The sequence below is a fragment of the Candoia aspera genome, chromosome 1 (genome assembly GCF_035149785.1).
Source record: "Candoia aspera isolate rCanAsp1 chromosome 1, rCanAsp1.hap2, whole genome shotgun sequence".
Classification (NCBI taxonomy): Eukaryota; Metazoa; Chordata; class Lepidosauria; order Squamata; family Boidae; genus Candoia; species Candoia aspera.
This window is the reverse complement of record NC_086153.1, coordinates 70,507,583-70,795,940: the sequence shown is the minus strand read 5'-3', so window position 1 is coordinate 70,795,940 and position 288,358 is coordinate 70,507,583. Positions and strand designations below refer to the sequence as shown.

Below are 288,358 nucleotides of genomic sequence, written 5' to 3'. Positions count from 1 at the left end.
GCCACCATATATGAAAATCTGCCCCGCATAAAGCCTTAATACACACATTTTGCTTGACGGAGCTGACAGTGAGTCACTTTCAACTAATGTGACTTTTCCTAGTCAGATTTAATGAATGAATTCCACCATAGTCTTTGCATTCACTCCTGCGTCTCTTGGTAAAAGGGTACAACAATGGCATTCTTCCAATCATCAGGCACCGATGCAATGTTCACATGTACATTAAACAGGTTGCACAGCCACTCCATTTTCACATCCATAATATAACTTTTTTCAGGTACTATCTATGCCTTCAACCTTATCATTTTTCAACATTCCCGTGGCAATTATAACTTTTCATATTTTTTTCTTGGACACCAACTTTTATAGTATTCATTTCAATTCTGCTCTTCAATATATCACTCTATTTCCTGTACACATCCCTAAAATAACCCTTCCAGCATTCCCTCCCTTTAGTTTCATCTCAAAACATTTCTTCCCTTTTATTCTTAATTCCATGTGCTCTGCTGGAGGTGGGTGAATATTATTTTAATTTCTGTAAACATATAAATCTTCAAATATGTCCTTGCCCATAGGTAGAAAATACATCTGCATATTATTTCTCATCATGGATGATATTCAGTGAGAGTTGCCTGTTTCTTTCATACCTAAGGTTAAAACCTATCTTTTCTTTAAACTTACATTTTGGCCTGTTTCTTATACTCCTGTGAAATAAATTGGTCCTACTCATTTCTTATTATTCTGTTTCTCCCTTCTTTGCCATCAGATAAGGTCATATGCTGGATCCCTATGTACATGAGTTTAGCACTCTTTCAAAAGAGTACTAGGCCTGTTTTTTAAACAGAGGTTTAGTGCTCCTTTGAAAGACCAGTAGAGCTGTACTTAAAAAAACGGAATTTTCATTCTCCTGAGAGAATCTACAGAAGGTTGATCAAAACAGGAAAGAGAGCTGGATTCTGCCAGCAGTGTGTTGCTGATTTTATCACCCATAAGTGCATTACTGGTTTTTTGCTACCTCTGCTGGCAAGGGGTTTGACGTGGTTGTATTTTGTATTGCTTCATTACAGGGGATGATAGTGCCTATTTCTGTGTCATTTCGCTTCCTCCATGGGCAATTGCCATTCTCTATTATGACAATCATTCCATTTCACCACTAGTTGGGGACTATACTTGGTTGTTCTTGATTGCTGCTTCCCCACATTATATCATACTCGTCCTCTATGCCTCTATCCTGACTACAGGTCACAGACAAAGAGGAAAGTGTGGACTGAAGCTGGAGGAAGTATCCCCAATGCTTCATCAAACCTCTTCTCCAGTACCTGTGACCTGTCAGGCTGTTTCTGAACACAGGACCAGCATTAAACCCATTTTCCAAAATAGTCTCGTTGACAGGTGATAAGCATGATGAAGGGACTTCTCCAGGATCCCTGATCCATCTAAACCGCTTCCCTGCCTGTGTGTCCTGTCAGCCAGGCTACCTTTGAACATAGACTAAATGCTCTTTTAGAAGAATGCTGGGCCCATGTTCAGAAGTAGCCCAAATGACAGGCGCAGAGAAGGAGCATTGTGTGAAGTGGAAGGAACATACCCAGCACTCTTCTCAATGCCTCCTCCATCCCTGTGAGTTGTCAGTCAGGCTATTTCTGAATGTGGATCTAGTTCTGTTTTGAAAATGTGATAAACCCATGTCCCCAGTTAGCCCAGCTAAGAGGTTGCACATATGGAGGTAGGGTTGTGGGATAAAGCTGAGGGAGCTCCCACTAGGCCATGCTCAGAAATAGCCCATGCCTATAACTCATCACTCAGGTAACTTGACAGTTGACTAAATTCTCTGTCCCAGGCACTTGCCTAGGCCTACACCACCCCGTTCCATCACACATTAAGGAGAGCAATTGGTGGATGTTTTTCTAGCCTATAGGTGATGCTTGAAGGGAGGGTAAACAGAACCGGGGGAACCCCCCAATTATTTTCTGTAACTTATATCACTTTAAAACTGTAAGGACAGCAGCACCCGCCAGACTCATTGCTGAAGCAGAATTGGACTTGACAGTCACAGCAGTGCAATTATATACCAGCATTCTTTTCTGCTGTCTCAAGGGCTAGAAGATAACATATTAACGTGACTGTCTGGTTGTATCCTAAAGGCATTGCTTAGACTATATCTCCAGCCACTGCAGCAACATGCAATCACCGTTACAACTGCTGGGAAAAGTATAATGCAAAAATACTGGCATGCTCTCCTTTTACCATCACAGCTTTATGACAAGAGGCTTTTAAATGCACAATGAAAGGTGGCTTTCCACCTGAAACCTTCTGCTCATAACTATTGCTCAGATTTATTTTGCCATCAGACAAGTACACACCACATAAATGAAACAGCGTTGGTAAGGGAGGGTTGTACTAGCCATTTATTTTATTTTTGTTCTGAATGGACTGGGGGATGCAGGTGAGGGACAGCTGAGAACAAGGCACCTATGATGTTCTTTGCGCTCCTGGTTGGTCAGCTGGAGGACGCACTGCCTGGCTGGCCAATGCTGCCTGGTTCTCAGTCTCGGGTTGCTTGCCCTGAGATTGGGGGTGAAAACGGTGCTGTGTGGAAATACGTCCTGTCTCCGCAATTGCCATATTGCACCCCCGATTATGACATGCCATTGTTTTTATGTCACATGCTCCCCTTCCCCACCCCAACAGTGATGATTAGCAGCCAGCTGCCTGTTTTTCGTCATCTTTAGCACTGTGCCTCTTCTCGGCGGAAGAGAGGACCCGAGGAGGCGAGTTAGCGTACCCGGGAGTCTGTCTGGAAGATCCGGAGGCGGCGGCCTGAGACGCGCCGGGCAGCACTAGCGGGCGCCCCTATAATAAAGGCTGCCGAGGAAATCCACTAGGCGGGCGCGAGCGCATTCAGTGAGGTCAGCAGCGGGCCGGCCAATGAGTGGTGCGTTTGGGAAGTGCCTGCTCTTGGCGTGCAGCTGAAGGGGGCGGGGAGGCCGGGGTGGATGCGGTTCCAACGACGGCTCGGACATTCCGGCACTAGGCAGGGAGCGCTGCCGCTGCGTGGAGACGTGGCTGGGGGAGAGGGAGAAGAGGAAGACTGGGGTTCCCCAGCTCGCCTTCGCTCTGACCTGAAGGAGAGAGGGAGGGAAGCGAGCGAAGCGGAGCCTTAGCCTCTCCGGGCGCACAGGTGCGAACGGCGCTCGGCTGCCGGAGGCGATTGGGGTCTGCTTGGAAAGCGAAGGACCCCCTGACCCGGGCGCCTGCTCGCCTGAGGGGAGGGGGGATATCGTCACTCCCTTGCCTCTGCCCTCTTTGGCAGCGCCTCGTCACCTACTCACCTCGAGGGCGCGCGCCCTGGCTCAGCCAGCCAGCCAGCCAGGTAGGAGTTTCCTCTCAGCTCGGAGTCTTAACCTCGCGTTTCGGGGGACCCTTGGCGCGCGTGCCGCGCCTGCCTATCTCGCGCTCCCTTTCGGCTGCCAAAGTTTCTGGCAAGAGTCACGTCAGGGCGACCGTGCCAGAGCGGCGGGCGACGGCGAGCAAAGTCGACCCTGGAGCGGGAGTCCGCGCTCCGAAGCCCGGGAGCTCTGGAAGCCGGGGAAGGGCAGCTGGAATGCCCGTTCGGAGCGGGTTGTAAGTCCAGCGCAAAGCAGCTCGCTTGTGCGTGCCGGCGCGTTTTGCCGGATTAGCTCGAAAATACTTCGGTTTCCTTAGGGTAAACTCTTCCGCGAGTCAGTGTGTGTGCGTGGCGACGAGGCGTCCAGGTTTATCTGCGTGCTCCTTCTGTTTAGCCAGGTGTTAATGTAACAGCTGAAACGGCTATTCCTCCTTCTAGGGCAATCGCATGGATTTGCTTTAGAGCCTAATTTTAACCTCTGGGTTGGGTTTCCGGAAGAATGTTTTGGTTCCGATAGGAATAAAATTATTAGTTTAATTCCTTAATTCCCCCCCCCCCCCCCGTGGACAATATATAATAGTTTGTATCCCCCCACCCCACCGCCAAATAGTCTAAAGTACCTACCACTTTTCAGTTTCGAACAATTGCAAATGCTGATGATAAACTACCCCACAGCACGTTGGAAAGAACCTTTCTACGTTTATAAAATACTGTACAGGTATTATGCTTACGTGTTTATGTTTATCACTGTTGTCCTCCCAGCCAATCAATAGTGGCTAATGATTCATTTAAATTGGTTGTTAAGGGGAGACTCATCTTTTTTTCAAGTTGACCTGGTATGCTTTAATGCAGTTAGACGATCAGATGATTTGTCTGGTACATCTTTGTAAAGTTGCCTCACCTGAGATGTACCCTCCTTGGAAATTGGTATGCAGTCTCTGTAATGACTATCAAAACCGGAGGGAGGGCGAAGGGAGGTGAGAATGGTTCTTCATTCACTGAGTCAGAGACAGGATGGATTCATTGGTGGACATCAGATGAACACTGTGCTTTTTTCAAATCTGGATTACCTACAGCATTCACTTAAAGGGCAAGATGGTATATCTCTGAAGAGGCTGAACTCCACTTAGAGAAGCCCCCAGTTCAAATCATTCCTTGGTCAAGAATACAGATGTCACTGGGCAAACCAGGATCTTTTGTCTCTGCCTACATGATACTGCCTTTCAGGGTCCTACCAGAGTTGTCAATCAACGTTCCAGTGGTGCTGTAAAGGCTAACAAATTTATTAGGGCATAAGCTTTTGTAGACTGCAGCCCACTTTATAAAGGCTTTAATTTACTTCCTTCTCTCTCTTTCGGTCTCCCTCCCTCCTTCCCTCTCTCCAATAGACTAACATAGCTATCCCCTCTGGAAACTGTAAGAATTGTGGGTTCTGACATCTTTATGAAAATGTATATAGTATAAATATCCTTATTACTAACATACATCGTTTTAATATATTCCTTTTATATGTTTAAAGTGATCTTCTTGTAATCCTTAGTCAATTTTTGTTACTCTTGGGCTGAAATAATATGGGCAACAATATAGGTTGCTAGCAGACTTTGCTTTCTGTTTATCACTTGCACTTTCCTAAACTCATACTGTCTACACATTTTCACTGACATTTGTCAATGTTATTTAATTCAGAACCCCTTTTTTGATAACAGACTCCACCCCCCTGTGACACAGTGGCTCTCTTTGCATGATACTGACCCACAAGCTAGTCAATCACATTTTAGCCTAGTATGATGTGTGAACCTAACCTGCAGTGAATTTTTTGTGCAGCTTGTTGGGTGAACCCAGAAATTTTTCAATAAACCATTGTTAAGGTAACCATGGATATGTTATGCAACACACTGCTAATTTTTTCCATGTAATTTAAACTGTAAGATTTGTAGAATCAGAATTTCTAGGTTATGTAACTTATATTTTTCTTCTGGAAATATTTTTTTAAGAGTAAGATACTAGCAGAATGATTATACTCACCATATTACGTTCTGTGTATATACTTCTATAGTACAAAATCCCAAATATGTACAGAAATATACATCTTGCTGTGTCAGATTTATTCATCCAAATACTTTTTAGGAACAAGAATTACTTTGATCTCATTTTAAATTTTCCCATAAAAAGACATCTAAACTCTCCAAAGATAATGAAGTCCTAAGAACAACACTTAGTAAAAATTGTGTCTGTACATGTGTCTTATTTTTTAAATAAACATGTTGCTACAGCTTATGAATGCTTTTAGTTATTTTTAGTTTTTTTTAATTAAAAACTTGCTTTGAAACTTAAAGTGGAATTTCTCTGTGTTCATCAGTATGAAATGTTAAAGTGACTGAATAATGTACTGCAGTCTGATTTTGTTTGCATCTGGATATTTAATCAGACATAGTGTTTGGTTTGCTTAAAATGGTTTGGAACAGAGCTGGAACACAAGATATTATCTCTCTCCTTATGGCCAGCTCTGTGACATTGGGGGGAAAAAAAGCCTCTTTCATGCTAGCTGTTCATGGTAGTAATTTGTAATGTCAAACTGATGGTTTTGATTGTTCATATATCCTGTAGTGTAGCTTTTCTGCCTCTTCAATATTTTATCCCATTTTATCCCATTAAAAGCTCAAAGGATAAAATGAATAACAAATAAGGGAATGAGGTTATTGCTTCAGAGATTCAGATCTTAGGCTTTTTTTATGCCTTTTTGTATAAGAAGACTTCTTATTTTCCCTTTAACTTGGATTGAGCAATATAAAAGGATTATTTTTATCCACTAGCTTGTAATAATAAACCAATAGAAATAATTCAAAATAGTCATTCTTTTGGAATTAGTTTGTATTTCAATCAGTGGCACACACCCTTGAATGTTAGGAGGTTCTGAACTTTGCTTAGCTGGCTATTCTTTGAAACCTCAGCTTCATATTTTTCTTGAAATCACATGAAATACAATTTATGACAGCTTGATTCTATTTGGTTAGGATTTTTATTTTGTTCACTTTTCTGATGTGAGTAGTAATCTTTCGTTATAGCTCCTATATCTATAATTATAATGGTTATAGAATTTAGCATTGGTTGGCTAATTCTTTTAGTGTGAAGAATAACATTTGCTGCTAATCCTGGTAATGAAGAAAGCAATAACTATAAATAGCTATTACATGGAAATTTGCATTTTTAGATGTATCATGTTGTTGTTTGAAACTAAATTGCCTGTTCTATAAGGCCTTGTCTGTCTGCGTTCAACCAGCTTATATCATAGCATTTGCCTATCTATCCTTTTCCCCCAATGTAATATTTATACTAGCACATTAGCTTGTGTTAATCCCCATACACACTCCTTGTGTTATAGGCCAGTTGTTTTTATAAAACCTATGAAAAGATTTCTGAAGCAATACATTTGAGAATGGATTAGTAACTTTAATCAAATTAAGAGGTATTTGCGGATTCATACTGTAGAGTTGGAAGGAGCAGTTGACTTCAACTTTTGCTCCAAATTAAAGGATTCCTGACAGATAGTTAACCATCTCTGCTTGAGTACCTGATGAAGAGAAGCTCACCCTTTCCCTCAATAATTGGTTCTACTGCTGAACCACTAATAATTTTTAAAATTCTTTTTCTTAAGTTTTTCTTAAGATTCAACTGGAATCTACCCTCCATCTTTTAAACTCTCTATTCCATATTCTGTAGTCTGAAACACATCAGATCTTTGCCACCCACTTTACTTTCTTCTTAAGTACCTCTTCAGATACTTAAAGAATTCTGTCATATTCCATCTCAGTTGCTTTTTCTGAAGTCTAAAATTACCAAATTCCCTCAGTTTCTCTTAACCTGAGGTTCCAATTTCCAACTTTTTTGCTATCCTCTGAACCTAACTCAGTTTCTTGGAATCCTGCTGAAAATGTGGTGCTCCAGACTCTTTATTTAAGGTGATGTCTGATATATGCAGGATATATGCAGGATAAAGTGGAACTATTAATTATCTGTGATTTGGAAACTATACTTCTGCTGATGCATCTAAAATTACATTTGCCTTTTTACCACCACACTACTGGGCTGATTTCTAGTCAGTTTATGACAAGGGCTACCAGATCTGAGCTGCAAAAATCTAGATTACTGCTAGAGATCAGCAAAGAAGGAGTTTTCTTTATCTCTTTGCAGCTGGAAATATCTGTCTGCATTTTTGAAATCCAGTTCTGTTTGTCCTAAATCTATATACATAGACATACATACACAAATGGATACTCCGTGTATCCTCCATTCTGTATGCTTTTGATCTACTGTTTTCTAAATGAAGAGCTTTTCCTATTTTCTAAGAGCTATTTTCTCTTAAAATTTATTCTGTTATTTTCAGCCTACTTCTCTGACCTATCAAGGTTATTTTTTGAATATTCTTTCTGCCTTCCAGGATGCTACGTTATCCTACCCAATTTTGTATCTTCCACAAATTTAATGTGTATTCCCATTACCTTTTCACACAAGTCATTAATAAAGATGTTGATTATAGGCCTCAGGACCAAATAGTCGGGTGCTCTACTTGATACCTCACCAGTGTGATAAGAAGTCATTGATGAGCACCCCTTCAGCATAGTGTTCAGGTCAGCTGTAGATCCAGTCACTCTATCCCACCCATATTTAACATGCTTTCCTAATTGTAATATGTATTTTTGAAATAAACTCTATTATGCCTACAATGTTCTCACAGTCTACTTCATTTACGTGATCAAAACATGGAATATGATTGGTCTGGCCAGACTTGGTTTTGGAAAATCCAGACTGAGTTCTTCATGATATTTATAGATAATTTTCCTTAAGATTTGCCCTAGAATCTTCACAGGTATATGCGTCAGGCTAATTTGTTGTTCCCTTGGTGTTCTTCCTCCTCCACCACCCTTTTTTGAAGACAGGGACAGCCCTCCTCCAGTTATTTCAGCCATCCTTGTTTCTTAAAGAGAATAGGTTTGAGCAAAACACTCCATCTCAGCAGAATAACAAAGTAGCCCCCTACTTCGAAGAAACAGATGTTCTGCTTTGCATATAGAAGCTACTTCCTTTGAGGTGATGCCACTGGTCAATGTCGGTAAGCCTTGATACTTAGCATGGCAGAAATGTGTATGTGTATGAAGTGAAGCATAGAAGCAAAACATGCCAACTATGCATGCCTCTAGAATATACACAACAAAGATTATGAATTCCAAATCAATGCCCTTTCTGATTTTTCATTGAGTGATTTCACTGGTCCTAGTTTAGTTGTTCTCTTGTTTACTCTTGCAATGGACAAGTCCTTACATTTTTTTTTTTTAGCTTTCTGATTCTAGTCCCTAGAGGATTCAGCATGAAGACCTTCTGATCAACATGCTTTGGGCAGATATATTATTCTCAGTCTTTTTGAGGTTCAGCCCTCATCTCATGCCAGCAGTCCATCATCCAGATAATGCAGTACATGATCTCAGGAACCAAATCTCTTCTACTTGACACCATTACTTTCATCTTCAGAATATCTTCAAAATTCCTTGTTTCTGGTTGTCATGCTTATCCACTGGGCTTGGTCCTTTTTTGTAATCTTTTTCCTTGTGGAGAGTTGTTTCTTCTATCAGTCCCTGTTGTAGCACCTCCTTTGTTTGGGTTAACTAATCTTTATCTTCTCTTATCAGCTGAAGCATGGCCAAATGAATGAAAAAGGAAAAGACATAAATCCACATGTAACCAGAGGAAGGAAAGGTAGCATGTTTAAGCCCAGCTCTTATTTTGGGCTCTGGCCTAATGGCCAAGTTAGTTGCTTGACAGTTGACTTCTGAAACTCTTCAGATATGCTGGGCTACAACTTCACAAATTACAACTACCATGGGAAATTACCATTCTAGAGTGTTTTACATTGGGAAAATATGCTTTACAGAATGCAAAAATGAGAGTGGACCAACCAAGCAGTGTTATGATGAAGTCAAGTGGGAAAAAGTGGCTGTATTTTGTGATGCCATAATTAGGTATTGATATTTGATTTTCTTTATCTGGGTTTTTATTTTCTGGTTATAGCTCCTTGTGCCTTCAGTCATAGCATCAAAACTGACATGCAGTGTTTTGTTACTTATCTCAGTGAAAGCAGAATTAATCCGCTCTCTTGAAACATAAATTGAAACAAATTCAGTGTAGTGTTTATATGCATGACATGAAACATACAGTACATATGGACTCTTATGTGTGATTTTAAAAGGGGATAAACCACTACCATATAATATAAATGCTTTTTAAGGACTGTACAAGGCTTTGAAGAGATGCTTTGATTTGACAAAGTTTTGATTGAATCATGCAATTGAAGCAGATTCATGAATTGATGTGGAGACAACCCTTCCATACAAAGAATTGAATCATAGAGTTGGAAGTGACTGTAGATGTCATCTAGTTCAACCCTCTGCTCAACATGGGATCTGTTAGAGCACCTCTAACATGATCACCCAGCCTCTAGTGGAGGAGAACCCATCTCTTCATGTGGCAGCCAGGAGGCTTCAAGGCCCTTGCTGGCTTTTGAAGATATTTGCAGATTGAGTGGCTTTTTGCGCTGCTTCTGGGGTTATTGCAGACAATACCCATAGCTGCAACTTACTTCTATATATGAAGAAAGCTGAGTGAGAGTTGAACAGAGTGATGGGTTCTCTGATATGAGTAGCTGCTAATGAATATTATCACCTCATTAAACACTCTGCTTATTGGAGCTCTTTTGTGGCGGCAAGGCAAATGCTGCTTTCAGCTTTATTTGTTTTCTTGGCTTTCAGTTTTTTAAGGTGGCAGCCACATGCCATAATTTCAGTCTTTCTGTACTAATGAGAGTTTCATGCTGGTCCTGCCAACCTAAATTGGAGTAAAACACAGCTCTCTGAATATGGGCTCACAACTAACCAGTCTAGTCCACTCTCTTGTGCCAAACCTTATGCTTAATTTCTGTATGATTAAGGCAGGTTTAAATCTCTTGGCAAAGAATGAATGCCAGTACAAGCTTGCAGATAGTGGCTCAAATCTTTATTGTTTGTAAGAATGGTAGAGTAGGTGGTGGTGGTGGTGGTAGAAAGACAATGAATGCCACTTTGTCTTGTGAAAGTGAGCCTCTTGCTCTCCATTGTATCTCCCCTGCTTTTGCAGCTTCTCTTCACTTGCCCATTGCCATCACATGAACATGCCGTGCTACTTGTTTTTTTCTGCCACATCCTCAAGATGTTGCCTTCATCTCATCCCCAGTGCAGACCTGAGCAGTTTTAAAATCATCTGTTCATGTTCTTTCAGTTTCAAACTGATGCTGTCTGTCTTCTCCCAACATAAGTTTTGCCCTAAATGTGATCTGACATACTGATCGTTTGGCTGCTGATGTGGTCAGGGATGGGATCTGCCCAGTTCCTTTGGGCCACTTTTAGTTGCAGCAGGCTCACCTCTCACTCTTAGGTCATTGGGCACTGTCCTCATTGGCCATTTTGGTTTGGGTTGGCTTCAACAGAGACATCTGTCTGTCTGTCTGTCTTTATTTATCCATCCATCCATCCATCCAATTTGTCCCTGCCCATCTCCTCCCATCGGGGGACTCTGCCTACATAATGCCAAGAGCTTTCCAGAGCACTTGCCAGGTTTTACACAGGTACTTTATAGGTTTAGTGCATCAGACTTAGTTTTTAGACCCAAGCTTAGTGCTCTTTTGAAAGAAAACCTGTCCTGTGCTGCACAGAAAATTGATTTAAACCAGGAAGGAAAGAAAGAAAAGGGTGCTAGAAATAGCCCCACTAATAACGTATAGAGGAGGGCTTGCAAGAAGCACTGGAAGACTCTCCTCTCACTTCATCCTGTATTCCCCTTAGCACCTGCCACCTGTTAGTTGGGCAACCAACACCATCATTCTAAGAAGCGGCTTACAACCACTCCCCTCACCCCCTCAAGTTAAGTGAGGGATTAGTGGTTGTTTTTCCTGCCAGCCAGTGATGCTTAGTGGGAAGGGTAATGAAGTGGGGGAATCCACCAATCCCTTTTTTAACTTGGCTGCAAAAATAGGTAAGATCAGCACCCTTTGCTTGCCTGGTGTTGTAGCAGAGTGTTGGCAAGGTCCAGCATGAAGGACAATTTGTGCTGGCATGTTTTTCTGTCAGCTGAGGACCTGATGGATAGCATTTTAACTCACCTATCTGAAAAGCCCATGCAGCATTTCCCCCAGTGTACCTCCAAGTCCTAAGGTTTGTTAATGAGGCTTGCCCAGTCTGGCCCCCTATTGAATCCAGTGATCATGGGATTTTTCCCTGGAGAGTTGCCAATCTTTTTTGGCACCTCACAAAACCTAGTGATGGGGGCAGCAGAGTTACAATTCCCCACAAGGACAGGTCAATGGGCACGCTTTGGTATTATGTCAAACCTGGCACAGTAGCAAAGTGAGTAGAAAAATAAGCTTATATTTATATAGTTTTTAAAACTGTTAACGGTGACCCTTTTTGCCTTGATTCAACACAGGTTAGGTTTCCAGGAAAATGTGGAAGCTGCTATGCTGTCCTTTCTTCATGCATGCTATTTTTGCCTGCCATGCTGTTCTACCTGTAAGAATTACAGGGAGAATATCTCAAAATGTAATTGTGGTGAACCTCTTTATAATATCCAAGTCAGATGTGGCAAAGTTAATGTCTTCTAAAGGTTCTAATATTCTTGCTATTTTCATCCCATTCCGCCAAAAATGATGCAGTCACAAGCATTTTAATGCTTCCCATTATAGCCTACCGACTCTTAAAAAATATTAATCTCAAAGCAGCTTGAATCAGTATATTCTTGGATCACAAACTTAAATTGAATCATACCCTTTTCAGATCTCCAGTCTGAATCAAATAAGGCCTGATTTGCAGAAGCCTAACATGTTTATTGTCTGCCTCAGGACTTTTGTTTTTACTGGAGAACATATCATTTCAAAATACGTAAGGGTGTATGTGTGTGTGTGTGTGTGTGTGTGTGTGTGAGAGAGAGAGAGAGAGAGAGAGAACAACTAAAGGAGCAGTTATACATACTGTTCCCTCCCAACCAATCATCCCACCAGCAATACAGACAACAGTGAGATGCAGATCAAGAGAAAGTTTGATCATGTAAGCTGTTTTCTTTTTGTATAACCACCAGATAAATCCATTAAACAAAGTAGCATCATGTTCCTTTATATTAATAAAGCTTAGCTTCACTGAATTATTTTAGTATTCAACTAATTAATTGTTGGATTGTGTCCTAAATAGGTGAATTCTGCTCAGAAAGAACTACTCATGAATCAGAGTTGAAAGGGATCTCAGAAGTCAACTAGTCCAACTCCTGCTTAGTGCAGGATCTGTTAAAGCATTTTGGAGAGATGGCTGTCCAGCCATTGTTTGAAAGCCTCCAGCAAAGAGGAACATGTCACTTTTTAAGGCTCCATATTCTAGTGCTTGACAGCTCTTAGTGTCAAGAAATGCCTCCTAATATCTAACCTGAATCTACTTCCTGGTTCTAGTCAGGCCCTCCAGAACAATGAAAAACAGGTCCACCATTAAATCTTCCCGCAGACTTTTCTCCTGCAGGATGAACCTATCCATTTTTTAAAAACTCTTCCACACAATACTTGGTTTCCAGTTCCTTCATCATCATGGTATCCCCCTTCTGTATGTCAAATTTGTCAATATCCTTTTTAGTCTGCAGTGCTCAAAACTGAACATAGTATTCCAAATGGGGTCTTCCAAAGCAGAATAGAGTCCAATAATTATTTCCTGTTATCTGAACTCTGGGCTCCTATATACCCCAATGAGAACTTTCCTTTTTAGCAGCTGCATCCTGCTGTTTTGTCATGTTCAAATTTGTGATTTACTAGAATAACCCAGATGCTTTTCACATGTAGTTCTAGTACTTCCATCTGAGTGAATTCAAATCTTTTCTTCTCCTTTTATTCTTACCAGACAAAAAAGTGACCAAACTGGTATTATAATTAGGGATAAGTGAACTGGTTGGAAATAATTGGCTAGTCAAGTATTCCATTCAGGCAATGAGGGGAAAGAAATTATGTGATTGCCACCAGGCCTTGTCTTTTTTCACCTGACATATCTTGCTTCTTTACAAAGGAATTCTTACTAAAAATGACGTGGAAGTGGTATTGTGGCCTTTTGGATATAATTACAAATGTTTTTGTGGCTTATTGGGGACTAATACTCTCAGCCTTCATTTCTTTTGGTGGTTAAAAGCCTTTAGCTCCATACCCTTTAACAAGGGCATATGACTCCAGGAGGATTCCAGCTTGCTTACTCCTGCGAATGTTTCAAAAATCAATTTCTAGGAGTCCATGGGAAGGAGATCAGTACCAAGAAACTTTGGCAATTGTAGTTCATAACAGCTTGAAAGCACCAGGTTGTCTGTTCTAGATCTAGCAAGCCACTTTTCCTTTTTTCTCTCTCAGATGGTGCCTTCTAGAGGCAGAAAGTTGCACTGATTATGTTGATTCAGGACATGGACTTTCTGCTGAAGGAGGTGCTGACTTTGGGTTATCAAGCCTTTCCTTTTGCAGGATAAAAACTGGTATCCTAGTTTTGTTATATGTATAGAAATCAGGCTTTTGGGTGGACAAAGTTGCTAAGGAGATTCAGTTTCAGCTGGTACTTTTTACCTTTTGTTTCTAGCGTGATAGGTCTCTTAATATGAACTGCTGAATGAATTGCTTAATGCCTATATTATATTGATATTACTGCTATTAGAAAGTGTTAACTGATCTATTGATATTTTTATGTTCATTTATATTGTTGATAAGTTTTAAATGACTTGTAATTATTGAACAGTCAACACTGTACCAACATTTTTATTTATTAAAACTATTTCATTGAAATTTTCTGTTCTATGAAATGTCTTGTGTGTAAGAAGATATATGTATAAAGTGTAGTGTATTAAAAAAAAAACAACTAGGACTATTCAGTAACAGAATAGGATGGCAACTTTTGTTTTTTCAGTGCTGGCAGAATAATTTCCCATGGGAATGCATGAAACTGAACATCAAGTATCTCAGTCCCAGCAAGAAGTGATACTCTCAACTTCTTTAAAACCTTCTATTGTCTGCTCAGTGATGATTGCCTATCAACCCCCTTTTCCTTTGGGGTATTTGACAGCAGAGGACTTGAGGAATACAAGAATTCAGATGAAGGTTACTCCTGCCTGGATTTTGCATGCTATAGTTTAACCAAGGCTGATTTAGAGGCATACAGAAACCTACTTTTGTCAGGTCAGACCATCCATATAGTTTTAATCCTTGTTCTGTTTGAGCCCCTGTGAAAACATTCAGCCTGTTTTATAAATTCACTATTTTTGTTTCTTACGGCTTGAATCTCGTTTCCTTAATTCCTTTTTTCTATCAATTATCCCTCACATGCACAGGATGAAGTTCAGTAAACCCTTGGTTTAGTGATCTTTGGATACAATGGACTTCATCCCCATTCAGTGGATCATTTGGGCTCCATCCCTATTCAGTGGACCAATGTCTGTTAAATCAAGAGTTTGCCTGTTAAATCAAGGATTTTTCACATTATTTCAAGGGTTTCTCCATTACATTGAGATATTACAGCAATTACATTTTACATCAATTACATAATTACAAAAATGGCATAAATTGATACAAATGATATAAATTTGGATTTAATTGATATTTGGATTTAATGAACATTCCTTTCCCTCAAATGGTATTCTGTTGTGTTTCCATTTCACCTAATTTGTCTGCTAGGAAACCAAGAGAAAAATCTGTAACTTGTAAACACAAACCTATCTGGTTAGATTGTGGAAAAGGTATTGATTGGACTTAGTGTGCACTCTCACAAAATAGCTGCTTTGGGACCTTGCCTATTCACAAAGTGGTTGCCACAGAAATCCTGGCAATCACAAAACAAAAGAAGGCAAGCTACTAAAATTGCTTTCCGTTATGTCTCAAGCACCCCTAGATGCTCTTTACCAAACATATATTTGACTTTTTTCTGGGCAGATTGACACTTTTCCATATGAAGCATTAGGTGCCGGTCACCTATTTTTGTTTTCTAAGTATGCTGATGTGGCCCAGGCATCATATTAGAAACCAAACTGGGTTTTTGGATTAATGGTAAATGGTTATGTGGTTTCCTACTTCTCAGTATTATCTTCTTTTGTTATCTCAAATTTATTTTTGTTATTTTTAGATTTCAGTTTATTTGGATTTTGTGTTGGATTTTGTGAGAGTCTGAATGGCATTTTACCAACTTATATTGTGATTTTATTTGTCTAGAGTGGGCAATGTTCTGTAACATGGATTAATAACAATCAAATAGGATATTGTTTTTGCCATTGGTAGCTGTGCATATTGCTCCACTGGGTGATATGTAGCATATTGGGAGTAGGTTGTCATGATGACACTTTTGTGAATCTGGATTCCTTCTGTTATGTATAGTAAAGGATACGTTTTGCTGTTGGGTGCTGGAGTGGAACTCTTGGTGCTCTCACATCAAGCATAATCTAAATATGTCTAGGCAAATGTAAGGTGGGGTGGGTTTTTTTTCCTTCATATACTCTGTGTGTGTGTGTGTGTGTGTGTGTTTGCTTTCAACAAACAGAAATAGTTGCCACCTACTTCAGAGACATTCGTACCGAGAACTAGAGGGTGACTCTAAAGTGTGTGGAACTAAGGCAAGATCTTCCCACAGCAGAGGCAATACAGGGTTACCATTATTGTGAATGTGGGCAGACTTCTGTGTCAGGATTCTTCCTGAAAGGCTCAGTGTATCATTCATTCAACATGTTGAAATGACTTCTGAATACTTTTCCATAGTTTTTCCTGAATGAATGAAGTGTTTCCCCCCTCACTTCACCCTCCTCTCCTCCCCCATTCTCCTTGGACCTATATAATTATCTCAAAGCCATTTCCACGTATTAGAACTCTATTGTATTGCTTTTGGATGATATTCAGATTTCAAAGTCTCGTTAGCCTTTTTTTGTTTCAACATAAACTAAAAATTCCTGTTTGGGTACAACTGTCATATTGTTTGTGCAAGTCCATTAATGGCAGTAGCCAATCGTAACTATTACCATCTGCCCTACCCAGTTTTAAAAGCTGTAGCCAAATATTTGTTTGAAAATAAGTGCCTAAGAAACTTCTGAAGACTTACAACAAACATGAATATCCAGAGAGAGAGAGAGAGCACGCAATTCTGAGTACAATGTTTACATTACAGAAGAAAATTGCATTATAGTAAGAAGTTAATAATTTGGAGGTGGTCTTCTTCCCCTGGATGTAGACATGTTCTGGCAGTCTTTCAAGTCATAGTGGATAGCCATGGTGAAAAAGGATACAGTGTGCAGTCAGAGTAAAAAACACAACTGCCACTTTACAGATTATCTTGAGAAAGGGATGTAGATAAAACTGCTGATATTTTAATGCTTCTAGGGTATGTTTGCATTTGAATATCCTTTCCAGAGTTCTGGTTTTCCCACCTCAAAACATACAGTGAGGAATAGGTGGAGCAAAGGGTTACAAAAATAACTTTGAGGAGAGCATGACTTTGGGTAAGGGGAGATGCAAACTTGTTATCTTATTTTTATTCTGCCCTTTCTATTTAAAATACTTAAGATAGCTTACAAAAATCATGGAATATGAACACATAAATTAACAAATTAACAATTAATTCAGAGGGAGATTTCAAATGAAAGTAGTGAACAGAATTTTGAACAGTTTGAATGCATTTCAAATTAAATAATTCATTATCTGCACTTGAAAATACTTTCTTAATATTTTGTACATCATCACAATTCATGAAGCCTAATAAGCCTTATGACAATATTTTATCAAGGAAGAACAGAATTTTTTTTTTTGAAAACCTACTATTTGATTACCAGTTGTGCAATAGTTAAGGAATGCATGATCTAAATACTAGAAATCTTATATTAGGTACTTACATAATCTGAAAAAGAAATATTGGAAGCTATATTCAGTCCTTGGTCTTTTTGTACTGTGTAGAGTATGACCAAATCCTGATCCAGCCCATTATTTCCTTAAACAAAATTCTTGCTTGGCATGTATTTATTATACTTTACATTATACTGCACAGTTCTCTGGCTGTCTTCAAATGAAGGCCCCCACAGAATTCAGCGAGAATACTTCCTATGGAAGTATTCATAAGACTACAACCACAGTCTTTCTTAATCTCCATTTTCTATCAACACCTAACAATTGTCTTTTCTCATGACAGCTCCAAAATGAGAGAAACCATTTTGATTTGGCAGTTAGTTCATTTTATATGTGCAAATAAATACTATTTTGAAAAGGAAATACAGATAACTTGGGTGCAAAGTAACACAGGTTCATATCTAGTATTATCCAGATACAAGCTAGATATTAGTCAACATTACTGAACCTGTCTTGATGGACCATATATATTATGATTTTAAATTTTAAAAAATCCCTAGATGACTACAAGCAGTATAGCTTACATATACTACCCCTAGATAGCATATGCGGAGCTCCTAAAATTCATTTTTAAATTCAACTTCAAAAAGTAAAAAATGAACAAGATCTCACAAGATTGCCATCTGATGAAATGTTGGTGTTCCTGCCTGAAATTTTTTAAGGTGTGGGGTAAGAGCCCCAACTTTTCATGAGTTTTCAAGTGAGAAAAATGAAACCTTGCAATAATAGATAATCTCTTGAGCTTTTGTCTATTTAAAAACACTTTTATTTTTATTTTGGCATTTACATTAAGGACTGCCTGACTTATTCTAAGACACACCATCATTGGTTCACAGACCACAAGTTGGAGTCCACTAATCTCTGCCTTGTATATTTTCTATAATATTTAATTTCTCATTTGAATTGATAGGGATCATCTTACATTCATACAGTTTCATGCCCTGCATGTTTCCCATTTTTATCACTGTAAAAAGCGTATCAGAACTTCAGTGTTGTATGGAAGGGTAACTGAACAAAGGGACATAGCGTCATGACCCAGGATTCAGACTCTGACTGAGTGAGGCATGTGTGGATCTCTCTTCTGTTGCCAGATTCCCCTACGCAGCACTTATAAGTATTCACATTGAAGGGGTTTAGGGAAAATTGTTTTATTATTCCCAGTGGAAATGCTGTGCGAGAATTGTGCCCACAATTCAGGTGGTAGAGCCAATAGTTCTCTAAATCTTTCTCAGATGATTTTTTTTAGGGGCAGAGGTATGAAAAAGAAACATAACTAAAATGGGGAGGACAGAATTGAAATTATTTCTATTTATACAAACATAGGGTAGTTTGATTTCCTAGATTGCTTTTGTCTGTTTTTATTAAGCATCTCAAAAATATTCATAGCTAGGCTAGATATGTTTGCATGTGTGTTTTCAAACTCAGTGGAATGCTTTATTAAAATAAATAATAGTTCTATGCCTTTTATTCAATTATCACTGGAATTAAATATTTGCTAGTTTTTGTCCTGTAAAGGGTATAGGTAAATTGTTGAACAAGTAAATCAATAATCCTGCTAGAAATGCAGAAAAGCAATAACTCACATCAAGGTCAGAAGTCAGGCCAACTTTCATATACATGGTTCAAGCAGGAGATGAGATATCAAACAAAAACAAAGCCTCAGATCTGTCTAAGAGCCTGAGTATCTGTAAACAAGGGTACGCCAAGAACACATTAAGGTCAAAAGCTGGTAGTAAAACACCTTTTAGTCTAGAATGGAAGGCTTTTAAGCCAAAACTCTAAGAACCCAAATCATTCCTTTTGTTCAGATGGTGAGAAAAGGTCTTGTAATCCTCCTTCTTATATTCAGGAACTCTTATGTAAGCAGGACTCAGTCCTGTGGCTGAGTCTGTTGGGCAGCCAGATATCCCAACATTCCCAGGATCAGCCTCATCCTATTTTGTTTTCTTTTTCCTTTGTAGATTTCACTTTTCCATTTGGATTGGGTACTATATATAATACTCATTACATGAATATCAAATATTTATCACTCTTATAATATTAGAATTATAAATTTATTAAACATTGGTAGATAATAAAGTTACCATAACATTCGTTTTTAAACAATGCTAAAATAAGTATCTGCTAAATGGCTTCTTTGAGAGCCAGTTTGGTGTAGTGGTGAAGGCACCAGGCTAGAATTTGGGAGACCATGAGTTCTAGTCCTGCCTTAGGCAGGAAGCCAGCTGAGTGACCTTGGACCAGTCACTTTCCCTCAGCCCTAAGAAGCAGGCACTGGCAAACCACTTCTGAAAAACCTTGCCAAGAAAACTTCAGGGACTAGTCATAGCAGGCACCAGAAATCAACACTGCCTCAAACGCATTAAAAAAAAAAAGGTTTCTTTAGAAGATGCCCAGACTTGAGTTTAAACAAACAGGCTCAAAAGCTCTTGTAGAAACATCCTGAATGTGGTAGCTTACTTTTTAATATGATACTGGAGAGGCCAAATACTAATGCAGACAGTAGTATCTGTTCAGCTGAACTGATATACAGTATTTTAATAATAGGAGAGGTATCAAATTTAAATCAAGCTTGAAATTAACTACATTTCATTTACTTATACAGTATCTTCTCACACCCTTAACTTTCTGTGAACATTTAAGCAAATAAGTCTGATTACATTTTGATGACTAAAGAAAATGCAGGTTAGAACTTTGCTCAAAATGTCAGGCTGCTCAGTCTATTTTGTACAGTGATAAATAGCAAAACTACTCATTCCAGTTCAACATATTTGTCCTTGAAATTACTTTGTTCTGATCAATGATGTTCTGTTTTTCTGTAGTTATAAAGGAAGCTTGAGTAAATAAAACCTGGGAGATCTACAGATGCATAAGGTAGCAGGTGTCTGCCTTGCCAGGCTTGATTTCTTTTGCTATTTTTTTTTCAAACTATATACAATTAAGGGAAACTTTTTTTAGAATGCATGTATGTATTTTGGCCTATGTTTGACTTGCAATATCTGCTTGAGAACTTTGCAGAACCTCTGGAATCTTTTTTTTAATGAGAAAAAAACAAAAATAAGATAGTATATTAGAAAAATATTTGGCAAATATTAGATCTAGGGATATGGAAAACATACCACAATATTTCATTTTTCTGCTATTTGGCACACATTTCCAATTCAAGTGCTCATGTGACTTTTTAAAAATCAGACACCAATCATACTGTAGAATGTACTTTCAATTAGTTTAATTGTGCTGAAGCTTACACAGTTTAAGCTTCTCTCCCCATTACTTTAGAAGTGAGAAATTGCTGGTATTTGTAGTATTTCTAACTGAAGAGAAGAAGAAAACTGTTTGCTTTTGTTTTTCTTTCATTTGAAACATGAGGAATTATGTTTCCTAGTTCTATACTAATCTAAGTTGTGACTCAGCATCAGTTTAAAGTCATAAATCTTTCTAGCAAAGCTTCTGGTTCTTAAAAATGACAGCTTTAAAATGAAAGTCCCTACCTCTTTTGTTACATGTTTTAAACATCATTATATTTTGGTAAGTGCAATCATGTACATGTCTACTCAGAAATTCCATTGAATGCAGTGGGGTTTAATCAAAAATAAAAGGGCACAAAATTAAAGACCAAATATGGTTTGAAAATCTATCTATGAAAAAGGATGGAGAAAGCAGACCCATGTACTATTTACCTCCCCATGCGCGGAAGAGAAATTGAGAAAATGTTGAACAACTTTTTCTCAAAAGTCCATACTTAATGCATACATATTCAGGAAGGGAGGGCAGGGTCACACAAACTCAAATATAAGATGAATTAATGGTAACTTTGGAATTTGAGCATGAGAGGCTTAAGGCAAGAAGGATGCTTGCTTACCAACAGTGACTGACCATGCTTCCTTGCAAGATATCTATAGATCCCTTGTCCTTTGCATATGAGCATTTGTAGATCCTGGAAATGACAGGAAACATTTCCTCAAACAAAACAAAAGCAATTGCTATTGGTTTGTACCCACCCCCCTTTTCCTTTGGAAGCTAGTTGGGTAAACTCATGAATGTCTGGGCATTTTGATGATTAATATTGGAATACATGGATTATAAAAGAAGCCTTTGGAATCCAGCTAGATAGTTCAAAGCTGGTATCTGAAAGATGTACAGCGGGATGGAATGAGAGAAGTAGAATTAATTGAATACAACAGTGAAATAATGTCATAGAGGCCAGAAATAATATAATGAAGCTTGTGGAGAAGGACAGGTGGGGAAAACATTCCTCTACAAGACTGTCACAAAAATACCTTTATTCAAATGCATTGTTGCGTATTCAGTTGTTGACTAATGTAGAGAATGGATTGGCTTCTTAGGGAAACCCTGACTTTTTGGAGTAATGAGAGATACCAGGAAAGGATATGCTTATTGGAATTCCTATTAGATAACAATGAAATCAGCAGGATGACCAATAAATTTTATGCAAATGTTGCATTCTAGTGGTATAGTATAATGGCAGTTGGAAACTCTTTGTTAATAAAATTAAAATCCTGTACCAAGACAGAACTTTATATTGAAATAGCTTAAAGGATCTAATATTTTTTACAACATTTAAAAACAAACACTTCAGAAAAGACTGAAGAAGTAAGGAATATTAGGTATGTTCACCACCTTGAGTTATTTATAAAAATAATAACGGTGGGATAAAAAAAATCTAAAAAAAATATGGTCAGCAAATTATAGCTAACTAAGATAGGAAGCAGTTTCTGCCTTGTATAGTTGCAAGAGTCACTTGCAAGATGGTTGGTGCGGAAATATGAGAAATAAATAAATAAATAGCAAAGTGTATAGGCAATCGCACCATTAGCAGACTATGGTATGTAGAAAGAAGCAGAAGTGAACTGAGTTATATATCACATTCTACCTACATTCCCCTAGATAATCTGGTGTCTTCAAGTGAAATGGAGCAACTGCTGTGTGGTTGATACTGAAATAAGTTTCAACTGCCAAGTTTGTTGGGTGCCGTGCACAGAATAGAGGAGCAGCAATATTGACATTCACTTCCAACACCAAAATAGACATAATTAAATGAATCTACCTCTTAATGCCAACTGACTTACTATCACTAATTGGCAAGTTGATGCTTTTACTATATCTATGACTGCAAGGCAACATATCAATAGACAAATCAATATTGCAGATAGATTCCAAGGGAGGACTGTTAAAAGGCAGACCACAAAAACAGACAATAGCACACCACTGGTTGTTGCCTATATTTCACATCTTCAGCCACTCAAACACAGAATTAATAAGCTGTGACCCATACTGGACAAGGACATTGCACTTTCACAGGCACTGGGTGGCCAACTAGTATTTGTATATAGTCAACCACCCCTCTAAAGCCGCTTCTCACAAATTACAAGGAAGAACAGAACAGAAATCAGACCCTGCAGCAAATTCAGATGTTTGTTTTTCCCTGTATTTACACCAATAATATCATCAACTTCACACACAAGATTAAAGCACCTCACATGCTTCTCTAATGTGATATATTCCATGATATATGCCATTATCTGCCAACAATGCCCCTCCAGATTCTATCTAGGACTTTGTGCAAAAGAATTAATGGACAGAAATTTGACATCAGGCTTCTAAACAAGGACGAAATGGTATCAGAGCCATTTCAACCTCCCAAGACTCTCCATTACCGATATCAAAGTAGCCATTTTGGGGGACAGAAAAAAAAACTTTGAGCAAAAGAGTGCTGAACTCACATCAAAAAATGTCAGGCTATTCCAGAAGGTCTCCACAAACACAATTGATTTGGGTTTATAATTGATAATTGATAAATACTTGTAATCAGTCTCACATCTCCACCTGCCCCCCCCCACCATTGTATTTTAAATCCCACATTAGTTTAGCCACTCCATGCATCTGATGAAGTAAGCTCCAGCTCACAAAAGCTTACGCATGCATTTTAATACAATTTATTAGTCTGAAAAGGTGCTACCAGGCTCCTTCTGATTTTTGTTTTTCTATAAGTAAAGTTTAATTTCAGCTCTATTTTCAGTGCTTTTACCAAACAGGATGGGATTAAAGCATGAACAATTCTGTCTTTAAAAAATTATTTCTGAATCAACTGGTTTGAATGAAAGACGTTTGTTAAGAACATCCTCACAGCATAATAGGATTAATTATGTGATGACAATGACATACACATCTACTTCAAAGCTTTCATTCAGAATCTGTTTGGAATTTCTTACTTTTTTCAACGATCTTAAATAGATGTACCATAGAAATGATATAAAACACCTTTGGAACCTGAGATTCTTTAGGCTCAACTCCCATCATCCTCAGGCATAAAAAAAAATTCTTAAAGGATATTGTTTTATTGTTGAAGTTGACAGTTCTCTATGCTGCTGAATAGGAAAGGCACAATCATCCCTTCAAATGGTAGCCTCAGAATGTTTGGGACCCAGGCAAATGTCACTGGGGCACACAAATGCAATGACTGAGGATTTCTGTACTAAAAATAGACTGTATCAAATATTATATATTGGTGTAGTTGGCTACCTGGCTAAGGGGGAGGAGTCCAGCAAAATGTTCACTCTAGATTTCCCTGTTTATTTATAAAATTATCTAGGCAATTGCCTGATTTGCCCATTCTTAAAGCTATCACCATCCCTTTTTTACTTCCCGTAAGTAGATTAGAAGCAGATTGTTCAGATAAACACCTTGAGAGGCAGCATGGGACTTTGCCTTTATACATGATAACAGCAGCAAGGCTTTTATATTCACGGAGATTCACAAATCCCCACAATGGAAGAATGGATGGTTAAATTAGTGGAATTGGCACAAATGGCCAAGTTAACAGCATTGATAAGAGAAAATACTGTATCTGGATTTGTTTCTACTTGGAAACCACTTTTGGACTATTTGCTTCTTTCTGAAAAAAATGAAATTTTGATTTTGGATTTTGACGATTAAATGGTTTGATTTCATAGAAATAATGTGACTTAAGGTTCAATTAATGGTAAGAGATTATATTTGTATAATATGCTTTTATATCTGTGTTGGAGAAAGTCAGAAGTCACTTTGTTTCTATATTTTCTATCTGTTTCTGCACCTTTATAGTTTCTCTCTCTCTCTCTTTTAGTTCTGTATTCTTTCTTTTCTGTATTCGATATTTTGTATTTTAACTATACTTTGAAAACTAACAAAGTTTTTAAAAAAGAAGCAGATTGTTACGCTAACTCTGGATATGGAAAAAGAAGTAGATGTCCCATCCAGTCAAATTTTGTAAGAGAGGAGTTGTTTGAGTTGGCTTGGTTGTAGATGCTCTGCAACACAATCTGCTGAGAAGCAGATTATTGACAGTAATGTCTGTTTTTAAAAAAAACTATTTCCTAAGCAGTACAGATATTAGTACAGCCTTTTAGAGAAGACTGAAAGTGAATACAAAAGTTGCAAGAGGTATTCAGCTGCATTGCTACAGAGAACCAACGGCCCAATAGATGAGATGGACATTTGTTGTCAGAAAATTATATTACCTGCATCAATTATTGCAGAATGGAAAAAGGGACACATGGCATGGTTTTATGACTTCATTGGTAAAACAATGATCCACAGAACCATGTAATACCTAAACTGGACCAGGTTTTAGAACAGTCTGATTTTGAAATCCACAACTTACTTCCTTTTGGAAGTAAGGGTAATGTGTCCTGGATGCCCAATGGGGTTTAGATAGACTAGAATGCAGCTGGTATCCATAGACAATGGGAAATCAGAAATAGGAAGGTGATACAGAGCAGGAACTATCCATGAGAGCGTATTGTGTCTGAGCACATACATGATGGGAACAAATTGAATAAGAAAATATTTCATAGAGTCATATAGTTAATTAATTCTAGGTCAAAGCCTATTAATGAGATTTTTCTTACAGTTGCTGGAGATTACTGTGTCCAGTCCCCTTTGATACCAGATCAGTTGCACAGTAACAAAGGTTGTGTGCAAATGCCTACAATTTGGTGAGCAAATATATATTTTTTCCTGACTCTGCATCCCAGGGGAACTACTGTTTTGAATGGAATTCAGAATAGGTAATACTCTCAGGAATACTAAGAAGAGAATCAAGAGGAAATAAATTGGTAAGAGAAAAGTAGCTAATCTAATTGAACTGTATGAAGGTAAACAAACTGAAGATGCTTCATTTAAGGGTTAAAGTTGGTTAAGTAGGTGCTGATGACTTTTGTTTTCAGTACAACACCAGATGTACTGGAAACAAAAAAGGTACATATCCTGTGATTTTGCCTTATCTTATTTATAGAAGGAACAATGTTGACATAGTTCTATATTATAAATAGTCAGTAGTGAGTTTTATTAGAAAATTGCTGTAAAAGGCACTACCTTTGTGACACACGAAACTGACAGAATTCAATATTTGTTGGGCAAATGATAAATATGTACAGTATATGTATATATGTGCTTTAGATATAAAGATGAGCTTATCAGAGGATGTTGGCAACTACTAAATATAAGCTTTACTGCTAGGTTGGTACAAAATCTTGTACATAAAGTTTTATGTACTTGAATTTTATATCAGTCTTTAAAAATGTATTGTCTAATTAAATTTTGAAAGCTCTTCTGGGTAATGTGATCTCAATACTGTATTTCAAATTCCCTTTAGCAAAAATTTATTTAATACTTTTCACCTGGCTTCTGCTGCCACTATCCAAAGTCTTAAATAATCACTTGCCAATCTCTGCCACCACCACCACCGCCGTCTTAGTGGCAATATTTGTTTCCTCAAACCCAAGATAACATATTGGTTTACATTTTCTTCATTAGTGATACATCTAAAGAACCATTTCATGATCATCTTAATGCAAGACACTTGGCTTCAGATGTTCTCATAATCCAATGTGTGCTCAAGACAAATTTGTTCAAAACTACTCAGATATTCCAAAAGATTCACTGATTTTTCCCCCATAACAAGTAACTGAGTGTATAAAATCAAGTAATTGCTTCATTTGGATCATTTGTAATCAAATTTCCACAAGCTAAATGAAGCTTGATTCCGTCCTGTTCAGACTATGCACCAGACCAATTCTTAATAAAAACTATTTATTAAATAACTATTTACAATCAAATCGTCATTGAAATACAAAGACTATATGAACCAGGGTTAACTGGCATGGCAAGGCAGCGAAGAGGATCTTCCACTGAAGACATGAGTGGATTCAACCAGAATACAAGAGCTGGAGACAACAGTTCTCAAACTGGAACAACACTGGAACAGCACGGATGCTAGGTAACTCACTTGACCTGGAAGCAGGACTACGAGCAGCAGACAGGGATGCACTGAAGACTTGAAGCAGGACTCAAACTCGGAGCAAGGTTAGGCTCGACTCTGGACTAGGTTGAATTCTATGACACGAAGGCTGGAAGACAAGACTTGGAACTTGAGCTAGGCTGGACTCGGCTGGAGGCCCCGGACTAGGCTGGATTCTCTGAACAGGAGGCTTGAAGCAAGGTTTGGAACTCGGAACTAGGCTGGGTTTGGCTGGAAGACCCGGGCTAGGCTGGATTCTCTGGACTGGAGACTTGGAGCAAAGCTTGGGACTTGGAACTCAGCTGGACTAGGCTGGAAGCCCCGGACTGGACTGGGTTCTCTGAACTGGAGATCTGGAGCAAGGCTTGGAACTTGGAACTAGGCTGGACTTGGCTGGAAAGAACTCATGGTCCACAAATGCAGATCCCAAACAGGATAGGTGTGAAACATCTGAACACACTGGAGTCTGCGAGTTGTCACGTAGAACTGTGGACAAATGGCAGTGCTGGGAAGCTGAAGCCGACTCACACTGCTGAGAGTATCGTGGAGATTCACGACTAGAAGCAAGGCGAAGGCTGCTGGGCATGGCTGACTCTGTTTCCTCATTGGCAGCAGATGCAGGATTCGATTCATCTTTGGAGTGGAGCTCGAGCACTGGTTCCTCTTCGGCCACAGATGCTGACTCTGATACCGGTAAGGACTCTCCAGCAGCTCACTGTCCACGCAGCTGCCTTTTATTCTGATTTTTGGCACACTTGAAGTCTCCTGAAGCCAATCGGGCTGACTTTTCCTTTGCACGCTTTTCAGCCCGTCTCTGGCGTGTGCTGATTGGCATATTCAAATCCTTCTCTGGATCTCGCCCAATCAGCGTTGTGGATTCTTCCCGCTCTGCTGAGTCATGCTAGAGTTTTGTTTCTCCGATTCCAGCCCGATAAGTTTCCAATTCTTCCTCTGACTCAGAAAGTGAAACTAATTCTGAGTCAGAGGCAAGCTTGGTTCTGACAGATTCATCACTTCCAATTTTACTTTATATACTGTGGAAACAGGTTGTATGAAATATTTTGTTGAAAATTACTGATTAATACTATTATTAATAAAACTAATGTTCTAAGTGCAGTATTAAGATTTGTTTGTCTTTTTCTTGTTGTTAGTGTTGATGTTCTGGTTTGGCATTTTTATCATCCATAACATGATCTCGTGATTGTAATGTTTGTTACAAAAAGACAATAAAGATTTCTTTTTTAAAAAAGTAAGGATTGGAAGAAAGTTGCAATTCTGACAACATCTTAAAACTAATTTCACCAAAGAAAACTTATTTCTGAAGAAACAAGATTTTTACTATAAAGATGTTCAGGATCATTAAAGTCTACTTGTATTGAAGGAACTACAGTATAGTAAGGATATATCGCAAATTTGCTTCAGTAGTAGAGCTCTCTTAAGATTTTAATTTGAACCCAAGTTACTGTTATTGTTTTAGGTCAGGAACGGGGAACCTGTGGTCCTGCAAATGTTGCTAAAATACAGCAAAATCTCTCTTTATTGGCTTGTGTGCATTGGGGCTTGTAATTGAGCAACAAGCTATAACCACCAGTTTCTGAATTCTCTTGTAACCGATTACAGAAAAGCAATGCCTTAGCAGCAGTAATGTAAAATCAAATCAAACTGTATGTTTGATTCGCTCATATGCCAACGTCATGAAACATAATGATGATGATGCTACCTGTTCAATCCTGTCCAGTCCTCAGCGATTCTGTGGACCAGCTCTCTCCACATTTTTCCGATCTTGTACAGCTTCTTTTGTTATTTATTTATTTATTTTTCAAATTTTGCTACTGCCCATCTCCCCCAAGAGAGGGACTCTTTTAGTTGTTTTATGCTGGTGTTGGCTTTGATGGTGTCTAGCCATGGTGTTTTTGGGTGGCCTCATTTCCTTTTACTGCTGACCATTCTGAGCATAACTGCCTTTTCCAGTGAGTTTGAACATGTGACACGGCCAAAATAAGTAAGGCGGAATTTTGTGATTTTGCCTACGAGCGATAGCTCTGGTTTTATACCCTCCAGGTCTTACTTGTTTGTCACCCAAAGAATAGTTTATGTTCAGGGAACATAAACTAAATACCAACTGATACTGGAAATTATATTCTGAAAAGGTATTAGATCTGTGCAGTGCTTCAGAATGCACAGCGGCACAAGCCTAGCACCTATTTGCAACTTTGGAAAGTAACCCCACTTAAATCCTTGCTGAAAAGCTGATGCTGAGATGATTTCTATATATGTCAACTCATACTTAAGTTCTTTATTCCTGTGGTTCATAAATACAATAGCAAATGCTTTTGTTTCCAGAATGCCTCTTGAATAAGCATGTTGCCAGCTTCAAACATATTTTAGGATTTATTAGCAAGGCTTTTAACTCCCATAGCCTGTTTCTGACTGCAGTGTGCTGGTGAAAAGGTAATCCTTTATAGTAGCAGAGTGTAACCATTTCTTTTACCAATCCCAAAATATTTTGCTAAGTGCTTTGATAGATTTGGATTGTCACTGTTTTATTGTAAGTGTGTGATTGATAAGGTTCCTATTTTTTTTTTCCTTATAAAAGGTGCAGTCTTATTTACCCTTGCCACAGAGTAAATCCCATTGAACCCAGTGGGGATTGCTTATCAGTGGTCATGTGTAGGACTGTGCTATAAAAATGCTACCAGATTTCCAACTTCACTTACTCTTGGAAACATGTATGTGCTTGACTGCTGTTATTATGAAAAATACTGGTTCTTAAACTGAGAGTTGGAATTATAGTACTAAATTGAAGTTCTCCTTTGAGTAATTGTCACAGTGATAAATGGGGGAAACCCTCTTTGATTTATGATAAAATAATTACTTTGTCTGCTGTGCCCATTTTTTATGACTTCCTAACAAACTTGAATATTAAAAAATGACTATAAATGGGAATTTATAACATTGGGAGTTCAGAAAATGTATATACTCCAATCTACCTAATTTTCCACCCATTATTATTTTTATTCTTTCCTGGGTAATTAAGTTTAAAAGATCACCCCACCCCCCCACACCCAAGGGCTTATGCAGACTGATAGTAGGAGTGGCAGAAACTTTGGTCATTAGAGCAAAGTCATGGCACATCATCTTACTGAAGATGGACATAACAAGTCTAATTACAAAATTTCCCCCAATAATCATCCCTTGTCTTTTGAAGTAGATTTATCCAAAGGATAGGGTTAACAAAAGGAATTAAAGAATTATGTTATCACCTACTCCAGTGAGTTCTATTAGAATCAAGAAACATCTTATTCACAGGACTGATGTAGCGTTAGGAATGAGGAATCAGAGGAGGAGGAAGGAGAAAGTTTGTTAGAACCGTTAACTCAAACCGTAGGAAAAGACGGGGAAAGCGTAGAAAACAGGAAGAGTGGAGAGTGAGAAGAAGAAGAGGGGCGTGACTGTCATTCGCCACCTCCAATCAGTGTGAGAAAACGAAGGTCTGAAAGGAAGGCCAAGCAATGGACTGCCCAATTGGCTCCCAGTCACCGAAGGTGCATAAAGGGAGGTTATAAAAGGCGCCGAAAGACAGAGCTGGTTGCCGAGGACAAACGCTCCGAATCACATCCTTCAACTTCCAGCCTCCCAGATTACCTCAGCCTGAGCCGTCTTCCTAATTCATCTGAAGAACCTTTCCAGACTTGCCCTGACACCACTCTTGGAGAACCCTCACCTCCTCCACCGGGTCCAGAAACCTACCTTGTTGACGAGTCTTCTTCTGTTCCGGTTCCTGTCACTCTGCTGCCTTTTGCCTCCTCCTCCGTTCCTGCCTCCACTTGTGTTTCTGTCGTTCCACCGCCTCTTGCCTCAGCCTGCAAACTTGTCACTCCGTTGCCTCTTGACTCCGCCTGTGATCCTACCTCCGTGTTGATTCTGGTGAGCCCTTGCCTTTCTGCTCTGTCAAGCCCTGCATTCCTTCCAGACCGCACTGTCTCGCCTTCACCTGACTCCTAGTCTGACAGCTGTACTCTTCTTGTCTAGACTGCTAATAGCCGCTGAATTGTTCTGCCTTGAACTCTTCAGCCCAGAGCCACTCTGAACTTAGTTTACAGCCACGTGCAGATTTATTCACCATCAATTGTAGAGCGTTAACAAGTCCACTTTATTCTGACTCACTGCATCCAGTACGCCGTGTGTTCAGTATTGCTGTAATTAAAGGTTTTAATTGTTTAACTGGTGTCAATTGTGTCAAGCTCAGCCAAACAGGACATGTAGATAGAAAGTAGTCTCTAGGTTAGAGATCCTAGCTTGCATAGAATAGCATGAATGTGTTTGAGGTGCAATTGAGCTTTGGCTGTACTTGTGGCAATCAAATAAGCCAAAACTTACTAGCACCCTCCTTAACATTAGCATGTGGCTTGGATACAACTAACACTGGTGATCTAGTCTACTGTCTCTCTATCTTACTGAAAACCATTATGGAAAATATTGATTGACCAAAGCCATGATTAGCAACAGAGGTCAAAATCTTTGGGCCCATCTGGTAATTTCTTTTTTCTGGTCTACATAATTTACTTACATTAAAAAGGAACAGTATGATGCATATGTGCGAAGGTTGAATGAAAAGTAATGCCTCCAGTGTTATAAGTCACCAACAGATGGCAGTACTGACAGACCAAAAGCTCAGCCTGCACTGAGTACTCATCAGTCCACTTTAAGCAACACTCCATGACTTGATTTTTTACCAATTAAAATTCCCACTGCTGAATACAAATTTTTTTATGGTGATGATTGTGCTGATGTGAGTACATGCATCACTGGTATCAGGCCTAGCCCAAGAACAACGAGGAATCAGTCCAACCAAACTTCAGTTCTTTATTTGACCACATCGTATAGACAGAATCTTACCAGACTAATTCTACTGTACTTTAACCTAAGGAAAATAACTTGGAAGGCTCTAGGGCGAGGCTACTCTGAATCTCTTAGCCTTCCCACGTTTTCTCCGGGCTGTGTTGTCTCTTGTCCTGCCCCACTCCTTGGAATCTCGCTGAGATGGGCGGCTATAGAAATCAATCAATCAATCAATCAATCAATCAAATAAATACATACATACATACATACATACATACATACATAAATGCTCCCTCCTTCCTGAGAACCAGCTGCATTACTGTAGTCCATCACAACTGGGCCAAAAATGTGAAGACGGTGAATGGTGGAGAAAGTTCAATGAACCGATTAAGGGCAATTGGCAGATTACTCAAAGGGAAAGTGCTATCAAGCTTGCCATTTCACAGGAACATGTGGTCACATTATTGATGTTCTTCAATATTGGAAAGTTTGTGCAAAATGGGTTCCTAACATACAGTCCAGACTTGGCACCATGCAACTTCCATCTTTTCCCAAAATTGAAGGAATACCTTCATGGGCATCTGTTTGACTCAATTGAAAAGGTAGAAGGGACTGTTAGGGCCTGGTTGAAGAGGCAAAATGTGGAGTTCTTTCATGATGGCTTTAAGAAGCTTGGCCACTGTTAGCAGAAGTATGTCATGAATGGTGGTGATTATGTGAAGAAGCAAATATAAGTAATAAAAGAGCTAACTTCAAATAGTCCTGTTTCATGAATTAAAATATCTCTATTTAAACTAGAATTAGGAAGGTGGAGGCATTATTCTTCATTCAAACCTCATATATATTGAAACGTAGTATATAAATATTCTAAATAAACAAAATGTTATACGTCTGGAATTCTAAGTATAAAAGTTTAGTTATCCTTGAATTCAATTGTCTTTATGGGGAATATGGGTGTAAAATATTGCTCTAGGTCCCATCTATTAGAGACTGCCATCTGGTGTGGCCTAGGAAAATAGCCTTTTCTGTTGTGGTATTCACCTGTTGGAATATAATTCCCCCAGAGATTGCCCCACATGCCTTCACAAGGCCTTAAAGACATGGTTCTGTCTCTGGACCTGGGGATCAGGAGGTGTGGCTGATCCTGTATGTACATTGGTTATGCTGATTTGTTACTGATGAGTTCGTTTTTACTCTGGCTGCTGTATATACAGTACAGTATGTGCGCTGCCATTGTCTGTTCTTTTAATTCTTTATGCTCTTTTTAAAATATTGCTAGCCAATCAGTCATGAATTTGAGATTGGCAGCCATATAAATTGAAATAATAAATATATAAATAATGCTTACTTTGAATTGTCTAACTGCCATCAGTTTAGGCCTGATGGGAGTGTTATTTTGTTGAGCAAGATTGAGTAAAACAAACTGTATGGAGCACTTTTTCCCTTCAGAGAGTTGGTTACCTTGTCTTCAGGTTACCTTGTCTTAAATATGATAAAAATATTATAGAATGAAATGTAAATATAGCATCTGGAACATGCAAGACAAATAGTGAATTTAAAACAAACAATTCCTCCTTAATTTGTTTAATTAATGTAATGTAGTACAATTCAGTATATTAAAAAAGAACTTTCAGTTACTTCTGGAAAAGTTGATCAAGGTAAACTTTAATTAAGGTAGGTAAGTCATTACATTAATAAATCATTACACTAATAAAGTTAAGTAAGTCATTACATTAATCAACAACATATTACCTTTATTACTTGATACACCTGGTTCAAGAATAGAATTGGGTATGGTTTTTTTTTTTCAGTTTAAAATAAAACAGAAAGGAATTCAGGTTGTTGAGTGGTAACATTTGTCCATAATGGTAGTCTAAGAAGTAACTGTAGATTACATGCATGGCTAATTATTGATATTTAAGCTCTTGGGTTTAAATAGAATTTATTCCACAAATACTTTTACAAAACTGAGATAGCCCTCAGTGAACCTATGGGGTTTAATGGAAATAGCTAGACAGTTACAGCCATTGACGTGTACTGGGCCATTGACACTAGGCATGAGAAGATAGGTCTGAAGTGACACGCAGAATAAGACAAGCCTCTTGGGCACCACAAAGGGCCTTCTAGCACAGAGTGTTAAAAGTAAAAAAAAAAAAGGGGGGGTTCCATTAAATCATAGAAAGGTCAGAAGGAAGTTTAAATTCCAAAGGGTATAGTATGTGAGCAGCAGACTTAATTGTCAGAAGGCAATCCATTGTTTGAAATAGGTTCAGTTCTAGCAAGCTAGGAAGATTATTTCCTTAGCTGCGCCATGACTGGTATCTGGGAAGCTCCGCCCACAGGGGAGCCTGACATTTTGAATGGGTGAAGGAAGCATTTGTCTGCTTGCCTCAGTTTATGGGAATGCATTGGTTCTGACCTGTCCCTGACTTCATTGAGAATAGCTTCACACCTATTTGCTGAGAATTCAAACAATACTCACAAAGTGGACTGGGTTGGATAACTTTCCAGATACCAATGTGTTCATGAAAAACACATGCATACCAGTGCCAGGCAATGACTTATCACAATCTACAGCCTTGCGTCATTTCCCTGTAATTTGCTTATTTGATATTCACTATGTAAAGAAGTCCGGGTAATTTTCTTGACAGCTGTGTAGAAGTAGTTTGTTATTTATTTGGATTTTTTTAAATATAACTTTCCCACCTAGATTACAGCCCTAGCATTTCCTGGAGATTTCCCTTACAAGTACTAATCAGCTCCAAGCCTACCTACCTCTTTGGTGATCAGCTGAGGTCAACTACATACAGCCATTTATTGTATTCCTGCAAAACTGAGATTGCAAGCGACTTTGCAAGCATGATTTTTGGAAATGTAGAAAACCTTTAACCTGTGCCTTGGATATTAAAACTGAAAATATTTTTGTGAAGACACTGGCATGGACCCAAAGAAAAATAGAGAAAAGATCTCTTTACACAAAAGGATTTTCCATCCTCCTGCCAACTAAAGCCCCTCAAAAGTGCCTATTGCAAAGCCACTCCTCACAGTCTAGAGATTTTTTAGAGTGATGCATAGCACATAACACTGTGGTTTATGTGAATAATCGTAAATAGGAGATACATTTGTTGTATAAAGAAAGTGCTTTCAGCTCACATAAGGAACTCTTTGGATTCATGTTGTAATCCGTGGTATTTTTTAATTGTACAACTTGAACGTACGATGGCCCAAAGACAAAAATGAAATACAGTTTTAAAATAGAGAAATGGTTGGATATGCATTTGGTGCATGGGCGGGAATGTTAGCATACAATCTATAGCACATAACATATAAAATGAGGTAATCCATGCTATTTTGCAGCCCACACTTAACCTACTGTACATTTTAAGACTGTGATCAAGGCAGACAGGATTCCTTTAATAGCAAGGTGGCTTCATCTTCCTCCTTTGTTTAATATCCAGCTGAGGTTTGCTCACTATTATTGTCAGTTCCCATAAAGATATTTTATACTAGGAAGATCAATTGTACTACTTTATTAATTTTTAATAAAATACAAGTATTTTTAATCAATTGAGGAAATGGCTTTATTTCCCACCCACCCCTTAACTGGCTATTTTATTCCTTCAGTTATGAAGCACTCAACCTATTCAATCATTTCATGTTTTACAACTTCTTCTGAATTCCTACAGTACTGGAGGAAAAAACAAACCAATCTTTTTATCAGTCTGATGAAAGAACAAATACCTTGAGTATGCAATATTTTGCAGTTTAAACTTACTGAAATCATAGCAACATCATGACTTTTTCTGCCCAGATGCAAAACACCTTGACTTGGGAATAAGAATCCTTTTGTGGAAAGGATCAAATGTATTTAAATAAGCATAGTAAAGAAAAGTATCAGTAGATGCAGATTTGCTTGCCATCACAGATGCTGAGGAAGACTTTATCCTGTAGCAATCAGCAAGTTCCACCACATGCTGGGCTATCTATCTATCTATCTATCTATCTATCTATCTATCTATCTATCTATCTATCTATCTATCTATCTATCAAATTTCTATCACCGCCCATCTCCCCCTGAACAGGGAGACTCTGGGTGGAAGAAGCAATATGTAGCTTCTTCCATCAGTTGGTCTCTGGGAATTCACTTTAGAGGGATGGTGGTGCTGATTTGTGAAACCCAGAATACTGTCCTCAAATTCCATTCCTAATTAGAAAACAACATTTCTATGGATCAACAAAGCTGCTTTTCTTAGTAGGAACTTACTCAGTCTTATTTTAAGTCTCCTCATTGCTTCTCTCCTCCTATTCCAAAGTTGATAAAGGTGACTGCAAAATGTGAAGCTGATGGTCAGCAGCCACAGCCAAGTCCAGCATATTTTAGAAGCAAAGGAAACACCCAGCCTTAAGGCATATACTACAGGGATCTAATTATTATAAATTTTGCTTTTATAAGCTTAATGCTGTAAAGTGCTGTATGTAGAGCTGTCCTTGCAGGCAATCCTGAACCCTAAAAATACAATTTTCATTTCTATATATATGTATACAGTTGAAAATCCTTGCTTTAGTGGGCTTGAGTTGTGCTTTGTTCTACGATTCTACTGCATATACAAGTACCTAAAATGGCCAGTTAACTTGCTATCCCATTTGCTAAAATTGCAGGATGTAGCAGCTCCTCTGATGCAGGAAGAAGAGGAAGGAGCATTACTTGTGATCCAGAACATATACTGTACTCACTTTCCCCAAATAATTAATTTTGCAGGCTACAGGCAGAGAATTGATTTAACTGAACTAAATGGGCACCATTCTTTGTAGTTAGTCCAAAGTATGCATACTATGGGGTAAGCTTCCTTTAATAGAGTGGGATGTGTTTCTGAACACATGGACAGTATTGCTTTGTAAAATAGCATTTTTAGGGAAAAGTGTCACGTAAAATAGATCAGAAATGTAATGTGGGAAGTAATATTGAATCATTTTTAGTAGAAGCAAAACACTTCAAGTGGTGCCTGCCAGTTCATATTGGATTTTAACAGAAGGGTTCTGTTTGTCATAACAATTGGTTACCATAGTAGTACAATCTGAAAGGTAACAATGATGAATTGGTGCGATATATTACATTAAATAAACTTGTCCGGTTAGCACTGCATGTAAAGCTGTGTTTACGTTACTGTAAGCTGTTTTCTGCTGTATTACAATTCTGCTGTCCAAATAAATTAAGAGAGGTTGTGACAGTCCATTTACCTTCCATAGAAAAAATGAAGGGATTTATTTATTTTATTGTATTGTATTTTTGCTTATTGGTGGGAGATATTTTAATTTTTAAAAAAAATTGCTGTGTGGGCATCATCAATACTATAATCAGAAAAAGCAATCAGATGAAAGATTGCATTGTCTGCTTATTGCCATATTGAAAAGAAGAACAAATAACGAATACTATATTTAGATTCCAAAGACATAGCAAGTAGTGTTGAATCACGGGGGAGGGAGGGAGGGAAGAGAGAATTTATTAATAGGAGCTACGTTTTTTGTTTTTCTTTTTTAAAAATCTTCTGCCACTTTATGGTTTTCCATGTTGGGATTTGTGCATGTAGCCTTACTTGAATGAATCTGGGATTATACAAATTCAGAGCCTTCCATGTGATATTCTTATTTTACATTGTAACATTATCTTAAAATGCATCCAAATTCTTAATTTACAAAATAATAGTCCTTTAGCTTGTCTTAATAAGGGAGATGTTCCAGCTGCTTTCAGTGCAAGCCAGTATCTCTCTTCAAAACTATGCCTCATTAAACTCCCAGATAAGTATATATAAAGCTATAGCCTTTGCCATTTGGGCTGCAATTATGGTATGCTTAGTTTCCTTTAAGGGTCCTCTGTTGAATTCCAGAAAAATCTAACAATGAATACATACATACATACATACATACATACATACGCATATGATTTCCTGAGTTCTCCTAGACCCTATGTTAAAATATAACATTACTTTTAAAAAGTTTCAGTTACCAGATGAGAAGGCCGATTTTCATAACAAGTTGAATATATTTTTATTTTGGAAGATTCACATTTTCACACTTAAATACTTTCAGCATTCCTGGGAGATATCATCTAGATGTAGGGACTTGATATTTTTATTGATTTATAGAATGTAATCTCCTGTTTCTTCAGTTTCAGGTGCCTCAGCAATTCGGCTGTGGATCTATGACTAACACTTGAAGAAAAGTATATGTAGCTTGTCCCCAGATGTTTTCTATCCTTTCCTGTATTCCAATCACTTTATTATATAATAGATCAGCTAATTCCTATTTATGGGCAGGATTAACTCCAGGTTTTAAGTAATCGTGATAAAAGGCCCTCTATTTGCATCAACATTCTCATCAGCCTTACCAGAACATGCCTGCTATAACAGAAGGATTCCATGGACTTTTGAGAGTTACCAAAGTGCTTTTCCAGAGCAGTGCTCAGACCCAGCTCTTCAGCATAAGGGGCTCTCTTATAAAACAGTAAATCCAGTATTGCTTTCCTTCAATAAGTTACATGATTAACTGTTCCAAAGCCAGCTATAGTCTTTCTGGCATCCTAAATATGCACATATCATTTTATAAGCATGGTTTTACTCTTATATCTTCCTTATTAGATTCACTAAGATATGTGGTCCCCCCCTAGTTTGTTTCTTTTAAAATATCTGACCCAGCTACAAGGCTTTCAAGAAAGTCTATATTGCTATTACATTATATGATATTACAAAATAAGTTAATAACAGACTTATAAGAAATAGATGATTTCAATGTAGTTAATACAAGTAACATTACTATATTCATTTGTCAGTATGGTTTTAAGTTTTAACTGCATTTTATTGTAAACCACCCAGAGTCCCCCATGAGGGGGAGATGGGCGGTGAATGAATTTATAAATAAATAAATAAATAAATAAAATTTAAATGTAAACACTTACCTCTTCCTATGCAATCCATGGTCATCCAAAAATGTTAAACTTGCAATACGATACCCACCATATTTACTTGGAATTTCCATTCATTTCAGAGGGGTTTGTTTAAAAGTTCAGGTAGGTCTCAATTAGTGCAGATAATGAATCCCATGAAATGGTCGCATTATTTGAATTTGTAGTATTCAAAGTGATATTTCTATGGAGAACATGGTAATTGGTTCCAGCTTGATGGAAATAGGCAATTAAAATTTTACGGTAAAGATAAAAATTAAAATTTTGTTAAGAATAATTTAAATTTGTTCTTAACAAAAGTCACAGAGCAGTTACAGAAAGCAAAATAAAAACAAAAAATTCTAAATATAATTCCTAAAGGTAAGCTTACACTGATGAAAACATCTTTATTGTCTTTCAAAATATTTTAGCAGCGTAGACTAAACTGTTTTCTCTTTCTTTATATCTTCATACATATGCTGGTCGACACAGAGTACTTTATCTACATCTTGGTGAATTTGCATGCTTTAATCGAGGTGAGGGTCAACACCAATAAATTTTTGCCTCTGAACTTACAGCTTGAAAGATTTCTTCAAATTCCTTGAGAGTGAACTCCTTCACTTGCATGTTACTGTTTTCTTCTGGCAGAATCTTCTTTTTCTCCATTTTGCACACATAGAGATTAGCAGTGTCTAAAACCCCAGCCTCAACTGTGCATGTTTTTAGCCTCACATTAACTGAATGATGATCTGCATTAACTGTGATCTGGTATCAGTTCACATTATTCAAACTCACTAGAGAATATGTCGTATTGAACAAGTAGTTTTTATTCCAAAATGAATATACTTAATATTGCACTGTGTTGGAAGGAGTTGTAGCCTTGAAAACAATTTAATATCCTATTTGAATTCACATTCTTTTGACACGCACATGATGGATGTCATGGTCCATCAAATCAATCCTGACTCTATGGCTCCCACAAAAATTTGTACACATCAACTTCCTGTGAAAGGCTATAGCACCTCATTGGGAAACCCTGTCCTTGGTTATTGAAGGAACTAGGAAAAGTGATTGCAGAACCAGGCTCAATAGGTCCCAGGAGACTGGAGAAGAGTAAATCTTGTCCCTATCTTTGAAAAGGTGAAGAAGGAAGACCTGAGAAATTATAGGCCTGTCTGCTTGACATAACCACAAGTCTTCAAACAGATGATGATGATAATGATGATGATTTTTTGTGCCTTCGAGTCAGTGTTGACTCCTGATGACTGCCTGAACAAGTCCCTGCAGTTTTCTTGGTCACGTATTTGGAAGTGGCTTGCCATCATCACCTTCCTAGGGCCGAGGGAGAGTGACTGGCCCAGGGTCACCCAGCTGGCTCCTTGCCTAAGATGGAACTAGAACTTAGTCTCCCAGCTTCCAATTCAGCACCTTTAACCATTATACCAAACTGCCTCCCTTTGAATATGGGTAGATCATAATATCTCAGGCATCAAAAAAACTGGAGTATTATCCACAAAAATTGGACTATATTAAAATATAAAAAATGCCTTGATTTTTAAGATGCTATAAGAACGTTATAATTTTTTTCCTGTTGATTATATTTGTTTTCCATATTTCAGCGAAAGGGTGGGATGCAAGCATTCCCTCAGCAGATTAATATTCAATGAATTAAGTTTTAACTTTTAAAATAACAAAAACAGAAATGCATTTGTGGAGGATGAACACTAGATTTGATTAGATTACTGACAGAACTCATATTCACTTCCCTCCCCTTGAATTAACACCCCAGCTGCTATATGCAGAGCAGAGTCTCAAGGCACAACACAGACATAGGTATCAAATGTTCAGGAAATGGCAATGATAGAATGGTTAGATTCCATCTTTACATAGCACTACTTACTCAAATCAGTGTCTGCCCAATTGCACCCATATTTTATTTAAAAAGGAAAAGCAATAATAAGCCAGAAATGATGAACCTGATAGAATACTACGGTTGGGAGTATCTGCAGGCAGGGGCAAGAGGGGGCAAGTGAAGTTATCCTGACACCATAATGTAAATATCGTGTTGATTTCATTGGTCCTTCTATAAGACACCCAGGAATGTGGCTAGTACCCCAATGTACTCAACTTTTCCTTTCTTGATCTTTCCCAAAACATTAATATAGGCTTTCCAAACCACACCTTCCAGATAAACTGGGACTATATATAAAATTAATTAGTAATATAATTAACAAATGCAGTTCAAGTCCAGTTTGGTGCATTCTTATGATTTCTGCTTAAAAAGTTTATCCCCTTACACTCAACATTTTGAACTCCCAGGTAAACGGTAAACAACTGCAATCACTGGTGGAACGCAGCTCTGTTTGTTCTGCTACCCACTTTTCTAGTTATTTATCTAGGAGTAAATACAATAAGATTTAGGAGTAAGGTATAGGATTACATTAAGGTTGTAAACATGTATGCTTTGTCAGCAAGTATGCATCACTGTACTTAACAAAATTAATACACAAGGGCACTTCCACGTGGAGTCTTTGCACTGCTCCAGAATCATCTGTGTACTGAGTGATCTCATGCAGTAGTCGCCCTGTGAGCAAACAAGACTCTTTCTAGTGCAGCTGCAGTGTACTGAAATCCGCCCTCCCCCAGTTAGTAATTTCCTTAAAATGCTGTGGCTCTGTTGAGCTTGTGGGGATCCATTTCTCCATTTGCAGTCACGCTGGCAGGTCTTTCAACAGGAAAGATGACTTGACACCTTGATAGTCTTCCTTCATAGATAAAGCTCTTTTTTTTTATATGGCCAGACAAATGGACACATCATGAAAGTAACATCATAGAGAGGTTCAAGCACCATATTTCTGTTTTGCATGGGGAGGGGATTATTGCTACATTAGGATCTCATACAGTGATCATCTTCAAAATGCTTTAATGCAGTAGCTCCAGGTAGTGTACTGAACACTCGCTCCTCCAATTTTTTCTGACATCAAGAACAATAAAAAATTAAACATATAAAACCAACAGTAAAAAATGGATGAACCTACATTCCAGAAGCATCTAGCATCAGCCCCAAAATGTCCCTCCAGAAAAGTTCAATTTTAAGAAGCTTCCACAAGGCAACTAGAGTTGGGGCCAAACATACTTCTCAAGAAAAGCCATTCCAGATGGCCAAACAATGGAAAAACCACACCTCTTTGAGTACCCCAGTGACATCCACAAAATGGGGGACAATCAGTTGCTTCTCCAGCATGACTGAAGTAGTTGAACTGATTCCAGTGATGCAGTCCTGACAGTAACCTGGCGCCTACCCATAAAAGGCTTTATAAATTAAAATATTCCCTTTAAATTGCATTTGGAAGCTGATAGGAAGCCAATGCAGGCACACATTGTAATATCTGCCTACCAGCAAGCACCTATGAGCACCTGGGCCACTGCATTTTGGATCAACTAAAGCTTCTGGATAATCTTTAGAGGCAGCCCCATCTAGAGCATGTTACAGTAGTCAATTCAAGTGGTCATGAGGGCGTGAGCCACTGTAGTCAGATTCTCCCACCCTAAGTAAGGCCACAACTGGTGTGCCAACTGCAGCTGGGCAAAGCCCCCCCTGATCCAGCAGGAGCTGCGAGCCCAGGAGGACACCCAAGTCACACTGTCCTTGAGGGACAGTGCAACCCCGTCCAGAGACAACACAGGGGCCAAGAAGGAACCCTGGTTTACAAACAGTAGACCTGTCTAACCAGAGTTACCCTAAGCGTCCAGGCACTGTTTGCACGCCAAATGAATCATACGTTCCTCCAGAAATGTGGATTTCTGAAATTCTAACCTTAGAAAGTAGTGGGAAGACATTCTGCCATGTGTGGGATTGCCTTCTGACTGTTCCAAAGTCAGTTTGGGGAGATATTGAGATGAAGGAGGAGCAATTTTTCAAATGTTCAGTGCTTTCAGGGCAAAGGAGAAGTTTATAAACTGTCTATACTGTAAAGACAGTTGTAATATTATGCAGCCTAAAATTCTCTCTTGTATTGTGAATTTTCCAAAAGATATCATTGCACTGAAGTGCTTTTTGTTCTTTGCTTGCTTTGTCATGAATGTACAAGCCACACAGTCCATATAAACTAAAGCTGTAGTAGGAGTATAGCTAATACAACTGTGATGTTTTTCTAAATGCAGAAATTGAGAAGGCTGACATTTAATATACTAAAGTACAGTTCAGAACATGAACTAGCTGTCTATAGATATTTTCCAAAATAATTGTGTTACATCAGTCTTAATGTGGAATTATCCATCCTTTCATGGATTAGTTTGACACACTTCATAATAGGTTTATGAATTATGAAACCACAATCTTGTCCCTTTAAAAAAACATTTATTATCCAAATAACACAGGAGCACAGATATGCAACATTGATTTTGTTTTTCAAAGTCTCACTAAGAAAAATCAATGAGGCAATGTGGTATAAGTTCATTCTCAATATATGTTACCTCCTACTCATAGGAGGTTTTCAGTCTCCTTATTTAATTGTATTCTTTCTCACATCTTTCTTGAAACTCCCATTTGCTGTTCCAACGGTGGGCAAGGGGACTGCCACATAGAAAATATGGTTACTATTGGGAGTGTAGCAGAATTACAAACTGGTGTGGAATTCACCACAGATGTTGCTGCTGAGTACTTGGTCCCTGAGATTAAATACTCAGCCATCCTCTTATAAACAGATGTTTAAAAATGTCTTTCAGAAGAATCTATTCTTGAGTTCTAAACATTTTAGCAGCTCTGGATCCTACAAACGTCAATAGTGTTTGAGAGTTCTGAAGTAGTCCTAGCATATTAAAACATTACAAAACCAGAACAAATGTTGCAATCCCTAGCAATTAAAAATGCATTAAATTCTTGGTGTGATGAACTGGTGGTTCAGTTCAGTCTTGGTCCCATCCTTCCCTAATGATGGGTTAATGAAAATAATTACATTTGAAAACTCTAAAAAAAGTTAATAGAGAATAATACCATTAAAGTTAATGGAACTTCCTTTTGAGAAGACACACATGGGATTATGCTGCAGTGTTAAAAGAAAACAACAACTCCTAATAAGTAAATGGACACATCTACAGTATGTATTTTTCATGGGAACAATATGGTGCTATTTTGTTATTGTTTACTTTACTCTTTCAACTTCCCAGTTCAGTTTACATCCCCAGAATTCTCTGGTAGTTACTGTTAGGACAAAAACCTGGCTCACCTAAAGCAACCAAATAACTTTGAAGATACAACATAATTTAATGCCTGCATACAAGCAATAATACAATACATACTGGACCCCAGCAAAGCTTTGATACTTTGCTGAGTGACCATGAGTAAAAGCAGAGCTAGAGCATATATACCTTTGGCCTACTACATTGCAAAGGCAAGACAAAGAAAAAGGTAGACACAGCGGAAATTAATGTGTGATGTTGGAATATTTTGGATAAACCCATCCATGTGACATTATTATTATTTATCCCTTCCTACTAGGTCAGCATGCTAGCCATACTATCTTTGAGATATGGTTAGTGATTGGTAGGGCGAGGATTTCTATGACATGTCATTTTTTTCTGGAACCTTTATTTGAGTTTATAAGTAAGTTAACACATGTTTTAGAGTAATCTGGTGAGAATTAGATGCTTTTTATTTTGCCTGAAAAGTCATATTTTGACTTTTTAAAGGTGTTATGTCATATTTCTGCATAATTTTGTAACAAATGTCATATTTTGGTCATATTTTGGTCATTGGCAACCCTCCTGATAAGCCAGCAAGTTCGAGCCAGCAAAGAAAGTGAGAATGTCCTGGGTTTTTTTTTATTTTTCTTATTTGCTCCCCAACTCAGGGAGGTGTGTGTGTGTGAGAGAGAGAGAGGTGGGAACAAAGGCTTCTCCCCTGACCAGGCCTTTAAAAAAGGTGAGAATTTGCCTGTTTTTTCTTTTTCTTATTTGCTCCCCAACTCAGGGTGGTGGGTGTGGGTGTGGGTGTGTAAGAGAGGGAGAGCAACCTTTTTAAAAATGACTTCATCAGGAAGAAGCTTCTCCCCTAACCAGGCCTAAAAAAAAGAGTGAGAATTTGCTTTTTTCCTTTTCTTTTTCTCATTTGCTCCCCAACTCAGGTGTGTGTGTGTTCGAGGTGGTGGAGTCACATGAGAGCTGCAGTCTGATTTCAAGTAAAAGTAGATGTTCAGTAAGTGTGAAATTATGGTGTCTTGTTCAAGAATTTGGGGAGCAGATTTTCAGTAGCAATGGTGATATTTTGTTTTGTAAATTGTGTGAAGTTAAGGTATCAGCCCAAAAGCATTTTAGTATTCAACAACATTGTGACACTGCAAAACACAAGAGTTGTTTAGCAAGATTTATCTTCACTGAGAACAGGCAAAGTCTCCTTTTTGAGAAAGGTTCTTTTTCAACTGCAGGTTCATCAAATACCCAGTCAGAATTTTGTAAGGATCTCTGTACAATGATGGTTACTTCAAATATTCCCTTAAGGAAATTTGGTAGTGGTAGCCTCAGGCATTTTTTGGAGAAGTACACCAGTCACCCGATTCCAAATGAATCAACTGTAAGGCAAAGTTACATCTCTGCCTGCTATGAAGATGTGTTAGAAAGATAAGATCTGCTGTTGGCAACAGTAAGATATGGGTTTCAATAAATGAAACAAGTGATGTAAACAGAAGATATGTAGCCCATGTTATTATTGGCATTCTGAAAGGTGACAAGCCTGGTGAAGTCTGTCTTCTAACATGTGAAACTCTACAAAAAATAAACAATTCCACTATTGCTATGCTCTTTGATGATTCTATGAAACTACTCTGGCCAGATGGTGTAAAAAGGGGAAATACCTTCTCTTTGTAACAGATGCCACTCCATCCATGACTAAAGCAGCCAAGGGACTTAAACTTCTTTATCCAGAAATGACCCATACCACATGCCTTGCACATGGTTTACACAGAGTGGCCGAAGAGATTCGAAGCAACTATCCTGACGTAGATAAGATAATTTCGAATGGGGAAAAAAATGTTCATTGAAGCTCCACTTTGAGTACCAAAGTTCAAAGAAATTGCTCCTACTTTGGCTCTCCCTCCCCAATCAGTCGTGAAACGTTGGGGGACTTGGCTGGATGCGGCTATGTATTATTTCACAAATTATGCTTCCTTGCAGTGGATAGTTAAAGAACTTGACTGTTGTGAATCTTCCTCCATCAAGATTGTGCAAGATTCCTTTTCTGAAACCTTGGCTGGAAACTTAGCATATATAGGATCTCACTTCAGTGGATTATCAAGAGCAATCACCCACCTTGAAACTGTAGGGATGGAACTTAATGATGCACTGAACATTGTAAAACAAACTGAGAGTGATTTAAAGCAAGCAAAGGGGAAAGTGGCTGAAAAAATTAGTGATAAACTGCAAAGAGTGCTGCAATCTAATCTGGGTTATTCAACACTTTGGAAAATAAGTAACATTCTAAATGGACTCAAAGCAAAATTTGAAGACTTTGAGCAAGAATTTTCTCCAGATGAATTTGCTTTTTTCAAATTCATTCATATAACCTCTTGTGATGTCAAATGGAGTTTCTCCAGATACAAGAACATACTGGTGGACAACAGAAGGAGTTTTGAGTTTGATAACCTCAAGATGCATGTGGTCATCCAGTGCAATTCTGCTGTTAATGAAAACTAATCCAGGAATAACCATTTTACTCTCAAAATGTTCATCTGATTCCTTCAATACTAGCAATTCTGCACTGGAAGTAAAGAAGAATAAACCTTTTTATTTGTGTGTGTATGTGTGTGTGGTAAGCAGAGATTTTTAAAAATTGGGTGCTAATTTCAGGAAAAAAATGTAAAGTAATATTTTTGCTTTAAAAGTCAGATTTTTGCTTTAATTGGTCATATTTAAACAGTTTTAAGGTCATAGATGCTTGCATATTTCTAACATTTTTAGGTCATAGAAATCCTCGCCCTAGTGATTAGAAACAATTTGGTTTACTGGGCCACAGGTTCCTGACTAAGCCTTCTGCCTGTTGCCACTCAGGGTCAGTTCAGCTTGCTGTAAATGTTTCCTTACAAGGGTACTTTAAGCAGGTCATGTGTGTGTGAGTGGGGGGCATCTCATAGGTTTGGTAGTGAATCCAGCTGATGTGCACAGGGGGGGGTACCTTTTACCACCACATTGCCCATTCAAGTACTAAGCAAGAGTGACTACTGCTTAGTTTCCAAACTCAAACAAGGTCAGCCAGGTGTTACTACCCGTTGATACCCATTTATTCCATATCAGTTTAGCCTTATGGTAGCTCAGAGAAAAATATCTTTAGCTATTTAAACTATTGTGAGGAATAGTTGATACTTGGATTAATATTTATGGCTCACTTACCAAAAAGAAGGTTGTTTTGTACCTCACAGAATCTGGTGAAGTTACAATGGAATTCACAACTGTCTTACCAACAAGATCTTGCTTGTGCCTTACATGGGTTTAGATAGATTTAGTTATCCTGTGTTCTTTGCAAATTAATTAAGCCAAATATGAGTATAAAATTTGACATGATAGAATGTTATCTAAACAGCACATGATGGTTGCAAAATCAAATCAATGTAAACTTTCCCAAATGAAACCTCATCTAAAGAGCAAGATCCAGAATTGATCAGTTTATTAAAAACAATGCAGGCTTCACAGAGCTGCTGGTTCTTGTTGATCAAGCCAAAATAATATAGCTTTGATAGAAACCAAGAAACTCTGCTTCGAGGAGATTGGTAAAACCAAGTTTTGCATTCAGAATTGATTTCTGGATATATATTAGGTTTTTATCCTTTTTTATAACCATAAACAAATCATTCATTACTATTTGACTGCAGTAGGTTTGGCCATATAAAAAAACCCCAGGAAAACTAAATGAACACGGTAACTGAATCTATGCCTTGTGGCAGGTTTTTGGCCTTGTTCCTACCACTTTGTTGAAAAAGGTACATAGGGGCAGGGGAGGGGAGAGAGGCTTCTTCTTTTTTATTCTTGCCAACCCACCCATATCTATTTAATACTGAGGATGGAGTTGTATTGCTTCATTCATCTGACAGTGGAAGAAATTAAAAAAGAGCTTCTCCAAACATGTTTGGTGGTGGTCAAGAGAAACTAAGGGAAAACTGCTTTGGGTTTAGGGGGTATTAGAAATGCTTGGAAGATGGAATGGGTGCTTGTATGGCAGATGTCATCAACCAAAAAGGTCATTATACTCTTATGTACACCATCAAAAAAAAAAGAGGAAAAAAAGTGACTTCCGCCTAACGAACTTATAGAAGTGTCTAATTACTTAATAACTTACTCTTTTGCTATTTTATCTCTATCTCTATCTCTATCTATCTATCTATCTATCTATCTATCTATCTATCTATCTATCCATATATATCTGCATTATTTCTGTTGAATAACATTCTTATTTTATAAAACCCAGGATCATTGTTTCATCTTTTTCTGTCTGTAATAAATAGTCTACAAATGGTTGCCATACTTCTTTGAAATTAATAATATTTGTATCTCTTATCAAGTCTGTTAGTTTATCCATTTGAGCAAGATCCACTAGTTTAAGCGTCCAATCTTCTATCGATGGGATTTGCGATTCTTTCCAATATTGGGTGTATAATATTCTGGCAGCTGTAATCATATACAAAAATAACTTTCCATATTTTTTCTCCAATTCTTCCTCCATAATGCCTTATAAATACAGTTCTGGTTTTTTTAGTATACTAATCTTCAATATTTTCTGAATTCATATATGAATCTGGTTCCAAAACACTTTCGCTTTTCCACATGTCCACCATAGATGGTAAAACATTCCAATTCCTCATGAGCATTTCCAACGTACATTAGAAACATTTTTATAACTTGTAGACAATTTTTCGGGTGTTAAATACCAATGGTACATCATTTTGTAGAAATTTTCTTTTAAGTTATAACTTAGCATAAATTTTAATCCTTTAGACCATATTTTCTCCCATTGACTCATCATAATATTGTACCCAAAATTCCTGGCCCATTTTATCATGCAATCCTTAACTAGTTCATCTTCCTGGTCTATTTATAATAAAAACTTATACATCTTCGTTATAATATGTTGGTTATTCATACATAGTTGTTTCTCCAACACTGACACTTCATTTGCAAATCTAAATTATTTTTTATCTAATTTAAAGCGTTCAAACAATTGTCTATAAGAAAATCACTGACATAAATGACCCTCTAGTTCCAGCCTTTCTCTCGATTTCAATAATGGATCTCAGTCCTCAAAGATTAATATATCTTTATAGCGTAACCATTTTTCCTCTCCCCCACTCTCCCGCCTTGTAAATGTCTCCTGAGGAGAAAGCTTCATGGAGACATTTGGTAATAATCTTTTTTTTTTTATGGTGTACATAAGTGTAAGTAAGGGACGCGGTGGCGCTGCGGGTTAAACCGCTGAGCTGCTGAGCTTGCCAATCGGAAGGTCGGCGGTTTGTATCCGTGTGACGGGGTGAGCTCCCGTTGCTAGTCCCAGCTCCTGCCAACCTAGCAGTTCGAAAACATGCAAATGTGAGTAGATTAATAGGTACCACTTTGGCAGGCAGGTAACGGCGTTCCGTGTAGTCATGCTGGCCACATGACCACGGAAGTGTCTATGGACAAATGCCGGCTCTTCGGCCTTGAAACGGAGATGAGCACCGCTCCCTAGAGTCGGACACGACTGGACTTAATGTCAAGGGAAACCTTTACCTTTACCTTACATAAGTGTAAACTGTGTTGTGTTGTAGTATGTTTCTTTTTCTATATTTTTCTGTTGTTTTTTATCTCTTTGTTCTTTTCTCTTTCTCCTTTTTTTTTTTGTTATGTCAAAACCTGTTTGTAATCTGTTTGTTCGACTTTTTGGTGGTTGTATTTTACTTTTTGAAGTTAATAATGTTGTTTTTTTAAAAAAAAAAACACGAAAAGGTCATTATACTTGCTTAGCTTCAGTGAGTTTGTTGCATTATACAAGTGACCTGGGAGTCTGTATTTTTATTTCATTGGAACTGGGAGTTGTGGCTATTTTTAATTTTGGTTCAACTAATCAGAATCAGCTTGATTTTGGATTGTTAAAACAAGCCATAGTTTAAACCATAGATTTTTTTTTTTGTTCAAATTAAACACATGATATGAGTAAAGTAGAATAGTTTGCAAATGCTTCTTTAAAATGATCTTAGACAACTGTTGCTTTATGTCACTTTTAAGTTAGCAATTCCTCAATGTTTGGGAAAATAGGGATCAGATTTGGTTCACTGTCTAGCCTGCCAGTGAATGCATGCCATGGATATATTTCTTTTCATTCTTTCAATCAGACTTTCTATAAATATTTAAATGCTGGTCATATGATGCAGCTATACACTCTATCGTCTGGAGTTTTGTGGCTCATTGCTTTTTAAGAACCTCATTATACAAACTAACTTTGTTTCACTTGATTGAGCCATGAGATCCAAAAAGGTCTCTATGGAATTTTGAAGTACTAGAAAAAAAATCTTAATAAATCTTATGGCAGAACACATACATAATGGATTATTGAAAAAGTCTATACTAGCAGGAACCTGTCCAATTCTGTGCTTTGTCTCCTTGTATACCAGTGCTAGGTAGAAACTATACTCCCCCCACACAACCCCACGCCCCATTTTATGGATCAGAAACTTCGATCTTTTTTATCAGGAAGGGTGAAAGGAATAAGAAACCAGAACTCTCCCTCTGTACTTCAGAACACCGCTAATGCAGAGCTATCTTAATCAGAATTTTAGAAGTGAGGAAAGCAATTTGCAAGATCCCACCTAAAACCGTCATCCACAAATCCTCTCTTTGTAGTTAGACTGTTTGAAACAAAAACAACAGATTAGCACCACAATCCTGGAAGACACAGAAAGCAAGTTAACCTTGGGGTTGAAGTGATAATCTCGTCTATCCTACCAGTCTGTGGAAAAAGACTAGAAAGGAAAATCCTACAAATGAATGCTTGGTTATGCAAAGGTATCCCTGGGATTTGGTTTCTAGAGGCATGGTCTGAATTATTAGCTGATGGGATTCTAGTAATAGGTCATAAAATAGATTTATGTTACATCTCACATAGCATTGGTAAAAATGTACAGTATTGTCCAAACAATACTGAGCTTGAAACCTATCGGGGTTGGAGATGAAAAAACTTGTGGCAGATGGGTCATATCTAGACTTGCAGACTAAGGATTTTATTTCTGATATGACAAGAGGAGCTGTAACTGCAGATTGAAAACCTAATATCTGATGAAATAAATAAGACCTAGATTTAAAATTTAAGAGTTAATTCTGAGATGCACTCAGGAAGCATTTTTGAAGAACGTAACAACTCAACTTTGACGCAGTTACATTTAAAGACTGAATAATGGGTATATCTGGTTTCTTGATAAGCTAAGCAGCAAAGCCAACTCTTTATTGTTATAAGTTCCTATTTGAACTAGGCCCATTAGGAAGTCAGAAGCCCTGGTGCTGATACTGATTAACAAAAATGTGTAGCTTGGTGTCAAAATTGATAAGGACTGTAATAGTAATTCCTATCTCATTCGTTTTGGAAAAGCAGGCAACAAAGTAAATATGCAGATATTTCCAGTTTATAGAGGGGTTAGAAGGAATTTTTCACCTCAAGAGTTTTTTTCTAAAAAATCTACTTTTCTTTGCCAGGTTTCATATCTGCATGAACTTGTATCCTGTTGCTATCTTTCTTTTATCTCTTGATGGTATGTTATTCCTAGTTAGGTATTACTGAATGTTTTTCCCCTAAGACCTTGTTATTACCAATTGCCCTAGAAATGCTATTGATTTGAGACATGTTTAATAATTTTATATATGGGCAAAAGAATACAGTAAATATGATTTTTACATAATGTACAATACAATTTTTACATTATGGATAAGACTTCAAGAGCAATTCAAGCATTAAGGAAGAACTGTATATGTTACAAAGGAGATCTGGGCATGCCCAGTTACTTGTGCAACCCATAACTGCACATCAGATGGTTGGATGCAACTAGATTAATTGGTGAGGGACCTAAATATATTACACCCTGAAATAAGAACTTCAAATAAAGACTTCTATGGTTTAGAAAAAATGGGAGTATTTTTTAAATGGGCCCTATTAAACCAATCAATAAAAAAAATCAGGAAGTCTATAAAGTTGTAAAGTTCATGGCCTTCATTGCCCATACTCTTCTGTTCAAAGGATTGAAAATAAACAAGGTGAGCCTGAACAGTACCAAAAGCAGATAATATATAAGAGATATAATAAAGACTTCTTTGGATGATTCCCATAATTAAAATACAACGATTGAAGGATGCAAATTGTTCAAAAGGAACAGGAGTGATAGAAAGCTAGGAGGAGCCGCAGTTGTATGAAGTTGGTGATACCTTAGAGAGCATAGAAATTAAAGTAAGTAGAAGAATATGCTCTGGGAATTAATAATTCTACTTTATTCTGCATTTGTCGTATCTTCATCTCAAGTATTGTATCTAGTTGGATCTTTCTGATCCAATGAAGGATCAGACAGCCTAGAACAGAATCAGAGAATGGTAATGAAGATGAGCAGGGGACTAGAAGCTAACTGGAAGTGGAAATACTTAGCTTTGAGAAAAACAATACTGAGAGAATGAATAGCACTTTGCAATTAGGATGTCATAAAGCAGAATATCAAGACCTGCTTACTATCATTCCAGGATGCAGGGCATGGAATAATGGATTTAAGTTACAGGAAAGATAGTACAATGCTAGTGTGACATGATCTGTCTGGATAGTAATGGCTTGTTCTCACAATTCTCTTGTGTCTTCTCTTCAAGCCTTCTCCCAACTAACAGCAATTGTGTTGTACATTTTCAACTTTTCTTTTTAAAGAATAGTCCACATATCTGATGTACTGCTCTGAGGTCTATAAAAGTTTGTGTGATTAACAGGGTAGCCGCAAGACTCTTTGTTGTAACTAAGTACTGCGTACTTTGACTTACTTGCTTTATAGAATTGGATTCAGAAGTAATGGAAACCTGTGGTTTGAATAGTTAGACCAAGCTTTGGTCTTGTAATCTGATCTTGATGTAGCCATAAATTATACTTCATCCTGGAGTCACCAATATTTTTGGATGAGTAGGTATGTCTAGAATAAGAATTATGGCTATGGCTGATCTCTAACAATAGTTGCTATGGCAGGCACAACCTTTTTCATTCTCAAAATGATTGCCTTTTGGTAGCCACTCCTATTACAGGTAGTCCTCATTTAACAACCATTTGTTTACTGACAGTTCAGACTTACAACGGTGTCAGGATGAGGCCTGCCTCTGACTCAGATTCAGTTTCACTTTCCAAGTCAGAGGAGGAATTAGACACTTATCATGCTGGAGTTGGAGAAACGAAACTCCAGCATGACTTAGCAGTGCGGGAAGAATCCACAATGCTGATTGGGCGAGATCTGGAGGGGGGTTTGAATACACCAGTCAGCGCGTTCCAGAGACACGCTGAAAAATGCATGAAGGAGAAGGCAGCCCAATTGGCTGCAGGAGACTCTAAGCGCACCAAGGAACGGGATAAAAGGCAGCAGCGCAGACAGCATGCTGCCAGAGACAACTGATCCTCTAGACCTGCAGATCTGGAAGAAGACTCCCTACCGACTTCAGAAGTGGTATCTGTGTTCGAAGAAGAAACAGTACCCAGCGTGAATTCTGAGGAAGGGGTTTTCGTGCCAGCGTTGCCCAAGCCTGGCAGCCAGCACCTTGCCTTCAGCTTTGAAAGCTCACATTTGCCTCAGCAGAGCAATCGAGCCGAGGTTTTCTCACACTGCTGCCCGCCAGCAGTGTACTGCAACTGCACTTTGCAAACCCCTGCAAATTTTGGGGGTTGTTGCTCACCTTGCTCAGGATCTGAATTCATGGTACACACGGTGCCTCCAGCCAAGTCCAGCCAAGTTCTGAGTTTCCAGCCTTGTTTCAAGTCTCCTGCCCAGTGAATCCAGCCTAGTCCGGGGCTTCCAGCCGAGTCAAGCAATATTCCGAGTTCCAAGCCTTGTTCCCAGTCTCCTGACCAGAGAATCCAGTCTAGTCTGGGGCTTCCAGCCAAGTCAAGCCGAATCCCGAGTTCTAAGCCTTGTTCCAGGTCTCCTCTCCAGCAAATCCAGTCCAGTCTGGGGCTTCCAGCTGAGTCCAGCCCAGTGCCAAGTTCCAAGCCTTGCTCCAGTTCATCTTCTGCAGAGATCCAGTCTAGTCCGGTGATTCCAGTTGAGTCCAGCCTTGTTCTGAGTTCGGATTTCATGTCTGAGATTCAGTGTAATTCTGTTTGCTGATCGTAGCTTGCTTCCAGATCCATTGAGCTAGACATCCTGTGTTGTGCTGTTCCAGATTGATTCCAGTTTGAGATCTGCTGTCTCCAGTACTCATGTCCCAATTGGTTCCAGTTTTCTTTCCAGTTAATACTTAGAGTCACCTTGCTAGGTTGTCTAGTCTTGATTACTTTAGTCTCCTTACTTTAAGGACATATTGTAAATAGTTCTTAATAAAGAGTTTTATTGAGAACTGGTTTGGTGCATGGTCTGAACAGGACAGACGGTGCTGGAAAAAACCACTTACAGCTGGTCCTCACATGACCATCGCAGCGTCCCTGCAGTCATGTGATCACGATTTGGGTGCTTGACAACTGGTTCACATTTATGACAGTTGCAGCATCCTGTGGCCACATGATCACCATTTTCAACCTTCCCAGCTGGCTTCTGGCAAGCAAAATCAATGGGGAAACACATAATTTGCTTAACGACCACATGGCTTGCTTAATGCCTGTGGTGATTTACTTAACGGCCACCATAAAAAAGGTCGTGAATTGGATCGGATTCATTTAATGACCACTTCAATTAGCAACCAAAATTCCGGTCCCAATTGTGGTCATTAAGTGAGGACTACCTGTATGCAATTTAGTAAAGTTAAAAGATAAACAACTCACCCAAATCATTCTTTTGAAGTAATCTTTTCTGCTTGAACAGCTGTTTTGCAAAAAGTAAAGTGCACGCTAAAAGAAAAAAATGGACAAACACCTGCTCACACCTCCCTCCCTCCATTTCTATATACAGAGAGCAAACGCAAGAACAAAGGAACCCGCTAACCATATATGTAATGGTCCATTCACACAATATACTTTTTACCTGGTCTGGCCATTTTTATTTTAGAAGGATTGCCTCTTACTCATGTGGGCTATGGAAGCATTGTTGGAAATAAATATAGCAACAGAGTCTGGTGCTCTGCTCTAAAGAATATCTGGCCTTTCTGCAAAATCAGAAAAAGCAAAGATTCTAGTGGATGCCAAGGAAAAATATTTGCAAACACCCCATCAGGGATGCTAGGTTTTGTCTTACATGGCTGTGTTCACATGGCAAGGATTCACATGGTATTCACATTTCTGCCTAATATGTTGTCGCTTCATCAAAGGATTGTTACCTTGTTGTGGTGCTGGAGCTTGAGCACCTCAGTGACGCCATGAGCTAAACCATGAAGGGCCACCCAAGACGGGAAGGTCATGACAGAGAGGTCAGACTAAATGCGATCCCTGGGGAAGGTAATGGCAACCCACCCCAGTATTCTTGCCATGAAAACTAAATGGATCAGTACAACCAGAGATATGTCGGTATGCCATCAGAAGATGAGACTCCCAGGTCGGAAGATGGTCAAAATGCTACTGGGGAGGAACAGAGGATGAGTTCAACTAGCTCCAGATGTGATGACGCAGCTAGCTCAAAGCCGAAAGGACGGCTAGCGGCTGACGGTGCTGGTGGGGAACGGCGAATCCGATGTTCTAAGGATCAACACACCATTGGAACCTGGAATGTAAGATCTATGAGCCAGGGCAAATTGGATGTGGTTATTGGTGAGATGTCAAGATTAAAGATAGACATTTTGGGCATCAGTGAACTGAAATGGACTGGAATGAGCCACTTCACATCAAATGACCACCAGATCTACTACTGTGGACAAGAGGGTCACAGAAGAAATGGAGTAGCCTTCACGATTAATAGTAAAGTGGCTAAAGCAGTGCTTGGATACAATCCAAAAAAACGATAGAATGATCTCAATTCGAATTCAGGGCAAGCCATCTAACATCACAGTGATCCAAATAGACGCCCCAACTACAGATGCTGAAAAAGCTGAAGTAGATCAGTTCTATGAGGATCTGCAGCACCTACTGGACAATATGCCTAAAAGAGACGTTATTTTCATCACAGGAGACTGGAATGCTAAGGTGGGCAGTCAGATGACACCTGGAATTACAGGTAAGCATGGCCTGGGAGAACAAAACAAAGCAGGACATAGGCTGATAGAATTTTGCCAAGACAACTCACTCTGCATAACAAACACACTCTTCCAACAACCTAAGAGACGGCTTTATACATGGACTTCACCAGATGGACAACACTGAAATCAGATTGACTACATCCTTTGCAGCCAAAGGTGGCGGACATCTATACAGTGGATAAAAACAAGACCTGGAGCTGACTGTAGTTCCGATGACGAACTTCTTCTTGCACAATTTAGGATCAGACTAAAGAGATTAGGGAAGACCCACAGATCAGCTAGATATGAACCCACTAATATTCCTAAGGAATATGCAGTGGAGGTGAAGAATACATTTAAGGGACTGGACTTAGTAGATAGGGTCCCAGAAGAACTATGGACAGAAGTTCGCAACATTGTTCAGGAGGCGGCAACAAAATACATCCCAAAGAAAGAGAAAACCAAGAAGGCAAACTGGCTGTCTGCTGAGACACTAGAAGTAGCCCAAGAAAGAAGGAAAGCAAAAGGCAACAGCGATAGGGGGAGATATGCCCAATTAAATGCAAAATTCCAGAGGTTAGCCAGAAGAGATAAGGAATTATTTTTAAACAAGCAATGCACGGAAGTGGAAGAAGACAATAGAATAGGAAGGACAAGAGACCTCTTCCAGAAAATTAGAAACATCGGAGGTAAATTCCAGGCAAAAATGGGTATGATCAAAAACAAAGATGGCAAGGTCCAGCAGAAGAAGAAGAGATCAAGAAAAGGTGGCAAGAATATACGGAAGACCTGTATAGGAAGGATAACAATATCGGGGATAGCTTTGACAGTGTGGTCACTGAGCTAGAGCCAGACATCCTGAAGAGTGAGGTTGAATGGGCCTTAAGAAGCATTGCTAATAACAAGGCAGCAGGAGACGACGGCATCCCAGCTGAACTGTTCAAAATCTTGCAAGATGATGCTGTCAAGGTAATGCATGCTATATGCCAGCAAATTTGGAAAACACAAGAATGGCCATCAGATTGGAAAAAATCAACTTATATCCCCATACCAAAAAAGGGAAACACTAAAGAATGTTCAGACTACTGAACAGTAGCACTTATTTCACATGCCAGTAAGGTAATGCTCAAGATCCTGCAAGGTAGACTTCAGCAATTCATGGACCGAGAATTGCCAGATGTACAAGCTGGGTTTAGAAAAGGCAGAGGGACTAGGGACCAAATTGCCAATATCCGCTGGATAATGGAAAAAGCCAGGGAGTTTCAGAAAAAAACATCTATTTCTATTTTATTGACTATTCTAAAGCCTTTGACTGTGTGGACCATAACAAATTGTGGCAAGTTCTTAATGGTATGGGGATACCAAGTCATCTTGTCTGCCTCCTGAGGAATCTGTATAACAACCAAGTAGCAACAGTAAGAACAGACCACGAAACAACGGACTGGTTTAAGATTGGGAAAGGAGTACGGCAAGGTTGTATACTTTCACCCTACCTATTCAACTTGTATGCAGAACACATCATGCGATGTGCTGGGCTTGAGGAATTTAAGGCTGGAGTTAAAATTGCTGGAAGGAACATTAACAATCTCAGATATGCAGATGATACCACTTGGATGGCTGAAAGCAAAGAGGAACTGAGGAGCCTTGTGATGAAAGTGAAAGAAGAAAGTGCAAAAGCTGGCTTGCAGCTAAACCTGAAAAAAACCAAGATTATGGCAACCAGCTTGATTGATAACTGGCAAATAGAGGGAGAAAATGTAGAAGCAGTGAAAGACTTGGTATTTCTAGGTGCAAAGATTATTGCAGATGCTGACTGCAGTCAGGAAATCAGAAGACGCTTAATCCTTGGGAGAAGAGCAATGACAAATCTCAATAAAAGAGTCAAGAGCAGAGACATCACACTGACAACAAAGGTCCGCATAGTTAAAGCAATGGTGTTCCCCATAGTAACATATGGCTGTGAGAGCTGGACCATAAGGAAGGCTGAGAGAAGGAAGATTGATGCTTTTGAACTGTGGTGTTGGAGGAAAATTCTGAGAGTGCCTTGGACTGCAAGAAGATCCAACCAGTCCATCCTCCAGGAAATAAAGCCAGACTGCTCACTTGAGGGAATGATATTAAAGGCAAAACTGAAATACTTTGGCCACATAATGAGAAGACAGGACACTCTGGCGAAGATGCTGGTGCTAGGGAGAGTGGAAGGCAAAAGGAAGTGGGGCTGACCCCTTGGATGGATAGATGATATTCTAGAGGTGACGGACCCATTCCTGGGGGAGCTGGGGGTGTTGACGACTGACAGGAAGCACTGGCATGGGCTGGCCCATGAAGTCACAAAGAGTCGGAAGCAACTGAACAAATAAACAACAATGTTGTAGCTAACTTATGGGTCAGTGTACCTAAGAAACAGAATATTGGGTTGAATACATCACTATTATTAGGGACGCGGTGGCGCTGCGGGTTAAACCGCTGAGCTGTCGAGCGGAAGGTCGGCGGTTCGAAACCGCGCGGCGGGGTGAGCTCCCGTTGCTCATCCCAGCTTCTGCACACCAAGCAGTTCGAAAACATGCAAATGTGAGTAGATTAATTGGTACCGCTTCGGCGGGAAGGTAACGGCGTTCCGTGAGTCATGCTGGCCACATGACCCGGAAGTGTCCTATGGACAACGCCGGCTCCAAGGCTTTGAAACGGAGATGAGCACCGCCCCCTAGAGTCGGACACGACTGGACTTTACGTCAAGGGAAACCTTTACCTTTACCTTACATCACTATTAACCATGATTATGTGATCATGTGAACATAGCCATGGACTTATTTTTGCCTCTCTAGTACAGCTATGAGAAAGTACAGAGACATAGGCTTCTGATTAGAACTAACCATAGTTATTTTGTTCAAGTTATTTAGTCTGAAATGATTAGTCCAAACAAGCCATGGTTATACTGTGCTTTCCTATTATTGCTTTTTATTTTTCATCACAGGAAATAGAAATAGAGGCTTGTAACCTCTTCACTGTAATTGCTTCAAAGGCATTTCATTCACAAAAGATCAATTATAGTTTGATGTTACAGACAAATTATTATTATTGCTTAGATTTATAGCTTTTCCTCCAGGTGCTCAGTGGTATGAGTAATACCCATTCCTCTAATTTTATGCCCCAAACAATAATTCTTGAAATAGCTTGAACTGATCATCCAGTGAGCTGCTATGGTTAAACCAGTGTCTTTCCAATCCTAGTTTGTAGCTGGTTTGCAAATCATGGTTTGTATTAAATGCAATTTGTAGTTGTGTTTGATTTCATAAAATGATAACATCTGGTATCATTGCTTTTGCTCATGAGGCTGCTGTGGATCGGAATGAATTTATGAAATTTTCACTGAGGATGTGGGGAAAAGAAAGCAGATAGAAGTTGAAACTCCAGTGTGACTTCTTAACTATATGTAGCTATTACAAATCAAATCAAATAAGTATTTCATATTACATCTGAATCCTGATTGATAGATCCTACTACCTTAGCTATCTTAACTTTTTTCCAAGACCTTTTTCTTTTTTCCTTTTACTCTAATTAAGGTTAATTAATTTACTATTTTTTATTAATTTACTCTAATTAAGTAATTTTCCTTTTACTCCAATTAAGGGATGGAGTGGATTGAGATCAATCAAGTGCAATGAGGCTGTGCACCTTCAGGCTGGCTCACCAGGAATTTAACAGATTGTTTGCACCATACTACAAAAATGGATTTTGGTTATTGAATGCAATGGTTCCATTTATCACAATTAAAAGTTCATACTTGGCTACTCTGAATTTGCACTTTTTTTGCTTGTGGTATATTTTTGCCTTTTACTTTTTAAAAACTGCTTCTTTCTTTTCATGCCATTCACTGGGCACAGTCAAATGTACTTTATGCTCACGCTTCTGTCTATATTGCCTTTTCCACAGTAACAGAGCAAATAATTTTTACAAATAGTTAACAAAACTGTAAACCCACAGATACTGTTTGGCAATGTGTACCAAGGTAGACATAACCACCTTTGTCAAACTTCTTTTTTATTTATTTATATTTATATTTATATCCCACCTTCATTGTTTTTATAAATAACTCAAGGCAGCAAACATACCTAATACTCCTTCCTCCTCCTATTTTTCCCACAACAACTCTGTGAAGTGAGTTGAGCTGAGAGTGACTGGCCCAAGGTCTTATGTTTATGGACTATGGTAAAAAATACATGTTACATCTTAAGTTAAACTTTTAAATGTTCTGGAGGAACAAAGCATTTTTAAAGGGGAAAGTGTTTAAATAGTAAATCTGATGAAAAACAAACCCTAAAAGAATTTTAGGGGCATAATGCTAATGTTTAAAAGTTGTTAATGCTCAACACTTAAACATTTAAACACTTAAAACACTTTCTAGGAAGAATCATCTATTTTAGCCTTAATTTTGTGCCATATGTTCCTGTAACAGAGATAGAGGGAGGACTCTTGTTTCACCATGCAAATGAGCATAGTCACAAGACACAGCTGTTTTTTATGTTTTTTTTATGGTATTTCATACAGGTGTTATGTTTAAACTCCCACATGCTCTGAAGCCCCTTTTGGAAATCAAACCTCTGAAACATTGCTCATCCTTACTAAGTACATCCAACTCTGCTTAATTTCTGGGCTCAAAAGAAAGTCAGCCAAGTGGTGCTACATGAAGAGACACTCCTGAAAATGGTGGCTTTGAAAAAATGAACATCTCTTTTGAAGAAAGCAATATTGAAAATTGCAATACAGAATCTAGGGAATTAAATTTAATTTGGACAAAAACAGTAGAACAAACTTTTATTATTTCCTAAGCTGTAATAATGCTTCTGCCATTATCTGAATCTAAACCAGAACAAAAATGGGGGTGGGGGTGGAATGCAGACTACTAGACCACTATAAGGTAATATCTTACGTGCTGGTGCACTCACTGGTTCCACTAAATGATGATTGAAAATAAACATGTAGAAAAAGCAACAAAAGATAGATTTGCTATCAACTTGTATGTAAATGTAAATGAATCTGGAATACTGGAATACATTTGAAACTTGGAACAGGAAAACTGAAAAATAACATAGTTATGGAAAAGGAAAGTTGTACAACTCATGATCTTGATGGAATTATAGATGATATTTTAAGGATTTGCAATACACTTGCTTCAGGAAGGGAAGAAAGATATCAATGCTATACCCTACAAAGATAGATAGACAGACAGACAGACAGACAGACAGACAGACATATACATGTGTCCATACTCAAACAGACCCAGTGCACAATCTGGGGATCCTTCTAAACTCACGATTCCTGCTTGAAAAGCAGATGGCAGTCATGGCTAGGAGGGCCTTTGCACAGCTTAATGTTGTGTACCAGTTGTGCCTGTTCCTGGACTGGGAGGCTCTGCTCACAGTCACTCATGCCCTGGTCACCTCCTGGATAGACTATTGCAATGTGCTGTACATGGGGTTGCCCTTGAAGAGTATTTGGAAGCTTTGGCTAGTGCAAAATGTGGTGGCACAGGCAGTTATTTTTGCCCCTAAAACGGCACACGTGATATCTGTGCTCTGCAAGCTGCATTGGCTACCAGTTTGCTTCCAGGCGCAATTCAAGGTGCTGGCTTTGACCTTTAAAGGTCAAGGAAGGGCTGGGTTATTTGATGGACTCCCTCTCCCCAATTACATCTGCCTGTCCTATTCGGTCTGGCAGAAGGGTGGTCCTGTCCACTAAGGAGTTTCATCTGGTGGGACTCAGGAGGCGGCCCTTTTCTGCCATGGCACCTGCCCTGTGGAACATCATTCCCCCAAGGTGAAACTGGCCCCACCCCTGATATCCTTCAGGAAGTCCCTTAAAACAGGGTTATGCTGACAGGCTTGGGGGTCTCAAGACAGTGGTGAAGTAGTGGGATGGCTCTGTGTCCACAACAATAACTCTCTCTGCTACTCCTTTATTAGTAACTTTGATTGTGTTTTAATTAGTGAATGTTTAATTCTTAGTTTTTATTATTGCCTTTTTATTGTACGCCACGCAGAGTCACAAATCTGTCTGATGGGCAGCTATATAAATATGATGTATAAATAAATAAATAAATCCCGTTCAGAACCAAAGAACTTTCTGGATTCAGGTGACCTCCAGTCCACAGCCAGTCTTGCTAGGATTGAGTTTGAGCTTGTTTCTCTCCATTCAGACCCACACTCTCCAGACACTGAAACAGAATCTCAGCTGCATTGCTTGGCCAGCCAGAGGTTGAGATATATAACTTGACATCATCAGCTTACTGATGACACCTAACTCTGTGCATGGTTTCACCCAAGAGTCTCATACCGATGTTAAACAGGAACAGGGAGATAATCAAGCTGTGAGGCACCCCACAAAGTAAGGGCTGATGGCTAGACCTCTCCCTAACACCAACACCAACTGGAACTGACCCTGGAGGAAGGAGATGCATCCCAATTTGAATCCCCAGAGCCAGTACAGAAGGATATCATGATCAACGGTATTGAAGGCTGCCAAGAGATCAAGGAAGGTCAGAATAGATGTACCACTACTATCCTAGTCCTGTCATAGGTCATTCACAAGCACAATCTATGCTTTCTCAGTGTTGTGCAGAGGCCTGAAACCTGGATTCTGGAGCCCTTTGATGCTGCAAAAGAGTAGGTTAGAGATGGGATGGAAATTATTGGGTCAAGCAATGGCTTTTTGAGGATCAGGGGAGTACTGCCACCTTAAATGCTGCAGAACACCCCCTCTCAAGGATGTGTACCCAATCACATACTGTATCATCCACCCACCCATCCATCCACTTAGTTTTGCTTGGGTTGAGCTGAAGGCTCAAGATTAATGTATCACTGGTGAAAAGCAGAGGTTCCCAGCTTTTAATGGCATCTTTGGAATGTTAGGAGAATGTTATGGAGGGAGGGAGGGAGATTGGGAAGCTAAAGAGGGGAGGAGAAAGTTATAGAGGAGAAAGAAAATGAGCTAGAAAGGAGAGGAGAAAAAATGAAAGTGGAAGGCTTTTTTTCTCTGGTGTAAAATGTTGGAGTAATATAAATTGGGTGCATACAATCATCTTTCCACTTGTCAAGACCAACTGATGTTTTTTCCTCTCTTTTGTAACTTGACTAAATCTCTTAAAAGGCACAGCTCATCAGTTTCACTTTAGTTATTCATTGCTCTTTGGGATGGGGAGAAGAGTAGCTAATTTTTAGAGATATAGCTATATTTGTTAGTTTTTTTTAAATGTGGTAGTAATTATTATGTCCAAATTTCTCGAAAACCTTATTTATTTATGTATTAAATAAATACATAAATATATAAGGTTTTTGAGAATTTAAAACATTTATATGGATAACTAATCTGTATTCGGCAAACAGGAAGATATCCATCAAGTAGATTAGACTGGCACACAGGAATGCGATTTGTCTCACTCTAGTACATGGTTCTATGGAAAACTACAATTATGACTGAGCTTTGTATATTCTCTTCCTCTTTCCTCTTTGTGAAATTTTAATGATTGTCATTACTGATAGTAAATTATGTCATCTTTGAACATTTCCCAACTGAAAATAGAGACAAACGTGCCACGCACTTGTTCTTGTACTAAAGACAGATGCCTAATTTTAGTCTTCCTGCCCTTTCATGTCACCCATACTCCCTCTGAAGGCTCTGCTGAATCTGCTCCATTTATTTAATTCTAGACTTAAGACTGAGATGTAAAAGTAAGTGATGCATAAGTCATCCAGTGTTGAAAGTAGATAGTGTATTGAAAAAAGACTTAGAAACCAGGGATTTTATAAATATGATTCCTCAAAGTCCTGTGTGCCTGGTCCTGAACTTTCAAGTTCCTAATAATATTTCAACCCTAAACTTCAAAGAATTTACTTGCACAAAGCTTTGGCACCTATCTCTCTGAAAATTGGAAGTCTTATTAACTTAATAGGGGGAAAATATGGCTGCAAATTCCATAGTTTTGCTAAAACCAGTTTTAAAATATATACTGTAAATAAGTCATTTTGTTAAAAGTTCAAAAAGCAAATATAATTTAAACAAAATTGTTGGCAGCTTTCATTCATCCAGAAATGAGTATTGCTGTAAATTTAATCCAATGTAGTTTGAAATCTTCAGAAATGGAAACAGTTGGCACTAGCATTAACTATGGAAACACAATTCTGGCCACTGCAGAAACATCTCATTTTTAAAAAGTGGAATGTAATTAGAATCCTTTTAATACTGTGAAAGTTGGATTTCATAGTACTCATATGCCTTGTTTTTACACTATTTGGTATAGAAGAGAAGCAATTTATAATTCAGTTTGATCTAGTGGTTAAGGCACCAGGCTAGGAACCAGGAGACGGAGAGTTCTAGTCCCACCTAGGGCATGAAAGCCGGCTGGGTGACCTTGGGCCAGTCACCCTGTCTCAGCCCAACTCACCTCACAGGGTGGTTGTTTTGGGGAAAATAGGAGGAGGAAGGAGTATTAGGTATGTTTGCTGCCTTGAGTTATTTATAAAAATAATAACAGCAGGATAGAAAATAAATAAATAAATAAATTTCTATTCGATGGGTGTCCTTTTCTTTTCATGGTTGTGAATTACATATTTTAAAGTATATAGCTGGTTTACTTGCAAGGGTTTTTCCTCCTATAATTAGCTACAGCTGGCTTATATTTGCTGGTAGGAATAGAAAAGACTGTTGAAAACAAGGAACGAGCAAATATTTGCAAGCAACCTTATTGTAGAGTATGGATACCTTTGAAGAACAGCCTGTAGATTAACCCTTGTTGGCAGGTGCAGAGAAGGATCCTGATATAGCAGATGGCAGCAGCTCTTTTTTTTTTAAAAAAAAAGGATGGAGCTGCTGATTATTTAGATAGGAGACCACCAGGAATTCAGAACACTATAAGTTTGAGCTGGGAAGTGAAAAACAAATTTCTTGAAGAGAGTAAGAACGATCCACTTCTGCACTGTTGCAAGAAAATAACATAGACATGACTCTGTAATAATCAGAAATTGAGCTCAGATTGAAGGAGGTTTTACCTTTTCAACAGGGCATCTATCTCTTTTCTTTCGTTCTCTATCTTTCCCTTGCATCTCTTCCATCCAGTTTCCCCCTTCCTCTTTTGTCCTTCCCTTGTATCCATCTTTTTATCTCAACTTTATCCTGCCCACCCCCCTGTTTTGCTGTTTCTGTTAGAAGGAGAGAGCCACGTGTGTTTGTCCATGCATGTGAGAAAGAATGATTGGTATATGCAAATAAAATCAATTCATTGTGTAAACTGGGTACCTTTTTTCCAGGCAGTTCATTTTAATTAGCAGTTATTAGTGCTGTACAAAGCACTAACAATGGGAAGAAAGCAAAGTGGCTGTGCACATGTGCAAGTGGAGATAACCACAAGCAGCTTGTGAAGCAGCTGTTTGAACAATTCAAAGAAAGATGCTTCATTCACACTCCCACACATTGCAGATCACTTTTTAACTGTTTTGCATAAACCTAATAGTAATTATTTCAGTTAATGTGTATTTTTTGGCCCTGCCCCACCCTTATTTGGGGCTGTGTATATGGCAGATATGCACATAGACACATACAAATGTGTTATTTCACTCATGGGATGGGTAATTCTCCAGGACTGGCTTCAGTTGGAGTTGATATTGCTAGGCTGGAAAGCATTGTCTTGCGCAAGATTTTTTTTTTCTGTGTTGATATTTTGATTCTTCCTGGAATGGACTGCAGAGGAGATTATCTTCAATTCAGATTCATCTTCCTTTTGGGTAAAACCCGTATTCATTGCTACAACCAGTTATATTGCTACACAATTGCTATATCCAGGATTCAAATATACTGATGATCCAGGATTCAGATACAGAGACAATGCATTTACCTGGATTACTAACCAGTCTGAATGCTTTGGGGGTAAAAAGGTGGGATATAAATTGATTAAATAAGAGCAATAATAAACCATACATTCCCCCATTTCATAGATGAAAACCGACTTACTATTTTTAAATCCCTAATTCCATAGCAGCTTGATTTCAAAACTCGGAGAGAAAATTACACATTGCAGAAGGGTCTGCTCTGTTTCCTTACTGTGAAATAGTTCGTCATGAACCAATTCACAATACAAAATAATTTTTTGTATAATAAATTTTGAATAGTTAAAAATGAGCCATTAAATATGTGAAATAATACACTGCACTGTGCTTTACCTACAGTTCTATAAATGCTTGCAAATTAAGAACTGTTACGTTCAGTCGGGCTTCCTCCTTAATAAAAATGTCTTGAGATTTCAGTGTAGGAAGGTTTCTAGCATATAGTGCACTAAAAAGGAAATGCATCTGCTCTTCCACTCAGAGATTCTATGGCTTGAAAAGTGAAGAGGTCTGGATCTTGACGATTAATAGCAATATAAGAAAGTGTGGTAACTGGATTTTAACTAGACATTCCTAACACCAAAAACAATAGAAACCCAGAACTGCTATTTATCATTGAACATTTGTTTTGTTTTTAAAAAAACAGAACAGCTGTAGCATATGCTAAACATGCAACGCTTTAGAACTTGATACTGAAAAATAGTTTGAAGCATTGAAGGATATCAACCATTTTTAGGCACTTGTTTCAGAAAAGGCGTCTGGAGCAGTCATATTGCTCTGGGAGAGTGGAAAATCTGTGTATAATATAGCCTCTGTATTTGTTTTCTCTTACCTGAGATTCCTCAAGAGATGCCATAAACTAATGAAGGTGTAAAAATATGCACACACAGACAGATAACAAATTAACAAATGAAAGCATAGAGAGGTTTGTTTTAGATCAATAAAACCTAGCGTTCATTGATGTAAAATCAGTAACTTGTGTGATACAAAATCCCTCCTATTTTTATCCATCTTTTCCTTCTGAAGAAAATTGGTCTTACTCAGTTCAGGTGGAGAAATTTATTTATGAAGAATTCTACCAAAAGAAAAATCTCTTTAGAACAGCATTGACGTTGTTGAGATAGGAATGAAGTGTAGCCCTCAGTTGTATGTATGATTGTAGGCTGTTACATCTATTTGGAGTCAAACATTGTTTGGGGCAACATGTTGTTTTACCAGGGTAGTTCTCTTGGAAAGCATTTTGATGAAAATTCTAATAGTACATTTAACTATCAACTAAAAATACTTATTCAAGTGGTTTATTTTAGATTTGTTTTTCTATTTTATATAAAATCCCATTCAAGCGTGAAGCTTCGGAGATGTTATTTTCTTACGTTTAATTGCACTGAAGTTAGTATTGAAAAACAAGTAATACCAAGATGAGTAATATCATTATTACTGCCTGAATATGTTTTCTCTAAGTTGGAGAACATTAGTGGAAGAATGCTAGAAGATGTGAACACAAATTGAGAACATAAGCCTTTTTCTCAGCACTTTGAATTTTATTGGGATACATTGATTTTGATCTGTTAGAACGTACTGAATAGTGAACATTAAAGCTAAAAGAAAAAAAGAATAGTGCCTGAAACCAAATTGAATTTTTGTCATAATGTTCTCCAAATATTCTGTGAAATTATTTTTGACAAGTTAATTTAAAGAATGAGAAAACCATCATTATGCCATTAGGGGAGGGAGAAAACTGTAGGCTAAAAAGAACAAGAAAAGAATAAGAAAATGTAGCTGATTTGGACAAATTCAAGTATCCAGGGCCAGATGAAGTACATCCTAGGACAGCATTACCTAAACCTTTTCAACCCAATGCTTCTTTACAAAATCTTTTTCAGCCCCATTCCTCCTCAGACTACCTACTTGCCAGTGCTTCCTATTATGCATGTAAAATATGAATAATACTTGACATAAAAGGATTTTTCAATGATTGTACTGATTATTTTTATCATGCCTTTTTATTGCACTCAGTTTACACATTATTAGCATGCTTCATTAACATACACAGATGTAGTAAAATAAATAAAATGAGATTTATTATAAGATGATACTTGAGCTTGGTGGTTTTTACTTAACTTCATAATATCTGGAGAAAACTTGGATAGTAACAAGTCAACACAATTAATATCCAAATGATTTTGATGCTTCACTAGTATGCAATTCACTGTACTAACCCTAACTCATTGAGATAAGAAGATGAAAAAGCAATATAAAGAAGCTTTGCATTTTCCCACAGAGTAGAAAATGTCACATGATGTTTCAGCCACGTGGTTTGATGTCCTCTGCTGTAGATGATTTGCCTTGATTCGTCGTCATTCTGAAGTTTAATGATTTCTTCTTGTAAAGCAAGTTCTTGGTATTCCACTTTGCAAATGAATGAATTTGACCCAGACAAGAATTTCCAAATCAATTAAATCTTTAAAGCAAATCTCAGTCACTTTTTAGTGCCTGCAAATGGAAGCAATATTCTAAGTCACAATCGGCGTAGGATGTTGTTATGCACTTCATGCTGAAAACTGTGCAAAAACTCTTCTACCAATGTTATGTTTAAATAACCCCAACTTCACAATTAAATTAGATTAAATTGATTAAATTGTAATTATCACCTTCAAGTTACATATTTAGTATATTTATTATTCTCTATGCAAACACTGAATTTTATCACATAATTCAGGGTCAGAAGACAGCAGAAATCAAGCCCAAATGCTCCCATAAAAATTTATAATCATATCAACACCCTCTGAAAGGCTGTAGCGCCTCATTGGGAAACCCTGTCCTTGGGTACTGAAGGAACTTGGAGAAGTGATAGCAGAACCAGGCTCAGTAGTGTTTGAGAACTCCTGGGAGGACCCAGGAGACTGGAGAAGAGTGAACCTTGTCCCTATCTTCAAAAAGGTGAAAAAGGAACACCTGAGAAATTATCGGCCTGTCAGATTGACATAACCACAAATCCTCAAACAGATGATGATGGTGATGATGATTTTTTGTGCCTTCAAGTCAGTGTCAGAACAAGTCCTTGCAGTTTCCTTGGTAAGATTTCAGAAGTGGCTTGTCCTTGCCTCCTTCCTAGGGCTGAGAGAGAGTGACTGGCCCAAGGTCACCCAGCTGGCTTTCTGCCTAAGGTGGGACTAGAACTCCCAGCTTCTCTTTGTTTCTAGTCTGATGCCTTAACCACTACACTAACCTGGCTCTAAGACAGATTATTAAATGGCAAATTTTTGAACACTTGAAACGGAATGCAACAGTTGACATGAGTTGATATGGACTTGTCAAAACAAGTCATGCTAGATTAACTCTAAAAGATTGGGGTACTGCTGTAGACATAGTGTACCTTGACCTCATCAAAGCTTTCAACAGTCCCTTAATATATTCTCCTTACTAAAATAGAAAAATATGGGCTAAATGCTACAACTGTTAGATGAATTCATAATTGGCTGGACAATCATATTTAGAAAGCATTCATAGCTGGCTTCACACCAGGTTGGAGAGTAGCATTAAGTGGTCAACAATTTTATTAATTACCTGGTTGAAGAAGTTGAAGGGGTGATTATCAAATCTGCAGATGAATACAGCACTATGGTGAAAATAAAAAATAAAAAATAAGTCATAAACAGTGGGTCAAAATGAACAGGATCAAGTTTAATGGGGGGAAAATCTCCTGAATCTGGGTAAGAAAACTGAAAGGCATATATATAGGTTGGAGAGGCCTAGCTCAGGAGTAGTACAAGTGAAAAGGATGTTGGTGTCTTCTCAGCCAGAAGTTAAACATAAGCAAGTAGCGTGATGCAGCAGATAAAAAGGCAAATGCTATACTGGAGAGAACATGAACAGAAAGCAGAATATAACAGTGAGCAGCATCATTACTATTCCAACAACTTTCAGTTTTGGTATTTATATCCCAGTTTTCATTTACTTTACTGACAGTGTTTGCATTTACGTATATATGAATAATTGCCTTCTCAGACTTCTCCCCCCAATATGCATACAGTTCCTCTTTATACGTAGTCCTGGATGATAAGAAGGAATTATTTCCCATTCAGTTTCTTCTAAACATGGTATCCTATGGGCATCAGAGACCTGTGATTCAAATGAATTTGTTAATCAAGTTCATCAGTAATCTTGATTGCAGCTGTGAAAGTAAAAAAAAAAAAAAAAGAAATAGGCCAACTATTACATTTATTGCATTGCTATGGAGATAACATTTATATTGGTTATACAACTGAAATTTGTATGCTTCTTTTTTATAGGTCTACCAATAAAAGAAATAATGATTCAAAGAAAATGACTTCTTCCTTGACCCTGATGATTCCATTGTTTGTTTCTTCATCATCAGTTTTAAATACTTGGAGGGCTTCTTGAAAAAGTGATGCTGTACTGGCTTTGCAGTGAAATTCTACAATCTAGATAACATTCATTCCCTATCCACCAGGTCTTTTTACTTATGATGGTAAGTTGCTTTATTAAACTGTTAGAAGTAGAGTTCTCAGTTTCAGTGCACAGAGTCTGGGAAGACTGCCAACTAAATCAAGAGGTGCTGTATGTTCTGGTAGAGCATAAGAAACCCATACTATTTTTTGACTGAACGAAGTTATCCCATAAACAAACTATCTCAAATCATTCTAAAATACAAATAAAATAAGATTTATTGAGACAAATAACACTTCTGCCTTTATTTGCCTTTAACCACTACACCAAACTGGTTCTCAAAATAATGTTATTGAAATATTTTAAATGCTATGTTTCTATGTATGCCAATTTAAAATATAAAAATTTCAAATCTTATTTGTAAACAATAGTGAACCTCTACATATTTGCCACTCATTTGTCCTTCTGTAACTAACACCTGATCACCATATGTAAACCTGAAGGCAAAACATAATGCTGAAGATGGTGGCAGCTGTGTTGCTATTTGTTATATATGACAATTATATGTGTTGTTAATGACCTTAGGAAGAATTGGCACATATACAATATGTAGTGAAAGAGTTGTCATGTTGAATGAGGTTATGAAACTTCATCTGCCCAAACTGATTCTCTGGCAACTTGTCTGCTGAATGAAGATTTGTTATGAGCCTGAAATATAGGTTTAATGATTGTAGGTTGAATTCTAGAATATTGTGAGATAACCAGGCTGTTTCTTTGTGTGTCCATGTCTTCATTACTCCTTTGCTTACACTATAATCAGCCTTACTGATGTAGGATGTAATCTTTAGAATGGACCATTTGAGATGGTAGCGCTTTACTGGAAAGTAGCATCCACATTAATTATGTGTGCATTAAACAAGTCTTTCTCTAGGGCCCAAACTGATTGTGTGACTTTTGAGATACCAGTTCATGAAAGATGAATCATTGTTGCTTTCTATTGCATCTTCTTACTTTAAGTGTTGACTAGCCTAGCGTATCCATAATCCTCATTGTTCAATCTTTTTTGCCTGTGTATCAGTCACTGAAAAGTTGTGGCTTGCTAGCTGTTTTTCTAAGACACCAATTTCCTTGCAACACAATTTTGAGCACTATTATTTTGAGGTAAACTCTATTGAGAAATAGAGTTATAAATGCTGTACTACTAGACAAATTCATTTCATTTTGTAAAAGGAAATACTCCAAGTCAGTTGTGCAATGCTCAGAAGCTGAGACAGAAATGTGGAGATCACTGACATAGAATTTAAAAGATCTTGCTGATGAAAATTATATTTTGTCAATTATTTTTAATACTAAATATATTTCAAAATATTATAATGAAGTTTTATATGTCAAGAATATTTTTGGCTGGCTATTATTCTGTGCCAGCTTAGATGTTTTTTAAGGCTCCTTTTCAACTATCTGTTTCCTAATGGTCTAGTTTTCATAACTCTTTTCAAGATAAGCATCCATCTAGTCAAGTAGCCACATTCTGCTTTGGCAGCCTTACACTTAATTAATCTTGGTTATATTGTGAATTCCATGCCATATATAGTATACTTTTTTTTACTGTTTGGAAGCTTCTGTCATTTAACTGTCCAGCACTGAGGTCATAGCTTTGATGGATTTTAACCCCCTTTTCATTTGTAAATATAATGCATGCGATAATTTTCATGAGTATTTCTGATTATGTTGTTCTTTGAAAGTATAACCTTTAGAATCATTTTTTCCTTTTTGTTTTATTTTTGAAAAAAAAACCTGACATTATCCTGTAACTTGATTTTTTTAAAAAGCTAATTAGATCAGCAAGTAGGGATAAGTCTTATATGTAGTGGGAAAAAATGCCATGGGCCCTGAAGGAAAGGATCTATTGCTTATCACCAGTAACATAAGGAACCCCAGCGTTTCTTTGAAAGCAGTCATTATGTGGGATTGCAGTGGACGTGCTAATGGTATTGTAGAAAAATAAGCATAATATTTTTCCACGGAGAGGGTAAAATGTAGTTTCCTGAGGTTGGAGAAAGGAACAGGTTGATCTTCCCCTTCCCAACAAACAGTTGCATGCTCAGTGGGAGAGAAGTGCTTGGTTCCTTAGCAACAACTGGGTATATCCGCTCAGCTACTGAAGCTTACTGGCTATGCTTGGACCAGCTGCTATCTCCCAGCCTACAGTAGCTCACAGGACTCTTTTGCAGATAAACTGCTGGTGGGAGAATCTATTATGCCAGCTTGAAATCCATGGGACAAGTGGGTTGGGGATAAAAATGTATTGAAATAATAAATTAGTTACTAAGGCATTTCCTATGGAATAAACGACTACCTTGAATCATATTATTACACTTACCTGTAATTGTTTATATATGCCATTTGTTTTTGTTTTTAATTTTCATCCTCGTTCAGGATATCACTGCTAATACTTTTCTTTAGGCAGCCTAAAAGAAGTAAGTTGCTGAGTTTCACAGCCAGTACTCTCTTTGATGTCCCCAGAATACTGGAAATAACTTAGAAACAGGCCAGCTGGCAACTTCTCTTAAGTAGTTTCCCTCTTTCCTGTATGCCATGACATGAATCTCTAATTTCTTTTCTTAGACTGTTTTTTTCCTAAGCTGGCAGCATATGAACCACTTAGTTTTTATTTTGGCATTGTGGGTTCTTTTTATTGTATATTTATTTAAAACGCATATACATTCTAGCAATTATTTCAAGTGGTTTACAAAAATGAGAACTAATAGGATTATATAAAGAGATACAAACACAAAAATATACCCATGGCTCATTTGCTAAATTACCCTTTAAATGGGATAGAAATTTGTATAGTTAATCTTGCAGGTTGAAGGTGAAATAGTTTAAAAACTAACATGTGAGAGCAATAGACAGATAGATTAGCACTCCTGATAAAATTTTTAATATCATTAATTTACAGACACTCTAATGCTTTTCTGACTGGGAATGAACTAGATGCTGTAGATCAGGGCTGTTCATTAATCAGCCAGTTGACCAATTTAGTGAAGTAAGGCACTCTAGTGCCTACAGGAAAAGTTCATTCTGTACCATCTTTCCTTGCTGGGAAACAGAGCAAGGGACAAAGTCCAGGAAGCACATTTAATTCCTCTGTTGGAAAGAAAGACAATGAATAGCACGGAAACTTGCTTTGCCAGAATCTATTTTATGCTGCTTTTAATTGCATTATCAGATTTGCAGATATACCTTTTATAAAATCACTTTTCTCTTGATGTGCATATTATAGTATTTTGAAACAATTTATTTGGATTCCAATAGGGAAATACAGTATTTGCCCTTGACTTGTATGGCAAATGTAGAAAACATTAATACACAATGCAGTGAAGTAATTTCAAATGGTTCCTTCTCTAATCCAGTTAGAAACCACTGTGTATGTTTTGATAGCTTCTATTTGCTACCTTATACGTAAGCTAATATGCAATTTAAAAAAAAAAGGTTTAGTTCATAAAAATAGCCCAAGTGGTCAGAAATGTAACCATGATTCTGTGAGACTGAACGTAGACAAAATATTGAAGAGCAGATCAAGAAATGTAGAATTGAATAAATTAAGTTCACTGAAGTGCAACTTGCAACTTAGTTTACCTTTTATAGACATAATTCATCAAGTAATCTAAATACGTTCTAAATTGCTACTTTTCTTCTTGATTATAATGTCTTTCAGAAAGATTGATTATGCTATTATTGTATTCTTTCTTTTTATAGTCTTCCCTTCCTGGATAGTGTTTTTGGTGTCAAAGGCATGACTTGTTCATTCTTCGTATTTTAAGAACATGTCATAGATTATATAATATCTCTTAGGCTCAGAAGCAATGGAGTTATAGGTAGACTACTCCTCTCCATTACTTCAAGATCCCTAAACTAGTACGCCTTTAAAAATGTAACAGTTCCTTTTCCTTAACAGTAGTTAAAGCTGCTTAATATTGTGCATAGAGAAACCAGGGGCAGGCCTTTACATGCCATCAGATGAATAATGAAGCTTATTGCAGAAACACATGACATATCAAAAGCTGAACATACAGTATGCCTATAGTAAGAAGCTTGAGCCCAGGACTGTTTTAATAGTTTTATACTTCCTGTTGGGAGAAACTGCAATTGAACTTCTGGGTAACCATCCTGCAATATAAGGTATGAAAGGGCTTCCAGGATAAGATGTGTGCATAATATTGTTATGCAAAATCCATGTCCAAAGTGACAAGGGAATTTACAGAGGAAGGAACAATCAATTGCATAAAGCCATTCAATGGCCATTTTTATTACCTCCTATGAAGTATTCCTTTTTATTCCTTTAATGAAGTACAGTAAATGACTTGCCAATGGGGAGATTTTTTTTGTAATATAAAATTTTTAATATTGATTTCGAAGCCTAACATAAAATATATGTAAAAAGTTCCTTTTCTGAATTAGCCTTTGTAGAAATTTTCAATTTTCACTTCTTAAAATCAGTTCCATAGAAATTCATCTAATTCAGCCATAAAGATCATTTGACATAAGGGCTGAGAATCTGATTCTGTTTATTATATTAACCAGCCAAACACTCTACTCTCTAGATTTCTTCACTGCTTTACTATATAGTACCAGTCAAATATTTTTGAGGAATTGGGTGCATTAAGGTTCATAAAAGCACTTAATCACATTGCATCTTAATTCAACATGTTCAAACACTGCTGTGGCTGAATTCATAAAGAAATTGCCATAAACTGTCAGCAATAACAATTTAACACAAAAAAGAATCATACAGTAGAAGTTAGTTGACAGTCTAATAATCGAATAGCCTTTAGATGCTTTTTTGCAGAATTTACAGTTTATATTGTAGGAGAGGCAGATCTGCGGTATTTTAATCAGTATGATCAGCATTGGCAGATGTACGTTTTTACATAGTTTATTCTATTTGTACTAATAGAACTGTACAAACAGAATTTTGTTCTAAACACTTTCCCTATGTCCTCTTGCTATTATTCTCCCCATGTATGATTCTTTCAACTTTCTTTCTGTACTATTTTTCTAAAGATTTCTTCACCCTAAATAGGAATAATTCTGTGTAGTCTGCGTTATAATGTAATATTTGAATGTGTGTTCATTAAACTGTTCATTTAATCTAATCAATGGCATTTTTAAAAAAATCCATATCACCATGGCAGCCATTTTGTGAACTATCATGCCATCCTCCCACAGCAACTGCAGCATCCACAACAGCTCTAAAAATTCTCAATGTGGCCACCAGCCGCCAAAGCTGAGGATATTTGTTGTAGGGTAAATCCTAAAATAGGCTTATCAAAGACCTTTCCTCCCCTAAAAAGGAAAAAGTTTTGAAAGCTGAAAAAAAGAAAATCTTAGCCCTACTCCTTCAGCAAAGGATCGTTACCTTGTCGTGGTGCTGGAGCTTGAGCACCTCAATGATGCCATGAGCTAAACCGTGAAGGGCCACCCAAGACGGGAAGGTCATGACAGAGAGGTCAGACTAAATGCGATCCCTGGGGAAGGTAATGGCAACCCACCTCAGTATTCTTGCCGTGAAAACTAAATGGATCAGTACAACCAGAGATATGTCGGTATACCATCGGAAGATGAGACCCCCAGGTCGGAAGATGGTCAAAATGCTACTGGGGAGGAACAGAGGATGAGCTCAACTAGCCCCAGACGTGATGACGCAGCTAGCTCAAAGCCGAAAGGACGGCTAGCGGCCGACGGTGCTGGTGGTGAACGGCGAATCCGATGTTCTAAGGATCAACACACCATTGGAACCTGGAATGTAAGATCTATGAGCCAGGGCAAATTGGATGTGGTTATTGGTGAGATGTCAAGATTAAAGATAGACATTCTGGGAGTCAGTGAACTGAAATGGACTGGAATGGGCCACTTCACATCAAATGACCACCAGATCTACTACTGTGGACAAGAGGACCACAGAAGAAATGGAGTAGCCTTCATAATTAATAGTAAAGTGGCTAAAGCAGTGCTTGGATACAACCCAAAAAACGACAGAATGATCTCAATTCGAATTCAGGGCAAGCCATCTAACATCACAGTGATCCAAATATACGCCCCAACCACAAATGCTGAAGAAGCTGAAGTAGAGCAGTTCTATGAGGATCTGCAGCACCTACTGGACAACACGCCTAAAAGAGATGTTATTTTCATCACAGGAGACTGGAATGCTAAGGTGGGAAGTCAAATGACACCTCGAATTACAGGTAAGTATGGCCTGGGAGAACAAAACAAAGCAGGACATAGGCTGATAGAATTTTGCCAAGACAATTCACTCTGCATAACAAACACTCTCTTCCAACAACCTAAGAGACGGCTTTATACATGGACTTCACCAGATGGACAACACCGAAATCAGATTGATTACATCCTTTGCAGCCAAAGGTGGCGGACATCTGTACAGTCAGTAAAAACAAGACCTGGAGCTGACTGTAGTTCAGATCACGAACTTCTTCTTGCACAATTTAGGATCAGACTAAAGAGATTAGGGAAGACCCACAGATCAGCTAGATATGAGCTCACTAATATTCCTAAGGAATATGCAGTGGAGGTGAAGAATAGATTTAAGGGACTGGACTTAGTAGATAGGGTCCCGGAAGAACTCTGGACAGAAGTTGGCAGCATTGTTCAGGAGGCGGCAACAAAATACATCCCAAAGAAAGAGAAAACCAAGAAGGCAAACTGGCTGTCTGCTGAGACACTAGAAGTAGCCCAAGAAAGAAGGAAAGCAAAAGGCAACAGTGATAGGGGGAGATATGCCCAATTAAATGCAAAATTCCAGAGGTTAGCCAGAAGAGATAAGGAATTATTTTTAAACAAGCAATGCGCGGAAGTGAAAGAAGACAATAGAATAGGAAGGACAAGAGACCTCTTCCAGAAAATTAGAAACATGGGAGGTAAATTCCAGGCCAAAATGGGTATGATCAAAAACAAAGATGGCAAGGACCTAACAGAAGCAGAAGAGATCAAGAAAAGGTGGCAAGAATATACAGAAGACCTGTATAGGAAAGATAACAATATCGGGGATAGCTTTGACAGTGTGGTCGGTGAGCTAGAGCCAGACATCCTGAAGAGTGAGGTTGAGTGGGCCTTAAGAAGCATTGCTAATAACAAGGCAACAGGAGACGACGGCATCCCAGCTGAACTGTTCAAAATCTTGCAAGATGATGCTGTCAAGGTAATGCATGCTATATGCCAGCAAATTTGGAAAACACAAGAATGGCCATCAGACTGGAAAAAATCAACTTATATCCCCATACCAAAAAAGGGAAACACTAAAGAATGTTCAAACTATCGAACAGTGGCACTCATTTCACATGCCAGTAAGGTAATGCTCAAGATCCTGCAAGGTAGACTTCAGCAGTTCATGGAGCAAGAATTGCCAGATGTACAAGCTGGCTTTAGAAAAGGCAGAGGAACTAGAGACCAAATTGCCAATATCCGCTGGATAATGGAAAAAGCCAGGGAGTTTCAGAAAAACATCTATTTCTGTTTTATTGACTATTCTAAAGCCTTTGACTGTGTGGACCATAACAAATTGTGGCAAGTTCTTAGTGGTATGGGGATACCAAGTCATCTTGTCTGCCTCCTGAAGAATCTGTATAACGACCAAGTAGCAACAGTAAGAACAGACCACGGAACAACAGACTGGTTTAAGATTGGGAAAGGAGTACAGCAGGGCTGTATACTCTCACCCTACCTATTCAACTTGTATGCAGAACACATCATGCGACAAGCTGGCCTTGAGGAATCCAAGGCTGGAGTTAAAATCGCTGGAAGAAACATTAACAATCTCAGATATGCAGATGATACCACTTTGATGGCTGAAAGTGAAAAGGAACTGAGGAGCCTTATGATGAAGGTGAAAGAAGAAAGTGCAAAAGCTGGTTTGCAGCTAAACCTCAAAAAAACCAAGATTATGGCAACCAGCTTGATTGATAACTGGCAAATAGAGGGAGAAAATGTAGAAGCAGTGAAGGCTTTGTATTCCTAGGTGCAAAGATTACTGCAGATGCTGACTGCAGTCAGGAAATCAGAAGACGCTTAATCCTTGGAAGAAGAGCAATGACAAATCTTGATAAAATAGTTAAGAGCAGAGACATCACACTGACAACAAAGGCCTGCATAGTTAAAGCAATGGTGTTCCCTGTAGTAACATATGGCTGCGAGAGCTGGACCATAAGGAAAGCTGAGCGAAGGAAGATCGATGCTTTTGAACTGTGGTGTTGGAGGAAAATTCTGAGAGTGCCTTGGACTGCAAGAAGATCAAACCAGTCCATCCTCCAGGAAATAAAGCCAGACTGCTCACTTGAGGGAATGATATTAAAGGCAAAACTGAAATACTTTGGCCACATCATGAGAAGACAGGACACCCTGGAGAAGATGCTGATGCTAGGGAGAGTGGAAGGCAAAAGGAAGAGGGGCCGACCAAGGGCAAGATGGATGGATGATATTCTAGAGGTGATGGACTCGTCCCTGGGGGAGCTGGGGGTGTTGACGACCGACAGGAAGCTCTGGCGTGGGCTGGTCCATGAAGTCACGAAGAGTCGGAAGCGACTAAACGAATAAACAACAAAAAGCCCTACTCACATATATGTTGTTGCTCTACCTATGTAATGTTGTCTGTTCCCTGCAATTCTCATATCCTCCCCCCACTTGGCCACCAATGTTGCTTACCTTTGCTAGAATGTAAGTCAATTGTGTGGTCACAAGGTAAAAGACTAGATTAATATATGGAAAGTGTCCGAGACTTTTTATTTCCTGCGATATATTCTCAGGCTACCTAGCTATCTATCTGCTATGTATTTCACTAATCACTGCTTTGTCAATCATAAACATTAAAATGCTATCCTGTAGGAGAAAATACTGTACTTTAAAAGTTTCTTTCGAGGTCAGGAGTATATTGAAAAGGATGATTTGGGGATAAATAGTTCTTAGCGCTCAGTTTATGTAGGGAGAATGACATTCATTTGGGGCGCACATAAAGTATCCAGCTTTAAAAGAAAAGGTAAAATTTTGGGAAAGTGTGATTGAGAATGGATGACATGCTGATGACACTCCGTTGAACATTTGAGGGATGCTGTCAAAGTGCTTTCCCAGTGCCTGGAGGCTGTGCAGGTCTAGATGGGGAAGAACCAGCTTTGGCTTAACCCTGTCAAGAGTAAGTAGCTATGGGTTTTAGGGCCCCTCATATCTGGTGATTTTCCATAGTTAATTCTAAATGAGGTAACACTCCCAAAGCAGATTTGGTGCACATTTTGGGAGTCCTCCTGGGCTTGTGACTCTTGCTTGAGGAGCAGGTGGCAGCCACGGCCAGATGGGCCTTTGCACTTGTGCATCAGTTGTGCCCATTCCTAGATCACAGCCATGGATTAAACACCTCCCAATTGGACCACTGCAATGCACTCTACTTGGGTTGTCCTTGAAAAGCATTTAGAAGCTTCAGTTGGTCCAGAATGCAACAGCACATGCAGTATGCCCACATAACACTACTACTATATGAGCTGCAGTGGCTTTCAGTAGGATTCCAGGTGCCATTTAACATGCTGGTTGTCATCTTTAAAGTCCTGCATGGCATGAGGCCAGGTTATTTGAGGGACCGCCTCTCCCCAATGATTCTGCCCTTCCCACTAGATCTGGCAGAGTAGGCTTGCTCCTGGTCCCCTCAGTGAGGCAGTGCCATTTGGTGGGCCCTAAGTAGCCTGCCTTCTCTGTCATGGTGCCTGGCCCATAGAAAGCCCCTCCCCAGAGATATGGATAGCTCTGACATTATCAGCTTTTGAAGATCTGGTTCTTCCCCCAGGCATTGGAACCATGTTGTTAGTTTCTGGAGTTTGGGGTGTGGATGTATGGTATGAATGGCTGTTTTTATGTTTTATTCCTTTGTGGGGGGCGATTTTCAGTGAAGAGGCCTTGACCTGGGTTTTTCTGTGTGTGTTTTAGGATTGTTGTTTTTCACTTTTGTTTACCACCCAGAGTTCTTTGGACAGATGGGCAGCCTTATAAATTTAAGCAACATACATACATACATATTCGTTTCAGCAGGTGAGCATATTACACCACTCAATTCCATTCCCAGTATTTTCCAATACAGAAGTAAAATTGCAACATTTTACATTGGCTATAATAATCCCAGTAGTAGCAGGAAAGCCATTAAATCTGCAAAGCACTTCAAAAAACCCATGCTTTGAAGCTACCTGACTGGATTACCTGCCTTGAAGTAAGTCTCCCCTTTGATTTGTGGATCTGCTTTGATGAGTGGTTCAGTTGAAGCCCCATCAAATCAAAACATTCTTTTGAAGCTTTGCAGGGTCCTGCTTAGAAGTGCATGCTTGTTTCTGGAGTTAAAGATTTTGTTTCTGGTTGTGTATTTAACATTTTTTTAAGGGCCAGATACCATCAGCCAGGGCAGCAGGAATACTAAAACCAGACATTGGGAAATTGATATACAGAGTCTCTTAGTGTGAATCTGGGATCATCCAGACAGTATCTTTTAACCTGTGTTGAATTATTCAAGGGTTCAAATCCTGGGAAGGTGTACAGATTTTAACACAGTGTTCAATATTGGTCATGGACTAGATAAGGAAAACAAATGTATGCTTAGTCCAGGTGAAGTAGAGGTGTTCCTGGTTTATCAGAAGTCAGAGCAAGGAGTCATTAGCTGTTGAGTGCCATTTTTAAGGAAGTATACAGATCTAACAAATACATTATTTTACTACCTTTATTCAGCTACATAATGTCATCTTTTTAAAAAAAACTTGTACTGTTTTCCTTTGATGGAATCTTCCTTTTCTCCATTTTTCACACACGAAGATTAGCAGCATCTAAAATCCCAACTGCAACTGCGATGTGCTAGCATCAATTGTGAACACACTAGCCTCACATTAACTGAATTTTGGGTCACCTTAAACACAACCTGGTATCAAATTACAATGTGCACTAAATCAAAGACAGATTATTCGAACTTGCAATAATCGCTACCTACCTATATTTTAAAAAGGATAAAAGTTGATTAAAAACCATGTAGGATTTTGCAAATGATGTAATATGGGTAAGGCATTAGGAGTCTCTGGAGGGCTGGTGGGGGTCTATCCCTTCAGCCCTTGTGCAAGATGCTTCTCTCATTATAAAGTTTTAAAGTAGACATTTCTGGGATATTTCAAATATGGACTAAAGAACTGGAATTTTCAGTAATGCCCCATCAATAGATTCATGTCCTTAAAAATATTTAAATGGTATTGAAAGATCTGAGATTAAAGTTGAAAATCATAAAAAAATTATTTAGGGTGTACTGGACTCCCAAAGAATGTATCTGAAAGGATGCATATCAGATTTCCTATGATGGAGGTGAAAAAAAAATTGAGGGTTCACTGACCCATATAATTTGATCATGGCATCTTTTTGGGATAGTGTATTAATGTATATTAATACATTAATACACTATCCCAAATCTTTAAATGTTGAAGATGTTAATGTTATGTTGGACTATATACCAAACTTTTGGAATCTGTTTATCAGGAATTATGGTTGTATTGAGCATGAGTGGGGGTTGGCTAAAAGAGTCATCTTGAGAAATTGGAAATGTGATATTGTTTCAGATGTTAAGAAATGATTGTCCAAAATTTGTGATCTATCTCTTGGAAAAGGCAATATTTTCTACTATCAACAGATGCAGAAATATGTGTTGTTATGGCAGGGATTTTGTGATGTTTTATATTAACATTTTGTATTAATTATATTGTTTTAGTGTATTTATTAGTAAACTAATGTCTATTGATATGTATAAAATATAAGATAGATTTTTTTTCTCTGTTTTCTTTCTTAGTTTGTATTCTTGGTTTGTTTGGGGTTGTTTCTTTTGTTTTTTATTAATTTTTTTTCTTTAAGTTTAAAGATTCTTTTGTTAATTGTGTATGTTAAGGATGCTAAATAAAAAATAAAAAAAAATGTTTAGAGAATAAGGAATGAAGTGGTAGGGAGAAAGTAGCAAATGTTTTATGGTTATTGGGATTGAGCATAATCATGTAAAGGAAAGGTGAATGAGATAGCTGTACATCATTCCAACTTGTGTCCAATGTTTCAGCTCCAGTGATACCAATGACCCTATTTCTGCCCCTTCTAGCCAGAAGTTGTTGGTGAACATCAGCTCACCCAACAGAAAAGTGTTAAAATTCTACTTTTATGTCATTTCAAAAAGTTGATTTGTTCTGATTACACGTTGCGTTGAGAGCAAAAGAGGCTATCATTCTAACTTTATCTAACTTCTCGTCCAAACTAATAATGGTGGTCTTGCTGAAACTGAAGATCCCAAGACTGTTGGTCTTCAAAGAACTTGATCATCAGGTTGGTTGTGTTAGGAGCACCTTAAGTCACTATGACAAATACGGGTCTATTTGAAATTTTATTTCTACCATGTAGGTGGGAGCATTAATGGCTCCATGGACAGATCTGATTCAGGTTGATTCGTAACAATATTTTCCCTAACACTTTTTTGACGATAGACTGACAGATCCAGCTCACAGTTTTTCCCTTCTCTGTACAGATAAGCAGCTCTTCTGCCAAATCTTGCGGTTGCAGTTTATGTTTTTGATATCTCTAACCTGATTGCGGGCTTGGGAAGGAGCTTACTCCCTGTCGGTCTTTGGCTAACGGCTGAGTGGGATTTCTTAACTTGTCGGTTTCCTTTGCTACGTAATGGATTATGCTGATATTTCACCAGTTCTCAATATAGTCAGAATAAATGTTCATTATCATGCTTTTAGGAATATAGTAATTGGGTAAATATTAAAGTGAAGTTAGTGAAGGTGGTAGGTATTTCTCAGATCATATTGTTACCTGTAATGCCTTTTCATGACTCTTGTAAATGAACAGTTAGACATAAACTGAGGAATAAAGAAAAAGGATTTACTACTCTGGTTTTAGCATTCGTAAACGTAATTATCAGTGGCAACATATTAAACCACTTTGATAGTTACAGCTTCGTTTTTGCCTTCATTAGAGATAATTGGTTAGAAATAAAACAAAGTAGCACAAGTCTGTTCACAGTTGCAATTGTGTGGGGGTTGTTGAGGTTATCAGGACTTTATAGGAAGGGCATGGTAGTTGATAATTGCTGTCATTTTATAGTCATGAATGAAGTTATCCTATCCTGGCATTTATTATTATATACTATGCCAGGAACAAAATGTTTTTCTTATGCAACTACTTGGCATAAATCCCCTTTTCTTCAATTGCTTCTGAACACGTGCATGACATAAGATTTTTAGAACTAACTTGCACGATCAATTATATAATAACTTAATAAAAAATAAATACTAATTTTGTGGCCAACTGAGAATTTCTCTTCAAGTAAAGAAAACAGGAAATTTCTGTCTTATTATTCTACCATGTCTAGCCTTATTTCTTGGGTTCCAGGCTCTTTCTGCAGAAAGAGCTGGTGCGTTTTTGTTTTTTATTAGCTTGTCAGGCTGATTGGTACATTCCATTCTGGACAAATGCTGCAAAGATTTTGCTTCTTTATTTAGATGTTTATCCTGTGATTCTGAAATTTCCTGCAGGTAATATACCATGAAAAAAAGAAAATGTCTTGAAAGCAAGCAGTGAAACATTATTTAGGCTTGAAACCTGGCTGTTGGAAAACTGACAAGGCTGAGAGGTACTATTCAGCTGGGTCATCCTCTTGCTATCTTTGGACCCATTGCCATGCAGGAGAGGCTTGGGGGATGGGAGGTAGTGTGGAATTTCCTGCCTCCAAAGAGTTAGGTGATCTCTCCTTTGTGTATGTTCTGCCATGATGCGAAAACATTTATTTTTTTAACAAGCGCTTGATTCTACCCTGATTAAACTGATTTATTGATAGTTTGCTTTAATGTGGTATCTTTTTATTTTTGCTGCTACTTTTAGATTTTTAAAATATGCGTTTGTATTTTGCAAGTTGATTTGGACAGGAAAAGTGAAGGTTTTTTTAAAAAAATATTAATAGGTAAATAATTATCACAACTATCTTGCTTGTTGTCAGAGTGATATGCAGTTGGAGCCTCTTAGATGCCAAGATAGAATGAAGTGGGCACAGAATTCACTGTTTCGATTCTTACCTGGGTCTCAGCAGATGGCATGTGCCAGCACCTCCTGAACCTTGTTTGGGGTTTGAAGTTAGGCAAAGTCAAGTGTAGCTAGTCCTTGGACAGGAGATGTCTACAGAATTTTAGAGCTGTAGGTTGTACTGGGAAATCGAAGAAGATCCCAAAGAAGAGAATGACAAATTACTTCTGTATTGCTGCCGGGAAATGCAACAAGCTACCTGTTGGCAGTGAAAGCTGCTGTTTGCACATTAGAATGGTGTTGCAGGTTCTGCACTGGCTACCAGTAACATTGTAGCTACAAATCATAGTGCAGATTGTAACCTATAAAGCCCTATATGATTTGGTGTATGAATGTCTGTATGACTTGAACCTGATGGTCTGTGTGTCTTATGTAAGCAGGATGAAGGGAGATTCAGAAGAGACCCTGGAATCGGTGCTCCTTTGTTGTGGCACCAACCCTTTGGGATAAGCTTCATCTGCAGTGTTGCCCCCCTAGGACTCAAGGAAGCAGAAAGCACAGAGCTGTTTAAAATAGCTTTTAATGGCTAAGATCTGGCTACTCAGGATGTCTTCTAATATTTCACAATATGGTATAGATATTCTGATATTTGATGTTTTAATATGATACGCACACATGCACGCGCGCACAAATAAATAAATAAATAAATATTGGGGTGTTGTTTGTGCTATTCTTTTTTATGTGTCATTGTTTTGTAAAGTTGTATACCACTAGGAATGTAGTAGTGAAATAAAAATACAGCAAATAAATAAATAGATAGATCTTCATGGGTATGTCCATTAATTTACCAGGCATTGAACTTGAAGCAAGACTTCATCTATTTTACCTTGCACAATCTGGCCACTTTGAAAATAAACAAGTTTTCTTCTATTGAAATCAATTAGAAGTGAATAAATTTGTGCCAGCAGCAGGGCTGGCATGGATTACATCTTGATTTATAGGAAGTTAGGGAACTAGGTGGGCTTTGGATCTAGTGGATCTATAGACCTCATGCCCATGCTTCATTTTCTGAGTTCAGAAAAAAATAGCCTTGGAAGCTGGTAGGAAAGAGGTGTTTCAGATACTGGAATTTCTTTTCTGAGGTGAAAACTCTATCCAAGCTTGGATAATAGATCCTTTAATATTTTCTGTAATGTCCTCCTAGTATCTGTATTCTCTTATTCATAACATGTTAAATTTAATGGATTTTATTTATTTCAATGGAAGTATTTTTTTTAATTGTTTAAAATCCATGTTGTTGTTTAAAGTTGCCACAAGCAGAAACTCTAAGTCTGTGTTAGCCATTTCTAGTACAGTAGTTCTGAGTTTCTCCAATATCTGGTTAGGAAAATACACGAGAACAAGGGTAATGTTAGGGACAGCTGACCTATTATATACCCCTGGGATGTCCTGACATTGATTCACAGATACAGATCTCCTAAGAGACTGAGTATAGTGTTGCGTAAACTGCATTCACATCTTGCACCTTCATTTCTCAAGTGCAAGACAAATAATTTGTGCCCTTTAGATGTTTTGGATTAGAACTTTCACAGACCCTTTTGGTTTAGACAAATGAAAGCTGATATTCAAATAATCTGAAAGACACACATCTTGCTATAAGGGAGCTTTGATGTGGCCCCAGTGAGCCCAAGGGCATCCTAGGTAAATCTAGATTTTTCAGTGTGATTGTAGCACATCCAAAGTCTTCCAAAAACTGTTAGAATGAATAAATATGAATATGGAACATTTCTTTCTGGGAAGAGAGTACATCAGCAATGGGGGAAGGGGAAACAAGAGGGGTCATAGGCAGTACACTGAAAATGGTGAGAGAAATGGGTATATATATATACACACACACACACACACACACACACACACATACATACACACACACACACACACAGGCTTTCCCACAGTCACTATAAAACTATAGCCGTGATAGATGTAGCAGTACCAAGTGACAGCAACATCAGGAAGAAGGAGTATGAGAAGCTGGAGAAGTACCAGGGCCTGAAGGAGGAATTAGAGAGGATGTGGAAAGTGAAGGCCAAAGTGGTCCTAGTGGTGGTAGGGGCACTTGGGGCTGTGACTCCCAAGCAGGGAGAGTGGTTCCAGCAGATCCCAGGAACAACATTAGAGCTCTTTGTCCAGAAGAGTGCAGTGCTAGGAACAGCTAAGATCCTGTGCAGAAGCCTCAAACTCCCAGGCCTCTGGAAGAGGACCTGAGGTTGAGGAAGACATGTACCACCCATAGGGGTGAGAAGGGAATTTTTTTTTTATTTTCATACATACACACATACATACAGTATGCGTGTGTGTGTGTGTGTGTGTGTGTGTGTATCTGAGGTCCCCTTTCAACCCTAAACAGACTTGCCTGGGAATTAGGAATTAGAAATTTACTTTTCCAGTAAAATGGTGCATTTCATCAAAACAGAAGTCCTCATACTATATATAATTCACAGAGCCAACTCCTTGACCTTTCATTGCCTTTTGCTCCATTAATTCATTAGTTACTTTCAGTCTTTTAACATATCAGATGTCAGGGCAGTATTCAAATATGTAGATTAAAAATAATAAATTACAATTAAATAAACCTAGTAGAATAAAACAATAACATTTATAATTGTAATAAAAAAGCAAGTGATGACAATGTCATAGCAGACTAAAAATTATACAAATTGACATACATGGGTAAATGTCTTTCTATAGCCCTCCCCACAAAAAAGATTATAAAGTGAGTTCCAGTCAGATGTTTTTATTGGAATAGTGACTACATTTTTTTTATGGATTTTGCTCCCTGAAATTTTGCTTCCGCAGAATTTGCATGTTCTATTTTCTGTAAAATGGTGTGCTAGACTGAACTACTGAACCATCTAAAACAGCATACCAGTTGTCCTAGCACCTAACAAGAACTTTCTGAGAAGCTGAAGATGAAACATGAAGGGGAAGGCCACACATACAATGTGCTTCTCAAAAACCAGCATTCTGTGGATACTGTGACAACATTCAAAATAAATTATTTTGAAAATAAAGTACTAGCTACATTTTTGTTAGCAGAAAAAACCTACCAAAGGCTTTTAAAAGTAGTATAACTTTTGATAGCCTTATTCTGCAGAGGCAGTCTGAATCTGAATAGTAGATGTAGGGAGCAAGAACAGAAACAGACCGTGGCCCCCAAACCTTGGTTGTGAGCTTCGGTGCGTCACCTGGGGAGTGACTATGAGAAACTGGATGCTGCAAGAAAAAGACCTTTGTGCCTGATCCAACAAGGGTTCTACGTGTTAGCGTTACAGACTACTATGTGGATTAGTCAGCACAGCGACAGTTGTGCAAAAATATTGGCACCTCTCGATTTTGCTGTGCAATCCTTTGTGTGTTTGATAAATTCTGGCCATTTTATAACTTGATGTTTTTTCTTATTTGATTGCATTAGCAGGCACCTCCAGAGCCTTTACCTCCCCCTTTCCTTTTCCTCTTTTTCTTATCAGCAAATGTGCTGTGCCTTTTAGAATGTGCTCTCGCATACTGAATGTACTCTAGCTTATCAACAAGTGAAAAGCCATATGCCTCAGGATATTGAATAGTTGGTAAAACTTCCTTAAATATAAAAAGGCCTGTCTAGGAAAAACTGTCAGTTCATTAAAAGCTTTTTCTATCTACTTTAGTCATCTTGGTGTTTTACAAATTATTTGGGCAAAATAAATATTGCAGTGACTTGGTAAAGATGATAGTTAAGTCAAATAAGTTATCATAATTAAGTGGAACTTTTTTTTATTCTTCAGTGTTATTACCTTAATTCATAAAACTGGCTGGAGTGCAACTGCTGCCTTAAACAAGCCAGCCTTTCCTCCAATGGAAGAACTGCTGTATCACAAATTGCCTGTGATAGACACGTCGAACACACACTTTCAGTTCAAGTATGTCTGCAGGATTCTTTTAACTTTGTTAGGGAGGGGATTGTGTTAAAGGAACTTGTTCTCAATGCAAATGCTTCAGTTTAGAAGATAAGGGAGCTGATATGTGTAGTGGGCATTCTGCCATTCAAGAAAGTACAATATACTAATTAATACTTCCTTAGCTTCTATAGCAGCAGATCGCAAACTTTTCAGCATCATGTCCCTTTTAGATTTTATTGAACCCTTTCACCTTCCCATTTAGGCCATTCCCCCCTTTAAATAAAAATGTCAGTTCATGATTAAAATTTAAAATATTATTGAATATTATTGTACTTCTTTTTCCCCTGTTATGTTAATAACATAACATACATAATGACTTCTTTAAAACTAGCTAATAAAATTTAACAGATACCAATTAATTTAGTACTTTATCCTACTGCTGCTTACTGTTACAGTAAAATCTTGATTTAATGGGATATTTGGGCAAAGGGGAGTCTGTTAAAGCTGAATGTCCATTAAATCTGAAGGTGGAAAAAAAAGAAAAAAGGTGGAAGAGAGAAAGAAAAAGAGAGGGTACTTACTATTTTCTTTTCTGGCTTGAGGGAAGACATGCAGGAAAAATGTGCTCTTTCATGCACCCTGTAGAAGGTACTGAAACAACCCTGGTGAGGAGGGGAGGACGTTGGAGAAGAAAGGGTGCAAAGGAGCAGAAAGCAGTTCCTGAGGGGGCCTGGTTGTGATTGACAAGGAGTGAGAAGTTGCCTTTGAAAAGTGATTTGGAGAAAATGTCTCCTTGCATATACTGAAGAGACCTGAGGGACCATTTGTCTCAGGGTCTCTTGCCTCCCTACTCCACATTCAAGAAGAAGAAGTCAGGCTATGGGATGGGAGTCAGAATTTTGTTTCTCATACAGAGATAATGAACAAGAAGGTGGACACACATTCATATGGCTGCAGCTGTGATCTCCCTAGCTCTTCAGATGTTGATGGTGTGTTTTAAGCCAATAATAGTCTGTCCTTCCTTCCTTCCTTCCCCAAATTCATCTCCTTATGACCCCCTTGGAATTTCTTCATGACCCCCAGTAGGGTGTGCTCCCCTCAGTCTGAGAACCCCTGTTTTAGAGCCTCTATATAGTCTTTATTATATACAGTGAAATAGTGATTGTATGACAATTAATATTGAGGAGTATCCATTTAAATCCTTACAACCCACAGGGAAAGTACCAGAATAGTTTCTAGGGTCTAGAAAAGGGAAACTTCCTTAGTATTATCTTTTACAGAAGTTTGGATTCCACCCAATTTCTTCACAGTTCTAGTAGGGGCAAAACTGTTTACAAACTCAAAAGATTGGAAAGAAGAGAGTAGGAAAAAGCAGTAAGTATTATTTATCTGAATGCTATAACATACTTTAAGTATTTGCAACCTGATTTATTTGGGAATTATATACGAGCTAGATTTGCCTCTGCCCACACCATATGATTTCTTTTGCTTTTTGGTTCTACATTCAGCCAATCAAAACAAAGAACCAGTAACTTTCTCTCATCCTCCTTTTACACAGAAAGCAAGGGAATAAAGTACAATATCTCTACATTGTATTCAAGTTGATGGGGGAAAAAACCCTCCTTTCCAATGAGAGAGTTTAGATATAAATATTAACTCAATTGTGAATATAACTGCTTATCCTCTTGTATACAATGTCCTATTCCTTCACTAATGCAGGAAATTATTTTTATTTATTTATTTATTTATTTATTCATTCATTCATTCATTCATTCAATTTGGATGCTGCCCGACTTTGGAAAATATTGCCTATTTCTTAAAAACTTAACTCAGGTGTTAAAGAATAGAGGCAAATTAGTAAATATATTGATTACATACTACACTATATTCATTACTTTAGAAGCTATTTTTATTTAAAGCATCCCAGGTTGTTAAGACCTAATATGTTAAAGCTGAAAGTATCAATGAATCAAATGCCATAAGAAGCAAATGACACCTACTCTTCAGGAGATACTAATGGTAATTAGAAAGAGAATGTATAACATTGTTTAAAAGGTTAGGCAGTCTGCAAACAAGACAAATTGTTGAAACCATATGTTAAAATGGGAAGTGCAAAGAGTAAACAAAAGATCTTCATGGCTTAGTTCAAAAACACTTTGACAACAAACAGACCTCATATAATTAGCTGAACATATCCCCTTAAAAGCTCTGTTTTTGCTTGGGGGCAATAAGGGAAGAAAGGATGCTCTCTGGCTGCACAACATGCCTATCAAGACAAGGTCTTAATCTTTCCCTCCCCCAATAATTTAGCAGGTTTACACAAGATTATATTATGAGTTCCTTTGCATTTTGAAAGAATATTCTATTTAAACAAATCTGTTTTTAAATATTATTTCTGATATCCAGAGAAGAAATCAGTGCATTCAGTTTTAATTTTTGTTCTAAGATATACTATCATTTTTAGTAAATGAATTGATGTATGCTACCCAGAATCACATGTGTATGAGTTGGTGGCCATGTAACTTTCTTATAGAAAGAAAGAAATTAGGGCATGCAAGTTGGAATTGGATCATCTAGAAATAACTCTTAAGTATTATTTGTTTTTGTTTTTTGGCTGTTACTGCTTTTATTTTAAGCCACTACAAACTATTTTATTTTAGCTAAGTTAGTAAGAAAAACAAAAACATTAAAAATGGAGGAAATAAGTTGTTCTACAATTATAAGAAGCAGTTGGTGGGGGGGAAGTCTGATGCCTTTTATATGTTGTTGTTTATTCATTCAGACGCTTCTGACTCTTTGTGACTTCATGGACCAGCCCACGCCAGAGCTTCCTGTTGGTCGTCAACAGCCCCAGCTCCCCCAGGGATGAGTCTGTCACCTCTAGAATGTCATCCATCCATCTTGCCCTTGGCCGGTCCCTCTTCCTTTTGCCTTCCACTCTCCCTAGCATCATCTTCTTCTCCAGAGTGTCCTGTCTTCTCATTATGTGGCCAAAGTATTTCAGTTTTGCCTTTAATATCATTCCCTCAAGTGAGCAGTCTGGCTTTATTTCCTGGAGGATGGACTGGTTTGATCTTCTTGCAGTCCAAGGCACTCTCAGAATTTTCCTCCAACACCACAGTTCAAAAGCATCTATCTTCCTTCTCTCAGCCTTCCTTATGGTCCAGCTCTCACAGCCATATGTTACTACGGGGAACACCATTGCTTTAACTATGCGGACCTTTGTTGTCAGTGTGATGTCTCTGCTCTTGACTATTTTATCGAGATTTGTCATTGCTCTTCTCCCAAGGATTAAGCGTCTTCTGATTTCCTGACTGCAGTCAGCATCTGCAGTAATCTTTGCACCTAGAAATACCAAGTCTTTCACTGCTTCTACATTTTCTCCCTCTATTTGACAGTTATCAATCAAGCTGGTTGCCATAATCTTGTTTTTTTTGAGGTTTAGCTGCAAGCCAGCTTTTGCACTTTCTTCTTTCACCTTCATCATAAGGCTCCTCAGTTCCTCTTCGCTTTCAGCCATCAAAGTGGTATCATCTGCATATCTGAGATTGTTAATGTTTCTTCCAGCGATTTTAACTCCAGCCTTGGATTCCTCAAGCCCAGCATATTGCATGATGTGTTCTGCGTACAAGTTGAATAGGTAGGGTGAGAGTATACAGCCCTGCCACACTCCTTTCCCAATCTTAAACCAGTCCGTTGTTCCGTGGTCTGTTCTTACTGTTGCTACTTGGTTGTTATACAGATTCCTCAGGAGGCAGACAAGATGACTTGGTATCCCCATACCACTAAGAACTTGCCACAATTTGTTATGGTCCACACAGTCAAAGGCTTTAGAATAGTCAATAAAACAGAAATAGATGTTTTTCTGAAACTCCCTGGCTTTTTCCATTATCCAGCGGATATTGGCAATTTGGTCCCTAGTTCCTCTGCCTTTTCTAAACCCAGCTTGTACATCTGGCAATTCTCGCTCCATGAATTGCTGAAGTCTACCTTGCAGGATCTTGAGCATTACCTTACTGGCATGTGAAATGAGTGCCACTGTTTGATAGTTTGGACATTCTTTAGTGTTTCCCTTTTTTGGTATGGGGATATAAGTTGATTTTTTTCCAGTCTGATGGCCATTCCTGTGTTTTCCAAATTTGCTGGCCTATAGCATGCATTACCTTGACAGCATCATCTTGCATGATTTTGAACAGTTCAGCTGGGATGCCATCGTCTCCTGGTGCCTTGTTATTAGCAATGCTTCTTAAGGCCCATTCAACCTCACTCTTCAGGATGTCTGGCTCTAGCTCACTGACCACACCGTCAGAGCTATTCCCGATATTGTTATCATTCCTATACAGGTCTTCCGTATATTCTTGCCACCTTTTCTTGATCTTTTCTTCTTCTGTTAGGTCCTTTTCATCTTTATTTTTGATCATACCCATTTTGGCCTGGAATTTACCTCCAATGTTTCTAATTTTCTGGAAGAGGTCTCTTGTCCTTCCTATTCTATTGTCTTCTTCCACTTCCGTGCATTGCTTGTTTAAAAATAATTCCTTATCTCTTCTGGCTAACCTCTGGAATTTTGCATTTAATTGGGCATATCTCTCCCTATCACTGTTGCCTTTTGCTTTCCTTCTTTCTTGGGCTACTTCTAGTGTCTCAGCAGACAGCCAGTTTGCCTTCTTGGTTTTCTCTTTCTTTGGGATGTATTTTGTTGCTGCTTCCTGGACAATGTTGCGAACTTCTGTCCATAGTTCTTCCGGGACCCTATCTACTAAGTCCAGTCCCTTAAATCTATTCTTCACCTCCACTGCATATTCCTTAGGAATATTAGTGAGCTCATATCTAGCTGATCTGTGGGTCTTCCCTAATCTCTTTAGTCTGATCCTAAATTGTGCAAGAAGAAGTTCGTGATCGGAACTACAGTCAGCTCCAGGTCTTGTTTTTACCGACTGTACAGATGTCCGCCACCTTTGGCTGCAAAGGATGTAGTCAATCTGATTTCAGTGTTGTCCATCTGGTGAAGTCCATGTATAAAGCCGTCTCTGAGGTTGTTGGAAGAGTGTGTTTGTTATGCAGAGCGAGTTGTCTTGGCAAAATTCTATCAGCCTATGTCTTGCTTCGTTTTGTTCTCCCAGGCCATGCTTACCTGTAATTCCAGGTGTCATTTGACTGCCCACCTTAGCATTCCAGTCTCCTGTGATGAAAATAACATCTCTTTTAGGCGTGTTGTCCAGTAGGTGCTGCAGATCCTCATAAAACTGCCTTTTATATAGTTGCCAGTTTTATATAATTGGAATTTATGTTGCTGTTTGTTTTGTTTATGATAATTCTTGTCTTCAGTGCTTAGATAGTGAGGTTTTGTTTTTTTAATCTAATGCTGGGTTGGCAGAGAATCTTTGTCCATTGCGTTGGCATGGAATGGATGAATGATACCTATTCTGTTTCACTACAGCTGCCGGACTGGTTAACATATGGAAGGCAGTGGTAAGGCTAATGAAGTGCTTCAAATATCTCATGCTTTGCCAGCATTCTGCTGTAAAAACCTCCCTGTGTGCTGGCAAGATCAAAAATTTATTAAGTAATGCTGATTTGTAAAAGGGATTCTCATGTCATGCAAATTTTTGGTTGGACTGAAAATGCACTCGATCATTTCTGAAGTCAATGGTTCCCATCCAGGTTTAATATATTCTTTCTTCAAGAACACCCTATGACATATGGTCATCTGATTCTGAATCTGGATCAATTTTAAAAGTAGTTTGAGGGAGAAATCAGAAGTCCTACTGGGCTTGTAGAAGTATATTCTGTAATAAACCTGGATCAATTTCAAGTTTGGGAGAGAAATCAGAAGTCCTGCCGGGCTTGTAGAAACATGTAGTACTTTCAGAACTCCAGCATATAATACTTTCAGAATTGTAGCATATACTGTATAACCCATTTCAAAAAGGAAATAAGGAACTACCTCCAACTGATGGTCATGGCCCAAGGAAGGAATTCTGGAGATGAACTGCTGGCTCAAGGGATGGTGCCATTGAGAAAACTTTGGATTCCTGGACCGCAGCCTTCACTACCTATAGGAAGGGCTTCTGGCAAGAGATAAGCTACATCTTACAAGTACTGGGAACACTGGCTTTGGAAGACATCTTACTAAAGACATCTGGAGGGCTTTAAACTAAATCAAGAGGGGAAGGGAGAACTAAAGGCAATAAACCACACAGTAAGGAAGGAAGGAGTAAGAAATAAGAAGGGAGCAGTACTCAAGAGCACACTGGGAGATGCAGCATTGAATCTTAAGGGCAGCACTAAAAGGCTCACATGTCTGTACACCAATATACAGAATATGGGAACAAAGAGGCAGAATTTGAAGTTCTAGTACAGGAGGGCAAATATGATATTGTAGGCATAACTGAAACTTGGTGGAATGGAACTCATGATTGGAATACAGCACTGGAAGGATATAATTTGTTCAAAAGGAACAGACCCAGCAAAAGGTGTTTTTAATTTTGATTTTATTGTAAACTGCCCAGAGTCCCCTTTTTGGGAGAGATGGGCGGTGATAGAAATTTGAAAAATAAATAAATAAATAAAGGAGAGGTGGAGTCACACCATATGTAAAGAATGACTACGCCTGCATGGAAATTCATGATTCCAAAGATAAAAACCTTGCTGAAAGTATCTAGGTGAATATTAAGGGAAAGAGAAACAAAAATGACATTGTGGATGTATACTACAGGCCACCCAGCCAAACAGAAGATACAGACTGGACCGTGATGTGTGGGTGGGTCCAGGCGATGGTGAACTCATTCTTGGGAGTGTTTCCGATAACCTTTAAAGAGCCGCTGGTGCACCTCCTCAAGAAACCATCACTGGATCCCACCGTACTGGACAATTTTCATCCAGTCTCCCACCTCCTCTTTTTAGGGAAGTTGGTTGAAAAAGTGGTGGCGTTGCAGCTCCAAAGGATCCTGGATGAAAAGGATTATCTGGACCCTTTTCAGTCAGGTTTCAGGCCCGGATATGGGTCGGAAACAGCATTGGTTGCACTTTTGGATAATCTCTGGTGGGAGTGGGATGTGGGCAGTGCATCCATCCTTGCTCTCCTTGATGTCTCAGCAGCTTTCAATACCATTGACCATGGTATCTTTTTGGGTTGGCTCAGGGCGTCGGGGGTGGGTGGTGCAGTTTTGTGCTGGTTTACCTCCTTCCTCCAGGGCTGGTCCCAATAGGTGTTGATAGGGAGCAAGAGGTCCAGCCCACAGCCCCTCCTTTGTGGGGTGCCACAGGGTTTGGTATGCTCCCCGCTCCTTTTTAAGATCTACATGAAATGGCTGCATGAGATCATCCATTGCCACAGATGAGGTATCATCAATATGCTGATGATACCCAATTATACATCTCCATCCCAGGTGACTTCAGTGATGCTGTGAACCCCCTCTCTTAGAGCCTGGAGGTTGGAGGGGTCTGGGTGGGGAACAATAGGCTTCAGCTGAACCCTAGTAAGACAGAGTGGCTGTGGGTTGGGGGCTCCTCCGCATCAAGAAACTTATCATTTCTGGTTCTGGATGGGGTTGCACTGACCCAGACAGATCCAGTGCAGAACCTGTGGGTTCTCCTGGACTCATGACTCCTGCTCGAAGAGCAGGTGGCAGCCATGGCCAGGAGAGCCTTTGCCCAACTTCATGTTGTGTGCCAGTTATGCCCCTTCCTGGATCAGGAGGCCCTCTGGAAAGTCACTCATGGCCTAGTCATCTCCTGTACAGACTATTGCAACATGATCTACATGGGGCTACCCTTGAATAGAATCTGGAAGCTACAGCTGGGTCAGAATGCTGCTATGTGAGTAGTTTTAGGAGCCCCAAGGATGGCGCATATAATACCTTTGTGCGAGCAGCATTGGGTACCAGTTTGCTTCCGGGTCCAATTCAAGGTGTTGGTTATTATCTTTAAAGCCCTACATGGCATGGGTCCAGGTTACCTGAGGGACCGCCTCACCCCCATTGCATTGACCCATCCCAGCTGGTCAGGCAGAAAGGGCATGCTATGGACGCTGTCCATGAGAGATCGTCGATTGTCAGAGTCCAGGAAGAGGGCCTCCTCTGCCATGGCCCCTGCCATGTGGAACATATTACCCCCAGAGGTGAGGCCAGCCTCTACTCTCCCAGCCTTCTGAAAGGGAGTGGAAACCTGGCTTTGCCACCTCACTTGGGGTGGGAGGGGGGATAGTCAATCATGGGGGTGATTGGCGCCATGATGTGGCCTTGAGGAATTTATATTTAATGTAAATTTTAAATATTTTCTATATTTTATATTTATATTTTTATGATGTACTTGTTTTTATTATTTTAATCTCTTGTTATTTTAACTGAATTGTAAACCACCCAGAGTCGCTTGCAAGATGGGTGGTGCAGAAATGTAATAAATAAATGAATAAATGAGTGGAAACTGGTTTGCTTTACTTTGCTTTGCTTTTTAAAAAAATATTATATTGAAATAAAGAATGTTTGGACAAAAATAATAAAAAAATAGTTTGAAATTGAAATACTGAGAATATTTATTTATTTATTTATTTATTTATCAAACTTTATCACCGCCCATCTCCCTTACACGGGGGGACTCTGGCTGGTTTACAATAAAAACAAAATTAAAATTCAGCACAATTACAAATATAATAAATACAATAAAAATAGAGATATAATAGAATCTAAGAGGCTGTGAGTTCTTAATCAGTCTGTGAGTGTAATAGGTCCAAATACTGAGAATATAAGCTATTTGTACTCTGATGTGATTTTTATTTATTGCTAATGTAATAGTTTGAAAGTATCTTTTGAATAGCTCATTTAAAAAAAGATCTGTTTCAGGTCTTTGGTTTTCTGACTTGATTATTTATTTCTCTGCTTCTATTATCTCCTTTGCTTAGAGAGCAGTTGTTGTTGTTGTTGTTTATTCATTTAGTCGCCTCTGACTCTTCGTGACTTCATGGACCAGCCCACGCCAGAGCTTCCTGTCGGTCGTCAACACCCCCAGCTCCCCCAGGGGCGAGTCCATCACCTCTAGAATATCATCCATCCACCTTGCCCTTGGTCGGCCCCTCTTCCTTTTGCCCTCCACTCTCCCTAGCATCAGCATCTTCTCCAGGGTGTCCTGTCTTCTCATTATGAGGCCAAAGTATTTCAGTTTTGCCTTTAATATCATTCCCTCAAGTGAGCAGTCTGGCTTTATTTCCTGGAGGATGGACTGGTTTGATCTTCTTGCAGTCCAAGGCACTCTCAGAATTTTCCTCCAACACCACAGTTCCAAAGCATCTATCTTCCTTCTCTCAGCCTTCCTTATGGTCCAGCTCTCGTAGCCATATGTTAGAGAGCAGTAATGTTCTTAATTGCTGTGTGTTGCATATTGAATGGTACAGTTCCATTTTTCTTCTATAATTGTTTCTAAGCTTTAGAAACCTACTGGAACAGTGCCAATCGATGGCATATACAGGAGGTTAACACCAGAGGTTAACTGGATCATTGACGAATTCTGAATCCTTTGTAATAAAATGTATTCAGACTTGTAGAGGTGTTAGAATCCAAGATGCCCATGCTATTCAAGTGTGAGAATATAGTGATGCTCCAGTTTTCACCAACAGGTGCAAATATTGGTAAATGTATGTTGTAGAATCTATGCATGCTTCTGTAATAGTATTTTAGAACACTGAACTGCAGCCTATTGTTCTAGATGCCAACTTGCCCAAATGTTTTTTAAACAAAACAAAAAAGAAGAATAAACATGCAGGGATAGTGTGACGGAATAACAAATAAATTCACTGTGATAAAAGAACAGTATATTTTAGAGAACTTTACCTACTTACCTTTTAACGTTTTTCTTCTTACAAAAGTGAAACTGATCATAACGAAAGCATAAGACCTTTTAAAAATACCAGTTTGCTCTTTGCAAATTAGTGAAGCAGAAACTTGAGAGAGACTATAAAATGAGGAGAAATAGCAGTTTATTCTGTTTCATAATGTTTCAGAATGTGGATTGGAGAAAAGGACTTGAAGGTGGAAAAGCAATTCCAGTAGATGGTGCTAGTAATCAGGGGAAGATAATGAAGCTAGTGATCAGGAGAAGATAATTTTATACCCTGGTAGCATATTTGGAAATTTTAAAAAAGCTGCAGTCTTGAGATATTTCTATAATGCCAATCTTGGATTCCTTGAATGATTTAATAAAAATCTGTGATACTGCTAGAGTAATATATGTACATTTTGTTACATGGATGAAATGCTTTGTTGTGGGAATATGAAAATCCATAATAAAATGTTTCACTTATCTTCAGACAACTTATATGGGCCACAAGTCAGACCATAGTCTATTATAAAAATGTACAGAAATTCTTTCCAGAAAATATCTGCATTTATGGGCATGCATCTGGGAGTATTTGTAGTAGACATACTGGCAGAACTTAATGCAGAAGAAACTACATAACACACACACACACAGTTTCTTACGGGGGGGGGGCGGGGGAGAGATAGAGAGAGAGATTGACCTTTAAGCATATTTTAGCAGGAGTTGAAAGTCTTTTCTGCCTGTTTAAAAGAAAAAACCTCAGTAAACATAGTATCCCCCCCCCTTTTAAATGCTATATAGTTCATTGGAGCTTACAGAGAGTTTGTTTCCAATTTGCCTGAACTTTTGCTTCAGTGTGTCTGTTTTTCAAGGTGACATTGGTTAGTGTTTTTTTCAGCTTAGGTTTTCTTGCATATGACCATGCATGTGCACAAAATTTGAAGTGAGGGTAGAGACATCTGTACCTAAATGTGATGTCAAAATGAAATGTTTGTTGTGACATAATGACACAACCTCTGCCCTTTTGTACTTGCATTGTAAAGTCACATGTATGAATGGGGTGGACTTTCTGTTGCAACATCACATTGCATGTTGCGTCATTTAGGTATCCCTGATGGTGGTTTAAGGATGAGGGGAATGGTACCAAGGGTTTCTTTTTTATGCAAAGTGAGGATGAATAGTTTGGGACAAAATAGTGACTGTTGCTCCTTTTTCACATAGATCATCTTAACACTGGTTTTAAGTAATTGAAGGTCAGAAGCAATGGCAGTGTGGTGGTGTTCAAAAACAAAAGAAGAAAGTTATTGATATTAAATAAGTTAAGGAGGGAAGCCAAAATGAAGCACACCATGCACAGGATCTAGCTGGAAATAGATAAACTCACAGTATAATTTAGATAAGATTTGAGAAATACAAAGAATAGAAAAATAGTTGTACATTTTACACTTTTCTTGAGCCATGTAATGCATGGCAGTCAATGCAGTACCCTCTTAGGGCAGTAGATTTAGTTCTCACAGTTTGGTCATCAGTGAATGATGCTACTGAAAATATTTAGGGTCTAGATTCATTCATATGATGCTTATAAGGAACAGCATTTCATACTGGATCATAATTCTTCTCTTTCCTGGAATAAAAGAAAGGAGGAAAACGTGTGGATTTTATCCTTGTTTGTAGCATGACTATTCTCATGCATGTTTTCATTTACAGTGTCAACATTTATTGCAAAACGTATGAAAAAAATTATTGCAATGAAGCTATGATGGGATTTTATCTGGAAGAAAACATCTGAAATAGTGAGAGCTGGCAAACTGAAAAAACTGACATCTGTGTGCAGAATGACATTTTTTATTTCAGAAAAATGACCACAGCATGGGTGAAATGAAGTAGCAGCTATGATGGTATCATCTCCTTAACAACTGAATAAATATTTTACTTCTAGTTTTAATTATTTCCCTCATGTGTACAGCAGTTGGAGGGCAAAGGAGCTGTACCAGATTAATAATTTTGAAAAGCATATTTTCAGCTCAGCTAAGGAAGACAAGATCTATAGCATTAAGCTTAAATAAGTGTGCTAGAGGGAGAGGAACAGGATTTATTATGCTTTGGTCTATTGTGTAGACACAGGAAGGTACATTATTTCTGTTATATCACTTTATATGAAAAAAGTGTAAATTTGTTCAAATAATGTAGCTAAGATACGGTTCATTCTGTTATGGCTTTTAATAATGGCATGTGGATTGTGGAAAATTGCTAATTTAGAATGAAGCTTCACATCATGACTACAGTCTAAAGCATAAAACTCCATTATCTAGTTTATTAACACAGATGGGATTTTTCAGTGTGGGGTGGTAAGGTGGTGGTGTTTGTGCATGTGTGTGTGTATGTGTGTGATAATTTCATTTTTGTCAATTAAATGAATTATTTGATTTATTAGAGTTTTCCTTTTGGGTGTGTGTATGTGTGTGTATGTGTGTATATATATATGTATGTATGAAGGCAATGGCAAACCACCTCGCTAGTCTGCCAAGAAAATGTCGCGAAAGCAGCATCCCCCCAAAGGGTCAGACATGACTCGGTGCTTGCACAGGGGACCTTTCACCACATGTATATATGTATAAATAATTTGGCAATGAAAGTATCCTTGGATGTTTCAAACTGTACCAGTTAATAACATTTCATATTTATAAAATGGTTGTGTAAAAATAGTAGGCTCCCTTTTTTTGTGCATATTGCCAGTTCATTTAGAGATTTAGGATGAAATCCTGATGTTGAAACAAGTTTAAAGTATCTGGCTAAAATATGAATGTCTTTTTCCCCTTTATCACAGAATTGTTTCTAATGAAATCCTTCCATTAGCAGAACAGTCTTCCTTTGGCAGAGAGAATTAGTCCATGTGCTGGAGCAGAGGTAGCTGCAGGAAGGAAAGAAAACGTAGTCTGCTCAAGTGGAAGGGTATCACGTAGTGATGGATTTAGAGCAAAGTGCATGCCGAGCATGAATTTGTATTAGGTCGAGATATAACATTTTCCCTCAGAGTTCTAGTTATCATCTCAGTAACACTATGACTCTGAATTTTCAAATAATCGCATTGCTGCTGTACTTCACACTCATTCATCCAAACAATGTATTTACTTTTGGTTATTACATGAAGTTAGCAGGTGCTTCAAAATTGTTGTCTAGAGTGGCTTCCTGAGTGTGTAAGTTCTTCATCCCAAACTATTTAGAAAAGAATGTTAAGGAACATTGGAGTACTTTTGATGGTTTGTTTTAATATGTTATAATACAACTCTTGGAACCAAGCTGGATAGCTGAAGTCTGTCCAGAGTCTGACAATACATCTCCAAGAAGTTTCTACTTGTTCTAAATTTCACCATGCTGGGCAGCTGCTTACTAACCCATCAGTTCCAGGCACAAGCTTTTCCAATAAAGCAAGTAGTTAATACAATATATAATACATAGTAAAACTGTTAAAATCAATTAAAATGAGTTACATAAATAAAAAAAAACAATATCTTCACAAAAACAGGGATGTAATTGTAAACCTCACTGAAACAAAAATGACTTGATAGTCTGACATTTTAAAAGAGACGTGCTAAGCCTCTTTCATGGTGGGAAGTTGTTTTTTTTTTTTTTAATATTTATTTGGCTTATATCCTGCCTTCATGATGTCCAGTTTAAGTTAGTGTACATAATGCTCCTTCCTCCTCTATTCCCTACAGCAAGACCTTGTGAGGTGGGCTGGGCAGAGAGAAATTGAGTGGCCTGAAGTCATTCAGCCAGCTACCCTGCCTGAGGGAAAACTAAAACTCAGGATCTCCAGTTTCTAGTCCAACTCCTTCACCCAGCATTTCTCAACCTTGGCAACTTTAACATAGGTGGACTTCAACTCCCAGAATTCCCCAGCCAGCACAGTGCAGGTTGAGAAACACGGCCTTAACTGCTACCTCAAACTCCAGTGCCACAATAGGAGAGATCTCATTTCTACTAGCCAGTTTTGTTTCTACCTATCAGTCAACTGCTCTCTGGGAAACACTCTGATCCGAAGAAGTTTAGTTTTGCACATTTTAGTAGAAGCTGATGCATCTGATGAAATGAGCTGCAGCTCATGAAAGCTTATGCCTTGTAATAAAATTCGTTAGGCAGAAAATCTCCCATCTCTTTGGCACTGTGAACTAACACGGATCTTCTCCCTGCACAGGTTCTTTTTTAAATCATACCCAATTGGATTGACCCAGACTCAAAAGAGACACAAAAGAACTGGACCCTGGACAGATGGTTTCTTTATGCCTCCCTATAAGGCTTGGGGAGATGTTTTATTTTGTAAAAACTAACACAAAAGTGGTATGTGAGTGCTTCCTATATTCGGTTCTATTGCTATCTCTATACTATTAGTATATTCTATACTATTACTATTCAATATACTATACTCTATTACTCTATTACCTATTACTCTATTACAACTACATATATATAGTATGCTGTATACTATTACTAGTATGCATCAACGTTTCCTTCTTAAGTCTGCTCTGTCCCCGCTCTCTGAGATCCTTCTTTTTCTGTTAATGGCCAGCATATAGGGCTCTTGCACCTTTTTTACATTGCGCTTTGTCTTGCTGGGCTTCTATATTTCTTTTCCTCTCTTGTGGACCACCCACTCCTTCTGAAGGAAAAGTGCCTTCTTTTCTTTGGCCACTGTACTCAGTTTTCTGGTGGCTGCAGAGCTCCAAAACATGCTTCTCCTCCCATCTCTCCCCACACCTGTATCAAGTTGCAGCTTTATTGGCAACTCGGCCGTGCTGATGCTGGGGGAAGGCAGGGCTGCAACTAGGATCTGGGTCAGCCAGGGCAAACATGGATTCCACGCCCATTTTGGCATCCCCCCCCCAGTGCTCATTTTGGTGCCCCCCTCCAGCATGGTGCCTGGGGCACAGCCCTGCTTGCTCCCCGCAGTTGCATCACTGGGAGAAGGCTCAAATAGGAGCAAAAGAAGGCAGGGCAGGTGCCCATAATTTTGCTAAACAGCCTGCTCTTCCACGCTCACTCTACAACAGTCTTTCTCAACCTTTTGACCCTGGAGGAACCCTTGAGATATTTTTCAGGCCTCGGGGAACCCCTGCACATTCAGGCTCAAATGCAGGCCACAAGTTACAGAATTATTATATTTGTTTCATGGGTAGGCCCGTATATATGCATTAACAGTTTTCTTAAAGTAAAAATAAAGAATGAAACTTACCTCTTTAATGTGAAGTTGCCTGAATGTGAAATATTTTTTTAAATAAATTGTGATCTCCCAGGGAACCCCTAGTGACCTCTCACAGAACCCTAGGGTTCCAGAGAACCCTGGTTGAGAAACCCCGCTCTACAAGGTAGACCAGACCAAGAAAAAGATGCCTCAAACTACTTTTATTGGAATGGTTATGGTAACAAAATCTTGCAAGCCTGCATCTGCTTCCTCTCCTCTCTCTTTTACCTTCCTGTGAATTAGGAGATTGCCTGTCTGAGCCATTTTTGTAGACCTCTCTCTTCATAGGGGTTGATCTGTTCGTTGCATTGGTAACAGAGCTTCCCTCTCTCCATCAAGGTCTATACCCTCTACAGCAATCTTCCACTTCATGGAGACTACAAGTTTTTCACATTCTGGAATTACTGCTGTCACTGAGGTCCAGTAATCTTCTGTTCACTGACTGGAGGCTACCTGTTCCTTGCCCTCTCATATTGCTTTTCACTCATGCGCTCCATTTCATCACTAGCATTGCCGTGCCTCATACAGATCCAGATTACACCCCTTAACATTCTTTGAGTAAGACGTTTCTATCAGGCTTATGAATCAAAGCATATTTCACTTTTCATTTCGTTTACTGAAGCTCAAAAATTGCCAGATATTGTTCCTTTTTCTTAGTAGGTGGTTAGAAAATGCTATATCCTAATCTGTGGAATCAAGGAGAAAGAAAAGAAGGGTGTCAGGAAAGAGGGGGACCGAGGAGGGAAAAGCCTAAAATCTTCCCGATGTATTCAAGCTGTAAACTGTTGCTAATTCTTCACCATGGATTGTAAAACCACTGGTACTCTGTTTTATCTTAGAGGCAGGATTGGGTGGAGAAAGGGTGGTGAGTAAAAATGGGAATCAATGGGCTGGTTCATCCTGGGAGACCAAGAGTGTTCTTCCCTCATTCAGGATATAACTTCCTTTTTCTTTCCTTTCTCCCACCTCTATTTCTCATACATGGGAAGTTCAGACACTCCCCTCCCCCACCCCTTGCCTTCTCTTTTAACTTTTCCACTTGTATAAGGATATATTGGGTATATCCATCTTCCTGCCTGATGCTACTTCAGCATCTGGAGCTACCATCTTTGGTGCTGCTTCACTGGTCTGCAAAATCTAAAAAAGGCATGGGAAGTAGGTTGGAGGGACTGATCCTTTACCTTCTCTAAAAACTGTACTTAAACAAAACAAAGGGTCATGTTTAAAATGGATTCTTTTGGCAAAGGAAGGCTTTGGAGCATATCATAATCAGTGATCAGGCTGTGCAACATACAAAGCTAAAATGTGGGTAGATGGTTCATTACTCAGTCTGTTCTGCAAAACTGTGATGTTGTCATGCAAATACCACCATTATTAAAGGAAGTTTATAAACTAACATGAAACCCATTATTACACTCAGCAGTGGATCAAAGATAATAGTAACACTGCATTTGGTGATATCAATGCCCTGGACAATGTTTATTTTCTTTTAAGTCAAGAAAGGGTTCTCTAGCTAGAGAACTTCTTGATGCTGGAGGGTAGGGATTCCCCTGTACAGATCTCCAACTTATATTCTGCATGGTGCAGAATCTACACTGAGGCAGATGTATAATTTTAATACCAAAACCCAGCTTGTAAGTGTTGCTTTGCTGAAAGAAAAATAAAGAAATGCTGAGCGTATGCAGCTCTATATTTGACAGGAGAGACATATTTTACATGCTTAGAGCCCTTCATTTCAAATACAAAATAAATAACTATATAACTATAATTAATTAATTAATAATAAACAAAGGCACATGTATAACAGCTTTTGAAGATTTTCAGTATGACAGTAATCTTTTTACATAATGAAAAAAAATTAACATTCTTCCTTTAAAATTTATTTCACAAAATGCAGCAACTATTCATGTGCATGGATAAAAATGCAATATGTACACTTTAAAGGAGAACTAATCAAGAGCACCTTAAACAGTGCGATCCAATGTGTATTCACTCAGAAACTAATCATATTATGTGAAATAGGGCTTTCTCTCAGGGAACCTTGAAAGGAAGTGTGGTCCTATAGAGAGTCTTTAGGACATGAAAAGTATATAAGTGAATTCTATGGTGGTGGTGAGATGAAGGTAGATCAGTGCATGGGGACTTGCAGATTTTCTTCTATAAAAACAAAGTATTGGCTCTCTGTTTCAGAACACTGGAAATGGATAACAAGGTCCCCTGTTACCATGTGGCAAACAAGAAGGCAACAAGCACAGCCTCTTTCTGAATATGGCTGTTTCCTAAAGAATGTACAGAGCTTGTCAAGGATGCTGGCTTTAGCATGTCTGGCATAGCTTTAGCATGTGTCAAGTTCTGTAAAATGTTTAGGAAACTGTCAGATATGGAAAGAGGAACTGCTTTGTTTTCTTCCCATGATTCACATGGTAAAAAGGTGGGAGAAAATGAATGGATCCCTTTCTTTCTTTTACTCTAATTTGTTTCCTTTTCCACATCACTTTTTACCCAGTGGGTAGGCACCAGTGACAGTTGCTGCAATGTCTTTATTTCTGTTTGCTTTTAACCTTTTTGGCAGAAGAGGTGTGCTTCTGCAGAATAAAGCTATGGATAGTCACCTCCACCATCAACATTTTGTACAATTCTTCTGGAATCTGGCCCTCTGGGAATGACAGTCACGGTGGAGGTATCCAGAGCTTTATTCTACTATATACTTGCTTTCTTCCAAATGTTTTAAAAGAAAAAAAAAAGAAATACTTTGGCAACCACCACACTCTCTTCTCTACTGAGAGGCTGACAACTGCTCTAGCCACAAAATAGTTCAAGTACTTAAAAAGGACAGAGTTTGAAAGTTGATGCGATAAGAAAGAATTGGGTCACATCATGACATGATAAGGATAACTATGAGATGTACCTGTCAATCTTATAAACTTGTTGACATAAGAACCAGGGTGGTGTAGAGGTTAAGGTGCTGGGCTAGCAATGGAGACACTTGGGTTCTTGTCCTTCCTTAGGCATGGAAGCCAGCTGGGGCCAGTTACTCCCTCTTGGCTGTAATCAGTATCAGGCTCTACAACAAGCGGAAAAATAAAACCCCTCATTGCATCATGCATGGTAAGTTTTGCTGTAAGAACTAGGTGACTGCAATGGAAACCACGCAGACTCTTGCAGTGAAGCAGGACAAGTGCTAACAACAGCTAATAACATGTATACACAGTGGAATAAATGGTTGAGGTTGGGTTCCCACTTTCACAATACTGACATGATAAAAGCTTTTACATTTTGATTAAGTCAAGCTGTATAACTATAACCATAGCATAATAGCTGCTGATTCACTTATATTGTCGAAATATTTTATTCAGGTTTCACATATATGTTTCATAGTTCAGTGTGAATTTTCAGTCTTCCAATTCATTTGCTTTTTCAGCTATAACCTGGAACGTTTGATTATAAAATGAATTTCCTATAGTTCACTTAAGATATCTGTGTTCAGCTTTAACAGATAGGTAATGTGTTAATTGGTCAAATGCAAAATGGCATCCTGCGAAATGGATGCACGGTTCTGCTGATTATTATGTAGAGGATCCATTTAGGGATCAGTGTTGTCTTTGTGTAATATGCTATGCAAATCATATTTGAATCACTTGCATTTCCTCCCTCTTATGTCCCTAGGGATTGAACACTAGTCTCTGAAGTAACCAAGATTTGTGGAGATATGGAAAGCAATGGGATAGGCATTTCTCCTAAATAAGTTCTTGATTATTTGCCTGATTTCTTAGGCATCAGAACCAAATGCTTGTATTTTAAAAAACAGTTTCTAGTATATCCTGGAAAGAAGTAAACTGTTTTCAACTCCCAGTAGTCCAAAACATCTGGAGGACTTTAGCTTGTCTCTTTCTTACGTTTAACTTTGTAAACTCTACTGGAGTTTTAGAAAAAAATAATTCATAGGAAGAGTTGTGCAGGATAATAAACACTGACCTCTGCAGTAGAAATAAATAAGTTATATCCCCTGCTAGTCCTGGTATGCTGAAATAACAACATGCTATCACAACGATTAATAAACCATAGTTATAGTTTTGAAAGGACACAACAATTTGGTGTGCTATCCGCTTGTACCAATTTATTTCATGTAAGAAAATGATAACATGAATTTCTTATCTTGTTACTCTTATCCCCTCCTGCCATTTCAGAAGAATATAAATCTCAAGGTATCAGCAATGTCTTATCAGTGACCCTCATAATAGATAAAGACAAATAGAAGACCCAGTAAGAAAAGATGGACAAGTAAAGTAGTCACAAGAGAGGATTCTGACACAAATAACATGGCTGGGAACTGTGCCATCAATGAAACCCGGGTGCAGAGAAGAGATTGGTGTCTTCCCCTTTACATCAAAAGTGGGTGGCAGTGGCAGGAGGAAGAAAGAATCTAACAGCTTTGGATTCCATCAATATAGGTCCCATGTTTGAAATCAGATTTACTTACCAGAATTCTTGTGTTCTCACTTCAAACTTTTTCTTAATAGATAAATCTTATTAATCTGTGCTTGGAGAGAATTGGCTGTTCTTCTCTAGTCTTGATTGTTGCTAGAGAGCTCTGACATTAGTATCCAACAGCTATGTCCCCAGAGTAATGATCTTTCTTGTTTCTTGACTGCATGTAAAACCAACCTTTGTAAAACAGTAAATTCCTAAAGAATCTTAGATGATGAAAAGAGATAACAGGAAATGGTAGAAACATAGTTCAATTCTGCAAACACAGAATGTGTAACAAGATCTGGGTTGGAAGTTGCATGGTTAGCTGATTGTAGTCTTGTGCTATATTTGAACTGATGGAATTTACTGTGCTGTTTAAAATCTCATGTGAATGATCGTGGAGCTCAGTTGGACAAAAATTGTTTTGGACTGGAATTATTCTTTGCCATAAAGAGGCAGTTGGTGTAGTAGCAAAAGGCACAAGAAACCAGGAGTCAGTGAGTTCTAGTGCTGCCTGGGACATAAAGGCAGCTGGGGCCAGTCACACTCTCTCAGTCCTAGGGAGAAGGCAATGGCAAGTCACTTCTGAAAATGTTGCCAAGAACACTGCATAGACTTGGCCTCGTAAGCACTAGAAGTCAGGATTGATTTGAAGGTGCAACATAAAATAAATATATGGGAGTCTGGTAATTGACTGTAGTTCCCACAAATATTTGGGATTTGCAAACCTCTTGAACTGGCTACACTAACAAAGAGCAAGGAAATGAATAGTATGTTTCTGGTTTTTGTCAAAGTATCATGGGGTTCAAACATTTCAGGTATTTAAACTGAGATTAAACTACTTATGAATGCATTTTAAATGAGCAAAATAATACAATTTTAAACTAATGAAGTATTACTTAAATAGCTGCTTGTGCATATGAACACTTCCACAACTATTGCAGAAACATTTGTGAATACTGGCATACAGGAAAATCAGAAGTACAGGGGGGAAAATCGGTGTATTCCTGTGGTTCTTAATCCATTTTTCTAATTCTTTATTTAGGCACAGGTCTGGATGAATTCTGTATTTCATGCACAGCTAAACTGAAAATCAGTTCTAGAAGATCCTGCTGGCTGATAAAAACCAGATATATTTTGCCGTTAATTAAGTTGTCTGTAGATATTAAATATGTAACAACTTTACTAAATATTTGAGTATCTGCAGAGTTTAAAATTAACTATATCCATGGCTCTTGGCAGCATTTTGCTATTTTGGGTGTAGCAAACTTTTCTTGAATTATCTTAATCCAGTCTACATACCAGAGGAAACTCACAGTATGGTCCAGAAGTCAAAGGACAACCTTTACAAATCTTATCACACACAGGCACACATACTGTAGATTGATTTTAGATATCATGCTAAACCATAGCTTCCTATGAATGAGACACAATGGGCTGGTCTCACGCATTTCATAAAGCCTTAAACCATGGTTTAGGAACCAGAGTGAATGAGTTCAAATAGCAACAAACATGTTGGCTTAGTATGATGTGTGAAACCAGCCATAAAGTTTGTACAAAGTTTTGTAAATAAGCCTCAATGTTGGTTTCAGTAGAGTTAGAGGATACTGTCATTTCACAGCAGCCACAAGTTCTGGGGTAGGAGAGGCAGCATGTCTGGAACTAGATGTGTTCAGTCAGGTCTGGTAAAGAGAAGTTCAATATCTCCCTGTCTCAAATCCCAGCATCATCTGCAAGCAGGTGGTTTAATTGCTCGCCGAAGAAGCAGCATCAATACTTGTCAGTGTTCTATAATCTATTCAAGGGTTTTGAATAAGTCAAATAAATTTCTTTTAAAAAAGGGTAATGTATCATAATGCTGAACACCATAACCTCATCCCAAGGGGTGGGGGTGGGCGGGACCTAAAGAATTTTGTGACAATAAATCATTCTCCAATAGTTTATTATGATACTTTATTAAGGAAGTAATAAGGAAGGATCAGTGGTACTCCCTCTTCAAAGTGGGATAAGCAAGGATCAAAAAGACAAATTATGGTACTTTTGGCCTTAGCAACTGTGTATCCTCATAACTGCGATAAACTTGGTGGACCAGTCCTTTGGTTCTAGGCTTTGTCTTAATTGCTTGAGTCCCTTTTTCTATTTATCTGGCACACCTCTTTTGTTCTCTCTCATTTTCCATTTCTCTACTTTTCTGCCAATAGTTATCACATGCACATATTTTATTTTTTAAAATTTATTTTCAAATTTCTATCACCCCCATCTGTCATGAGTACTGATGGTGAGCAGGAGGGGGCCTCTATCCAGGGGGGAAAACGCATGTGTAGTACTGAGGAATTAAGCAGCCATTCAAAGAGACACAGATCAGACCCGCCTTAACTTTTGGGGTTTATCTGTCTGGGTTTTCCCACGCTTCTTCAGTTTGTTAGGATTCTGTTTTATGTAGCAGTAATAAACACTAGAGACCTATTCCTCGTCTCAGCGTGGTTCCTGACTGTTAGGACACCATCTCCCCCAAAAAGGGGGAATATGCAAATGTCTACTTTTGTAGATCGCTTCCTCTCTTTCCCTAATGCTGGATTGTTCTGGCTGGACATAATCCCTGCTACCCTCCTGCTATGTTCAAGTTCCTCGCACCTGCATTGCCTTAAAAAGACAGGGAAAGGCTAAGGTGCTGGGCTATCCTTGGGAGATCCAGTTTCTAATCTTTCCTTGGGCCTGAAAGCCAGCCAGGGCCATCACTCACTCTCTGTCTTATTTAGAACATTCTTAATTGTAATCTTTTCACTCAAGATGGATCTGTTTTAGTTGGTAAAGATGTTTTCAAATGGAGGCAATGATGAAGTGGTGGGACAGCATTAGAAGGATCCATGTTCATCCATATGAAAATGAGGACTAAGATCCAATGTTTCTGCAGTCACTAGACCTTTTCTGTTTTATAAAGTCAGTCTCTCTGAAAGGGCAGATCCAATCACAGCAGACTCTGAGTTGCATACAAGTTTGCAAGTTTCTTAAGGAGTTTCACAGCTTGATTACTATTTGCTGGAATTGGGTATTTTCAATTTAATTTTATTCGAAACTCAAATGGGTAGCCCCCTTTATATGGGATTCCCGCCTCCTGGAACTGTATAAATTCCCACTTCCCAGCTAATGTACTTTGGCACAAATTTTTGGAAAATTTGAATTTTAGAAATTTTGATTAATTATTTGTAGCCTTAATGTATAAAATAGTTTTTATTTTAGTTGTAAAATCTTACCTGTATATTTCTTGACTAGTCTCCTTTTTGCTGATTAGGCCAAATGGGGTTTTGTGTTTGTTTGTGTGTCTTTCTGTTCATGTCTGTGTCTCTGTGTGTGTGTGTGTGTCTGTTTCTGTGTTTTCATTAACTGCTTCCATGAAACTACATTCTGGTGCTATATTAGTCAGCCAGTGTATTATAAATGCTTGCATATTGTTTTCTTTTAGTTCAGACAGATCTTGGAAATAAATATTTAGAAGGTTCTCTTGATCATTCAGCTGAATTCATGAAGCATTTACTGATAGTCCAAGGCTACCTACCTGCCTCTTGTTAAAATTGTGTTCCTGCTGAATCTGCAGGTTTTGCAATGACCTCCATGTTTTTTCATGAAGTCTACTTATGTTTCCTCTCTTTGTGAGCAAAAAAATCACCAGCACTGCTTGCCAATCATTTGTCAGATCTCCTCTGAGCTTTTGACTTAATTGTGCAATTTCTGCCTCCCTTTCTTGCCTTTAGCTACTTCCATCATTCTACAGACCATATTGCTCTTCTTGACTCTGAACTTTAAATGCTTTGTATATTTCTTTTCTGTGATGTGATATCTCAGACATCTCTCACTTTCCTTAGGTATAGACTTCCTTTTTTTCCCTTTCTGTCTGAGAAAAGGACCCATGGCTTGCCAGTAATACAGGCTTACCATCCATTTTTTTGTTTAATGAATGGGTTTCCAGATTAAGTGGAAGCAAAATAATTCATCATGTCTACGGGTACTATAATTTAAGCAGAACCTTAGATTATATAAGCCTTTGGTCTAATTCAATCTGTCTGAAGATTTCTAACATGGAGCTACTCTTTGAGCTATTAATAATTAATGCTGTTCTCACATTTCAAACGTTGTTGTTCCTGCTTGAAAAATAGTGAAGTCTAGCTGATGTTAAATATTAGTAAAACAATAAAAGTGTTGACATTCGTAGTTAATTTTTGCTGTAGAACATTTTTTTTTACAACTCTAGAGGTCTAATGGCACTTTAGCCCTAGTTTGTTTATTTTGTTGAACAGGAGTTTCTCTCTCTCTTTCATACACACTCACACACACTTACACACAGACATAGAGTAATTTTTCTAAATAAGGTATGTATTAGTTTCAAAGTTTTCTTAGATAACCCTTTACAAATCAACATTTCAGGCTCACTGGTCTCCTTTGGATGAACGCATTTTATTAAGCAAAAGCCTAACATGCAACTATCGATATGTCTAAGGACAAAAAGATGTACTTTTGATTATTTTTTCATATGACGAATTATATATTTAATACTTACAGAAGGGAAAGGCACATCTCCTGCTTTTATATTCAACAGAAAAGTTTTGATGACATTCTAGATTTTCTTCATTTTTAAAAAATGTAGATCTGATTTTGCCAACTGAGAATAATACCAACAAAGAAGTGACTGAAAATAAAAAGAATATACCAGCCAGCACTGTTGAGGTTTTCCTACTAATAGATTAAGCTACTATTATACCTAATCATTTGGCCGGGTGAAAAAGGTTGCAAGTGATTGTCTCCTCGCACGTGCTTCATGCAAAATAGCCTGGGGGAGGACCTGCCCGGACTTGTTCTCACTTCCTCTTTTTCTCTCTGCTGGAAATGTAGCTCAGCAAGGCTTGCTCCAAAAAGGGAGCTAGGTCCTTTAAATGTTTTGCTTTTGTTTTTGTTTTCTGTAAATAAATTATTTTTATAGAAATGCTTGGTGTGTGACTTTTTTGACCTCTCCTGGGCTAAAGGCTTTCCCAGCATCTGCAACAAGCACCATGAGTTTCAAAGATATTTGTCCTGTAATTAATTTATCTACTTTTTATTTCCTATTTTATAATCACTGGATCCAGTGATCTCATCAACTTTTAAGTAATCCAGATTCCTAAGTATCAATTCTGTTTGATCAAAGTTAATTGTATTTACTCTGACTCAGAATAATGCATCAACTAATGCAATCAGTTAAATCTAGTTACTCCCATGGCTTAATATTTTATAAAGAAACATATTTATAAAATATGTATGTTTTAGATTAATAATAATAATTTTTCCAGATTTAATCATTTAAAGTATATTTTAAAAAATCAAACATGATTTTACATCACTCAATTCTTTCTTTTCCCAAGACCATTCCTTTATTATTGGAACACCATCTGCATAGTTTTCCAGACTAATGCCAGTTTTCTCAACTAATTGAATAAATAACACTTGGAGAAGTAAAAAATAAACCAGTGCTAGAGTGTGCGGTGGCGCTGCGGGTTAAACCGCTGAGCTGTCGATCGGAAGGTCGGCGGTTCGAAACCGCGCGGCGGGGTGAGCTCCCGTTGCTCGTCCCAGCTTCTGCACACCAAGCAGTTCGAAAACATGCAAATGTGAGTAGATTAATTGGTACCGCTTCGGCGGGAAGGTAACGGCGTTCCGTGAGTCATGCTGGCCACATGACCCGGAAGTGTCCTATGGACAACGCCGGCTGCAAGGCTTAGAAATGGAGATGAGCACCGCCCCCTAGAGTCGGACTCGACTGGACTTTACGTCAAGGGAAACCTTTACCTTTACCTAGAGTGTGCATATTCTGAACCAAATGTAAGGTGAAATCTTGTTCTGTTGAATGATAAAGTCATGTGCATATTAGTTTTTGAATGTGTTAAGGAAAGAAATAGGACATGTTATCATTATTACTTTGATATTTATTTGGCCTGAGTAACTCTCAGTCAGTTAGGACTGACTTAAGTTCCTGAAACAGAAAGCTGGAGAAGATTGTGATGCCAGGACAGGCAGATATCTCCGCTCCACCGAAATTAGTCTCTCTGTGTCTCTCCTACAAACTGCACCAGGGCTACTAAGACAAAAAAAACCCAAAACCTGTGTGCTTTGATTAGTACAGTTTCTAATGTGAAGGCAATAAGATGCATTCAGCCATGCAGGGTTGCAAACATAGTACAATTGCAGCAGCTGCAGAGGGAAGTCATGCAATCCTAGGAAAAGATATAGCCGCTTTAAGGAGTTGCAGACAAGTGCTACATTTGTATACCAACATGCTCCAAAACAGGCTTTTGCCTTCAAATACGAAGCTTCACTGCACATCCCTACTTACTCATACCAAGAACAGTATATACTGTATAATGGATACAGTCCTATCTCACTTTAGACTACATAGTGAAAAATATTTTATTGTATTTCAATCACTATTATTGTTCTGCATATTAAACCTGTTAGGAAATGTAAACTACAGCATGCTCTTTCCCAGCTTTTCTATAGCTTTATTTTATTCAGCAGCCATCTGATGAATAACTCTGGAAAAATCAGCTGTTGGTGTATGATTTTGTAGCTTTCTGTTAAGCTAAAAAATGACAGAAGTTGGAAGGAGTATTTTAACATCAATTAAGCCCCTATTTTTTGCTTTAAGGAAGGTTTTCTTCAGGGACAATGGAAACCTAAAAATTAAGACATATGCATGTTTTAGGGGAAAACTAGTTGCAGCAATCCAAGCAGTACAATTTTTGTTCCCAACATAACTGAAAAATTGACAGCTTTTATTACTTTTATAAAAATTACTTTTATAAATTACTTTATAAAGTTCAGAGGGATTATTATTAATACAACTTCCTTTTAACCTTTCGGAACTTTCTTTATTTTTACACCTGATTCCTAGAAAATAAAACAGTGGCATAGATAGATCCTAAATCTATTTCCAGGCATTTGTTGAAAATCCAGTTTTATAACATGTCTGGAAAGTTTGTCTTCTAAAATTATGTTTTAGCTTATGCTTAATTATTCTAAGCATATGCTCCATTAAACAGAAAAATGGTCAACGTGTACATACCAGACTGATACGAAAAGCCTAATTGTTAAAACAATAAGCATGGAGTTCTTAGGTCAAAATTTATTTCTTAAGAACAAAGAAATAGTTTTTGTTTGCAGAGAACATGACTGAGCAAGTCATGGATTAGTGATTTCAGAACAGAGTTATGTTTATACTTAGCTTATTGCTCTTGTTTTTCTCTCCTATGTTTAATTTTGTAGAAGGCATTGCAAGTTCCTGTTGTGCGTTTTTTTTTAAAAAAAACATATCCAAGTTCCTGTTGAATGAACATTTGGCTAAAGCATACCTACTGTGTCAATCCAAATGGAGCATAATAGAATTTATTTAAAGTCTGAAGTACATTTGCTGGGGATTTTTGTAGTTTGTATTAGTTTTTGTTCTATTTGTAATTCTTAATAAAATTATTTGAAAAAAAAGAAGGAAAAATGCTCAGAGCTTGAACAGTAGCAGTGACTCTCTTCCTTTACATTACCCAAAGTATGAGAAAAAGCTGCTGGATCTCTTTCAAATCTATTCCAATTTTTTAATGAACATTCAAGTTGAACCTAGAAAACCTGAACCTGGTATGAATATTTCTAAAAGCACAAATCTGATTGTGCTGTTCCTCCTCCTCCTCTTCCGAATTAGGGATACATCTGCCTGAGCTGCTTCCAGATGTTATTTTGTAGTTCTGGACTTAAAAAATGCTTCAGCCCCTTTTGCCTAGGCAATGGAGGCTGCGTATTTCTGTCACAGTCATCTTCCTTACTCTGTACGGATATAAATGAAAACAACAATTAATAAACAATTAATTCTGTTGACTAAATGAAGATTCTTAGTTTTTTCAGATAGAAAAGTAAAGGGCCTGCGTGCATAATAAGGACTTGGAGAAAAGGAGAAAGTGTCAGAAGAATGTTACAGCTAGAAATGTCAATTCATAGCCTGAGGAAATGGATCAAGAGCAGGGGAATAGGAAGTTTCACTTGGACTATGATATAATGATGGAATACAGAGACAGATGTGAAGCATGCCAGAAGAAAATTCTTCTCTATATAAGCCCTCCTCACAAATAGCCCCTGCTAATACTCAGTTTAGTTTTGGGGCAGAACTTATTTGCATGTATGCAATGTGAATAAGGTTTTTTTGCAGATACTCACAATGATGAGAGGCAGGCTTTATACATTTCATTTCCTGCTGCTTTGTCAAAGCCACAGGCAGGGATTTCAGAGAGGGGTTCAGTGTGTGATAGGAACCTAAACTGATTGTGTCTGTAAAAAGATTATAACTTTATAACCAGACTTGTCAGATCCTCCCTGAATGACTGTTCATAAGGAGCCTCGATTCACTATCTGGTGTTCAGCAGTATTCTATTTAATGAGTTCTGTGATCTTACATTTTGTGCCTATTCAAACATTTTCTACCTGAGAAGGAAAATGAGTACAACTCTTCAATGATGTGGTCTCTGCAGGGAGACACCAGCTGCAACACTGTCTTTTCAGATAATAGAAGAGGAAAAGCAGATACTGGATGTGCCTTATGTGCCTTCTAATTTGGAGATCACTAGATACTTTCAAGTAACACTACATTTTAAATATTTATTTCACTTTTCTTTTGAGCCTTATTCACAGTTGGTTCTCCATATATTGTTGCAACTTTGGTTTCCAATAGGAGTATTACAATATAAAAGCTGGCTATTGTCTCTGGTTAAGGGAGACATTTCACACGTGATGGCTCCAGTTTGTCAGAAGTGCCTTCTTCCCCCCCACCCCCAGCTTTTCATTTATGTCAGAAGTGAGTGAACGGTGGCTTACAGCCCTATAGCCTAATTTCAAATAACCTTCTTCACAAGGTCAGTTAAGATCTGCAGAGAGCAACACAGATTACCTTGGAGAAACTATGCAATGACAGTTAAAAAAAAACTTTTTAAGCCCCAGAAATTAGGAAAGTATAAAAAGGATACTCAGATTGACTCTGCCCTAAGAGGGAGAAAAGGGAATACAAAATCAGGCTTTCAAGACTCTGTTACTATAGCCTACAGGCATTCTTCGAGTTACGATTGCAGTTGGGACCGGAATTGCTATCGCTGAGTGATGTGGTTGTAAAGCAATCCCAGTTCTGGTTGTAACCCCAGGCACATGGTCATTAAGCGGGAAGCAGAGAGAGTCCCAGATAAGAGTGCAAGGGTGCTACAGGGGGGTGGGGGAGGCTGTCCTAACAGTCAGAAATCACGCTGAGACGAGGAGTAGGTCTCTAGTGTTTATTACTGCTACATAAAACAGAATCCTAACAAACTGAAGAAGCGTGGGAAAAACCCAGACAGATAAACCCCCAAAGTCAAGGCGGGTCTGTTCTGTGTCTCTTTGAATGGCTGCTTAACTCCTCAGTACTACGCATGCGTTTTCCCCCCTGGATAGGGGCCCCCTCCTGCTCGCCATCAGTACTCATGACATCACCCTCCCCTCCAGATTCACATTCCATTTCAGCCCCCTCCCTTCCAGAGGTTTGATAAGAGTCTATGTCTCCTTCTAAACTCCCATGGGAACTGGGCAACAATGGAAAGTCTTCAAAGGAAAACTCCTCCAAGGAGGAATCAGTGCTGCTCTCCAGGTCTGATAACTCTTCTGGCCCAGGTGGCTGCTGCTGGAAAATAGCTAGATAATTAGAAGAGTTGTCCCCCCTCCCCCCTGGGAAATGCAAGCCCGAGGTGGAGGGCTGTGGTTCCCCCCCCCCTCCTCTGTTACTGGTGTCAAGGCTTCAGGCAGGGGTGGAAACTGCAAACTTACGAACTCCTCTGCTTGGGATTCCTCTGCTTGCTCAGCCAAGTGAGGAATCTCTGGTAGAGTGCGAGGCTTGGGTTTGTGAGGGAAAAGCTGATGGAATCGATGAACCAGCATTGGTGCATGCACATCTCTGGCATTCTCCCACGTGCGCTCTTCCTCGGGGTACCCTTTCCAGTGTATGAAATATTGGATGCCCCTTCCCCTCCTCCTAGAGTCCAGAATTTCCTCGACTTCGTATTCCTCCTCCCCCTCCACAATTACTGGGGGGGGGCAGTTGTGATCGTAAGGCACTTGGGGGAGGGTCCTTGCCTAGCAAGGCTCTGTGAAAGACTGGATGGATTTTCATGGATGCTGGCAGCTTTAAGCGATAAGCCACTGGATTTATCTGCTGTACCACAGTGAAAGGGCCCACAAACTTAGAGTCCAACTTCTTGGAGGGTCTGGTAGAGGTCAAAAACTTGGTAGAGAGCCACACTTTGTCTCCTACCGCAATCGCTGGCCCCTCTTGTCTGTGAGCATCTGCAGCTGTCTTGTAAGCACTCTTTGCCCTGTTCAGCTGCTCCTTTAACAACTCCTGTGCGGCTTGTTGCTCTTTAAGAAAATCAGCCGTGGCTGGAACAGCTCCCTGCTGGGAGGAGGTGGGCAACACCCGAGGGTTAACCCCGTAGAGTGCTTGGAAAGGAGACATCTTGGTAGAGGACTGTACAGAATTATTATATGTAAATTCTGCCATGGGGAGTAGGGCTGGCCAATTGTCTTGCTAATAAGTGGTGTAACACCTGAGATACTGCTGTAACCATTGGTTAATTTTCTCAGCTTGCCTGTTACTAGCCAGATGATGTGATGATGATAGTGGATCTGGACCCCTAATGACTGGAAAAGCGCCCTCCAGAACCTGGAAGTGAACTGAGGGCCTCTGTCACTCATCAAGTGATTTACCATGCCTCTATACCTAAAAACGTGGTCCATGAACAACTGTGCTGTGGTTTGTGCAGATGGGAGGCCCTTGCACGGAATAAAATGCGCCATTTTTGTGAAAAGGTCCACCACCACTAGTATGGAAGTCAGCCCCTGGACCGGGGGTAAATCAGTGATGAAATCCATGGAGATTGTATCCCAAGGCTGACTGGGGGTGGGTAGGGGTTGCAAGAGTCCTGTGGGTTTCCCTGGGAGAGGCTTGGCTCATCTACAGGTATGACAAGAAGCCACGTAGCCCTTTTTTGTCTGCAGTCATCTTAGGCCACCAGTAGTCTCTCAGAGCTCTATGGAGAGTTTTGAAAACACCTCCGTGGCCTGCCGTTTGATGGTCATGGCAAAGTCTCAGTACTTCTTCCCTCGACAAGGGGGGAATGTATAATCGCCCACTATGCCAGAGGATTCCTGCCTCCACATTGAATGGTGAGGCAGTGTCTTGCGGGCCCCTCTGGAGGTCATCCATCCTGGCCCTGGCATACGGGTCTTGTTGCTGCTGAGCTCTGACTCTTGTAAATAGGTCCTCTGCTTGTGTGCCTGCTGGTAAAATCTCTGTTTGGTTCCCCCTCATAGACTGCTGAAAGTTGTGAGGTTGTAATATAGTAGCCTGTACCTCCTGGTGAGTGGCGGGGGTTGCCTGAATGGATCGAGACAGGGCATCTGCCAAACAGTTCTGTGCCCCGGGAACATAAGAAATAACAAAATTGAAACGGGAGAAAAACTGGCTCCATCTGATTTGGCATGGGGTGAGGGATCTGGTGTTTTGTAGAAGCTGTAAATTCTTGTGATCGGTGCAAACTTTCACAGGAAAGGCTGCACCTTCTAGCCAGTGCCTCCACTCTTGGAATGCTGCTTTAATTGCTAGCAACTCCTTGTTAAAAACATCATAGTTTCTCTCTGCTGGTGAGAGCAAGCGTGAAAAAAAGGCACAAGGAAGCAATGTATTCTCAGTTTTGTTTGTATCTTGCAATAACACCACCCCAATGGCAATATCGGAAGCATATGAATGCATTATGAATTGCTTCGTGGGATCAGGGTGTCTTAATAGCAGCTGGGATGCAAAGAGTTGCTTGAATTCTTGGAAGGCTGCTTGCTCCCTCTCCCCCCAAATGAATTTTGATCCTTTCTTCAAAAGCTGTGTGAGGGGTCTAGCCCTGTCACTAAAGTTTTTTATGAACCACCTGTAAAAATTGCAGAACCCTAGAAATCTTTGTACATCTTCCACATTTTGGGGAGGTTGCCAAGAGAGAATTGCCTGGACCTTAGAAGGATCCATGGATATGCCTTCTGTTGATACCTTATAGCCCAGGAAATGTAATTCATTTAAATTGAAGGCACACTTCTCTAGCTTGGAGAACAGCTTGTTCTCTCTCAGTCTTTGTAAGACATTATGTACATGGGTTACATGAGTTGTAGCATCCTCAGAGAAAATTAATGTCATCTAGATAAATGACCAGATACTTATCTAGTAAATCAGAGAAAAATTGATCCATAAATCGGGAAAATATGGCTCCTGCATTAGACAAGCCAAAGGGCAAAACAAGGTACTCAAATTTACCAAACCTGGTGTTGAAGGCAGTCAGATATTCATGCCCCTCTTTCATCTGGATCAGGTTGTACGCATTCCTGAGGTCCAACCTAGTAAAAATGTGTGCTTTCTGTAAGCAATCCAGCAGATCAGATATTAGGGGGAGTGGGTAATTTTTCTTGACCGTGACTTTATTGAGGGAACTGAAATCATGCACCACTCTCATGGGTGCCTCCTGCTTTGCCAACGGATCAGGCTTCTTTGGTATGAAGAAGGTAGGAGCAGACGCTGGGGAAGTAGATGGTCGGATGAACCCCTTTTGGAGATTAAAATCCAAGTAATCCTTTAAGGTGGCTAGTTCTTTGGGGGACATGGGATATTGTTTCCTTGCTGGAATCTTGGCTCCTGGTATCAACTCAATGGTGCAATCACAGACCCTATGGGGGGGTAGTGCTGTGGCCTCTTGTTCGCTGAAAATGTCTGCGAAATCTGCATACTTGGCTGGCAACTGGACCCCCCCTGCTTCCATGACTGCACTGGTTGCTGGAGAGAGGAGAGCGGCTTGAATCTTGTGGTGCTGGCATTCCTTAGCTGGGAAGGAGATTGCTCCCGTAGTCCAGTTCAACAATGGGTTGTGGATCTTCAGCCAAGGTGTGCCCAGGACTACAGGCACATTAAGTGATGCCGTAACATAAAGTTGGATCCACTCAGTGTGGTCTCCCGTTGTTAGTTGCACAGGTTCTGTGAACCTTCTAATCGGCCCTGCCTTGAGGGGCTGGCCGTCAGTGGTCTCCACTTCTATGGGACGTGGCAATTCTATGGTCGGGATGTTGAAGTCTTGTACGGTCTGTAGATCAATAAAATTGGTTGAAGCTCCGGAATCCATGAGGACCTCTAGCTTGACCTGGTGCTCTGAGTTTATGTGCATTATTACTGGTAAGTAGTAAAAGGATTGCCTGGAATCCTCGGAATGAGCCCTCCTTAATTGATTGATGGTCTCCCTGCTGAGCTCTGTGGAGGGAGACCGACAGAGTTTCCCTGGTTGGAAGCAGAGGCGGAGATAGCTCTTGTTTCATCTGCTTGCCCTGGGGCTCTTACGGAATTTGCTTGGCTTCTCACTGGGCAAGCTCTCACCATGTTCCCCTGGACTCCACAGTAGAAACAGAGGGCTCTCTCTCTCTCCTTCTCTGTCTCTCAGCCTTGGTTACCAGTTTATTTCTGGCTCCAATTCATGGTGCTGTTTTTGACTTCTAAAGCCCTACATGGCATGGGACCAGGTTATCTGAGGAACCACCTCTCCCTGATTACATCTGTCCATCCCACCAGATCTAGCAGAGAGGGCATGCTACAGATTCCGTTGTCTAGGGAGTTATATTTGGCGGGCCCTAGGTGGCAAGCCATTTCTGCTGTGGTGCCCATATAATAATAATAATAATTGTTTTGGGTATTTATTAACTGTTTTTTAGCTTTCTTGTACACCGCCCAGAGTCACTTGATTTGTGAGATGGGCAGCTATATAAATTTGATGAATAAATAAATTAAATAAATAAATACATTCTCAATAAACTCAATTATTCAGATTGTTATTTGCATACTTTGCTTTGGTGTTACTTCAGCTGAGGTAGGAAAAATAACAATATCTATATGACCTCGATCACACTAACCAATAAGGCCTGTGTTTTTTTCTAATTGTTTCATTGGAACTTGGCATACCAAGGATGAATTAATGTTAGAGTTCAGAGTGCATCATTAATTCAGTGATGACAAGAGATCTAATGATGGGCTAATACTTCTTTTGTTTTCAATATTAATGTACTATACACCAAGGAATATGCTTTCTAGTTGGATCTATAGGTGACTAAATTATAGCTGACATAAACAAATAGACTGTGTGGCACAGTGCCATACGAAACAACTGAAATGTATCAGCCTTGGCAAAACAGTCATTTGAGGACCCAGCAGCATATCAGTGCTTGCACAATGAGACCATTGCTAAATAAAAGCTAGGGTTTGCAGGAACACTTGATAACCCTAGGAGTTGTTTGAGAGTTTCTGCTAAACCTTCTATCAATGATTTCCTCAATACATTGATAAGAGTCAGTGAATGTAAGGCAGACACCTAGCAGAACACACACAGAGCCAAATAATATTATCAGCCAGAGGAAAGTAAGAAATGGAATAGTAAACCTGAACAGAATATGGTTGGAGGCTACCATAGACTTACTGAACTGATGAGACTGCATTCATACAAAGAAACTTCAGCTTGGGTAAATTTAATGTGGCTACAGTAGAAGAGTGTTATCTACTTCAAATAAGGCTCTATGTATTTTGCCTCTGTGTGGAAAGCTTTTAATCAAATGACCTGCAGTACTAAGAAGCTGCCCATGAAGATGGATGTAATAGAGATCTGAACATGCATACCTTACCGTGAAAGTTCACTTATATTCAGGGCAATGAATATTCATGGAAGAGATTTGTGGAGCTGCCATCTTATATAAAAAAGGTGTCAAATGTGTGCTCCATGTATTTGCACTGGTACAGTTTGCACTGGTTAAAACATGAATATGGAATATATTTGAATAGTTAAATATATAGGATTATTTTTCTTCTTGCTTTCCTTCCAGAAAATAATGAGTGGGCTTGTAGAAAGACTACTGGCTGGGTTCCTTCTTTTATTTCTTTATTCATTGAATAATTAGTTGATTAGTAGTTCTCATTCTTAGCAGCCTTGAAAGATCCACCGTGTAATCAACACATTTGACAGAGATTCCTTTCCTGTGTTAGTGACATCATCACATTAGAGAATTCAAGCACCTGAGTATCTCAAAAGCTTGTTCATAGTGGATCTGTTTGTGTGCAATATCAAAGTTACAGAGAGCAAACTAACACAGAGCCAGAAACTCATATCACGAAGGACACAAGCGGACAGAGCAAGAAATAAGGAATATGGATAAATGATATGTCATGCTTAAAAAAAACCTGAAGAAAGAGTAAAACCTATTAAGATACAAAATAACAATAAGATAGTACTAATGAATGAACATGCATATGCCACGGAAAGGATAAAGGTTTATATGAGTATATTCAAGACACATTGATGGAGCCCTTTAAATCCAATTCTTCATGGATCTCCATGAAGATCCTACTTTGCCTCAGGGATTCTAAAGTAGCTCGACTTGATTTAGCAGTCCTTAGTAAGGATAAGAGATTATATGAAGTCATATAATTATATCCTATCAACTTTACCTTTTAATCAATGTTGCCAGTTGTCTTGTATTATACTTGCTACATTTTTGTGAAACAAGAGCTTTTTCATTAAGCTGGGAAAGTTGATATAGAAGCCTGGCCAATACTGTTACCTTGAAGGAATAAACAGATCAGGTACATTTGTGATGTACCACAAATGCAGACATGCACATTTCATTTTACTTTTTGTAATTAATTTTTACAAATAACCTCCAGTTTTAGCTAGGAGGAAAAATGTTTCATAGATCAACACACCATTGAACCTTGGTCCCCTGAAATGTTTAAGTAGCTTTTGCAAAAAGCAGTATTTAAGAAGTGTATTTCTTTTTCAGCATCAGTTGCTTAAATAAATATTGAACAAAATGAATTGTGTTTAATTTTTAGTACTATACACAATGTAACTTATTTTGATTTTGAATGGCATGGTTGATATGTACTTTAGGCACAAGAGAGTAGCATGAATGTGCCCTAGTCATTATTACAGCTAATTTCTTACTCATTTCCCAGGACAAGAAGGGCCTTCAGTTATTGTGACTCTCCTCTTGCTCTGAAAAAATGTCTCAGAGTTTTGCTTTTCTTCAGTTCCCCTCTAACACATTAGTAGTGACTGATCAATCAATTTCCCACTTCCTATGTGCACAAATAAGGATAATACAAATGATTAAAATGTTATCTTTATGATGAAAATAATTTGCAAGGAGGAGAGCTTTTTTGCCTAAACAAAAATATGGAGAGAACAGTAGAAGAATCACAGATCATTCCTAGGCCAAACACCTGGGAGAATGAAAGAGGAAGAAGCATCAGGCTCCCCTAGGAGAGGGGGGAAAGGGAAACTCAAAGGAAGAAATGTTGTATGCCTTGGAGTCAAGATATATTTTACATTAATTGTTTATTAGTTTTTAACTAAGCTTGTTGCTCCCAGTTCAGGTCAGGACTGCATGTGCAGAGAGAACTGATTTTATCCTTTTCTCCCAGTTGGTTTTATTCCCTATCCCCAAACAGTGCAATCAAACAATCAACAAAGAAAAACTCCTCCCTTGCTGTCAGTGTTTAAGCAGAGAAAACACTCACTCACTTGAGTGTTGAGTCTTGGAGAAATCAGGGCTATTTTATATACCAGTGATATAACCTGTTCCAATTCTATTGTGCAATTTAAATAGTAGCTATGGATTTTAGGATCATGACAATCTTGCTCTTGAATAAAGCAATACATTGTACTTTATTGCTATGGTTTACTGATTGCATTTATAAATTGTCTGGAGGCCTTTTTAAAAATTTATTTGGAAGGGCAGTCATTCACACACACAAACACACACACACAAACACACACACATATATATATATATATATATATATATATATATATATATATATATATATAAAATCTTTAAAACGTACTGTATCTATCTATCTGTAAAAATTGCACTAAGGGAATAGTGTACCAGAATGATCCACAAAGAGTCTCTACTTGTCCAAAATGACTGGTTTTTTCTTAAGTGGTAAGAAATCAAATAGGATATAGAGTCGTTAATTTTGGAAATAGTGATTGGAAACTCAGATAGCATCAAGTCAAGTATTGTCTTGTGTCAAATTCTGCATGCTGATTTCATAATGTAGAAAGGTAGTACCAATTTCTTCAGCAAAGGATTGTTACCTTGTCATGGTGCTGGAGCTTGAGCACCTCAATGATGCCATGAGCTAAACCGTGAAGGGCCACCCAAGACGGGAAGGTCATGACAGAGAGGTCAGACTAAATGCGATCCCTGGGGAAGGTAATGGCAACCCACCCCAGTATTCTTGCCGTGAAAACTAAATGGATCAGTACAACCAGAGATATGTCGGTATACCATCGGAAGATGAGACCCCCAGGTCGGAAGATGGTCAAAATGCTACTGGGGAGGAACAGAGGATGAGCTCAACTAGCCCCAGACGTGATGACGCAGCTAGCTCAAAGCCGAAAGGATGGCTAGCGGCCGATGGTGCTGGTGGTGAACGGCAAATCTGATGTTCTAAGGATCAACACACCATTGGAACCTGGAATGTAAGATCTATGAGCCAGGGCAAATTGGATGTGGTTATTGGTGAGATGTCAAGATTAAAGATAGACATTTTGGGCGTCAGTGAACTGAAATGGACTGGAATGGGCCACTTCACATCAACTGACCACTAGATCTACTACTGTGGACAAGAGGGCCACAGAAGAAATAGAGTAGCCTTCATAATTAATAGTAAAGTGGCTAAAGCAGTGCTTGGATACAATCCAAAAAATGATAGAATGATCTCAATTTGAATTCAGGGCAAGCCATCTAACATCACAGTGATCCAAATATACGCCTCAACCACAGATGCTGAAGAAGCTGAAGTAGATCAGTTCTATGAGGATCTGCAGCACCTACTGGACAGCATGCCTAAAAGAGATGTTATTTTCATCACAGGAGACTGGAATGCTAAGGTGGGCAGTCAAATGACACCTGGAATTACAGGTAAGCATGGCCTGGGAGAACAAAACGAAGCAGGACATAGGCTGATAGAATTTTGCCAAGACAACTCACTCTGCATAACAAACACTCTCTTCCAACAACCTAAGAGACAGCTTTATACATGGACTTCACCAGATGGACAACACCGAAATCAGATTGACTACATCCTTTGCAGCCAAAGGTGGCGGACATCTGTACAGTCGGTAAAAACAAGACCTGGAGCTGACTGTAGTTCAGATCACGAACTTCTTCTTGCACAATTTAGGATCAGACTAAAGAGATTAGGGAAGACCCACAGATCAGCTAGATATGAACCCACTAATATTCCTAAGGAATATGCAGTGGAGGTGAAGAATAGATTTAAGGGACTGGACTTAGTAGATAGGGTCCCGGAAGATCTATGGACAGAAGTTTGCAACATTGTCCAGGAGGTGGCAACAAAATACATCCCAAAGAAAGAGAAAACCAAGAAGGCAAAACGGCTGTCTGCTGAGAAACATCGGAGGTAAATTCCAGGCAAAAATGGGTATGATCAAAAACAAAGATGAAAAGGATCTAACAGAAGAAGAAGAGATCAAGAAAAGGTGGCAAGAATATATGGAAGACCTGTATAAGAAGGATAACAATATCAGGGATAGCTTTGACAGTGTGGTCACTGAGCTAGAGCCAGACATCCTAAAGAGTGAGGTTGAATGGGCCTTAAGAAGCGTTGCTAATAACAAGGCAGCAGGAGATGATGGCATCCCAGCTGAACTGTTCAAAATCTTGCAAGATGATGCTGTCAAGGTAATGCATGCTATATGCCAGCAAATTTGGAAAACACAAGAATGGCCATCAGATTGGAAAAAATCAACTTATATCCCCATACCAAAAAAGGGGAACACTAAAGAATGTTCAAACTATCGAACAGTGGCACTCATTTCACATGCCAGTAAGGTAATGCTCAAGATCCTGCAAGGTAGACTTCAGCAATTCATGGAGCGAGAATTGCCAGATGTACAAGCTGGTTTTAGAAAAGGCAGAGGAACTAGGGACCAAATTGCCAATATCCGCTGGATAATGGAAAAAGCCAGGGAGTTTCAGAAAAACATCTATTTCTGTTTTATTGACTATTCTAAAGCCTTTGACTGTGTGGACCATAACAAATTGTGTCAAATTCTTAGCAGTATGGGGATACCAAGTCATCTTGTATGCCTCCTGAAGAATCTGTATAACAACCAAGTAGCAACAGTAAGAACAGACCATGGAACAACGGACTGGTTTAAGATTGGGAAAGGAGTGCGGCAGGGCTGTATACTCTCACCCTACCTATTCAACTTGTACGCAGAACACATCATGTGACGTGCTGGGCTTGAGGAATCCAAGGCTGGAGTTAAAATTGCTGGAAGAAACATTAACAATCTCAGATATGCAGATGATACCACTTTGATGGCTGAAAGCGAAGAGGAACTGAGGAGCCTTATGATGAAGGTGAAAGAAGAAAGTGCAAAAGCTGGCTTGCAGCTAAACCTCAAAAAAACCCCCAAGATTATGGCAACCAGCTTGATTGATAACTGGCAAATAGAAGGAGAAAATGTAAAAGCAGTGAAAGACTTTGTATTTCTAGGTGCAAAGATTACTGCAGATGCTGACTGCAGTCAGGAAATCAGAAGACGCTTAATCTTGGGAGAAGAGCAATGACCAATCTCGATAAAATAGTTAAGAGCAGAGACATCACACTGACAACAAAGGTCCGCATAGTTAAAGCAATGGTGTTCCCCGTAGTAACATACGGCTGCGAGAGCTGGACCATAAGGAAGGCTGAGAGAAGGAAGATTGATGCTTTTGAACTGTGGTGTTGGAGGAAAATTCTGAGAGTGCCTTGGACTGCAAGAAGGTCAAACCAGTCCATCCTCCAGGAAATAAAGCCAGACTGCTCACTTGAGGGAATGATATTAAAGTCAAAACTGAAATACTTTGGCCACGTAATGAGAAGACAGGACACCCTGGAGAAGATGCTGATGCTAGGGAGAGTGGAGGGCAAAAGGAAGAGGGGCCGACCAAGGGCAAGATGGATGGATGATACTCTAGAGGTGACGGACTCATCCTTGGGGGAGCTGGGGGTGTTGACGACCGACAGGAAGCTCTGGCGTGGGCTGGTCCATGAAGTCACAAAGAGTCGGAAGCGACTAAACGAATAAACAAAGTACCAATTTAATATCATTGGATTAGATTCAAAGAAGTTCCATCATATATGACTTTTCTGTCCTCTTTCTCCAAAGGGAGATGCAAAAACCCACCTTCCACAAGACTGTCTGCTTCTAATCCTTAAAATTCAGTGTATATCTTGCATGGGGGTGGAAGTAATAGGGAATAATCCATTCAAAGGCGGATCATAAAGACTAGATTCAGAAGTGGTTGTGATTTCAGCATCATATAAATAGTAGTAACAATGAGTGAGAAATGCATGGTCTTTATAAACATGTTCCTTGAACTCGAGAACAGAGAAGTCAAAGAGCCATAAATAGATGAAATATTGTCATCCATATACTCATTGTTAAAGGTTTTTTTCTCATTTTAAGAGTGCAAGATAGTGATATTGATGGCACCCATATAGCTCTCACAGAGTCAATTAACCTATTACACCTTCATTTAAGTTAAAGTATTAAAAGAAGTTTCTTAGTGGAGCAGCAAGCTGGGATGGTTTAAAATCTTTATAAGTATTCTTGTCATCTTGACAACAAAATCTGGGGCCTCTCAGCTTTCAGCATTCAAGAATAGCTATAATAGAGCTGGAAAGCTGTAGGGAAAGAACTCATGCTTTAAGGAGCACTGCAGAAAGTATGAAGAGTTAAGGAGGTCACAAAGCACTGGAGAATATGCTTGGCTTCTTCATGACAATGAAGTCTGTCAAGAGGTTGACATTTAGTCCTATGTGTAATCCAAGAATTTTCAAAGAAGATTCTAAGCAAAATATTTACATTTTATTATGACCAATACTCTGCAAGATCTGAAAGTGCTAATTTTTAAATTAAAGAATGTTTGAGGCATGGAAATATTTCAATTGTGTCTGTATACCATACAAATAATTATCAACTTATGAATTCTAAAATGAAATAAAGGAAGGAGGGCAATTCTAGATATTTTTTTGTTTTGTTTTTTAATCCGTTCAATTGTGTCCAATTCTCAAAGACTACCTGGACCAATCCCTTCAGTTTTCTTGGTAAAGTTTTTCAGAAGCGGTTTGTCATTGCCTCCTTCCTAGGGCTGAGGGAGAGTGACTGGCCCAAGGTCAGCCAGCTGGCTTTGTGCCTCAGGTAGGACTAGAACTCACGGTCTCCCGGTTTCTAGCCTGGTGCCTTATCCACTATACCAAACTGGCTCTTGAATGAAATTCAAGAAGGAGGGCAATTCTAGATAGAAAATCTAATTAGGAATAAACAATTTTACAAACTGTTGCTGAAAAACACTTAAGAAAATTAAGAGAAAAACAGATTAGTATGATTTATATTAGAATATAATATATTTCTATATTACATGATATATTTCCATTATGTAGTTGCTTGGAAAAAACTAGAAAACCCATAAAAATATTGATTAATGCCAACTAATGATGTTTCAGGGAACTTGGAGGACTTCATCTTGAAATTTACTGTATCCAAATGCAGGGAGTTTAAGTGTTACTCTCTTCTCAATGTTCCAAAGATACAGGCATTATTTATGGGGTTCAGAGGTTGTCCCAACTGATCACTAAATTTGTTCTTGCAACCTAAATGGATCCATTAATGGAGATCATGAAGGGGAACTCACATAGTGGACTGGAAGCATCACCAATATTATTGATTTTGTTCTGTTTTTGAATAGCTTACTGTTCACTCTCAGCACCTTCTCAATTGCTGCCAACCAATAGCAATCACCTCCCACTTACTGTGAAAATAATAACCAATACCCAAGCTCATCTGCAGAAACCAACTGCCAGATTAATTCCTGCAGAGAAAAGGCTCAGATAGTTGGACTAAGGTCCTTTTTGTACTTTCTAAACTCAGTCAGTGCCCTCCAGCCTCAACACATTACCTCTGCTGAATAGCCCATCCAAGATATCTTGAGTGATTTCCCAAAAGTAATCAAGAACTTTCAGGAGATCCTATAATTTAAGATCTCAGCTACAACCCAGGAAACCAAGCATCTCTCTAAGCTATGTATGGTTCAACTGTGAATGTACTGAAGCTAGGGCCAGACTGATTGAAAACTTCAGAGAATTCAAATCTTTTAATATTCATCATGTGCAAGATCTTGCCTTGGACAGGGGAAAAAGGGGGTTTGAGGAGTGTACACATACATACACACTTCACTGCTTTCTGGCATTTTGTTGCCACCTTTGTTCCAAAAGGTTCTGCAAAATCTCAGTACATAATTGCCCCTGAGGTGTGGGCTAATTATTTTCATACGTCATTTAGCAAAGGGCCGATAATCCTGATTTTATGAGACCACTGCCCTGATAATAGGGAAATTGGCCCTAATATCACCCTCTGAAATGGCCAGGTTTATTTCAGATTTCAAAACTGGCAAGGCAGTTGGAGTAATTCGATTTTAGTGGAAATGGTAAATAGAAATGTGGAGCAATGGAATCCAGTCCTGGCATCCTTATTTATATGCTGAACTCCATTAGATTTCTGAAGATTGGACTAGTTCTAACCTTATATATGATTATAATTTATATTGTTATGTTTAATTGTTTTTAAACTCATTTACAAAGATAGGGAATTGTATGCTACTCACAGCTGGCTTTGATTAGAGTGGCTTGTAAGCCTTGCAAATAAATATCCCAGTATATAAAAAAAGGGACAAGAAAGACCCAGCTAACTTCCATCTCATCAACTTATTTGCATAATTAGCAAGCTGTATGCTGGGCATCTCCATGGAAAACTCAGAACAACATCTTGGCAGAAAAGCAAGCCAGATTTGTCTTGCCTGTCATCATCTAATGGAAAACTGGATTAATCACCTGTATGGGATCCTTTATGTGGCATCTACTGACCTAAAGGCTTCCTTTAATTCAGTCCCTAGAATGGACTCAGAGGGAAACTGCTTGCCTCTTCCATTGATCAACTCCTGCTCATGCTGATCCTGAAAATACATGAAAACTGTGTGATGCAGGGCCACTGTGGAGCTTCCAGACTCTTGTCACTTCTAATCAATGTTCACAAAGGGGTGAAACAAGATTGCATTTTGGCGCTCCTCCTTTTTAAACTTTTGTATTAAATCAAGACCTGACAAAACCTGAGTTTCATCCTTCTTCCAAGTTAACCAATAGATCTCTTTCCATCCCTTATATGCTGATGATGTAACAATCCTTTCTTTCACACTAGTGGGCCTGAGAGAGCACCTTCATGCCCTTGCTCAACATTGCAGCAAGGAGCAGCTAGTTATTAACGACAATAAAACCAAAGTAGTTATTTTGTCTAAAAGGCCCAGAACCCATTATCCATCCTGGAGAGTTAATTATTCTGGCATTGATCAAATTAAGGACTTTAAATATATTTCCAAGCATCATCCACCTGGAACCATTGGCTAGGGGCCAAAAATTTGCAAATGCAGTTGTGTTTGCTAGTCATGATGGCAATAATTGCTTACTTGTTACCAATGTATTCATAGCCACTTGCTTTATGGCTTATAGATTTGCTACTATTAAGGCAGTCCCAACTGCAGCGGCACAACTGAAATTTCAGAGAGCTGGGCTGTGCCCCAGTGTGTCCTGAACTCCTCACTGAGACTAAAATCTGAGCTAATTTCTCAGGTGGCAAACATATGGCTCTACCACCTGAAATACAGATTTAAACTTTAACTTTCCTGATACTGCAGGACAATCTAGGAAGACTAGCATTCTCACAGATTTACAGTACTAGTGCCCACTATGTGACTGGTTTGGAGCTGAGAGAACCAGATTTGAACTGAAGTAAAATGACCTTGATATTGATATACAGAGCAACCTAATCATACTCCACCCTTGTACCTCATTAGCCTGTTTGGGAGACTTCTTTCCTACACTAAGTATTTAGCAAATATTCTCTGCCTGTCTCATAGTGGATTGTTTTCCCACACCCACTATAATGTTTTTCTGTCCTCGTCATTAGAAAACAGAATTAGAGTTCTTCTAGAGTAGAAGAGCCTTTGCCTCTCCTTTTTGGAAGAAATAGAGGCAATTTCTCATATGTTTCTGGATTGCCCCTTCTACGTGGTGCAGCAAGTTAATCTAATAACTCCTGTTCTAACCCTTTCTCATGCACGTTCAAGTACGCTCTGGATATATCAAGGGTCTCCAAATGTATTGCAATTACTACTGGTATTAGATGCTCAAATGTCTAGCAATGCTGGGAACATCAATGTTTTTATGCAAACTCACTGGGAGACTTTGAATTAGTCAGTGCCTCATTCTAAACAACGGCATATGTTATTCTGTAGACAAAATGATATGGAGAGCATGGTGTGTTTTGTCTGGAGTTCCTACAGGATAAAAATAATTAAAAACAAGAAGACACTGAAATAGAACAAAATCAATTGCTACATTTTTTAAAAAAATGTAAGCATCACTTTGTTTTGCTGTATGGAGACACAGAAAAAGAAAGTGTTGCTTTTTCCAACATATTTTGATTCAGATATATTTACATATACATATACTGAAATATTCTGAAATAATATTTCATTCTTATGCTAATTAGTAACATTTACATGCAAACATGTTCTTTCCTTGGTTGATCTATTGCTAATCCATACATCCACTGAGACAATTCTAAATTCAATTAGTGTTTTTAGTAGTAGTGGTTGTAGCAGTAGTATTTTCACCTGGCATGTGCTTATAATTTGGAGGAGCCCTTAAAACCTGAACAAGCTAGTTAGATAATCTGTAAAGCCTTTGTCACAGCCTATTGCCAATGGATGTTTGAAGATAGAAATCAAGAGAGAAAGTGGGCGAGGGAGAGAGATGAGAAGATCAAAGATAAGTCAGAAAATGGTGAGATGCTGTTGGTGAGACTAAAGAGATGGTGTGGGCTTCATCATCCCTTCCTCTTTTGATCCCTTTAATTATGTAATAGTACTGAGTTCTCACAAATATATCCTAGGCATCTGATGATGTTGACTGACCCCCCAAAAGTTGTGAAATAATACATTTGTTAGTCTTTAATGTGTTGGTAGTATATAGATAATAAAAATGTATTGCTATAATAGTAGAATAGAATGTCTGAAGCAATTCCTTAAAAAATGAAAAACCTGTTCAAAGAGGCTTAGTGGGTTTTTTTGTTTTTGTTTTGTATTGGGGCCTAAAGGTATAGAAAAAGGTTTATAGAGGTCACCACCATTTAGTTCTGAATTTCACATCCTAAATTAGTAACAGAAGAAGCAAGGAAAGAAGACTAAGTCACTTGCACTTCATTTAAGTAGATGAACTACTTATAAACTCAAAAACATTCAAAAATCTTTCAGTACACACCCTTGATTTGAATAAGTGTTTGGTAAGTAAAGGTTGACATTTTTAAGCAAGTTGTCTTGAGGGTGCTAAAGAAGAAGTGAGTGCTATATAAAAACTATGTGAGTGAAAATATTCTATATATGTTGTGATGGAACAAAACTCAATGCAAAGTGTGTCTGCTGACTAATATGGCATGCAACATACCATAGCAGATTTTGTTGTGGTATTACGGCTGAAGGTGTTGTCACTGGAATGGCATGAGAAGCAAGGTGGGAAGAACAATCACTGACAGACTTTGTTCTTTTCTTTTCTTTTCTTTTTTGCTAAAGTGAAGCTTTGGTTTTTAAATGTAAGGTGACAGTCGGGTCCAACTTTTTTTTTCATTTCTCAGTTGCAACATTTTTAAAAATTGTGATTTTACCATCCTCAAGCATTGGCTATTGTAATGAACTTGTTGAAGAGCTTTTGAAAAGTATGCTGCTGGCATAGAAAATGACACCTAAAACATACCTGTTCCATATTGGGTATTGACCTGCTTATTAACTTTCAATGCCACTAATTCTAGTGCCTTAATAGTTGGCTTCTTCTAGGAACAGGAATTTGTAGCCACAATATAGAGCAATGTCTTGTGCATACTTATTTTTGGTTTATAGCTTTCCATAGTTACATAATATATGTAATAGAAGACTTGCATTTAATTAACAGACAGCTCTCATGCAGTGCTAATTTGAACACAACTCAGATACACAGTGAGATCTTCTGTACCTGCTGGCTTTCAGAGATCTTCTGTACCTGCTGGCTTTCAGAAGAGCCATAAGGATCTGGCTTCTCCAGCAGGCTGGAAGGCAGAGTGATTTGTAACTCCACTCAGCCACAGGTTTTCTTTTTCTTTTAATAGCATTGTTGCTGCCCAGTGTGATCTTATATATCTATATCTTTTATTATTGTACTTCTGTTTTTAACCCTTAGTTTCTTGTACAGTATGTTACCCGGAGTTTCTTTAGCAATTGAAATGGCCAACAAATTAATTAAATTAAAATAAAAAAATTGAAGAGGTAAAAAAGAGCTTGTAGCTTAGTTGATACAGAAAGCTGCTGATCATGGTGATCACATCTCACTAATGGAGGATCCTGAGATGTCTGGTTACCAGAAGAGTATTCTGGCATCTCCTAAAATTGGGTTGCTTCAAGGCTTAGCTAATCTCAAAGGAATTTAAGATTTAAGTGGCTGTTATATGGATTTGTCATAGTTGTGTATCAGGTTATCTATGCTAAATAGTATAGATAGAAGAGTATGAGTGAGATGCAGCCCAAGAGAGCAGGCAATGGGGGCAAAACATCTGTCATATCTTCATATTGTCCTGGTCCAACTGTAAGGCAGACAGAGGTCCCAGTTGTTTGCCTTGAATTCCCTGTTTCCCTTTGTGAGAAAATGGAATAATTGATGGAGCATCATTACTAAAGAAAAGTATGGGATATCTCTTGATTGATTCCAGTGTCAGTCCTATAATTCTTTCAACTAGGTAGAGAAATACACATAACCTTCAAGAAAATGTACTTTAAGTCTTCTCTGTATTGTACAAGCTAACTACCTTCCACTGAAAAGTTTGGTGTGATTATAAAGTCGGTGTTCGGCTTTTCCAATCCTGCCACCATAGTCCAGTGAGTTTAAACTTTGTGAACACTCAGCTTTATTGCAGTAGGTCTATAGCGGGTTTTTGCACAGTTTATTCCACCAGACTTATACATCTGATTTCAGACTTACATATCTAGAGCACTCAGACAAAAGGAAAGCACACACAGAGAGATCACTTCCATTTTACTTACTATTTACATGCCTCAATTGCTCAAAAGTGGTTTAAAGATTAGCCACAATCAACCTTACAGCTCTGAAAATGGGAAGCAAAAATTCCCTGACTCCTACTCCATGCAAAGATGAAATAAAATAAACTGCTTGCACATGCAATCTCCCCCAGTCGTTTCTCAACATCCTTATGCCATGTTGTGTTCATTTGTGTGCTGTATCATTTGAGCTCTTCCAAAGAGGGTGAGCTGCAAGCTACTTTTTTTCCTTGAAACAGCTGCTAAGGCAGTTAAGGCCCAGGAGTCCAGAGAAAAATTAGGGAGAAGGGGAAAGAGACTGTCAAAAAGCTAGAATGTTTCAAAGAAAAAGACAGATTTTACCACCATTTCAAATAATCGGGGGTGGGGGGGATAATCTCAGCTTTCATGAGATCACAAACGTCTTAAGCTATTTTTGACCCAGCACTGAGTATTCATCTGGGAAATACACTCACTCCTCTGTCTTTCAATAGCTCTGTTGTTACCTGAAGTATCTTAATGTTGGGCTTGCATCATTATATCACAGTTTTTTTGGCTGGTTGAAAGATGAAAACTCTTCTTGCAACTATTGTTACTGATCAATTATCAGGATATTCAATTATCTTCTGCAGTTTTACTTTTAATCATACAGTAATAAAATTAGTTTATAGCTTAAACCTGTGTTTCTCAACCTTGGCAATTTTAAAATATGTGGACTTCAACTCCCAGAATTCCTGGTTGGAAATGCTGGCTGGGGAATTCTGGGAGCTGAAGTCCACATATCTTAAAATTGCCAAGGTTGAGAAACACTGGCTTAAACATTTTCAAGCAGTTTAGGTTTTTGTTTTTGTTTTTACTATGTGCTTAGGTAAGCATTCTTGGGCTTTGGTTCCCCCACTCCCCACATTATTCCTTGCTATATGCCACTATCTCAGTCAGAGAGGAACCCATGTAATATATGATGTTGTTGAAGTCTGGTTGGTGCAAAACTCTGCAAGTTGTCTGAAGTGCCTTCTCTGCATAATGGGACCAGCTAACATCTTGACTGGCTTTTTAAAAGGCCTTTAAAACACAGAATTTTGAACAGGCCTCTATTTTACTTTTTATTTGTCTTAACTGCTATTTTAACTATTTTTAATATCTTGATTTTAAATTATAAACTGCTAAGACACTTTGGCAGTTGGTGGTACACTAAAGTAAATGAAAACATGAATAAAATCATAAATAGCAGAGAATTTTTAGCCAATCTTATGATGTTGGAACTTGTAACTCAATGAGAAAATTATAATGATATATAACATTTTGATCCCTTAAAATAGTTGAGAGCACTTACGGAATGGAAAACATTATCCTAAAGATACAAATTATTTGCCAAAGCTCACAATGGCTTTTCATCAGTTCATATCCCATCTAGCAAGCAATATCTTTAGTTCACTAACGGACAAAACCTAACTGGACCAGTGGGTTTCCAGTGTTATGGCTTGAATCCTTTTGTCTTATTGTGATTCTTTTAATAAAGAAATGATAATGAAATACAATTTTGTTGCCTATGAAAGTCTTCAAAATTTTTGGGACTGTTTTTTCCTTGAGATTCTTTTGCAAGCTGGCATACTTTACTGAAAATAACAATCAAAGTTATTTATGATTCCAATTTTAAAGCAGACCTATATTGTATAAATTGTTTGCATTGTCCACATGCCAAGTTTAAAAAGCAAAGGCGTCCTGAAGGCTATTTTCATTTGCTGCTCCAGAAATGTGGACATTTTTTTGCTAGGGCTCATTCAGAATTACAACCATTGATGTTTCTCAAAGAAATGTATACATTTCCCCTTTGGACCGCTGTTTAATTGTCAGGATTAATCAGGTGTATTGGCTAACTTTAATTATTTGGGTATTTTTTTTTTATCATTGTTGGGTTACCTGCCCAGAACTCTTGAAATAGAATGGGAAATCAAGGTAGCTATAATATATGCACAAGTGATAAACTGGGAAGTTGAGAATAACTTGGTTTTATTTTTCCTTGACTGCCAAGAATATCATTTCAGGCTATTTTGTATTATTTTTATTCTTGGCAATAGACATATCAGGATAATGGGCATGATTTGCTGTATTAACTCAGTGTTCTTGAAACCAGTTCCTCTAAGCACTGGTACCACCTGGATTTATCTGAGTGATATGTCTCGTAAATATGCCTTCCCTAATATAAATAACTAACAAACTTAACCAAGTTTGATTTGCTGGATGATTAAATTATTCATTCATGGTTTGGGGGACTGAATTATGCTGAAAATACCATATACTGAGCCATGGAAACTACACTAATTATGAGTTACCACATATGAGAACTAGAAACCATATTACATAGGCTTCCACAGATATGGTGGGGGAGATGGGTGGTGATATAAATCTAAATAATAAATAAATAAATAAGCTAGGGATAATGGCATTTTTTAATATATGTGCCACTGAAGGTAGTATCAAGGCTTAAACAATGTGTAATGGATGTCTAAAGCAATTAGATTTGTCATCTTTCTCTTAGAGTTTTTTTTCTGAGTAGCCCTTTCTTAGACCAGCAAGATATTTAACCAAATATCTAACCCTACATTTAGGACAGCACTAACCCTAGCACATTTTAACATATTTCCAATAGCCACCCTCAGTAGAAAGTTCAGGAAAATCTCTTATTCTTTAAAACTCTGCCCTTGTGGGAAAGAAACTGAGACCCAGTTTGGTGCAGTGGTTAAAGCATCAGACTAGAGACCAGGAGCCTGTGATTTCTGGTCCTCTGTGGAGTCCTTGGTGCTCTCTGAGCCTTGTAGTTTTCTTGCAGACATTTTGTTGCCCAATTAGGCAACATCTTCAGTGAGAAAAGGGAGTGGGCCTTGCTCTCAGTTTATATACTGTGGCTTGCCCTGCTTGTGTTGGTGGAGGTGTTGGTCTCTCCTTGGTAGTTCCTTGATTAGGCTGTTTGCTGCTTGGTTGATTGACTGGGTTTGGCTTGGTCTAGGATGCTCACAGTCCAAAAACACTAGGGAATTCTTGGAAGCTTGGCACTCAGACAAGTCAGCCATCCTAACAGCACATAGAGGTAAACAACATTTACATACCATTCAAAAGAGACAATAGAAAAGCCAAAAGACCAGAACACCTCCTCACCAACAATCAACATCCAGATATGCAAAGATTAACACCAGGATTAATACCAGACAAAGAATCAAACAGTACACAATACCCTAATCAAGGAACTATTAACCCAGTCAATCAGCCAGGTATAGAGCAAACATTTTAAAGATTTAAATGTAATTGTCAAACCACACTGTCCAACTGTAATATTAACCATGGAAATACCCCAGCTGTCTATAGTGTTCTGTTGTAATCTGTTTCCTGATTCTAGCCAGGTTTTAAGGAAGACTTGTTTAGAGAAGTGATCCAGAAAAGATTTTTGGAACTAACGAGAGAAAAGGCAAAGTGCCATCAGTACAAAAGAAAAAAAAAATGTAAGAAAAAAATATATATAAGACAGGACAGAAAGGCTCAATCTCCTTTAGTATTAATAAAGTTTGTTGCATTACCTCTCTGAATTTAGCACCTTCCTTGGATAATTTTTGAGATACAATACAAAGACAAAATACAGGTAGGCCATAATAGTAGTTGAATTAATTGAATTATTAATTAATTGAGTTATTAATTGATTGATTTTTGAAAAAAAATCATATACTAGATTTGAAGACTGGGCAGTTCAAATATGTCAATAATATTATAACATTTGAAATTAATCTTGTTTAAAGTTAAAAAGCTATAAGTGGGGCTAGTCTGAAAAGATCCTTGCAAAGGTTTTAGCCTGCATATTTTCTCCCTTTAATTAGAATTACTATGTACAAACAATTTAGAAAATATAGGTTTAAACACACAAGTGGTCTAAATTAACCTAAATTGTAAAGCCAAGTGTCTTTCTAGAAATTTGTTTTCAACTTAAGGTCAGCCAGTACAAATGCTTCTCTGGTTTTTCAAGAGGTTGAAGAATCCAATTGTTGTTCTACAAGCAACAGAAATCCAACAACAGGACACAAAGAGCAATTGACATGATAAAACCTGCAGCTTGAAGTCATAACCCTGCAGTAACTGCAAATAAAACCAATACAAGGAAGACAAACATTGATTCCTCATCTTAAAATTCCAGCCATGCACATCACATCTATTCATTTAAAATACTTTACTGAAGATGTTAAGAGCCCGTGATTATTTTATAACTCTCTGACAGTAATTTTCTCAATAAAAAACCCACCAAACTTTTCCCCTCCAAACTCCTCTTTGAATGGAGACTGCCTATAAGAGGCTAAGCTAAATGGTTGCTGGAATTCAATTGTCACCCATAAGCTTTTCCATTTCACTTTGGTTTCATCTCTTTGTAAAACTTCAGCCTCTCTTCCCAGTCCCCAGTAATCTGATAGTAGGATGCTTCCTGCACCATGGAGCATTATCCTTGGCCCCTTCCACTTCTTATTTCAGTAGATGTTCTGCTTATCTGCCTCTTTTGGAAACTTAGTGAACGTAGGAGAAAAAAGTGAGAAATAAAATAAATGCATGTATGTTAACCATTACTTGTATCTATTCTAAATTCTAATAGAATTTAGAAATCCACCCAAATATATGATGCCTAATAAAAGTAAGAATTTAAAATAGCTTATGATTGCAGACACCATTTTCAGGCAGTCCTTTAACATGTGCCCATGGAATGGATTGTAATTTAGCTATAGCATGTCTTGTTTGTAACGTACCATTTCAACACTCAATTTGAGAACCGTTGACCTCACTCACTAGAATTAAGTATATCAGTAACCTCTACAATAACAAATGGCTGGAAATGAAATTCAGATACTTTGCATGAACAAAGTATATCTGAGTAACAAAGCCAAAATATTTACCCTATTTGGCAAGAGAAAGAAAGCTGTAGCATATAAAAATCATAGTCCCTCTTTAAGCTTCATGTTTCTCTGCATCAACAAATTTATTTCAAAATCTGGCTTCAAGAGATTATTAAATTCTTAAAGCTGCAGTGCTGCACACACTTGCTTAGAGTACATTTCTGAATAAATATGCGTAAGAAGAATTCCACTATAAACTGCATAGATTTTTCCCCCCTACAGGATAAAATTTTTAAAATAGCATTTGTGTTTGATCATTTGTTTGCATTGAATAAACTTATTTCTACACTTTGGAATACTGGGAGGGCTGAGGGGGATAGTCAGAATTAATATGTAAGTGGAATATATCAGAGAATTAACAAAACAAGAAAGAGAGAAGTATGTTGTTGATAAGTTCTTTTTTCCCTTTTTATCATGATATAGATAATATACCATAATATAATTCTGTTATACCTTCAGTGTCTATAGAATCCTTACTTTCAAACTAAGTAGAAGCAGAAATGGCTGTGCATGCGTATGTATGCCAAAACAGCCCGGAGAAGCTTCCGAAGCAGCTGTGAAAGTCTTGCAAAGGGGGTGGCTGTTTTACGGCCATGCATGGTGTACTACATATTTCAAAGGCTTTGCACAAACCTATAGTGTTGTGTAGATGTCCAGCTGAGAACAACAGTGTTGGCTTTGGCACAAGAGTGAGACAAAATGTATGCTTGAAAGCTTGGATAATCGATGCCAAGTTCAAACATAATTTGGCAACTGGAATTCTTTGAAGAAATTTTGTAGCCACTTTTAGATATTTGGGATAAATGATGCAAATATTTTTAAGAATACACATCCACTGTCTTAAGCTGATTCAGACAACTGATCCAGCCAGTCCAGTACTGTTATGCTCTAAAACCTTTGACAGACAGAGGCTTTTCCCTGTTCTGTCATCTAAGATTATTTTGTAAGGTGAAGATGTCTGGAATTAAACATGAGGCTCCTTCTGCATGCATGATGTGCTCCATCACTTGGTATCAACTCCGCCTGTAAATAATATATATGTGGGATGTTGCAGCACTAATATGGCTTCATGTGAAGGATATAGCAGTCTTTTACATGACTGCAGTGCAAGAAGTGAAGAGCAAAGCTACTGCTTGCTGTGAAGTGTTAAATATCTCCACGGTAAGCAAATTTCTCAGTACAACATTTTTCAAGGATGTTAAGGCACACATGTTGCAGAGCCAAGGACTCACTTATACCATGAGAAAATGGCCTAAATGTTAGATGGTCTAAATGAGAGACAGAAACAAAACATTGAATAATTATAGCTGCATATGTTTTATTTGTAGGTAATCTGATTGATAGATTGATTTGATATAGCCACCCTTCCCGCCTGCATGTCACTCTAATCTTACTAGTTTACCTCTATTTCAGCATTTCATGGCTATTTCAGCCTCCCTAGAATGTTATTTTTAGTATAGAAATCATGTATAAAGTTGGGGGCTTGGTCATTCTTATGCCTTACTGTTCAGCTTCCTATACCTAATTGTTAAGTATTGCTTGAGAGGAAAAAGTGATGTAGAAAACTAGGTAAAGCTCAGCCATTTATTACAGATGTTTTCCCTCACCATGCAGAGATTGCAGTCTATTACTTGTGATCAAGTTACTGTAATTTTTCTATTCAACTTCTCCTTTTTTTCCTATCTCTAAGAAATTGTTATTAGAACAATTTGTAAAGGCCTTTGTAATTAATTATTCAAATGAGCTATTGGAGATATGAAATATAACACCATAGGGAATCCACTAAAGCAATGTGCAGAAGAAGTGTAAATAAGAGATTTTTCAGATCTGGAATGCTTTGAATAGATTTTTTTATATCCTAGATGGATACGAAAATTTTGAAAAATCATTATTTGTATTAAGTCTTAAAGTGGGGGGAGGGGATTTCCATTGCAGTAGCTTTCTTATGAAACAGACCACTGGTGCTTCCTAACTTGCTAGGACTGAGGCATTGTTTGTTGTGTCCTGATACTTGTTAGGTTTTAGGAAATTATAGAAAACAGAATTGTTCAAGAGAATTTTTGATTTTTTTAATGTGACCATATAGTTATTTATTTCTTGTCATTAGTTTGTTTTTGTTTGAACTTAACTTTTTAATGCTATTTCATGATTTTGACTTTGGACCTTACTTGGATTTTACCATGTGTTTAATTACAAATTATTGGCTGTAAACTTCTGAGAGCCAACTGATTGTAGTGGCCTAAAATAGAATGAACGAATGAATGTTAAGACAAAGCAATCCTTGGCTAAGGATAAAACAAAAGATATCCACAGTGAGGTTTGTCTAAGAAGAATTTTAACTGTTATTGACTTGCACTGATTTTAAGTGTGACTAAATGCTTGGCTAGTGCAAGGTTCTCAAGATTCCTGAGAAAATGTGATGTTGAAGTCAACTTTATTGTATTATTGTCTTTGCTTAGTATTATTCTAATCAACAGAATTATCACATAAGTACTATATTATGCCAAGTCACAAAAATCCTCTGCTATACTAAAAACAGTATCTTGTTAATTTCCTGTTTAAAATTGGCCACTGGTTTCCCTTAGCCTATGTATTGCAAGGAAGATGAGGTGGGCTCTTTATTTTAGCACAATAAATAAGGAATATGGACATATAGAAAATTCAAAGATTTATTTAATAAAAGACTTTCCAGCTGAGATTTCTAAAATAACTCTTCCAGCTCTAATAAGGTATATCAGGCACTTTGATTAATAGTAACATAAAACTCGACAAGGAAGGGTAAATGTACAAATTTGTAAAGCTCTAAAGTATGCATGAACAGATTTACTCTTTTATTATCATCTACAGTGTGTCCAAAATACACTTGACATTTATTTTTAATACAAAAATAAAACATGATTTTGATACATTAATGTGTGATTGAAATTAGACAATGTAAGCTCATTGCTGAAACAGTAGATGTAAGTTGTACCTATGCATGGGCTGAGATGGGCCCTTTCAATGCTATGGATGCTCAACAGCTGCCTGACCATGATTCCGGTTGCTGGGACAGCTTCCTTTAAGCTCTTCCTGTTCCCCATTTATCCAAACAGTAAATGTTCGCTGCATCAAAATTAAGCCAGTTTGAATGAAATACTGTTTATTTGGTCAATGACCAGCAAAATTTGAAAAAATACAACACAAAAGTAAGATAAAATAGATGAGATAAAATACTAGCGTAACAAAGGTAACATAACAAATACAAATGTAACATACTATACTGTGTGTTAATTACTTGTGCAAGTATAAATCTAAAATATTACAATCTCTGAAGTAAAAATACATATCACCTAAAACAAGATAGCTAACATGTATTAAACCTGAAGTGATGAATAAGTGGTTATTTCTGTGACTAGTTTTGCCTCATTTCCATCACGGCCACATAGAATTTAGCTACTGCAAAAGTGATAAAGGGTTTCAAATCTTCTAGAAGATGGTTCATGTAGAAATTGTCTGGCCTTCCTGGAAATTTACATATTAGGGGCAGAATATAAGCAGACTTGATATCCTGGCAGAATTTACAATGTAGTAATACTTGCGAAATTGTTTTGATCTCCTTGTCACCACATGGGTATACTCAGTTAATGGGATTTTGGAGTATCTGCCTTGCAGCAGTGCAGATAGTAAGATGTTTGAACAATTCTGTTTGAAGCTTTCAGTGAAATTTATTTGTTTTACCAGAACTCCAACTCCCTGATAGAATTTTATTTTAGTTCAGTTCATTTTTAAATTGAGACGTGTCTCATAGAAGAGTCAGAATTTAGTGAAGAATAGAGTGAGGGATACCAAAATAATCTTTATCTTGTTAATATAGTTAACTGATTTGCAAATGGAAGCAGTAGTATTCATTCCAGTAAATCCAACTTTATTCCTTCAATAAAATCCATTTTTGCTCAGTCCTTGTGAAGGTACAGGTAACACCACAGTCAGAGTACAGTTTTCCCATCTCAGCAGATAGCAGTTAAGATGCAGACCTGACACTGCAATTAGAAAGAGAAATGTCATTAAATGCAAAGAAATTATTTCTACTATAAGGCAGTAATTCTACAGCATTTGATACGGAATAGAAACAAAGGAGAAGATGTTCAGATGGTACCTCAAGCATGCTATCCAAACCTCCTCCCTGCTCTGATTGGGGCAACTGATGGTAGTTTGATTGCATGCATTTCATGATTATTGCATGATTGGCAGGGAGAACCTGCCAGTCAAGGAATTCAATATTCTACCTCCCTTTTCCACAAAGGCAGCAATAGTTATTATGTAATATAAGTTCGTGACTGAATTACTTTTGTATTATCTGGTTTTACTCTTTGACTTTGATTTATCTATTTTATGTATATGTTCTTATGGGTCTTTTGTCTTATGATGAGACTGTTAGCTGCTCAGAGCCTTCAAGACTGGGCAACATACAGATGAAGTAAATAAATGATATGTGGGATTTTGTAGAAGATTTTGAACCAGGATAAGTGTCATGCACTGCCTACCGCCGAGTAAAGCACAGACACTGGTTCAGTTGAAGCAGGTTCTGTTTTATTCATCGCGTAGTGTCAGTTGTAGAAAAAAGCTGAGAGTGACAGGAGCGCGCCGGTGCGGGGTTTAAATACCCCGCGCCGGTCAGCGCCCCCTCACTCAGGGTTACGTCATCCCCCCTTTGTCCAACATGCTGTCTTGCCGGTAGGTGAGGGGTTGCGAGGCCCCGCTGGTGCTCTGGGATCGCCCATCATCGGTTTCCTTATTCATCCGGTGATTGCTGTCAGCTGGGCGATCTCCGTTGCGCTAGTGCTAACAGCTTGGGTGTGCCTCGCGATCCGCTTAGCCTTTGTATCTTCTTCTTTCTTCTTTGTGAGCTGATGGCTGCTTATCTTGAGCCCCTTCCCCTGCTTCCTCGTTATTGTCATGTGTGCCATTGCGCTGATGTCTTCAGCTCAACGGCACTCATGACAGTAAGAGCCAATTAACTATCTTGAATTATTCCAAAAAACTCTGGGATTAGGATTTGCACTAAAATGGTGCTTAACCCTTGGTGAGGATCAGAGTGCTATATAGGAGTGCGTGGCACTGAAAGAGTTTAGAGCAGTCTAGCAGTTCTATAATCAGTATATTTATAAATTAATTAAATTAAATATAGTGCCCTTGTTTTGGCATTTCTGTGTCAGGCAAAGACCTTAAATTAAGCTATTTTACTATAAATTGGGATATACTGTACATCTAACCAAATTTGATTAAAAATGATTATGCCTTAAGGAATGACAATTAAATTCAATTAAATATTTTTTTTTAAAAAAAGAATTCAGTATGAAATATAAGTAAAAAAGTGGTTGATACTGAATTATCCTAAACTGAATATTTTTAGTATTAGTATTTAGAATCTTTGCTCTTGGAAGATTTACAAAAAATGGGTAAGCATGTTTAAAAGCATTTGTGATTACTGTAATATTTGTTCGTAATTCAGTTTAGAAGAATGTTTTAAATCTGAAATCCAAATGCAAATATAGCTAGATCCAGTGTCTTAGAACCAACCTTGCTCTGTTTGCACCCCTCGGCTCTTTCCTGAAAGAGTAGGAGCAGTGCAGCTGGCAAACCACCTTTTTGTGCTTTATGGACAGTTAAACCAATCATCAGAACACAGGAGGCAGGCCACTTCCAATAACTAGAAACCAGAGAACAGAGTCATGGTTTGTGGAAGACCTGGATGTGGCTTAAGTTGTAAACTTAATATTTATTTACTAAGTCCAATTATGCTAACATATTTTAAATATTTAGATTTATGACTGAGTAATGTACACATACAAGTATTAGCATTAGAATTCTAGCTTATCTTGTGAACCTTGATATAAGGTCTCCTGTAATAACTTTATTTTTCAGAATGTTGTGCTTAAATGAAAGCATTATCCTGCAATTACTGAAAAAATATTCTTTGAATGGGGACAAAAATTATACAAGGAATTTCAGAGATTTGTAGCACTTGTGAATATCAGGCAATGCATTTACAGTACTTACATTAGGTAAAAGTAGGCATGGAAATTAATAGATTTATCATTTATTTTGTTTAATGCTTTCTATTCTTTTGAGTTTCTTGCTTTGTAGTCCACTTTTATGTTATACTGATGGCATTCAGAGAAGTATATTCTCATGAGTATTTCAGCCATCTTTGATCTTTGAAATTAAAACTTCACTGAGAAAGGGGTATAGCATTTTAATTAAAATAAAACCTTCAGCTGCCCAAGGGCCTTTAGTGTAATATCTTAAGATACCGTTCTTACTGAGCTAACACTGCCAAAGCTCCTCTTTGTACTTTTCCTTTCTTTCTTTCTTCTTTCTTTTTGCATTATAGCTGAGAGCATTTAAAAAAACAAAAAACACTATCCAAACAGTTTATATAAGTCGTTTTAATGTTTGGATATGACAGCATTGCTAAAATTGTTACCTGGTTCATTCAGGGGCTGTGTAAGCTCTGGGTGTCTGTGGGGTGCGTGGTTATTTAACACACACAAACTTTTTTTTTCCTTTACTGGTACGTAGTATCTGAGTGATGTTTTTTGTTTCCAGGTTACTTCTGTTAAAATGAAGCCCCGAACTCTTTAGATCTAATTTCTCCAGAATTTGAAAATATAAAGCAATAATTGCTAAAGCAAAAGTTTGTAAAAGTACAAATTCTTTAAAAATTAACATGATAAAAATCTGTTTGGTTTTACCTGACTTTTTTCCAACACTTGATTGAGATAGTAAAACACTATTCCAAAGAATCTTGTATATAAAACATATATTGGTTAGGTTTAGCAAATTTCACACAGCCCTGTTATAAGATTTAGAATGTTTTAAGTGTTAATCAAAATTAATATAGATGAGAAACAAAGTTTAAATGGGCAGAAGTGGAGGTGATATTATTAAATGTTGTATTAATGTACTTTGGAGAATGGTATCAATCATAAGGAACTTATGCTTAGATATGTAAGATCCACACCTAAGATATGACCTTCGAATTTCCATACTAGGTGAAAAAATTATATTTCTGGCTCTCCCTACCCTGGGATCCATTTGGGAGATTGGTTTTCTCTATGGTGTTTATAAACTGGTCTGAGACTCTTCATGAACACCATTAATAATATCTACTTAAACTAGTTAAATTATACATGTTACTTACATTCCTTTTCCTAGTAAAAAGCCTCCCTTCCCCTTGCTTTACAAACCCTTGCTTCTGCTCCCTTTCTTCCTTGCCAAAGAAAATAGTGGCTCCTTCTTTATCAGTTAGGATCACTTACCAGGACTGATGGTGAAATGGATTACACTCACTTCCTTACAATGATGGATTAATTGATGGATGCAAGTGCTTTCCTTCTGCTGCAATCAGTGAAACCTAAGTGGCAGAATTCCTGAGAAAGAGGAGGGGGTGAGAAAGAAATTCAAGACTGCCCTGCCTTGATTCTCTTTTGCATAAGAGGGACAAAAGAAAATCTCTGTCAGGGTTTCCTAGAGTTCCTAGTCTTTGTGGTATCTCTTTCCTGACCTGGCTTACCAAAAAACACTGACACATCCAAATCTGTGAAAGACTGATGCCAAGACTTGTCCAAAATTCTCTCATGCCAGAAGTTCCCAAAGGTGGCAGATTCATTTGACGGGCTGTTTACTTACAGTATATGTTGCAAGTGTTTCATGTGTGGTAACCAATAGTTGTGGCCAATTTCACCTCAAAATATACTTTATGGTATTGGAAATATAACATGGAATTCAACTTTAATTCTACTACCTGCATCCTCTACCTAGTAGCTTCTGCCCATTAGATGTAGCTAGCACAATGTAACTATAATGGCTATGATGCATATGGCTAGATTTGCTTAACACACTAACTCATCGTTTTCATATAATTTATATAATATAGTTTATTGAATAATCATAATGTGAGGCATTAAGTTGTAATTTAGGATTTGAATCTATAATAGTAGTAGTAATAATAATGATGATGATATTCTGTCTTTTTAAAGTAAATTCATTATTATAATTACCTCCCAATTTAAAACTAGTTAAATTAATGGCTATCACTGTAAGCTGTAGCAGCGAGTTCCATAAAGTAGAGACTGTGTACATAGCTAATTATGCAGAACTCAACTTCACTGGAAAACCAGGGTCAGTCGGCTAATGACCCTACTAAGTATGATTAGAAAGGGAAAGAAGCAGGACTCCAATGCTCCTTTCTTCCCCATGCGTGATTTTATAATTTAAAGCATTATCACATATATCACATCCAATCTTACATTAGTCCTGAAAGGTAAGAAATACAGTATTTTTGGTATGTTATAGATAAGGCAACTCTTTCCTTTGCATGCACCATCAACCCCTAATAATGTTAAACTAAACTAGCCTTAAGTTCATATATTTTCCTTCTTTTCCTCTGCCATGAAGGAATCAGAATAACTTAACTGATGACATCTGAATGAAGAATGGTAGCAACTGTTAATTTTGAAATCAGCCAATTGTAAATTGTCATTCATGACTTGGCTTGTTTCAATATGCCATAGTTAACACAATCCACATTCCAGTTCTGACATAATGAGAAATATGATTAATAGAAACAGAGAACAAGGGAAGTACAGATGCTCGGTGATTTACCTTTTTGTGTGATACGGGACGTTGTGGGCTAAGCAGAGCCATCAACCATGTGATTTCTACTGCTTGGCAAACAGCATCAGAGCCATGTGCTTCCACCCTCCCCTTCTCAAGAGCAAGCTTCAGCTCTTCAATCCCATTCTGTGGAAATTACATTTGCCATGAGGTCCAAAATGAAGAACTCCAATATTATGTCAGTTTACTAACTAAGATCTTAAACCATGGTTTGAGGGAAGGGCAAATGCAAGGTATGCAGTCCAAACTTGCCTAGAGATTAATAACACCTTCCAAATTGGCCACTTATGAATAAACCTACTCCCTAGTCAAGTAGGAAGATATAAATGGATTAAATGGAGGGAGCTAACAATTACAATAAATAATTACCACAATAAATTATTATTATTATTAGCAAAAATAATAGTAAGAATATAACAAGGTGTAATATTGATGTAGTATTTCTAAAGGTTCAGTGCAACTGAACATACATTTTCTAGTTCCCATCCACAGATTTTCTGAGAGCTTATATGGACTCTGTGTTCTTTTACTTATAATAACATCAGGTCTTGATAAATAAGTTCAGAAATGTCTTTTCCTATAGGGCAGAAATGATTTGCTATATTTCTTTATGGTTGTCTACTTTTTTTGTATATATGTTTCATTTTAGGTCCTAATAATTCACAAGAAAACAATTCTGCTCATCTAAAGAAAGTTTAATTTAAAATGTTAATATGATAAAAGTCATTTTTGAAAGAGCAAAACAACTGTGATGATAATCCATTTTGAAAAATATAAAGGTTAATGTGTTAATTCATGACTAATTGCCAGATGAATTGTTATATAGATTATGACTTTGACTATTTCATATTATTATTAGTATTCTTGGATTTTTCAAGAGAATAGCTAGTACACATTTTCTTCAGTGAATTTTTAAATTGCACTTGAAATATTCTAAACACGCATACTTTAAGCCATTAATTCATAAATATTTCTAGATATGGCATGTTTTTTTCATGTATATTTTTCAGTCCCAGTTACTCCTGAAAGTTTAAACAAGTGCATGAAAATAGCTTGTAGGACCTGAAATGTTTGCCTTTCTCCTGTCATATTTAAGGTACCCAGGGTTTTTGTTTTGTTTTGTTTTGTTTTGAGGGGGGCTATAAATGATTTAGTGACTTGTTTCTTCATTGTTACAATTTCTTCATTGTCTTAGTGATCTAATTCACATATAACATTAAGACATAATATAACCCATTTCTTGATTTAAAATGAGGTGTAAGTTCACTCATTATGGCTTTATTTATGGATATATCAGTCCATTGTGGCTTGCTTAACAAGAAGGATAGTTTAAATTCTGGCTTAGCATTATGTATTAACCAGCTATAGTTTTAAATTGTTTGCCTTCTTATAGATAGATTCTAAAAATATGCAATATGTTCAAAACAACAATGGGGATTGTGGACATGAACTTTGTGAACTTTTGCCTTTATTTATTTATTTATTTGTTTATTTTTCAAATTTCTATCACCGCCCATCTCCCCCAAAAAGGGGGACTCTGGGCGGCTTACAATAATATCAACAATTAAACCTTCATTGTGCCATATACTAATCCTCTTTATCACATGGACTTACTTACAATATTAGTTTGTAATATGGCAGGAAAGAGTCTTCTGTTCAAAGAAAAAGATTAATTAATGACAGTCATTGTGCTGTCTTTCAGCATGGCTTAAATTTTTAGGAAATATTTTCTAGAATACTGCACTGTATCTATAAAACAATGTTAAGAGGTATTTTTGTTGATTTGTCTTGGGGGGGTTTGCTATATTTACATCTGTATCATGCACTGATGCATTTCTTCTAAGGAACTCACACTGGCCTAAGTAAGGTCAGGGTCTTATCTTCACCATAGCTCTGTGAAGCAAGGTAGAGTGAGAAACTCACCATGTCAGATTGAAGCTGTGTTGAGAACTGACCTTCAGCTTGGGTACAGCATTCGAATGTGATTACTCTCAAGATCAGGCAATAGAGAATCATGGAATCCAGCAGCGAGCTCTGCTAATTAAATACTAATGGGATTGAAACCGAAACAGAGGCAGTGAGAAATACTTAGTATCATCCTGATTCTGCAAATTTGTGGAAGTGCAAAAGATTTCAGAAAACCAATGGGAGGCAATCTCCCCACCACCACCACCATCACACAATACATAGAGAAAATCTAGGACAAGAGTTGTGGATGTCATAAGAAAAACAAACGTGGAAAAAGAGAGGAAGGGAGAATTAATTTGCTTTATTTTGTCTTGAACAAATGCAAAAAGTCTGAATAAATGTATTCCTATTAACAAAATGATTATTAGAGGTACCCTATTCTGGCCTACACTATTGCCACCCAGCCTGGTTGCTGACATGAGATTCTGATTGATGTTCACTGCAAATTCTGGCAAGGAAACTGAAATTCTTGTTGTTTGTGTTTCAACTCCTCTTGTGTGTTTAATTTGTGGATTGAAATTTGTATTTATTTATTTTATTTATTTATATTTGAAATTTCTATCACCGCCCATCTCTCCCGAAAAGGGGACTCTGGGCGGTTTACAGTCAGAATTAAAGAACATAAATTACAATATAAATAACTCTATAAAAATAAAATAAATATAAAATATAAAATCCAGCAGCGTAGATCTTGTTAGTTGGGGAGAGATCTATAATAGCCACCCCCAAGATGAACTGGTGCCCCTCCCACCCCAAGCAAGGCAGCAGAACCAGGTTTTTAGGCTCTTCCGGAAGTCCGGGAGTGAATGGGCCTGTCTCACCTCTGAGGGCAGAATATTTCCTCTTGCTTTACAATGGTTACAGTTCATTTATACACACAGGCACTATCATAGGGACACAAACGCACTTCTACTTCACAGTACTACTTCTACTTCTACTTTCTTTGCATTTTTTTTTCAGTATCAAACCTGATGCTTATTTTATTACTTGCGTTATCAATAAATGTTACATAGTATAAGGCAGCGTGCTTCATTAGTTCTTTTACAAATGTTTGCTAATTGTTCTGCATTTAATAATAGCATTATGGTCTGTGTATACATTGTATATGATTATTTGGTTCCCATGGTCTCTTCCTGTCTTCTACTGTATAATGATCAATTCATTCTAGCCAAAGCTGTCAAAAGCTTTTTCTAGGTCAATATAAGTGTCATTCCCAATTTCTAATCATCGTAAATGTAGGGGAAAAATAACAATATACTAAAACTGGAAAAAATAAACTAGGAAAATAGAAATGATTTCTGTAATGAAGATTTTTCAATAGAAGAGAATATACGTAACTCAGGATACAGGATATTTATCAGGATATTTATCCAAAATGCAAGTGACCGATCTGTATCTATAAGATGTAAAAATTCTGTGAAAGCCACACTGTTCCATAACTACTTTATGGGGAAGACTGGAATCATCAATAATGGATTTTGATTTCAACATTCAGATCAGTACTATAGAAAGTCCACTGATGAAAGAATGGAAATTCAGTGTCCCTGAAAATCTATGGATATTTTTACAAAAATCCCTACTTCTAGGTAGGCTTGCAGAAGACATCCCCAATTCTACCCCATGCAGTGCTTCATACCATCAGGGAAACACTTTTTCTCATATAAAGATATTTTGCAATCACCTTCGGCATAGTGCCCTATCCCAAACCATCATTTTACTAACTACAGTTGTCTATTTATTTATATTTCTGTATACCCAGACTTCCTGAGGACTTATGGTGGTTTACAACATATTAACATAACAAAACCATTCCAGAAAGAAAGAAAACAGTATTACAAAAATAAATATATTAATTTTAAAAGATAAAATGGTTCCATATGGAACAAATTCTATATCCCAGCCAATGTATAGATTCCAAAATGTTTCATACATTTAATGTTACTTTTTCTGCTCCCTCTATTATTCATGCAAAATAATCTGATTATAACATTATTGACTTCTTCTGTACAATTAGAAAAAAGCTGGGGTTTTCCCCTTAATTCATAGAAAGACAGCCACCTTTTTTTAATTATTCAAGCCAATATGATGAACATTTGTTGTGAAGTGCAAAGAGACATAAGCAATTTATACTCAAAGACCTAAGCTGATGGCTATTTAATTTTGTGAAAATCCATCCATAAGCCTCCCATAGAAGCTTATTATTTCATAAATTCCATAATAACTTTTCTGTTTGTTCCCATAGTAATTCTAACAGTGTTCTGTTGTTTGACCAGATAAGAAAATGAGGCACTGAGCCAGGCAATCTGCAAGGCATTTTTGTGTGATTAAAGTCATACTTCTGTGTAAGGGTCGAGAATATATATTTTATCACATCTATGTCTAATATGTGGGGAAATATATGTTTACACTCATCATTTTTTAGAACACACATTAGGGAATGAGAGGTAGCAGCTGGCTTCTCATCAACTAAGTACTTTGTTTCTGCTTTGTTACAGGAGATAGGAGAAGAATATTTTATTTACTTTTAGTAGTAAAAGCTTTCTTATATACAGTAAGTCCTTTCTCATACAGTTTTCAGAAACATTCAGGAGTTAGATATGGATGAAGCTGACCAAAGAAGCAAACATTTCGGGTTTTGATCTGATAATTTATTTACTTCTTCACAAACATGTATTGAGTCCAGAACATAAATTATGAGTTTGGTTCCTGTTTCTGATAAATATATTGATTAGTAATTCCTTTTAAACACTCTGGCTTCATGTTAAAACATAGCCATCAAATGTCTGGCTAATAATTGAGTTTGGACATTGTATCCTTAATTGCTTATTTCCCTATCATGAAAATTTCAGTGAACTTAGCCATAATACTTCTAGCTCCTAGAAGGTGTTGTGACTATATACTACTAAGGTGTTTTGAGATTATTAATGCTGCATCACTTCCCTCTCTTTTACAACAGCATGTGTGAAGGAAGCAGTGTTGCTACTATACGCAGAACTTGTTTTGTAGTTGTCTCATGTATGAAAACAAACAAGCAAAAAAGCAGGGGTCTAGTTCAGTGAATTCAAATTACTGAGTACCAATTAGTATGGGAATAGAAAGCTCCAGGCTGGGAAGAACTGGCTCTGCAGACATGCTTTGAAAAATGCTTCCCCAGCATGTCTAATTACAGGAACTAGCCTCCTAGACTTTGAATTTATCAGTAGTATAGCATCAGATAGATAGGTCATGGTTCAGGATAATTTTAAGTGTGTTTATGGAATATGGAGAAAAGGCCCTCTTTGTAATATGTTCTTAAATTGCTGATAAACTAAGTAGGAAAACACTAGCAAAACCTCACTGTGAAATGTCTTCTGAGATTCTAGTAACTGGAAACAAATTAACCAAACATGAAGGCAAAACCTCTATGAAATGCTTTATGAAATATATTTTGTTAGCACCTGAGGTGAGCCTTGTGCTTTCACCAATAGTGCTAAGCTGCTGAAATGAATCCTGACATGAAGATTTAGCCCTGATTCTGCACTAGGCTGTAGCATCTTGTTCTGTGAAATACTGTACAGCTGACTTCTTAAAATTACAGTTTTTCTAGACTATGAGCTAAAGTTGAATGTCTATTGAATGAGTAAAACAAATACCTGAACCAAGACCTTCAAATTACCAAGGCCCATGAACATAGGTAGGCCTCCCTAATAGCTTGCTTAGGTGTTTGCAGATGCTGACTCATGAGTTATCTTAATCAGCACTTGATTTTTAAAGGGGAACTAGCCACAAAAGCTGGCTTGTGCAGACCTCCACTTTATTAACTGTATATTCTCACTATAAGCGGAAAATCTAACTCATATTATCAAAAATAAGACGACTGGCATTTGACATCATTACTGGTAAGCGTTCATTATACAACTCTACTAATGTTATAGACTTTCAGACTTGCAAGAGTGATGTCAGCCTTACCAGGTAGACCAGACAGGAAACACAGATGAGCTAATTCTACTTTATTGTAAGGCCATATTAACAGAATCTTGAAAGTCTGGAAGTACAAATCTCCCACTGTCTCCTTTACAGCCCAAGAAACTAGGGAGGGTCCCTTCTGAACCTCTTGCCCTGCCCACTGTCCAGCTGAGGGCTATGCCCTCTCTTACATGACCATTCCCTAGACAGCATCTCTTCCCCCCATCTCCTTGAATGGGTTTGGGGTCAGATAGTTGGAGTAAGTTGGGCTGCTATGTGAACATGTTAAAGATTCCCTTTTAGAGTGCCCCACCATGCACCAGGGCTGCGTGTTGACTCTCGCATAGCCGCCCCTGCTCTCAGGTGAGGTGAAAGCCTGTGACGCTGAGGTGCCAGAACACAAGGGAGCAGAAGTGGACATGCATGCCCCCACCGGTTGTGGAAGACTGCATATGAATCCATCATTTAGCAGCCTAGGTTTTAGAAGCAAAGCCACACAGCTTTTCCCATAGACAGCTCCTTTCATGGCACTCAGAAGAGGTGCTGTTCCAATTAGCACTGGGCACAGAAATCCTCCTGAACTTGTTTTTCTGCTTCACTGCATCATTCAATTTTGTGAAAGATAATTTTTTTCTAGAAAAAAGTATTTATGCACACTCTGAATGCTCAAAATACATGTTCTGACAGGTGTATGCTGCAGAGATAGAGACTGCTGAGGGAGGAGACTCAGGTGAATCATAGTCATCTGTCCAAAGAGATCCACTAAGAGCTAGCAGGGAAAAGGAAATCCAGCAATAAATATGATCACTATCAGAAGCAAGGAACCTGTTTGATGAACTCTAGAATAGAATCCAAGGTAATTCTGAAGCGTAAGAACAGGGCTGTATTTTAATTCCTCCTGTTTGTCTTCTCTCGTGACCTCTCTCTCTCTCTCTCTCTCTCTCTCTCTCTCTCTCTCTCTCTCTCTCTCTCTCTCTCTCTCTCTCTCAAAGAGACAAAAAGAAAACAATGGGAGAATGTATCAGACTTTTGCCCATTTTCCAAAAATATTTTCTAGAGTTCTTTATGGGAAATGCATCCCATTATGATATCTGCAGTGCATTAACATGCCGCTGATCAGCCATTTGCTATTCCTTTTCTAAAATACATTTTTGTTATTTACTAGCCTAGAATAGTTTGTTGCAGAATAATTATTAAACAAAAGGTTTTTTTTTCTTATGAAACAGCATAGAAAATGTATGCTTTATTTAACCAGTGCAGCTGCCAGACATGCATGTGGAGTACTTAAAAGTGAGGTGTTGGGTTGGGTTGAATCATGGTGGTGTTTAGTATTTACACTGGATGCTAGGTGTTAGCTTTCTTCACTACATTCTCTTGTTTTAAAGGAATATCCCTCTGCTCATATCACTATTCAAAATGCAAAACATGCTTCAGTAGTCTTGCTACTTCTACAGTATATACAAATTGTTCTACGTGGCAACTGTCTGAGATGATACAAAAGAAAATAGCAATTAAATTACTAGTACATAAATATATATATGAAACATCTTTACCTGGAAAACTGATTTCAAAATACAATGTATACTATATGCAATAAGGTGTATGCTTTAGATTACTGACTTAGCCACATCAGTATATATGTTGAGATAACCAGCAAGTACTCTGATATTTAAAGTGCAGTTTAGCATCATCTAGCCTCTTTTGTTTCAGTGGATCATAATAAATTTTCACAATACAATTAAATTAAAACATACTTGTGTACATTATTTACAATATTGCCAAGTAGGATGTCTAAAAAAAGATAGCATTTTTACTGGGTATGATGCTTAGCTGGAACTGCATTTTAACTTTCTATCTCTGTTTATGTAATGTTATATAAAGTTTCTTGAAAGTGCTCCAGAAAATATTCATTACTGGATGATGCAAATATATACTTAAGAGGTTGAAAGTAAGAGGAAGATGTTTTAATTCTCTCAAGGTAGGACAAATAATTCTAATATGCCATATTCATGATTCAAAATCCTTCACAAACTCTAACTCCAATATTTACTTTGAAAGCTTTGCTAGACTTAAAAAAAAAAAGCTTTTGATCCTTCATATCATAAAATGCCTTAATGCAGAGGGATGGGAATGGGAATGTTGGATTAAGTGATTAAAAAGCTTGCCCTCAAATCTGAATTATCCTGATGGTCAGACTGTTATTTGTCCCATTCACAGGATCTTGGAGAAGGCATGGATGTAGGGAGAAAGCTTGAGAGAAAATCCCTAGTTTAACCATTTGTTCTCCTGTTCCGATTCTTATTTCTGTTCCAAGTGATGGAACATTTTGTTACTGGCTCAAGGATTGTGTTTTCTTCTAAGGAAAGGTGAGTGAGCTAAATTCTTACTTTTGAATGTCCAGGGAGCTGGCAATACCATCTGAGATATCCTGTGCCATTGGACAGCATCTATTATTGTTGTTGTTGTTGTTGTTATTTCATTTTCTGGTTCAGTATTTAGAATACTAATGTCTTTACATCGGTTTTACATTATTCTTTCTACAGTTCCTTACATTTCTTTTCAGACCACCCTTTCTTCCACTGATCAAAATTGTAATGCCCCAATCTTCTTCTGACAAAGACTGTGTCAGCCCTGAAGTCATCTCAAAGCCAGTGTCAACAAACTCACAGTAGCAGGTTTCCTGTTAAGTGGGATAGTGTTGCAGATTCCCTGTCTTTCATTAAAGGTGTTGTAGCTTCTGAGGACCAGATGTCTGTCACTGAAAGACCTCATCTACGCCTGTGGTGTTCTAGCCATCACACATGCTGTTCCACTTGACGTCTGTATTCTTTAGCTGTCTGGGTAGATTTAAATTTTCCTTGCAGTGCAGTAGCAAGCTTGAAGAGCAATGCTTACAAGCAAGTCCTTCCTTGGCTTCTGATGATCCTGCCACTTTTTTGCCTCCTGGAGCTTCTCAATTAAGCCCTTCGGTATTTCACCACAGTCACCCCTCCACAGGCTAAGATCCTCTGGCAAACCACTTTGTATATATACCTGAAGGGCGGGATGTCTCAAAACAAGCTTGGGGGGATCCATATGCAAATGCTGCTGGTTATATCCTTTGTACTCCAACTGACAGCAAATTCAATAGCACTGCAAACCTTCCAAAGAGAAATACTTCAGAATGAAATGCTACTGACAGTTACTGGAAATACATTTGCATCCTATCTAATTGTCTGCTACCACTGCATAGCAGAACTCAAAAAATATATATTACAATTTCATTTTCATTCCATAAAACAATCCTCTTGACTTGGTGGTTCCCAGCATACGTATTCTGAAAACCTGACTCAGGCATCTTCTCTTCTTTAAACTTTTCAAATGCAAAACCTTTAAATACAATTGATTATCCCTTTTACATAATTCCCAGTAGTTGTAGAAATGTTATAAAAGTCAAGAACTTGAGGGAAAGCAGACTTCCAGGGAAGAAATGGCAGACTGAAGATGGCTCTGCAAGGAGTGCCGACGATTATGGATAGGAACCAGGAGCTGACAAGTAGATTGGCTCCTTTGACCATCTCTGGAAAAAGAGAAGATGCAAGATTGCCCGTGTTGTGGTCCATATGGCTACTCCTCATAAGGAGACTGTAAGGCAGCGGCTTCCAAAGGGTGGGAGAACTGGGAGCTGAGGGAATTTGCCATTCTTGCTCCATCCATAGTCAGAGACTTTAAAGGACATTAAGTTCATTCTTCCTTTGCAAATCACCTTCAGAAATAGCCTATTAACTGTTTTAAAGGAGTTAGACACCTTCAGAATGACAAGGCTGGAAACACCAGGTCAGTGCCTTCAATCCTTAATATAAGAAAATGAAACTATAAGCTTTAAGATTTCAAAAACTTACAGTCAAAAGTTGAGATATGGAATGATGAGTTTTATATTTGTTGATATAAAATAATGTGATTATTTTAGGGCTCTGTGTGGACTTTTTGCTGATAACTGGATTGGAAAAGACATTGTTTACTGGACTTGCCTATAGTTAAGAGTTGAGTTATGCTTGCTACTGCACTGCAAGGGATGAAGAGTTTTATATTGGTTAACTAAGGAGAGGTGAAGAGATAGTGGAACTGTTTATACTTGTTGTGATGAGGGTGGGAAGTCGCTTTCTTAATTTTTTCCCCCTTTTTTCCTTTTCTTTTTCTATATTTTCTTTTTTGCTTTCTTGCACATTTTATTCTCTATTCCTATTTTTCTTTTTAGTTTGTATTATCTTTTATTATTGTTGTTAAAACTTAATAAAACTATAATATAAAAAAATAACTTGAGAGAAAGACAGGACTGATGAAAAAAGCAATGGGAGAAAACTTCAGAAAGGTAAAACAGCTGATGGGGAAAAATAAAGGAAGTGACATTAACAGACAGCAAAAGTGAGGACTGAAGACAGGGACTTCCTAAGGAGTTGAGAAGGGCCCCTTGCAGCAGAAAGAATTCCTGGTTTCATGCTCATGAATAGGATCTGGGAGAGCACAACATGCTTTGAGCAGGATTATGCACAGCTCAGGAGCCCGTACCATTTTGGTCTTACCTTGCTTCATCTTTCCAACTTCAGTGTGTCTGCTCTTTCTTTGGTGGGGCCTTTCTTATGCAAGAAACTGCTGCTAAATTTGAGGGAGGTCATTCCTTATTAACAGTTTAGGAGTAGGCTCAAATTCATCTTTTTACTCAGGCCTTTTGCACTGTATGCATTTTTTGATGTTGTATTTAAAGTTTGGATTATTTTATTGTATTATTATACAGTATAATACAACCCTGCATTATATAATACAACCCTTATTAGATGCCCAACAACGCTGGGCTACTTACATTTAAAAGTAAAATATACAAAAAAGAATCATGAACAGCTACAAAAACAATATATAACCTTGAAAATCCCTCCAGCAGGGGCATTACCTTCACTCTGCCCCAAAGCCTAGGAGAATAGCCAGGTCCTTATAGCTTCCTGACCATCATCAGGGTGGGAGCTGTACAGATCTCTGGGGGATATCAATCCAGAGGGCAGATGCCATGACAAAGAAGGCATGCTTCCTGAGTCCCACAAGATGACGCTGCTTAATTGATGGGACCCGGAGCATGCCCGTTTCACCTTATCTCACCAGACAGGTAGGAACAAGACAGCAGATGTTTCTGTGACCAGGGCCAGACTATCAGTTTGACCATATATCAAACTGATGATATTAAAAATATATTTCAGGTTATGCATGAAATAACATACCATATAATATACTACAGGGTTTTCTGATTCCCCCCACCCCCTCAGAATATGGTTTTTAGTTTATGATAAATTGTTGATCTCAGGATATTTTCTCTAGCATGCAGATGAGTTTCTTCTAAAATAAACAATTATGCTTTGAGCTTTTTGTATGCATTCTCTATCTTTTGTGGGGGGGGGGGGAAAGTCCCATGTAACATGAGGAGGATGCTGCTAGAATATAGCTATATTATTTAGTACTAAATAATATGTTCTCTTTTTTAATGACTGTGGTTGCTAAAGTCTTCCAAAAACAGAAATGGGGAAGAGCTGAACCTATTGCAATTGCCCTCAGCACTTCTCTGCGCTTTACCTTAGAAACAGTAATCCCAGACCTCAAACCTTTCTTCCAAATAGCCAGCATTTGGAGCAAAAGATATTGTAAGACCTAACATTTTCTGGGCTGGGTAAGGCTGGATTTCAGCCGTACTCTTTAAGAACTAAGTTGGTTTTACATCAGTGTTCCAGTAACAGTGTTACATGAAGTCTTTGGTCTCTGCTATTCTTCCCCATCCTCTAAACTATCCTCTAAACCAGTGTTCCTCAACCTCAGCAACTTTAAGATGGGTGGACTTCAATTCCCAGAATGCTGGCTGGGGAATTCTGGGAGTTGAAGTCCACCCATCTTAAAGTTGCTAAGGTTGAGGAACACTGGCCTAAACAGTCAAACTAACCCTCAGTTTGACTGACTGCTTTTCTGGCTTCTGACCTTTTACTGGGAACCCGGCATTTCCTTGCATCATGGGCTATGCCTCAAACACCTCATTCTCAGCTTGCCAACTTCCTGCAGCTGGAACCTGCTCCACTCCATTCTGGTTGGTTCAAGATCTTAATCTTCAGTTCTGTAACATGCAAACAGCTTCATGCAGTTTTTTGGGATTTCCATCCCACGCCACAAAAAGAGCCTTTGGGCATCTTTAATAGGGCAGGCATTGGTTCATCACCAATGATAATGCATATTCTCTTCCAATGCACCAATGACAATGCTTTCTCTTCCACTGCAGCAAAAACGACTTTGTGCTATTTCTTGTCTGTTTCAATTCACGTAGTTTTGGGAGTTAATTTGTCCCAAAGCCTACCATGAGAAACTTGGTACCGCCAGTTTGTATGTATGTGTATATGCATATGTATATTTGTGTGTGCGTGTGTATGTATGTATGTGTATATATGTGTGTTTGTATGTGTATGTGTGTGTGTGTGTGTATCATATCGGATAAATAAGGAAAGCATTTCATCAATTTCTGTTTTTGGACCACATAATTAGTTTCACTGTAGAGATCCTATGAGAGAACAAAACTGTGGCTTTGAAATGGTTCTTGTTAATAGTCGGGAAATTATTTTTGTGGAACACATTCCATGCTTATGACCTGTGCTTTGACCCTTATTAGTAGCAGCATTTTAATACAGCTGGTGAAGGAATTTTGAACTGACACCAAAGGAAGGAAGGAAACTATTCAAGCTGTGACATGTAAAATTCATTTTTTTTCTCTACTCTCCATCGCATTAAAATCAAAACCATCAAGATATTTCAAACTGGCACTTGAATATTTTATTTTATGAAAGTGAAGAGGGTATGGAAATTTGTAAATGCATGCAGTAGGCCCAGATAAATAAAAACCTGGGTCCCGAGTCTGCAAATATGTATTATGAGGTGAATGACATCACAGTAGGGAATGGGAAAACAAAAGAAATAGGGTCTTTTGGTTTCTTCTTTTGTTTGTGACAAAATAGTTTCCATAAATGGAATCCACAAAGTTGTACTGAATAAATATGCATTGTCGCCTCCATGCTACTTTATTTTTTTTATATTTTCATTTACATTAAGTCAGCTGGCAGCCAAGGGAAGGAACAAGGAAGACTTGGAATGCTTCCATATATGTTATTCTGGAAAGGGGAGACAGAACATTTGCTTAGTATGGCTCTGTTGCCCAAAATACAACAAATACACCATGGGCCTTCCAAGGCTGGGTTTTGAAGAAGAAGAATCTAAAATACAGGCTTCCCTGAAGGGAAGGATATGTTTGTGGTGCCTGCAAATGCCATAATGTATTTTAAAATGTGGGATGGTAGAGGTTTGCTTTATTTTGCAAGGGAAAATATTGGCTTCTTAAACAAATATTGGAAAGAGATCAAGATTTATCTTCAATCAATAGACTACATACGAAATAAATGTGTTAATCATTTTTACTAGTATGTGATGTGATTTAGAAGCTTCCCAGCTGTTGTTAGTGAACAAACAGCCTCCATACTATTATATGGAATTCAGGGCTTTTGCCACCCTACTGGTTCATTTCCATGTTGTAGCTACACAGGAATGAAAATTCTCAGTCTAAAGGCATAAATTTCTTCTTAAATAGAATGGAAGGAAACTTGAGAGGAGGGGGTTCTTTTTTTAAAAAAAATCTGAATATGGTAAAAAGCCAGATGATATATTTGTCCATCTAACAGACCTTTGTATGATTGGTCCTTAAAAATCTGGGTTTGGAAACTCATACTATACGTATTCAACTGCATTTGTGGTCCTAAACATGGCTTGCTATATTTTTCTGATAGACTCCTCATCTTCAGCAGGTACAAGGCTGTGGCGACAACATGGTCCTCTCTTTGCTGGGAATGGTTGCACCTACTGCAGTGGGTAAAGCTGACTTCTACCCAACAAAGAAAATGTCAAGAATTCAAGTGTAGGGGAAAAGCATATTCACCTCAATATTCCTTTCACTTTCCCTAATTAGCCTTGAAGAGCCAGTTTGGTCTAGAGGTTAAGGCTCCGGGCTAGAAACCAGGAGACTGAGAGTTCTAGTCCCGCCTTCGGCATGAAAGCCGGCTGGGTGACCTTGGGCCAGGCACTTTCTCAGCCCAACTCACCTCACAGGGTTGTTGTTGTGGGGAAAAGAGGAGGAGGAAGGAGTATTAGGTATGTTTGCCGCCTTGAGTTATAAAAGGTGGGATGTTGTTGTTGTTTATTCGTTTAGTCGCTTCCGACTCTTCGTGACTTCATGGACCAGCCCACGCCAGAGCTTCCTGTCAGTCCCCCAGCTCCCCCAGGGACAAGTCCATCACCTCTAGAATATCATCCATCCATCTTGCCCTTGGTCGGCCCCTCTTCCTTTTGCCTTCCACTCTCCCTAGCATCAGCATCTTCTCCAGGCTGTCCTGTCTTCTCATTATGTGGCCAAAGTATTTCAGTTTTGCCTTTAATATTGTTCCCTCAAGTGAGCAGTCTGGCTTTATTTCCTGGAGGATGGACTGGTTTGATCTTGCAGTCCAAGGCACTCTCAGAATTTTCCTCCAACACCACAGTTCAAAAGCATCGATCTTCCTTCTCTCAGCCTTCCTTATGGTCCAGCTCTCGCAGCCATATGTTACTACGGGGAACACCATTGCTTTAACTATGCGGGCCTTTGTTGTCAGTGTGATGTCTCTGCTCTTAACTATTTTATCGAGATTTGTCATTGCTCTTCTCCCAAGGATTAAGCGTCTTCTGATTTCCTGACTGCAGTCAGCATCTGCAGTAATCTTTGCACCTAGGAATACAAAGTCTTTCACTGCTTCTACATTTTCTCCCTCTATTTGCCAGTTATCAATCAAGCTGGTTGCCATAATCTTGGTTTTTTTTGAGGTTTGGCTGCAAGCCAGCTTTTGCACTTTCTTCTTTCACCTTCATCATAAGGCTCCTCAGTTCCTCTTCGCTTTCAGCCATCAAAGTGGTATCATCTGCATATCTGAGATTGTTAATGTTTCTTCCAGAGGTTTTAACTCCAGCCTTGGATTCCTCAAGCCCAGCTTGTCGCATGATGTGTTCTGCATACAAGTTGAATAGGTAGGGTGAGAGTATACAGCCCTGCTGTACTCCTTTCCCAATCTTAAACCAGTCTGTTGTTCCGTGGTCTGTTCTTACTGTTGCTACTTGGTCGTTATATAGATTCTTCAGGAGGCAGACAAGATGACTTGGTATCCCCATGCCGCTAAGAACTTGCCACAATTTGTTATGGTCCACACAGTCAAAGGCTTTAGAATAGTCAATAAAACAGAAATAGATGTTTTTCTGAAACTCCCTGGCTTTTTCCATTATCCATCGGATATTGGCAATTTGGTCTCTAGTTCCTCTGCCTTTTCTAAACCCAGCTTGTACATCTGGCAATTCTCGCTCCATGAACTGCTGAAGTCTACCTTGCAGGATCTTGAGCATTACCTTACTGGCATGTGAAATGAGTGCCACTGTTCGATAGTTTGAACATTCTTTAGTGTTCCCCTTTTTTGGTATGGGGATATAAGTTGATTTTTTCCACTCTGATGGCCATTCTTGTGTTTTCCAAATTTGCTGGCATATAGCATGCATTACCTTGACAGCATCATCTTACAAGATTTTGAACAGTTCAGCTGGGATGCCGTCGTCTCCTGCTGCCTTGTTATTAGCAATGCTTCTTAAGGCCCACTCAACCTCACTCTTCAGGATGTCTGGCTCTAGCTCACTGACCACACCGTCAAAGCTATCCCTGATATTGTTATCCTTCCTATACAGGTCTTCTGTATATTCTTGCTACCTTTTCTTGATCTCTTCTTCTTCTGTTAGGTACTTGCCATCTTTGTTTTTTATCATTCCCATTTTGTCCTGGAATTTACCTCCCATGTTTCTAATTTTCTGGAAGAGGTCTCTTGTCCTTCCTATTCTATTGTCTTCTTCCACTTCTGCGCATTGTTTGTTTAAAAATAATTCCTTATCTCTTCTGGCTAACCTCTGGAATTTTGCATTTAATTGGGCATATCTCCCCCTATCACTGTTGCCTTTTGCTTTCCTTCTTTCTTGGGCTACTTCTAGTGTCTCAGCAGACAGCCATTTTGCCTTCTTGGTTTTCTCTTTCTTTGGGATGTATTTTGTTGCCACCTCCTGAACAATGTGGTGAACTTCTGTCCATAGTTCTTCCGGGACCCTATCTACTAAGTCCAGTCCCTTAAATCTGTTCTTCACCTCCACTGCATATTCCTTAGGAATATTAGTGAGCTCATATCTAGCTGATCTGTGGGTCTTCCCTAATCTCTTTAGTCTGATCCTAAATTGTGCAAGAAGAAGTTCATGATCTGAACTACAGTCAGCTCCAGGTCTTGTTTTTACCGACTGTACAGATGTCCGCCACCTTTTGCTGCAAAGGATGTAGTCAATCTGATTTCGGTGTTGTCCATCTGGTGAAGTCCATGTATAAAGCCGTCTCTTAGGTTGTTGGAAGAGAGTGTTTGTTATGCAGAGTGAGTTGTCTTGGCAAAATTCTATCAGCCTATGTCCTGCTTCGTTTTGTTCTCCCAGGCCATGCTTACCTGTAATTCCAGGTGTCATTTGACTGCCCACCTTAGCATTACAGTCTCCTGTGATGAAAATAACATCTCTTTTAGGCGTGTTTTCCAGTAGGTGCTGCAGATCCTCATAGAACTGCTCTACTTCAGTTTCTTCAGCATTTGTGGTTGGGGCGTATATTTGGATCACTGTGATGTTAGATGGCTTGCCCTGAATTCGAATTGAGATCATTCTGTCGTTTTTTGGATTGTATCCAAGCACTGCTTTAGCCACTGTACTATTAATTATGAAGGCTACTCCATTTCTTCTGTGGTCCTCTTGTCCACAGTAGTAGATCTGGTGTTCATTTGATGTGAAGTGGCCCATTCCAGTCCATTTCAGTTCACTGACGACCAAAATGTCTATCTTTAATCTTGACATCTCACCAATAACCACATCCAATTTGCCCTGGCTCATAGATCTTACATTCCAGGTTCCAATGGTGTGTTGATCCTTAGAACATCGGATTCGCCGTTCACCACCAGCACCGTCGGCCGCTAGCCGTCCTTTCGGCTTTGAGCTAGCTGCGTCATCACGTCTGGGGCTAGTTGAACTCATCCTCTGTTCCTCCCCAGTAGCATTTTGACCATCTTCCGACCTGGGGGTCTCATCTTCCGATGGTATACCGACATATCTCTGGTTGTACTGATCCATTTAGTTTTCACGGCAAGAATACTGGGGTGGGTTGCCATTACCTTCCCCAGGGATCGCATTTAGTCTGACCTCTCTGTCATGACCTTCCCGTCTTGGGTGGCCCTTCACGGTTTAGCTCATGGCATCATTGAGGTACTCAAGCTCCAGCACCACAACAAGGTAACGATCCTTTGCTGAAGAAAGGTGGGATAGAAAATAAAAAAAATTAAAAAATTAAAAATCTAATTCTTATATGGAACTTCTGTTGAATTACTGGGGTAGCAGATTCCCCCCCTTTGGGATTTTTGTTCCAACTATTGTTTGTCCCACCATGGATCTGCTGAACTGAGTTGTCCAAATTTACTCCCTGTAGATGTATGCCAGAATTCTTTAATTCCTTGTGTTTATGTAGTTATATACTGTATGCTTGATTTTTCTGATCTCTCGCTTCTGCTCTCATTGCTAATTCTCCATTTCAGAAACCTAGTGTACTTCTTAATCCCCAGTGACCCCTGATTCTGGCTAGAATCCCCAGTGAATAGAAATGGAAGACCTTAAACACATGTTACTCTAGTACAGGTAATACATAAGGATGTGCATTAATGAAGAGGCATTCATTCCTGAAATGGTTGTGATGCTATGTAAGAATCAAAAGTTTTTGCTGCACTTTCACAGTTTGATCTTTTAATCTCTTTGTTTACACAGACTCACAATTCTGGTTTCAATTCAGTCTCTTTTCTATTCATTTTGGATATTCTTTTAATGACAAAATTAACTTTATATCTAGAACTAGATATGGTATATCTTTCCCTGAAAATAGATTTGCAAGTCTGCATCAGTCTATTTTCTTGACAAAACAAAAGTAATAATGGATTTTATTCTGTATTTTTTATACTGTATTTTATACTGTATTTATGTTTTATATTATATTGTTATATTGTATTTGATATTTATTTGTGTTTATAATATCTGATGCTTTACCCGTTGTTGTAAACCGCCCAGAGTCTCTCCTTTGGGGGGGGAGATGGGTGGTGGCAAAATTCAATAAATAAAATAAAAATAAATTAATAATGAACTGCAATAATCTGAAAGCTTTTTTCAAATAAAAGAATATTCTGTGTGATATATCCTGACACTGAACAGATCTGTGGATCGATGTAAATCTGTTGGGTATTCACCTCGATTCAGGCAGTATGTTCATGTGTAAAATTAATGAACACGGAGTTTGATAAGCATTCAAGTATTACCCTGTTCCATCAAAGTTTCTGTGACGTACTGCTTTTAAATAAAAGTCCATTATACAGAATTTTCTGTAAAGTATACATTTTGATTGTATCTGAATATGTCAATGTTTGTGTACAACTTGCCCAAATATAAACCTTTTAAACTAAGAAATACTGCAGATCATGTTCTAGTCTGTACCACAATAGGTTCTTTTTTGGCAAATTATGCTGTTTCACTTAAAAAGAGACCTCGCTTGGATAGATGGCTTTATTTATTGTACCACCTACTATGAAGTTTCACAGTACTTTACAGTAACTTGATTTCTTTGATATCCATATTTAATACCAATACTAATATTATATCCATAATATTAATATTAGCATAGTAATAGATATGCTAAAATCCACATAATGACCCAAGTTCAGGATAATTTTTATATGAAAATAATGTATTGCTCATGTTACGCATTTTTAATTATTTTTATCGTTTTGCCCAGTGATCAAAATAATTAAATCCTTTGTATGATGATGGTGCACATTGGCATACAGGCAATGCACGTAACCTTATCAGAAATGACAGGCATCTTTCCCAATATCTCAAAAGGCAAAAAAATAGAGGTCAAGAACATACTGCAATTAGGTTTCACCTGAGGTACAGAGTTACTGCAACTCTGAATGTGAAGGAGCTTATTGCTAAATATGCAATAGTTTGCAAAGTTGTTGTTTTGTTGTTTATTTGTTCAGTCGCTTCCAACTCTTCGTGACTTCATGGACCAGCCCACACCAGAGCTTCCTGTCATGAGTACTGATGGTGAGCAGGAAGGGGCCTCTATCCAGGGGGGAAAACGCATGTGTAGTACTGAGGAGTTAAGTAGCCATTCAGAGAGGCACAGATCAGACCCTCCTTAACTTCTGGGGTTTATCTGTCTGGGTTTTTCCCATGCTTCTTCAGTTGGTTAGGATTTTCTGTCTAATGTAGCAGTAATAAAGCACTAGAGACCTATTCTTTGTCTCAGCATGGTTCCTGGCTGTTAGGATATCTCCTGTTGGTTGTCAACACCCCCAGCTCCCCCAGGGATGAGTCCGTCACCTCTAGAATATCATCCATCCATCTTGCCCTTGGACGGTCCCTCTTCCTTTTGCCTTCCACTCTCCCTAGCATCATCATCTTCTCCAGGGTGTCCTGTCTTCTCATTATGTGGCCAAAGTATTTCAGTTTTGCCTTTAACATCATTCCCTCAAGTGAGCAGTCTGGCTTTATTTCCTGGAGTATGGACTGGTTTGATCTTCTTGCAGTCAAGGCACTCTCAGAATTTTCCTCCAACACCACAGTTCCAAAGCATCTATCTTCCTTCTCTCAGCCTTCCTTATGGTCCAGCTCTCGCAGCCATATGTTACTACAGGGAACACCATTGCTTTAACTATGCGGACCTTTGTTGTCAGCGTGATGTCTCTGCTCTTAACTATTTTATTGAGATTTGTCATTGCTCTTCTCCCAAGGATTAAACGTCTTCTGATTTCCTGACTGCAGTCAGCATCTGCAGTAATCTTTGCACCTAGAAATACAAAGTCTTTCATTGCCTTTCATTTATGATTTGGCTTCCCTGTAGGGTGCTAACCAAGACACAATGTCAGTGATTAGGCAACTATGAGGTCCGATGGCAGCAACTGGTTCTAGCCTGGTTCCTCCTCCTATTTCAGCTTGGCCGGCCCCTTGAGTCTTGTCTGGATCTTCCTATGGCAGTAGAGGAAAATAGTAGGGGTGCAGACAGCAAAGGCATGGAGGTGAACAGCCCTGAGCCTGCTGGACCTGTGTGTCTTCTTTGGAGCAAGAGGAAAAAATTTAACAACTGGTTTGCCAGAACTGTTACAGTCCTGCACAACGGTCTGGGTCATACAGTTGTATGCAAGAGTTCAGGCTTCATGGTCAAACTGTATGTTTCAATGCATCCCTAAGTGAATGACAGCTTGAAACAACTAGTACCAAGTCAAACAAAACATCTTCCTGAAAATGTGAAAGTGTACTTATTCTGTGCAGTTGTTTGCAGATTCAAAATAAGGAAAGAGTGTAAACTGGAAATTTGGGTGGGAATGCAGTGACAAATTATTTTTCTTGGGATGATTTTTCACTATTTAAATGTAAAATAAGGCTTATAAGAGTTTTTTTTTTAATCACACTTGTTCTGTTTATTTTGAGTTTTAAAAAAAGAACCAAAAACAGGCTGAAAAGTTAGGCCCTTATCTTTCTGCTCACCCTCATATCCACCTACCATAAACCATGTTTTATTATTCACAGTGACTTGATGGTTCATGACTTATGCTAAGCCAAAACAAATCATACAGTATTGAGGTTTAGTAGCCTTAATACTCAGCCGCTATACCTTCTTTCCTTTTCTTTTAACCAACTATCTGTTTTATCCATTCTATTTCTTAGCGAGTCTGTCCAGCATTCTAGACATTTCTCTGTTTTCTATATTTTTCTATAGCTGAATGAAGTAAGGATGAGTGTTGAACTGAGGTACAAAGAGAAGCCTTCAGCACTGCAACATTTTGTTGATCATCTTGCTTATACAGTAGATAACAATAGTATGTAGCAATAGTTTGGCAATAAAAAAAGTGTTCAGTAAATTTGCTGATTATATATATTGGATTTTCTTCAAATATCTGTGCAATAACTCCATGAAGGTTGCAAGGTGTTTTTTTGTTACTCTTGGAAATCAATAATTAAGTCTAATAGGAGACCAATAGTTCATTTACAGATATGTAATATTCTTTATCTGCTTCATAATCAGTTTTTTTTTACTATTTTCCCCCCACTTAGGCAAAAGCTTTTTCAACTGTTTCCATTTCTGTTTCCCTGTGCATATACCAAATGTGATTTAGCTAGGGGAAGCATACAAACAATGGCTTAACATATGTGACAGAAAATTGAGGGATGGCAGTTGTTTTAACAGTAGTAAAATATCCAAATATGACTGTTTCGTTTCAAGAGCTGTTATGAAACCTTGAACTGTGAAGAAAATAATATAACATTATTATTAATACCCTATTAAGAAAAATGTGTATATTTTCTGTGTTTCATTATGTGTCATCCAGTTGGTGTCAATTTTTAGTAACCACATAGATAGACCTTCTCCAGGGTGATCTGTCCCTAGCCTTACCTTTTCAGCTCTCCCAACTGTAATCAAGTCCATCCACCTTGCTGCTAGGCATCTTCATCTTCTCTTTCTTTCCACCTTCCTAAAATTATGGTCTTCTCAATGGAGTTGAATTTTTGCATAATGAGTCCAGAACATGATAATTAGAGCCTAGTTATTTGTGCATCAAGAGAGAACTCTGGATTGATTTGTTCTATAATTCATTTGTTTTCTTGGCTATTCATGGTATTCTCAGGAGTTTTCTCCAACACCAAATTTCAAAAGTATCAATACTCTTTTTATCTTCTTCAAAGTCCAATTTCTGCTTCCATAGAGTATCACAGGGAATACCATGACTTGACTATTCTGATCTTTGTAGGGATAGACACATCCCAGGATCTCAATATCTTGAATATCTTCATTGCCATTCTAAGGCTGGTTGCTATACTTGTTGTCATTAGTTTGATCCTCTTTATATTTCATCTTAGTCCCATGTTTTCACTGTGCTCCTTGACTTTCATTACAAGACCTTGCAGATCATTTGCATTTTCAGCTATCAGAGCAATGTCATCAACATAGTGCAAGTTATTGATCTTTCTTCCTCCAGTTTTAAAGCCTCATGCTTCTCTTTTCAATGCAGTGTCCCTATATATATATATATATAGAAAGAGAGAGAGAGTGCATATATGCTTCTGATAATTTTAAGTTACACTTAAATGAACACTAATGTCAAATTCCATATTATTGCTGTATTTTTTTTTGGAGCGGGGTGGCTGTTGGCAGGTACTACATGCTGATTTTCAAATATTCATATTTCACTCCAGTAACTCTAGAAGGGCTCAGTGTTAAGTATTTCCCCTGCTTTTCTTTGTCTGTAAGTCAATTTCACAGCCCATTTGCACAAGGCAGAAGATGAAATAGTGACTGTCTCCCATTCAGTTCATGACTGATCTAAGGCTAAAGCTCTGAGATGAGATGCTTAGCAGTTGTACTTTATCTGCTGGATTTTAAATCATTAAATTGCTGTGGGCTGGGTAGCCTTACAGATGTAAATTATTGAATATATGCATGGGACATATGCATGCAGGAATTTAAGAGAAAAACACAACTATCTGATGCATTATTCATTTTGAAAATAAGTTTTAAAAACAGATATGGAATGGAGAAAGAAAACCAAAATCCCTATATTTATGTGTGGGCACAAAGCCATTATAGTTACTATTAGATCTTTTGTGGTTCAAACCCCTCTAACAAGAAATGAACTCTTAGGCCATCATGCTTTATATAGTGCTAGCTTTATGAGCTATAATGGCCTTGGTTGTCAAGATTTACAGGAAGTGGGATATATAAATAAGTTGTATACCACTCATATTTATTTATTTAGTGTCTTCAAGTCAGTGTTGACTCCTGGTGACTGCCTGGACAAGTCCCTGCACTTTTCTTGGCAAGTTTTTTCAGAAGTGGTTTGCCATTGCCTCCTTCCTAGGCTGAGAGAGAGTGACTGGCCCAGGGTCACCCAGGGGGCTTCGTGCCTAAGGCAGAACTAGAACTCACGGTCTCCCAGTTTCTAGCCTGGTGTCTTGACCACTACACCAAACAGGCTCTTTTTATACCACTCATAGATTGTCCATATTTAAATGTTGAAATCTGTAGAAACATTATCTACTCTACATGAGGTTTTTGTGACTGATTAGAGAGAGTGGGCCCTCTGTGCCGCTAGGTTCCAAGGCATCTGCTTCCTCTGCCTTCACTATATTTGCCAGTCTCAAGGCATGTTACAAACAACTTTCTCCATTAACTCAATTGATAAGTCTATTACAAATTTCACATATCCATCTTCAGAATCCATTCTCATTGATTACCCACAGACACATGCAGTGTTAAAAATGAGAAAAAAATTATTACTGAACTAAAAATTAAATTGAATGAGGAAGTTAAGTTATTTTGCAAGCCTTTAAAACTTTGTTTCAAGATAAGGAAAAACCAAACATACCATCAGACTGAAAAACTATTATAAGTAGAAGAATATATATATATATACATACATACATACATACAGTCCTTAATTAAATACAGAATGTAATGAGCTATATAAAAAACTTGCTGCAATCCTCTGTGCCCAAAAATAAATTTTATTCATCTGTGAATTAGGTCTGAATATGTCCACATTAATTTTCAATCCTCCTCATCTGAGGCCATTATGGCAATCTAATAATACTATTTTTTAAAATTGAGATTTGGTTTTTTTTTAACTGAAGAAGTTTCTTTTTTAACCATGTTGAAGAAAACCACTATTGGTATTATACTTTTCTTGTAGGATAAAACTGATAATCAACTTATCTTTATTGCTGATGTATCTGATATACTGAAAAAATAAGTTTTAAATTAAAGCAACTTAAACACTATTGGGGTCCTAAACTGTGGCTTTACAGGATAAATTCTAAAATGTCCTGGTTCTAAGAAGGCATCATAATTGGAATCCTCCTGCTGAACTATTGATAATCTCATCAATATGCAGTTCACTCTTAAAAACTTATTTTGGAGCACTCCTTTGAAATAAAAAGCAGTCTGTCAAGCTAAATAACTTACTGAAATTGCTGTGGTGTTTTATAACCTATTCTTGTAAAGAAAATATTATTTCCTCAAACTTGGACTTAATAACTATTTTCCAGGTCCAAGTTATTTACAAGGTTATTCATATTCACCGGTGTTCAGTAATAAGAACAATAATATTACTGATTGATTTTGAGAAACTCAGTGTTTTTCTTCTTTGATACTCCTTCCCTTTTTCCAAAATAGAACTTTATTCAATAATTAAATATATAAATTCAGAATAAATGTGAAATAAAAACTATATCATATAAATCCCTGTCATACTATTAAACATTAATTTGCAAAACCTTGAAATTGATGCTATGGCTACCAAGAGTAAAAACTTGTTCACAGAGCTAGGTCATCCAAGAAAAAACAGACAATTGTAAGAGAGAGTCCTTGATGCAGTCATAGTTTCATGTCCTTTTTCTGATGTAGCCCCAGGTGATGTAAAATGCCACCATAGTCTACATAGCATAATATGGAAATTGGAATTGGGAAGGGCATGAATGGGCATTTGTTTTGCAGATGGAGGGGCATCCAAGAATCTAGAGTAATGGCTTCAATCATTATTGGTCAGCAGATACTACCAGAGGTCCAAGTCATACCAGGAAATAAAAAACATAATTGCAGATTGTACATGGCACAGTAACTGCTTTAGCTTAACAGCTTATCCCAGTGATCAGCTGCTGTGTAATGGCTTTATTGCTATTTATCGGAAATGGTCAGAAAAGTGAACAGTGGGAGTTACAAATGCAGATTCTGGAAATTATGCTAGCCTCATACTTTTGTTGTCTTCTGTTGTACTATGAATATTTCAGAACCAGTGCTGGAATTTGCTGGTTCCTACCTTATCCCATAAATAAATGTTTAATATAGTCTTCCGTATAACAGGGTTGACGCAACTATACCCAATGAGTGTTGCTGTAAAAGGCTTGGAGCTTACACATCCATTTATCTCCTTCCTTTTCATTACTGCATTATTCTCCTTTCTCCTATACTTGAAAAGTGATGGAGATAAGACTAACCAGAGTGGACAATTCGGCATCAGTCATCAAGGCCAAAACCTACTGTAACTCTATTCACCTTGTCTGATCATTATGCTAGAACTGGAAATCAAAACTGCAATATGAATTATTCAATTGTAGTCATTTTGTATGTCAATATATAAAAATGTTTTAATAGCTAAGAATATTTCACTGGATGTACTTAAAATATTTTTCTTGTTTCTTTATTGACTATTATAACATGTAATTGATAACTGGTCTTTGACCATAAATATAATTATGTTAATACTAATACTTTCTACATTGTTTTTATAGCTAAATATTAATGTTCCAAAGCAAAACGTTAGTACTGGCATTTGGGTTTCAATTTTTTTACTCAAGCCGTATTTATGCTTCTTGGAATACTTTTAATCCTACGTTTTGGTTCATCCTGGATGTCTGCAGTCTTCAGAAAAAAAGAATTATCTTATTTTTTCATTCAATATAACTTTCAATGCCAAATCAAAATTTCTTTGGCATTAGTTTTTTAAAGGAAGGTTAATGTTTGGATATACAACTGTTCAAGGGCATAATTCTTGGCATGGACAATGAGGATGATAATTCTTTTATATCTATCATTCTCTTCCAATAAAGTAACAGGTCAATTTAAAGGAATTAATTTAAGCAGTTTTTCTACTAATTTTACTCTGGCTGTAATGTTGACAAGAAATTCTAGTCTAGAAATTAAGTATGAATGCTATATATCCTTGCTGAATGTTGATGTATCTAGAGCCAGTTTGGTCTAGTGGTTAAGGCACCAGGCTAGGAACCAGGAGTCCATGAGTTCTAGTCCCGCCTCAGGCATGAAAGCCAGCTGGGTGACCTTGGGCCAGTCACTCTCTCTCAGCCCAACTCACCTCACAGGGTTGCTGTTGTGGGGAAAATAGGAGGAGGAAGGAGTATTAGGTGTGTTCCCTGCCTTTAGTTATTTATAAAAATAATAAAGGTAGGATAAAAAAAAAATCTAAAAAAAAAAGATACAAACACAAATGAAACTTGATTAAAGCTATACTGATTAACATATAGCAAAACCTTGTGCTAAGGTCTTATGTTCTATGAGCGTTATACTTAATTCCCTTGTTAAAAATAGCTACAGACAAAAGTCATGCATTCCGATAACTGCTCCAGTCAGGATCCTCAGATCAAGAGACAACCCCTGACTAAGTTTCCATGTACAACTTCTCCAACAGTTAGAAGTCATCTTATAGGATATTTTTTGACTAACACATTTTATTAAAAGGCATAAGCTTTTGTGAGCTAAAGCTCACTTCATCAGATGCATGGAGTGGTTCAACTGATGTAGGATTTGAAAAGGGGATGAGGCAAGGAATTGGGAGAAAGGGTGGTTTTGCAAATACAGGTTATATGATAGTTATAGCTCTCTCATCAATTAGCAGTTATGTTAAAAAAACTATTTTGTATTATGTCCTTCTGAGATAGCCTGAAACTTTTTGATTTATGTAGGTTCAGCAGTGTCTTGCTCTATGATGCTAGTGCAGTTTCTTTTTTCCAAAATGACTCCTTTGAGTTCTGTAATGGACTGTCCTGGAAGATTAAAAGGCTGTATTACTTAGGCCTTGTTTTGAGTCCTGATGTCAAACTTGTGCCCATTAATACTTTTGCACAAATTCTGATCTGTTTGTCCTACACAGAAACCTGAGGAGCACTGCCAACAGAGGATGGCATATGCTGTATGACCCTGTAGAAAAAGCATGTGAGGACACTTCTCATCTTGTGTGTGAATTTGTTGGGCCTGTGATGGTGCTATTGGTGTAAATGTGGAGACAAAGCAGACATTTGGGTTTGCTCAGGTTCTGATTCCCATGTTAGCATTATTGTTTTGTTTCTTGGGGCTTGTGAGAATCTTTTTCAGGTTGGATGGTCGTATGCAAGTATGAAATGTTCTCACTGCAGTCTTGAACGGTGGATGGAGTGGTGGTAGGGAGAGCATACAATTTGTCCAAACAACCTGGTTGAAGTTCATGGTCTTCCCATTCTGTGATTATGATTACGTGTCATCAAGTCGTTGTCAACTCTTAGCAACCACATAGATTTTCTCCATGGTGATTTGTCCCTTGTCTCTAACCTGTTCCTTCAGCTTTTCCAACAGTGCATTCATCACTAATGTAACTGAGTCTATCCACCTTGCTGCTGGTCATCCTCTTCTCCTCTTTTCTTCCTCTTTTCCCAGCATTAGGGCCTTCTCCAGAGAGCTAGGTCTTTGCATAATGTTCTGAGGTAGGATAATATGAACCTGGTCATGTGTGGCTTGAGTGAGAACTGTGGGTTGATTTGTTTGATGATCCATTTGTTTCCCATTCGGTACTAGCATCTAATCCAGTTCTGATTCTGATTGCTCAGTATTTCACACAATGATTTCAGAAGAATGGGGATTTTCATTTCCTTGAAAGGGTCTGTCTCTACTTTATTCCAATTTGAGGCAAAACTCCGGCCCCTGTCTATTTCTTCAGTGTGCTACTGTGGATAGGGGGGTTATTTCCTAAATACAATGGAAAGGGGGGTTATTTCCTAAAACACTATGGTGGGAAAAGGTGGAGATTTACATTTCACTGACTTATAGTGAAACCCAGTGAACCCACAATTCAGAGTAAACTTTGCAATCAAGTCAACATTAGTTGCCTTACCACAGTGTCTTGGGATAAAGATATTGTGTGGGTGGAGAGATCCTTAGTTTTTCCATTGGTACTGCTTCATTATTGTCAGTCTCTTATCCTGAACAAGTTTGTGGTTTTTTAATTTATTCACACATCTAGCCCTAATGTATTTATGATACTAAACGAACTCAGAATCTATAGGGGTACCATCCATTACTTCCACAGTGCCATATTCAGCAGGAATAAAGGAAAGTCAGTGAGTTAATCCTTTATACTCCTACCTCAGTTCCCAACAGTCTGCTGCTCTGTATTCAGGAAAAGGCACCCATCTTCCTTAAAAACACCCATCCTTTGCATAAAACCCATCATCCAAACCAACAGAAACTTGGCATAAAAGGAGCTATTACTGCTACAAATTTCATTCCATTCTGCCAAGTTACAGATATTTTTTTTAAAAGGTTTTAATGGGACATAGCTTGAAAGCCTACAAGCCATATTCTTTGAAATTACATGTGACCCAAATAGATACTCCATTCTTCTATCACAGAAACGCATGAACAGATCTTTTCCTTCCCTTGAATAATTCCACTCATAAATAAATGTTGAATAAATATTTATTTATTTATTTATTAATCAAATTTATCACCACCCATCTCCCAAAAGGGACTCTGGGCGGTTTACAATAAAATAAATAAAATATGTATGAATATGCTTTACCCACTTCTTCATAGTATTCCAATCACAGGACCATTGGAGGATGTGCTTTGGGGCTAGCAGTACAAATGGGGTAGACAACAATGATTATCATTATCATTATATTTGTTATTTTTACCACCAGCCCTTAAATGACCTAATATTTCAATATAAGGAGCTGCTTAACAGAAGCTGCTGTTACAAAATTCCAGGATATCAAAAATGATGGAGTATTTTGGAATTGGTAGGATACTGTATATAGATATAGTTATACATACACACTCACACCCCTATTATATAGCACGGGTGGATTTGTGATAATCAAAAACTCCTGTTCATCAGGAGAAGAGAGGGATTACGACCTCTACATGCATCTGTATGAGCCTTTATTCTGAAATGCTGCTGTAGCTGCTCAAACCAATTGTCAGAGGTTCTGCCACTCCCTACAGCAACTTAAATCTGGCATTGCAGTGCAATTGTCCTCCCTTGTTAATAAAGCTAATATCATTAATAACTGCTTCCTGTTTGTGGATGGTTGCTCAGGGCAATTCTTATTTTGGTTTGCAATATTTGCAGTTTGGGTCATGCAGAGCTACAGTATCTACACACTGTTGCCAGATAAGATGAAGTAAGATGATTTTTATCAAGTTGCTGGGTAATTTTGCCCATTTTTTCTGAGAGTTTTAGTGTGGTACTGTGGAAGTTGACCTGTGTAAGTGAAGGATTATCGTAGCTTCAGTATACTGAAAATGTCATGGGGTGTGTATTCTTTCAGCCTATGTCTGTTGAAGGTAAGAGAGAAGAGTCAATCCCTGTTTGTGTTCTAAACAGATCACAGATTGGAGTAGTGGTATCTAGTGTTTCCAATTCTGTTTTGCTAAAGAAAAGAGGTGGTTAAACAAAGCAGATATTATAGACATTATATCATATGCTGTTTTTACTATCGGAAAGTTGTTGCTGTACTATTTTCCCCATTAACCACTAGGGAAATGTGGGAGGTTTTGCTACTGATTTCTTTTAATTAGCCAATATTATTGATAACCAACTTAGATGTCTATGTTAAAATGTAATGTGCAGTGAATGTTTTCAGTTTAGCTTGATGACATCAGCCTTTTTCATGTAGTATGATTACTGCAACAGAACATTGTTTTCCTTAGAATAATTAGTGATGGATTAAGGTGGATAATCCTCTGTACAAGCGAATACACTTTAAGCCCAGTCTTTCAGACCAGTCACAAAGGTTATGGAGAAAGCTGCTGCTCCATAGTTTACAGTTACTCCTGTTATTTCTTAGGATAGATAGGAAATACAGTTCTGCATGTATTTAATTTCTTATGTATCTGTGTAAATAGAAGAAACATTCTGGGCCACGGTTGGGGCTGGGTCCAGATTTAATCATACTTATAGAAGATCCACTGAAATGGATGGATGAAAGTTAGCCAAAATTAAATTAATTTCACTGTTTTAAAGATTTGTAGCACATTTCAAGATTTCTGGATTGTTAGTCACTTTTAATATGTTAGCAGTGTTTAGAAATATTCACATGCTTCTACTGTAGCATCCCTAAGTTGTATGGGATCAAGGAAAAACTTAAACTTTTTATACAAAATGTCTCCAAGGCGAAAAAATTAATATGCATCCAAGCATAAAAATAAGTTCAATTATTTTAATGGTTGGGGGGGGAAGGATGTACACATCTAAAATGTGAGCAGAGGAGTTTTACAATAATAACACAATGAAAATAAATGTTATTTAACTGGGACAACTTGTTCATGAGCTTGGATATGATTAAGGTAATATCATTATCTTCTGAAATTTCCTTTCAGCATCCTTCTATAAACAAAACCAGACTGAATATTACTGATAAAAATGGACTATATGGTTCTTAGGAGGCATAATTCAACAAGCCAGGGAATCCATCCTAGTTCCAAGATAAAATAGTTGCTAGTTATCTAGATTTTTCTACTATAGTCATTTTTATACTGTTGCTTTGAATTTTATCAATAACATTATTGAATTTTATCAATATTATTTCACCAATATTTATTCCAGGCAAGGAATGCCTTGTGAAAACTTCCAAAAGAATGTATGCATGATGTGGCATCATATGTGCATGAATTGATGTTATATAAATAATCAATAGTATGCTATAATGACAAATGTTGAAGATTCTGCCATGTAACAAATTGACAAACCAGTTAGGTGGTTTGTTGTTCAGTCATTAAGTCATGTCTGACTCTTTGTGACTCCATGGACCATAACATGCCAGGCCTTTCTGTCCTCCACTGTCTCCCGGAGTTACTCAGATTCATGTTCATTGCATCGGTGATGCTATCTAACCATCTCATCCTCTGCCGTCCCTTCTCCTTTTGCCTTCAGTCTTTCCCAGCATCAGGGTCTTTTCCAGTGAGTCCTCTCTTCACATTAGGTGGCCAAAGTATTTGAGCTTCAGCTTCAGTATCTGTCCTTCCAATGAACAGTCAGGGTGTATCCTGATTCGTAATGATAATTAAGATTTTCCAACCTACATTTTAAGTTAATTCCAAGATTATTTTCACACATATAGTTTCCAAGTCAGTTGTCCCCCACTGTAACATGGGCATTTGATTTCTGTTTGCTAAGTGAATTACTTGGTTTAAATATATTCTGTTATTTTTGACCCTATCAAAATAGTTTTGAATTTGTTTCTGTCTTCTAGGTTATTAGCACCAGATTTTGTGTCATATGAAAAACTTACATGTATTCCCTTTACTTTTCATCCAACTCAATAAACAGATTGAAGAACAGAGGGCCAAGGGCTGAACCTTGTGGCCTCCCCATTGAATATCTCCCTCAAGTTTCATGGGAAACCATTGATGAATACAATTTTCAAATAGAATATGTAGCCACTAGATTGTCATGCCATCCAGTCCACCATGCCTGCATGCTAATCAGAATGTGGTGATGGACTTTGTCACATATGCTGAGGTTAAGTAATATTACATCTGCTGCATTTCCATAATATATTGAGAAAGTTACATGATTAAAAAGGTTAGTCTGTCAAGAATAATTCTTGATAAATCCACTGGTAATCACTTTCAAGGTACTTATAGGCTGATCTCATAATAATATGTTCTGAAGTCCAGATATCAATGTCTGACTGTAGTTCTTTCATCCTTCTTTTCCCATTTTGAACCCGGGGACATTTGCCCTCCTAGAGTCATCTAGTACATCATAAATCCTCCAGGATTTCTCAAAGATAAGGCAGGCAGACCACCTGCAAGTTAACTACACAGCTTTTCTTCATCTCTTCATGATTAGCAAAATAAGTCATCACATGCACACTTGTTTAATTTGAATAGACTCTTTGCAGCAGAACTGTATTTTTCTCAGGAAAAAAAATGGTAAGTTTCAGTTGAGAATTGTTTAATTAAATTTCTTTGAGCTAAGCGAATACAGAAACTGTTCAAAGCATGTTTAAGGCAAATAATAAAATGTCCTTATCTTAACCCCTGCTTTCATGTAATAGTTCACTTTCTACAAATTTTACAGATGAAGGACAGATTCATATTAGACAATGTCTTGCCCAAATCCTTCTGCTGCATGAACATTTGTGTACATTGACATGCACTAATGTACATGTATTTTATATGAATGTCATAATTTCCAGTCTGTTGTGAGCAATTTCCCCTAGTATAATAGTTTTGCATATTTTGTCCTAATATATACATCTGGTGTATACTCTTCCATAGTATACATATCTGTATTTTTTTTTTTTTTTTTGCAGTTAAACATTCAGTTTTCAGCATTCATATGTCCTGTCCCTCTTTAAATTTAAAGGATACTATTAAATTTTAGGCTGACCATATTTTTTTTTACCCCAGTGCTGGATGGTCCCATGATCATATAAGAAGAGTATATTTCTTAAATAGAAAAATAATTGTAGTGGCAAATGAACTTCAATAATAAGTCAATATTTACTTACCTAAACAGAATAATCACGAGTGGACCAAAAAACAGTGGGAGTGGAAGTGACTTCCAAGTTACTGCCAGCTTCCCCATTGACTTTGCTTGTGGGAATCTGGCAGGGAGTGTCAGAAATCACGATCACACAATAGCGGGAATGCTGTAACTGGTCTGAACATCATGGAAATTTCAATTCCACCGGAACAATGCGTCCAGGATTTTTTACACATTCTTTAATTTTAATTAAGTAGATTTCTGCCTCGTGTGGTACAGAGTGGTAGGTGACAGTATGGCAACTGAAACTCTCCCCACGACCCGGGTTCGATCCCAGCGGAAGCTGGATTCTCTCTCGGGTAGCCGGCTCAGGTTGACTCAGCCTTCCATCCTTCCAAGGTCAGTGAAATGAGTACCCAGCTTGCTGGGGAAGGTGACAACTGGGGAAGGCAATGGCAAACCACCCCGCTATAGTCTGCCAAGAAAATGTCATGAAAGTGGCATCCCCCCAAAGGGTCAGACATGACTCGGTGCTTGCACAGGGGACCTTTCACCTTTCACAGATTTTAGGTAACTTGATTCAAAACTTGTTGCAGTATAATGCACTGTTTGGGCCTACCTGATGGTACAAACAGATACACACAGTGAGAGTTTTAGTAGTATATAAATGAATATAGTTTGTTTAGGGTTTTTTTTAAGTAAAAAATAATTTCTTATGCTGGCCAAATCATAGAACCTAGTTCATGTTGTATTACTGGATGCTGCTACAGAATACTTTTATAAAACGCCCATCCAAATTGTGGGACATATTTTATAAGGGGCACTAGCAACAGGTATTTCTGACACTACTGGCTGAAAGCAGGAAGTTAGTATTCACCTGAAGTTTCGTTCATCTAGTAAGTTAAGACCCTCACACTGGAGTTACACTCACTCAACTAAAAGCAAAAACATATAATAGCACCAGGACTGGTGTGGGAAGAGAATATTAATTATATTCTTCAGAGGAATGATACCATCACATAAATTTAGACTAGATAGATAGCACATTTGCCAAAATATTAGCCAGTTCTTACTATTTAACCAAACCTACTAGCATCATTAAAGACCAGACTGATAATATTGGACATAAATGTGCTTGCTTGATCTGAAAGGAATTCTGTCATGTTTTCAGGAAAATAATTCTAAATTCCCCACTCTCTCTGAAGACATAGATAGTATTTCACAGTCTGAAAACATTTAATTAACTTCTTTACAAGAGTATGTATGATATGAAAACACTAAATTGGTTGCTGTTGCTGTTTTTTTCCTTGTGTCATGTTCACCGTTTCAATGTTTTTGATGCATTGTAACGTTTCGCATGTCATTAATTGGATGCGTGTTTCATCTCTCTGGGGAGGATGGGAACAGTTATCTTTTAGCTTTGCGTTGGAATGTATTTGTCTTATCTACTGCGCTCAAGGTTACTTTCCCAGGCTAGCAACTCTGACGATTGCTAGCACCTGTGCCGGGCGGGGCTGTTACGAGGGAGGCGGGATACGTTTGCACCAAGGGTTTAAGTTTGTATTTGGCGCGCTTTTGCTCATTCTCAGCTTTCTTTGTATTTGCCTTTAGTTCTCTAATAAATCAGATTTCATTTAGCAGCCTCTTGTGAGTCTGAGTATTTGGGTTAGGGCAATCATTACACCTTGGCTGAAATCACTGTTTTTTAAGATGAAAGAAGAGGTAGAATTACTGTACATGTGTTTCCAATAATACATGGATACTTTCAAAATTATAAAATGAACCATTCTCTATTCAAGGCTGTTTATCTTTTCTGCATTAACTACTTATAAATAAACATAATCAAATTATGATGTATAAACTCATCATAACAATACAAATGTTTGAAAAGAAGGCAGCTGATAAGGATAGAAAGAAAAATAAAGAAAATCTTTTCTGTTTTAAATAAATGTATGGTGGGGGGTTTTGAGCTACCAGTAAATCCGAACAATTACACAGAGCCAGTTTTCCTGCAATCTACATCCCCTCAACATGCCTTAGTGTTTCTATGATGGAATACAATTTTAGCTGAAGGAACTGGGGTAAACATTATTAACAGGGAGTCTGCAGGTATAATGTTGTCCTCTCTGTGTCTCTCTGAAGCGTGGCTTTGCTCAAGTCCACGATAGGGTTCAATTAGTTTCTCTCTCCAGGATGAATGAAGCAGCCCTCAGAAGGATTAGGCACATGAAAGGCAAACTTTTTCTGGTCAAAAGACTCAGCCCATTTAAAACCTGCCTGTAGAGACTTTTGACATTGGCTTCAGATGAGATTAGTCCCCAGCCATTAACTGGTTATTCCCTGATATTTCTTTCCCAAAGAAAATGAAAAGACTAAAACTATTATTTCACAGGTGAAAGGATAGCCACTGCTGAGAAAGAAAACTGTAAAACATACCCTTGCAGAAGTCTGCAAATATGCTAAGTAATGAGTCATGACCTTTATCGGATAGTATGGGATGTATAGTTTCTGCTGCATCCTGTACTGCAAAGAGTAAGGTGAGCGTAGGGGACAAAGTGTGCTCTTCATCTACTTTGCTATATTAAGAATCTTTTTGGAATGCTTAAGCCTTGCAATTCCCTGGAGCCTTTTCAAGCATTTGACAGGAAATCTGGAGTTTTGTTTTGTTTGGGGATGAGTTTGCATTTCCGCTTGAAGGCAGTGGTTCAAAAGTTTTGTTCTGGTGATCAGTTAACCCTAATCAGCAAATGTTTGATCTTCCTATCTGTATGAATGTATATTTGCCGTATTTCAAGGTAAGATGATTATTTACAAATAACTGATAAATCTAGCAAAGAGTACAATTACGGTAGGCTGGGACACTAAAAACATGAATCAATGAAACAAGAGGTAAAAACAGCTTCAGAATCTCTGCAATTACTCTTGTTTCAGTAAGCAGCTAGCTGCTGAAGTTGTTGACCATTTCCTTCCTATGCACTTAACTGATTTTTGATTGACTATGCCCTATCAAATCATTGCTGACAGTTAGCAACCACACAGGTAGACTTTCTCCAGGAGGATCTCTTGCCAACCTGGCCCTTCAGGTCTTCCAACAGTGCACTGCTCCAATCAAAACAATCTACCTTTTCCCCTTTCCTTCAACCTTCCCCAACATGATGTACATAGGGGCCCAGCTGTCATGGAAGCTGGGGCCTCACTTAATATAATAAATTGAGCCCTTTGGGATCTATCTCTATGGGTCATTGAACAGCAAAACAGACTGTGTTGGCAAGTGAAATGAAGAAACAAATTTAAGATGCTGGGATTTTAAAAAAGCCATGAACCTATTGAGGAATGTAGCTGGTTAGCATCTAAGCCAACATAGCCAAGGTGGATGACTTAATTTCAAGTACCAATAGAAGCTCTTCAAGGGGCTCTTTCATGGACTAGGCTAACTTACAAACTATGATTCAGATAAATAAGTTCTGAGAGTAGGTAAAGGTAAAGGTTTCCCTTGACGTAAAGTCCAGTCGAGTCCGACTCTAGGGGGCGGTGCTCATCTCCGTTTCTAAGCCTTGGAGCCGGCGTTGTCATAGACACTTCCGGGTCATGTGGCCAGCATGACGACTCGGAACGCCGTTACCTTCCCGCCGAAGCGGTACCTATTGATCTACTCACATTGGCATGTTTTCGAACTGCTAGGTGAGCAGGAAGTAGAGAGTAGAGAGTAGAGACCGACAAAAAATAGGTACTTCTTCAAACTAGTCATCTGCAGACCTCACTAGCACAGAATTGGGCCAGCATTTCCCATTCTCTGCAAAAGATTGTTGTTCTGCACACTGAGGTATTATATTCCCTCTTTTATTCTTGATTCTGTTCATTTTCTGTAGTGGAGTCTCAGATGAATAAAAGATAAATAGTTAATAAAGAATAGTTGGAGCAAGCAAATTATGACAGCTATTGAACAATTTAAGTCAGTCTGAAAGATGTTTCCAATTTTGCTAGTTTTGCTAGTTATGTCTTTCCCTTATATCTTACAGAATCATCTGTCAGCCTATAACTGAAGGTACCTAACCCTCTAGAATTGATTTTCAGGGAACAGAATTAGAAGGCTTCTATTAATGGGAATTCTCTGCTGGACTGGAAACTGTTCTTGGATAGAACATGCTCTTTTGTTTGTAGGATATAGTCTAACCATGGTCAATTATTTATTAACTCTATGTAATACATTCATTCTGAATTTACATGTAAGCTATTGGAATGGAAAGAGATATCCAAGCAGAGGTTGGATTTAGGCATAAACCAAGGAAGCTACAGTTTAGGGCCCCACAATCTGAAGGTTTCTCAGATCTTTCATTTTCATTACCTGGGTACTGGATTATCTTAAGATAAATAATTTCCAAGTGATAATGTAAAAGTAAAATTGTTAACTGGTCTTAGTTCCTCCTTTTTTTCTCCTATTGAAAAGAAGAACAACGTATCTCCTCTGTACATCATCTAGCATTTCATCTGTGCTCCAATATTCCCCAAAGTTAATGGATAAATAGGCCATCAGAGTACCCTTCAGTACCCTAACGTGCAATTCATCTTACCCTGGTGAACTGAACTTATTCAAAATTAATAAATTTTCCCAGGGCCACTGCAGTCATACCCAGAATTCCACTTAGCACTCCCCCATTTTTTTTTTAATTTAAAACAGTGTATCTCCTCTTTCTTGGACAGACTGTTTCTATATAAGCATTGCATGGTAACCATTCAGTGAAGCTTTTCCATTTTTTCTTTTTTAACTTTCAAGTGGCACCCCCACCTTCATGAAGCGCCCATGTGCAGTACAGAATTTGCACACCACTTCGTGGAGAGACTGAGCATGCATTCCTCTCCCTCTGTCTGCTTCGATGTGCAATCTGATCCTTTTCACAATTCCCTCTTGGAACACTTACACTCTTGTTGAACAAGACTAAGCAAAATTGGAAGCTGAGTCATTTTACCTCTTGGAATATTTGGATTCTTTTTCTCAAAAAGACAGGACTAAGATACTTGCTTGAACTACTGCTTCTATTTAGAAAGTTTAAAATATTTCTGCAATTTCCAAATATGTCATATTTAAAATTTCACAATAAAAATGGTTTATTTCAGTCAAATAAACTTCTATATTAATATGAAATACTGTTTCTGAATACATAATATAACAACCATTACTTAAAAAAAAAGACATATAGTCAATTTTTATTAGAAAATTGCTACATTTTGGTAAAATAAAACCTCTGTAATTAATATGTGCAGTCTTCTGAGAGGGAGAATGGTCACTGTAATTCTTTTTCATCAATCTTGAAGCTGTTATAGATTTTAAAAAATCAAGACAGAAGATTGTACTAAATTTTAAGTTAGGATGAAGGTATTTTACTATCTAAACTCTGCTCCCAAAATGGAGAGAGAAGCATGATATGTAACTGGTTGACCAATTATCACCTACTCTTAATAAGTAAAAGTCAACCCTTGAGTTGAGCTTGACTCTTGGGGATTACACCGACTTGCAATGTTATGGAAAAATATTTTACCAGAATCCCTTCTTAGTGAAATGCTGTAACATTTCTCATAACTTGGCATGCACTTTTGAGAGTCTGAAGACAGTGATAGTTGTAAGTGTCTTCTGAGCCTGAAGTGGTAGAGATAAACATCTGGAAGTGGGAAATGTGTATATGATGCAAGAACAATGTTTGGTAGAGATGAATCCAGAATTTCACTTTTTCAGACATTACAGTGAACAGCAAGGTAGGAGAGAATGGGAAGAGAGATATTATGGATAGAACATAATATTCATTATTGTATGCCTTATATTTTTAATTGAAATTAACATGAAAATAATGTAGAATATAATGTCATGTGCATGACAAGAATTGTATTTTCATGTAAAGCACAAAAATGGGATTATAAAATCTGTAACTTAAATCACATTTTATTGGAATGTTTCTAAGATGTGTTTTCAGGGAGCCCAATTCCTGGGAATATAAATATATATACACACACACACACACATTTTTAAAAGTCTGTTATTTCATTAACATGGCTATTCAAATGAAAGCTTCATAAAGTTGTATCGCATGCAAAATATTTTCAAATGACTTAACTATATATTATGCATCAAGCCTGGGTTTCTGTCTGTTGAAAAATTGCTATAAGCAAAGGGTAACAATAGAAATACATGCTGTTCAGTGGTACAATTACACGGGTGATGATTGTCAACGTACACGAGTTGGAGAGTTATACTGCACATATCTTTCATTCTCCATTAATGAAAGGCCTTTTCATTTAAGGAAATGCGCGAAATAGCACAATAGCCAGTATTGTAAAATATAGTGGTTCAGAACCTGAATAGTTACAGTATATCCTGGAAATGAGTTCATGCAAGGTTTCCTTGATTATTTTTACCAGTGGATTGCTGATTATGCCTCACCTTTGTTTCTGGAAGCAAATAAACTCCTTTATTTATTCTATGAAAACAGCAGTGAAACAGTATTGATATGTTCAAGTAATTATGAAACATTACCAATTTGTTGTCCAAATCAGTCAAGGTAGAAAAGAATCAGGAACAGGCCAATTCAAAGTAACAGGCATTGAGCTGCAAGCGTGGGAAATTATTGGTCCAACTGTTATAGAGAACTCATCATAGAAAGCATTGCATAGGATTTTCCTTGCTGTACCACTTAAATATTCTCTGGAACACTATAATTTGAGAAGTTGGACAGTCATATACATTCCACTGGCAGGTAGACATCATTTGATATAATCCAGAGAAAGTTAACTTAAACGATTTATATGTTTTAAAAGGAGTGCATCTGTCACAAAAAACAATTGTTGTATCACCTCAACAGTAATGAAGTGCTTAGAGAAATACTTCTGTAACAAGCACAAGCAGACTGTTACTGGGAAGTCTTATATTTTATCTTATTTCATGACTATAATCCAAGAGAAGCTTATTCACACTGGAGGTTCAAGTCAAAACTAAAGTATTTCAATTTGAAGAATCAGATTTTTTTTAAAAAAAATCTAGGATTAACTCTTCCGTTTCCCTCCACTACACCCAAGTACAAATTCTTTGCACCCAAGTACAAATTCACAAGTATCTTCTAATATGAGGCTAGCGTAATATGATTTTCCATTTGATTTAGTGGTGTTATTGAGGAGCTTATGTTTCTGAGCCTCTCCCAGAAAACAAATGAGAGAGTGAATCAGGGATTACTTCTTTGAATCGCAAGTAAGCTGACCCTTTGCTAAATGTACCTTTTTCATTTTATATTTAGACATAAGTCTGTAAAGGCAGTGATCAATTTAGAATTTTTTTTAAAAAATTAAAAACTTTATGGAATACTTACAGCTCTTTAGTTAGACCATCTATTGTATTTGAAGGTCTCACATTCAACTTCTAGCATTGAAAAATATACCACATTATGGAGTTGGGAAAGATTTATGCCTGAGGCCTTTAAACGCTAAATTCTTAGTTAGCATTGTTATTAGTTGCTGTCGAGTCGTTTACGACTCATGGCAACCCTATGTATACCAGAATGAAATGAAATCTTGCGCCATATGCCTGACTGTTCCAATGTTTGCATCCATTGTTGCAGTAATTGTGCCCAGAGTCATGCATATGTTAAGCTAAGAGTTAAAAATAGAATACAAACATAATAAAAAACAACTAAGTTGAAAACCACAGAGATAACATAAAATGACTTAGCAGCTGAGAACAAAAGCCTGAATCATACAGTATGTTCGTATGAGTTTCTAAGTTCATATATCTGTTGTAGCTAATTAAAGATATACTTATATGGTTGTTATGAAATATTGTAACATCATTTAGAGGTGTATAAAGATAAAACTTTTTGAAGTAGGAGATAAGACAACATTTATATTCTTGTTTTTTCAAGCCTGCAGCATAAGCATAAATTCAACCATAAATATCTGGAAATAACCATTTAATCTTAGAATCAGGTATGGTAAAGTGGAATAGGAAGATCTAGTATTTGGATAAAATGCCACGTATTAAAAATCTTATGCACATAAAATATTGATTTGGCAGAGTAGGAAACTGGCTTTGAAAGATTAGTAAGCATATCTCCTGTTTCACCTGCCTGAACCAGTTCAGAAGGATCGGAACCTGACTGAATTTTTCTTTCCCTGAATATTGAAATTTTTTAATGATTAAAGCTGATTAGAACTTTTTTACAAGATTAATTTAAATTATTTTTTCTTTTCCTTATTATTCTCATTCCTGGGGAAAAAAAAAACAATCTGTTATATTCTTTTCTCTAGATCCTCTCCATCACCCATAGTTTGGAAGACACTGCCTGCCAACATTGCCAGTTGTACCTAACTCCTGCTTCTTGGTCTCTGATGAACTCCTCTAAATTTATGCACAATTCCATGATGCATCTTTATGAGGTAAAATGCATCATGAGGTGTTCTTCACTTGGATAAATTGCCACACTTCTGTGTTTGTCTAAAGAGACATGCAAAGACCTAAGGTGGATACATCTGGCTTGATCAACTGAAGAAAGCAACCTGGACTTTTTCTCAAAGGTAAGAAACTGTCAAACTGAAAATAAATTTGCTATGAGTTCAAACCAATAGGTGGACAAGACCAATCATATGAGTTAAAGAACCTTCATGTTTCTTACAATACCAAAACAAATATTCTGACGTCTGACCATTTTCAAACATTCTTTCAGGGGTTCAATAGATAAAATAATGTTCTCTGATGAACTAATTTCATTGTTAAGCATTAATATGTTTTACATTTATTAAAACCTGGACCCATTCATTTTCCCAAATTGGGTATTGCAAGTCTTCATTTCAAGTCCAGATATGTAATCAGTGCTAACCTTCATTTTGTTTTTTAATTCCTTATAAGATTGAATTGTTGATTTTGCTTCAAGTGCTCCATCTCTTAAGGATCTTAGGAGGCTGTAGGGTATCTAACGTTTTTTCCAGCTGTATAAAATTAAGATCTCTGAGTCTTTTTTTTTCCCTGAGATGATAGCAAGAGTAGATCTAAGAATAAATGCCTTAAATACATCCCAGAGGTTTCACATTATAGGGGCAGATTTCCTGGAGGGATTACCTCTTGTTCTTGATCTGTAAGCATCCAATATCTCAGGTTTAAAACCAGCCAGCAATAAAAAAGATTTCTTGAATACGTCCTTCCATGTAAATTAGCAAAGGCTTCTGTTGCTCTGCATTCAGAGGTAATTTGATTATTTTTAAGTTGTTTCTGGTAACTTGCCTGTATACTTTAAGTAGTTCAGTTTGCAAGCTTATTATGAGTCATCATGAACTTGGGTCTTAAGTCTTAATTGTGGTTTAAGACTTAATTAATTAATTAAGATTTAATTAATAAGGTCTTAATTGTAGTTTCATGAGAAGTAGTAATAACTCTCTTCCATGCTTCCAAATCTTTATCAAGTTGAAGAGCTTGAGGTTTCATAATTTTAAGATTGCCATGGATCCCATTTTCAGAATTTGTAAATTTATTTTCCATTTCTTTAGAGATTGACTGAAGTTTCACTATTAATTCAGAGCATATTATTTCTTGTTGCTGGGATAGTGTGACGGACTGCAGTAATGCAACTGGTTCTCAGGTAGGAGGGAGCACATTCCAAGGAAGGGGGAGAGACAAAAGGCAACACAGCCCGAAGTTGGACCATGGGAAGAGAGCCTCCCAGGTTATATCCGTTAGGTTAGAGTAGTACAGCTTTAGTCTGGCAAAATTCTGTCTATGTGGTATAAGCAAATAAAGAACTGAAATTTAGCCAGATTGCTTCTATGTCGTTCTTGGGCTGGGCCTGACAGATAGCAGTATATCGGTTCAATGTACCTCTAATCTGGCAGAATCTGGAAAGGCAGCCATTACCCCCTCCTCTCTGTCCAGGATTTCAATGAAATGCATGAGGGTGTCCTGCTTTTCTCCTTATCCATTATCTAGCATAGAGCACTTAGCTCAGGTGATGGAGGAGGAGCTGTCATCTTCTTTTTATAAGGCATATTGTTAAAATAATGTTACATTCCAGTGGTTAAAGCAAACAGAGTTTGGGCATAAATCACTCAACATTTGACTATCTATATCAGTAATTTCATTCATAGGGTCAGAGCGAGGTAAAAAGGGACAACTGCCTAGTAGCTATCAGAGCTGGAAGTCACTCCATCTTGCTAGGGCTGAGTCTGAGCCTGTTTCTCCCCATCCAGATCCTAACAGCTGTCCTATCTCAGGCCAAGCACACACAAGTACACGGAGAGGTAGTTGCAAAGTTTTACTAGGTAGGTTTTTAAGCAAATAGCAAGCAGCAGAGGGAAGGGTATATGCAAACCCACACACACACACAAGAGCAATCAGGTCTCCACAAGTCCAGCAAACTTGCCTAAAGCGATAGTCCAAAATCCAAGGAGCAGGCACAAGAGCAGTCAGGCACATCCAGGGTTGTCACCCGGGCCAGGTTCAGAGTCATGGTCACACGTGTTGAAGGCCAAAGGCAAGGTGCACAGAAACTGGGTTTGCGAACGGTTGTTTCCAAGGAAGAGGCTTGACCTGATAGCTCTTCTTAAATAAGAGCAGTCCCAGTGTGGCTCATTTAGGAGGGTGAGGCTGCTTCCTAGCAAGTAACCTAACAGAATACTTTTGCTTTGCTCTCTTTGCAGGCCACCGAGCTCTTGCATTGGGAGGGGGCAGAAATTCTGAGCCCTCATCTTCAGAGAGTGGCAGCAGCTATCCCTGCTGGTTGCTGGCCAGCCCTGCCTCCTCTGTTTGCTCAGATGGCAGTCCATCTGGTGACTCTGGAGATCACTGTTTATTATCTGTGAACACTTCTGGAGCTGGTTGCTCGTCAGTCTCTGCCTCTGAGTCTGAATCTGAGCCCACTAGGACAACAGCCCCTGCAATATCTACTATGTGTACTTGATTCTTAACCCTCCTGGCTTCCTGTTGAGGGGTTTGGAGGGGTCATGACAGATTGGATCTTGGAGGTAGACAGTGCCTCATTTCAGGAAAGGGTAATGCAGGCAGTCTTGAAAGAATTCATGCTTCCTAAAGAGACCCTCTTGTATGCATCTGTATTTGACTACTATTGTCTTGATTCTAACCTCCCCCCATTAAAGCAAGTTTCTTGAGATTGTGGTTGATGTACAATTACAGAGCCACCTAAAGAAATTAGGTTATATGTATTCATCCCTGAACATGGGGTGGAGATGTCATTAGTCACTCTTGTGGATTATCTTTGTTGTGATCCTGTTGTGATCTGTATAGAAATAGTGCACCCTCCTGGTCCTTCTGGACTTTCAGTGGGTTTTGATATCATAGACAAAGGAATCATTCTAGATCACCTGTAGGGATTGGGGATTGGAAGCCAAAGTTGCTTTCTTGAGGAGTACTGTAAGATTTTGGGATATGGCATCATCAATATAATGATCATACCCAGTTGTTCATGTCTACCATGGGCTATACAGGAGATTCCAGCAGTGTCTTGACCCAGTGCCTGGGTCTGATAGAATAAAAGAGATTGAAATTTGATTGATTGCTAAGATTTATAAGGCTTATACATTTATAAACTCCAGAGGCTGTAGGCAGTATACAGAATGAAAACATGATACAAGGAATATAATTTAAAAAGTATAAAATTATAAACCATAACAAACAAAAAGATGTGGATGTTCCTGTAGCTGCTTAATCACAAAGGCCTTCCTGAAAAGCCAAATTTTCTCTTCTATTCTTCGGTGGTGGGGGGCATTACTGGTTCAAGGCATAAATCATTCCAAAGGACAGAACAACTGCCTCCATGTCCATTTTCATGCCCCTGCCCATCGTATCTTGGTCTGTTGATAGGGGAACTTCAACAGGCACTCCCTATCTGCCCAGATCTGGTAAGTAGAATTTACTTGGGTGGTTTCTAAGATACTCAGGCCCCAAGCCATATACATATTCAATGGATATGTGACAGCATTAACCTCACAAAGAACTCTGTCTACTTCCTTGAGATCCACAGGTTCTGCAATGTCCCACATAATATCTCAATACATCATCTCTGTCATTTCATTGGATTTTGTCCATACAGATTCCTATTCTAAGTGAATATGAGGAACTTTATCCATGAAATGCTTGATCAGACAATCAAAATTTACAATCTAGACTTTCTAGCCCTTTCCTTCCCCCTAATTATCTGGGATGCTATTAATAGCATAGCTGGCCAACTTTCTGTGGCTGTATTGTGAGCAGAGGAGTACTGTACTTCATAAGGTGAACATGATGGAATCTCATAGATAGTCTGTTTCTGTTGACGAAGCTACACTTTGGAATAGCTTTCCTCCAGAATTTTGATCAGCCCCACACTATTGACATTCTATAATCTATTATAAACTAGATTATTTTGGTGAGCCTTTGGTGGTATGAGTTTATGGCATTGGTTATTTGGTTGATTTGTTTTTTAATGTGTACTTGTGTTTGTTTTATTGTTTGTCTCTTTTATATCTTTACTGTGTGGAGATTTCATTGACATTTTATGAATGTACACAAAGACTAAGATTCTCTTTTGATTGTGGTGGGTATGAGTCAAACCGATATATACTCCCATGAGGGGGAGATGGGCGGTGAATAAATTTATAAATAAATAAAAATAAATAAATACTGTACATATACATGCAATCTCTCCCAATCAGCCCAGGGTGGAGGGAAAAGCCTCATCAATATATAGATGGTAAAAACAAGACATTAAAATAAACCAGACATAGGTGATTAGAGAAAAAAAACGGAATATTTATTGTAAACCTCCCAGAGTCCCTCTTTCAGGGGTGGGTGGGGGTGGACAGTGGCAAAATTCAATGAACAAACAAACAAACAAACCTGTTCATATCCTGTCTTAATAACATATCCTTTGGCTAGTTTAAAAGCAAAGGAAGCCATGAAACAATCTGCTGTTCCTGGATTACAAGGAGTGGTTGCACATTCCCCCAGAAAGCTGCTCGGGACGGGGTAGGCATGAAATAAGTGAGAAGTATGGACAAAGACATAAGGGGTAGGAATACCTCTGACATTGGAGAGGCAACTGGAACAGCACTTTTTTTTAGAGAGAGAATCCAGAAACTTTGGGAAAAGTAAAATATATTGATAGCACATTTTCTAGATATTAAGTCACTTGTTCAAATGAATTCTGTATAACTTAAGTTTACCCATAAAATATGTGTGGCATATAAAATTGAAAATATATAGATTATGCAGACAATTAACATTTACTGTTAAATTTTTACTTAATATTGTTCTGTTTTTCATTGCCATGGAATTAGAAGCTGCTCTACTCTCTGAAATGTAGCATGTCTTAATTTTTGCTTATGTAGGACAGCAGGAAAACAAAAAAGTAATATTAAAAATAGAAAATACTATTTAAAAAATGGTAAAACAAAGAACTATGATATTTTCTGGTCTTTGTCACCCATTGCATTAAGCAAAGAAAGCTTTCATTTTTAGAAGAAGGGGAAAAGGGCAAGGCTAAGAATACACATTCTCCAAAACTATCTTATTTGAATCTGGAGCCTTATCACGTTTATCATTCTACTCTAAAAAAATTTTCATGGGATCCTGAAAATTGAAAGCTGTGTTTCTGTATTGAGGCAAGCTTCTTTTCTCATTCTTTTAGTATTACACACTAAATAAATGAGTGTACCTTTATTTCCTAGTTTAAGATGAGTCCTTCCCAATTCAGGATGAGTTCTTCCTTGGAATCTTGGAATATTTGATACTCCTTTCTTTTGTAATATATTTGTAATCATAAGCAGCAGATTGAAGGGTAAGAGAGCCCTTATCAGAGGTTGCTGGCTGTCTGCTCACCCCTTTTCCAGGATCCTTCAGACACACCTGCTGTAGGCTTCATTTGCACATCCTTGGACCTCCACTCTGCAAATATCTGCTGATACAATTTAATGGCACTGTGAAAGAATTAGAGGATTCACTAAACTTGCTTGCCAGGATGAAAGACAACTCTTAAAAAAAAGTGGGCACCCAAAATATGGATATAATATATATCAATCCTTAAATTTCAGGTATCGTAATTACAGAACATTCTGGGACACTAGTTTGCAGTTGACCAATTTAATAATGTTAATAATTATATTGCATACAGAAATGTCAGGTCAGGTATACTTTCTAATTTAGTGAGTAGTAGGATTTCTGATTTGTGTGCCATATTTTCTGCATGGCTATAAAATTTGATTATTAATGATTGTAAGTAGATTTCATTAGTAAACATATAGCTAGATTTCAATAGACAGAAACCTAGTTGTTCAAGATGGATGTTTTCAATGAAGGAATGTCAATGCAGCCACATGTTCTCTGTTTTTACTTGATGTTGCATACTTGGCTGATTTGGTGTCAGAAAGAATAACATTCACTGTCATATTTTGGAGCCATATGCTTTCTGTGACAGATTGATAACAGTTATATTATTGAAGCTATTCTGTATCACACAACACTGAAAAAAATTCTAATAAATCAACTAATGAAGTTTATAATTTTCTTCTAATCCACCCTCTTGATAAAAAGGTATCCACACATATCACACCCTCAAATGAAGTGATGTCTCTTCAGTTATTGCTCACTTTTTCACAATTATTTGAAAACCATTAATAGTATTTGGACTGCAAAAATCTGGTTGGTCACTAGATGGGAGCAAAGAGCTAGAGCTTTTTATATCTCTTTGCTATCCCCTAGTGGTTATTTAGATTTTTTTTTCCCCAGCTCAGATTTGGTAGCTTTCTCTGTTATCCTCAAACGTCAGTTTCAATTTTTTCATCTGGTGTATTTGTTGAAGAGACATATTATCCCTTCAGGACTAGAAATGCTATAAAGGTTCTTGAAGCTCAGGACCTTTATAATACATGTCTGAAAGAAGAGAGAAGCTTTCAAAGCCCTTGAATCCTATGCTGGATTACAATCAAATCTGAAAATTTCCCAATTAAAGAGCTGGTCCTTGGACATTGAGAATAGAAAGTAAGATCTTCAGTGGTCCCTGCAGGAGTGACAAGATGATAAAAATTGCACCATGGGTTTTGATGCAAGCCTTGTCCCTTTTGTATGTATGTCTTGACCCACATACATACATTGCAGGACAATGCCATAATGCTGCTTGCATCATTTTGACAAAAGCAGAAAGTTGCTGTGGGGGTCTCTCTTCCTATTTTCTTGCTTTTGGGTAGCACTCTTAAAATAAAACCTATTGCTTGCATGGGGAGTTGTGTTTATGAGCTGTCCTTTAAAAAGCAGGCAGATGCTCACAATCTGAATTGCTTTTTATCTACTGCCGTCCAGTTTTATAGGGAGTTTCAGCTTTTTAGTACAACCCACAGAAAAATTAGTACTTTGCTTTGCTGGGGCTGTTTAAAGAACTATCTGGTTTGATCCAACAATTAACTGAACAACGTATGGTTTGGAGTAAACCATCTGATTAATTTCCAAGGCAATCTGATATGTGCCAAGGTGAGCTCACCCATCTCTATTTAGAGCTGACAAAATAGTAATTGAACTGTGATGTTGAAGCTAATAGAAAAGCTGTGTTCCTTTTACAGAGATGCTTGAAATAGAACTTGCTGCAAATTATTTCATTGCAGCCAGTTCATGAAAAAGAATAAAGATTATGCACAATACATTACAATAGCAAATATTGATATAAAATTGCAGTAGCCAAAAATTATTAAATGTCATTTTCATAATGAAAATATGCTCCCCCTCTCCTTTGGACTTGCCAAAAGATCTGAATATCCTGCAAATCAGAAAGCTTTTGTATGAATTTTTTTTTAAAAAATGAGAAAGCTTATCTTTATCAGCAATAATTTGTCATCTGAGTAATGAAGATAAGAATCATAAATTTTCCAGAAAGGCAAGTACTGAAATATTTGGTATACATTCTGAAGAATTAATCTCAGAATTGGACAAATATAATTTAGATCCAGAATAATTTCCATATTATAATCTATGTGTACCATACTGTACTCTCTTAGTCACTGAAATACCACAAATTTGGCAAAATAGTTATCATTTCCAAGATTATATCATGAAAACAAGAAAATACTAAAGTTAGTTTTATATATGACCATTTTGATTTCATATCAGCAAACAGCATGAATCAAGACATAAACATGTTACATTATGCATGCAATTTTGCATCTATTGTAACAAGATTATCATTTTCTATGTACGTATGTTAAATCTGTTTGCTTACGATATTCTTTGAATTAAAATTAAATATATTTTAATATTAAAAGATAGTGATTTCAGCTGGGAAAAAAAGCAACTGGTCATATGTCTTTAAGTCAGTTTACAAAAATATTTAGGGAAAGTTTCTCTTCATACCTGGGATGATCCAGAGATCCAGTTTTATTTTGTCATATCTCTTCTTACATTTCATTGCATGCTAGGATTACCTTCCGCTTCATTTCAGCACTTCACTTGACATCCTTCTACCTGTTTTGACTTGATTGCTATTTTCTGTTTTTTCTAGCTTTGATAATAGGTAGATACTACAAGCCCAGTATGACTTTCCTTTAGACATTATATTTAAAACACACCAGCTGTTACATTAAGAATAATGTGGCTTATTTGTCTATATAGTGGTCATAGATTGAGAAGTAGATTTAACTGACTTACTGAAATCCAAAATAAGGATTGATACATATTCAGTTCGGCAACAGTCGAGGCTTCTAAGCTTATGATTTCAAACTGATGGGTTCATTATTATTTCTTAATAAATACAAATCTCATGGTTGTCCAGTAAGTCGATAAACTCAGGGGAGGGAGAAGGGGAGAACAGCAAACAGCACAGATAGTACTCAGTAGTAACAATGCAAAGACTTTTGTTTGGCCACATAATTATTATTCTCTGTGAATCTTCCTTCCTTCCTCCTCCTCCTCCTCATTTTGCTTTGGTTCTGCTTTTAATTTCTGGCAAGTTTGTTAATTTTTCTCTGAATGTGTAAGCCATTCTGTGAATGATGCTTTGCACTGTCTATAAACAGGACAGTACAAAGCATCATTCACAGAGTGGCTAACACGTTCAGAGAGAATGCGTTATCTATCAGGAAACCCTTTTCAATAACCTTGCTAGCAATTCTTATGAGCTTCAACATTATTTTTTAAAAAATTGGCAAATAGCTATTTACCCACTTTGAACAATAAGGTTAGTATGACCAATAAGTTAGATGCCTGTCCCACTGGATTCAACTGGAACAAAGCAATCCTACCATCAATCAGATTTAAACGTGATTAACTTTGGCTAGAGAGTACCCTTTAATTGCAGTCATGTCAGTGAGATGTGAGCTCTTCCAATATTTACAATTTGATTAAGAATATTATATTACACAATAAGTTACCGTATTGATTTTTTTCGGGGGGGGGAGTGCTTCTCAAATATTTGTGTTCATTAACAGAGATCCAGGCATTAGTATCAAGTATAAGCAAAGGGCTGTAACTCAGTGGTATAGGACATGCTTGGGTCCTGTTTTCAATAACTAATGTCTCCAGACAAGGCTGGGGAAGAAGAAGAAAAAAACACCTCATTGACATGCTAGAATGTAGCTGCCAGTCAGTATAAATAATACTGAGCTAGGCCAGTGATCAGACAAAACAAGGCAGATATCAGTATTCTCTTGCTATCTGTGATACTGTCCATATTGGTACCATTTTTACCCATTAGACAAACCTAATATATATATAAAAAAGAAATGATGTTATTGAGAAACTTAGATTTTAACCATCTAAGCAAAGACAGTAAGATAGAACACTGAATATATATACTGATTTTAATAAGATACTATATAGCTTTGGACATTTAAGTTTACAATGTGGCTGAGTGAATTTGAATGATTTCTTATTTAATGAAGCTGTAATACTGATAATGAGCAGTTCAAATATGTCCATCCATTGTCTAAATGCATCTGCATAGTTTTCTACTCCTCACTTGAAACATACCTCAACCTGTGCAGGAGGTGCATAGAGAAGGAATGTTAGGGCAAATATCTAAATTGTGTAAAGTTTTAATGTAATTCAGTTAATACCCAATTATGGTGTGCCTTTCTATCACTCAGCATTCAAAGCATTTGCTTTATGCTTGCAACACATGACTCTTCTGGCAAACCATCCCACTGGATTATTCCTATGATACTTGAACAAAATAAATTCCTTAGAAGGTAAGAGAGAAGAGAGAAGAACAAATAGCATCAAAACTTTTTGCTTTGTTATTAGGTCTGAACAACATTGAACTGCTTGGCACAAGGTGATTTTTTTTAATGTGTTTAACTTTAAACGCCTTACAACAGTAGTGGGGCAGAAATAAATAAACAAACAAACAAATAAATATTCCGATAATTTTCCATTACCCTAGTGGTGAAAATATTGAATCAGTTGTTATGGAAAGGCTTTGAAATGAAAAATGTTGTATTGCTGAAACTTAGGCACCTATATCTGCTCATTCCTGCTGGTTGAATGTCATTAAGATCTCTGGTAAGCAAACAGCCAGGGAAAAATGTCTTTAGTCAGAGCAGACTGGCAACTGGGAGAGAACAAGATTGCCGAGAGTCATCCTGTGCATTAGTTTTAACTGTCTATGCCCTGTGATAAAGTATCCAAGCTTTATATTTTCCTTATGTAAGATAGCTGTTCATCATAATTTTGTTCATCCAGAAGCTTCTGTTTTAAAAATCTCTGGCAATAAGAAAATAAGAGTTTTTATCAATTGCTGTTTTCTGTGATTCCCAAAATATGCATAACTTCTTATGTAAGTTAAAAAAGGGAAAGAGGATATTGTTTATTTATTTATCATATTTTTTTACCGCCTATCTCATATTATAACGACTCTGGACGGTTTACAAACAATTAAAAATAGAAGAATAAAATGTCATTAGAACAATAAAATATATAAATATAAATATATATAATATAAAATTCAAGATGGAGAATAGCAATGTTATCACTGGCCCCATCAAGGAGCCAGCCACCCCCATGATGGGCTATTTCCCCTTCCACCCCAGACAAGGTGGCACAGCCAGGTTTTAACCCACTTCCAGAAGGCCAGGAGAGTGGGGGCCTGCCTTACCTCCAGGGGTAACTTATTCCAGAGGGTGGGTGCCACAGTAGAGAAGGCCCTCCTCCTATTGTTAGTTCTCAGTCACATTAAAGCAGGACCCATATGTAAAATAATGCAATTTGAGAGAATAGAAATTGAGAACCTGCCATATTAGAAAATACTGCTGCCAAATTAAGCTAATTCATGTAATGCATTCATCAGAGAGGAATCCAGGGCAGCAGGGACAGAGCAAGATGCTGATGCCCTTCTTTATTCTTTGCTCTTGCTTAGTTTTTTATATACAAACACTGTCATGAATCTATGGAAATACACTGCCTGTACCTTGTAGTTGTAAATATGGTCTTTAGTATGTTGGCTTTCAAGACTCTCTGGTAGAGATTTTAGCCTAATGTTTCAGCATCACAGTTAATTAAAAATAAAGATTGTTAGTCACTTTACAAAACTTACATGTTAGGCCAAATTTTTATACATACATACATACATACATAGTCCTTATCCAATGAGTGTCAATAATTAACTACAACTTAACTTTCAGCTTCTGTTATAAGATGGAGAAGTTCTATCTACATTTTTAATGCAAGGATTCCCTTTAGTGATAGTTAAAATACTTTCATTTCACTAAGAACTGAAATAGCTATTGCTGGATGATTCCAATTACAGTAAAGAAATTTCATTGTATATATTTTATAATCAGGCAAAATGGGTAGAAATCTGTACTCAAGCAGTGATTTTCCCTGTTATATGAAATGTTTTTCTTTGCCTGTCTTATATTGTATGCTAAAGGAAGCAGGTGCTGTCACTGAATAATGTAGCTTCTGTAGTTACTGCAGACAAGATTTTGTTTGATTAATTATCATTAAATATAAGCCTCTTCTAAGAAGCTTAAGTAAAAATTCATCATCTTTTTAAAGACTGCTTATACTCAAAATGTAACTGTCACATTTTTTATCTTCATTTGCATCTAATTAGCTGTTAAACTTGAGTAAACCTCTGATTTAGAAACATCTAAAGCATAAAGTGGCAGTGATTTTATTACATTGATTGTTGATTCAGCTATTTCCTCAAAAATTGGGTCTGAAAGTATTCATTTATTTATTTATTATTCACATTTCTATTACCGCCCATCTCCCCCCAAGAGGGGGACTCTGGGCGGTTTACAATAAAATTTATTGTAGCAGTATATTGCTGCAGAATAGTCTTTATAAAGTTTTTTATAAAGACTATAATAGTCTTTATAAAAACTTGTACTAAATACAAGTCTTTAATAGGGCAGAATATCATGGCAGCGGTCTATTGCTGCTATGATATTCTGCCCTATTAAAGACTTGTAATATAAGCCTTTTTAATTCATGCAACTGTGTAACCATAAGGGCAGTTCATCAACCTGTAATGGACAATATAATACTAATATTTGAGTGCAAGATGATTAAACATAATGGAACTATGAGAGACAATTGCTCCAGAGAAAAGAGAGCAAACAGTACTAGCTTCTCCCATCACCTTACCCATTCTTGTCACCATTTTTGGATTCAAGGCAACAATCTGAAATAGGAACCTTGTGTATGAATAAAGATATCCTGTGTGTTGCTGAACCCTGAAAAACCCTGCACAAAGTGCAATAAGATTAAAATTCAACATTATGCTCCATCTTTCTTTCTTAACCTACATCAATCTGACTTTGCCCTAAGGAGGCTATTGTTAAAGCATATTAATTAGATAAACACATTACACCTCCAAAAATGCAAATGATGATCGCCTAACTGGTAATTTCTGTTTTTATATATGTAATTTATACCCCATCTTTCTATATAAGCAAGTATTCTGGGTGGCTAACAATTTTTTTTAAAAAAGAAACAATACAAAGTTACTAAAAAGACCAGTAATACTGAAATCAGATTTAAGAGAACAATAAACAGTAACTAAGGGGAAGAACTCCCTAGCCATGTCCAAGTAAGTTTCAAGTCAACAAATTGCCAGGCACAGTTGGCATCTATTCAAGAGTTATTAAGGAGCTTAAAGCTGAGATTGTGGACCTTCTAACTAAAATATGCAACCTGTATCTACACTCAGCCTCTGACTGGCAGGTGGCCAACAGAACTCCAATTTTTAAGAAGGGCATGCAGGTTGATCCAGGAAATTATAGTTCTGTCACCTTAACATCTGTTCCTGGAAAGATAATAGAAATTTTTCTTAAAGGTAAAATTACCAAACATGTGGAGACACTGGCCTTGCTCAAGGATACCCAACATGGCTCCACTAAGGAAAGGTCATGTCTAACTAGTCTGCTAGAGTTTTTTAAAGATATTAATACACATGTGGATATTTCATCAAAGACTTCTCAGGAAGCTTAACAACCATGGAATAAAAGGGCAGGTTCTCTTGTGGATAAACAACTGGCTACTGAATAGAAACAAAAAGTAGTAGTAAATGGACATCTTTCGTGGTGGAAGGATGTAACTAATGCGGTTCTATCCTAGGACTAGTGCTTTTTAACATATTTATAAATGATCTGGAATCAGGCTTGACTAGTGGAATGGCCAACTTTGCTGAATACACTTAGTTGTTCAGAGTGGGTGCCAAAATGGCAGATGTCATTCCACTTGAGCAATGAACATTGGTGCCATATCCTAACTACTCATACCAATTAATGGGATCAGTGACTGATGAGTAAAGAGATCTTGGAGTAATTGTAAACAGGTCAATGGAAGTGTTGACAGAGTGAACATGCACTGTAAAAAAGGTAAACAGCATGTCAGAGATAATAAAAACACCCTTGAAAATACAGATGTCAATATCATAATGCCCTCATATAAATCAATGGTGCGACCACACCTGGAATACTGTATGCAGTTCTGGTCACCACACCTCAAAAAGGATATAATGGAATTGGAGAAGGTTGAGAGGAGCACAACCAAGATGATCAAGGGGCTGGAGCAGCTTCTTATGAGAAAAGATTGCAAATTTGAGGCTTTTTAGTCTAGAAAGGAGGTGAATGAGATAATGCAGTGATTTTCAGCAGTTGGTTTTCCACATCTTTTGTGAATAATGAGTCTAATTCTAGTTGCCTGTGTTTGGGTGTCCACAATATTCTTCAATAATTTGCTTCAATTCAGTAAATTTTCCTCTGGTAAGCATTGAGCACCTCAATGATGCCATGAGCTAAACCGTGAAGGGCCACCCAAGACGGGAAGGTCATGACAGAGAGGTCAGACTAAATGCGATCCCTGGGGAAGGTAATGGCAACCCACCCCAGTATTCTTGCCGTGAAAACTAAATGGATCAGTACAAACAGAGATATGTTGGTATACCATCGGAAGATGAGACCCCCAGGTCGGAAGATGGTCAAAATGCTACTGGGGAGGAACAGAGGATGAGTTCAACTAGCCCCAGACGTGATGACGCAGCTAGCTCAAAGCCGAAAGGACGGCTAGCGGCCGACGGTGCTGGTGGTGAACGGCGAATCCAATGTTCTAAGGATCAACACACCATCGGAACCTGGAATGTAAGATCTATGAGCCAGGGCAAATTGGATGTGGTTATTGGTGAGATGTCAAGATTAAAGATAGACATTCTGGGCGTCAGTGAACTGAAATGGACTGGAATGGGCCACTTCACATCAAATGACCACCAGATCTACTACTGTGGACAAGAGGACCACAGAAGAAATGGAGTAGCCTTCATAATTAATAGTAAAGTGGCTAAAGCAGTGATTGGATACAACCCAAAAAACGACAGAATGATCTCAATTCGAATTCAGGGCAAGCCATCTAACATCACAGTGATCCAAATATACGCCCCAACCACAAATGCTGAAGAAGCTGAAGTAGAGCAGTTCTATGAGGATCTGCAGCACCTACTGGACAACACGCCTAAAAGAGATGTTATTTTCATCACAGGAGACTGGAATGCTAAGGTGGGCAGTCAAATGACACCTCGAATTACAGGTAAGTATGGCCTGGGAGAACAAAATGAAGCAGGACATAGACTGATAGAATTTTGCCAAGACAATTCACTCTGCATAACAAACACTCTCTTCCAACAACCTAAGAGACGGCTTTATACATGGACTTCACCAGATGGACAACACCGAAATCAGATTGATTACATCCTTTGCAGCCAAAGGTGGCGGACATCTGTACAGTCGGTAAAAACAAGGCCTGGAGCTGACTGTAGTTCAGATCACGAACTTCTTCTTGCACAATTTAGGATCAGACTAAAGAGATTAGGGAAGACCCACAGATCAGCTAGATATGAGCTCACTAATATTCCTAAGGAATATGCAGTGGAGGTGAAGAATAGATTTAAGGGACTGGACTTAGTAGATAGGGTCCCGGAAGAACTCTGGACAGAAGTTGGCAGCATTGTTCAGGAGGCGGCAACAAAATACATCCCAAAGAAAGAGAAAACCAAGAAGGCAAAATGGCTGTCTGCTGAGACACTAGAAGTAGCCCAAGAAAGAAGGAAAGCAAAAGGCAACAGTGATAGGGGGAGATATGCCCAATTAAATGCAAAATTCCAGAGGTTAGCCAGAAGAGATAAGGAATTATTTTTAAACAAGCAATGTGCGGAAGTGGAAGAAGACAACAGAATAGGAAGGACAAGAGACCTCTTCCAGAAAATTAGAAACATTGGAGGTAAATTCCAGGCAAAAATGGGTATGATCAAAAACAAAGATGGCAAGGACCTAACAGAAGAAGAAGAGATCAAGAAAAGGTGGCAAGAATATACAGAAGACCTGTATAGGAAGGATAACAATATCGGGGATAGCTTTGACGGTGTGGTCAGTGAGCTAGAGCCAGACATCCTGAAGAGTGAGGTTGAGTGGGCCTTAAGAAGCATTGCTAATAACAGGGCAGCAGGAGACGACGGCATCCCAGCGGAACTGTTCAAAATCTTGCAAGATGATGCTGTCAAGGTAATGCATGCTATATGCCAGCAAATTTGGAAAACACAAGAATGGCCATCAGACTGGAAAAAATCAACTTATATCCCCATACCAAAAAAGGGAAACACTAAAGAATGTTCAAACTATCGAACAGTGGCACTCATTTCGCATGCCAGTAAGGTAATGCTCAAGATCCTGCAAGGTAGACTTCAGCAGTTCATGGAGCGAGAATTGCCAGATGTACAAGCTGGGTTTAGAAAAGGCAGAGGAACTAGAGACCAAATTGCCAATATCCGCTGGATAATGGAAAAAGCCAGGGAGTTTCAGAAAAACATCTATTTCTGTTTTATTGACTATTCTAAAGCCTTTGACTGTGTGGACCATAACAAATTGTGGCAAGTTCTTAGCGGTATGGGGATACCAAGTCATCTTGTCTGCCTCCTGAAGAATCTGTATAACGACCAAGTAGCAACAGTAAGAACAGACCACGGAACAACTGACTGGTTTAGGATTGGGAAAGGAGTACGGCAGGGCTGTATACTCTCACCCTACCTATTCAACTTGTATGCAGAACACATCATGCAACAAGCTGGGCTTGAGGAATCCAAGGTTGGAGTTAAAATCTCTGGAAGAAACATTAACAATCTCAGATATGCAGATGATACCACTTTGATGGCTGAAAGCGAAGAGGAACTGAGGAGCCTTATGATGAAGGTGAAAGAAGAAAGTGCAAAAGCTGGTTTGCAGCTAAACCTCAAAAAAACCAAGATTATGGCAACCAGCTTGATTGATAACTGGCAAATAGAGGGAGAAAATGTAGAAGCAGTGAAAGACTTTGTATTCCTAGGTGCAAAGATTACTGCAGATGCTGACTGCAGTCAGGAAATCAGAAGACGCTTAATCCTTGGGAGAAGAGCAATGACAAATCTCGATAAAATAGTTAAGAGCAGAGACATCACACTGACAACAAAGGTCCGCATAGTTAAAGCAATGGTGTTCCCCGTAGTAACATATGGCTGCGAGAGCTGGACCATAAGGAAGGCTGAGCGAAGGAAGATCGATGCTTTTGAACTGTGGTGTTGGAGGAAAATTCTGAGAGTGCCTTGGACTGCAAGAAGATCCAACCAGTCCATCCTCCAGGAAATAAAGCCAGACTGCTCACTTGAGGGAATGGTATTAAAGGCAAAACTGAAATACTTTGGCCACATCATGAGAAGACAGGACACCCTGGAGAAGATGCTGATGCTAGGGAGAGTGGAAGGCAAAAGGAAGAGGGGCCGACCAAGGGCAAGATGGATGGATGATATTCTAGAGGTGACGGACTCGTCCCTGAGGGAGCTGGGGGTGTTGACGACCGACAGGAAGCTCTGGCGTGGGCTGGTCCATGAAGTCACGAAGAGTCGGAAGCGACTAAACGAATAAACAACAACAACAACAAGATCTTGTATTCCTCTGGTTTTTGAAGAAACTCAAATGAAAAGTTCAGAGAATTGTTCAGTGTAATAGCTAGCTTTTCTGTCCTTATTATGCTAACTGATAAATGTTAACAGAATTTATCCTTTTGCTATTGAAATGAAAATGGATGCAGCCAACCTAAAAGGATGAATCCTGTCTAAGAGCAAGAATTTCTAAAAACACTAGATTTTTCTGTCTGTATTATATATGGCACTCTTACTGCAGTGCACTGAGTTATGTCGGCAGTGCAGTATGCTTATTCACCAAATATTTGATTAGGCTATCTCTGTTTATATGTGTTGTAAGATTAAATTTAATACACAAATCAACAATGTTTGGTCTCTCCCTGACAGAAGAGAGGTGTGAAACCCAGAGAGATTCAATTTCAAGCCTCTCCCAGCAATTTCATGCCAGATCTTGATAAACTAGATTTGCCCCAGCCTTGCCCTTCCTGATATGAAACCTGAGAAGGGAAGCAAAGCCCAGCACCTTAGCACCCTCTTCTGTCTAAGGAGATCAGAGTGGAGCAGCCTCAGTGGGGGGAAGAGAACTAGAGCAGTCTTCTTTCATATTGTCTGTCTTCAGATATCAGTCTCCAGAATTCCCCCAACAGAATGGCCACTTCTGATAATTCTGGAAGTTGAATCTTACACATCTGGGGAGCTCCTAGTTGAACAAGACTATCCCCATGGCTTTTGTAAAGCAAGGACTGAATGCAGTGGGCTTTGATGTGGGCACAGAAGTTGGGATCCATCAACTTCCTTGCACAGAACTCCATTCAGGGAAAGGTACCCCTATCGAGCTGGGGGTGTTCCCCTTTTATCAACACTGAACAGTATAGTCTATCCATTTTAGCAGGATCCCCCAATCCAATATGCATTTTTTAAAAAAATATAGGGCTATGTAATGGGAGCAGAATGCATAATTGGATTTTGACTTCTGCCAGCTTGGTTCCACATATCTCGTATCTGTTTGAATCTGAACCAGTGCAATGTGTTTTTGTTTTCTGTTGGCAAGTGTTTACTTGTTTATTATGTAAAGATTGATTTATTGTTTTAGTGACTCAGATATTGTAGGCAATTATAGTTATCCTCAGAATTTTACTTGGGGATGCAAAAAAAAAAAGCTTTTCTTAAAAGCTGCATTCGAAGGATGCCTTATAAAGAAGAACATTTAGTTCAACAAGCTAAACCTAACTTCTGGTTCTCAAAACAAAGAAGAAAGCTTTCCATTTCATTTGCTAGTTTGGAAGCCAGTGGATGAGCTATTTGTCCAGACTGGCAAAATAGCTGATTTGTGTTTAAGAAAGTGGTAATTGCAATATTGGCAGAAATGTCAGAATGAGGTGTTTGGCTGCCAGATATTTGCTCCTGCACTCTGGACTGGACAAGGAGAAAGCTGATTCCATAGATTGGCAGAGGAGTTCAGTGTATCCCAATCTTGCTTTTTCTTGCAATGGCTTTCCACAGAAAGCCTGATCTGCTTCCTCTTGTGGCACTGAATATTCCCTACATTTCCTCATCTGATACAAACAGAGATCAGGGCTCTACCAAAGCACATAAATAAAGGAAATTTTAGTTGCAGAGTAGCACTACGGTTTTATCCAATTGAAATAGTATTTGGAATTCAAATGACTATCATTTTAATGATAAAAATTTGAAATTGATAGAATTTCAATGATAGAAATCGGTGATAGAAATTTGAACAATAAATAGATAAATAAATAAAACATGATCATGGGTATCAGAATGAATTATTTTTAATGTACTCTTTATGTTGAACATCCCCATAATTTTCCCCAAATATTCTATCACATGAGAGTATTCTCCAAATGTCCTCCCCACGATAAGATATATCAGCCCAGCATTGTCTGTTCTGTATATAGCTACTTGCTATGTGGTTTTCTGTCACACACTGATTTCCTAAGACCTTAGTCAAATTGAAAAAGAAAAGCAGGGTCCTATGTTTTGAAAACAGAAGCCACCAGATGGATTAAGTGGTCCCACCTCTCTTCTGCTCTGCATAAAGATTCCCTGAGATATGCATATTCAAGTTCCCATGGAAAATTCCAATTCCAATTCCAATTATTATTATTATTATTATTATTATTATTATTATTAGTTTTGTTTTCTATAGGCGGCTTTACATACTGTTGAACAGATCTTGGAGTTCAGTATATTCTTATTAGTCATTATTTTCTATTGTGGTCCTTCTCTTGAACTGTATTCCTATTTCAGAAATATAAGTAAATGGCTGTACTGTATTGCCTCTTTTCAAATCAGTGCACAGGAAGTGGCAACATATTTCCAGAACATCCATTGTACTGGTACATGGTACCCCATAGCCCAACCTTCATTATAAAAATCATTTATAAAATATGAAAAATGCACAAAGCCTAGCGAGAACGATATGCCTTTTGGGTGAGATATTAGTGTAACATGGAAAAAAAATGGCCACTAGTTTGTATTCAGTTTGCAAAGATGGAGCCTTGTTACAGTAACCTCACCAGCTACCCTTGTTTCTGGGTGCAATTTGAAGTGCTGATTATATAAAGTCCTCTATAACATGTGAGAAAATTATTTGAAAGACCATATTATTTCATGTGAGTCTACATGGGTTTTTTAGGAGAGTCATATTTAATTGATTTTAATCTTTTAAATATAATCCTGCTAACTCCAACACTATTTTGTATTTTGTGTATCTTACATTGTTTACTTGGCAGCCATGTATATTTATTTTTATTGTAATTGTTTTAATTGTCATTGTTTATGGTTTTTATTGTTGTGAGCCACGCAGAGTCACTGGTTGAGATGGGCGGCTATAGAAATTGAATGAATAAATAAATATTTGCATAGAAAAGTGGGAATACAGTAAAAAGATAGTTTAAAAGTACAAGCTGCTTTAATGAGTTATTTGTGCCTCCCACCAATTAACACTTAATTGGAGTTGCTTGATTTATATTACTAATAATATAATAATATAAAATATAATAATAATATAATATTAATATTAATAATAATAATAATAAAATAATAAATGTTACTACTTTCAAGGTTGCTTGATTTATAATAGTAACATAAATAAATTAGGCAAGAATATTGGAGATATTCATTCATAAACATTTTGAATATTGATTGTAACTACAAGGGTTGGAATCCAAAGAGCAAGTACTTTTTAAACTACAGATCTTCTTTAGTATGGAATCCTTCTAAACACAGTGCAATCCTTTATCTGTTTATGGAGAAGTGCATTTCATTGAGTTAAATTGGGCTGCTGATGTAGGGTGACAGCCTAGTCTCCAGCAAGGTCTTCTAGAAGGCATGGAGAGTTGTTCCATTCCACAAGCCCAGAGTTCTCTTGAATTTCCAAAATGCATTTTTTTCTGATGGGTTGACAGGTTGGGTAGATGTTTGGCTTTCAGCCATAAAAAGTATTGGATGTTCCTACCTCTCAAAATCTTTTTCTCCTTAAGAAATGGAAACAATACCTTAATTCTGGGTAATTACCCAGAATAATAAATGACAACATGTGTCTCCTATATCTAGGCAGAAAAAATGCAGACACCCACAGAATGACAGGAAAGGGTTAAAATAGTCATCCCAGAGTTCTGAAGCTCGGTTATGGTAGGCCTAATGAAAAAGGAAATGAAGAAACAGCCTCATTGTATCCAATGGAATTTAAGCCTGAATACAGTGGCCAACCACTCCCATATTGTTGCTAAGAAAACAACATTGATGTGTCCTTGTGGTCACCAGGCGTGAGCTCAACTCAAGGGAGACTTTACTCTAAATATTTTTAGGCTTGCAGATTAAAAGTGATGATATGTTAAGGTATAGGTATAAATGAATGAGCTGTGTTAACCTTCTAAATTATTAATGCTTGTTTTTTTAGACAAGGAATAGACAACATATAGTACAGTCTTCAGTATGTTCATTGCTTGCAAAATCCAAGCCTGGCCATGCTGGCCAGGACTGATGAGAATTTAAATGCAACAACAGGAGAGCTCTATATTGCCCATCCTTGTTCTAGACCAAAGAGGAAGTTGAACTTCTAGAGGGGATCTAAAAATTCATCAGAAAATAACCCTGATGATATTATTTTGTATATTAAATTTCTGATATGAATTCAGATCTGAAAACAGATCTAATTCTAAGTTAAGACTAAAAGGTTTATAGACATTGCAAGTGAAGGCAACCATCAAGCAAAAACAGTTCTTAACCTTTAATACTGCAAAGAGATTTCGACTGAACAACAGATACAAAAATGTTTTTAAAGTCTGAGTAAGTTTGCAAGTCCTCTGTTGATATTCCTTGGGGCAGATGGGCAGGAGTTGCAAAGGAGGGAAGAACTGCCTTTTTTTACTTCTGATGATGGAAGCAATACCATCAGTGTACAACCAGATTGGATTTCACCCTTCGTTCAAAAAGGCTTACTTTTAGAATATGAAAGTCTTGTTAACAGTTATATGACAAAGAGAAAGAAATGTTTTTGATGGCACTTTGTGGGACACACGTTTTAGAAGCTTTTTATTACAAACTGTCATTATGCTTAAGGTGCTTTGGAACGTATTTCTTTTCTTGTCTTAGATTTAACAGAAAGGAGATATCAATTGGAGGTTAAACTTATGGGAAGATTGGGAGATTTCTAGCTAAAAAGAAGTGGCACATATTTCAGCAAGACTCTGGTCCAATACCACTTGGAACCTCATGAAGCCTAAGGCTTACAGAATATGTGAAGGGTTGAAAACTAGAAAGGATCTGACTCCTGCCTTACAGCTTCTCAACCACAGAGTGGACATTTAACATGCTAGGTTCTAACTGCTTGCTCTGTTTGGACAATTGTGCAACATCTGCATTGAGAAATCTGTTCAAGGAGCTCAGCCAAAGCAGTTATACCTGTACCGAGGTATATTAAAGCTTATTAGTTTAGTCCTTCTCCATTTTTTTAAAAATTTTATCAAGGACATAGTAATGTAGTACTGATGTTGCTAGCCCCTCCATATCTAGGCTACAAAAATCTATATAGTCATTAGATGGTAGCAGAGAGACACCACACTCTAACTTCGCTACCATTTAATTTTGCAACCCAGATATAGTAACCTTGGATGCTGCAAACAAAATATGAGGGAGAGTATTTAGTCAGTATTCTGTTTCTAGGAGCGTGAGAACCTTCTTGTTGTCTACTGACTGGCAGTCATTTTCAAGGGCTTCAAGACTCTTCCACATGAGGATTATATGCCAAATAAGAAAGCAGCTCCAGATCTCTGTTTTCCACAACATTAGCAGGATTGGAGAACTCAACTTGTTTATTTCCAGCTCAGGGATATTGTAGTTGAAACTACAAATGCTGCAAAACAATTGGTTGGATTGGTCTGAGATACTGGGGCTCCATATCTCCTTTAGGGGAAATTCTTGCCTCACCCTTTCTTCTGACTCCTAAGCCTCAGATCCTCCAGGAAAATGCAAGCTTAAGAGCTCTACAACTTCCTTTCAGAAGCCCAAACAAAATGAGTGGGAATGAAATTGTTAAGTATTTTGTCAGTTTCTGCCTTCTCTTCAGCTCCGGATCAATCTGCCTGCAAAATGCCAACCTATGGGGTTTATGTCTTCACTTTTTTCCCCTTTTTGTATGGCATGGGATCTTCAGCAGCTCAAAGCATAGCAGTGATTTGCACACTGTGTTCCCTGTATTTCAAGTTGAAGGGCATGAAGACAATCATGTTACTTGAAACTATTCTGAAGGCCTTGAGAGTGAAAAAGAGGGCATGAGAATGTCCTCAGATGTGCTGTACCTAAGATGCTACATGCCAGGAATCCAAACTGGGATATTTTCACGCAAAGGTTAGGATATGCCTAACTCCCCAAACTTAAGAGTTTAGAGAAGTCGCTTTATTTTTGATGAATAAACATCTTCCATATTTTTAAGTACTTCTCTCATAATATCTTGCAGGACAAAGTCTGAGTCAAGAATAATCAACAGTAATAAAAGATGACTCCACATGGAGATAAACGAGTATTGAGTTTTCAGTTTTGAAATGAAACAGAAGTATCTGGTTTTATTTTTACTAGGTCTTGGGGGTTAAATATACTTGGTGAGTATGATGTTCTTGTACCAATATTAAATTATAATGAATATGCTTTTCCTCACTAAAAGCAGAAAAGCTGATATAGCCAATGTTTGTGATAGATACTATGAGTGCTGAATAAGAGTCCAAATCCACTTGGACACTGCGTACTTTAATGAGTACAAAATCTTGTAATTCCATTTTTAGATCCACAATTAAAATCAATGCCAGTGGCTATTAGTGCTAATCCTTTTGGTCAAATTTGTCTTTTACCACATTATAAACAGTACCCAGTGCCATATATGGCCTGAAACATATAAAAGAGTTCATGAATTGGTTCATAACACAATGTTTTAGAGTTATAGGCAGGAAGCCATAGAAAAGGAAACTACCGTCAGATATAGCTCTGACTGCTTTATTAACTTGTATTAACTTGTGCCGTGTTGAAGGTAAGATAATATCCCCAACTCCCTGCTATACATAAGTTATTCTTCACATTGCTTCTTGTTCAGGACACTAAATTTTACAGTGTTATTGGACAGATTACATTAACCAGTATATAGAAGTGTGCTTGCATATGTTCATTATAGCAATTTAGAAATGCAATTGGTATGTTTGCTGAATCATTTATTTATCATCCTGTGCTAGGATGGGGAGGGGCTGCTGATTGTATTGTTTGATATTCTTGTCAATGCTCTGAGAACAAAAAAATAAAAAGGAAGGAGGACTTGATCTATGATGCTTTCAAGTAGAATTATAAGAAATATGGCCAAGTTAGAGGATGCAGGACCCACAGCCCATCAATGCTGGAACTAAAATTCACAAACTTAAAACCCCCATTGCACCTCTTGGGGAAAAAAACAAACAAATAATTTCTCACCCTCTCATTCACTTTCTCCCACAAAAATGCAAAAACGTTTTCCCCTCCTTTGTCTGGTAACATCCATTTCTCACTTGCTTTTCTGGCTATTTTATAAAAGAGACAGAAAAGCTGCAGCAGAGAGAAAAAATAACAATGAAAAGAGTGTCTGTGCTAATACGAAAAACAACCCCCTCAAATTAAAATAAGAAATAATGGATTGAATTGAATTGAATTATAAAATAAAGGGGAAAACTGGCTTCACAATCTGAAGTTTGTCCACAGCCCTTGAAGTGACAGAAATTTCCCTTTCCTGTTTTAGAATAAAAACTCTATTTCCTACACAATAAAATTGTGTACTTAACACCTAATGTTTTCATATCTTCAAATTAATCTTCAGGTAAAATGCAGATAAACTCAAGTTTTAAACCGAAGTTTAAAGACTACACCAAACATAACTCAATTTTTTAATGCAAATTTAATGATAATTTAACGTTCACATTACTCTGTTCTAGATCTCATAGTATGCTTTTCCTGAAAGACTTGGAAATAAATTACAATGATAAATAGAATAGAAAACATATTCTTATATGCAAGTAGAAACTGAATTTTAGAAGTTCACATACTACATCAGGTATGTTAACTCTTGGAATCTGCATGATGATATGATACTAAGATTTCATACAATATATCGCAAAGTATTTATTTATTTATTTATTTATTTAATATCCCACTTTTATTATTACTTTTTTTTTAATAAATAAGAGTCCCCTTTTCGGGAGAGATGGGCGGTGATAGAAATTTGAAAAACAAAAATATTTTCCCCACAACAACAACCTTGTGAGGTGGGTTGGGCTGAGAGCGAGTGACTGGCCCAAGGTCACCCAGCCGGCTTTCATGCCTCAGGCAGGACTAGAACTCTCAGTCTCCCGGTTTCTAGCATGTTGCCTTAACCACTAGACCAAACTGGCTCTAATTTATACATTGTTAATAGCTAAAGCTCTCAGATTGCACAAATCTCTTTCTCAGATTCCTTGCCTGAAAAAAAATATGCAACTGGAAAACACAGAATTCAGTTGATTGTTTCCTTTCATAATGTGATGCAGTATAATAATATTACCGAGGTATTTGTGTCCTTTGGGACTAGTTCCAACATAATAGAACAAACATGCTTTTATTTCAAATAATTATCTGATGCAACTGTATTCATACCAATTTATAAACTACAAAATAAGGTCCAGTCACTTCAGAGATTTATTTTCATATTTCATAAAAATCTTCATATTTTTAACTTCTCAGCCCCATTGAAACTACAGGATATACATTTGTATTGTGAGATGTCTAGATTCATATATCTGGTTTTGTAGTTTCCAGAGGCAGAGAATTATTGGCCGTATTTTGCAGCAATGGGGAAATGGATGATATCTTAACTGTGCTTATGAATAAATTCTATATTCCATAAGAGTTTTACCTGTTGTAGCTTATTAAAATGCAGGAAATCTGGTTCTTCTGGAAAAAGCTCTTTCAAGTGTAACTTCCTTTGAAATGTATTGATTTGATTTATGATTTTTATCCTGAAAGTACAGTATATGGGAAGCAAACTAATTGACGTCTAACCTTTGAATAAAGCAGCATTTACCTTTAGTGAAGCTATTGCAAGTACAAATATAAGTGACGTTGCCAAGTTTCATCATTCCTGGCTGAGAAATACGAAATACAGTACTTACAATGCTTATACCAAATACAAATGAACACTGTTGCCCTGAGAAGTCTTCTTTGGCTGAAGTAACTATCCATCTCTGCCACATCCTTTTATACACTTAGTTCATACCTTCCTTGTTGATCTAATAGCAGGAATGGTAACCAGACCTGCTCAGTTGGCAGTGAGACAACTGTTAGGAGAAATAGTCCTCTTGTCTTTCAGTGGTAACAAGCAAGATGCTCAGTGATGGTGGTAGATGGCAGGGAAGTCCCTTGCCTCCTGCCTTCCCAAAACAACAGCAAGCAAATTCAGGGGGACATTCCCCACTACGTGGTAGAACAAAGCAGACTCATATGCCTTCCTTGACTGGGAACACAATAAGGACTGGATTGGTTCCAAGATAGACTTGATAGAAACTAAGTTTGAAGTTTGGTTTTCAGAATCCAATTACATGTCTAATGGGTGGAGGGCATTTTATTCTAAAATAAAATGGGCCTATTAAATAACATGAATGTAATATAATATGGCTGGAAGCAGGTTGTTATGTGATTAGAGTTTAAAGTGTCAATGTGTCAATGGCATGTGTGTCCGTTGTACCTAAGTACACTTACAGAGTGAAAAAGAGAATATTGCACTAAGCTTTGTTCTGCTTGCAGCTGTTCTTTCCCAGGTGATGGGAAAACATGAGATGCTTCCTGGTAAGTCCCCCAGGATCAATGCTGAATCTTCATGATCCTGAGTGAATAAAACTTGAACAGTTTATGTGAAGAGCTGAAAAGCAATTTCAGAAGAATTACGAATTATTATTATGCTATAATACAAATAGGGTACTTGAGGTAGACTCATGTTGCTTGAAAGGATTTCAAATTAAATAAATTTCAAATTAAATTCTCCTTTGGAGAATGTTATTTCTTTCAGAAACAGGCAGGAGCGAATCCTAGCTTTCAGTCTGCAGTAATATTATTTTTTTTTAAAAAAAGCATAGCTGAGAACTTGTTCAAAAAATCTGGCTGGAAATGCTTTATTATTCCTCATGAAAATGGAAGGAAATTAGGCAAGGAATGGGCCAGAATTTGGAAGCATTATTACACTGAAGGTTACTTTGCCTCATGCAGGTCCCCAGGTCCAGGTGTTGCTTTCAACAAAAGATGCTACAATCTCAATCAGCATTCCTGATATTCTGAAAGAACTCACTGATTTCTAACAAACCAACAATGCATTGACAAGACAAATACATTTCCAGCAGCATTACTTCAAGGCAATGTTATAGTTGGCTTTTGATTTTAAATGCCCATGTTGTAGTGAGATAAGCTTTTAAGTGCTTTATTACATCTTTTGGAAGTATGTATTAATGTACAGTATTTTTTTTAGTTTTATTAATATTTAAGTCATTTTTAATCCAACTGGGAAATTTTAGCTAGATCTATGTCAAAGTCAACTGTATTTCTGTCTATTAAATTGGAGCAATCAGAAAACTTTTCCTTTGTGCAAATGTGCTTTGAAATATACAAGGTAAAATAAGAATTGCTGATTAGATTGAGAAGATAGAGGCAGGAGAAACCTAGGAATTCTATCTTTATAAGTGCAGTTATAATAACTTTTCACTGCCTATAGCAAATGTTAAAACATGGTATTTTAAGCTTTTAAATATCATTGGACAATGGAGTGTGTTTTTCACCAGGAACTCCAATTGAGTTCCAATGACAAATCTGATGTGATTTTAAACACCTCTTCCATTTACTGAAATGGTGTTCAGTAATTTTCCCACAAGAGATACTCATCTTAACAAAATGTTCAAGGATTTCATGAGGAAATAACAGGGCAGAGTTTAAAGGAAGAAGAATTTCAGGCTGTGAGAAAATAATAAAATAGCATTTGAAAGCTCATGATAGCTTTGTAGCACTCTATAAAATTGTAGAATATCTTTTCAGAAAAATCAGATCAAATATCCTAAAATATGGGTTCAGTTGCATACAGCAGTATCATGTTATAGCTCTCAAAGGGGAGATTATTACAGAGTGTAAAGTTGATAGTGTTAAATCAAATAGTTACAGCTAAGTTTATTTTAAATCTGTTCCTCTCTCTCTGATAGAAACCAGACTATGTCTGAAAAGATATAGGTCAAAAATAGAAGGGAAAACTCTTTGAAACTGCTTTGTTACATTTGCTTTGAAGTAAAGAGTAAGTTTAAAAATCCAGGTCTTTCTATAATAATTTAAAATAAGAATTCTTAGTGTAAAGTCTGTGAAGTAGATTCCGTCATTCTTTTTTTTTTTTTTTTTGGTCAAAGCTCATGTTTTATCAAACATACGTTCTGCTCGTTTCCATTCATACATGGTGCTGAAAGACAAGAATCTACATCAATAAGCATTTGCATTTTCCACATTTCTCCAAATGAAGGCATTTTTGCATAGTGTATGCTGCATACTTTTGACAAGCAGACTTTCAGTGGCAAAATGCGGTTTTGTGTATGCTTTTATCTTGTCTTGTATTCCCACCAAAGTTTTATGGCATGATCACAATATGTAATACATAACATTCAAGAAGGTCTAATATGCACACATAACTTTCAGCTTGGTGTATGTGATTCTTAGGAATCAACTATGCTGGCATTTGCAATATCTTTAGCTTTTAGGCAGCAAGATAAATCATCATTACTCTTGGAAATGTTGGTAACTTTCTCATTAATTTACAAAGGATTGATGACTCAAATTGTTTGACATATTTCAAATAACATTTTCAGCAACAGAATATAATACTGAAAGTCAGTTGTTTTTTAAGTTCAGCATATATGATTGTGGATCATAAAGGCACAACTAAGATGAATTAACAATATACTTTACAAGTCATAATATGAGATGCTTCAGTGTAAGCAGTGAAGCTCCACTTAAACTACTTTAATGACTAATATTGCAGAATGCTCCAGAGGGACATATCGCAGCGCTGAAGGAATTGAGTGTTCTCTGTGATTTGCAAGCAGAGCAGGGTCCTTCTAAAGAACTAAACATCCCCAGGAATGGCTACTCTCTCTCCCACCCAGGCATAATTACAGAACCAGGTCTTTAGTTGTTTCCTGAAGTCCAGGAGGGAGGGAGCCAATCTCACTTCCGGGGGAAGGGCAGGGGCTATTGCAGAGAAGGCCCGCCTCCTGGACCCCGCCAGATGGAATTCTCTTGCAGACGGGGTCCACAGCATGCCCTCTCTGCACAGCCGGGTGGGAAGGGTTGATGTGATGGGGAGGAGACGGTCCCTTAGGTAACCTGGACCCGTGCCATGTAGGGCTTTAAAGGTGATAACCAATATTTAAAGCATGGGCAACTATCCTTGTGGCAATTTATGGGTGGAGTTTCACTGTTTGCATCATATATTGTGGTTTGTAAAAGATATGATTAATAGAATATGTTCCATTCATGACCACATGAAATATTTCCACACACTGCAGCCATTCTTGTGCCAACAATAAAGTCTGTTTGCATTTGCAATTTAATGCCATAATGTTGGCTGGATGGAGGCATAAATGGTTAATGTGGAAATACTTGTGTTCTTTTATTTGCCTCTCCCAATAAATAATGTTCTTTTCTCCTGCTCTTTTCTGTTCCTAACTGCTGAGAAGCAGCCTCATCATTAAGAATAAAGGAACTTATTACAAAATGCCACATGTCAGCAAGACTTTTTAAATGGTTTCCCATTAATTTGGCATTTCTTATTTGCAAGATGCAGAACATTTCATTTGTTTCTATTCAACATGTTCTTCTTGACTCAATGCAAAAGAGGCTGACAACCCAATTCTATGCTCTTGTGCCTCTACTGAATCAAGCCTAGAATGAAATTGTAGTTACCTGAGAGTTACCAGCAAGAAAGGTGGATAGGTGGTTAGAAGTCAAACAGGGAAAGATAACAGGTTTGGGTATTAAATCAAAGGGATGGTTTTCTTTATAGTGTTCTTTCAGTTCAACACCCAGTACCGCCAGACACACACACTCTAGATCTCCAAACTTCTCAATATCCTAATGTCATATCCTAAGTACTCTGTAGATCATCTCCTGTTTATAGACAACAGGTAGATGCAGAAACATGAATCTATCATTTGGTTTCAGTTTTGTTTTTCTATCTGTTTTTTTGACAAGAGAGTTCTAGCGGTGAAAATCTTTGGCCTCTAAATAAACAGGTACTTTCTCTTTGTAACACTGATACTGTCTTGCTAGGGAGTTTAGTTCTCAGTATCAGGAACCTGCTCCCCCAGAGAAAAAACAGTTTCTTGAATTTAAATGTAAAATTCTGCTTGCTTATATAAAAAAACCCTTTATTTCTGTATTTTATTTTATTGTTTCTTTAAATTTGTTTCTCTTTCCATCTTTCTCTCTAGACTCAACTCCTATCAGGGATCTGAGCATTCCAGATTTTTTGAGCTTTGGCCCCAAGTATAGCTTGTCTATGTAATGTCCATGTGATAATCAGGGCTAAAAATGAGGTTCCAACTTCTAACAGTTTCCCTGTTTTTCATTCATATAGGAATATATAATTATTTTAGTTAAAACCAGGCCAAACATAGCAGACAAACTGTTCACCATGAAAAGGCTGAAATGAAAAATGAATTCTATTCTCACTGTGTCCTTTTTGTTTGAGACAGACAGGTATGATGCCAGGTATGAGGTAATTGTAGTCCAGAAAAGGAAACTGCCACAGGGGAACTGGGGATTATGAAAGAATGCTGAAGAACTTAAAACAGATTTCAGTATGGGTACTAGCACAAAAAAGTCTCAGTGTTTGAAACAGTCTACAATCTTTGTGTAGGAAAAAATTGGAATCGGGGATATTCTATTTGCTTCTGTTATTGTCTGTATTCTTCTGTGTCACTGTACACCTGTGGCCATGTTATAGGAACCAACCAAAGTGTCACAAGAATTCCAAGAGATGTATCCTATAGCCCTTCTGTCAAAGCAGGAGCTACAGGTAGTCCTTGCTTAACAACCACAATTGAGACCAGAATTTCAGTTGCTAAGCAAAGCGGTCATTAAGCAAATCTGACCCAATTTTATGACCTTTTTTGTGGCTGTCATTAAGCAAATCACCACAGTAGTTAAGCGAACCAGATGGTCGCTAAATGAATCATGCAGTTCCCCAATGATTTTGCTTGCCAGAAGCCAGCCGGGAAAGTCAAAAATGGTGATCATGTGACCATGGGATGCTGCAATGGTCATAAATGCAGACTGGCTGCCAAGCACCCAACTCGTGATCATGTGACTGTGGGGATGCTGAGATGATCTTAAGTGTGAGCACCAGTTGTAAGTTGGTTTTTTCAGCACCGTGATAAGTCTGAACCATCACTAAATGAATGATCATTAAGTGACGACTACCTGTACTCCTAAGCAGGAGCTGATGTCTCTTAGAATGCTATTGAACTCTCAACAGTCCTTATGCTGGAGACCTGGGGTCATGCCTCCGCCTGTTTAGGCTACAAAGAAATAAATTTTCAAACCCTCTCTGGGAAATCCAGTAAATATAAAAGCCACCTTATCATTGTGATAAACTGATTTATCACTAATATTATTCAAACAGCTTTTACAGAAATATAAATGGGTAAACAGAAAATCCATTACAGTTTCTTCCTGGAGGAGTAAGAATGCCTTTAAGCAACACTTTTCAATTCAGGGGGGTGAATCTTCTTTCTTCCTTTCTCTTTATCCTCATAGAGATTTGTCCTGAGAATTAGCAGTTCACCTTCTCTTCTCTCCAAGTCCAGCCTCCCCTCTGAAAATGCCTCCAAAGCTGACTTCTTCCTGCAGGGTTCGCAGTCTTCAAAGGACTGGAATTTTGTTGATCTTATTTTTACAAGAAGGAAGCAGTTTAAACAACAAGCTCCTCTTGTTTTGACCAAATTTCTTTACAGGAAACAATCCATATGGGCAAGAGAAAAAAAACCACCTCCATTTTAACTCAAAGGGGGAAAAGCAGCAAATATATCCCTCTCTACTTCCATACAGTATTTCTTAAATACTCCCTCCTACCTTTCCGCTCTGATTCCAGCCCAACCTTTCCACCCACCTTTCCAGATCCTTTTGTTCTGTCTTTTACCTCTTGCCACCAATCCTTCCACCACCCCATGCCCTCCTTGCCTGGCAGCTGTTCTTTTGTCTTCCATCCTTCACGATCCTCTTCTTCTGACTGCTCCAGCCACTTCCTGCTCTTCTCACTGGTCTGGATTTTATCCCCAGCCACTTGGGTCTTGTTCTGCTCCTAGTCATTGCCTTTACCTCTCATTCTACTGGCCTGTATTGTTGTTCGGTAGCTCCTGTCCTTTTCAGGGGTGGGTCTGCCTGGTCCTGGTCCACTGACTGCTGCCCTCTTCAGGGCCTGGTGGTTGCTCATGGTCCTCCTAGTCACCCAGGGCCTGCTGCTCACTCATTTGTGTTGGTTGCTGTCCTCCCTAGAGCCCACTCTGGCCCTTTTCTTTTACTTCATCAGGCACATCCTTGTCCTACACTCTACCCCTGCTACGTTGCCTACAGGCTGCCTCTCTCCTTTATTACCCTTTTTGCTGTTCTCTTCTCCCTTTGGCTACCTGCTAACTTTCATTGCTTGGTTTTGCCTCTATTTCGGTCAGGTTTTTTGTCCTCCTTCTACCCCAGATAGCTTTCAGGGTCTTAAAGCTTATTGCTGCTTTGTCTGCAGTAAACAATGTCTCTGATTTGATCTATCTCCTGCGTCCCATTTTCCTACAGTACTCAGCAACATTACTTTTTCCCACTGACAACAACTCCGAAGGAGGGGGTTTCAACTGTATGCATAAAGTTCATGGTAATGAAGTGTATCATCTGGACTTTGCATTCTGCAAACCAAAAAGTTCCCTCCTTCTACAGGAGATGTTTCTTTATTTATGTTCTGTGTGTATTTATTGCAAAATCTAAATGACTCATAACAGTTTACAGCACCACAGTCATAAAGCAGAAACATACAATTAAAGCACAGTCCCATTTATTGTACATTCTATACAATGGATAAGGTATTTGAGGGACCTTGTTGGTGAAAGAGGAGAGGCAGCTTTTGCCAATCTATCCCTTCGCTGGACTCCTCCCAAAAAACTGTTCTGGAAGGTCCCTCAGTCCTGAGAAAATTTTTAGAGGTGCAAGCAGCTGTACATAGGACAGGAATTGCTTCCCTCCCCATCTGTTAATAGGAAGATTTCCTGCCAGATATTCCATTTAATTCTAATGATTCTCTTATTCATATCATTTAAATTTTATATTCAAAACCAAATTTCTGTTTAGGGTCAAACCTTTTATTACAGTGCTTGAACCAAGTAAGTGAAATTCTTACCTCATCAGAAGTTGAGAGTTTGAATAAAAATTACTTTATTTATCATTCTTGTGTAGCACTCTACACTGAAAGCTTGCCAGTGATTATCAATGATTATCAATGCCAAGGAAATTGATTATGTGCTGACCTTGCACCAATTTCTGCTGCTTTAAAGAAATCTAGTAGTATAGCAGACTTTTTGTGGAGCCAGTAAAAATGCAATAGAGCAATAATCATTATTTGTTGATAATCTGCAATTATTTTGCTTTTTTCACCAAAACATATTTAAATCTTTAATGGTTCAAATTTAAATATGGAATGACTTTTATCCAAACACACTTGAACAGTAAAACATAGCATATAAATGCTATTTCTTTATCAGTCCAATTATACATGTTAATAATAAATTGCTCAAATCACATTTTCATTTGAGATTTGGATGGCATGGAAGACTTAAACCAGCTCTTCTAAATCCAAGTATTTATTTTGATTTCTAAAATGCATTGATCATACCGATTACATCTTCCTGTCCTACCAGATCCAGCAAAGCGGGCATGCTGTGGGTCCTGTCAACTAGGGAGCAACACTTGGTGGGTTGGTTGTGGCTCCTGCTTTATGGAACATTCTTCCCCCCAAAGCGAGGCTGGCTTCATCCCTTCTAACTTTCCGGAAGTCCTTCAAGACCTGATTGTGCCATCAGGCCTAGAGACCCCAGGGGACTGGTGAAATATTGAGATGAGTCCAGTATAATTAACTCCTGCTTTTTGCCTAATATTTTTTTATTTTTTTCTTTAGTTTATGCTTTTTGTAATCTTAAAGTTTTTAGAAATAATATTAATAATTGTTTGTATATATTGACCCCAAGGGGACCTTTCACCTTTCATCACTTGTATATATTTATTGTTTTTAGCTTTGTTGTACACCAGCCAGAGTCACATGTTAGTGAGATGGGTGGCCACATAAATATGATGAATAAATAAATAAAATAGCTCTTAGGACATAAAATGAAAATTCAAAATTCAAATACATATGAATTAGAAGAAAAAATACACTACATCAGAATATAAGGGTAATTACCAGCTTGGACAACTTCAAATGGTAATTAAATACATGGCCAATGAGGCAATCAGTAGCTACTGGTTCTGATTGTTAAATATTATCTATGGTATCCAAGGCAATAGGTTCCTCGGTAGCAGGTGCTGGACAATATCATTAACAGGGAGCTAGGCCCTCTTTTTCAGTCTTTAGGCATTTCACAGGCATCTGACTGGATGCTATGGAAACAGAATAAAGCTAAGAATACATTCCCAGGCCAATAGAGATTCAAGAACCCATTATATAATCGACCAGCTGCAAACTTCTCTGTTATCACTGAAGGGACCAGCCTTCCCATTGGTTCATCAAAAAGCTGTTGGAAAGAGCATCAGAAATTCTCCTCTCTAATGTGCACAGAGATATTTTAGTCTAAACTGAAAATAATATGGTTGCTGGAATTCATCCCATCCATATCAACCAATCTTAATAAAGAAAACAAATTAAGAATTGTGGTTACATGAAAAATTACAGTCAGTTTACAGTTGCCAGAGAACCTGACAATATTCATCTTATACAAAAACATTTGCACAAATCAAAATCTCCTCTTTCTGTGGCCTTCCTCAACTTTAAGCTTGCATTAGACTCTATATCATGAATTTTTTATTTATTTGATTTATGTGTTGTATTCCTCTACTGCCCAACTCACATACAACGGCTCTGGGTGGTAGAATAATCCTGTGAGAAAAGCTCAGAATGCCAATCCTGATAAATACTGGCTGCTTTTAATCCTGAAATTGAATTCAGATACCACTCTCAGAGTGAGAGTGACATGAGAGGTTCCTCTAAACCAGGACTTCCTAAACTTTTTGCCATCCCACCTCCCTTCAGTGTAATCTTAACGTACACATCTCCCCTAAAAATTCAAACACCAAAATTATCACAAATGAACAATGAAAACAATGCAGTAAACTTTATTTTTAATAAAGGCATTTAAAAAAGCAAAGTTTGTGCCTCCTCCACCACCATGTTACTCACTTGAAACTAGTATTTTGGGAAAAGTGGATATATTGTAACAGTGTACAACCAAAACTTTTTCCACATCTCCCCTGAACTTGCAAGATTCTGTTAATGTAGCTTTGTAATAAAGTAGAATTAGCTTATCTGGTCGTGTTTCCTGTCCGGTCTACCTGGTAAGGCTGACATCAATCATACAAGTCTGAAAGTACAGTTCTCCAGCTGTCTCCTTTACAGCCCAAGAAACTAGGGAGGGTCCCTTCTGAGCCTCTTGCCTCTCCCACTATCCAGCTGCAGGCTATGCTGTCTCTTATCTGACTGTTCCCATGGATATTAGCAGGGAATCAGAGACTGAGGTATATTGGGCTCACTATAGATTTGCTCCTATCATCCAGTTTTAACCAAGTTAAAAAAGACAGTCCTTCAAAGGTTGAATGATATTAAATAAACTGAAGTTTACGCCCTTTTCCAGAACAGCAGAGCCCTAATAATGAAAGGTACATGGCAATATGCAAGCTATTTATACACATTAACCTTCCCTAGGTTAAGGAAAGAGTTTTTTAGAGCTAGGCACCATGTGCTCCCATCAGCATTATTACAGGACAGATTCACCAAAATCTCACTAACAGAATTCACCTGCTCATGTGACTCTGGAGATATAGAAACTGTCCAGTGTGTGTTGTTCCACATCACTGCAGTTGGTACATGGATCTGTGCCATGATTACTTACTACCTCTTTTGCAACATCTCCCAGGAAGGACAGAAGTATATTACAAGTCAAATTTTGTATGGCCGCAGTGAAATGTGACAAATTTGTCAGTCTGGATTCATACCACTAATTTGATTTTATTAATTTTAGGCTTTTTTATATATGCTGAGCTTTGATGGTAATAATAAATTAGATTTGATTTAGTGACCATATGATCAGACCACAGTTCATAGTGCTTGTTGTTGTTTATTCGTTCAGTCGCTTCTGACTCTTCGTGACTTCATGGACCAGCCCACGCCAGAGCTTCCTGTCGGTCGTCAACGCCCCCAGCTCCCCCAGGGATGAGTCCGTCACCTCTAGAATATCATCCATCCATCTTGCCCTTGGTCGGCCCCTCTTCCTTTTGCCTTCCACTCTCCCTAGCATCAGCATCTTCTCCAGGGTGTCCTGTCTTCTCATTATGTGGCCAAAGTATTTCAGTTTTGCCTTTAATATCATTCCCTCAAGTGAGCAGTCTTGCTTTATTTCCTGGAGGATGGTTTGATCTTCTTGCAGTCCAAGGCACTCTCAGAATTTTCCTCCAACACCACAGTTCCAAAGCATCATAGTGCTTAGTGAGATGAAAAGACCTTAAAAGTTGAGAGAGACTCTTGATTTTATGATTCCCTCCAAAACACGGCTCCATCTCATTTTAATCTTATCTCTCATCCTGAGTGACTGCTTGGTAGTGTTTAATGAACTGTAAAACTTATAGTTTCACTTCAACTTTCTCAAATTACAGTATTCCATATTCATAAAGCATCAAGATCCTTCATTATTAACACCCTATTCCTTTTCACAAAACTCCCCCAATCTGTTTAAAACTTGGCATAGATGTTCCCCACAAAAGAGACTATTATTTCTGCAAATGGAGCAAGATTTTTCAATTTTAATTATTTCACTACCATTTAAATAATATTCCCTTTCTTGCATTTTTCGCTTTGTATTTTTGTATGTTTACATTGTTAGTTGCACTGAGTAAGAAAAGGGCTATAAATTAAGTATATTTAATCACAGTATAACTCAAAACAACAAAGTTATACCTTTAAAGAAGCATATCAGATTTTAAAGAAGCATAACGTGAAAAACTCTGAACCAATTTCTATATAATGCATGTTCCTCTACTTCTAGCTTTCATATTAATTTTGCTCCATTATGGAAAAAATGAACAAGTTAAAACCATTTGTGTTTTTCCCACAATAAACTGCGGGAGACTAACACTGCCTTTTTTCTGAAACTCACCTCGGGTGTAGGTTCCAAGGTTTATTAAACCATCTCTGGAATAAACTATATCAGCTAAATTCATTTCTGAAATTTCAGAATGTGCCCCTGAACCAGACTGGGTCATTCTATACATGCAGCAAAAATAGGCAGAATCTAATGTGCAGTGGAGGTCTGCACAAACCCTCTAGGCTTCTTCAACCTCTTGGATATTTTCCCCTTTTCTGGGTAAGTTTGTAAAGATACACAAAGGACCTTTGGGAAATCTCTCCCCTTCTCCCTTCTACTGACAGAAATCAATTACCAGAAAATGTTGGGATGCCATTCATAAATGTATTAACAGCTTGCTTTTATAATGTTACTTAGAAGAGCCCACTTACATTAAAGCAACTACATTCCACTGATTAAAACAGTAACGGGCAATTTTGATTCACCTTTATAAAACTGAGAAGAATGAAGAAGACTGAGGATACTATATTCACAATAATCCCAATAAACATGGAGGTTTTCAGATTCTTATCCAATTAGCTAATGTGCTCTGTTGCTTTTTGCAAAGTTTCCTGCCAGGCTACATTATAATAATATTTTGCACTGTGCTTTTTTTCCCTCTTCCTCATTCATTCTTCAGAAAAGATTCTACTTTCCTTTGTCAGTCATAACAATTGTACTATGTTTATGCAGATAAAGAATTGATGATGATTGAAAATGCATTATATTTTCTGACAGAATGCTAGAAAAAATTAGAAATAGCTTGTTTCCTCAGGAGAGTAAATGGCAATTGAAGAATTATGTTACCTGCCTAAATTTCCCAAATATACTTTTGTAAAACCAATGTAGCTGAATGTTAAAAGTGAAGGCTATTTTATTACCATTATTGCTCGACAGAAATGAGCAGCATTAACCTATAAATTGTAACATTTAAGAAAACATTTTGCTTTCTATTTCCCAGTCCCCCTTTTTTATATCATAATTTTTCCTGTAGACGATTGGGAAGAAGGTGTTTTCTTTTTTAGGTTTCCCCCATGTTACCTCCTTTCTAAGTGCTGACAGCTTTTGGCAGACAGGAAATGCTGCAAATCTGAAAGAGGCCCAGGGTGGAGCTCTGTGAAACCCATAATCCCTTTGATGCCCTTACATCCTTATTATTGCTTTGAGCTACAATAAGAGACTTTTAGGCTTGGGCAGTAAATATATATTATCTGATTCTGTGTGAGCTATTGATTCTGCAGCTGCACCCTGCTTCCTCTCTTCCCTCACTCTCTTCAAACTTTGTTTTCTATCAATAATGTCCCTTGATTTCAGTTGGGAAATGTTTGAATAAGTGGTGACATCACCCTCTTCACATACATTATAATTATTATTATTCCTTGTACCCACACTAAAGATGACAGATTTCTGGCTCCTTCTAAATTTTAGAATTGTCATTGAGTTCAAATCTCATAGAAACACACATCAGCAAGAGTCAGAAACAATTATTTTATTTGAAGTGTACCAACTTTACAACAAAGTTTTTAGTATTAAAGAATAGATACATGTGTATATTACTGATGGACATATTAAATTTTGATTTATATTCAATAATATATGTATATTTTCAATGACAAACACTATTTTTTCTGTGAACTATTTTTCATATAAAACACCTAACAACCCAATCCTCCCCCCTTTTTTTTTACTTTGGAATAACTTGTTCCAGACAACTAATATAATAGCATCCTGCGTTCTATTTCTGTTCCATATGACTCCAAATAAATGACATTATTTTGATGAAATATTAATCTGCAGTCATATTTCACAATAAGCGTTTGTGCAACAAATATAATGCCCAATATAGAAACAAAAATGTTCCTTATCAAAAAGACTTAAAGTGGACCAGTGAAATAAATTCTTTAACTTCATAAGGAAAATAAAGAGTGATAAACTGCAAATCTTAAGAGACATATTCATGAAATACTTATGAAGTACACTTTTGCCCTGAAGAGCTCACATTCAAATTACAACATTTTTCTAAAGTTATATGATAAAAGAGGATTTTTTTAAACTTGCAGATAATGGAAAAATGGAAGTGAATAATGTATGGTCCTAGCACATAGATCTGGGTATTTAACAATATGACCATGTTTAAACCGCTGAGCTGCTGAGCTTGCTGATCGGAAGGTCGGCGGTTCGAATCTGCGTGACGGGGTGAGCGCCTGTTGCTAGTCCCAGCTCCTGCCAACCTAGCAGTTCAAAAACATGCCAATGTGAGTAGATTAATAGGTACCGCTTTGGCGGGCAGGTAACGGCGTTCTGTTTAGTCATGCCAGCCACATGACCATGGAACTGTCTATGGACAAACGCCGGCTCTTCGGCTTTGAAACAGAGATGAGCACTGCCCCCTAGAGTCGGACACGACTGGATTTAATGTCAAGGGAAACCTTTAAAATCATGCTAGTAGCATGATGGTTTCATTCATGAAAATCACTGAAAGCTGTATTTAGCTTAACATGATATCTCTTAAGCAACAGCAATCTCTGAAGCTTATACCAAAATTGAAATATTGCACTGTATTTTCAGTCTGCTGTTCTGATAATTACTGTTTTTCAAGTAGCTTCCATCAATTAAGAAAAGGAAAAAGAAAGAAGTGATTCCCTCAGAATTACTAACCAGAAAGATAAGAGCGGCAAAGAAAATGGAGTGGAGGGAAAAGAGATGAAAAGAAGAAGGTTTTCTTAGTAAGAACTATTGATAGCTCATGTTCCGTAAAGCTGATGTGTGCAGAAATAATGTACTTCTCTTCAGCTCTCTCTGGCTATTTCCAAATGAGGGGTGAAGATCTGATCAAGGAGCTTTGGCCTCCATCTTCTGTACTCTCTAATCTGTCCATCCGTCTATCCTTCCAAATGGGGAACTTCTGTTCGCAGACAGCAACTGCTGTACACAAGCATCAGTCAACATAGCACTGAATGGGATGCTTGTTTCTCCTCACCTCCTAACTCCTGGTATCTTCATATGGTATCTGGATGTCAGGGCTGGGAAAAGGGCCCAAATATAAGTATAGCTTGGTGGCTTTCCACTATCACAAGCATAGCAAACGTTTGTGTTTTACTTGTTTTTTTAGAGAGAGGAAAGGGATTTCTTTTTTTATTGCAAAAGGCCAGCAGAGAAGCCCTAATTGGCTACGACATCTCTGTGCTCATCTATTGGCCAGGAAGAGCAAATTCTTTCAAGTCACTCAATAGTGTACTCATCACCACTGTGTCTATCCACCTTGCTGCTGGTTGTCCTCTTCTCTTTCCTTCCACCTTTCCCAGCATTAGAGCCTTTTCCAGAGAGTTGGGTCTTTGTATAATGTGTCTGAAATAGGATAATTTGAGCCTGGTCATTTGTGCCTCGAGTGAGAACTCTGGGTTGATTTTTTTGATGATCCATTGGTTTGTTTTTATGGCTGTCCACGGTATTCTCAGGAGTCTTCTCCAATATCAAAGTTCAAAGGCATCAATACTCTCCCTATCTTGCTTCTTTAAAGTCCAACTTTTGCTTCCATAGAGTGTCACAGGCAGTTAAAAACCAAGAAAACCTCCAAATCTAGCACCATCCACTTACGTGATTTCCCATTACTTCAAGTAAAACAAATAATAACCTTAAAAATGGCACAGGCTGAAATATTTTATTTTTTGTTGGAGTCCTTCAATTTTCATAGAACTACCTGCAATATTTGTAGGTACAAATACAGATAGCTTGTATTGTCAATCTATAAGAAGTCCTGTCAGTCAACTATGCAACATCTATATGAAATAAAACTTTCTGGATACAAATAGAAGACAGTTGGGTGACCTTATGAGGAGTCATAATTAAGTTAATTATTAACTCAGTTTCTCTTCCTGTCAGTAAATTTGAGTCTATTAATTATGGTGCATCTGTACTCAAGTACATTTTTACTGGATTATTTGACATGTAACCTTCTATGATCAAATCTATTGCTCATGTTTGTAAACAAAATGAATACTTTTTGAAAAGTATCTTCTTAGCCCTACTAACAGATACACCATCTCAAATTGGTTCCCACAGGTCCAAGGGAAAGAATAATAAAAATTAAAAGGATTGAATATAACTTTTTAGGATTGATGCACTGACCTTATTTTGCATTCCCAAATGCAGTTCTACGGGGTGGCCTCACATGTCACAAAGCTGATGTAACACTTTACATTACATGACAATTAGAGCACTTGAAATTTTAGTCAATTTATTCATACAAGCCACATGCTTCATTTTGACCAAATGGTTCTTAAAGAAGCTAACAATACTTGAAATACTGTTGCTAGCAATTAAGCAATCATAATCACGAATGTTAAACAATAAGCATAAACTAGAACAAATCAGCAGGATGAGTCACATGAGTTATGGTTGTTGTTGTTTATTCGTTTAGTCGCTTCTGACTCTTCGTGACTTCATGGACCAGCCCACGCCAGAGTTTCCTGTTGGTCGCCAACATCCCCAGCTCCCCCAGGGACGAGTCCGTCACCTCTAGAATATCATCCATCCACCTTGCCCTTGGTCGGCCCCTCTTCCTTTTGCCCTCCACTCTCCCTAGCATCAGCATCTTCTCCAGGGTGTCCTGTCTTCTCATTATGTGGCCAAAGTATTTCAGTTTTGCCTTTAATATCATTCCCTCAAGTGAGCAGTCTGGCTTTATTTCCTGGAGGATGGACTGGTTGGATCTTCTTGCAGTCCAAGGCACTCTCAGAATTTTCCTCCAACACCACAGTTCAAAAGCATCGATCTTCCTTCGCTCAGCCTTCCTTATGGTCCAGCTCTCGCAGCCATATGTTACTACGGGGAACACCATTGCTTTAACGATGCGGACCTTTGTTGTCAGTGTGATGTCTCTGCTCTTAACTATTTTATTGAGATTTGTCATTGCTCTTCTCCCAAGGATTAAGCGTCTTCTGATTTCCTGACTGCAGTCAGCATCTGCAGTAATCTTCGCACCTAGGAATACAAAGTCTTTCACTGCTTCTACATTTTCTCCCTCTATTTGCCAGTTATCAATCAAGCTGGTTGCCATCATCTTGGTTTTTTTCAGGTTTAGCTGCAAACCAGCTTTTGCACTTTCTTCTTTCACCTTCATCATAAGGCTCCTCAGTTCCTCTTCGCTTTCAGCCATCAAAGTGGTATCATCTGCATATCTGAGATTGTTAATGTTTCTTCCAGCAATTTTAACTCCGATTCCTCAAGGCCAGCTTGTCGCATGATGTGTTCTGCATACAAGTTGAATAGGTAGGGTGAGAGTATACAGCCCTGCCTTACTCCTTTCCCAATCTTAAACCAGTCCGTTGTTCCGTGGTCTGTTCTTACTGTTGCTACTTGGTCGTTATACAGATTTTTCAGGAGGCAGACAAGATGACTTGGTATCCCCATGCCACTAAGAACTTGCCACAATTTGTTATGGTCCACACAGTCAAAGGCTTTAGAATAGTCAATAAAACAGAAATAGATATTTTTCTGAAACTCCCTGGCTTTTTCCATTATCCAGCGGATATTGGCAATTTGGTCCCTAGTTCCTCTGCCTTTTCTAAACCCAGCTTGTACATCTGGCAATTCTCGCTCCATGAACTGCTCAAGTCTACCTTGCAGCATCTTGAGCATTACCTTACTGGCATGTGAAATGAGTGCCACTGTTTGATAGTTTGAACATTCTTTAGTGTTCCCCTTTTTTGGTATGGGGATATAAGTTGATTTTTTCCAGTCTGATGGCCATTCTTGTGTTTTCCAAATTTGCTGGCATATAGCATGCATTACCTTGACAGCATCATCTTGCAAGATTTTGAACAGTTCAGCTGGGATGCCGTCGTCTCCTGCTGCCTTGTTATTAGCAATGCTTCTTAAGGCCCATTCAACCTCACTCTTCAGGATGTCTGGTTCTAGCTCACTGACCACACCGTCAAAGCTATCCCCGATATTGTTATCCTTCCTATACAGGTCTTCTGTATATTCTTGCCACCTGAGTACATGGACTAATACTGTGCAAAATGTTTTGAAAAGTAAAAGTTCCATTTTGACCTTGAAACAGCACTTCTGGCCCTACAAAAAGACCTTATTCTGACCATACTATAAGTGCTTTAAGTTCAAAAATGTTCACAAGCCTGAAATACTTTGATTATGAAGTAGTTTGCACATCCCTACGTTGTATTTTAGGTAGGCAGTCATGCACCAAATTCTGATCAATTATATAGAGAGATTCTTCAGTCATACAACAGTTACTTCAGCTAAATATGAACTCAACCTTGACCTTAAAAATGAGATTAAGTGCCATCAGTTGGTGCTATTTTTTTGTCAGTTTGTTTTTTAAAAAATTGTGGGCAATCATTTTGATATAGCAACGGATAGATGGGATCTTTAGAGTGTACACCAAAGGTTTTTGATGCAGTTCATATCTCCATGAAGATTTTTCTGTCTGCTGTCTCTACCCATTCCACTCCCCTCTGAAATCCTTTTTGAAACTTAGAAAACAATCTGGTTTTGCATTTTTCTCTCAGAAGATGAAAGACTGTGCTTGCAAATGGAGTATCATGACATATCCATTCATTGCCAAAGGCAGAGAGCAGTAGAACTTTATGCAGTAAAATAGGAATATTGTTTTCTTTTTTCTTCTATTTAAGAGTCATTAAATGAACACTAGACAAGCTGGACAAAATGCACCATTGCTGGAGGCCTCAAAGCTGATATTAGTATTCTCTGTAAAATGGATTATTCTGTTTAGCTTTGTATTTACTAGAAGGCCATTACATAGATGTCTGGGTTGTCATAATCAATTTTTCACACAATCTTTATGTAGATGGAAACAGTATTTTTACTCTGATCATGAGGAGAAGGCCTACGTCAAAACGGGCAAGTAAAATAATTGAGAAAACAATATTGCCAGGGAAATTGGCCTTCTTTTTATTTTAGCATCAGCCTTCAATGCATGCTGCTGGTGTAATTACTATTTGTCATAGTCTTGATCATTAGCATGCCATATCTGAAGAATGCTGTCATACCTCTTGAATAGTGCATGACAAGAGATGGGCATGAGTCCCCATACAAATTTCCAGAATTAGTTAGCACTTTACATTTTGTTTTAAGCTATTGACTTTCTCTCTCAGTATTTTTCATGTCATAAAAGCCCCCTGAACACAGTTTTACTTGTATGACTGAAAGTCTGCATCAAAGATGCTTACTTTCTTGTCCATGGTCCCCTTTGGCTACTCAAAGATATAACATTTTTAATGTTAAATTATGTTTGCAAGCACTAAGAGTAGTGAGGTTTTGGTCCCTATAGACAGGTAAAACAAATTAAATGTTATAAATAGTGTAATTTCAGAGCATTCTACTACATTTTAACCTCTTACATTTGTGTCATTTAGAGCTTTAAAGGTCAAATCAAAGGATAGCAAAATTATTTGGAAAAAAATAGTACATTTATTATAATAGAATGATCTTCTGAACTGCAATATTTGTAACAGAGTACAAATAATTTATGAGAAACATCAACTTTTTTCTAATATGTTAAGGGCAAAAGTTAAGGAAACAAATCTCCTTTAAAAATATCAGCATTATTTTATAGTTAGAAATATTTTCTCTATATGAAATTTCACAGCTGACATTTACGGAAAATGCTATGGCTTTTAATGTATCCCATCCCCACACTCTAATTTGTGCCACCTCTTAACTTGCAAATTTGCAAATTCCTCCCTATATCCATGTGCCTAACCTCAAAACACTTAGTAGGATCAATGGAAATGATACAGATTATAATATAGACGGTCACGCTATATAGCAACTAATGATAAAACTGTGCTCATTGTCCAATACATTTATATAGAGATGTCTACAACACTGGATAGTGCTGTGTCTCAAATTCTGGTCAAATCCTAAAAATAATTCAAGCGTGCCTGAAATAAAAATGATTATACCACCTTATTATTTGTATTTTTGTTCCCACAATCTCATTTTCATGGAAACAGGTGTTTATTATTTTTTTTAAAGCATTGCGTATGCAGCTGGCCAATCATATCACTGAGTTATTTTTCTAAATGCTGTTTTCAATTTCGGTTAGATTTAATATATGAGTTTGTGCAGTATCATTTTCACTGTGTTTTATTGACATGATAATGATGTAGAAAAACACTGGTTTTGATCAAAATTGATTCAAGTATGTTTCTGATAACTAAACTATTGCTTTCAGAAGAAAAGTAAGCTATTTAGAGCTTCATAAAGCAAATTGCACGAATTTAAGATTACAAGGACAAGTTTGTAGAATACAGTCTCTTACAAAGCTTTTACTAAAGAAACCAGGCAATAAAAATGCTGCCAAGTTTTGTTAAGATTTTTGGATGCTAGTGTTCAGGAATTCCCTTTCGGAAGAAGAAAAAGATTTAAGGAACTCCTGTCATGGTTTGCCTATTTCCAGAATACCAATTTTTCATACGTCAAGCGCAATAGAGATTATACTTTGAGAACAATCATGTTTCCTTTTCACCTCCTAATTTTAGCAGTGCAGTTTCAGAAACTGCTGAATTTCAGGGAACTGGGAAAATGGAACACTGTTACCTTCTGCAAGTATTTTCTTTCCCACGTTATATTTATAACAAATTCCGAAAACAGTTTCCATGATTTGAACTTCCTCGGAATGGCAGAACTGCTCAGAGTAATATACCGCCACCATAAAGTTATTGGAATTTTTTTAGATTTGCTCTTAATTTCTCTAATTTACTTGAGATTTGTTTGTTTTTTAAGGAAGAAGGGTTTTTTGCAGAGTGGAATGGAGGACAGGAGTTATAAGAGAGAGGGAGAAAGAAAATGAAGTGAGTTTTAAAAATAGGGTTATTGGAGGGATCCTAAAAGGTAGGAATAAAAATATAATTTTTCTCAGTAGGTTCCGCCTGCCCTTTTAAATACGTTAGTTCAAGCAAACGTTTATTTTTTTTATTTTCTTTTACAAAAAGATGTTCCAAAAGGATGTTCCACACATTGTTTGTTCTAAAGATGACTAAAGCATTCTATATTTGCATTATAACAATAACAGTATAAAAATGAATCATCCCGAATGGGACCAGAGGAGGTCTATCTCATCCAGATTTCTGTTTCTGTAGCAGCCAAGCAGATGCATATGAAAGGACAGAAGCAGGACAGGAGGGCAGTAGGTCCTTAATACCATTTTCTTGAATAGCTGTACTAAGAGGCACATTTTTTTTTGCAAGTGTTGGAGTCACTGCTATAATTAATAATTCAAATGTCTATAAATTTACCAAATGCATTTTTAGAGATCTTCTGGTTGGGTGCCACTTCCTACCATTCAGCTTCTTTGGGTGAGTCCAGGATATGACATTGTGTGAATGGGTGAAAAATATGCCTGCCTACTTTTTCCACATTATATACAATTTCACAGATCTTTATGATGCCACTTCTTTCCTCCCACTCCTCCTCAACTTAAAAGCCCCAAATCCTGAAACTTTCCTTCAACCAAATTTGTTTCAGCCACTGATCAACTTTACTGATCCTTTTCTCCATCTTTTCTAATTCTGTAATGTCCTTTTGAGATGCAGTAACCATAACTGTAGATATTATTCCAGATCTGACTACTCTGCATGATTATATTAATAGGTCTATTTTCAAAAGCTTCCTAACACTATTTAAGAAGGATTCTCTTTTTTTCAAATAGCCTCACACTGGATCAATGTCTGCCCTGAATTATCAATTGCAATCACCATTCATTTTTTGGCTGGTCTCCACAAATTCATCTCCCTTAATATATGTGAAATATGTATGAAACATGTATGTGAAATTAGGATTCTTTGCATCAATGTGCATAGGTTTACAACTGCTTACATTACATTAAAATCACATTTGTTATTCCCCCAGTTTGGACTGAGAATCTTCTTTAGCTCTTTCTTTTCCTTTCTGTTTTAATCACATGATGTAATTTGATTGTCAGTGGAGCTCTCACTCCTAATTCCAGATTGCATGTGAGCAGCTTACAAAGCATCAGTCCCAAAAAGATCTTCAGGGAACTCTCTTGTTTGCAACATTCAGTATGCAGAGGGAAAAGAGTGCCATATATGTGCACCTAAATAGGAAATACGAGCATAGACTTCACTTTTCCCAGCATGGAAAGAGGAAGAGTCTCCTCCCCACCCACTCCAATTAAGTATGTTCTGCTTACCTTAGTTAACATGTTGGAAGAACACAATGTTTGTCATGGCAGTCATGAAATCTGGACCATTCTGAATCAAATGGCCTGATTTCAAATAATGATATCTCTCAGATCTTCACTACCAGCCTGAAATGGTCTCTGTCAGATCAAGCATGGGAATAGAGACCAACAAGAATGGTGCTTAAGAATATCCAAATTGACCCCACACTTGAACAACACCAAAGAGTTATTCAAGAGGCATATAGTCTCTACCAATATCTAATGAAAACTATTGTTTTTACATTGATATAGTATCAGGTATCCAGAGCAACGTAGCATGTGGAGTTTATTCCTCCCAGATTATCCAGATTACCCTCTAAGGCTGATAAGCAGTTGCTTCAGTGGTGATTCATACCTGAAAACAATTTATTGGCAAAAGAGAAGAAGCTGCAGTGTTTTTTCTATGGCATTATTGTCTGTCATGGAGCTTGCGCAATGCCCGGACAGGTAGACTAACACCTGCAGAGGAACTCTAGGGGCAGTCTGCTCATTCTTCTGGTTATTGGGAAAGCTTCCAAAATTAATGGAAAATAGGCTAAAATGAACTTAGATTTAGCTAATTTTTTTTTAAAAAATACCTTTGTAGAACACATTGGTTCCTATTGTGAAGGAGAAGCCTTACAGACTTTTAGATGTAATGCAGTGTTCGTGGTGCTTGTATATACTGAAAATAGTATGTTCTTTTTCTAGATGAAAGAAGGAAAAAAGGGGACTCAGGAGTTTGGAATGGAAAAATGAAAATTGATTTGTAATAATAAGCATATAATGTTACATTCCAACTGTGGGTTGTTGTTTTGTTGAAAATATATATATTTTTTAAGAAACCACCCTTAGTTTTTTCCCCTTTCACTATTGGCATAGTGAGGTGTGCTGCTTCCCCATCCTCCCCAAATGTAGTCAGGGGTACAGTTACACAAAACCCCATTTTGGCTGAAGCAGATGAAAAGCTGTAATACACCTGACAGTGACAGAAATGGCAATACTCATCTGGCAGAACCTGGCTTTCCTACCCAGTTTCAGTTGACTTTCTGTGCCACATAGGACCAGGGCTCTTTTGTCGGGGCCTTTCTAAGACCTGTTAGGTGTCTGCTTTCTATTGTAGCCCATCAAAGGCAGGGACCAGAGAGGAGCGGACATGTCCACAGCAGCCTGGATTAACAGACAGGAGCTAGGCAGAGCTCACCCCTGATTGCATCACCAACCGCATTGTTGGTGAAGCATACTAGATTGTGTTGACGGAAAAAATATATTGGAAGAAGATGGAAAATATTACTTTAAAACTGGAAAAGTTAAAGACAACTGTAAGCTGCATCAGCTGAAGGATGGGGTTGAGAATGTCACGTGGACATGGCAGATAAAAATAGTTAACTGCGTATGATCATATCCTGGTTAGGGAGATGCAGATGATCCTTTAAATAGCCATCTAAGAAATAAAATAAAAGTAAAATAAAACTTAGTAAACATCAAACTGTAGAAATATAGAATTATGTACATATGTATATATGTAGGTTCTTTATATTACTTATCCTGTGGAGATAATACCTTAGTAGCTTTACAAGCAGCATTTCATGACGTGGAGCTCTATGAATTAGAAACTGCTTTGCTTCCATGCAATAAGGAATTCTTTCTTTCCCACTGAAGTGTTGATATATATGAATTATTTAGACAGCCATGTAAAACACCAAGCATTCACTAGGAAAGATCGTGTTTTGCAAGTTGAATTTTTTTTTCCTCATGTTTTATGAGATTTAAATTATTTATCATTTATCAGTCTTTTCATACATTTTATCTGGATAAAGGGAAAAGAGGATGAAACACTTCTTTCTTCAATAATCAACCATCTCTGCTGCGTGGCCCAGAAAAAGAATGCAACTGAGCAGAAGCATTGCTGATGCCCCTATGATGTACTGTGGGCCTAAACCCTTCTGCTGCATTGCTCTGAACACGAGGGAGAAGAAGTGGAAGTAGTTGCTGTATTGTTTGCTTTTATAGTTTCCTTCCTAGAATCAGCAAAACTCAAGAGGAAGTGCAGCAAGAAGAATTTCCCAAAATGGTTCTCCCAGCTGTTTTTGCATCAGTATTGCAGAGGAAAAACTGCTTGGTTTACTGTTTGATTGTCTCTCCTCCGCAGTCGTCTGCTTTCTCTTCAAAGTGAAAGTGACACTGCTAAGCCCCGTTTTTCAGGGACAGATATGGTTAGGCTCTGATAGCTGTATTCTAAACCCCAAACCTGCCAATTTTTTAATCCATGTCTGGGCCAACCTGTTACTCTTCACATCCCAAGAGCTGTGTAGTGGCATAGGTTAAAACAATCCCCACACAGCCTCAAGCACTCCACTGACAATACGCCCAGTTGCAGCTTAAAAGAAAATAGTAGGAAAAATGAGCCCCAAAGCCCTCTTCCACTCACCCATTCCAGCTGCCTTTACTGCAATCTAGAAAGAAAAAAAGTGCCTGCTAAGGAAGTTCAAGAGCAAAATAGTTATTTTTTTTAAGACTTCAGGACTGGACTGAAGTGCAGAAATCCTCTCTTTCCTTATTTCACTTGCCTTCATTTTCAGTGACAATCTTGGTCCTGAGTCATAATGAAGTACTTGGAAATTTTCCCCCTGTGAACATTCCTACAAACAATTGCCAAAACAATTAAACTGTACAGAAAGATGATGTAGAGCACTAGAGTACAGGTACAACTGGGATTAGTTAAATCTTCCCATGTCAGAATTGATATTACTTTCAGTGTTTTCATCTGCAAGCTTGTGTCTTGTGTATTTTATATCAGAAGTTCACATTTGGAAACTTCTGATATATTTTTTATTATTTTAGTTATGAGTTGCAGTGGAACATTTGGAAAGTTTGAATGACAGTACTGTAGATGACTAAATTCTAGGACTGTGCACTGGGCTTGGATGAGGCCCAAAATCCGAGATGGATTAGGGTCAGTCAGGACAAATCATCATTTACATGAGGCAGAGTAGATGGCTACAGCATACTTTGTCTCAGTTCAAAAACCTTTGTGAAGCTCTGCCCCTGATTTTTCATTTTGGAGCTTAACCCACTGGAAATGGCAGCTTCATTGAAGCTGCATGAAAAAGGGGAAAACACATTAATCAGTTATATTAAAGTTTGTCATGAAGATAGGAAGGAGCTTGAAATTTGGATCTGTGAGGTCTGTTCTCAACTCAAGGTGACCCTCAGAGTCACCACTGAAAGATCATGGAGGAGCGCAGGGAGAGCAGGAATGATTGGCAATGCAGGACCATCAGAGAGAGAGGAAAGGCAAAACCAGTCTCAGTCATCTTGTAGGTACCATGTAATACTGAGATCTTTGGAAGTGATGTAGAAGTGTTTTGAGCGAGTAGCTTCTAATGTCTGAAAATGAAAACCAAAAATATAGTAAGAAATGGCCATGAAAAGTCATGCCAGATTCAAGCAAAGGGCTGTGGTCCAGCTTGGGGGAAAACAGAATTGATATTACAGAAAGGGTGGTGAGGAGAATGTCAACATGGTGCATGTAAGAGAAATGCCATTATAACCCTCTCTCCATCCTTATGCACAAAACGAAAAGAGCGGGCCATTTTTTCAAGAACAGCACTCTGAAACTGAGAATGAGTTATAATTGACCCAGGGTGCTACAAGCCTCTATCCTCTCAATCAACCGAACAGACTTGTGGTGGCCTCCCAACCAGAGGACAAAGGCAAAAATTGATGAAAAAGCATTGTCTAACTTTCTGATACACACTTGAAGGTTATATATCTTCAATTCATTAACTTCTTTCTTTGCAAGTGATGAATGTCCATGATAATCCACTATTTGAATAATGTCTAGGAAGATGATAATTGCAAAGAATTTAGAAGTCAGCTGGAGGTTAAAAAAAGGGGGGGGACAACAGTTCCAACTTCCATGAACAATCATGATAGTGTACATGGAATATACATGAGTACAACATACTACCATTTTTGGCTCCTATTATTACCCATCATTTGTCCTTGTCACATTTATTTTTATGCAGACTCAAACATAATTGACAGCATGTCAAAGCAAAATAGAACAGGCAGGATAATCATGGTGAACAGCTGACTTCAGAAACGGGGTAAAGAGTTGCCTAATCTGACTTTAAGCATTTGTGGGAGGTCTCCTGTGCAACATTTTCTTTTTCTGAAATTTAGCAGAATAATACTATTCAAGTATACATTTAAAGGCTGTCTACGTGCTTGCTTGATGGGGGATGTAGAGCCATAAAATCTACACTGAGAACCTCTATTAGCAATAGGCAGTTGAAATTGCATGTCATAGTGATAACCCCATTATTTTGTCATCTCCATTTCCTTTGAAAAGGATAGAACTACTATAACTTGCCAACTGGATTTAAGAGTTCATGAGCTTCAACTATTATGCTGAAGCTAAGCAAATTTTGTTCTGGTCTGAATAGCTGGGAGACTGCCTAGGTAGAAATATCTGCAAGGGGGTCAAGGATGGGCAAATGACAAAAGTAGTGGTGTGTTGTTGAAATGCAAGCCCTGCTCTTGTCTGTGTACTGTGACTTGTGTGCATGGATGCAAGGGATGAAGCTTGCATTACAACAAGGCAACACAGTGTTCTTCATTTTGACATAAGAATAAGATCCTGCAGAAATCTATGTGTGCAGAACTCCATTATGTGCATCATCTTGAGTTCCATGCTCAAAGAAAGGCAAGATTTAAATTAATACAGAATATATAGCAAATACAATTAGAGTCATTCATTGAGGACAAATGGTTCCCATTTCCAGATCCTTGCAAATGATTAGGAAGGTATTGACAGAGAGTCTTTTTTTAACTCAGTGACCACAAACCTGAATAATGTAATTCTGTGCAAAGTATGTAAATTTATTTCAGACATGAGATTTTAAGGTAGCAAGTTTTGATCTGAATCTGAGATTCAAGATTTGAAGGCAATGAGATTCAAGTAGAGGGTCATCCAAGAAAAGGCAAAGTGGAATAAAAAAGAGCAGCAGAATAAATCTGTGTCTCTTTCCCTCTCCAGGCAAACATGCCTAAACAAATGATAACAAAAAAGTGAGACCTAGAATATAAAAGAGAACACAGAACATTAGCACCCCATGCTCCAACAGGCAGAGATGATGAAACCCACTACCTTGCTCCTTATTTAAGAACCTAGTGCTCTATTTTGTCTTTATATGGAAGGAAGCTGCAACAATGTTTGAGATTCTATGAAACCAAAACTCCATGAAATCTTTGAATCATCTTCAAATATCTCTGAAATGATTCAGAGACATCTAATTTAATACAATAGCTCAAACTGCCTCGCTGATTTGATTTGAAAATTTGATTCAACAGACAGCTTGATCCAATCTCCTTTGAATTAAATCATCCCTTTGAAGCTTTGCACAACCCAAACATTTGGCTCATTGCTGGCTCCAATCACTTGCAATACTAGTGTCAGTTTTCTATACTGTGTGATCCTTAGAAGAATGTTCACAAATTGGGCTGCCTGTTTGTTGCTGGCCTTCATCTCCCATCATTCTCAGCCAGCATGGCTAATTATGAAAGATGGTGGGTATTTTAATTAGGCATCACCTAGGGACCCAAGAATGGGAACTACTGCTTTTAAAAGAAAGTGTTTTGTACATGGACTGCCAGATCCAGCGAAGATATGCAATCAGTCAGTTGCTTAGCATCAGCTTATTTCTATTTCAGGAAAGTGTGTAAAAGATTTCCTTGCTAATATTTTCTTAAGGTTGAAAGCAAAAATTGTCTTCATTGAAGAGTAATAACTTTTGTTATTGTGGATGAAAAGGGTTTATTTCTGCGTTACCAGTTATGAGCCTTGAAAGCAGAATAGATTGTTGTATGTATTATAGCTAATGATGTTATAACAAAACGTTCACTGCTGCTTTTAGCTGATCTAAATGTTGAAATATCATGATTTATTTTGTTTCTGTTCTGTACAGACTTATAAACCAATATGCTTAAAGTCTTTCTAGAACTTCTGGTAAGGAGTGTTTAATTTTAAGAAGCCACTGCCTGGCCAGTACCACTAGCAGACAACTGAGTAACGTCATCAAAGTTAACAGGCAATTTAGAGTTAGGTATATTCCATAGGCAAATGAATGGAACCTGGAATGAAAGTCCAAGTTAATGTATTCTTCTTCCAGCTCAGATATCTATATTCCAAGCTGGCTGTGGAGGCAGGAATGAACAGTGGGGATGAGGAGGGCACAGATGCCTTTGGGGGAATCTACTGTTGGAGGGTGGAAAAAAGGGACTTTCCAGATAGTCACACACAGTTATCTCTTTTTGCAATGATATTTAATATATACAGTGACCTTGGTTAACAAATTATACAGGCACAATTCTATATAGACAGTTTTAGATGGAGCGTTTTACAGTGTTTTATCTATTTCATTCCCTTTCTCATGCAGCTTCTTTCTGTGCTTTCTCTTCTGGCCTTGCTTCTGTCCAAGGGAAGAGAATGGGAAGAGAGAAAAAATAATTATTTTCTGAGCTTGGATTTGAGCACCTTTGTCAAGCTGTCCTTGCTGACATCCAGTGTATTCTCTGAAAACTCCAATCCTTTCCACCAGCCCTTCGATCAGCAAATCTCACTCTTGGGTTCTGCTTGCTTCTGCTGGGTCTCCAATGGCAGATTCCTCTTCCTCCTTGACACAAATAGCATTGCCAGTTCACACACACCACACAAAAACAACTCTAGAAATGTCCAACCTCCTCCTCTTCCATTACTTAACGTTTCTGCCTTTTTATATGTTTACATCTATGAAGCAGGTGTTGAATTAGGCATGAAGCTTTGCTGTGTCCACATAACACTCAAATGAGCACACAGACATGGGCTGGGTTTCCAAAAATGGTTCAATATCCTTTATTCTCTTTAGAAATTAGGGATGTTCCTGTTACCGGGCCACATACACAAATTAATGATGCAATCATTCTCCCTCAAAAGGTGGCCAATCATTTATACAGTATAAGAGGCTGATTACACGTCATATTAGGAATACAGTAGTTCCTACTCCTCTTCATACATTTTGTTTACAGAAGCATATGCCCCAGGTCAAATTCTGAAAATATGATTTTGTGATGCACTTAAGCACAGAATGGGGAATGTAGGATTGACATATTGTAATAGATATGTATTTTTTAGAGTCATGTATTTTTAGAAACAAGTATTTTTCAGATCTTCAGCCAGATCTGAAAAAAGTACCATGGACTCCCAATCCACTGAAAAGTAAAGCTGAGCTGAAAACCAAAAAGCTTAGAGTTTAACCTCTGCTCTGGCTTCATTGCACTGCAGTGGGCAATCGACTGTAGTGTTTAGGGCTTCATTCTGGCTTGTAAGAAAGATTCTAATCTAGCTGTGTTGCTTCTAAGAATTTTCTGCCAAGGCAGGTCATGTGCTGAGTAAAGGGTTAAAAATCTGGAGAGCTTTGATTTACTGCTAAGCCCTTATGCAAGCCAGACAGCAGTTTCAGCTTTCTCACTTTTTGAGATGATACTGCTAAGCTTCAATATATGGTAGCTTGCTGTAGAAACCAGCAGCAGCTGGTGTGATAATAAAGCTCTAATATTAAGTTTTTTGGTGTTGTATACCTCAGCACTGCTGCCAGTCCAAAAGACTTAAAAACATTTAACCTAACACTGAATGGAAGCAAGTAAATTAAGGGAGTTTTTAGGCAAAGTGAGAGGAAGGCACATTTTGATTCAAGAGACATGGCAATGTTTTTGAAGGAAGGGAGTTTAGAATGATGAATGATAAATGCTGCAAATGTCACCCAAGCCTTTCACAATCAATAAATTTTAGGCACATTCCTTTTAAACAAGCAAAATTTCAAGATGCAGTTTTAAAATGGCTGTACCACATTTCCTGAAACAGTGCAGCATACTCAATTTCACTCCTTCAGAAGCTGAGTTGATTCTTTCTGAAAACATCACCCCATGCTGATCAACAGTAAAACGAAGTATAGATTTGCTGTGTTAGGCAATAGAAGGCACAAATCTTTGGATTTCTACATTTTGCTTCTGAGTTGAAACTAAGTCGGGAAGCGTTTGTTTCAATTTAAAAAAGATCAACTACTTTTCAAAAATCTGAGACTTTTAGATGTTGCACACCCATACCCCATACACTTACACATTGTTGAAATGCATGAGGAGGGATAAAGAGGGAAGAGAAAGGAACAAAGTATGTTAAATGTTGAACTATATTGACCTTTCATTTATAGAACTGGTAATTCAGTCGAAAAAATCCTATAACACAAGCAGTTAAAGAACTTCCCAAAAAATGAACAATGGAATGAAACATATGTCACCTCAAGTTATAGATGCTGAGATTGACAGGAAAGAATATGATAGGGCATAACCTATTCTCTTGAAATATGTCTGTGTGACCCGGTTAGTGATTTAAAAATGCTATACTATGGAATTTGGGGTAAATAATTTTAGTGTTTGCTCCCAGCAGATTTACAGAGGGGTGAAAACTGACAGAAATTAAGTTTAGTTGGGGTAATTCTTAAATATATAAATAAACAAATATCCATAGTTGGGGTTGACAGAGCTTGCACTTGTTTTCTACAATGTACAAATGGGTCTAAGAGGTTTTTTCCCCCAGTTTTTTTGCAGAAAAAAAATTATACCCAGCATTCCCTGGTATGGCCATGTGGGTCTATGCCACACTGTACCTTGCTGCAGTAGGTGATGTGACCATGCCACATGGCACCATTTTAAAAAAAAAAAGTCAAGAAAACTGATGTTTTACAGTCTCTTTTTACTTAGATCTGAAATCCTCAAATGGACAAATAAATGGAATACACATATTCCACACACATTTACTCTGGTGTGTCTGGGTATCTAGACAAAATGTTAAAAAGGGGAAACATATACGTATTCATACAAATAGATGTTATAAATATAGCAGGTACACTTGGCAACGTTGAGATAATGCCATGGGCTCTCTTACAGAATTACTGCTTGAAGATTGGTTGGTTGGTTGGTTGATTTATACATATAAGTCAGTTTTTGACTCTTGGTGACTGCCTGGACAAGCCCCTGCAGTTTTCTTGGCAAGATTTCAGAAGTGGTTTGCCATTGCCTCATTCCTAGGGCTGAGAGAAAGTGACTGGCCCAAGGTCACCCAGCTGGCTTTGGGGCTAAGGTGGGACTAGAACTCATGATCTCCCAGTTTCTAGCCTGGTGTCTTAATAACTGCACCAGACTGGCTCTCCATGCTTGAACTGGGTCTAATAAAAACCAACCATTTATCAGTAACCAAACCGATGCACTCCTTCTGCCCACTACTTCTACCCCATGCTTTTTTTTTCCTAGGCAAGCAGGCACAGAGTTCTAAACAAAGCACAAGGCTACAGCCAGAACTTCATTTTTATTTTCCAAGTAATTATGGGATCTATATGGAATCCAGAGGTACTTATAGAAATTAAGATAATATTTGACTAATATTTGAGGCTGTTGCTTTGCTCTACCTTTGGAGAAAAAAAAAATAAACTTTTAAAACTCACATGGGCCATGGATGCACCATGGCCCACTTGAGTCCATGAGCATCAGGCACCATGTGGAGGACTGAGGCCCTAGGAAGTCCCTCTGTTGTCCATACATTACTGCTATTTATTAGAATATGCGTGCAGGGGGGAGAAAGCCTAGTAGCTCGTCAACTGAGTTCTATCATTCTAGCTCTATTTAGAGTACTTCAAGCAGAACAAATTTAGGTAAAGGTCAGGGACTTTAATAAAAGTATTTTACCTATTACCCTGTGTGCATTTAAAATTTCCATGCATCCTTGAAGATAGCAATCATTAGTTCCGGTCCGAAGTTTTGCCTGAAAACAAAATCCTGTGAGAAGACAAAAGATAATAAATTGCTAGGCTTCTTACATTTCCCTTTTACTTGGTGCAAGAATAGCAAAGACTCCAATGCAAATAGAAGAAACTGAAAATACTCACAATGCACTTTAGTACTTACTGTGGTTTCATGCAGACCATCAGGTACATGCTACAACCAGTTGAATTTTTTTCATAATGTTTTTACTTTATACAGTGAAAAAGGTGTGAACAAATCTTGGCCTAAAGCCTTCATTAGAGGTAACAGAGTAGACACAGTGTCTTATGGATTCTAAGTTTAATGCAGAGATAATTGAAATGAAACTGTTTCCCGTGTTGTATTAGAAACTATTTGTAGAATAGGGACTTGTACAACCTCTCTTCCTATTTCCCTGTATGCTCTACTGCCCTCTCAGTTTTCCTTGAAGACCTCATGATCTTCTAAAGCAGATTTTAGAGGTCAGCAGGGGGTTGCCTGGGATAGCATGCGAGCTTTTAACTCCTCATCACTTCCATTAGATCAGAACAAAACAAGCAGTGGGGAACTATTTGATATAAAAGTTGTACTGTATTTAGCTATAGTCTGAAAATGATATATGGGTAGAGACTGCAGGGCATTCATATTGTACTCTACTATTATACTCGACTCAGTTTGCATCTAAGGTTATTTGTAGTATTGCTGGAATGAAGAAACCAATAAAATGGTTAACCCTTCATTCTATAAAATTTAACAGGTACTTGGAACTTTATCATTATCCAGTAATAGATGAAAAACAGAAGTTTTTTTTCAAAAAGTTGGAAATAATTTAGATAATAGGTTAAGGGTTTTTTTGTTTTGTTTTTTGTTTTAGTCAATAGAATTTAAATTGGTTAGCCTTTCTTCCTATCTTGTAGAGATGCAACTTCATAAAGTAATGCTCTAGCTTTTGTTGATATACATTTTTCTTCTTGCAATATATTATTCCACTATTGAATTGTTCATTTTTTTCATATTTTGTTCTCACTTTACACTCAGTGAAGTTCAGGAACCAGCTTCAGATACTGTATATCTCTCTCTGTCCTGTGGAATATTTTGACTCGGCGACTCAACAGAAAATAGGTAGAAACTTAGATTCACGGCAGAATATGCTTTCCACCCAAATGATCCCAAGTTCAGGTTCCACATGGAGTATGTATATATTTGCAATAACTGTAACCCGCTCCAATCATATACAACAAAGACATAAAAAAACAAACACAATAGAAAAACTGATCATCAAAACGAATAGGATACAGTTAATGACAGTCTCCTTCAATCATTCCAGATCAAAAGGCACACTTGATCAGAACCTTAAAACTTTGTAAAATGCAAGGAAGGGATCATTATTGTTGGCTTTCCTTGCAAAAACTGCAAAAATGAGGAAATGCCATACATAAATAAACCACTTTGAATAGAATCCATGCTGTATCCATTGATTTCAAAGCAGGAAAATTGAAGATACATATTTGCTTAACAGTTCTTGGGCTTGTCATTAATATCAGCTAAAGCCTACGAATCCTAAAATGTATGCTTAAGGTGACTTAAATATGTACGGATGTAATGTCTCATTTTATTTTTTGCTGATGGAAATAATGCCATTAATTGCTCTGCATGTGTGCATGCATGTGGTAAGCAGGTAAGTTTCACTATTAATTAGAGACAAATAATAGGGAAATGGAATAATTAACCAATCACAAAGCTTCAATGAGGAAGGGTATCATTCTAATTATTGACATTTAGCAATATTTTCTCTACTGAAAATGAGCAATTCACCAATTGTATATGTATTATATATTTTGCATTATGCTTCTGAATTTACTGTCTTGTCCAAGCTTTCTCAAAGGCAGCCATATCTGAAGAAGATTGTTCAGTTGTCTGAATGGACAGTAAATGTCATCTTTCACTTCCCATGAGTCATGGTTAGTATCTCTCTTCCCCAGAGAGGAGAGTCTGATCAGAGAGTTCTGTCCTGTCTTTCTTCCTGTCTTTCTTCCTTTCTTATATATTCAGTACTTTTGCTATAGTATTTCAGCACGAAGTCAGTAATTTTTATATTCAGAATTAGGTTTGTCAATAATATGTGGAATGCTATAGAATTAGACTTGTTGCTTAAATACTCCCCACCCCCAGGTGGGAAATACAACTGGGAAACTATTCATTCTTCATCTTTCATCCTTCCTTGTCTTTTATAGCTATGCTATGGATGTTGTACACTGATGTCAAATGGGATTCAGAATCATTTTCATAGGGTTCAGATTATGACTTAAGAAATCTAAAATATATATTTTGGATATATATTGTATATATAACTACTTCTTCTCTGTGCTTGCATCTTTCAGAATGTTCAGCATTTGGGCTATGGTATTGATATAGCACCTAAAGTTCCCAATGAAATCACTAAGAGCAGCTGCTTATTAACACAGGACTCTTTAAACCACTCTCTCTCCTCTGCAAGCTGAACATTATTTCACAGCATTGACTCGTGGACAGGGACCCCCACAGTTCCTTCTACTTTTATTAACAGTGATTTTTTAAAAATGTTATAATGGTGATTATCAGTGGCAGCTGGTGCCCTAAGAAACACTCCTTTTGTTCTGACAGCTCTTGCGACCCAACAGAAATAAACTAGCAGGATTGAGAAATAAACAACCTGCCTAAGCAGAGGTGAGATCTGAGCCTCAAACCAATCTTTTGACCCACATTTGCTGCTACAACACAATGCCTGTTTTCACAGAAATAAACTCAAGTTAACAATAAGTGCTTATGATGGAAAAAATATCAAACAACTCACTATTTTTACTATACTGAATAATTTTATTTCCTCTTCTTGGTCAAAACTAGAGAGAACTCTGAAAGGCAAGACCATTTTGGACTTAAACCAGTCACTGTAATTTCTCAATTTCCTGTTTGGCTGAATAGCAGCTCTTGATTTTTGCACTGCTATTTTGGTGAAAGGAGAGAAAAGGTCAGTGAATACCATTGATTGTCTTTGACAGGTACAGAACTGTGATGCTAAAGAAGCTGCTTCTACAGATAAGAATCTGCAGTTGGCTCTGCTGGAAGAGTCTGATCTGAGAAAATGTTAGAGATGAGCATGCAGGAAGGGCACGTGAGCAGGAAGGAATGAAACATATTTTTAACCATTTGACTTAACAGAATGTTTAACCCCCTGTTTTGGTTTCTTTCAGTATCATATGAACAGTCCCATATAGTTCATGAGTTGAAGAAGAGTCTGTGTGGCATTTCTGTCTTATGAGAATTTTCTAAAATAGTCTTCAAACTAATAAGATAGTATTCATTAATAAAAAGAAGAAGAAGAATCAGTTACTAATCCAAAGTTGCACATTTACAAGCCATGCACAAATGAGCATTTAAGATTCTTCACCAGAGTTATGGCCAGAGAAGATCGGTGAAAGATTTCTCTCAGTTTCTTAAGGGGAAGGACAAATTATTTATGTTTCCTCAAGTATGAGACTCCTCACTACACAGAAAAGCCACTGGAATGAGTTCCCTTACGATGCCTTCCTTCAGGTTTAATTGAAGCAGGGGAATCAGGGAAGCTGTCATGCTCACCAATCAAATGTTCCCCAGAAGACCTTATCAGAAGCGCATCCATCTTCTGAAGACCTGTGTCAGCCTGCAAGTCACCAGGCAGGAGGGGGAAATGGACTGGACTGTGAATTGTATTGTTTGGGTTAGAGGATCATTGCCACAAGGTCATCAAAAGAGAAACCGTTCCGGCCATCTGTTGGCACGGGAGGAGGGGGAATGCATTCTTAGGTTGGCAAATGTGGGGAAGATAGGAAACTGGCAATTTTAAACTGTAGATTGTGCGGGAACCGCCATTCGCAACTTTTACCTTGTACTGGACACTTCACTCATTAAACAGATTTATAAGTAACCCTTATGAGTCATAACTGAATGCAGCTCAAGTGGCCAGTTGCTGACAGAAGCATTGAAAAGATTATTATTCAGTGAAAGACAAGGTATTCACAAACATCCCGTGGTCACCTAGGAACATCACATAATGCTCAAGAAAATTTCTCTAATGTTCTCTTTTTTTTCCTTTGAAAGAATTGCTAAAGCACATTGTCTTATATCAGTTTATGTCATGAGTAGTGATGGTGAGCAGGAGGGGGCCCCTATCCAGGGGGGAAAACACATCCGTAGTTTAGAGGCTTTGAGCTGTCATTCAAAGAAACCCAGAACAGACCCGCCTTGAGTTTTGGGGTTTATCTGTCTGGGTTTTCCCACGCTTCTTCAGTTTGGTAGGATTTTCTGTCTACAATAGCAGTAATAAAACACTAGAGACTTTTTCCTCATCTCAGTGTGGTCTTTGCTTAGTCAGGACAGAAAAAATGTAGGATAATTTTCTGTCTGAGATTTAAAAAATATACATACGATCAAGTTTTCCATCATGATTGATTGATTGATTGATTGATTATATGTTATCAAGTCAGTGTCAGCTCTTAGCAACAATGTAGATTTTCTCCATGACAATCTGTCTCTAACTTGGTCCTTCAGGTCTTCCAACAGTGAACCCATTGCCACTGTACTGTAACTGAGTTCATCCACCCTGCTGCTGGTCTTCCTCTTCTCTTTCCTTCTGTATTTTCCGGCATTAGAGCCTTCTCCAGAGAGCTAGGTCTTCGCATAATGAGTATGGAGTAAGATAACGTAACCCAGTCATTTTGCCTTGAGTGAGAACTCTGAGTTGATTTGTTTGATGGTCCATTTATTTGTTTTCTCAGTGCTCCTGGTATTCTCAGGAGTCTTCTCCAACACCAAAGTTCAAAAGCATCAATATTTTTCCTATCCTGCTTCTTCAAAGTACTATTTTCACTTCCATAGAGTGCTACAGGGAATACCATTGCTTGCACAATTCTGATTTTTGTAACTATAGACACATCACAGTATGAAATATGTTTTCCAAGGCCTTTGTGGCTGCTTCACCAAGTGAAAGTCCATGGTCTATTTCTTCATTGTTTGTTCCTTTCCTGTTGATGGTTGATCCTAAAAGGCAGAAGCTATCTATCATAATTCTAAGGCTGGTTGTTTTACTTATTGTCATTAGTTTGGTTTTCTTTATTTTAGTCCCATTTTTTTTTCTGTGCTCCTTGACGTTTATTACTAGAGCTTCCAGTTTCTTTTCATTCTCACCTATCAGAATAGTGCTATCAATATAGTGTGGACTATTGATGTTTTTTCCTCCCATTTCAAAACCATGTTCTTCTTCCAATTCAGTTTCCCTTACTGTATATTCAGCATATAGCTTGAATAAATAAGGTGAGAGTATACAGCCTTATACTCATTTGACAACCTGGAGCCGGTCTGTTTCACCATGTTCTGTTTGTATTGTAGCTTCCTGATGTGTATACATTTTTCCAACTGCTTGTCCATCAGTCCCAAAAGAAAAGTCTCTGGTTTCAATTGTATATTAATCTTTAAAACATTCTGTATTATTATATGTGAATCCAAAATTTTCTGGCTTTTTTACACATCCACCAAGCAGGATAAAATGTCCCTTCTTGTTGGTTACATTTCCAGCAAAAATTTGAATAACTTTTAAACATTCTAGACAATTTTTCCAGTGACATGTACCAACAATATATCATTTTATAAAAATTATTTTTAAGCTATAACATAATGTAAATTTCAATCTTTTCAACCACATATTCCACATATTTTATATCTTTTCAACCACATATGTCAATTTTATTGTAAACTGCCCAGAGTCCCCCTTTTGGGGGAGATGGGCAGTAATAGAAATCTGAAAAATAAATACATAAATACATAAATAAATACATAAATAAATATTTTCCCGCTGATCCATTTGTATCATTACCAAAGTTTTTAGCCCATTTTATCATACATACTTTCACTTGTTCTTTTTCTGTTTCAAAGTTCAATACAAGTTTATAAATTTTTAGCAACAACATGTTCATCATTTGTGCACAATTCCATTTCAAATTCAGTCTTACAATGTTCAAAACCAAAAATGCTTTTATCTACTTTAAATCTTTCTGATAGTTGTACATAAGAAAACCATTGGCATGACTATCCTTCTACTGCCAACTCTTCTCTTGATTTTATTTTACATTCTCCTTGACATAATTCTAATATATCAGAGTAAGTTAATCATTTAGGTTTAGTTATCATTTCTCTTCAATAAAATGCTTCCTGTGCTGAGAGCCACAAAGGAATTTTCTGGCACAACCTAGGTTTATATCTGTTCCATACTCAGTATGGCACATCTAACAAAATGATTTTTTAAAATTGACATTAATCTTAGATTTATTGTACCATAGATAGCCCTGGCACCCAAATTCTCCCCAAAGTTCATGTACTGTTCTTGCTATACCCTTCCTAACTATAAAAGCAACGCTGTTCCGTCTTTGTTTTTCGTGTCCTGAGTGATAAACAGCATGATCTTCTGATTAAAAATGTCCAATCCCAGTCCATCTGAATTTGCTGATGCCTAAGATATGAAAGTGTAGTATTTCATTTAATTTCATTTTTCACTGTGATGAGCTTTCCCATGTTCACACTTCTTATGGTCCATGTTCCCACTGTAATTCTGTCTTTGCAGCTTCAGATTTTGTTTTCCCATATGGCAACATTAGCAACTAGACATTCCAAAGGCTTTAAATTAGTCGTGTCATAAATACCATTAGTACTCTGAAAGATCCTCAACATTTCCTCAGTAGCAAGTTGAGTGCCATCCAACCTGAAGGGCCCATCATCAGACACTATATCATCAATCATTTTGTATTGTCTATTCATGTCATTTTCTTGGTAAAAACATAGGACTGGTTTACCACTGCCTTCCCCCACACAGTATAAATGATGCCCTTGCCATTGTTACTGAAGTGATAATCTGAATCCAATATAGGTACCTGCTTGCTTTAGCTGGGCAGTTGAGATGACCCTTGGGTGGCCTATATACCCTTGGGTGGCCTATATACCCTTGGGTGGCATATATACCCTTGGGTGGCATATATACCCTTGGTGTACACTCCTGGCATTCTCTGCTTGTGCCTCCCAGGAATACTCCCCTCTCTGCCACAGTGAGGCAACACAGCTGGACTTGTGGGGAGGAGGATTAAGAGTGATTAGCCTTGTGCTATTGACATTGTACCTATACTTATTCTTAGCATTGTACAACTTGGTGGGGGGAGAGCTACTTAAAAGACTGTATCTTCCATTTATGAGCCTGCTCAGGAATTCACATCATTGGAAGAGATTTTTCTCTTGGCTCCAGACTATGTGTGTGTGTGTGTGTGCATACATGCATACACATATGCACATAGACATTTTACATGCATAACAGACTTGGTATCTGTTGGCGAAAGGGCAAAATAGAAATCTCAGACATAAACAGAAATAAAATAAATTTTGATTGTATCATGACTTCTGCAAGCAAAGTTCTTGTGGAAAGAGATGTTGCTGAGTTTCCATCCACTTCCTGGGGCCCCCAGTCTACTCCAGACTGCATTTGGACTCTTCAGGACAGTGTAGGAGATCACATAGAAGGCTGAAATGAGAATCAGGAATAAGTCACTCCTGTTTTCCACCTTCTTTCACAAAACTCTTTATTTGTCCCAGGGATTATTCCCTTTTTCCAAAGGTTCCTTTGGATTCAGGTGGTGTTGCTCAAGAATAATTAATGGCGCCAACAAAGGATTCTCTGAATATCTTTGAAAAAATGTGTAATCACTGTAGAATATTCCAACAGTAATTGGAGTAGACAGGAATAAGAGATATTATGTGGAACAAACACTTAAAATATGAGAAAGAAAGAAGGATATTTACATGTGCTTCAGAGCACTGTGCCGAAGTGTATCTTTGTCTGACTATCACAGATATTACTTTGGCAGGCAACGTAAGTGATAGAATGGTAACTAGCTGCCAACTGAAAGACTGTACACAAGAAAATGTTCTTACAAGTAAAATGTTTTGCTTAACCGTCAGTCATGGAATTTAGAATTTGATTTAGAAGAGAATTATTGTGAAAACACTGTAGTGAGAAAGGACTATCAGGCCTTCTTTCCAAACAAGGTTGAAATTTCCAGCAAGGGTACAAGAATATGAACTCCATTTCGTCTGAGTGACTTACTCCATACTGCTGTTCCTGTAACTCTCTTCCCAACTCAGTGCTGCACATTTAAGTGCAGGATTTTTTATATACTGTAGAAGAAAATGGGGCAGGCTCTGTAAATGTAAAGATACTTGCACAGGTTCAAACCCATGTTGGCTCCTAGTCCATATTTATTTTGACCATTAAAACTTGGAGCTCTGTAAAGGCAACTCTAAGAACCCCTGAACTGTGCCCCAATATTCCTAAACTGTGCTCAGGTTTTTACTGATATATATGGAAGCAGAAATAGATCCTTGGACATACAGAACTATTAATAGCAGTGTGGTATAATTATTATTTGTATTCACTTTTTAACAGTTTCTTTCTTATATACAAAAGACTGGCCATAGCTGTCATAAAATGAAAAGAGGGTGGTTAGCGAGAATTAGGTGTTCAAGGAGAAATCCATTCACCCGTTGCTCACAATGCAGTGGTGATTCTCAGTAGCACAGCCATAACTTTAAATATCCCTTTTCTGCTTGCTTCTGTTTTCATAAGGTCACTGAAGTCTGAAACTGAACCTGATGCTTTCTGCTGACACTTTACATTGGCAAAGTTGTTTCCTCCGTTTCATTAATGAAGGTCCTTTTGTTCCTTCTGCCTGATGCAATTTGCCTCCACCTTGGCAGTAAACGATGTTACCTCCTGTGTGGAAATGCATGAGAAGAGACAGATGAAAGGATGGGGATGTATAAGAGTCAGGAAAAGGCTGCTCCTTAGCCTATCTAAGGGGAATGGCCCCGTTTCTTGGCTATATTAACATCCATACATTGCTTACTTGGCAGCCATGTATATTTATTTTGTAGTTTAATTGTTTTAATTGTAATTGTTTTAACTGTTTTATGGTTTTTATTGTTGTAAGCCTCCCAGAGTCACTTGCTGAGATGGGCAGCTATAGAAATTGAATAAATAAAATAAAATATATAAGCTTTGCTATTCTGCAGCTTGCGGAATGTTTATTTTAGGATATACAGCAGGGTAACGTCAATGTTTGTATAAATGTTTTATAATTGTCTTTTATTACTTGTAGGTAGAAGGGGAACTTGCTATACAATGCTGAATTGTCCCTTTTCCTCCACCTCTCACCAGAAGGAATATTTTGGTTCAGATTACCAAATAGGAGTCTCTCAACTAAAGGAGCAGGATTCCATAAATAGGGGAGGGATAAGGGAAGTTCTTCCTTTGAACTGCCACAGAGTGAAGACCGATAAAGTGAGTCATGGGGTCCGTAGGAAATGTTCTTTCTCAAACATGGCAGTGTTGTCCTCTAGAGTTTACATTTATGCATTTATTTATTTATTTATTTAGATGCATGCCACAGCATTATCCCAAAAACTCATGGTGCAATGTAAAATGCCTTTTCTTCCATTGTGATTCCCATGACAACAATCCTCAGTTAGGTAGAATGAATGAAAGCATTCAGTGAACTTGGAGGGCAAAGTCTGAACTTGAATCTAACCAGTGCCCCAACTACACTACACTATACCACGCTGGCCTTTACTGAAATAATTGAATCTTATCTTCCTCCCCAGATAATTACATGTTTCACCTACTGCTTTGGAGAGTGGACACAGTGGTTAGGTTGCTTCTTTGTACACCATCCTGCCTCATCCTTCCAAGATAATCTCTCCTGGAACATCTTATCTTTGACTTTCCCTCCGCAAAGAAATTAGGCTGCAACCATGCACCAGATTTGCTTTCTAAGAATGTTTCTGGCCCATATATGTTATTTTTATGAAAATAATCTTTTAAAAATGACCTGGGACATAGAACCTGAGAAATGTTGTGAGGCACATCAGCACCCAAAGCTGCCGCTCTGACAACCCAGGCTATAAATAATCATCTCATTTCCTTGCCAAGAAAAATGCAGGGACTTATCCAGGTAGTCACCAGGAGTCAAAAACTGACTCAAAGGTACAAGAAAGAAAGAAGAGAAAAGTATCAGGTGTGAGTGGTGGAGAAATTTAAGGAGATAGATGGAAACAGAGAAGAAGTATGTTCTCAAGGAAATGGGTTTTATTTTTCAGGTTTTTGAATTATATTCATGATAATAGCCTGACTTTTAATGGTTTATTATATAAGCTGTAATTGTTATATAGATCTTGGTAACAAGTGAATTGCAGTAAAAACAGAAAAGAAACAGAAAAGTGTGAGAAGTTAACATATCCTTGCAAATTAAAGACACAGAATTTTGGTACATAGTTATCCTTTTTGGATTTTATTCCAGGCATTAAAATGATTTTAAAAACCCTGCCCATCAAAACTATTCCATGCTCTTATACATAGATATCAGTATTGCTCTTAGGATGTTATTATCCTAGCTACCCTGAATAGTTAGCAATGTCCTCCTTCTCTAGTGGCTGTAGGCCAAGAAGAAAGAACTGAAGAGTTATTACTGTGTTAAGAGAATGGAAACTCTTTGCTGGCTAATGGCATTGCTGCTCCTCATGCAGTTCAAGAGGCCTTGTTTGGTCCCAGCACACGCAAATGCCTTACATATTCTTTCTTCTTTCTGAGCTGAATGTTCAGATAGTTGTAACAGATTGCTGTCTATATTTTCTTTCCTCTTTTTTTTTAGGTCAAGCTTTAGCTGTATGATGAAAGCTGAAAGGTCCTGTAAGAACTGACACCTTGGATCCCAATAATGACCTGACTCATGCACAATTGAAATATGCAGAATTCAGATTTAGTGAGAGTAGTGTACAGATCAAGAGAAAAGCTGCAATTAAAGATTCCTGCCTAAACTACCTAGTTAAAACTTATCCAATACCCCGCTCCCCCCTTATATCTCTTCCCACCTAACTCCAACGGTCAGCCATACCAAGCGCAGATGTCTCTGGAAGTACGACCTTGACTCCCCCCCTTAACCCAAACAGCATAGTTTCACACTACTTTGTGTTCCCCCTCCCATCTGGTTCTTGACACGCATTGACTCATTATGGCAGACGAACATGATAAGATGAGTCATCAATCATTTGATTGTAGGGTCTGACAGGTTCCCTGTGCAAGCACCGAGTCATGTCTGACTCTTTGGGGGGGATGCCGCTTTCGTGACATTTTCTTGGCAGACTATAGTAGGGTGGTTTGCCATTGCCTTCTCCAGTCGTCACCTTCCCCAGCAAGCTGGGTACTTATTTTACCAACCTCGGAAGGATGGAAGGCTGAGTCGACCTGAGCTGGTTTACCCGAGAATCCAGCTTCTGCTGGGATCGAACTCAGGTCGTGGGGAGTGTTTCAGTTGCAATACTGCTGCTTACCACTCTGCGCCACAAGAGGCTAATTTTAGCTGTATAGACCCCATAAATTATATAGGTCATTCTTGCCAGTGAACTCAATGTGATACTTTCCTTTATTTGCAGTCATTTGATTTAAGATTGTCTTTTAGCCAAAATTATGTACTTGTCCTAATTACCCTGATGTTGTTAAATTAGTTTTGGATATTTTGGATATTTGAATACTAAATTCCTTATGCCAGTTAATGACTACAATAAAGACTGCTGCTGCTGCTGCTGCTGCTGCTGCTGCTGCTGCTGCTGCTGCTGCTGCTGCTGCTGCTGCTGCTGCAGCAGCCTTTCTTCTTTTGTTGACTTGGGCATATGGAGATATTTTTCAAATGATATTTAGGTTTCCATGAACTTTAGAAAGGATTTGCCTTTTGTTGTATCAATATCTATTTCTGCACTGGTTACGTTGTCCTCCATCCCTCCCAGTACTGATGAGTCACACTTGCAGAGCTTGGTCTGCAACACTACTGATACTGACAGTTATAAAGTGAGGGCTGTAGGATGAAAATTAGAGACAATAAAGGTGGAGATCTGTGCCCAGCTAAATCCTTTAGATTGCCTGCTTTATACTATATATCATTCTACCTGAAGGAGATAATGAAGAGGAGAGAAGAAACGTCATTCTAAATGTACCTTAGTCTGGTGGAGCAAATGAAACTACAGAGACCACAAGTTCCTTCTTCTAAGGAATGGAATAGTAAGATGGCCCAGAGTTTAATTCTTCTGAAACAAACCAATAGAAGTTATCCTATCACAGAGGTAGGCAACCTGATATCAGTGAGCACCAAAAGTCCCACAAAGCAGCAAGCAGGCTTCCTGCCACCTAAATTTCTATCTATTTATCCATCTATCAATCTATGAAGTGTAATACTACAGAGTAAAGCATCAGCCATCAGCACTACCATTATTTCCAGGTCTACCTCTAGTCTACACAGACACCATAAAAAAAAATATAGATGGTTGCTGTCTGGTGCCATGTTTAGAAGTGTGACCAATTGCCCAGAAAAATAGATATTAGTCAGACGGGTGGTAGGTAGCATTTTGGACAACTGGAGGGGTGACAGGGTCAGACTTCTTCCTTTCTTCTAATAAATGAGATTTGTGGATGTCCATATTCACCACAGCAAACCTTGGTTGACTATGCGAGCTCCTCCTCAGCAAATGCTGCCAAACTTTGGCAGTGTGCCACCAAATTCCAGTGTTGCAGTCTTGGGAGGCTCAAAAAATGGGTTGTGGTACATCCTGCTCATTGATTGTTGCTAATTGTTGCTGATTTTTTTGCATTTAAAAAGAAGAAAAAAAACTGCATGGAGCAGTCCAAAAAATAATTGTAATAGACCTCTAAGGTTATCCATAATGTTGCCTGAGCCTTGGTTTCAAAATATGCATTTTCAAGTTGTCAGGAAAAAATGTTAAAAATGTTTTTAAATGTATATGTTGCCCTCTCAATGCTTATTCAAATCCTTATTATCCAGCCTCAGTTTCCTTTATTCTTCAATCTGTTTTACTGTATATGGGTCAGCCTCTTAGTCAGCACTCAAGCAAAAAGAAAGTCTTGACTCAACATACAAGAGATTCTTACTGTGCTTCATTCCATCTTAGAATAATCCACTGTGCAAAAAAGAGTAAAAAAGAGAAATCTGTTTTAGTATTTCAGTAGAGATGTGTAAAACAGCACTTTCGAATTTGAATACATCCTTTTCTGGATGATAGCTTCTGGAAATGGTCAATCACCCTTTGAATCCTCCAGCTGGCCAACTCTGGGAGGAAAGTAGCAGGTTCTGGGGGAAACCACATTAATCTGTTTTCTGCTGTACTATTTTTCAAAATGGAAACAAAAATAAAAACAATTTAAAGCACTAAGTCATCACATAATACAGACAGACAGCAGACACAAGAAGCTTTTGATGATGTATATTCTAATTTGCAAAGAAGGAAGTTTGAGGAAGTCCTTCTGACTCAATATTAGTATTATTGTTGCTGTTGTTGTTGAGAGTTCATGGTAACCTTCATTGAAAAGCAAGTCTTAATGGTATATCAGCAGAAAACCAACCCTTTCAACACCTCTGATTGCAAGCTATAAATAAAAAATGATCTTCATGTTTGTAACCTTCAACAAGGCCACTCCAATAGTGCTTGACCACAAGCTGATGTATATCTTGGCATAGGCTGCTTTGCAACAAGAAATGGATAAAATCTGGTGCCCATTGGAAATTTACAGTTGTGTTAAATAGCAGCTTGCATACTGATTTCTCTGTTGTTTTCATATATTTAACATGATTATTTCTGAAAGTATTTCTCCCTATGTGATTCCTGTGCCTAGGCCATTACTGCCTCATGGTGAGTTACGTTTAAATTAGTCTTCTTCTTAGGTTGTTGGCTTACATTACTGTACTAACTTGCACTAAATTGTGGACTTAAGTTATAGTTCATTATAAATGGAACAGCAGCTACTACAGAGTTGTGGCTTAACAAGCATATATCAAAAAAGAGATCATTATAAAAATTAGGTAAATTCTAGCCATCAAATCTACAGATTAGGAGTTACTACAAGGATTTCTCACAATTGCTTAGTGTTTGTGTGTGTGTGTATTATTATATATTTCAGAGTGACAAAGAACATTCCCCTCAAAACTGCTTATTATTATATATTTCAAAGTGACAAGTTGTTAAGGAGCACTTTTAATGTGTGTGTGTGTGTATACATACATACACACACACACACACACTAAAAGTGCTCCTTAACAACAGAGCAACTGGTATTTTGTTGCTGCTCATAGTTTTGAGGGGAATGTTCTTGTCACTTTGAAACTTAGCCTTTCTACCAAAATGCCACGGCATTCGGTTCATGAACTACTATATTGCAGGTTCACTGCACCATCTAGTGGATACTAGATAGCCAAATTGTAATGTTCAAGTCATAGATTGGAAGTTTTAATGTAATACACATTTTAAAATCTAGAGGTTTTGAACGAAAAAAGAATCCAGTTTAATATGGCTGTAGCACACTGATCAAAAGGAAGTTAACTCTGAATTGAAGACAATCCCCCTGCTCCAAAAGAGGGAGAAAAGACCACCCCCACCCCCCATGAAAAAATCCTGTGCAATGCACACTTTCCTCACTGTGTCAGCTGAGGGTTGCCACTTCCAGCTGTAATCTGTCCTGGAGATTTCCCTCTCCCCATTAAATGTGACCCACTTGTTTAGGGATGTGAATATACGCATAAGTACATATATACTAGTCAAGGAAAGAAAGAAAACCTATTTAGACATTACTCATGCCTTTGTTGCTTATTCCTATACTTTTAACAGTCTCTTTTATTCTTAACAGCAAGTGTAAGGTGACTCCTTCCCCAATACACTGTTATTTTTGTTTGTTTGTTTGTTTGTTTTAGAAAGTTGCAGTTTTACTTCATGATTGCTCATGTTTGGCTGAATATCGTGTAGCATTGGCACTTGCCCAAACAGTAGTATGGAAAAAGAGGAGAGATGTCATTTCTGGTCCAAATATAATAAAAAGATGAATTATACACTTCTAAAGTAACATATTAACTGCAGTCTTTATGTTCCTGGTAATTTGCAGGTACAAGCTGTATTGCTGGCCCTGTAGTCTGTTTTCTTACATTACACAGTTACAATTTATATGAGAGGTTCATGGTGTTCTCTAGCCTATTAGGACACTGAGTACATTTATAAGCGGCAGGTTCCCAAGTAGGACTGGGAGGCAAATGAGGCCAGGGCATCATGGTCCCCCAGTCATCCCTCCTGAGCCCCTCTGTCCCTCGGTTGTGCTAATGATGGTGGCTTATCAGTTTTTAAGTATGTGGAAGAGAGGTTGGGCCAGCAATCTTTTCCTTTGTTTCAAAGAGCAAATCCACCAGCTGCCAACAAAAACAAATTTGCAAAGTCTCTGGCTTTGTTTGGCTTGGTGGTAGAAATTGTGCACATGTCACCTCTATGAGGTTATCCCAACACAGTTCTTAAGTCACAAAAGGACAGCTGACAGGCCCAAATGCCATTAGCCAATTTTAGGTATTTGAGTTAAGGGTTGTACTCTATCCATCCTCTCTTTAGGGGATTTCAAAACACCACGATGGAGAGCCATAGATGAATACAATTAAATATTTTCAATTCACTTGAACACAAAATAAACTAGCCCAGTTACAGCTGAGAGTTTTCTATTCTATCGGGTGGGGGCTTTCTGTCTCAGAGCCCTGTCTTGATTGCACCATTGCTAACAGGTAGAGCGAATCAGTACTTGGAAGGAATTTGGGGGATGCATATGATGGACAGATCAGAGTCTAGCCATATGCAACCATGATTTGTGAGAGTCAGGGATATTTATAGACAGGGAACCAGGATACTATCAGTAATATGCAACACGTGATGTTTTCTACAGCATCCTATGGTTCCTATAGTTAATCCCAGGACAAATTGGTAAAGCAAAGTCCACTGTGATACAGTAAATACATTTGTGGTATTCCTTGTTTCAATAACTTAGGAACAGCTGCAAAGCAGCTCAGAAATTATGAGATGAATGAGTCACAGAACCTGTAGAATATAAAATATGATGTGTACTTTGGTACAGGAAGTGTCATGAGTACTGATGGCGAGCAGGAGGGGGCCTCTATCCAGGGGGGGAAATGCATGCGTAGTACTGAGGAATTAAGCAGCCATTCAAAGAGACACAGATCAGACCCGCCTTAGCTTTGGGGGTTTATCTGTCTGGGTTTTCCCACGCTTCTTCAGTTTGTTAGGATTCTGTCTTATGTAGCAGTAATAAACACTAGAGACCTACTCCTTGTCTCAGCGTGATTCCTGACTGTTAGGACAGGAAGTGCCAATAACTTTTTAATGCCAGGCTTTAGCTGATTTGATGTGATGGAATGTGTCTATGAAGAAGGAAGTGATGTGATGGACTAGAGTAATGCAGCTAGTTCTCCGGAATTCTCAGGAAGGAGGGAGCACGTTATAAGGAGGCACACAGGACAAAAGACAACTCAGCCTGGAGCTGGAACATGGGAAGACAAAGGGATTCAGAGTAGTCCCACCCTAGAGCCTCCCAGTTATTTCACTTTAGGTTAGAGTACAGTAGATTTAGTCTGGCAAGATTCTGTCTATATGGTGTGAGCAAATAAGGAACTGAACTTGGCTGGATTGATTCTTTGTCGTTCATGAGCTGGGCCTGACATTTATAAGTGTCTTTATTTCAGTACTTGAAACTGAAAATTAGGGAGCAGGGAACTTAAATTAAGATTTAAGTCAAATTTAGGAGACTCTTCTTGTGAATATAATGCTCTAAATTGGTCCTCCCACACAGATGCAGGTAAGAGGTGGGGAAGTGAGAGGGGCCTGTCAATTGGGTGGGAAGCTATCAGGTACCAAAATAGAACAGGATGTCTGGCTTGAGATGCTGTTACCAATTGCTACCAGGAAGCCCTAGTGAATTCTCTTTTCTTGTTTTGTAATAGATGTTTGTATTGTTTATTTGGGAGCATAAAGTCCTGGATGGAGTACTCAGGTTCTTTTTATATAATTTGAAATTCCTAATGAGTTTACTCCTGGCCTCAAACCATTCCACGTCAAACCAGGGCCGAGAGGGATAAGACTTGCCCCCATGTTTTCCTCTCTTCCTCAATATCTGGGTGGAGAGCACTGGCTGGAGTAACTGAATCAGTTGGGTCAATGTCTGCAGAAGGGAATTCCCAGACCTCTCTTTAACAATAGTAGAATGCTTCAGACAGAAGCAGCTGAGAGGTTTACTCATTGCATTGCTGAGTCCATCTGGCCAGACCAGCCCTGGATCTGGGTCTGTTTCCAAAACTGGAGTAGGTTCTGTTTCCAGAAAGCAATTGTTGAATGCTTTTATAACTGTGACATCTGGAAGATGGTCACTATCAAGTCAATTGTCTAGATAAAATTTTTGTACAAGAGTAATTAAATTCCATGAGATTAGAGAGCCAGTTTGGTGTAGAGGTGAAGGCATCAGGCTAGAAACTGGGAAACTGTAAGTTCTAGTCCCTCCTCAGGCACAAAGCCAGCTGGGAGATCTTGGGCCAGTCACCTTCTCTCTGGGAAGGAGGCAATGGCAAACCACTTCTGAAAAACCTTTCCAAGAAAATTGAAGGGACTTGTCCAGGCAGTCTCTGAGAATCAAACACAATTGAATGGCTTAATTTTTTTTTTAATTCCATGAGATTAAAGTGTAATCAATCAGGGAAGGTCTTGAGCCAACCCAGTGGGAGAATTCACCAGGGAAATCACTACTGATAGATTCATTCAATAGATATAAATTTAGTTTTTTTAATTGTTTGTAATAAACACAGCCCCTTGCAATCCCCTTTTGAATCCTTAGATTGCCAGGTTGATAGAGGGGGGAATTGTAACTAGTTCTGGAGGGTATTGGTGGAACTGAGTAAAAAGCGCCTTATCATTTGCCTCCATACTTGCATTTAGGTCACCAGAAACGATTACATAATTATTAAACATAAGGGTACTTATGTATGCTTCAAATCTGGGCCATCAGCTGCTAAATTGGGACATATTTTGAGAAGGTGGAAGATAGACATTGACCAGCAGTAACAGAGCATTGTTAAATTTTAGCAGCACAGACATTGCATAGGGCTCCATTGGGTCTAACTGTATAATGTTTGAATGTAGCTTAGTTGAAATTTGTATACTTAAATCATCACACAATCTACCTCTTCCTGCTCCAGGAGCTGCTGCAAGTGAAAAAGACTTACACCCACATATAAATAAGCTGTTATCTAATCAGGTTTCTTGAAGTAGGAGTATGTCAAATTCAGCAACGTAATTCATGAAAGCCGAGTCTTTGGATTTAGCATTCCAGCCTTTCCATGAAGAATTGTTAAGGTTTTAGAGGTATCCAAATGTCAGTCTGAGTTCCCAGCAGTAACCATTGTAAAAGGCAGGTTCTCAAGAATGGTGGGAACATAAGTTGGTACTTACTGTTTGTTGTTAAGATCAACTGTCAGAGAAATGGGTGTATTTTGGGTGTCAGAGAAGGGGCAATTCCAGGGATGGCATGAGACCCAAAGCCAGACTTCTGTCTCTGAGTGGTTGCTAATCACTGGGATAAGAATTCTTCTCCTTTGTCAGTTTGATCTTCAACTTCCCCATCGAGCCCCCACAATGATTTGTAAGTATTTTCAGAGGGATACAATTGCAGAGTTATACTATAGGAGGGTATTGGTGTTAAAAGCAGTCCTGGATCCAGTGAAGGCAAGAAATGAGCCTTTCTCCTTGATGTTTAGTAAAGGTAAAGGTTTCCCTTGACGTAAAGTCCAGTCGAATCCGACTCTAGGGGGCGGTGCTCATCTCCGTTTCTAAGCCATGGAGCCGGCATTGTCATAGACACTTCCGGGTCATGTGGCCAGCATGACGACACGGAACGCCGTTACCTTCCCGCCGAAGCGGTACCTATTGATCTACTCACATTTGCATGTTTTCGAACTGCTAGGTGAGCAGGAGCTGGGACGAGCAACGGGAGCTCACCCCGCCGCGCGGTTTCGAACCGCCGACCTTCCGATCGACAGCTCAGCGGTTTAACCCGCAGCGCCACCGCGTCCCTTGATGTTTAATCTATACATAAATCCACTTGTGGCCAAAATAAAATAAATCAATTAGAATATCACCCCCCAAAAAATTAGCAAACAGAGATATTGCAACTTTGTTGTATGCAGATGACACAGTACTTCTGTCACAAACGTTAACTGGATTTAAATGAGCTCTGAATGCTCTGGCCAATTACTGCTCTGAGGAAGCACTTGAAATCAGGTAGAGTAAAACTATGATCCTGATCTTTGCAAAGAGACCTAAACTGCATGCCTGGAGGATAAATGGCCGGAGTATTGAATAAGTGAAATCTTTTAAATAGCTGGACATGTTTTTCCATAGCTCCAGCAAACGCAGTGCACTCCAAAATTATGTCATGCAAAATGCTCAAAAAACAGTGGCTGCAATTCAGTCTTTTCACTTCAGCAGAGGAACACAGCCTATCCCAGCAGCACGGAAGCTATATTTGGCTAAGGCTCGTGCACAGCTACTTTTCGGTGCCCAGCTAGGACCTTACACTTCCTTTACTCCTCTTGAAAGGGTCCAATCTAAATTCCTAAGAGCTGTATTCCAGATAGTCCACTGCTTTCCAAATGTGGTATTAAGGAGGGCAGCACAGCTGTCTAAAGTCAAAACAGGTGCATGGACTTGTATCATAGCACATTGGTTGAAGTTACTGTTCTTTCCCACAGGTTTGAGTTCTTTCCTTATTGAGGACAATTACAAATCAATATGGTTCAGGACAGTCTCACAAAAACTCTAACACCTAGGCTTTTCCGGGGAGGCATTCCTAATGGTGGGTTATGAGCATGCAGTCAGCACATTTAAACAAGGTATCACAGACCTGGAAGCCCAGCAGGACCCGTCTGCTCTACCTAGGAACATTTTTCTCAGCAGTCAAGCCCCTTTTTACAAACCAGTGAGATACTTACACCACGTAACTGTCTCTAAATTCTGAAGAGCACTAACCTTAGCACTAACCTTAGCTTCAACGCTCTCCCCATAGCAGTTTTGGAGGGCTGCTACAAAAAAGTCCCCTATGAGCTGAGACTGTGCCCCTGAGGACAAGGGGCTGCTGAAACTACAGCTCATGTCCTGCTGTACTGTACCCTCTATAAGGACTCAAGGACCCGCCTTACAACTCTTTACCTGATAAAACACCCAGGAAATACTGATCTTTTTTATCGATAGTTGTTATCAGATCAGCATGATTCAGTATGATTCCTTGAAGGTAGCTAAATTTTGTTATACTACCAGTAAAATTAGGCAGACTTTTATTACCCACTGACAAACCCACCACTAGTTGTAATATTTTACCTTGTTTTGTTTTTACTTTATTTTTATTTTCAATGTGTTTTTGTTTGCAACTCTGGTCAGTGACAATAATAATAATAATAATAATAATAATAATAATAATAATAATATATAACTTTTTAATACATGTGTTTAACTTGATGGCTTAGTTGTATTATTCATAGAATATGTATTATTAATAGTATATGCTTGAAAGATTATGACAATATGTTTAGTTGTATTATTCATAGAATATGCTTAAAAGATTATGATGATAGAATATGCTTGAAAGATACGACACTTCATAAATTTTGATTAATACTTCTATAATAATGCCACAACATTAATGAAGGAACAGCCATCTTTAGTAGCCTAAAACTGGAAATAAACTAAGGTTGGATATAAACTAAACAAGTACATTTGATTTTTTTTTTCCTTTTTGTAGGCCCTCCTTGTTTCTGATTTATTATCTAGTTTATTCATTTCTCTTCCATTATTATTTTATTCCATAGCAATACAGACTCAGCTTGAGTTATAGAATGGCATTGTAATAAACATTACCTAAGGCATTATGATCTATAAACATTCAAATGCATTGGTCAATGGTTCTTATTTTAAATATCTATAAAGATTTGACACTAAGCAAGTTTTTCAATTTTATAATCAGATTATCAATTTGGATCCAGTTGCTAAGCAATACAATACAATGTTTCTTGTCAGCTAAAACATTTTTTTTAAAAATCAGCATCAAAACAACATATATCTACTCTTCGTCTTTGCAGTTTTTTTGTACTTTCATTTATTTATCATAGCAACCAAGTATTCATTTTATTTCTCATTAATTTAAGAAATGAAAACACACTGCTAACAGTTTAGTGGAGCGTTTAGCACTAGCATTTGTTTCCCCAAATTTAAAACTTGAAAAACAGTATTTTGGACAGTCTATAGCTCTTCTGTGTGATTAGGTGCTTCAGAATTGCTCCTCTTCTGTCCACTTATTCAAGACTCTAATAATCTTAAGACTTTTTTTTTAATTACCTCCAAACAGAAAAGGTGGATATATACATCCTAGTAATTCTTAGTGTGTTAGGGACAGGGAACATTCAGATTGGAAAAAAACATTCCAAATATGGTAAAATCACCCCTAATTTTAGATGAATTAGAGATTCAAGATTCAAAGAGGAGACAATTCAAGTCCGTAATTCAAGTTTCAGTGACAAGCTGAAGCTATTTGAAGCAATTTGAGATTCAAGATTGGATTTTAAAAAGCATCTTATAATGTGGACGCTTCAAACATCTGAAGATGCTTTACTTTTGAGCAGAATGAAATCAAAATAGAAGGGGTGGTAGATTCTTTAGCAAACTTCAACCCTGCCAAGTTTCAATTGGATAGCTTCAAGAATATTATTTTACCATAATGCGTTTTTTAAATACTGCCTCCCCACAGTACTTGTTTTAGAACTGAGATTGGAGAGGTGAAGATAGGACAGCACAACAGCTTTTTAACTGCCTAGCAAAAAGACCAGTGCAGAAAGATATTATTATTATTACATTATTATTATTAATCATATACACACTTTCAAAAACTGTATTTAAAATAAGTTCTTAGGTTTTCTCTTGCTTTTCTGGGGTGCCACAGATTTTTGCTTTATTGCCTCTGATTACTGTTTTTCCTAATGTAACAGGAGAGTTGGCATAGCCAGCTGGCAAGTTTGGGCCCTCCTGGACCCCTCATAAATGGCTTTAGTGGGTTACCTAACAGAACATGATCATTGGTGAAGCTTGACCTCTTCTGAGCAGAGCCCAGAATTCTGACTTGCCACTGTGGGATAGTGTAGTTTTGCTGCTGCGAGTCACTGAGTTTTTGGGACTGCCTAGAGTAGCCTAGCTAGTTGGCAAGCTGGACCCACCTGAGAAAGACCCCCTCATGACTGGTAGGAATTAGTTGTGGGGAAGTTGTGGTCTGCTGGCAATCACATGGATTGAGTAGTTATAAGAGGCAACAGAAGAAAGATAATTGTCCCAGCAAGGTACAATCCCACAGAGATAGGTACTCTACAGAGAAAGAAGCTGGCATGTATGCCCTCAGTATTGCTTTAGAACAGTAACAGTTTGGACTGTGTTAATCTGGCACTCATCCATTGTCAGGAGACTGAAACTTGTGCCAATTGAGCCCCAATCCTTTTAAAATAGCCTTGAGCCCCTATCCAGAGTGCTGAGAGCTGAGCTGAGCTCCCACTTTTGTAGCAGAAGGTGAAAAATTCTACGATTACACGAAAAAGAATAGTCAAGACTTACGGGCTGGCTACATTAAAGAAACTGAGATATGAGAAAGTGAACAAAATCCAAAGTAATGTCAGCCTTGCCAGAGCTCTTATAGGAAAATAATTTAATGAGGGAATAAAACTCACTGGTAGGCTGCTCAGGTCAATATCACACCACTCAGCTCAACCCCCAGCATCCTCCACATAGGAAGTTGAAGTTGCAATATTATATATTGGCTGTGAGAAAACCCAAACTAGCAAAAATGCCTTGAATCACCCGATCACCCCCTTTGCTTTCCTTTAATAGGGCTACAAGATCTGGACTACGAACAATTCAGATGACCACTAGACGTGAGCAAAGAGATATTTAAAAATACCCCTACCTCTTCATTGCCATCTAGAGGTCTTCTTGAATTTTCAGCCCCCGACTTATAACTTGACGGACTACCTTTGGGGAGCTGTTCAGAAAAGTCTGCACCACATACTTGAAATTGTGGAGCCTTTTGAGAATAGCCCAAGAGAGAGAGAAAGGATGAATATGTAGATTTATAGGGAAATAAAGGACTGCAGCTCTACAAAGCGGAGGTCATGCCACGCAGTATGAAAGTATGAAACTGACAAAATCCATTGCAAGTCCTTTTAAGGCAGTTTTTCATACAAATCGTTTTTAAACATTGCCAGAGATTGACAGTCGTGCATTTGCTGCTCTGTTCCCATAACAGAGAACAGATAGGAGCCTGCCGCCCCCACTCCCGGGATCCACCTTTGACTGCTCTTCCTTCTCTTGTATTGTTAAAAGCAATGTTAATGTTTACAAGTGATTTGGTATTTCATGCTTTCCATGAGCAAAAGAAGCTGACTTATCCTAAATAATAGTCATTGGTTTATCACGCCCACTGTGTGTGTGTGTGTGTGTGTGTGTGTGTGTACGATGCCAGCAGCTCTTTGAAAGCAGAGGCAGCACTCTGTTGAATCGGGTCATGTCGCTATCTGGATATGCTAGAATTTCAGCCTTTTAAAGCAAACTCCTGGCACTTGTTTTACTACTGGCGTGTGGGTCTTTTGCTTTTGTAAAGCACCCTATGAACCAGATGTTTGGCTGTCAGGATGTATAAACAATGTTACCTAATTTATGGAGAAACATCGTAGATCTTGTTCAGTGTGAGACGTACTCAATTATTCTTCATTTTACTTCCAGGACTTGACAGTATCTCATTTTGCAATGCTTTCCTATACCACCTCCTCTGTCATTCTATCAGGTCATTTCTTCTATTTTTTTTCCCCATATTTTTACAGGCTGCTTTGCCATTTTATCTTATCTTTTCTCCTCAATTAAGATATGATACATTATTTGATAAATTCCCTCTGTACAAGATGAAAAAGGGTTATGAGATTCTATGAAAGCTGTCTGCGTTTTGAGTTGGAAACGCTATTTACTACAAATAGGTAATGGTGATGTGGCATTATCATGAACACATGATATAATGGTATAATTTCAGCTTTGGCTTCTGTCTTAGGCAAGACTAATAAGTTTACGAGCTCTTCTTTCTATGGGATGTCTCCAACATTATGCAGGTGGACTTCTGCCATCGCAATGGACTTTCCTTGCTCTCATCCTTCCTCCAAGTCTGCCCGCGCATGCTTTCCACAACTGCTCTGGGGATGTCCTCAACACACTAGAGCAGATTATAGGATGTGTGGAAGAAGAGGAGGAAGAATCCATTCCAATATTAGATGCCATTCTGTCTATAAAATGCACCATTGGATACAATCCTATATCAGCACAAATATAGGCATTCCTGTTTTTTAATGTGTATATTTCATTCTTGGTCTCCATTTGACTACTGCAATGACAGTTAGCTTTTCCTTCTATTCTCAGGCATTTTCTGCTAGCATTTCTATATTTCTTGGAATAATATTTACCTAGATCAAGTCTAGTGATGTATTTGTTTTATTGCTCTATTTATGAAATCAAGTAGACCTATATACACTTGTTTTGGCCTATTGGATTTCTAACACCACTTGCCAGGAGGTAGTTCCTTGCAAGGTGCATGTATAAAAGAGGAGACACCTGACTTGGCAATGCTACATGTAAAAAGGAGCTAGTGAAACATGAGCCAGCTTTTTAATTGCATAAAGTAAGTAATGCAATTTTAAGGCCTTTCCCCACTGCTGAGTTAAATTACCATTCACCCATCCTTGAATCAGCAGAAAATCATACCAGCATGAAATTTGCTGTCCTTTCTGTTTTGCCTGTTTCAAGTCACTACTACCTGTTGCCCTTGACTCAAGGTACCAAGATGACAAAAGCTAACAGATTTTATACATCTTAAATCTGACCTTGGATGGTTTCAAGATAGGGTAGTAAATGCTACTCAAATAATGGTACAGCTGATGGACAATTTAAGACTAATTATGCTGGATGTCAGATGAAGGCACCATCCTGGTGACCTGGGAGAAAAAAAGTTGTTGTTGGGGCATGTTTGTGCCCTCATTATTTGCAAGTAGCTGAGGTACCAAATCTTACAAAAGATGTTGACTAATTGCAGTAGAAGAGCAGCCAAGACAGCAAGGAGGCCAGAAATCTAGTCCTATGAGAAGTAGTTGACATACTAAATATTTAACCAGGAAAGAGAAAATTATGGGAAGACAACATAAATATCCCCAAATATCTGAAAGGCTGTCCAGTAGAAAATGGAAATTGGAATCCTAGAGAAGTAGATTTTGAGTAAATATTGTGAGAAACTTTCTAACACTGAAGTATCTTTGGGTGGGGCCTTTTGCAGTAGAGATGTTTAAACAGAAGTCAGACAATCATGCTTCAACAGTATCCTGCACTGGATAGAGAACACTTTTAGAAGATTTCCAGAGTCCATTGCAACTATCTTATTCTGTGAAGTCAATGGGACTTACGTTTGTCCTGGTTAATTGATATATTCTGTTTTTGCAAGCTAAAATGTGGTAATTATATTACTGAGCTGATTTTGCTATTGGATCCTGGCTGAGTGTTCAGTTGTAGTGTCAAAACAATAGGCTTAATAGGTTCATCCTAACTTCTAAACAATGGCCTGTTGTTTGTCCACAGCCAAGGGTGAGGTCAGCAATAAAATTAAGCACTTATTTCAAGTAGGGTGCTTTTTCTAGTACAGCCCTTCCACAATACAAAGTTGAGAAAAGTTGGTCTAAATAACGTTACGTCAATATTAGAGGTGGCAGCTATGTCTTTTTGTTGGTTTTTTACTCAAAAATTAGCACATAAACCCAGAGAAGGTCAGAACCCTAGCATGAGAACATGTGTTTTTAACCTTTTGCTCCTGCCCTAGTCATTCATAGAGTCCTTCACTTGCAATTTATACTACAAAAAAAAATCAGAAATAAATGGATAATTTGTGGACAGCATAAATGTCAGGGACAAATGTTTAAAGGGTTTTTATCTCCATGATATAATCCCAAATCATAACAGGATCTAGCTACTCAATATCCTGGATAAGATATTTGATGCTAATAGAAAGATATGCAGTGATGTCATAAATATATTACTTACATGCCATTTGTTTCTTCTGACCTTTTTGCAGAATATGTCAGAATATCACAATGATCCCATCTAGCAACAGCACAATCACTTCGTTGGTTCCAAATGTGAGCACCTTCTGGATTCGAGACTTCCAAAGAAAAGGGCTTCCCAATGAAGCTCCACTGTTCACTAGCACCTATGGCCCGTCTCATTCAAATGAGAGCCTTTTCTTCACTACTGTGGACATGACCAATGTGTCAAATGTTCCTCCTGATCCTCTGGGAGGACATGCTGTCTGGCAAGTTGTCCTGATTGCTTTCCTCACTGGCATTCTGGCCCTTGTCACCATCATCGGGAACATCCTGGTGATTGTGGCATTTAAAGTCAACAAACAACTGAAAACGGTTAACAATTACTTTTTATTGAGTCTTGCTTGTGCAGACCTGATAATTGGTATTATTTCCATGAACCTTTTCACCACATATCTAATCATGGGCCGCTGGGCTTTGGGAGACTTGGCCTGTGACCTATGGCTCTCCATTGACTATGTGGCAAGCAATGCTTCTGTCATGAATCTGCTGGTCATCAGTTTTGACAGATATTTTTCCATCACGAGGCCACTTACCTATAGAGCTAAACGAACAACCAGAAGGGCTGCAGTGATGATTGGCTTAGCTTGGGTCATCTCATTCATCCTTTGGGCTCCTGCTATTCTGTTCTGGCAATATTTTGTTGGGAAGCGGACTGTTGAAGAGGGTGAATGTTATATCCAGTTCCTAAATGAACCTGTCCTCACTTTCGGCACTGCCATAGCTGCCTTTTATTTGCCAGTTACCATTATGAGTATTTTGTACTGGAGGATATACAAGGAGACAGAGAAACGTACCAAAGAGTTAGCAGGACTCCAGGCTTCTGGCAGTGAGGCTGAGGCAGCATGTTTTGTCAACCAAACAGGAAGTTCTAGAAGCTGCAGCAGTTATGAACTGCAGCAGCAGAACACAAAACGTACCAAGCGAAGAAAATATGGAGGCTGCAACTTCTGGATGACATCCAAGAGCTGGAAACCCAGTTCAGATCAAGTTGATCAGGAGCATAGCAGCAGTGACAGCTGGAACAACAATGATGGCAATGCATCCCTTGAGAACTCTGCCTCTTCTGATGAAGATGACATTGCCTCAGACACTCGAGCCATCTACTCCATTGTACTAAAGCTTCCAGGACATAGTACAATTCTCAACTCTACAAAACTGCCTTCAACGGAAGATCTGCCAGGGTCAGAGGATGAACTGCAGAAGTTGGACACAGAGTTGAAGGAGCAGAAACCAAAAAGGCTTCATCTACAAAAGAGCATGGATGATGGGAATTTACAGAAATGCTTTCCCAAACTTCCAGTTCAACCAGGATCTGCAGTATACACAGGAAAGGCTTCAGACTGCATTTCAACAGGGGCAAAGGCACCTACTGCCTTACCTTTGTCATTCAAGGAAGCCACCCTGGCCAAGAAGTTTGCCTTGAAGACAAGAAGTCAGATCACCAAACGAAAGCGAATGTCACTAATCAAAGAAAAGAAAGCTGCACAGACACTTAGTGCCATTTTGTTTGCCTTCATTATCACCTGGACCCCATACAATATCATGGTCCTGGTAAACACATTTTGTAAATGTATCCCCAAAACATTTTGGAACCTGGGGTACTGGCTTTGCTACATCAATAGTACAGTGAACCCTATGTGCTATGCACTCTGTAATAAAACATTCAGAACGACATTCAAGATGTTACTGCTCTGTCAGTGTGACAAACGTAAACGGCGTAAGCAACAATATCAGCAGAGACCATCAGTCATTTTTCATAAGCGGATTCCCCGGGAAGCTTCATAGAATAGTATTTTTTAACCACAGTAATAAACATTTAAGGGAGGGTGGTTGCTGGAGCCGACTACATGTATCTTCAAGATGTGAAAGTAGCAGCCTGGTGTATGTATCCTTTTAATACTTCCTGTATACTGTAACCGTTTAAGCCACATTAAGCAAAAACTAATTACAAATGTATTTAATAAGGAACAACCAGATATCTGAAGATTTATCTACACAGTTCCGAAAAGCTGCATACAAAACTGTTAGTGATCTATTCAGTCCTGCACTTGTTAATCCATTCTGGGATCTCAGGAGAGCACGCATAGCTAGCCCACTCCCAATAGGTTTTCCAATAAACCTGGTAAGATCCAATGTGTCACCAATTGGACAGATTTATTTCAAAATGTGGGTCCGTGAGTGTTCCAAATACTGTACAGATGTCCCAAACATCTTAGAGCTTTCCATCTTCTCCTTTTGTAGATGTAATGTCAATTTGTTGACCCAGTTTATTAAATAACCTGTGCAGGAACATCAGTGCTTGCTATCTGTTTACAGGAAAGGTGAGGTCTTGTCTTTCTCAACAGTAATTACCATCACTACAAGATGTGAGCAGCACAAGGGGCCTTGAAAACAGTCTTTCAGCACTTGTTTATATATTATTGATTTGGGCAATCTTAAAATGGCAGCTCCACAAAGGAGATTTGTGTACAGCAGTGAAGAATTTCCAAAGGGTGCATGTTATATCTATACATTTAAGCAGAAGACGAGAGTATGTATATTTTTCAAGTAGAGATATCCTTTAAACCTTAAGATACCCTTTAAACTGGAGATGTGTGGCCACATTCAGAAGGCAGAATCTTTATGAGTATTTAATTTAACACAGGGCATGAGAAACTGGGTACAGGCTTTCCTTCAGCTTTAAATGTGAGGGTCACAGAGGGACATAGATTTTCAGTGCAGTACTTAGCACCCAGTGTAGCCCTGGGAATCTCTAAGTTGTAGAAAAGCTGGAACATGGTTCCTGTGCAAATCAGAGAGTATCATCCTTTCTACAAATTGGGGGGGGGGGGGAGAGAGAAAGAGATCCAGAAAGAGGCTTAAGAACAGTGTCAGCAAAAAGTCAGGTCCGTGTTTATCCTGTGCATTTGTTCAAGCGCATGACAAGGACAAAGAGTCTATGGAATAAGCACATCACTTCTTCCCAGCTGTCTGCGACAGGCATGCTCCCATGGAGAATGCACCAGGAGAGTCTCAGAACCAATGTCTTGTCTCTATTTTCTGCACATTGAAAGGCATTTTAGACAAGGGGTAAATAACTGTATTTTTTTAAAATAACAAACTGGCACTTTCAATAACGCTTGTCAATTTTGAAAGCTTCTGTTATTATTATTATTGCTGTTTTTGTTCCAAACAGTAGTGGAAATTTCCAGTTTGTGCAGTACAAAGTCCCAAGTGAATGTAAATTGTTTCCTAATTCAGATAGCTAAGCACCTTCTCAGAAAGACAAAAAAAGGGCTTTAATGTAGCTGAGACATGAGCAGCGATCCCTCTTACTTATCAATTCAGTCAGCACCGCAGAGCTTGAGCGCAACCCCCCTGCTCTTATGCGACTCCCTTTCACTCAGTGCTGTGTGCACAGGAGGTGTTCAAAGTGGTATGTGCCTCTGCTGTACTTTGTGAAAGTCAGGACATCCCCGAGGAAAGGTCTGTACTTTAAGCAATTGTTTCAGATCAGATTTATTTACATTTTAAAAAGCAATTTTGTATATTACATTTTCAATTGACCAAGGGTTTTATGGGGCTTCTCCCCACCTTTTTTCATTTCTGATCTGACACTCAGATCTGACAAATTTAAAAGAAAAAAGCAACTTCCTTTATGAAAAGAGGAATCAGTGTTGTGAACACAGAACTGGTATAAAAGCTGCTTTTGTATTCAGTGTGAGATGGTGTTTACAGGTGATTTTGACAACAGTGGAAGTATATTAAATAGTGTCTGTGTATCTGAGCTATTTAATTTTGTGTTCTATTAATATGAAGAAATATTTATATACATAAATGCCACCAAAATGTTTTATTTAAATGTTGATAAGTATTGCTCTTTGGTCTTCAACTGTAATGTCCTTTTCAAACAGATCATAAAAGTGTTCTTGAAATATGAACACAGTTTTCAAGTTTGTGTATCACAGATTGTGGTAGGTTACATTTGTGCACATTGAAAAAAATTATTGATGGGCAACATACCCCTCAAAATCCTTTGCAAACACAGACAGGCATTCTTTCTGAGATTGGAAAATGAGGGGGAAAGGGATGTGAGAAATCTGCATGTCACAGAACTGGGCATGGGATGGGTGCAGCTTCCACAGGTATCCAAAGGTGATGACTGGGGTGATGAATTGGAAGTGCCACATCTTCCTCTGGCAGAGTTCTTGTATCTCTAAGCGATTCAGAACAAGCACATATTCAAAGACTGTTGCTGTTCCCAGCATAGAGAAGCCACTCTGAGCAAGGGAAGACCTGCACCCAATTTTAGCCAATGAGACTACCTAGGCACAAGACAGGCCTAATAGTTTTAAAAAGCACAGCTTTGAACAGTACTCTGTGGAAAGTCAAGTTCTAAAATGTAACTATTGATAAATAAATGAAATGGGAACAGCCTTGTACAAGTTTAGAAGAATGAAAAAAAAAATACATGTATGTTTTTGACCAGCATGCTACAGAAGACATTCAGGAACCCAGAACCTGTAAGGTGCTCAAAACAGTGTTTGTCTAAAAGCCACGTATTTCATATAGTGTATTTTAGAAAGTAAGAAAAACAACTTTGGAAAGAAGGAATTCAGAGCAGAGGTGTAGCTCTGCTGTTTTAAGCCTTGAACCAATAGTCTTATCTCTCCCTTTCAGTTTGACAGCCATGTGTCTTACTTGTGAATAAGCATCAGTTTGTTTCAGAGAATAATCAGATATTGAGAGATACAGCATAATAACACTGAGCATTTGCAACTATGTATATTTCTGTTTTGAGAAGCCCAGCACATCTGGGGACCCAAGCATGCCCAGATGAAAAGCCAATCGAAGTAGAGACTCTGTTCCCGTTTGCGGCTGCTCTGATTGTCTCTCACATTCTAGATGCTCATTTGAGCCTGGACATCTGCTGTGAGGGGCACACAGGCTCTGCTAATTACAGCGTGCCTGGATCAAAGAGACAGGAGTTTCCTATGCCCTATTCCTGATTTCTGTGCTCCTAATTAGCCCCTAAATCTAGACTTTCTTGCAGGATTCTGAAACCTGAGTGAAGTTTGAGCACTGTCTGAAAGAAAAGGCAAGGGTACTAATTCACTATGGCTTGTGACAAGGTGTAAGTAAAGGTAAAGGTTTCCCTTGACGTAAAGTCCAGTCTTGTCCGACTCTAGGGGGCGGTGCTCATCTCCGTTTGTAAGCCGTTAGAGCCGGCGTTGTCCGTAGACACTTCCGGGTCATGTGGCCAGCATGACGACACGGAACGCCGTTACCTTCCCGCCAAAGCGGTACCTATTGATCTACTCACAAGGTGTAACCCTCCTAAAAATTGAAAATGTAGAAAAATTAAAACTCCCACCTCCCCAGGTCTGTCATAAAGTATACCACTGAGTGTTGAAAGTATAAGATTTTATTGGATAGGCCCACCATTATCAACTAAGAGGACACGCCTTGACAGTGGCTCCTCCTAAGTCCTTAGGGAAGTTTTATTTGCAGTTTCTGAAAAATACACCCATCTTCTTGAAAACTGAAGGCTAATTCGTTGTTCTAATGATTTATAAATGTATTTGAACACTATACTAAATTCTGTCTGTCTCTCAGTCAGTCAGTCATCTATCTTTTATTATTTAGGGTAAGTGCAATTTCATTTAATAAATTTGAGAGTCAGACTGTGACAAGAACACTGTCTTGCATATTGTTAATTTCACGATAAAACAATATTTTTTAAATAAAAAAATTAGTCTTTTTGCAAAAGCAAAACGTCACCACTGTTTACACAAGAAAAGAAAGTAGGAATCACTTAGTATTTGATACATAATCAGCTTCTTAGATGCCACTGATAATTGTAGCACAGGCATATGATGTTCAAAGGCTTTTTGACAGATGAATGTAATTCTGAATCCTTTTTTTATGTACCTGGGCATATGTGGCCTACCTGTGCCATCCATGGATTGCAACTGTTCCACCAGGGAGAACCAGTATCCATAAACAACTTCCAGGCACCAAATGAGTTAGCATAGGATGTGGCTTAGAAAAAAGCTGATGGACCTCAGAATAACTTTTGAGCTATGTCCTGTTGCTAATAAAATTTGGAAGCATTCTTGAGAAACATTTATAGCAGCTAAAAGAATACCCCTTAATGGCTCAACTCTTTTTCCTTCCCTCTAGGCCTTCCTTGTACTCTGTTAATTATGGTAGTGATAGTGCTGGTGCAGTATGACTCCAACAGTTAATCAGAGCTGCTTGTGGAAAACTCACTTTGAGACAAGGATGACATCTCCCTGCAAGACCAGCCCAAGGAACCTTAGCATGACTGATGGATCAAAGTGCCAAGAAGCACGAACCCACAGGAATATATAACAGACACATTATCATCTATAGGTATACAGGACACCCACAGAATTTATGAATGTATCTTTGAGTAGACTAAAACGGCATTATAAAGGCCATTTACGAAAGATCGGGGCTTTTTTTCTTCATTATCCTTTTTTTCTTCATTATCCAGGGATGCTTGGCTTCTCCCCAAGAACCTACCAAAGGTGTTTTGCTGCAATGGTCATTAAGTTAGAGGTCATCTTCAGCCTTCAACTGAACATATTCATTTGTTGAGGTTAATCTCTTGAAGGGCTGCTGGACTGGAAAAACAGCATGATACTTCTTGTGGCTCTCTAACAAAATGTACTTAGGCTTAGAGAGTTCCTTGTTAGGAAGCAGGCATCAGATTACTGCTCTCCTGCCAACATTAATCTATTTATGTCCTTTTCATGCAGCATGAACACCTGCAGCAGAAAATATTTCATGTCCCAGTTTTGGCTTCTGTATAAGCCAAGATCCTGCATGATCATGCTGTCTGCTGCACTGCACTGAAAGCATGAACTTTTGCAGGAATGAGGCATTAGTGGAGCAACATCAGCAGATCTGCGGAGGCCTATGCAAAACCCTTCTGGGTTGAGCGCTCTGAATTTCTAATGAATGAAAAGGGCCTCTGTGTGCCACAATTCTATTCTTTGATCCAAAAGACAACATTATATATTTCTATGTGATTCTGTTAGAAAGAAGCACAGGATGAAAATCTGTAATAACAGCTATTATGGCAGGACAGCAAAACTCTCCTGCCATGTGTCTGACAGTGTCTTTCTCCTTCTCTCTCTTTTCCCTCCACACATTCATACAATGTACTGAAGAAGAGGCAGGCAGTGTATACTAGCCTCCTTCCCACTGTCTCTTCCTCCTCCTCCTTCTCTTCCTCCCCTTGAAGCCACACATTCATGATAGCATGAAGGTAACGGTAAAGACTCCCTCAAGCTATGTTCAACTCTGATGATTACATGGGCAGTTCAGATAATTTGCTTGGCAGCATAAAAGAGGTTTGCCTTCTTGTTTTTCCAGAATGCCTTTTTTCAACTTCCCAGGCCTGGAGGGTTTGGGGGTTTTTTTAGATTTTTTTTATCCCACCTTTATTATTTTTATAAATAACTCAAGGTGGGGAACATACCTAATACTCCTTCCTCCTCCTATTTTCCCCACAACAGCAACCCTGTGAGGTGAGTTGGGCTGAGAGAGAGTGACTGGCCCAAGGTCACCCAGCCGGTTTTCATGCCTAAGGCAGGACTAGAACTCTCAGTTTCCTGGTTTCTAGCCCTGCACCCTAACCACTGGATCAAACTGGCTCCTTGGTGGACTCTCTTTAAATACTCAATGTGCCCAAACCTTCTTAATTTTGAAGCCAGACAAGGTTGCCCAGGTGGTTCCACCTGCTGAGAAAGCCCTTAAAAAACTTGAGACCAAACTACCTTCCAAAACATCTCAGTACAGCAAGTACCTGCACTCTTTATAGGAGCAATTCATGCTGTGGTTCTCCTACCGTATGGAACTACCTCCCCTCTACAACGTAATGTTAGTTAGATGATAGAGAGATGATGATAGATAGATAGATAGATGATAGATAGATAGATAGATAGATAGATAGATAGATAGATAGATAGATAGATAGATAGATAGGTAGGTAGGTAGGTAGGTAGGTAGGTAGATAGATAGATAGATAGATAGATAGATAGATAGATGATAGAGATAATGATGATAGATGATAGACAATGTAGATAGATGATAGATAGATGATACAGATAGATAGATGGTAGATATACCCAGCCATAAACTCTTGCTGCTACCGCTCCTTAAAACTGATATTTTTTTTAAAAAAAATCACATATTGTTGAAACTGCTTAGGTTTTTTGATAGACAGGATATGTTTAAATGAATAAATAAAAACCAGAAGAATTAGCTACTGCTGTGAGGTCAGCAGTCAGACATAATCTTTGCTTAGTTTAAATTTAGAACTAGATCTAAATGCTCAAGAGTCCGAGTCTTGTTGCAAATTACAGCTCTTAAATTTTCCGTCTTTTAACAAGATAAAGCCTTCCAGTGCTTCAGTCCTTTAGCTTAAGATTTAGAAAACGACCATCTCTAAAGGCTAACTCTTGGTGCTGAATTGTATCAATATTGTATTTTAGAATATTTGAGTAGTAATTGTGAAAGGCAATCACCGAATTTTCAAACAAACAGATCATATTTCCTATGTTTTTAATCAAAGTCTTTCTTAAATACACTATATACATCTGCCCTAGGTGACAATTGGATAGAGAATTCAGAAATTCTGGAAGAAAGTTTCCACAAGAATGCTTGGTAGCCTTTTGTTCAGTGAATGCCGTGAACTGCATTGACTTCGTAGTCTCAGAAACTTCATTGCTCCCTTAAGCCACCTTTTAAAAAGACCTTTGAGATTTCCTGGACAGCTTTTTGTAAGCACTACTTCTATCAGGGGCTTGGACAAAAATATTGAGATTTGAAGCATACCTTCAATATATGTAAATCTGAAGGGGAAATGAAATTGCTTTCAATATCAATGAAAACATAAATGGTATGAATCATTTTAGCTCAGCTCTATACAGAATGCTTGGGTTTAATTGTATCCATTAGCCTGAGAAATAAATATAAGTAAAATTAAGAACCAGTAGAATCTATTCATATAGCCAGTAAAAGTCAACACCAACTTGATGGCACTAAATCAATTATTTAAAATATAGGGATAAAATAATGAAAAATCCTCACTTTCTTGCCTTGCCTATAAGCTTCCTTTCAGATCCCAAATGCTAAAATAAAGAAGCTCTATAAGAGCTATGGAATGTTTAGCCAACAGAATCTGTTTTTATTCCAGAACCCATAGCTGGTTTTGAACTTTGCAAGGCATTGCAATTTGTCAAATCAACACTTTTCCTTACAGTCAGGAAAGATTAATAGTAATAAAAGGGAGAATATGGCAAGCTAATTATTATTGTGTCCTGTTCTCATAGACTGAGGGAATAATTTTCTGATAAAGACTTCTGCTAGAATCTTGTGGTAATAGCCACACCAAAAGTATACTTTTTCTGAAATGTTTCTTGACTTCAATTTTTATTAATTTCCATATGATTAATGTGCAGTATAAATTGATATGATTCACCCACTGACTTAAAGATCCAGGTGCTGATTGCAATTTAAGGGCTTAGAATGCAATCCCAAAGCTTTTTATTTATTTAGCAAGATGGTAAGTTTGGATGCTCTTAGTACCCTTTAAAGACTGTAAAGTTGGCAGGCTGGCAAGTGAAATATAGGTCAGATACATATGGATGTATTTTTCCCCCAAAACACAGTGTCTTCATGGCTCTTTCTGCTTCAAATGATGAAAGCACAATCCTGTATTTTGCTAATGCAGAGAAATTGATTTAATCCTGTTCTCCTTTGTAACAGTGCAGTTGCAGATTTGAGCGTAGTCAGAACCAGTGTCTGAAAGTGCCCAGGTAGTACAGCGACATACTGTAGAGCAGTATTTCTCAACCTTGGTGACTTTAAGATGGGTGGACTTCAACTCCCAGAATTCCCCAGCCACCCCATGCTGGCTGGGGAATTCTGGGAGTTGAAGTCCACCTGTCTTAAAGTCGCCAAGGTTGAGAAACACTGCTATAGAGGGTCACCTGGTCACAAGAGCAGCTACCTAATCAGCAGCTCCTTACCAGAGAGGGAGGGCTGGAACAGCAGTTTGGGGAAATCTCTCAGCACATGGGGGAGCAGAGCCAAAGGAGGACAAGTTCCTGGTCTGAATACAGTATATCTAATCCTGGTTGCTTTTCCACAGTGAGAGTATAAATATGAACAGTGTTCTTTCAGCCCTTCTTTTTTCAGATTTATTTCCCACACCGTGGGCCATAAAATACATCATTAGAATAATCACCTTGGGACTGGAGCTAGACTTGTTAAAAATGGGGCTATTGGCTACCTTGAATGTGTTTTAGTCCACACCCTCAGCCATTCTGATCTTAGTCTTGCTGCTTCTCTCTTACACAGCAACAGCACACTTTGACCTCCATGCCTCTATTCATGGGGAGCTGCAACCAAAGCCAGTTCCATCACACCCATCTTTGAATGTACAGCTGTGCCAGTTGATCACTTTCATCCTTTCAGTGGTTAGGTGTTTCAGTAAAAGCATCCAATATGATGAGCCATATAGTGTGGTTGCATGGTGGGGGAATTGGCAGAAATGGCAATGCTGAAGACAGCCTATCAAAAAGAGGGGTAAGGCTGGAAGTAGGGGGCATATAGTGGAGACTGAGGGATGTTCTGCAAATGCCTACCCAGAGTTTGCAACCAGAATATTTCAGAATTGGCTTAAAATACATAATCGTCATTTTAATATTTGCAGTAAAATGAACGCTTTCCAATCAACAGAAGCACAATTGCAACTCTATAGTGTGTCCTAGTAGCAACTGTTTCCAAGTGTGCATTTTATACATGACAAAACCAGTTCTGAGGATCTCTTCCTGAATAACATATCCCAGTTAATAAATAAAGAGTTAAGTTATGCAAGTCTCAACGCCCTTCCTCACTCAAACCTCCAAGAAGCATAAATGCGGAAATGCTGCTAAAATCAATTGAATTAGATAGTATTTACAGTATATAATGTGAATAAATGTTAAAAACACGTTTCATGGAGAATTAACCCTTGTAACCTGTTCTGTGCCCTCAGGGATACCTGTTTGGTACTCAAATGCAGTATAACAGACTACACTTCACTCATACTACTTTAAACATCTGTATGTATCAGATTAAACAATGACAAAACTGTATATAATGTGATTGAAATTGTATGAATATTTTTCAAGTCTTCAGGATAGTTGAAGTTTTAACTTATTTGAGTTGCAATCTCTTCCTTTTTTGAAATTTTGTATAACTTGTAAAGTTAAATATTGTGCCACTGTAACTTATTTTTGTTGCCATATACTGACACATGCTCATTTCTATATGAAGTGTATTGATTATTAATTGCTTCAGAGGCAGCAATAAAACATTATTACAACATATCTGTTTTGCAGTAAAATCCTCTTTTAGAAGGAAAAAAAAATCTTAAACTTGGAAGACAATGATCTAGTTGGCTGAGGATTATTTTGTTATTTATTAAATTTTTACGCTGCCCAGCTCCCAGCAAATCTGTATTATGGTCTAGCTACTGTCTTGCGAAAGAAATTAAGCAGGTATATAATCTTATAACACCTAAAAGCAGTAAGGTAATTTCAAGGTTGTAAGACAGATGGTGCCTGGATTTACCCATCACACTAAGCCTGCCTTTCTTAACCATGGTTTATTGAATAAGACAGAATGACTCAATTGATTTATTGTGCTAGGCCATAAACCATTGTTTATAAAACAAAATGGCTAGGTTCACACAACAAGCTAAGTTAACATTATTCCTATCACATATGCTGGCTGGGGAATTCTGGGAGTTGAATTCCATATGTCTTAAAGTTGCCAAGGTTGAGAAACCCTGTATTACAATATTATGGCTTCATGCTTCAACACCTTGTCTCAACATACAACCATCTCAGTGATACATAGTGTTCCTATTCTGTATAGCTACAACACCATCAATTTCATTTTGTAATCAGAGAGGTGTTGAGAAATTTGCTTCCATAATTGGATCTAAGTTGCTGGACTAGGGCATCTATTTTTTACCTGTCCCACTAAGAACTCACAACTCCTTCAATAACCTCTTTGATCCTATCCGTCTACCTTTTCTAATGTCTTCTCCTTCTATGTCCTTCAGTGTTACCAAGCATAATATTTTTTTCTACTCCATCAACAACTCAATGAAACAGTCATTTGGTCCAGAACTGATTGGTTGATTTTTCTTATGTTCTCACATTAGTTGGTACTCTTAGTAACCACTTCCAAATCCATAATTCAAACACACCTATTTCTTTATTCTTTCTTCATTAGATTTATATCCTGCCTTTCCTCCTAGAGCTCAAGGTGGTTACCCTTCATTTTATCCCCACAACAGAAACTCTATAAGGTAGGTTGAGTGATTGACTCCAAGTCACCCAGTGTATTCCCACTGGGTAGACTAGAGAGAGTGGACTAGCATGTCCTCATTTCTAGTCCTTCACCTTAATCGCTTTAACTAATTAACACACTTTTTCAATCCAAATTTCACATTGTGTATTACCTATGCTTTTGAACTGTTCTGATTGTTGCTGTCGCTGAAATGACCCTCGTTGGATAATTTCCCTTCTAAAGAAAATATCTTCCAATCAACATATTCTTACAATATTCATTAAATATTGACTAGGGGAACAGATTAGAGCAGATTTTCCCCAGCCTCCAGATGTTCAACTATAACTTTCAGAATCCCCAATCAACTGATGGTCATGTTATCTATGGAATATGGAAGTGGTAGTCCAATATATCTATATAGCATCCAATTAAACAGCACTAAAGTTTGAGATTAGAAAGATGGGCAGAAACATAGAAATTGCTGGAATTCTTTCATAAGGAAGATTTTTTTAAAATTATCCCTGTGATACTTAACAGACCTGCATCCTTGAATGCCTGCCTGTGTTCTTCCAGTTTACGTATTTGCAGTTCCAGGGATTCCTTACCCCCAGTCTTATGGAAGGATAGAATCACTTCCATTTTCTAGTTCCAGAACATAACGCCCCTGTGCTTGCAACTTCGGTAATACCTTGCTCCAGTGTTAAAACCACGTGGCCCAGCATCAGAACTAGTTGACAGCCCTGAGAGGTCATATAAACCAATTGATGGACCATTTAGTACAACAGATAGGCCAGATCAAGTGACTGTGAGCTGCAGCAGTGCTTTTTCCAACCATGCTGCTGTGATTCTCTAATGATTTGGCTGTCTGACAAGGTACAGTAAAGATCCCAGACATTTACCACATTCATTATTCAGTGTGAAATATATCACCTTGAGACTAGGGGAATTTTCCACAGATTCCTCCAGACCAGGGGAGTCACAAAAGGGCAAATTTCATTGAGGATGTGAAGGTAGATAGCAGTACAGAGGTCAGTGATCTGTGATCTGAGGAAAAGACACAGCTGCTTTAAAGAGTAAAGACAGGTGCTACATCCAGTACATGTGCCCTCTGAAAAACCTTTTTGGAATTGAACCTGAAGCGCTGCACAGCGATACTAGGCAGTTGAATAGAACAAAAATGTTCCATCAGAATACACAAGGAAATAAATTGGATTTACCCCCAAAATTCCTGCTGTGAAGGTGATTGCTTGTGGGTATATGGAGGGATCACATCTATTATGCTGTCCCTCCACATTGAGAATTGGTGAGCCAATACCTTTGTCTTGAACCAAAAATAGTCCCCTGTGTACCTTCTAAATTGTGAAGGCTAGCTCCCAATTAACAAGCAATAAGGAAAAATAAATTATACTAACAGAAATTCGTATCAGTATTGAAGCCTACACATTTCTGATGGAGGTCTCTTGAAGACATTCTTTGTGCTCTTGTGCCTCTAAACCTGTAAGAGCCATATCCTAGACACTCTGGCGCATTTTCCAGTGCACTTTTTTGAAAAAAAAATGAAATGATCAGAGCAAATTAAGTGACATTTTCATACCAGAGTAATTGCTAGATAAATGAGAAGACGGAGGATAGAGAGGGTAAAAAGCTTTGTTAATATTATTTGTTGTTATTAGTATTATACCATACGTTACCAGTTGATTACACAAAATGCCACTTACATACTCTATGCAGTTGCCAAGATAAAAAAAAAAGCTTTTATGTACATACTCCCTGCCATTTTGTTCTCATGTTATCCACAAAACAGAAGAAATACTCTAAACCACTGTTTTTCAAACTTGACAACTTTAAGATGTGGACTTCAACTCCCAGAATCTCCCAGACAGCATGCTGGCTGGGGAATTCTCAGAGATGAAGTCCAAACATCTTAAAATTGCCAGGTTTGAAAAATACTGCTCTCACATAAAAAGCAAGGTTTCACAAAATATAAAGAAAGGTGCAACCTGTGTAAGCATCAGCAATTTGGGGGAATGGGTTTTCCCGGCACTAGTAACCTAATAACATGTAAAACTTATACTACCAATTTTCTCTCTGAAAATGGCAATCCTACTTCAAAGACATGCCACAGTTGTCAAGAGTTTGTTGTTGTTTATTCGTTTAGTTGCTTCCGACTCTTCGTGACTTCATGGACCAGCCCACGCCAGAGCTTCCTGTCAGTCGTCAACACCCCCAGCTCCCCCAGGGGCGAGTCCGTCACCTCTAGAATATCATCCATCCATCTTGTCCTTGGTCGGCCCCTCTTCCTTTTGCCCTCCACTCTCCCTAGCATCAGCATCTTCTCCAGGCTGTCCTGTCTTCTCATTATGTGGCCAAAGTATTTCAGTTTTGCCTTTAATATCATTCCCTCAAGTGAGCAGTCTGGCTTTATTTCCTGGAGGATGGACTGGTTTGATCTTCTCGCAGTCCAAGGCACTCTCAGAATTTTCCTCCAACACCACAGTTCCAAAGCATCGATCTTCCTTCTCTCAGCCTTCCTTATGGTCCAGCTCTCGCAGCCATATGTTACTACGGGGAACACCATTGCTTTAACTATGCGGGCCTTTGTTGTCAGTGTGATGTCTCTGCTCTTAACTATTTTACCGAGATTTGTCATTGCTCTTCTCCCAAGGATTAAGCGTCTTCTGATTTCCTGACTGCAGTCAGCATCTGCAGTAATCTTCGCACCTAGAAATACAAAGTCTTTCACTGCTTCTATATTTTCTCCCTTTATTTGCCAGTTATCAATCAAGCTGGTTGCCATAATCTTGGTTTTTTTGAGGTTTGGCTGCAAGCCAGCTTTTGCACTTTCTTCTTTCACTTTCATCATAAGGCTCCTCAGTCCCTCTTTGCTTTCAGCCATCAAAGTGGTATCATCTACATATCTGAGATTGTTAATGTTTCTTCCAGAGATTTTAACTCCAGCCTTGGATTCCTCAAGCCCAGCTTGTTGCATGATGTGTTCTGCATACAAGTTGAATAGGTAGGGTGAGAGGATACAGTCCTGCCGTACTCCTTTCCCAATCTTAAACCAGTCCGTTGTTCCGTGCTCTGTTCTTATTGTTGCTACTTGGTCGTTATACAGATTCTTCAGGAGGCATACAAGATGACTTGATATCCCCATACCACTAAGAACTTGCCACAATTTGTTCTGGTCCACACAGTCAAAGGCTTTAGAATAGTCAATAAAACAGAAATAGATGTTTTTCTGAAACTCCCTGGCTTTTTCCATTATCCAGCAGATATTGGCAATTTGGTCCCTAGTTCCTCTGCCTTTTCTAAACCCAGCTTGTACATCTGGCAATTCTCACTCCATGAATTGCTGAAGTCTACCTTGCAGGATCTTGAGCATTACCTTACTGGCATGTGAAATGAGTGCCACTGTTCGATAGTTTGAACATTCTTTAGTGTTCCCCTTTTTTGGTATGGGGATATAAGTTGATTTTTTTCCTGTCTGATGGCCATTCTTG

General features: G+C 38.1%; 1 protein-coding gene across 1 annotated transcript; it reads left to right on the top strand.

Annotated features, from left to right (window-relative positions):
• The first annotated feature begins 69,920 nt into the window (after nucleotides 1-69,920).
• Nucleotides 69,921-276,418, top strand: CHRM3 (cholinergic receptor muscarinic 3). Its single transcript, XM_063306386.1, has 3 exons — nucleotides 69,921-70,114; nucleotides 189,191-189,457; nucleotides 272,468-276,418. Exon 3 carries the CDS (start codon nucleotides 272,487-272,489, stop codon nucleotides 274,281-274,283), a length of 1,797 nt encoding a protein of 598 aa, XP_063162456.1. The 5' UTR covers nucleotides 69,921-70,114; nucleotides 189,191-189,457; nucleotides 272,468-272,486; the 3' UTR covers nucleotides 274,284-276,418.
• The last annotated feature ends 11,940 nt before the right edge of the window (nucleotides 276,419-288,358 follow it).

Coding starts and splice junctions, on each gene's coding strand:
- CHRM3 (XM_063306386.1), top strand. CDS start 272,487: ATGATCCCATCTAGCAACAGCACAATCACTTCGTTGGTTCCAAATGTG.